The sequence below is a fragment of the Clarias gariepinus genome, chromosome 10 (genome assembly GCF_024256425.1).
Source record: "Clarias gariepinus isolate MV-2021 ecotype Netherlands chromosome 10, CGAR_prim_01v2, whole genome shotgun sequence".
Lineage (NCBI taxonomy): Eukaryota > Metazoa > Chordata > Actinopteri > Siluriformes > Clariidae > Clarias > Clarias gariepinus.
In genome coordinates this window covers 4,324,099-4,574,480 of record NC_071109.1, presented here as the reverse complement: position 1 = coordinate 4,574,480, position 250,382 = coordinate 4,324,099, and the positions used below count along the sequence as shown (strand labels likewise).

The window sequence follows — 250,382 nt, the reverse complement described above, 5'->3', positions numbered from 1 at the left end:
CCGCTCTGGATAAGAGCATCTGCCTAAATGTAATGTAAATGCAATTTGTTTACTTAATGCAAGTTGTTTACTTAATACCCCAACATAAGATCCAAGAAGGTGTCTATGCAAGGGAAGATGGTCATTATTTAGCCAATTACAGTAAACAAAAGCCCATCAGAGAAGTAGCAAAAACATCAGAAGTGGCCAATACAACAGGTTGGAACAATCTTGAAAATAAGGGATTAACTGTCAAGCTTAGCAACAGCAACAAACCTGGAAGACCATGGAAGTCATCTAAAGTGGAACAAGGCAGAATTCTGTTCATGGTTCATCTAGGTAAATCAAGAAGCCCTTTTGGGGAGTTAATTGTGTCATTGTCTGGAAATTGCTCTACAGTATAAAGTCAATGCTGCAGACACTTCACAGGGTGTAAACCACTGGTAATGCTCAAGTACAGAAAGGCCAGATTAGACTTTGCCAGATTCTATGGACTAGTGAAACCAAGATTAAATGGAACAGAATGATGATAAGAGAAAAGTATTGAGAAAAAAAGGACCAGCTCATGAGCCAAAGCATACTATGATATCTTTCAATCATGGTGGAGTCAGTGTTATGGCATAAGGGGGTATGGCTGCCAGTGGAACTGGGTCACTGGTGTTTATTGATGACCTGATAGATAATGGCCCAAAACATACAGTGAAAACTACCCAAGAGTTTGACAAGCAAATTTTACTATTCAACTTAGTCACCTAGTCTTAACCCAATAAAGCATGCCATTTTCTTCCTGAAGACAAGAACGAAGGCAGAAAGACACACAAACAATCAGCAGCTTAAGGCAGCTGCAGTAAACACCTGACAAAGCATCTTGATGGAGGAAACTCAGTATTTGGTCATGTTCATGGGTTCCAGACTTCAGACAGGAAGTTTTAAAATTTGTGTGTATGAAAATAGCTGTAATTTTAGAAAAGTTAATGCCACTGCCTTGGCAAAGCCCTTAAACTAAATATGAGTGCAGATTACTTTGTTTTTGTTTAGTGATTTATTTTCTACCTTTTACAACAACACTGAGGATTTTAAATCTATGAAATAACACATATTGAATAAGGTTATTATACAACAACAAGAACAACAGACAATGTTATTTTAAGACATTAAGGTCGGCTATTCTGGAACATTTCTTGCAAGAACGTCTCGGGTTACTTTGCTGTAACCCTGTTCCCTGAAAAGGCGGGAACAAGATGCTGCCTGAAAACGCTATGAGAACATTTTTTTGTGTTGCCGATTGTGAAGCATGTGTGTGCCAAACACGCCAAATTTTTGGCATATATAACCTCGGTCAGGTGACGTCATCTGATGAAGCGCACCTGCAGGTTATAAATAGGAGTGAACCGGAAATATTACTCAGATCAATTTTGTCTGAAAAGGACGTCCAGTCATGCAGGCAGTGCGGCATAGGGATGCAGCATCTTGTTCCCGCCTTTTCAGGGAACAGGGTTACAGCAAAGTAACCCGAGACGTTCCCTTTCAAAGGCTACACTCGATGCTGTGTGAAAACGCTATGGGAACGAGAATACCAATGCCACCGCACTGCAAGTGTCTGGACCCCACGATTGTAAAGCGTGTGCGCACAAAGGCCGAGAAAGTCTCAGAACGATCTCTGGGAGGCTGTCTCAAGGACCTGTGAGCCCGGAGTAGCATGAACATCCAGACTATAGAATCTCACAAATGTGTGCGGAAAGGACCAACCTGCCGCATGACACACTTGGTGCAGGGGAAACCCTCTTGCCAGCGCAATAGATGAGGCAATCCCCCTGATAGGATGAGCCCTGATTCCTTGAGGTGAAGTGAGACCATGCTAGGGCAATAGCATCTTTTCCTGATGTGATGAAAAAAGGCTGCTCTGACTTACACCACTAGCTAGTGCGGTGGACGTAAATCTGAAGAGTGCATACTGAAGATAGTAGGTGAAACCTATCCTGCCCCGGAGCTGTAAAGGCGGAGGACAGAAGGCTTCGAGGAAACTGGGTGCATTCTCAAGAATAAAAATAGTTCGGGTGAGGATGCTGAATAGCTCTGACTAGCCCAGGGGCAAAGTCTAAGCAGCAAGGAAAGTCTGCAGATCTCCCAAAGTGATTATCAGAAAAACCATCTTAAGGGGCAGAAGCCAGACAGGCGCTGACTCTAGTGGTTTGGGAGGGGTGTCAGCCAGTCCCCATCCGTCAGAACATGACAAGCCGAAATAGCGGCTACGTACATTCCGAGGGTACTAGGGCATAAGCCCGAGTAACTTCTTGCAGAACTCCAGCACCGAAACAATTTGGCAGTGGACTGCGTCTACAGTACATGTTACGCCATGCACCACTTTCCAATTCCCTCTCCTTGAGGGCATACATTCTTCTAGTGCATTGAAGGTACCAGGGCTTCCAACTCCATATGCCCTGAAGCCTAAACCGCCTTAAGGGCCAGAAACTCATCCTGTGCCCAAAGCAGAAACTGGTGCGCTAGCTTATTGAAGCGGCGCAGCACAGTGCACTTTGGCGATCATGGGCCAAAATGTACATCGCCTTGAGGGAAAGGGACCCGTCCTGTGCCCAAAGCAGAACTGGTGCGCTAGATTATTCAAGCGGCGCCAGCACAGTTTGTCCCGGCGATTATGTACAAGACTACCCTAGTGTCGTCCACTCGCACTAGGGCATGATAGCCTCTTAACTGCTGGAGGAGGTGTTTCAGGGCCAAAATAAAGCCATCAGTTCGGGGCAATTGATGTGCCATGCGAGAAGATGGCCTCTCCAGCTCCCTTCGGGCTGGACGGTCATTCAAGACCGCAACCCAGCCCGTGAGGAAAACGTCTGTCGTTAGCATCTGCGACGACAAAAAGACGCACGTAGAGTGGGACCCAAAGTCAAAAACCGGGTTCTGAACCACATAGAAAAGGTATGAAGCCCTTGGCGCGTAACCCTTATTTGCCTTGGGGGTATGGCCCTGAGTATAATCCCCTTGCTTTTAGCCACAACTGAAACAATCTCATGTGCAGAGGCCCAAAGGTTTCACCGTGGACATGGGGGGGGGGTTAGGCGGGCGTTATTAGCTGTTCGGCATCCTGAACATGGCAAGGAAAAACTGAAAAACTAACATTTTTCGGAGACCGGTGTTGTCCGAAACACCAGTGGTGGTGGAGCAGGAACACCGACCTCCTGGAGGTGCCAGGGAGAACACTTCATCCCTCAGAGGAATTCTACGTGCCCCACCCCGGGGGGAGCCACCACCACGGTCCTGGACGACCTCAGTACTTCTTCTTTGTGATGGAGATTGTACGTAGGTCCAATTTCTTCAAAGCTGATTGCAAAGCGTGGCGCCGCACCCCAGTCTAATGAGGGGTGCCCGGCTCATAACGCTCTATTCCTGCATTTAGCACCTCGCAAGAGTCAGACCCGGTCAGGGCTGGGTGGCCGACAGTCCCAACCCTTGAGCATGGCGGGGAAGGACTTTCCCGAAGGCTTGTTCATATGATTTCGCCTCCCGAACCTAGTGGCGACGTTAACAGCGTCGCCAAACCGGCCAGAGGGCGAGATGGGGCATTAATGAGGAATGCACGATCCTTATCCTTGATTCTCCAGTGAGATTTAGCCACAGGTAACTCTGTGGAACACCATTGCAGCCATAAAAACAGCCGATAGGTCAGACTGTCTGCTTTGTTGCACGAAGAGACAGGTCTGTGGCTCAGCGTAATTCCAGGAACGACGTTGTAGAGCAAAACCGCCATGGTGTACAGTAGAGCACCAGCCTGATCAGTTGCCTGAAGCTCTTCCCCACCAGGGAAGATGTCAGTCTACACAGCTTGGTGAGAAGTGTATGCTCCTTTTTTTAGGAAGGATGATGTCCCAGAAGAGATAGCTCAAGCGTCTCTTCTAACTGGGACATCATCCTATAACCACGCCTTCGCATCAACATCATTCGAATAATTTGAAGATGATGGCATGAGAACATGGGATAAATAAGACTATTCCATGAAAGGGTTAACTCGTCATGAAGGTTGCCAAGAAAGAAGGGAGAAAGAGAGCGCCGTTTATCCGAGGCTCCCCTCACCATTAACTTCACCATATCGGTGAGTTAATATTTTTTAATTCGCTTGCACACATCACACACAAACACAATATTCGGTCCTTTGAAGACAAAAAGATCTGAGGAATGTTTCCGGTTTACTCCTATTTATAACCTGCAGGTGCGCTTCATCAGATGACGTCACCTGACCGAGGTTATATATGCCAAAAATTTGGCGTGTTTGGCACACACATGCTTCACAATCGGCAACACAAAAAGATGTTCCCATAGCGTTTTCATGCAGCATCGAGTGTAGCCTTCGAAAGGGAACAGCATTGTGTCGAGTTTGTTTGCAAAACCCATCAAGCTCCATGATGAAACTGTCTCTCATGAAGACCTTCCCAGGAAAGCAAGACCAAAACTTACCTCTGCTGTAGAGAAGAAGATCATTTAGAGTCACTAGCCTCAGAAATCACCAATTAAAGAACAGCACCTTAGATTAAAGCTGTTATAAAGGATTTACAGCTCATAAGTAGCAGATACATCTTGACAATACTCTTTCAAAGGGGATTATTGTATATTTTGGACACCTTCAGCATTGTTTTACAGTGTAGAACAAAATAAAAATCAGGAACAACCATGGAGTTAGAAACTGATCCCAAACTTTCAAGCGATAGTGTATGTATATGAAACAGTACGTATACAGTATACAGTACACATACTGTATATAAAACAGTATACAGGAATACTACTAACTGCTCAAACTCCAGTTCAGTAAAACCTCACATTGTGATTAAAGCAGTTTTACGCGTTGAGGCGAAAAGTCGAGTATTCCGCAAGACAAATAAAGATTTTTAATAAATTTTGACTTGAAAAACTAACATGTCTTGGTCCATGAGTACTAAGTATCATGTATCACGCATGCCCTTCTTGTTTGGACGCCGAGCGTCACATGATCCCAATTGAGCCAACAGTTTTTCTTTCTCTTGAGCTGCAAAATTGTGGGTAATTGTCTTCCCTGCTGGGTCCAAGTGCGCATCTCTTACTGGTATAGTCAACATCCGTGCACCCGTGTACTGTTTACTATAACACTGTGACCACGTGCGTGCGCGTAAAACATTTTATTTTAAGTCTGTATGTGTGTGTACAGCGCGCATGTAAAGCAAAAGAAAGTTTTATTAGAGAGGTTTAAGATCTATTTACTCCCTCTGTATCAGCCTGGGCTCGGTTTCTCGATAACGCACACTATTTGCGAGCTAAGAAGACTCTTACGCATACGATATATCTTACGCACAGTAACAACTTTTCAAAGTGTATTTCTCGAACTGTCCCTTAGAAGTCTTCTTAAGTCGCTGCCTCTTACGTCAGACATTACAAGACGCTGTCTACAATGTTTATTTCGACATGGGTTAACTTATCAATAGCATGCCATAATAGACAAACATATCAATAAAATCACCAAACTGTCGCTAATATTTTTATATAACTTGTAGTGACAGTGAAACGAATCGAGTATACAATCATAGTTGACTGACAAACAGCTGACAACACTCTTCACCAGCTTCAGAAACAATGTGAAGCATGCCAGTTGTTGGTGTTGTATAGTGCACTTATGGAATAAATACGATGAGATGACAGAGTAAAGGTTTTATACCCCCACAGTATCTCATCTACACGGTTTCGCGCGGTGGTCGTAAGTACAGTTCATCATGATTCAGCATGAGTTTTGGTGCCATGGTTAAGTTTCTATTTTACCATGCAAAAAAATTAAACATGTTTAACATGCGGAAGCTTGAGGACTTTGCAGATCTTCGTAAAACGTCGGGCCGGCACTCGAGGCGGCTCACGGTGCCTAATACCCCTATCTCACCTACAGTATGCGTTTGACTCATGGTGAGATGCGATGTTAGGCCCATGAGATGCTGCGATTGGCCGCCGACATTCCGCGAAGTTCTGCAAGGTCTGCAAGCTTTCGCGAGGACCGCCAAAAAATTTAACGTTTAATTTTTCATGCGGAAAGATGGAAACGTAATCACAGCACAAAAACTCGCGGTGAACCATGATGAACCCTACTTACGGCAACTGCACGAAACCACATAGGTGATATCAGGGTGTTATGCATTACAATTACTCAGAAAAATGAAAGGATGCGGGGTTTTAAACTCCCAAGTTTATTTTCCCATTTAAATAAATTAAATTTGATAAAATAAAACGTGTCAAAAGACAAGTCCACCCAGTCATGAATGATGGTTAATGATCAATGAAACATATTTTAAACAAAAAGCAGCGAGCAGGTGGACATCGGGATGTAGAGCGTAAGAAAATATGAAAAGGGCTAAAGTTTTGTCTAAACGCAAAATGTACATGAACCACACGGCTCCGCAGACGGCGCCTGTTGTGCCAGTTTAGCACAACAGGCTGTATCGCTGCCAAATTGTTTGCCACCTGTTTAATATTAAAAGTGATCGCCAATTTTAATGCATTAGTCACATTATGAAATAGGCTAATTAAACATCACTCTATTAGTTTTGATATCAAATAAAATAAAATTCTTAAACAGGCCTACAGTATATTCCATCATTAATACGACTTTGATAACGTGCCATAATGTGCTTGCATACACCACTGATTTATAATGACTGCTGCTTAGTAGCGGCGACTAGTGTCTTGAGCTGAAACTACGCTAAAAATGAGTTAAGGTTGGTCCAGACCAACCTTACGAATGTGTGACTTACCTAAGAGATACTTAGCGTAAGACATTTCGGGAAATGCGCCATAACATTAAGAGAGAGGTTAAGGTACAACTTAACTTAACTTAACTACTTAGCAATAAGAAGCTTTCGAGAAACCGGGCCCTGCTCTTTAAGTCTTTAAGACACCGTGCCACACACACACACACACACACACACACACACAAACACACATGCACGCACACACACACAAACACACATGCACGCACACACAGACCCTTCCTACTTTCGCCTTCACAGACACACACTCACACTCTTTCTCTCTGCTCTACGCAGAAACAGTTTTATTTTTACAACAGTGATTCCGTTAGTGTGTCACTCAATTGAGTGTCATTAGAGAGATTTCTTATTTATTTTTCCAGATAAAACAGTGTTTCCGTTGCGTGCGTGTGTGTGTGTGAAAAGAGTGGAGGAAGGGTAACTATGTAAGACAAGAAGGGGGAAAGGGGAGGTTACTTTAGATTCACACACACACAAACACACACACACACACACACACACATAGCGTCTGCGTGCACAAATGGAAACACTTATCTGTCTGAATTTATTTGTATTTTTTTTTAATGGTAAAGCGCAGGTTAATTTGTTTTATTTTTACTTTGTATTTTGTGTTATTTTTTATGTATTTATTTTTTTTGGCTGTGGGATAAATAATTTGAAATTTGAGTTCCACTTCTGGAACGAATTTTGCTCATTATCCAAGTTTCCACTGTATTTGAAATGGGTGCACACACAACTATGCACACAAACCCAAAGTAAGTGTGTGTGTGTGCAGAAAGTTTGTGTCTCATAGATCTGTGTGTGTTTGTGATGCTTGAGGTTGTGGAAGTGAACATGGACTCATTTATGCATTTAACCTGAACTACCCAAAGGAACTCAAGTGCACATTTATAGAATCGTTAGAGAAAATCCTGATGGGACTAGAGAGTACCAGGCTGTCATCAAAAGTCGAAGCACTGAAAAATTCTTTAAAGCAAGTGGGTTGATTGTGCCAAATTTTTTATCTGTCTACCTCAAGTTCTACAGTTTTTGAGAAAACTTATGTCTAGCACTGGCTAGTACAATATGTACTGAATGTTTTGCTACCACTCTTTTTTTTTTTTGCTGAGGTTGTTATGCTCAAAATATGTCTTGAAGCAAAGAAAAAAATGTTCAAGAAGGTGGTCTGTTGTTTTTCATCTGTGGTTAGATTTTGTTGTAGCGTAATGTGATTAATGAGGGGATTTTGCAGGAATAAAAAAATTCTTATGAATTTAAAAGAAATTGGATTTTATGGTCTGTAAATCCAAATGGATAAACATTTTATATGCAATCAAAATGCATAAATCTTCATTGTTAGACCTGAATATTTTTTGAGTGTAGTTTTAAGAAGTTGCAATTCCTTTTCTCAAAGCAAGATTCAGAAAGTTGTTATCTTATGCTGCCATCATGCTAGTGTAGACTAGGTGTGGTATGTGATGTCATAGTTTCACATCATAGCCCTATTGCACAAAGTGAGATGTGCTCAGTTTGACCATCTGACAGTGTAGTAAGAGGACGCATGCTGTACACACACCTCAGACTCAGGATGTTGACACTGATGTGGATTACGTTTGCGTTGCTTTGTGGTAAAGTTGGTAAGTGTGAATGGCTAGTTTTCTGATCACATGTATTTTATTAAAGCCATAATTTCTTGCTGAAAAAAGAATACTTTAAAAAACGGAATAAACATCCTCTGTTGATTTTTGAACACTGCTCTGACATCCTCCAAAGAATTAAGGTCTTATTTAAAGAAATAAATTTTATTATTACTCAAAAGTACAGTTAGGCTATATGAATTTTAGGTTAAATATGTTTAGATTGTTAGCACTATGGGCTCACACCTCCAGGGTGAAGGGTTTGATTCCCACCTCTGGATGCATGGATTTTGCATGTTCTCTCCGTGCGTGGTCGGTTTTCTCTGAGTACTTCAGTTTAAAAAAAAAAGTTTGCTTGTAGTGTGTGTGTGTTTATATATATGTGTGTGTTCCCTGCGATGGATAAGTATCCATCTCTAACACAAAATGGGAAAGGGTCCAGGCCCCCGCGGCCCTGTACAAGATAAGAGGTAAAGAAGATAAATTAATTAATGAATGAATACATTTAGGGTAACTTTTTTTTCCCCTTTTACTCCAAACAACAGATTTCGCACAGACCGTAAATCAGTCGAACCCTGTGATCAGTGCTGTTGTTGGTGATACCGTGACTCTGCACTGCTTTCAACTGAAAGAGGACAACACTGATTCCATCATTTGGTACAAACAAAAAATAGGACAAAATCCTCATGTAATAGTTCAAGTCCAAAGTAATCCCATTTACGAAGATGGGTTCAAGCCACCAAAATTCAGCATCGAGAAAGAAAACAAAGGCTGTCATTTGAAAATAGCTAAGGTGGAACCATCAGATGAAGCCATGTATTACTGTGGATACGTGACATTTTTTACAAGCTTTATAAGTGGAACATTTTTATCAGTAAAAGGTAAAAACTTTAATCTACACAGCCAGCTTACTGAATTTTTTAATAAATTACCATGTACAGTATTTGGTCAATGAATGGTTTAGATACTGCTGTTGTAATGTTTAAATTTTTAAATAAATAAACATGTCTCTTTTCTATAGGGTTCCTTGTACTTAAATATTGTACTAGGTTCAGCATTATATGTTAAATAGTTCTGGATAAGTAAGATTTATTACACTATATCTAATTATGTCTGTGTATTCCAATATTGGTAAGTTTTGAGAATAAAGAGGTACATTGCATAGTGAGTGGGACATTTACTAAATTGCATAAAAAGTACAGTTCTTGAGTATGTGTACAAAATGCAATATTCTTAATCTTGCATATTCCATGTACTATTAAGGTTATTAAAAAGAACAAACTAAGCTCTTCCACTATTTATATTACACTAAACAGGTGATAAAGATGTAAAAGTCTCAGTATCACAGAGCAGTGTGTTGGACTCGGTTCCTGCAGGAGCGTCAGTGACTCTGCAGTGCTCGGTTCTCTCTGAGAGCAGAGCAGCAGAACTCCAAGTGCTCTGGTTCAGAGCTGCTCCACCACAATCCCATCCTCAAATCATTTACACTCATCACAACAGCAGCCATCAGTGTGAGAGCGGCTCTTCTACACACACCTGTGTCTACAACTTCTCCAAGAACATCTATAGTCACAATGATACTGGGACTTACTACTGCGCTGTGGCCGCGTGTGGGAAAATCATTTTCGGGAATGGGACACGAGTACAACTGGGTAAGAATACATTCACTTAAAAGGTATACATGAAAAATATGTTTATTGGTATTAATTAATGTAATTACAGTATTTAAAATTTCAGGTCACTATGATTAGTTAAATCTACATTCAATGTTCTGATGTACAGTGTGTGTGTGTGTGTGTGTGTGTGTGTGTGTTGCAGAAAAATCCCTGGATACTTTAATGATCTCTCTCATAGCTTTGGGAGTGTTTGTGTTAATTGTGCCTATCTGTGTTTATGTTGTAAGCTGTAAAGGGAGAAAGTGTGAATACTGTAGTGGTGAGTCTTCATGTTGTTTATCTAAATGTTCTGTAATAATTCTTACGCATGCGGTGGCCTGGAAAATCCTTTTACAAACATTACAAAATTGGATCATTTTTCAAAACATGTAGGATTTAAGTTAATACTTATTAACTTCATCTGTACAATTATATGTTTTTATTAAAAAAAAAAGATTTTTTAAACCTTTTCTTCATAACCTTTTTACTTTTGTTATTATGTTTTTTTATTGTTGTCATCTTTATGTTGCAAATCAGGTCAGAGTCAGTGAAGTTACCATATAGCCTTTAAATGTGTCCTTAAAACAACCACATTTGGTAAACTTTGTGGGATTTGTAGATATTTTTGTATTTTGTTTTGTATTATTTATGTATATTGGTATTTTTGGATTCGTTTATGTTTAGATGAATGTGCATTTAAATGTTTATATAATAATAATAATAATAATAATAATAATAAGGGCAGTAACTTCACTAACCATGACTTGCAGTATAAAAATAACAAAAATAAAATATATTAAATCAGTCAAAGTTAATCAATACCATTATTTATTTGTATATTTAATTTTTAATTTTATTTATTGCCCTATAAAGCGGTATGGTTTCTATTGGTAATAAATGTTTAAAATACATGTATATATAAAATATTTCAATAACAAATTCAAATTCAAATTCAACAGAAGTTTTCAAATGTGTGTCTTTGCCTTGGCCTTTTTTTATTATTCAAAAAGTTCTTTAAAATTGTCTTGTATAATTAAATTAAATAAATAGTAAATTTAATTTTAGATAACTTTAGTTTTTGAACTATACATAGTCAATAGATAAACGTTGACTGTTAACATAAAAAAGACACATTTCTTCCTTTCTTCTCAAGTGATTTTTTCAGCCACCATGTGTTTAATGATTAAGAATATGCTACAGGCAAAAGTAACCACCCCTTACATAAAAATGTTAATATTACATTATTTAATGATTTCATTCTCCCAGTGATGTCATATTAAGCCGGCATACCATATATAAATGACAACATGAAATTATATTCTCTTTACAGGGAGATCTCAAAATTCTGTGATCAAGAAAACATTAAATCAGGTAACTAATGCTGAAACCACACATACACGAGGCTATAGAATTTATTTTACTTAACTGAAGTTTTTGCAGAGTGTCGACAGTGTAAGTAAAAAGTGTGCGGACGTGCATTGTCACGCCTTCGGATATCAGTCCTCTGTGTTTAATCCGAAGTTTAGAAGTCAGCTTTGTAATAAGCCTCTCACTGTAACGAGCCTTTTCCCTGATGTTGTTCCAAAACTGGCTCTTAAGAATCCGTTCCATGATGCCGTGTCTAGTCACCAGGAATGATTCTTTTTAAGAAACTTTCACCTTCCTTAGTATCGGTCCAAATTTTCTTTGCAAATATCAAAACACTTCTCTTTATTCTTTTCTGTGAGCTGTTTCGGCACCCTGTACACCCTCAGACCACAAAAAATAAATCACTGCACGCTGCTATTATTTTGTACTTATTATTTAAGTGTGGCATTCATTTTTGCTTGCACTACAGTTATAAATGAACTGATGTAACACGTTTACACCTGCACAGTGGCCTTGAAAGGAAAGCCAGTACAGATAATTTGCACAGCTGCACTTAGACTGTGGAATTCTCTCCCAGAGTATCTAAGAATGCCACAGATTTACAGATCTGGTCTTAAAACTAATCTTTTTATCAAAGCATTTGGGCCGAATTAATTTGTAACACTTTGAGATTTGCTTAAAATATAAAGTGCATTATAAATAAAATGTATTAATTTTTTTCTTCTTCTGCTTATGATTATAATTTCTTAGCTGAGTTTGACTTAATTTTCTGTAAATAAATGATTATAACCTGTTTATCCACATAAAATAAGGCTAAATGTTGTAGTATGATAACATCCCCTTGATTTTTGACATCTCTCATTTTAAATGCATCTTTTATATCTACCCCACAGATCCCTGGAGGTGTGGAGCTGGATTTTGCTGCTTCACACTTCAAAAAAAGTAAAGGAAATGAAGATAAATCTTATAATAATATCATTTCTGAAGTGATTTACTCTCCTCTCTCTTAAATCATACTGTAAATATCAGACATTTTCCGATGTAAATTTCATGCCTTTATTCCATTTAGCCTGACTTGAGATTGGGTGAATTCTATTGTAAATTTACTTAAATACTGTAGGTCAAGGCTTCAAATATTACAGAGGTGTTATAAGAATAAAAACAATATTATAAAAACAGTAGTGTCTGTGTTGCATTTACAGATTACCAGGTGAAAGAACAAAACCTCTCTCTTTATCATCTTTTGGCAAATATTTCTATAAAAAAAAAAAAAAAAACAGTTTTAGTAAAGAGTTTTATATGTTCTCCTCATGTTCTTGTAACATTCATTCAGGTTCATCTATTCTCTCCACCCTCCCAAAAACATGTCTGTAAATGAACTAGCTATGATAAATTATCCCTAAGTGTGAATAAATGTCTGACCTTGTGTGTTCATGGTGCCATGTGGTGGACTTTCTGTCCAGGGAGTATTTATACCTTATATCCCGTATTAGTTGATAACCTAAGGATCTACTCCAGTTTAACAGCTTTCTTAAGAATGCCAATATTTGCTGTGTTTAGCTTTGTATAAGCTTCGCCTTTAATGAACAAATCTCACACAAGGATTTGTAAGAAACAACAAATGGATATGATGGTCAGGTGTCCACAAATGGTCAGTCGTATAGTCTATGTATAAAAATAACTTATACTGTAATTTACTCCTCTCTCACTTTCGCCCTTGGGGTATTGTTAAAAACATATATTCAATTAATTTGTTCCATTCTGAACATGAAAACTGCCTTGATAAAGTGAGCAATTATCTAATCTGTGCTGAAACTGGACTGGACTGGATTATACTTGTCCCTCTTGATTTGAGTCCAGCCTTTGTTGTTAGTTTGTTATAACAGATTAGCTTATATTGCCATCACTGTCACTCCTCTCCCCTGAGTCATTTCATACATCGTTAACTGCACTTAGTTTGTCCAACAAAAATTTTAAACCTCTCAGTCACGAACCCGCTGGTCTGGGCGAGCCAAGCCGGGCGGCCGATGCAGCAGCGACCTATCCTCGAAGCTGGGCTGATCGGAGATGGCTCCAGCTGGTTGTCGGGGTTAAGCGATGGTGGATGGACTGTATGCTGGGCGGCGGAGGCAGCACTGTGTCGCTCTTGAACATCGAGCATCATATGCAGTGCTTGGTTGCCCTTCAAGCCGGGCGGCCGATGCAGCACTGGGTCGTCCTCCCAGCCAAGTGGTGACGACAGTCCTGGAGCCTCCACTGAGGCTCTGCGATGATTAAAGGGACCTTCCCTGTGGTTCTGCTGTGGAACCCTCTGCTATGCCTTTATAATGGTCGAGCATTCTGTTACGAACCCGCTGGTCTGGGCTTTGATAAGTGGGAGCACAAGAAGGGCAGGCATAGGCACAGAGGGTTGATTTTATTAAATAACGTCTTCTAATTACAAAAGAACACAGACATACACAAGAAGCAATACAGATAAAGAAACTAAATCCGTACCTTAAATTAAAAAAAACATGGGCTCTTAGTCATGGAATACACACATGCTCTTTCACACATAGTATACACACTAGATCTTTTAATTATTATACACACATACTAGCTCTTTTAAGCATGATACACACATACTAGCTTTTTTTAAGCATGATACACACATATCAGCTCTTTTAAGCACGATACACACATACTAGCTCTTTTAAGCACGATACACACATACTAGCTGTTTTAAGCACGATACACACATACTAGCTCTTTTAAGCACGATACACACATACTAGCTCTTTTAAGCACGATACACACATACTAGCTCTTTTAAGCACGATACACACATACTAGCTCTTTTAAGCATGATACACACATACTAGCTCTTTTAAGCACGATACACACATACTAGCTCTTTTAAGCACGATACACACATACTAGCTCTTTTAAGCACGATACACATACACTAGCTCTTTTTAAGCACGATACACACATACTAGCTCTTTTAAGCACGATACACACATACTAGCTCTTTTAGGCATTATGCACACATACTAGCTCTTTTAAACAAGATACACACATACTAGCTCTTTTAAGCACGATACACACATACTAGCTCTTTTAAGCACGATACACACATACTAGCTCTTTTAGGCATTATGCACACATACTAGCTCTTTTAAGCACGATACACACATACTAGCTCTTTTAAACAAGATACACACATACTAGCTCTTTTAAACAAGATACACACATACTAGCTCCTTTACATACCCAACACTCACACTCCTTTGAGCATCTCACCCACACTTGTGCTCCTCCGACATTGACTCACTTGCGCTCCTACGAGCGGCATACCATACACACACGCTCTTACGAGAGACCCACACACACTCGGAGCTTACACGGGATATGTATGAGCTTACACGGGCTATGAGCTTATACTAAGGACAGGAAAAAAACGCATAAAACTAGGGAAGACAATAACGATTGAGGAGACACCAGAAACAAAGAAACCAACAGAACAGGACCTACACAGAATAACGTACAAACTAAAAAATAACCAAAAACAACATTAACATTACTGAGCCCATTCTAAAACAAAACCAGAAAAACACAACAAAACCAAACAAATGAAAGCCCACTAGACATCCTTAATGCTCGACCCAGTTTCCCAAAACTAACAGCTTTTCATACCTTCTCTAATGAGCTACCTCGGTTCAGGTGAGCTTCGTCATCACCTGACCGAGGTGCCTTCTGGGAAACTAAGTCTACCAACAAAACTACACAAACAAAAAATAATCATGTCCACAGTGCCCTCTAGGGGCAGTCCCTTACACTCAGTCTCTCCCTTTCAGCAGCTCTGTTCTAGGCCCTACTTCTTTTCCTTATCTACTTTCTACCCTTGAGTCACATTTTTTTGCAAAATTCTGTATTAATTTTTGTTTTTAAATGATACATATCTTGATATGTACTCAGAGCCTGACTCTGTTTCTATACCCTTTTACCTCACTAACTACACACATACTAAAGAGCTAAATAATAATGGCTAAATAGTAATAGGCCTCAGTTCTCCCAATATGTTCTAAATATTCTTTTTCAAGGTCCAACAGTTTCTCACTTTGTGTTAATGGTTCCTCAGAATCTAAATCATTACAGGTGCAAAAACGTAGGGGTCATTTTTACAACACCTTGTTTTTTGAATCTTCAAGTAATGTTCCTTCCATCTCCATGTAACTGCTTATCTCTGGCCATTCCTTACCTCACCAACTAACACTATTATTACTGTATCCATGCAGTGGTCACCTCACACATTAATTACTGTAACTCATTTTTGTCTGACCTTCCACATACAGTACAGAAATCATTCATAACATTAGCATTGATTAATAATTATATACCGGGGACTTCCGGTTATGGCGTGCAGCTGATAAGTCGCGCGAATCGGGCTCGCTGCTGAATACTCGCTTAAACTCCTTTAGAAAGGCTAGAATTCATACAATAAGTGTTTGGAAAATCACTTTGAAGTTTGCCGGGACAAAATGCCACCCAAAACCATCAAACCTGCACAACATTTAAAGCCGTCTGGGCAGATGGGGGAGGAAGGCAAAGTGCTAGCTAGCAAGAAGCTAGCCGAGCCGCAGAGTGAAGATAACGCGGCCACAAACGATGATATCCTACGTGCGGTTCAGTCTTTGAGAGATGATTGTTCGAAACAATTCACTGACACGATGGACGCCATAAACGGCATTAAAATCGGAATTACTGTCACAAGCGCAACGAATGGGAGCGGCTGAGGAGAGGATCTCGCAAGCTGAAGAGGACGTATCAGCCCTTCAACACAGAGTTAATAAACTTGAAGAAACAACAGAAGTTCTACGAAACAAGGTGCAGGACCTGGAGGACAGAGGAAGGCGTTCTAATCTGAGACTAATTGGCCTGCCAGAAAAAACCGAAGGATCCAATATGTGTGCCTTCATTGAGAATTTTTTCCCCGCGATTCTGAGAGATGAGTTCGGATCTCCACCTGTCATTGAACGAGCGCACCGCGTAGGACAAGTAAACCCGAACCGCCCGTCAACTCCAAGAGCGATCGTGATAAAGTTCCTGAATTACCAGGACAGGGAGAAGGCTTTGAGAGCGGCTAGGAAAATGAAGGAGTTAAGATATGAAGGGCAACGGATCAGCTTGTTTCCAGATCTATCAGCTGAGACTCGTCAGCGGCAGCGGCAGTTTGACGGAGTAAAGGCACAACTTAGAGGCATGGAAATTCGTTACGGGATGCTTTACCCAGCGCACCTGATAGTCACGCATGCCGGACAGCGTCATGTCTTTAAAACTGTTGCGGAGGCAGAGGATTTTGTTCGGTCAGTACGTACCAATGCCTAAACATTGTAACACAAATAAGTGTGGACTCATCAGGACTTGAACTCTGTGTTTATTTATTAAGGATTCGCGCTTTTTTCAATTTTTTTTTTCAAGTTGTCAAGATTTTTATATTTACGTGCAATTAGAATTTATATTATATTCCAGCAGAACCGAAATATCGCGACAAATCACCTTGCCGATTTAAATGTAGTTTAAATAGATTTTTCCTTTCAGAAATATTTTCATCAATATGAGTAAACAAGTTCAGGTATAGAGGTACACATGTCCATTTAAACTAGGCCGATGTTCCATAAGGTGGGACTTAGTATTAAAATCAGAGCCCAGTTCTTTTTTGGGTAGCGAGCCCAGGGCTGATAGTAATGAGAGTAGGCTTGCCAAATGTAGCTCCATATTATATGGATCTAACATGTTTCATAACCAAGGTTCATTGTAAGGGGTATTGTTATGCTTTCCAGTTGGGGGAATGCAGGTGGGGTGGGGTGGCGGTGGTTGTTAATGTTAATGTTAGCGGGTTTTTTTTATATTTATTTACTTCTCTCTCTCTCTCTCTCTCACTCTTTCTGTTTTACATTCTATATGGTATGCCCACGCACAGCTGTATCTACATGGTTATATAAGTAAGTAAATGATTAATAATTCGGAGATAAATATTTGTAGCTGGAATGTAAGAGGATTAAATAATTTGGTAAAACTTAAACAAGTACTAGGTCGATTAAAACAAATGAAATCAAACATAATCTTTTTACAAGAAACTCATTTATTAAAAGAAGATGTTAGTAGAGTCACTAAGAGATGGCCAGGACAAGTTTTCAATGCATCTTTCACCTCTCGAGCCAGAGGAGTCATGATTCTTATACATAAGTCCATTCCATTTCAGTTAAAACAGCAATATATAGACCCGTCAGGGAGATACATAATTCTTAATAGTACAATTTTGGCATCACTTATTAATTTAATGAACATATATGCTCCTAATGTAGATGACCCCTCCTTTTTTCAGAATTTCTCTTTCACTATCTCATCTTATACCGGAAATTATGTAATTGGAGGAGATTTTATTTGTATACTAAACCCTGCGAATGATCGCTCCTCAGGAGTAGATAGTACCCATCAGCAGTCTAAAAAAATTATCTTGAAGTCTATGACTGACTTAAATTTAGTTGAGATTTGGAGGTATCTCAATCCAAGCAAGAAAGAATACTCATGCTTTTCGAGTACATATAAAACATTTTCAAGAATAGATTATTTTTTAATTTCCAATGGTTTAGTGGCGAAGGTAGGCAAAAGTTGGTATGATAGTATCCTACTGTCTGACCATGCCCCTGTTTCGTTTACAATCCAATTAGACAATTTTGTACTCCCCCCTCCCAGATTTCGATTTTAAGCAAGCTGGCTTTTTGATCTTGATTTTGTAAAATTTCTGGATAATAAAATAGATCTATATTTTTCAGTTAATACAAATCAAACGAGTGCCTCAGTTAAATGGGAGGCCTTCAAGGCATATATTAGAGGGGAGATTTTAAGTTTTACAAGATACAGATCCAAAATTTATTGGGCACAATTAGTAGACCTGGAGAAACAAATTAAAGTACTAGAACAGCATCTCTTTACCAATAATGACCTTTCAAAGCAGAAAGAACTTTACATATTGAAAGCCAAATATAATGAAATAACTAGTAGTAAAATATCTAAGAACTTAATGTGGCTAAAGCAGTCATATTATGATCAGGGGGAAAAATCAGGAAAACTTCTAGCGTGGAGAATTAAGAAAATACAAACAGATAGAGCCATTAATTCAATTTTCTTAGAGAATGGGGAGAAGACTGTAGACCCAATGGAAATAAATAATGTTTTTAAACTCTATTATGAAAATTTGTATAAATCGGAAAACACCAACAATTCAGAGAGGCAAAATAATTTTCTTGATAAAATTCAATTTCCAAAATTATCAGAGGAGACAAGAAGTATTTTAGAAAAGAATCTAAGTATAGAAGAGCTCTCAGAGGCTCTACAGGACATGAGTAAAGGTAAGGCTCCGGGACCGGATGGCCTCCCGATGGAAATTTACAAAACATTTGCCAGGAAAATTCTACCACACTTACTTGAAATGTTTAATGAATCTATGGAAAAGGAATATTACCCCCTTCTCTGAGATCAGCTCTGATTACTCTTATATTAAAACCAGGTAAACCTCCCAATGAAAAATCATCCTATAGGCCCATATCGTTAATGTCCTGTGATACTAAGATTCTGTGTAAGGCTCTAGCTAAGAGAATTGAAACTTACATTCCAAACCTTATCATGAATGACCAAAATGGGTTTGTGCTTGGAAGGCAAGCCTTTCATAATATACGAAGAGTCTTAAATATAGTATATAAAAAACAAAATGCCAAGGACCATGCAATTCTGTCGTTAGACGCGGAAAAAGCCTTCGACAGAATTGAATGGAGGTATCTTTTCGAGGTGCTTAAGAGATTTGGGTTGGGTGAGGGGTATATTAGATGGATCAAATTACTTTACAATGGTCCAGAAGCAGAAATAATAACAAATAATCAAATCTCAAAGCCCTTTAATTTAAGTAGAGGCACCCGTCAAGGGTGCCCACTGTCCCCTTTGTTGTTTTTATTCGCAGTAGAACCTCTTGCAATGGCAATTCGGAGCAGTCCTGAAATTAAAGGCATAATAATAGGTGAGAGAGAACACCGTTTATCTTTGTTTGCAGACGATATTGTTGTTTTTCTTAGTAATCTGGAACTTTCAATTCAATCACTTAACACTTTATTAACAGTATTTGGAGAGTTCTCTGGGTATAAAGTTAACAATAATAAAAGTGCCTTGTTATTATTAAATGTGGATGAAAGGAGAAACAATAAAACCAATAGGCAACAATTTTTCAGTTCTCAAGAAGGGTTTACATACTTAGGAATTAAGATAGTAACAAATATAAAAGAAATTATTTTAATTAATTATGACCCATTAATTAAAAAAGTCATGGACTCGCTCGAGAGATGGAATGCAATGCCAATCTCAATGATTGGACGTATAAATATTATAAAGATGTAAATTCTACCTAAATTCTTGTATCTCTTTCAGTCAATTCCTCTTCCTCTTCCAGCTACATTCTTTGTAACACTGAAGAAAATGTTCATAAGGTTTATATGGAATAACAAGCGTCCTCGGTTACGTCTGTCCCTACTTTATTTACCATATGATCGCGGAGGGCTTAAAGTACCAAATATAAAACTTTATTATTGGGCAGCTCAGTTATGTTCTGCTATGTATTACTTCATAGAAACAGACCCTCCTGCATGGATAGATATAGAAAAAAATGGAATAACAATTCCATTAGAGATGTATCTTTATTCTTCCTCAGTTAAAATGCTAAAAAAATCTACACATAATCCTTTTCTTAGAAATTCTATTGGTGTATGGTATGAAGCTCATAATTTTTTAGGTGAAACAATTAAACTTTCGAGTCTGTCACCAATCTGGGGTAATACAATGTTTGTGCCTGGGAGAAACGATGGGGGATTCAAAAACTGGATGTACAAGGGAGCAAAACAAGTAAAGGATTTATATAAGGATGGTATGATGATGTCATTCCAACAACTGATGAGAGAATACGAAATTCCTCAGAAACACTACTTCAAATATCTACAGATAAGAAGTTTTATACACTCTGAAATGGAAACTTATTCAGTACCTTCTTTGTCAACTATAGAAGAACATACTTTAAAACATTTAAGGGATAAAGGCAATCTATCTTTTTTTTATAATACACTTTTAGAGGGTTCAAAAGAAAGTTCTATGTCCTGTTTAACTGCATGGAAAAATGACCTTCAGGAAGATATTTCTAAAGATGAATGGATGGATTCTTGTTTGCTTGCACAAACATGTAGTGTCAATACTAGATGCAGATTACTGCAATATAAATGGCTCATGCGGACATATATTACCCCGGTCAAATTACATAAATTTAATCCAAATATTCCTGACAGTTGTTTAAAATGTAAACAAGAGATTGGAACCCTTTACCATTGTATGTGGGAGTGTATTGAGATTTAAACATTTTGGAAGAATATTCTGGTTATGATTGGTAAATTAACTGAAGAAAACATTCCTTGTGATCCCAAACTCTGTTTATTTCATATATATCCAGCAAATTTTGTGGTGAACATTAATAAACATAAACTAATTGACTTTAGTTTGCTGCAGGCTAAACGGGCTATTGCTTTAAAATGGAAGGAGATACAAGGTCCTTCCCCTATCCTTTGGTTTAAAGAAATGACTAACAACCTCGCCATGGAAAAGCTGACTTATGCAGTTAAAGGGAAACTTAAAGACTTTTACAATATTTGGACTCCATTTTTATGTTACTGTAACCAAGAGGACTTGACAGCAGGAGATGACTGATATTCAACATTCATCTCTTTGTCCTTGGTATCTCCATTACATAATGTGATTTCTTTTAAAAATAACAAAATACTCTGAAAAGGTAAAAGTTAAATTGTTAAATGGATGGCTGTGTATGCTGGTGTATGGAAAGTAGTTGAGATGTGGTTTTTTTTTTTTTTTTCCTTTTTTTTTTTCTTTTCCATGTTTTGCTGATCTGTAAGGTTCTATTATGTATGTTTTTTTTCTCTCTCTTTTTTTTTATTTTATTTTAATTTTTTTTTATTATTCTTCTTTATTTGAATGTATGCTTTTGTATTTAAAACAAATGCAAATAAATATATTGTGGAAAAAAAAAATAATAATTATATACCAGTAAACTGGTGAGAGGATCAATTGCACTCAAGGCTCACCCATACCTACTATATTCCATTACCTCTTACCACTCAGTACTCATACAGTTGTAAACCCCCGCGTCTACTCTTAAGTCTTCTATAAACAGGTTAACATTTACACCCACTGCCCCTCTCTGGTAACATCCATAACACAAACTGTGTAGCCACATTCAAATCATGTCTTAAGAAGATTAACATTAAATTGTTATTTAATGTATATTGCGTGTATTATTATTAATATTATTAATAATATTCAAGGCTCGAAACTTCTAAACATGTTGCATTTCTTTTATTGCCCAGGTTAAAATACGTAAAACAGTACAGAGTAATATCACTCTACAAGTTACCTAGACCTCTGCTGAGCAAAGTTACCAAAATAGAAACCGGTAAACAAAAGGAAGTCATAGGTGTACACAGAGACCAGATGTAGCAGCCAGTCATATGAAAGTTTCCAATCCAGAACGCTTGGTGCTTTTGCTATACTGCTATTTTGACTTTTCATCATTTAATTCATTTTGTCATTTAATCTCTGAAGATGTCTGCCATCTGGATTTTTGTCTGGACTCTTTACCTTATATGTAAGTCTTTGAGCTTTAATTAAACTGAGCCATGGGGAAGTGATTACCTTTTCTTTGTTGTTATTTCAATTCATTTAAAATCTAATTTTGACTCATTTTCTAGTTCCAGGCCAATCCTCTTATGTTTCCAGACCATCGGTTATCTCTGCGAAGCTTAAAGATCATGCTACTTTTAACTGCCCATTTATTGGTGGGCCTAGTGTAGTAGAAACTGTCATTTGGTACAAGCAAATGTTAGGAGGGATACCTCAAAAGGTGGGAGAATGGTTACCAGATACAGATCCTAAAATCGCCTCTGGGTTCAAAAAATATAAAATTAAAATGGAGACACATAATAACAGCATTTCTCTGACAATTCCACGTGTGAAAAAGGAACATGAAGGACTTTACTACTGTGGGCAGTTCAGCTCGGAAAATTTTACACTGTCCAGGGGTACGTTCTTGGTTGTAACAGGTAAAGATCTAAACCAAATTGTTAAATGTACATATGGCATGTGTGGCATTTTTTGTCTATAAACTAACAATATGAAAATTACTTATGCCTTAACAAATCTGAGTGATTAAAAATGACTTGCAGTTAGTTAATTATGTGTGTAAAGTACAGTATGTGTGTGTGTGTGTGGCGCGTGCACACAGACACAAAGAGCAGGCTAAGGCCCTGAGCAGAAAGAGAAAATGGATTTTTAACGTCTCTTATGTGACTTGCTTTTGCTATACACGTGTGCTGTACACATACGCATACATTCACAAAATAATATATGTTTTACGTGCACACACACACACCTATTTCCTTCCTTAAGTCTACTATGACCTTATTGGTCTACTTGGTGTTGAGCAGCAGGTTGTTGCTAGCACACCACATAGCAAGACGGTCCACCTCCTCCCACGTGGTCACAGTGTTGAAGTAAACAGTATATGCATGCAGGATGTTGATTTTACCAGGAAGAGACAAGCACTAAGACCCAGCAGGGGAGACGATTACCGAAAATTCCGCAGCACAAGAAAGAGTAAAACCGCTGGCTCAGTTGTGATCACGTGACGCTCGGCATAAAAACAAGAAGCGGATGCGTGATACATGATACTCAGACCTGTTAAACAGGACTTGTTCGTTTTTCAAGTCAAAATTTATTAAAAATCTTTGCTTGTCTTGTAGAACACTCACGTTGCTCACAATACGATGTATATTCCATATTTTATTTATTCACTTCAGTCTAGTGAAGTTGTTTTAGTGGGAAAATTATCCCTTTTTTTATTATTATTAAAACTATTAACCCAAAAGAACTAACTCATTTTATTAGTCACATTTATGTTAGTGTAAACAGATGAATGTGTTTTATTTAGTTTAAATGTTTACTGTATTATCCCGACCAGATGACAGCGATGTTAAAGTCTCCGTGTCCCAGAGCGGCGGGTTGGACTCGGTTCCTGCAGGAGCGTCAGTGACTCTGCAGTGCTCGGTTCTCTCTGAGAGCAGAGCAGCAGAACTCCAAGTGCTCTGGTTCAGAGCTGCTTCACCACAATCCCATCCTCAAATCATTTACACTCATCACAACAGCAACCATCAGTGTGAGAGCGACTCTTCTACACACACCTGTGAGTACAACTTCTCCAAGAACATCCTCAGCCTTAATGATACTGGGACTTACTACTGCGCTGTGGCCGTGTGTGGAAAGATCATTTTTGGGAACGGGACACGAGTACAACTGGGTAAGAACACATTTACATTAGATTAGATTAGATAAGATCTGATCAGATCAGATGTATTTAATACAATTAAGATTTATGCGCAATGTGCAACGATTGTAGATGGTAGCTATGAAGAATCATATTGTATACTTTGGTTATGATTTTGCAGTTTTGCAACTTATTATTGAAAGTGGAATGAGGTTATTTTATACAACAAACAATATGTTATTTATAAATAGGTAATAATAGTGCAGTCCTGAGTGTTTACAGTATATACAACAGTGAGGTCCACCACCTCTCTTTTAATATGAATGGATGTGTGTGTGTCAACTTTTTCCTTCCTGAAGTCTACTATGACCTCATTGGTCTACTTGGTGTTGAGCAGCAGGTTGTTGCTAGCACACCACACAGCTAGACGATCCACCTCCTCACTATAAGCTGACTCATCATTGTCTTTGATGAGTCCAATCACCATGGTGTCATCTGCAAACTTGATAACTGTGTTGGAAGCATGTACAGGCTTGCAGTTGTAGGTGAAGAGAGAGAGAAAAGAAAGGGACTTAGCACACAGACTTGTGGTACTCTGGTGCCAAGGATGAGGGTGGAAGAGTGATCTACCCAAACATGCTGGTACCTGTTGGTCTTGAAGGGGATTACAGATTTAAACGCTGAAGTCAAGGAAAAGCATTCTGGCATAGGTTGCTTTATTGTCCATGTGAAAGAGGACTGAGTGCAGCGCTCTGGAAACTGCATCCTCCGTGCTGCTGTTCTGACAGTGAGAAAATTGGTGGAGGTGCAGGGTGGCAGGAAGACAGGGTTGAGGTGTGCCAGGACCAGCTGCTTAAAGCACTTGGTGATTACTGATGATTGGTGATCACTTGATGATTTAGTATTCATATGCTGTTTTATGGTAAAATGTAAATTAATATTTAGAATTTTTGATTGCTGTCATTGAATATTATAGCAATCAGTATCATCACATGTCAGTATGGTTACTTTACAGTGGCATGAAATCTTGTGAAATATCATTGTGTGATTTTTTTCAGCAACAGATAAATCCTTGGATACTGTAGTGATCTTTCTTGCTGTAGCTTTGGCTGTGTCTATGGTTGCTCATGTTGTAAGGTGTAAAGGGATAACCTGTGAATATGGCAGTGGTAAGTTTTCTGTTTGTTTATCTGAAGATTCCATAATACAAGTGATTAAGTTATTTGTATGCCTCTTGGGGAAAATCACTTCACAGGGCATTCTTTTTAATACAATTTATTTTTTATTAAAAGTAGTATGCTTTCTGAATTAAATACATTACTCTTATGTACAATACTGTATGTACTGTATCTCAATCACTCCAGTACAAAGACACTGTCCAAAAGCCACAGCTGTCTATATTGATTTTTCTTTTGAATTTAAAGCAACACATAATAAATATTATTAATAAGCATGAATGTAATAAAACTTGTACATTTGTTTTAATAATCTAAAGAATGTTTATTTAAATGGCTCCTTTTCCATCTAACAATCTTTGTAGAAAGACAAAATTTTGGTTAATTTGGGGAAAAAAATACTTAGCAACACTTAAACGCAAATGTTAATTTTTACCCTTTACTGGAATTCTGGCTTTCCCATGAGTGCGACTCATTTATTGTCTCAGTGATTCCTCATTACTGTATGAAACAATATACATTAAATCTAGATCTTACAATAGATTTTTTTTTCTTTTTGCAGGAAAATCTCACAAATATGTGGTAAACGAAACAACAAATCAGGTGACTAATGCTTAGCCCACATAACAACAACAACAACAACAACAATAATAATAATAATAATAATAATAATAATAATTTCTCAGGGCCATGGTGCTGTGGAGCTGAAGTTTGCTGCCTCACACTTTAGTAAAAAAACAGGAAAGAGTCATCAAGGCCATAATAATGTCTATACTGAAGTGATTTACTCTCCTCTTTTTTAATTTATACAATTACAGTAAAATATATATTTTTTTATTTTATACATTTAACATTTTCAGCCTAATTGGGAATTGATTTAATTATATGTTACTCCAATAAATAAACAAACAAGAAAACATTCAGCTCACTTTTTCCACTAGATTTTGCGATATGAATGTTGGAAATTGTGGTCATTCAGCCACAAGTGCATAAATGAAGCCAAGCACTGATCTTGGGTAAGGAGGTCTGGGATTCAGTCTGTGTTTTAATTTATTCCAAGGGTGTTCTGTCCGGTAGAAGTCAGGGCTCTATCCAGGAAACAACATACTGTATGGGTGGATAGTAAAGTGTCCACAGATGTTTGGCCATATGATTTAATGACTGACTCTGTATGCCTTATTCTGAGAAGATGGCCCCTATGGTCTTCTTAAAGGTACCTGTGATTATTGAGAATAGTTCTATTTCAAAACATGAAAATGGCCCTGAAGTGCATTGACAAACAGTTATACTGTGTTGTCTTATGACTGTAACTGTTCTGTAATTGCAAATCTCCATCAGTAAACAGGGGTCCATTCTTCGTACGTCGCTTAAAAGATCCGAGATGAATTGACACATCTAAGATGAGATCATCATGCTAATTACAATCCGGCTAAGTCGGTTCTTTGAGCACACCTGTTGTTGATGATTAGTATGGCTGGATTGAGTTGTCTATTTTGAGTTGTCTATTGTTGAGTTGGATTATTGCGCGTTCGTGCGTTGGTTTAAAAAGTGCGTTGGTTTATGCATCGACAGTAGAAACACTGATCACAAGCCCTTTTGATTGGTTGACGAAATAGCAAAAAAAAGTGGCTCAATTCTTTTTTATGACACGTGTTATGCGCTGAAATTGCTCCATCTCCAGAGCAGCTTTAGAACTTACTGACAACTACCTGGTTCATCTACACCTGACCTACAGGCAAAAACTTCTAAGGCTGTAGTAAGCACTTCTTTTAGAAACATAAAAAAAAGGAAAGTTCCAGGCCCAGATGATGTTACACCATCCTGTCTAAAATCTTAACCAGATGGCCCCCATATTCACACACATCTTCAACAGATCACTGGAACTATGTGAAGTCCCTTTTGGCTTCAAATGCTCCATAATCATCCCCTTTCTAAAAAAAAACCCAAATCACAGGACTCAATGACTACAGACCAGTCACTCTAACCTCTGTGGTCATAAAGTCTTTGAAAGACCGGTGTTGGCATACCTAAAGGACATTATCGGACCTTCACTGGACCCCCTGTATTTTGCTTATAAAGCAAACAGTCAACATGGTACTGCAATGTATATATTCAGAGTAAGGCATAGGCTCAAAAAATAACTTTGGACGACCTCTTATTTAAACTTTTGCCGTCTGGTCGGCGCTACAAAACACTGAACACCAGGACAGCCATGCACAAGAACAGTTTTTTTCCCTAGACAATTTACCTTGTGAACAGTTACTGTATATGTTCTCCTTACCATGCAATAAAAATATGTGCAGCAATATTTGCTCAACATCCAATTTCATTTTTGTTTGTTTGTTTTTATGTTCGCTTCATCCTGTATTCAGGGTCATGGGGGGCCTAAAGCCTATCCTAGGAGACTATCCTAAGAGGCAGGGTATACCCTAGACAGTGTGCCAATCCATCGCAGGGCACAGACACATACACACACACGCACACACACACACACACACACACACACACACCGGGCAATTTGGGAACGCCACTTAGCCTAATCTGCAGGTCTTTGGACTGTGTGAGGAAATCAGAGTAATAGGGGGAAACCAAAATGCATGGGGAGAATTTGCTAACTCCATGCACACGGAGGTGGGAATCGGGCCCAGACCGTGGAGGTGCAGGGCGAAAGTGCTAACCACTACACCACTGTGCCTCCCTCAGAGACTAATACTAGAGCCAATTTAAAAAATGAGAATTAGCCTGTCTTTGGACTGTGTGAGGACACTGGAATACCCGAGGGAAATCCAGTAAGCCTGAGGAAAACATGCTATCTCCAGCCATGAATACAGACCCGAAATAGGAATCAAACCCACTATGCCACCCAAAATAATATTTGTTATATTTTAAATACATTTTTCCTCGAATAATATTAAACGTTAAAATATGCACAATCAGCCAACACATTAACACTAATCATATGTGAAATGATTAACATTTAATATCTCAATACAGGGGCATCTGTCATAGACAGACAATTTGTGAACCAACAGGTGCACATGGCATGTGAAGGGAAGCATAGCTGATCTTCACTCACAGAAGATCTACTGTACCACAAACTGGTAAAAAACTTAATGCTGATTTTAATAGAAAGGTGCTAGAACACAGAATTTGGCAGCGTCATCGTGTATATTTAAATTTTAAGATAATTACAATATGAAAATCATCAACATCAAGAACCCCAAGTGGTTGAAAGACTATAACATGCTAGAAACTATGTGTGTGTGCGCGTGTGTGTTGTCATGTGTGATATTAGAGAAAAGGGTGCTGGCTCCTTTAAGAGTTGTAACTTGGTGCCAGAAAAGCTTACCGAAGCACAGCGGACAGACCGAGCAACTCGCCTCTACTATAGAATCTGGGGGCTCGTCTAACCTTTTCTCTCCAGGAAGGTAAGTTAAGCATTATTCTTGCTATTGTACTTCCTTCCTTGGTCAGAAAAGTTTTTAAACCAATAGTTCATTTACGTAGTAAATTGGCATATATTTGGGGTATATTTTGGAAAAAGAAACTTTATGCATGTTAATTTGTTTTTGTCTCGCGTTGTTTTTGGCATTACTTGCGTTGATTTATTGATTAAAATTACAGCGGCTGTAGCGATTGTGGTTAATTGAAAGATAAAGATAAAACTGAACCGGTGTTGTTAGCATTAAGCTAAAAACATACACAGCCCTGTCCTCGCAGAGTACCTACGTCATCAAACCGCGTCCCGTTAGAGGAGACGCGCTACTTCGGTGTGTTTAAAAAAAAATTTTCTAACTTCTGTTGTTGACGTAATTTATGCATTACTAGACAAGCAAGACTAGAATTGAGGTGCAGCCTTGGTCCGAAGCTAAAAAAAAAAGTCGTTTGCAATCTTAACTAGTGCAGTTTCTGTACTATAATGGGGCCTGAAACCTGATTAAAATTCTTCAATAATACACTTATAAATTACAGTATTCTTCAATCATTCAAATTTATACTTATATCAAATTCAAATTTCAAATTCAAATTTTATTTGTCACATACACAGTCATACACAGTACGATATGCAGTGAAATGCTTAGGCAACTGCTCATGACCTAAAATAAAGACTAATATGAGAATTAAAATATAGGGTACATAAAACTAGAAAATAATAAAATAAAATATAAAAACTAAAGTTAAAAAAATAATAATAAATAAAATAAAATAAATAAATAACTGTACAGCAAAAATACACAATATAGAAAATATTTGAAGAATGTATAATGAAATATAAAACAATAAGAGCAGCTGAACGGGCAGGTATATTTATGTAATTTTTGTATGGAATGGTAGTTGTAATGGTAATGTAATGTCCACTGTTTGTGCAATTCACATATTTAAAGTGACTAGTGCCGTGCAAAAAATGCTTAAAAAGTGATTAATGTAAAGTGACTTGTGACCACCAGGTGTAGTTGTGCAGTGGCCACTAGTGTAAACAAATGTCCAGAATGTCCAGTGTATGTGTGTAAAGACCATATGTGTGTCAGTACTGTGTGGTGGTGTGATTGAGAGACCTTATCGCCTGTGGGAAGAAGCTCCTCCTCAGTCTCTCTGTGTTGGCCTTTAGGGAGCGGAATCGCTTTCCTGACCTCAACAGAGAGAACAGTCCATTGTTGGGATGGCTGAGGTCCTTCACAATCTTCCTGGCTTTGGTCCAGCACTGCCTGCTGTAGATTGAGTGCAGGTCAGGGAGCTCGGTGCGGATGATGCGCTCAGCTAATCGCACCACCCTCTGTAGAGCTCATCTGTCCTGCATGGTGCTGTTCCCGAACCAGGTTGAAATGTTTCCCGTCAGGATGCTCTCTATGGTGCAGGAGTAAAAGTTCCTGAGCACCTTGGAGGGCAGTCGGAAGTCTCTCAAGTGTCTGAGGTGGTAGAGACGCTGCCGGGCCTTTTTCACCACGGTGTTGATGTGACAGGACCATGACAGGTCCTGCGTGATGTGAACACCGAGGTATTTGAAACTGTCCACTCTCTCCACTGGGCTCTCGTTAATGACGGGGGTCTGTAGTTCCTCTCCTGCTTAGTGCTGAAGTCCACTATCAGCTCCTTTGTCTTACTGACGTTTAGAAGGAGGTTGTTCCTCTGGCACCAGTTCTCCAGATTCCTAATCTCCTTCAGGTAGGCCGTCTCGTTGTTATCAGAGATCAGGCCCACCACGACAGTGTCGTCAGCAAACTTAATGATGGTGGTGGAGCTGGTAGTGGCCACACAGTCATATGTGTACAAAGAGTACAGCAGGGGGCTCAGAACACACCCCTGGGGGGCTCCAGTGCTGAGAGTGATGGAGGCTGAGACATGTCCGCCCATCCTTACTGCCTGTGGTCTGCCAGTTAGGAAGTTGGAGATCCACTGACACATAGAGCTGAGTCCCAGGTGCTCCAGCTTGGTGGTGAGTGTGTAGGGAATTATGGTATTGAATGCAGAGCTGTAGTCGATGAAGAGCATTTTAACATAATTCCCCCTCCGAGTGTCCAGGTGAGTGAGAGATGTGTGGAGTAGATGAGAGATGGCATCGTCTGTGGAACGATTTGGACGGTATGCGAACTATAGTGGGTCCAGTGTGTCGGGTAGTGAAGAAATGATGAAGTCTCTGACCAGGCGTTCGAAGCACTTCATCACTACTGAGGTGAGGGCTACAGGGCGATAGTCATTGAGGGAAGCAGGATGAGGTATCTTTGGGACAGGAACAATAATGGACTCTTTGAAGCATGTGGGGATCACCGACTGAAATAAAGAGATGTTGAATATCTCAGTGAACACAGGTGCTAGCTGGTCTGCGCAGGCTCTGAGAATACGGCCTGAGATGCCGTCTGGTCCTGCTGCTTTCCTGGTGTTCACTCTCTTGAAGACTCTCCTCACGTCATGCTCTGTGATGATGAACGCGCTTCCGGTGCTGGCAGTGACTTCCTGTCTGCAGCCGTTAGCGCCGCTAGCATTAGCATCGCTAGCGTCTTTAGCTGCAGCCTCGAAGCAAGCATAGAAAGTGTTCAGCTCATCTGCCAGAGTCACGTCTGGTTCGTCATACAGGTTGTTGGTGTTTTATAGTCCGTTATTGTCCTTAATCCTTGCCACAGGCTCCTAGAGTCACTCTGTTGGAGTTGTGACTCTAGTTTTCTCCGGTAGCGCTGCTTCGCCTCTTTCACCTTCCGGATGCTGTATGACGCAGCCTTGTACGGTTCCATGTCCCCCGACGCGAGTCCCGTGTTGTAGGCAGCAGTGCGAGATCTCAGTGCGTCGCGGATGGTTTTATCCACCCACGGCTTCTGGTTGGGAAACATTTTTAATAGTCTTTTTCTCCACGGTATCGTCCGCTAGTTTCCCAATGAATCCCACAACCGCTTCCGTAAACACGCTGACATCATCATCGGAGCTGTTTCGGAACATGTCCCAGTCTGCGTCATCGAGTGCGTCCTGTAACGCGGCCAACGATTGGTCCGTCCAGCGTGCGACCTCTTTCTGAACCGGAACTTCCTGTTTCAGCCTTTGTTTTTATTTTGGCATGAGGAAGATGGCGGCATGGTCGGATTTGCCAAACGGAGGGCGAGATTGTGCCTTGTAGCCGTCCTTGACCGTTGTGTAACAATGATCCAGTGTCCTTTCGCCCCTGGTGGGGCAGGTGATATGCTGATAAAAGTTTGGTGCTGCGCGTTTGAGGTTGGCACTGTTAAAATCCCCCGCCACAATAAGCGCAGCATCCCGGTGTTGTGTTTGTTGCTGTGTGAGTGCCTCATGCAGCTCGCATAAGGCAGTGTCCGTGTCCGCTTGTGGTGGAATATAAACGGCACTAATTATGACCGATGTAAACTCCCGAGGAAGATAAAAAGGACGACACATGATGGACAGTAGTTCCAGATTTGGTGTGCAGGAGCGTGTGAGAGAAACAACGCTCGCGCTGTTGCACCAGCTGCTGTTCACCATTAAACACACGCCGCCTCCCCTTGACTTCCCCGAGTCCCTTGTCCTGTCCATGCGGTGAACCGAGAAGAACTCGGCCGGCTGGATGGCGTGGTCCAGCACCGCTGGGTTCAGCCATGTCTCGGTGAAGCAGAGGAGATTGCAGTCCCGAATGTCTCTCTGGAACTTTATCCTGGGCCTGAGGTCATCGAGTTTGTTTTCCAGTGACTGGACGTTGGCGAGCAGGATGCTAGACAGAGGTGTGCGGTGTGCACGGGCTCTCAGCCTGTTCCTGACGCCGGCTCGTTTCCCTCGGGGCCGCCGCTTTGCGTCGCGTCCTTTGTTTTCCCTCAGGATCTCACTCGACCAGCTCGGATCCAGGGTTAAAAGCTTAGAATTGTGAGTACATTGTATACCAATAGAAACAAGAGTGTCTCTATCATAACTAATGTACTCCATGGTGGTAATTTTGCTGATTTACAAACGCTGAAAACTAACTTAAAAAACAAAAACAAAGAAAAGGTGGTCGGAGCAGTCGTGACGGCAGCCGACCTCACCGGCGCCATCTTGGAACTCCAAGATACCTTCTTTTCGAACGTCACACCACCCGTAAGTTAAAAAAAAAAAAGCTTAAAGTGTCCACTTAACTTTGATAAGCTTGGTTTGTTTACTATATATAAAAATAATATGCGTAAGTGTAAACTGACCACCAACTCCAAACCACTCATACATGCTTTTCCTCTTCTCACTACTAAGGTGGAATCACCTATTGTCTCTGCTCCCCCTAGCTATTCTTTAACCATGGAGACACATAGCTCTCAAGGTGGGGGCCATGGTATGGTAAAATCAAAAGGTGTTGCCTCTAATGTGGCAGATAAGTCATTACAAAGGCTAAAGAACACTGATAGTACCCCTAATTATGCATATCCCTTTGTTACATGTGAAGAAAAGAAATGGAATATTTCACCTCCAACTCTATCTGATATCCACAGCATTGTTCCTAGCCTTCCTAAACCATCTGATGTTCACTTATTTTGTGACCAACTTAAAAGCACAACACGTTATTCATAGTTGACTGGTCCTCATTTCATGTGCATCTTAACACGTGTTCTAGGAGCAGAGGTGACGAATTCCTCGCTACAGGAAGACATGCCCTCTCTTCATCACAAACATGATATACCTTTAGATGATGAGGTTGATGCTAATGGGGACACATGGAGTGCTTATTATTCATGGGCAGATTACAAACATGTTGATAACATGTTTATTGAACTTAAAGCTTTTCTTGTAAGGAAATATCACTCTTCATATGATCTCTTACAGGTCGAATCTATCAGACAGGAACTAAGTGAATCAGCAACTGCCTTTTTTAACAGGTTTAAAACTGCATGGTTTTTACACAGGGACTTTCTTTGTTAATAATATTGTAGCGTTTTTACGCCGGGAAGAATGCTGGAGAGACGAGTGAGCTTATTTGCTGCCCAATGCAATGGCTGGGAGTACTTTATTTAGCACACAGCTGCGGGCGATCGCTCGGCTCTTCCGCCGTGATGTACCGCCGGTATGGGCTCAGCGCGCTCGGCCTCGCGCAGCGGCAGGCCGCTTTGCCGGCTAACAGCGCACGGAGCTGTATCTTGCTCCGGCGCTTGCGCAGCGCCAGCCTCCGCCCCGAGATCCAGCGCCGGGATTTTCTGCTTCCCGCTCCGCGTTGGTGGACGTGGTGTGCTCGCGCTAGGATGTCGGTGAACACACCGACATCCCCGCAAGGCATGCTGGTCGTCAGCCGCCGCCCCGCCCACGCCACAATATAGACCGTAATTCTGCTAAATCTCTTAAAATTTCTCTAGCAGGGACCGGCCACTAACCTGCCCTACAACTCATGGGTAGGATGGTGTGTGATCTGGATGTTAAAATTGTATTGCCTTGCTCAGAGGAAAATCTAATCACACGTCACCTACAATAAGTGCTAATGGTTCAAAGAAACCTGTTAAATGCCACACTATTATATGCCGAAACTGCAATGGACAAGGACACTGAGAACGTCACTGTAAAGAAACAATCTGCAGATACTGTAATAAATCAAGACATTGGGAACGGGAGTGTAGGAAGAAAAAGAGAGATCTAGAAAATTATTTTGTTTCTTCTGTTCCGCAGGCTCACCAGATGCCTCAGACCATCTCATTAGATAATATGTGCCCTGCCAGGCATATTCTTAATATGATACAGTGGCTCTTTAAGCTTATGATGTCGCACATAATTTTGGAAAGATGTCACATGCTAATCTTGTCTTTAATCTTTTACAAGCTAATTTGCTTCCATCGCAATTGGCTATAGAAAAGCTCAAAGGTCATGCATCTGGTGACTCTGAAGCACTTTTGTCCCTACAGGTTTGTAGGGATACAGTATTCTCTCTGACGTCCCATGTCTCCGTCCCATCATCCGTTGTCATCTGACATTGACATAGCCTTCTTGCAAACCCATTTATAACCCGAAGATCTACATTTTTGGTCCTCCTGTAAGTGTTCACCTGGCAGTGATATGCTAATTCGGGATGAGACCAGCCGTATAGCTCTTCCAGCATCTGTCTTCCCGTTATTAGTGCGACATTTGATGGTATGGTACATTTGATGATATGGTATTCCAACATCTATTGACAGTGATAATGGCACGCCCTTCGTCTCCAAAGTGACACAAAAATTGTGTACATTTTTAAGCATTGATTGGAAATTTCACATTTCCTACCATCCCCAAAGTTCTGGTGTGGTAAAAAGGATGAACAGAACAATCGAAGATAGTTTGACCAAAGCCATGATGGATACAGGTAAGAACTGGGTTGACCTGTTACCATCTGTGCTTTGTGAAATTAGAATGACACCCAATTCTACAACCAAACTTTCACCAATTAAAATTATAATGGGATGACAATTCCCCACCCCATGGATAAAAGATAACCCCGGTGTTTCCCTTACATGTGATCTGGACGTGATTGTCTGTGATTATACGCAAGCACTCATTGAAAAACTGAACAGTGTTCATGGTAATGTCTCTGCTTCTTTCCCTCTGCCTACAGACAAGCCTACTCATTCTTTCATCCCAGGTGATACAGTGCTGGTGAAAAGTTTGAATACCAGGAAGGTTGGGGAAGCTCCCTACAGTACACCTACTACTGTAATTGCAATGACTTGCCCAGCTGTTCTCCCAGATTCACAGCCACAGTGGATTCACGACAGCCGTGTGAAGAAGACACCACAGACAACTCTGACTGCTTGACATAATTGAGCACTACTTCACAAGATCTCCTAGTCCGCACCAAGGGGCTAGTGGAGCGACACACGTCCTGACGACACCTCAAAAGGGGGCTCTCGTCACTTCTCACCTTTTTCACATACACATATAGGTTTTCAACTTTGTATTAGCTCTTTTTCCACATTTAATTTTATTTTGTGCCAATGCCTGATGACCTATGTACTGTTAATTTCATTTCTAATTGTGACTCTAGAAGTGATTTAATCCTGACCATCTTCTCTATAACTTTTCTATCTATTCTATCTATTCTCTTCATCATCCTTCTTATCATCATCTTTGCTGACTTTACTAATTATGAATCTCTGCTTCTTCACGGTAATATCTCTTGCTATGTTAACTAATTGACATTCAAATTCTATTCTATAGCAAAGTAACCCGAGACGTTCCCTTTCAAAAAGCTATATAGCACAATAGCCAAGGATGTCTTAGACATAACTTTTGGATGCTGGGATGCTGAGTAGCATGGACATCCAAACTATAGAATCTGACAAATGTGTGCGGAGAGGACCAACCTGCCGCATCACACACTTGCTGCAAGGGGACACCTCTTGCTGGTACAATTGATGAGGCAATTCTCCTGGTCGAATGAGCCCTGAATTCTAGAGGCGAAGTGTGACTCGTAGGCAGGGGCAATAGCATCTCTCACCCAATGTGACAATGTTTGTCTAGTGGCAGCTGGCCTTCGACTACGGCCCATAACATATAAGAACCTGCTCTGATTTTCGCCACTGGCGGTGGATGTACTGTAAATCTGAAGATAGACTCCGGAAGATAGTTAGGGTAAGAATGCAGAATAGCTTGGACTAGACCAGGGGAGAAGTTTAAGCAGATGGGGAGGCTGACCAAGCCTGCAAATCTCCAGTTCTCTTCAGAGAAGTAATGGCCATGGGAAAAACCATATTAAGGGTCACAAGCCTGACAGGCGCTTACTCTAGTGGTTTAAAAGGGGGTGTCAACCAACCCCTCTGGTACAATAGCTAGATCCCAAAAAGGGACTGTCGCTCTAGTTGGTGGCCTCAACTGTTTGGTTCCACAAATAAAGCGGGCAACTAACGGGTGCTTTCCACAGAAACCCCATCAGCCAAAACATGACAAGCTGAAATAGTGGCTACGTACATTCTAAGAATACTAGGGCATAAGCCCGAGGTCAATTTACTTGTAGCAACTCCAGCACTAAAACAATTTGGCAGTGGACTGGGTCTATATGTTTTACTATGCACCAATTTTCAATACACTCCATTTGAAGGCATAAGTTCTTCTAGTGGAGGGAGTCCTAGCACTTAGTATAGTTTCAGTTACACTGGCTGGAAGACCAGCCTCTCTTCACTGGGCCCCTTCATGGGCCAGACGTGAAGGTAGAAGAGTTTGGGCTGGAGAAGGAATGTTGTCCCCTGCGCCTGAAACAAAAGCTCCCTCTTCACAGGAGAGAGATTAGATCTGAACACCACACACTGGTCAACCAACGGGGCACTATCAATATGAGGTGCAAGCCTTGTTGACAGACCTTTGCCAGGACTCCCGAGAGCAGAGCTATGGGAGGAAATGCATAAGACGCAGTCTGGGCCACGTATGGGCCATCGCCTGACTACTTTGGGGTGGGGTTTCCAAACCCCGTGTGTCACAGCTTGCCTGAACAGCAAGTTTGCTCCCATATTCATATGCCCTGGAATGTAAATCGTCCTGAGGGACAGGAACCTGTCCTGTGCCCCAAAACAGCTTTTGCTTTTGTCCTGGTGCGCTAGCTTTTCCCAGCGGCGCAAGCACAGTCTGCCCAGGTAATTATTTATGAGACTACCAAGTGTTGTCCACCCGCACTAGGACATGGTAGCCTTTCAGCTGCTGGAAGGAGTATTTTAGGGCCAGAAATAAAGTCATTGTTTCAAAGCAATTGATGTGCCATGCGAGAAGATGACCTCACCAGATCCCTTGGGCTGGACGGCCATCTAAGACTGGACCACAGCCCATGAGGGAAGCGTCTGTCGTTAGCAGTTTGCAATGACAACACGGACCTAGAGTGGGACCCAAAGTCAAAAACCGGGGACAGGACCACATAGAAAGGGTATGAAGCTCTCGGCACGTTACCCTTATTGTCTCTGGAAATTGGCCCTTGAATGAAATTCCCTGGCTTTTAGCCACAACTAAAGCAATCTCATGTGTAAAATGTCCAAGTCAGAAGCCTGACAGGTGCTTACTTAAGGGTATCGCCGTGGAAACCGCAAGCTGACATGAGACCCAACACTCTCTGGAAGTAGTAAAGTTACTTTCTGGTCTAGCTTGATCTCCCTTAGGGTATTGAGAGTGGATTCGACAAGCACAGGAGACATCTGTGCCCGCATTGCGGCCAAATCCCATGTGACACCCATAATTTGTCGTACTTGAGCAGGAAAGAGAACGCTTTTCGTGGCGTTAAATCTTAATCCTAAGAATGAGAGTGAGTTAGGATGACATCTCGATGTTGAAGCGCTAGCTGCTAAAACTGAGCCAGAATCAGCCAGTCGTCTATGTAATTCAGAATACGGATTCCCTAGAATCATAGAGCCAGCGATCTCTCCACCTGCACTAGGACATAGCAGCCTCTCAGCTGCTGGAGGGAGTATTTCAGGGCCAGAAATAGAGTCATAGTTTTGAGGCAATTGATGTGCCATGAGAGAAGATCTTCTCCAGATCCCTTAGGCTGGACAGCCATCTAAGGCCGCACCCCAGCCCGTAAGGGAAAACGTCTGTCGTTAGCAATCTGCGACAACAACACGAACCTAGAGTGGGACCCAGAGTCAAAGACCGGGGTCTTAACCACATACTGTAGAAAGGGTACAAAGTGATCGGCGCGTAACCTTATTGCCTTAAGGGATTGGCCCTTGGATGAAATCCCCTGGCTTTTAGCCACAACTGGAGCGATCTCATGTGCAGAAGGTCCAAGGGTATCAGTAAAAGTTACTTTCTGGCCTAGCTTGATCTCCTTTAGGGTATTGAGAATGGATTCGACACACGCAGGAGACAGCTGTGCCTGCATTGCGGTTGAATCCCATGTGACACCCATGATATGTAAGATTAGACGGGGGTTGGGTGTTCGGCATCCTGAAACATGACAGGAAGGAACTGAACACCTAAAATTTCGCTGGAGACTGCTGTTCCCCGAAAACTAGTGGTGGCGGTTATTGAACCACGGGCACCTGAGGGTGCCAGGAAGGAGTCTATATTCCTTATTGGAAACTTTTACGTGCCCCTCCCGGGGGGGAGAGACCCCCATGGCCCTGGGCATGTAAGCCTCAGGACTCCCTTTTAGAGGAGATGATGCTCCTCAGGTCTGGCCTCTTTGAGGCGAACTGCCCCAATCTCTACAAGGCAGTGCTCAGCTCGCCATGCTCTCCTTTTGCGCTTCATGCCTGGTGAGAACCGTACTTGGTCAGGACTGGGTAGCCGACAGTCCCGACCCCTGAGCACAGCTGGGGAAAAGCCAGATGGGGGCATCAAGGAGGAAGAGGCGGTCCGTGAGATTAGGCCACAGCTGTCTCTCTAGGCGACCATGATAGCCATAGAACCGCTGATAGCATGGGCCGTCTGCTTGGTGGCACGGAAAAATAAATCTGTGGTTCGGCGTAGCTTTGCAAACGCCGCGTCATCGATAGAACCGCCAGTGCTCAGATTTCTCAGCAGGTCAGCCTGGTATGCCTGCAAAGCCATTGTGTGCAGGGCAGCACCAGCCTGACCCACTGCCTAAAAAAGCTTTACCCACCAACAAAGATGTTAGTCTACACGGCTTGGTGGGGAGTGGGGATTTTTTTTTTCAGGGAGGATGAGCTGCCAGGAGAGAGAGAGCCTGCAAGCGTCTCATCATCATAAAAACCACGCTTTTTGCATCAACGACATTCGAACAAATCAATGTCAATAGCACAAAAACACGGGATAAATACGGCTTATGCCATAAAGAGTTAACTTATCATGGAGGTCGCCAAAGAAGGGGAGGGGCCATCGTTGAGGCCCCTTCTCCAGCCACTCGACAGAAACCTGTCGTCTTACTTTGAGCATTTGGGGGATTTTATTATTTATTTATTTATCTATTTTTTACTGCGAATCAAGGTGTACGCATTCAACCGCGCAGGTTACCACCTCTAATAGCAACTGATACACTTGCTCATCATAGAGAAGCGCTGAGGTGATCGTTTCCATCTCGGCGGAAGCGAGAGAGAAAGTTTCTTCCGTCCCCTTCATAAGAAGCGCCGGAGCGTGCTTGAGTAGTGGACGGTAAAGGCTCATGATCCGACGAGAAAACAAGAGAAAAGGAAGATTCCGTCTCGTGCGCTTCCGCCAGATATGCACGCGAAAAATGCGTCGCGGCTCGCGGTTTCTTTTTCAAGACAGTGAGCCGAGCGCGAGGGACTTTAATAGGGAGAAAATCGCAATGCTCACATGCTCCCTCAAGCCTGAGGATAGCGTGCTCTTCCCCCAAACACGGAAAACTGAAAGCGTGGAGATCACCCTCAGCAGGATATTCTTTTACACGGAGGGATGGCACTCGTGTCCAAACTACTCGTGCCATCTTTCTGGTGAGTAATAAGACACTTTCTATTTTTGCTTTCTTTTACAAAGGTGCATGCACACACGCACATAACAATGCAGTCCTTGAAGACAAAAAGAGCTGTGGATGTGTTCAATTCATGCCTATTTATAACCTCCAGGTGCACCTAATGAAATGACGTCACCTGACCAAGGTTATTGATGCCAAAATTTTTGCCGTGTTTGACACACATGCTTCAACAACTGGTCCCGCGAAGAGCATTCCCATAGCGTTTTCACGCAGCATCGAGTGTAGATTTTGAAAGGGAACTGTAGCTTGTAGTGGTGACATTGGACAGGACATTGTTATTCCTGTTTTTATGGCTGTGGTAGGACCTCTGGTCAAAATTCACACACTATGGGAATTGCAATTAGCTTAATTTGCATGTCTTTGGACTGTCGAAAGAACCTGGAGTACCTGGATGAAACCCACCAAGCATGAGGAGAACACAACTCCATGGACACAAAGCCCGAACCAGGATTTGAACCCGGACCCTAGAGGTGCAAGCAACAGTGCAAACCACTAAGCCACCATGCCACCAAATTTTACACTACGTTCTATTAAATAATTTTGGTCCTGTTTATTTGTTGTACATATATAGTATATTTTGCATGTAATGATATATTGTAATTATTTCTACTTATGATTTGTTTGGTTAATTTTTTTAAAGTAATGTTGGTTAAACAATTATGCTTGTGATCATACAAAATACTTTATTTTTATTTTTATTTTTACTTTACAATTAATAGTACTGCCACTTTATTACCCCAGGGTTTCTGTTTTTTAGAATTAAATACTTCAGGAAATTGTTTGAAATTATTTTTACCTTATCACAACTGCTTCATATGTTTTATTAATAAAACCTGCTTGTTATGAAAAACTTCATTAAAAAGTTTAGATTTTTTTAAATACAGAGTAACTTAGCTACTGTAAGCTTTATATCACAAATGATTCTTTGTGTCACTGCACATAGTACAGTAGTATCTATATTTATTGCTTTTTCCTTGAAGTCTACATGTTCATCAATAACAAATCAAGAGTAAACATTATGGTACATGTGCTGTCATCCTCTTTCATTTTGTAAGTGGAAAAAGTTTGTGGTTTGAGGGTAAGATGATGTGTTAGAGGGTAAGAACAGACTTCACCTTAAACAACCTTCTATCAGATGCTGTAACAGAGATGCCAACATTTAGGGTTTTGTAGTGGCATGCATGATTTTTAACCCTGTTCCTTCTTATGGTGAAACAGGAACCACATGGAAACTCTTGAATTTTGACCAGTGAATTAACAAACCCCTAGTCTCTTTAGCTCATACTGTAGCATTTTTCCATAAATGTATGCAGAAATTTCATGCTCCTGTTTGGAAACATGCTTATTATAGAATGATGTGACTAAACTCTTTAAATGCTCTTATGTCAAAATTATGTAAATACATTTCTTAATAAATTTTTTACTGACTTCTGCTGGCCAATCTGGGTTACAAACACACATGTAGGTGGAATGGAAATGTAAAATGAACTCGTGACTTAAAGCAGCCAATAAGATGAAGGTCTCCAGTACAAAATTCTCAGTGGTTTGATGTCTAAATACTTTCAATCACCACAACCCAAATATCATGTCATTTATGAGAATGGCTCCATGCTGGATGCTTGTTTTATCTCTCAACATAATATGTAAGTTTACATTCTATTCTATTCTTTCCTATTCTATTTATTATTTCAACCATATTTTCTTTGTTCCAATGGATTTGACTTGACTGATTGATTTTCTAGTTCCAGTCCATGGTGTGAATTTTAACCGACCATCATTTGTCTCAGTGAAATCTGGAGAACGTGTGACTTTGAACTGCACATTTCAAGATGACAGCAAAAAAGAGCTCATGATTTGGTACAGGCAACAATTTGGAGCGTTGCCTCAAGAAGTGCCAAATACTAGACCACATATGGACACCCAAACTTCACCTGAGCTCAAATTAGGACACGAAATAATGGAGATCATGAATGGCATTTCGTTAACAATTCTTCAAACAAAAAAAGGTGATGAAGGACTGTATTTCTGTGGACTATATACCTGGGGCAAATTTGAGTTTTCCAATGGAACCTTTTTAGCTGTGACAGGTAAGTTACTGACAAATATACATATACCAATACAAAAATGTGTGTGTATGTGTGTAAGCCCCCTTATTTGTACGTTGTATGTTGTACAAGTATGTTGTAAAAAATACAAATCCTGGCAACATGATTTCATGATTTAATTTTAAAACTTGACCTATACCCCCTCCCAAAATAAATGCATTACAAGTTTGGACATGCCTTCAAACTCCATGGTCTTTCCTGATTTTTATTCCTACACGGTAAAACAGTACTGAAGGCATCCAAAATACACAATGATCTCCTTTGAACTGTTGATATTGAGATGTATATCTGCTACTTCTGCTCTGTAAATCCATAACGGCTCTAATCTGAGGTGCTGGTTGTTAATTGGTGATTTCTGAGGCTGGTGACTCTAAATGAACTTCTCCTCTGCAGCAGAGGTAAATTTTGGTCTTGCTGTCCTGAGAAGGTCTTCGTGAGAGTCAGATTTTACTTTGTGCTTGATGGGTTTTGCAAATGCACTTGACACAATAATGTTTTTTCAAAAACTGTTCCAGGACCCCTGACCTTATATCTTAAAATAACAACTGACTGTTGATGTTGTTATATAATTACCATGCCAAATGTGTTATTTCATAGTTTTGAAATCTCCAATACTGTTTAAAAATAAATCACAAAAATTAAAAGGTATGTTTTTACTAGTGCTGTACATCTTTGTTAATTAATTAAAAATATAAAAAATATGAAAACATCTTTTTACTGTCTAATATAATGTATGTTATATCAAGATTTTTTTTTATTGAGCAAAACATATATCCATGATTATTTTTATGTTTTTTTAGCTGCTACACCTTGTTATCATTCTATTTATTATTATTATTATTATTATTATTATTATTATTATTATTAAATTTGTAATAGTGGTAACTTGCTAAAATAGTGCTATTCAATAAATGAGAGCCATTTTCAGTAAACAGTGACCTAAATAGACCAGTTTGCAACAAAACATTAAAATAGATGACATGGTACATCAGACACTGAACAATACAATCTTTTTATTTTTTATTTTTGCAGATAGACTTGGGGTTGGATGGGTAGAGAAATGTTCTAATGAAACTGCGTACAAGCGTACCTTGGTTAAAAAATAAAAGAAATAAATATAACTAGTTCATTTTTGCGACTTTGAACTTAGCTAAAATTGTTTTAAATTATAGTTAAAAACTAAGATTGTGAACTAATTCATGTTTCATTGTGTGTAAACTAAACTTTGAGCTAACTCTGGTGAAGTGTGACTTTGCAAAACAAATTTTCATTATATGAATATAAAATGTCAAAAGTATTTTAAATAATTTTTTTTAGTATTTTAATATAGATGCTGTCCATATTACACTGAACAGGTGATGAAGGTGTAAAAGTCTCAGTATCACAGAGCAGTGTGTTGGACTCGGTTCCTGCAGGAGCGTCAGTGACTCTGCAGTGCTCGGTTCTCTCTAAGAGCAGAGCAGCAGAACTCCAAGTGCTCTGGTTCAGAGCTGCTCCACCACAATCCCATCCTCAAATCGTTTACACTCATCACAACAGCAGCCATCAGTGTGAGAGTGGCTCTTCTACACACACCTGTGTGTACAACTTCTCCAAGAACATCCTCAGCCTCAATGATACTGGGACTTACTACTGCGCTGTGGCCGCGTGTGGGAAGATCATTTTTGGGAACGGGACACGGGTACAACTGGATGTGGATACGTTTACTCACCAAGTTTTCAGTAAGAGTGTAAACGTAATTTGTATCGGTTAGCTACAGTGAGTAAATATTTATTATAATGATGCTATCTTTTCTTTTTTCTCTACAGAGGGATCTTATTCTGTAGTAATTTGCCTTGCTGCAGCAATAGCAGTGTGTGTGGTGGTGATTTTTGCTCAAGCAATCTTAAGCTGCAAAAAACAAAACTTTAAACAACACGAGTGTACGTATTAAATTTGCTGTTCATGTAAAATGCATTTTATAATTTAGTATTTCAAATAATCTAAAGTTTTATCTGAAATATTTTTATATAATTATATAGTTTTTAAATAAAATCATTTTAAACTAAATAAAACCATCCAAGCAAATATATTATTATTATTATTATTATTATTATTATTTATTTATTTATTTATTTATTTATTTTATTTTATTTTTTTCTATTATTATTATTACTTTTTCTTTTTTTTTATCTGTTAAATGACCTAGGGGCAAACTCATCTTTAATCAACTTGAGTTGTATAATCTATTGCAGCCGAGGAGATTCTCAAAATGTTACAGTGCAAGTAGATCTTATTACAGATCCAGTTATAAAAGTTTCTTTTTTCAGTGAGACCTCCACAAAACCTGAAGGAGAGAACCCATAGCCAGGTAACAATTTAAACATAAAATGAAGTAATGCACAGTAATCTGCTTATTTTTGATTAACTCTTTATATTAATTCCTGCAGGTCCGTGATGCTGTCGAGCTGAACTATGCTGCACTACATTTCAGTGAGAGGAAAAATAAAAGTGAAACAACAAAAAGAGGACAATGTCAAGATACAGTTTATTCTGACGTGACGTACACTCACGTTACTTAAATTACTGTTAGCAATCTCCTAATAAGTGCCTGTTAAAGTTCCCTACTCAAAGTTGCTCCTTGTGTATACTGTATAACAATTGTCTGTTGACTTATTGTTTTTTGTTTAAGCCAAATCCATGTCATGACATTCCGACCAATAATTCTAATCATAAACAGAAGTTGTACTTTATACTGAAATTCTTGTATGATTTATTTAATCATATTATATAATTTTTTTTTTTTTTTTTTACTAAATCATCTGGAAGATCTTAATTTAAAATGTAAAATTCCGATGAGCATGTTGTAATAGAAAGGGTGAGTTTGTCTTTTCTCTATATACGTATATTTTGAAATTAAATACAGTATGAATGTTTCAGCACAGTGTATGGCAAATGCAAATGACTGCAGATCTACAAGGACTTTTATGACATGGCTGGGAAAAGCTGACCATACTGTAATATGTAAATAATATTTACATCTAATATTATAATATTAATATGAATAACATAGAATGTCTGCAGAGTAAGCCTACAAATTGAGTCCAGCAATTTACAGCATTTGTTAGGCTTATCAAGATCAAATAACATTTTAGTCATTAAACATCTGAACAGTTTAGCGTTAAGGCCCCAACAGCGGCAGCTACAGTAGGTGGTGCTGAGCTTTTAAACTGGAACCACAGAGCTACCCCTGTGTATGCAAATTACATTATCAAGTGATTACATCAACTTCTGCGGGAAGTGGGAAATCTTTCTCGGAAGAAGTGATGATAAAGAAATATGTAACAGCATGTTCTGTTGCTAAACAATCTAGTATTTACTGTGTGAAGATCAGGCTGTTAATAATACTTAATGAAATTACTTATTACATGCAATTCCATAATACTGTGTAGAAGTTCTTTATTCCCCCATCTGTTCATCTCTGATCTAAATATGTGTTTATAGCACAGCTGCTTACAAACCACATTCAGTAAAATTGGGGAAAAACTGACAATTAAATAAAATATATGGTGTAACTTCAATTTCTTTATTCATTCATTTATTCATTCATTCATTTTGGTCAGCATCTTGTCTGGGTTGGGGCCATTATGGATCCTGATTATATTTCAGGACAGTGGCTATAAGGTAAGACATCAACCTGAATGTTTAGGGAGAAACCCGGAGAACTTGAGGAAATCCACATACAGTAGACACAAGCCACACAAACATGGACATTAACCACAACTTCAAAAATTTAATAAATCAAGATTTAAATTTTTTTTTGAAAAGAGGCTGGGGGTCTGTTTCTCTGGAGGGTGTTGTCTTGTTGTGTTCCAGTCTCAGCTCTACGCGTTATTAAGTATTGTTTGAGTTTAGTTGTTCTTTTGTTTTTGTGTCTTTATTTACAGTGGTGTGAAAAACTATTTGCCCCCTTCCTGATTTCTTATTCTTTTGCATGTTTGTCACACAAAATGTTTCTGATCATCAAACACATTTAACTTTTAGTCAAGGATAGCATAATTGGACACAAAATGCTATTTTTAAATGATGGTTTTTATTATTTAGGGAGAAAAAAAATCCAAACCTACATGGCCCTGTGTGAAAACGTGATTGCCCCCCTTGTTAAAAAATAACTTAACTGTGGTTTATCACACCTGAGTTTAATTTCTGTAGTCACCCCCAGGCCTGATTACTGCCACACCTGTTTCAATCAAGAAATCACTTAAATTGGAGCTACCTGACACAGAGAAGTAGACCAAAAGCACCTCAAAAGCTAGACATCATGCCAAGATTCAAAGAAATTCAGGAACAAATGAGAACAAAAGTAATTGAGATCTATCAGTCTGGTAAAGGTTATAAAGCCATTTCTAAAGCTTTGGGACTCCAGCGAACCACAGTGAGAGCCATTATTCACAAATGGCAAAAACATGAAACAGTGGTGAACCTTCCCAGGAGTGGCCGGCCGACCAAAATTACCTCAAGAGCGCAGAGACAACTCATCCGAGAAGCCACAAAAGACCCCAGGACAACATCTAAAGAACTGCAGGCCTCACTTGCCTCAATTAGGTCAGGGTTCACGACCCCACCATAAGAAAGAGACTGGGCAAAAACGGCCTGCATGGCAGATTTCCAAGGCGCAAACCACTTTTAAGCAAAAAGAACATTAAGGCTCGTCTCAATTTTGCTAAAAAACATCTCAATGATTGCCAAGACTTTTGGGAAAATACCTTGTAGACCGACGAGACAAAAGTTTAACTTTTTGGAAGGTGCGTGTCCCGTTACATCTGGCGTAAAAGTAACACAGCATTTCAGAAAAAGGACATCATACCAACAGTAAAATATGGTGGTGGTAGTGTGATGGTCTGGGGTTGTTTTGCTGCTTCAGGACCTGGAAGGCTTGCTGTGATAGATGGAACCATGAATTCTACTGTCTACCAAAAAATCCTGAAGGAGAATGTCCGGCCATCTGTTCGTCAACTCGATCTTGAGTGCTGCAGCAGGACAATGACCCAAAACACACCAGCAAATCCACCTCTGAATGGCTGAAGAAAAACAAAATGAAGACTTTGGAGTGGCCTAGTCAAAGTCCTGACCTGAATCCTATTGAGATGTTGTGGCATGACCTTAAAAGGGCGGTTCATGCTAGAAAACCCTCAAATAAAGCTGAATTACAACAATTCTGCAAAGATGAGTGGGCCAAAATTCCTCCAGAGCGCTGTAAAAGACTCGTTGCAAGTTATCGCAAACGCTTGATTGCAGTTATTGCTGCTAAGGGTGGCCCAACCAGTTGATAGGTTTAGGGGGCAATTACTTTTTCACAAAGGGCCATGTAGGTTTGGATTTTTTTTCTCCCTAAATAATAAAAACCATCATTTAAAAACTGCATTTTGTGTTCAATTATGTTATCTTTGACTAATAGTTAAATGTGTTTGATGATCAGAAACATTTTGTGTGACAAACATGCAAAAGAATAAGAAATCAGGAAGGGGGCAAATAGTTTTTCACACCACTGTATACTTTTGTGTTTACCGTCATTAAAAGACTCTTTTTGCTTACACAACCCCTCTGCCTCTATGCCTGCTCTCTCCGCCCACAGCGATCAACACCTGCCATTACACCCTGTTCGTGACACTTTGAAGTAAACAGAATGAAGGTGTGAGACTGTGTTTCCTAAGTAGTTTTCAACTGCATATTCATAAATGCGTATTAAAGAGTTTACAGCGCTATCTATTGAATTTTGAGATGAACTAATGATCGTTTCAAGGTTGATTTTTTTTCTCATTTAAATTTCAAAGTAGCTTTTCTTCACGTGGGTCGATTGAAATAAAACAAAACCCAAACATGTTCGATGTACAGACACACAAACCTACAGTTTTATTATATGTATATATTACTATTACTACTACAAATTATAATAATAATATAAAAATAATAATGATAATAATAATTTGAGTATATTATAAGTTTTTTAAAAGCCAAACTCAGAGTCTCATGACAGTGGTGCTAAAACCAGATGCCCATCTGTAGCTGGTGCTTCTCCTGAAGCCAATGTGTCAAGGAGGTGATGTATGTGACCATGTGAGTCACCTGACCCACGTGGACATGTTTTGAGTTAAGTTCCAGATCACACTGTTATCTTGTTTACAGTAAATCTCATTTAGCACTGCTTAAATTTAAGTTTTTCAGCTTGTGTTCTCTTGCATGGTAGCAATTAGCTCAGTCCTATTTATAGCTCTGCTTCCTGTTCCGTTTGTTTTGAACATGTTGCACAAAGATAAATAAAGCTGAGCCTGCAGCTACTATACATCCTTGCCACCTCTCTTGTCTGACACTTTACAGAAATACACCTAACTGAGATACAACCATTACAATCATAACTGTCTCTCTATTGAGCAAAGCTGGCCCTGTGATGGCTTAGAAAAAAAAAAAAAAAAAAAACATTAAATGACGTGAGAAAAAAAAATAAAAAATTGTGAGGGGCCAGACTAATCAGAGTGACCATGAACAGTGTTATTGCAAAGCTCTCTCTTTTTTTAAACTGTAAATTGACAAAATATACTGTATATTTAAAAGTGCTAATTGTATAGGGAAACTGAATTTCTTAATTAGTTATACATTTAACCAAAATCTATTGTATCAAACTGAAGTTACAAACTTTTCAATGATAGAAACTTATCTGTTAACCACTGTGCATTTTTCACCCCTGACTTCTGCTGGCCAAACACACACGTAGGTGGGATGGAAATTTTGATGGGTTCATGTGACTTGTACAAGCCAGTAAGATAAAAGGCTCCTGTATAAAAATTCAATGGTTTGATCTCTAAATACTTTAAAACACCTTAACCCATCTATCATGTCATTTATAAGGATGGCACCACTCTGTATTCTTGTTACATTCCTCAGAATTATTTGTATGTTTAGATTTTTTTTTACGTACATGTGTAAAATAGATAGCAATCTGTCTTCAGATTTGTTACATTTGATGTAACTTTTTTTTTCTTCCAGATTTAGCCCAAGCTGTGGATTTAAAACAACCGTCATTTTTTTCTGTGAAGTCTGGAGAACGTGTGACTCTGAACTGCACATTTAAAGATATATACAACGAGCTTATTGTCTGGTACAAACAAAAAATTGTGGAGTTGCCTGAGGAAGTCGGAAAAGTTATAGCAAATAAAGACAGCCAAATTTCACCAGAGTTTGACTCCTTAAGATTTGAAGTAAAGAAATTGGTAAAAATAAATGGTGCATCTTTGACAATTGTGGAAGCAAAGAAAGAAGATGAAGGACTGTATTTCTGTGGAGTGTATACCTGGGGCAAATTTGAGCTTTTCAGTGGAACACTAGTAGCTGTTATGGGTAAGTCACTGACACACACTGTATTATATTGTATACAATTAAGCAGTTGCAGTGTAATTCAGAACCGAAAGTGATGAGGGAAACGTAGAAGTTTATTACACATGGCCAAAACACAGTATTGGTGCTGATTTTTTTTTTATGTCATATATATAATAGAGACAATTTGTGTGTCAAAGTAGCTACTTCTGAGATTTATGCAACATAAAAGTTACCAATCTTGCCTCTCTAAAAATGCAGTTTCTAACTTCAACCAAAAATAACAATTTTTAGCTTTATATTGTCTCGCTTCAAACCATAATCATTTAAAATGCAAATGATTTTTGAGTATTGATACTAACATTTGTGTAAGCTTCTAGAAGCATATGACCTGTGAAAAGTGCTGCCTAAAGCATCCCGGCTTTTGGTAAAGGCTTAAAAAAAGAAAAAAAATACTGCACGTAACCATGTAAAATTCATGTTGCAGTATCTTTAATCAACAATTTAGCATTTTAGAACAATACCCTTTTTTAGTTTTATGTCTTTTCATGTAAAATCTAAATTGACCAAGTTTTATTTGAGTGACAACTAAGATCATTGAAAGTTACAGACACTACTAATAAAAGGTAAGGAAATTGTATTTACTGTGTAGTTGTGTTTCCATAAAGCATAGATCGGGAGATAAGAAACATTAGGTATTAGAAAACATAGTGTTATATGATCCTATCTGAAAAATCATCTTCTCACCAAGGTGAGACAGATTTTAGTACCAACACCCTGTTTTGGCCCGCAAAGTTTTTAGACCAACATGGCATTTTTGACAATTGTCAATAAACTGTGCAAGCAATGTAAAAAAGCCTTGTGAATCTGTAGCAGGGTAATAAAAAAAAATGGATTTGGTCTTTGAGAATTTACTGAATATTCTTTGCTTTGCTTTGAGTATTTTTTTTCTTAACAAATGCACATTCTCTATACCTCCTTTCACAAGACATACATCAGGATTCTTTAGTTTAAACATTATCATATATTTAATGGTTATCTAAATGATCTAAAAATGTTACAATTGAAATTTTATCATTAATTAACACATTTTATAACTATTAATAAATATTGAAATATTGAATATGTTTTAATCTTGTAATTCATTTTGTAATTGTTTTGTCTTAATTCATTAATGTATTTATTATTATTATTATTATTATTATTATTATTATTACACAGTCAAATTCCCAGTGTTTAACAATTTCAGAGTTCATATGAATCCAACTGGCCCTATATAAAACACTGTATGGAAATTTCGTTTTGTGCTTAGGTATGCGGTATCTATTATGCATGTAAATAGAAATAAACATTATATGCTATTTTCACCAGTGAAGAGCCTTTATGCATAGATATTTGGCCAATTTATTAGGTATCCATACATATGTAATAAGTGCTACTTTAGCCTGGTGTATTAACTTGTAATATTTTTAAGATAATTAAATTCTAAAATGATTATCTACTGTATGTAAATAAAAGAAAGTTTCTGTCTGTACATTGGTTAGAACTCTTCCTTTTAATGATATCTTAACATTTCATACATTGGAGAACTCAAAACCAGTTTTTTTTTTATTCTGTCTGCTATACCATAAATGATAAGTAGAATAAATTTATTTAACAACATATAATAAAACTATAAACCGAAAAAATAAAAAATCATTGGCTAGTTGCTGTACTGTAGTATACGAGGAATAAACAAACAAGGACAGTATTCTCTGCTATCTAACTTCTCATTATTGTTCCTTCTCATAATGCTGAAGTTTTTACATACGAACACTATGTATTACACTGAACAGATGATGAAGATGTAAAAGTCTCCGTGTTCCAGAGCGGCGGGTTGGACTCGGTTCCTGCAGGAGCGTCAGTGACTCTGCAGTGCTCGGTTCTCTCTGAGAGCAGAGCAGCAGAACTCCAAGTGCTCTGGTTCAGAGCTGCTCCACCACAATCCCATCCTCAAATCATTTACACTCATCACAACAGCAGCCATCAGTGTGAGAGCGGCTCTTCTACACACACCTGTGTGTACAACTTCTCCAAGAACATCCTCAGCCTTAATGATACTGGGACTTACTACTGCGCTGTGGCCGCGTGTGGGAAGATCATTTTTGGGAACGGGACACGAGTACAACTGGAGAACATTCAACATGTCAGTAAGTATGTAATTATATTTTATATTTGTTTGTTTTTATTTTGTTTAATACTTGTTTAGCTTATTTTTCTTAATTATAATATTGTTTTACAGACGCATTTGATTCTGTAGTGATCTACCTTGCTGTGGCATTGGCTGTGTGTGTGGTGGTGATTTTTGCTCAAGCATTTTTATATTGCAATAAACTAAACTTGGAACAGAAAAGGGGTAAGTCTTTATTGGGTTGTCAAGTAAAAAACTGACTGTGTGTCTTTTACAAAGTAGTTCAAGACAAAACTGAATAAAATTGCTAGTACATCTCAGCTTACACAGAACTTTTCATGAAACCTTCACAAGGTACTTTTACTGAGAAAATACACAATCAGGTAACTACTCAGGAACTGTGTAAATACTATACATAGCGAGGAAACATGTACACTAATAGCATGTTTGTGTGATTAATTCTTTATATCCAGTTCTTCATGACCTGAATGGTGTGGAGATGAATTACGCTGCCCTAACTTTCCCTGAATCTAAAACTAAAAGTCGAAGAGCCAAGCAAAGACAACCTCAAGATACTGTTTATTCTGAAGTGATGAACTCTAGTTAATTAGAAAATCCTTTTTTTCCACCTGCTTAATGTTTAAACCAAATCAATATAAATGCATTGTTTAATGGTAGTACTGTATTAAAAAAATCCTCATTTTAGGGGTGAGATATAAACTTGAACTTTATATGTTAAAAAAAAGTTTAAAAGAAATGTAAAGTAACAAATATGAGCTAGAAAACTCATTATTGTGAATATCATAACAATGCCTGAAAGTAAATTTCTGTCCAGTTGAACAAGTGGTATGGTCTGGTTATTTATGAGCTTGTATCATGTTGTTTTTACTATGCAAAATGTGATAAATCTTAGTTTGGAAAAAGTTCTCTTTAAGCTGTAGTGTTTCATACCCATGTTGTAACATTTCTGTAGGCAGGTTATACAACAACTGGTAAAACTTCAGTGTCATGGAGGAAGTGCATATGACATAAAAGTGCATTTTACAGATGGTTTATAGACAAATTGCAAAACAAACTTGTTTTTAAATATTTAAGAAATTGGTATTTCCTATAATTGTTAATAATATGATATACACACTACCAATCAAAGGTTGGGATATACCTTTTATTTCCATGTTCTTTCCTGATTATTTCTTTCCACACTGTATAAATGCTGAAGGCGTCCAACATATGCAACAATCTCATCTGAACGGTTGATATTGAGATGTGTCTGATACTTCATATCTAATCTAAGGTGCTGTTAATTTGCATTGTCAGAACAGCTGACTTTCATGTCTTAAAATAACAAATGACTGTTATTGTTACCTAATAACCTTGTGCCATATTTCTTATTTCATAGTTTTAAAATCTCCCCTATTGTTGTAGAATGTAGAAAATAAATCACAAAACAAAAACATTGTAATAGAAGCTGTGTCCAAACTTTCGACTGGTAAAGTAATCGCTGTTTTTATATATTCATATGCAATCCATTAGTCATCGTGGATGAAAGTCTGCAGGTAAATTGTGAACAACAGAGCAGTGTGGGACACCATACAGTAGATTTGTTACGGCAGTTTAACAGAATTTTCTGTTGACATCTGAAGAACCTAATGACATCTGTAAAATAAAGAGCAAAGCTCTGTTGTTTCAGAGAAGCTTCATTTTCATATTTTTGAAGCATATTTAAGGTTGTAAATTCAATTTAATTCAATTTACTTTTAGATATTGTTATGATGTAGAGCCAGGTGCATAATATTAGCGCACCTGGAAATTTATGCTGAGCTCCGGCGTAGTAAGTAAGAAGGGCAACCTTGTATTCAGTTCTGAATGAAACAGGGAGCAGATTTGATAAATGAAGAGATTTAAGGATGGGCATTATATTGTCATATTTACGTCATCTCATCAGGATCCTAGCAGCACAGTTTTGAATATACTGCAGCTTTTGAAGACTTTTTCCAGTCCCAATGAGGAGTGCATTGCAAAAGTCCAGCCTGGAGGAGACAAATGCATGGACTAACTTTTCCGTATCTGCAAATGTGAGTGCTGGACACAGTTTAGCAATGTTCCTAAGATGAAAGAAAGATGTTACACAGATGTTGGATATGAGCCACATACGTCAAATAAGGCTACGTTTACACTGCAGGTCTCGATGCCCAATTCTGATTTGTTGCCTAGATCAATTTTTTTTGACCATCTGTTTACACGTTCTTTCAACTATGACTCGTATCCGATACACGAGTTTACACTTGCTATGGCATCTGAAACATTGCGCATACTTAAAGGGAGGTTCTTGCGCTAAACACTAGCCAAGATAGACGAAGGTGAAGTATGCTTAACACGCTGCGATATATGCAAAGTTCGCGAAATGTCACCATGGTTTTAAAACGGCGGAGGAGAAAAAAACAGCATAATTGCAGCCTGCGCATATGCTTCATTTACCAAATACTGATTTCTTAATTTTATTTAGCCCTAATAAGCATTTTCCTTTTCCATGTCACCTGCGATGTTATAATTCCACACGCGGTTTCACCAGAGAATAACATTACGTCATTAAACCTCGAAGAAGTCACGGTTTTAATGGCGTACAGAACGCAATGCCTTAGGAAATCCCCACATTAGCACGTATCTGATTTATATTTGATTTATTTCCACATATAAAGGAGGCCTGAAACCGATCTCGAAATATCAGAATGCATGCATTTTTTTTTTGTTTACACAGACATAGAACATATCCCATATGTGTCACATATGAACAAAAAATCGGATTGGGTCACATTTACCCGACAGTGTAAACGTAGCCTAAGAGTCCATTTTTACCTAGAGGTTAATTACAGATGTTGAAAATGGGATATCCCGACCAGAAAAGGTGATACTAGTCATGGTGAGGGGTGCCTACTAAGGTGAAGCGTTAATCCTAGAGCTGTTCAGCTGCAGGAAATTTTGTAACATCCATGACTTTATCTCCTCCAAACAGATGGTCAAAGTGAATGATGGCAGAGTAGATGAGGAGGTTGATTTTAACCTGATGTAAAGCTGAGTATCATCAGCATTGCAATAAAGTAATATTTCAGGCTGGCTGATGATACAGCCCAGAGGAAGCATATACAATATAACCAAATGGGGCCAATCACTGAGCCCTGAGGAACACCACAGGTTAAACTGTGTGTAGCGGATTTAGCGTCTCCCAGGGCAACATGATCCGTTCTTTCAGCGAGATAAGATGAGACCTAGTTGTAAACAGAGTGAGAGACCTACAATATGATGTTATCTGTGAAGAAGAATGTTGTGATAAACAGTATGTTTGGGTCATATGATTTATGCATATTGTTCGATTTTTACTTTAATAAGCTCCATTTTGATCCAAAATTTATAATTGTATTATGTGCAGTTGTTGAGTTATGGACAATGCAATTTTGTTTACAAGCACCTCCTCAGGTATCTCCAATAAAATCCTAAAAAAAATTGCTAATCCTAAATTTTAATGAGGATTCTATAACATTGTAAGAAGGAACCCCCGAGTCTTAACTTTGCACCAGGCTTTCCCTGCTACTTGGACAGCAATGTGGATTTAAAGCAAAAAAAGCATCCAGTTTTATGACAACTGGAGTAACCATCTTAGATAGTGTTCATTTAAGTGCTTAGCATAAAACAATGTCTAGCATTAAACCTTTTTTTATTCTTTTAAGAGATCACAAAGTTAAGACATTTATCAACCGACTTACCTCAATTTTTTTTTTTTCAATATTTCACCTATTGCACTGCACAAGCCTTAACACAAAACTAACTTGTGTGACTTAATACATGACTTGTTGGGTCACAAACAAATAAATAGATACACTAGCATACTTGACAGTTTGGTTTGTTTTTTTAGGTAGGTCTAATTTTTCATGTACTGTAAAGCTGTTTTGTCCACGGTTCAAAGCAACACTTCGACAAAAGTGACAACTACACCACGAGTTTCTGGTCAGACAGATCTGGGCTGCCATGTGGACATTAGGTAGCACCCGGTATGAGAGCGAGTTTACCTGTCAACAGGGAAAAAGAAAAGTTAAAAAAAAGAAAAAAAAATGTGAAAGACAATAAAAGGGATACCTTTATCTCAAGGAGACATGAGAGTTTTGTGTTTTGAGTTTGAGTTCACGTTTGTTTACATTGCAAAAAATTCAGTCTTTGGAAGATTAACGATTTCTCTGCCAAGCTGTGCCTTTATGTTTGAGTTTTGTATTCATTGTTGTGTCTGTAGTTGTGTTAAATTGTTAAAACGCATTCCTATAAATGTGCACAATCACTCCCACAGCACACATTACACGACTCCCCACCCAAGGCACTACACTGAGGCTCGGCATAAAATTCCAGCTGCACTAATATCATGCACATGAGAATTATTATTTTAAGATTCAAAGAACTTTAAAGAACTTTATTAATCCCAGAGGGAAATTGCTTTAATAAACACAATTTAAATTTGCAGAAGACTTTGGCCTAGTACCTATAGTACCTCTAGAGTCAAGGGTTCGAGTCCCACCTTTGGATCTGTGTGCAAGTAGTTTGCATTTTCTACCCTTGTTTGGCAGGTTTCCTTTAATATTTTCTTTTTTGCTGTACAGTCCAAAGACATGGAGTTTCCAAACCACCAAGACTGAGAAAGTGTGTGTGCTTGTGCCCTGCAATAGATTGGTATCCTATTCTGTGCACCACACCTTGTGCCCTTTGTACCCTGGGATAGGATAAATGCTGTAGATGATAAGTGAGTGGGATCGTTTGAGTGCTTTAACTTACTTTACAGGTCTTTCAATTTCTGATGCACAAAAAGTTCATTTGTTCAGTCGATGAACATGACGCACAAATGTGACACGTTATCATTTCTGTTAATGTCTGGAAAATCTGTGGAATAACTTTAGGAAGCCATTTTTAATTCAATATTAAAAAAAAAATCATGGTACACAGTAAAACCCCCAGTAATATAATACTCTCAGAGATTATTTTAATCGGACCGGATTCAGACACTGTGGGGTGTTAATTCAACAACATCAAAAACTATTATCCAGCCTTCTTAGAAGCAGACTATTTCTTGTGAATAAATCAGTTTATGCATATACATACAAAATATAAATATTGCATAATTGCATTAACCCAACACACTTTTAAAATCAATCTCTACTTTGTGCTGACTTCTGGTGGTCAAACTGTGTTACAAACATCTGAATCTGAAGGTGGGATGGACATTTAAAGTCATCCCATAATAACCAGCAGCCAATGAAATGAATGTCTCAGCACTATACACTTGCACTTTAGTCAGCCAGCTCACTTCAAGCACTAACTTCTCTGTGAAGATGTCTCCAGGCTTGATTCTTCTTTTATCTTTCTACATGACATGCAAGTATCACAAGCTTCTTGTTTAAAAAAAAAATGTATAGTTGTTACTTTTCTATTCCTTGTTACACTGCACTTAAACTTTCTTCTTTCTAGTTTCAGCCAAAGCTGTGGATTTTTACAAGCCGTCATTTGTCTCAGCGAAGTCTGGAGCACGTGTTAGTCTAAATTGCACAATTCTGGACAACAGTAAAGCAGATCGTATTGTTTGGTACAAACAAAAATCTGCAGAGATGCCTCAAAAAATTGGAGAAAGGCTTTTGCACGCAGATGCAAAAATTTCATCTGAGTTCATCAGGTCAGGAGTGATAGTGGAAAAAATTGATAAAGGGATTTCTATAACAATATTACATGCGAAAAAGGATGATGAAGGTCTTTACTTCTGTGGACTATCTAACTGGGAAAAAGTAGCTTTTTTCAGTGGAACATTCTTGGCAGTAACAGGTAATTACTTAAAGTTGTCTGTAGACATACACAATTTTGGTAGATTTATGCTAAATTTATATTCATTCCATCATAAGACACTGTATTTTAATACTTATGGAGGAAGGCTCTATGGTCGTAACACACAAAGATTAAGATTTTTTAGTTTACTTATAAAATTACAAGCTACATATTTTTCTCATTCATTTGAAGAGAAGAAAAAAAGGTTAATGTAGTAATAAGAGCTGCTATACCATAAATGATGAGGATTTATTCAGTCACATTAAGTATAACGTAACTCTGCCATCTCACCACCAACAAAACCACATGTCTGGACACAAGTGTTTTCATCCGTATGCTCTCTATATTACACTGAACAGGTGATGAAGATGTTAAAGTCTCCGTGTTTCAGAGCAGTGCGTTGGACTCGGTTCCTGCAGGAGCATCAGTGACTCTGCAGTGCTCAGTTCTCTCAAAGAGCAGAGCAGCAGAACTCCAAGTGCTCTGGTTCAGAGCTGCTCCACCACAATCCCATCCTCAAATCATTTACACTCATCACAACAGCAGCCATCAGTGTGAGAGCGGCTCTTCTACACACTCCTGTGTGTACAACTTCTCCAAGAACATCCTCACTCACAATGATACTGGGACTTACTACTGCGCTGTGGCCGTGTGTGGGAAGATCATTTTGGGGAACGGGACACGAGTACAACTGGGTAAGAACACATTCACTTAAAGATACATTTTTTGGTTGTGTAGTAAAATTTTAAACCAGTTTTTAGATTTTTTTTTGATTGCTTTTAAATTCATTGATAGCAATCAGTAAAACTAAATGGCAACATAATTATTTTATAGCAAAATAAAGAGAAATAATGAATCACTGTGTGCTTTGTTATTAGCTACAGAAAAATCCTTGGATCCCGTAGTGATCTGTCTTGCAGCAGCTTTAGGAGTTTGTGTGATTGTAATAATTGTTCAAGCTGTGTTTATCTGTAAAAGGAGAAACACTAAACAAAGCATTGGTAAGTCTGCAATTAAGGTTTAAGTTAATTATGAAAAGTACAAATTTATTATCTAATTATAATAATTATTTATAGTGGTAGGGTGGCATAGCAGTTAGCACTTCCTTGAGGGACTCTGGTTTCCTCCCAGACCAAACACATGCAGATTAGGGTAATTGGCATCTCCAAATTGTCTGTTATGTGTGTGTGGCCTGTGATGGAGTGGCACCCGTACCCAATCTTGTGCTCCAAGTCCCCTGGAATAGGCTCCAACAAAATAAATCATATATTTTATTTATTTATTTATTTATTTATTTATACTTTGCATACATGCTTAATTAGGTCAAGAATTTGACCATTAAAAAATAAAAAATCAATAAAGCTTAGTGTGAAATTCTACTAGTCTGAAACTGTATTACGAGCACATTACCATAAATCAAATCGTTGCTATCATCAGATCCTATCTTATCATTTTGATTTATATAGGCTACATTCACATTTCATACAAACAAATTCTTTTGATTGTATAAAGCTGCTTTGCAACAATGACAATTGTTAAAAGCCTTATATTAATAAATTGAATTAAAAAAAAAAGTCAACACTGTCTGACCAATCAGAATGTATATATTTCTTACATGCATGTTGTCCAAGCTAGTCCATGTGACATTTTCTTACATCTGTTTTATTTTCTCCACAGGGAGACAAAACCAACAAAGTTATGTTGTAGAAAATATTTCTAATCAGGTAATTACTGTAATCTTTAATCATATTCTTATAAGCTACTGTTTGTATTTTTTAAAGATCAACTACTTGTGCTCCTTTTTAACAAATTAATATACTGTAAGTCTCAGATATACACAATACCAGACACAGGTTTATAAATGGGACGAACGTTAGAAGAGACTTGTGTGAATATTCAATAAGGACATTTTGCATAATAAGTGATCTTTAAAAAACCTACTAAGCATAATGATTGCATTATCAGTAGAATGACTGAGACAGCTGTGTTTTATTGAATCTTTGCTTTATACTCCGGCAGAATGATGATACAGTGGATCTTAATTACGCTGCATTACATTTCAATCAGAAGAAAGTAAAAAGAGCGAGAAGGACAAAAGACACACCTCAAGATTGCGTGTATTCTGAAGTGATAACTGATAACATCAGATAAATAGATCATATCTTTTCCTATTTTCTCCTATTTTCATTGGTTTGGTCAAATGTCTTATATTAATTAAGCAGGAAATGTTTAATATAATTTATACTAAACATTGATTGCTTTACTAGAAAACTTGATTAATGGATACTTTGTTTTAGAGTGATATGTTTGCAGTTATTTAAAAGTAATGAATTTTCTTCCTGGTTGAACATGTTTGGTTCAATGCTCTCTCACAAAATTAATTGCGTTAAATCTGGTAATTGTGACATCAAGTAGAATGGCACAAATAAGGTTTTTGTGTTTTTTTTTTAATGTTACAGTACCAGCCAGTCACTGTTATACTGTTCCTGCTAATTATTTATATTAAACAATCATTTTGATATTTTACCAATACACCTAAATTTTACCTGCAAATGGCTTTTAGTGACAATCACGTGTTAAAGAAATTGCATAAAAAAATACACTTTTGATTATTTTCTGCTGTGGAATCGACATGGTTCTAGGCTACAAGGTGCCATAAAATCCTGAGTTACTAAATTTGTGTGAGCCACATTCTCAGACATTTTTTTCCATACACATACAGTACAAGTATGCATATGTTAAAAAAGGCAAAGAATCAAATAATAATGGAAAAAAGGCAAATAATCAAATAATAATGGAAAAAAGGGATGAATCCCATAAATGGAGTGGGGGAAATAGATAAATGCCATAGAGGACTGGATCTGTGGAGAATGTAAAGCATGGTTTCCTGAAAGCTATGTTTGCAGAGAGAGTGTATAGGAGGAACGCATTTAGGCTTATATTGTGTCCTGTCACATCAAGTTAGGTATTAAGTTGATTTTTGAGCCAATTGTGTGCAGTGGTTGAGATTTATCTAATCTTTAAAAAGTTTAATAAATACATTATAATCCTGATCTTTTAACAGAATTTGTAAAGGTTTAAAGCCAAACGTTGTTTAAAAAGATTTGTTTAAAAGACACTGCCCAAGCTAGTTACTCCAACAGTGATAGAAAAGCATGCATTCGCTAAAAACCAGCACTGGGATACTGTTTGTCACAAAATGTTTACAAAAAGGGTTATATGACAAATATTCTTTTAATTAACTGATCAATAGATTTAATAGTTTAAATGCAACACAACTGTTTAATATTCTGAATTTGTTTGATTTCTTTTTCACCATCACTGACTGTCCCATTTTCACCTTAACAGCTGCCCTTATTTAAGCTGAACGTGTCATTTAATGTATTTTACTTGACAGGATATGTTGTTTTGCAAAATACTGTATAGCAGACATCCACATAAGGCAGCAGTCAGAATGGTAGTGCTTTTCTTGTCAACCTACCAAAAAGTGCCCCAAATTAGCCTAAGAATATCTCTTTAGTTTTATCTCAAACAATCTCTCATGCTGTTTCATGAGTGCTGTTATAACTGAAAATTATTCGGCATGTTATCTTCTTTGTGGCTGTAAGCATCCTGTGATATGAAGCTGAGCGCAGATAGAGATCTTTCTGAAGTAGCAGAAAGGAGAGTACAAGATGAAAGCCTGTATTGTAGCTGTGTAACGAGAAACCATCAAAAATAATTTGGTCTCACTAGAATACTAGTCTGATATGCTGAGGCATAACAGTCAGCATGGTGCAGTGGAATGGCTAACACACACACACACACACACAGCTTTCAATCTTTAAAAAGGAAAGGAGTCTAAAGAATAAGAAAAACAAAAGATATATTTTTTAGAGGATTTAAATCCTTCATGTTGAAATACTAAGTTTTTTTTTATCATAATTTACTGCTCTAAACTTGAAGAAAAATTTATGTTTATAGATAATAATCTATGTGTATTTACAGATCTACATTAAGACCACAAATGCTGGTAAAGTGCCCATGTACTGATGTTCCCAGAAAAGGAATTGATCTATAAATGTAAGATGGCTGATAAAATCTTGGGACTGGCACTGCATCCAGTGGCTGGGGTTTGGGCATTGGGTGGAAATTGAACCCGGGCCTTCAGCAACATTCTTCAATTCCCACTCTATATTTTTCTTCTGATTATCTTGAATATTGTTTCTTTTTCTGTAGATAAATGCACAAGTAATATAGTGTAGATTATTGGGATCGTTCTTATATGTGTGAGATTAAATTCACCACCATCAAATCTTAGTTACCAGACACTATAATTAGCTAATTAATTTAACTTACTACTTTATCTTTCTACCATTTTATCAGGGAGCGTACATACACTATTGGTTGCTAGTCTTTCAGCTGCTCCTGTCGAGGTGTCATCACAGTGGACCATCCAGCATGGCCAAAAAAAAACTGCTGGCCAAACAAAGTAACCATCTCATAAGGGACTAAATACTTGCAACCGGTTTCGGCAATTATAAGCAACCGAAACAGTAAGGAAATTTGAAATTGCTGAAATTGGGTAAAGAGCTGTCCAAGACCTTATTAAAGTCGGTAAGAACTGTGCTGAATTTTTGACTTTGTAAAAAGAATGTGGTCAAAAAAAAAATGAATCAAAACCAATTAAATGCTTAGTAAAGATGTATGTAAAAATTTACACTAGAAAGCACAGCCATGTTTAATAGTGAAAGTGAAATCATTTTAAATTCATTACAGGGCCAAAAAAAACTTTTTAGTGACACTAATCAGGAAAAAAAATCTAGCTATCATAATAATTGGACAAGGTCATGTAGTAGTCTGCTAAATCCAGATTGACCCTATTCCAAAGAAAGAATATTAACTATATTCAGAACATCTTTTTCAGGTTTAAATTATAATCTACTGTATATAGGCCAGGGGAACATGGGACCCTGGAAACATAGGACCATAAAACTAAGGAACATGGCGTAACAATAAAACTAAATTTTTCCAGTATGTATGTGCCATATAAAAATGTCCCTGGGAACATAGGGATGTCCCCTTTTGACATTTATATCCTTTTATATGTTAACAGGGTTGGAAAATTAAAACACATTTTCATTGGCTTAAGCCTTAGCCTTTATACTGAACAATCAGATTTTATGCAGACTTATCTATGTTAAAACAAACAAACAATAGTTCTCCACAGGACTTCACTAACTTTTATCAAATTAATAAACATTGCTGTATATTCTTTTAATGTTTAAACCCAGATGAGTAAGTAAAATTTACATGTTGGATTGATAAACTTTGAGTTCACCTTTTGTACTATAACAAGGTTTATAAAATTGTCAATATTTTTACTATTATAAATAATATTCACTATATAAATGTTTTAATGTTCTGTATTATGCGATTAGGCAAAATTTTGGTTACAAACTTTTAACTTTTGAGCTCTTTTTGAGCTTACACTTAATTAAACTCTTTTCATTCAGGAGGCCCAAGTATCATTGTTCAATTCCCAGTTGATATTTTTCCCCTGATTATCTTGACTATTGTTTCTTGTTCTTCAAATTTAAAGCTTTCTAATATATTGTAGACTATTCTGATTGTATTTGTACATGTACGGCTAACTTCTGCATTTCTAAAGTAAACAGCTATCTGTCTGGGGTTATTTTTGGTTCCTGTTTACACCCCTCACTTCTGGTGGCTGAAGGTTATGTAGCTTGTCGTGGAAATTTCAGATTAACCGCAGACGTGACATCCAATGAGGTTAAATGTGAGTTTGAGCTTCAAGGTGTTTAGTGCTTTTGGCATAAGAATGTTTCACTTTTTATTGTTGTTCCTTTTGAGCATGACTCCAGTCTGGATTCTAATTTTTTTTCTCAGCAAAATGTGTAAGTAAAAACGTTCATACTTAGGTTTAAACTGACATGATTTTCAGTGTTGGAAGTAGTTCAGATCTTACTTTTTTAATTGAAACATTTTTCTTTTGGAAATAAATTTTATGAGTTCAATCAATATCTTTATTTATCAATATTTTTTTAAACATCTGAATGATAATTTTTTTTATTTGTTGTTGTCTTATTTTAACATCCTTTGTTTTGTTTTGACTTTTAAAAATATGATTATTTGTTTTATATAATATTTTAACGCACATGCTTAGATAACTATTCTCTTCTCCATTTTACTTCTTATTTAATTAATTTAGATTTAAGTAATCATCGTCATCATGATCAGCCTCCAATCTGTCCATCCATCTACCTACCTATATCTTTTTTTCTAGATTTAGCCCAACCTGTGGATTTTGATGAAGCAGTCTCGCTTGTCTCTGCTGATTTCGGTCACACTGTGGCTCTTCAGTGCACACTTACAGAAAAGTCCAATAATGATCTTATACTTTGGTACAAGCAGAAACTCGGAGGGATTCCTCAGGCGATTGGAATAACCGGACTGTTGATCACTGAAATAATTTTACCACCTTTCAATAAATCTACCTTTCAATTACACATAACAGAAGGAAACTTTTTTCTAAGTATTCTCCATGTTACAAAAGACGATGAAGCGATGTACTTCTGTGGAAAATCTCGAGTGAATATTATTGAGTTTTCCAGTGGAACATTTTTATCTGTAAAAGGTAATGTTTTTTATTTTTTAATTTTTTTTATACACATAGATACTTTTTAGTTTTAAGAAATGTATTTTTTTCCAGTATATTTGTAATACAGATACTGTTAGAGACATTTACATAGTAATAATTTAATATTACTTAATATTACTCATATAGCAATGTTTTTTTGTGGTTGTAGTTAAATAGTCCCTGTATATTTTAAATCTGCGCTCTGTTTCTAAAATGTTAACATTATAATAAACATTTTAGACAGACATCCTTTGGACATCTCAGTGTTCCAGAGCGGCGGGTTGGACTCAGTTCCTGCAGGAGCGTCAGTGACTCTGCAGTGCTCGGTTCTCTCTAAGAGCAAAGCAGCAGAACTCCAAGTGCTCTGGTTCAGAGCTGCTCCACCACAATCCCATCCTCAAATCATTTACACTCATCACAACAGCAGCCATCAGTGTGAGAGCGGCTCTTCTACACCCACCTGTGTGTACAACTTCTCCAAGAACATCCTCAGCCTCAGTGATACTGGGACTTACTACTGCGCTGTGGTCGTGTGTGGGAAGATAATTTTTGGGAACGGAACACGAGTACAACTGGGTAAGTCTTTTAATTATTTCTTTAAATCTGTTGTAGGGAATCCAATAAAGCTTTTTACATATATTGTGTTTTTTCCTCAAGTTTATATTATAATGATACATTTTATGATAATTAAACTTATTTTAGACTTTTTGACACCAGTTGAAATAAAGAATCATTGAGAGAAATATTTAAGAATACCAGGCATCATTAACATAAATAACTCCTTTTTATTACTGTGTAAAATAGGATTACAGGACATGTGTTTTTGTTAACATAATTTTAGTTAACATTTTGTTACAAAATGCATTTTAAGTCCTACAAGCAAAAAATCAACTACAGTTGTAAACCATAAATACACATATTTGTACCGTATTTATGAAAAATTATTTATGTGGAAAAATTTAGCTACGATTTTATGATACTTTTAACTTGTAAAATTATTTTTTTTCTTATTTTATTAAAGTGAAAACCTGCCATCACACCAGTGCTTTGCTGATAAAATAATTCTCAATAAAGTCACTATTTAATTTATCCATATCATAAGGAAACTGCAAACCCATATATAATTATCAGCACTATAAATTGAAGAATTAAACGCATAGTTTTAAACCAAAAACTGAAAAGTATTCACTAAGCTGCTAGGGACCAGGGATGCACCAGTTATATTTTAAAGCTTAGAAAATATTTTGTATATTTTGGTCAACTTCTGCTGTATTTGCATTTTAATTGATAAAAGTTATTTAAATGCATACCTAAGACACAATCTGCAATTTAAAGTATTAATTTTTCCACTATAATTATTTCTATAGACTATTTATTTATTTTGATTAATCAATAACAATATTAACATTACTACCTGATTTTGACTATTTACCCTTGTGTACCCCCCCCTTTCGTTTTTGTGTAATCACACAGCAAGCTCTAAAAATCCTTTACTGATGATTCTGGCAACAGCGTTGGGAGTGTGTGCGATTCTGCTCACTGCTCAAACCATTATAATTTGTAGAAGGACAAATTCAAAATATCATAGTGGTAAGTAGTATTTCTATGTTTAATAACACTGTATACAATATATATATATATATATATATATATATATATATATATATATATATATGAAATAAAACCCATACAATAAAATATGGTTCTCCATTTTAAGCTATAATGGTCAGATTAGTAAACAACAATAAACCGTGTATGTGTTTTTTTCTTCTTTTTGTTATTAGAAAGACAAAATATTGTTAGACAAAAGGCACCCGAACAGGTACATCATAATGTACACTCACATATGCACTGAAAATTCCAGTAAATTAAGTATCTTTTTTGCTTATGAATTGTGAAATCTATTAATTTCATCCCCACAGGGCCATGATGTGGAGATGACATCATTGAATTACGCCCCTCTACATTTAAATAAGGGAAAATCCAAAAGCGGACGGAGGAGCGGCAAACCACCTCAAGACATTGTGTACTCTGAAGTCAGCTATATCGGTGCTGAATAACTCGGTCCTCTAATTCTTGCTATTCTTTAGCTGTGAAATGACAAAACCTAGCATATGTAGACGGTTTATGAGAAATATATCTCCACCACTCCTGGTATTTACTCTCCACCTGTCTGGGCAAAAGATATTGTCTTGTGGTAATTTGGTGTGAAGAAACTGGGTATGATCTGACTTATAGTGGGTAAATCATACAGTATAGCAAGAGTAAACATTACATTTCAAACTTATATTTCCCAAACCTGCGAAAACTATTTACACATTTACTTCCCAAAATTTTAATTCTGATAAAAATAAATAAATAAATCACATGCAGTAAAATGCTTATCACTGTCGATTACCTAAAATGTTAAAATTACTAAGAAAAATAGAATTACACTACAAAATGGATAATTTACACTAGAAAATACAATTAAACTAAAGTTAGAAGTTGCAAGTAAAAAACTGTCAATTACATTATAAAATAAAATGAAATTAAACTAGAAATTTAAATTGTACAGGAGCATGATTTAAAAAATAAAATTGTAAACTGTGAAAGTATAAATATATAAAAATATAAAATTAAGACCGATATTACAGAAATCATGGAAACGTGATATTTCATATGCATTTAAAAGCAGAGTGGTTTAATTTCTTTCCATTCCATATGTTTAGTCTTTAACAGAAATGCCGTCTTTTAATTATTTTCACTATTAAAAAATATTGTGAGCACTTCAGTTTTGGTGAACTACCATCTGATTCCCTCTACCCCCTTTATTTGTTTTTGCTGTTCAGTGAAATTTAATTTCATTGTTTATTTATTTTTGTGTTTAAGAGTCAGTTATCTCCAAATACTTTTTTAAAAAGTTAAATAAAGATGATTATACCACTTCACAGCTCCAGGGTACCTGGTGTAACCCTGAGCTTGGGTTCATTGAGTTTCACACATTCTCCCCATGCCAGTGTCTTTTCTCCAAGGTTCTCCAATTCATTATTATATATTTTTTTAAGTGCCAGCTATAAATAAATAAATAAATCAATTAATTAATAAACCTTTTGGTTAAAGAGTATTGCACTCATATAACAGGGTGTCTTAAGTCACATGTTTAATGCATGTATATATTACTAATATGAATATAAATTAAACATTTCCTGATTAAGTTCATACAGTAATTATCTTTTCATTTATTCTTTATAGAGAATTTTTTTGAAAATGTATTGCTTTAAGCATCTGGTTATACATTTGCATGAGGAGTTACATTAATCAAGTAGAAAAAGCATAAATATTTAGAACTGAGACGTAGAGTTTTGTGTAAAATCATACTGAGTGCTCTAAAAGTTCATCTGGCTACATTTCATTGGTGATTAAAGTGACTACATACTGTATAATGTACACACAAACACAGTAATGAGACAAGACAACTATGTCTTTTAATAATTTGGCTTCTCCAGTTCACAACACTGGCTCTATTACTCTATATAAGCTGCTCAGGTAAAGTAAACTCTTAATAATAAAAAAAATGAAAAAAAAGTGAAAAAGTTAAAAAGATAGCACTCATGATAAACTTTTTTTAACCTAAAATCTTTCTGGCTATGAGTTTTATTTTATTATTATTATTTTTTTTTTTTTTTGAGGGAATTATCAATCTTGGTGGCACGGTGGCTTAGTGGTTAGCACTGTTGATTTGCACCCCCGGGATCGATTTCCTCCTTAAGTCTGTTCTTGTTCTTCTCAAGTTTTCATGTTCTTCCATGGTAAGTTTCTTCCAGGTACTCCAGGTTTCCTTCCACAGTCCAAAAAAATGCAGGTTAGGCTAATTGCTGTTCCCAAATTGTCCATTGTGTGTGAAAGATTGTGTACCCCGTCCAAGGTTTACCCCGCCTCATGCCCTAGGTCTTCTGAGATTGGATTCAGGTCCCTGTGACCCTGTAAAGCAGTTAGATATTATTAATCCTTACTAAAATACAAGCACAGTTTTAATTGTAGCATAGTTTTTTTTTTTTTTTTATCTCTAACTTAAAGTAATCATTTCATTTATGATTTTCTATTGTTTTAGTCAATTATTCTTTAAAACATTGCTCCAGTTTATTGAAGTTTTTTTTTGGCATTAGCCTATGCATGGTTACCTGGATCGCTGCCAGGTGCACAGGTCCTGTGACTGCAAAAACAAGCCCACTACCATGCTTGACATTGGGTCTAAAGGTGCTTCTGCTATAATGCTCTTTGGTTTTTGGGCATTAAGGCCAAACAACTCCACTTGGATCTCATCTGTTCATAGGACATTGTCTTGGAAGCCTTGTGGTTCATTCAGATGCACTTTTGGAACCCCATTTAGTCTTCTTCTGATTGTGGTGTCATAGACTTATATAGACAATATATAACATGCTGAATGAGGCCTGTAGGGTCTGAAATATAGCTCATGGGGGTTTTGTACTTTTCTGAGCATTGCATGATCTGACTGTCGAGTGTGTTTTGCTTACACACAGTGTGTGTTCTCTGCCAATACAGACAGACACTTTAGCAATTAAATTTTCTAACCTGAGGAAATAAAAAAGGAACAAAAACGGCTGTCCTTGTCGCAGAATTCAAAGACATACTCACCTCTTTGAGGTTCCTGGGGTGCGTTCCATTGCCCCGCTAGCTTGCCGCTTCTCTGCGTTTTGCGAGCACGTCGCTCTCACACCGCGTAGTAAAGTCCTCAGCAACTCAACAGGATCATTAGCGGCGATAGCTTACTAGCCGTGCCTAATTCCGCGGCCCCGCTCCTTTGCATATCTGAAGGGGAGGCTGCCTAAGTAGTGAGCTTCAGAGTGAAATTGAGTTGGGCTTAACACACACACACACACACACATATATATATCTGTATGAAGAAAAAAAAAATAATTCAACAAATAAGGAAGGAAAAAGCAAAACAAGCTAGAATAAATAAATGTATTATTCACACCAGTTATATATATATATATATATATATATATATATATATATATATATATATATATATATATATATACTGTATATGTGTGTGCACATGGTCCTTCAGAATGGTTCGGTAGTCCATGGCAGTGACGCAGCCATCTAGCAAGTATTGGCCCTGGGGAATTCCATGACATTGCAGCCCAAATCATCACTGATCCACCACCATGCTTCACTCTGGGCATGCAACAGTCTGGGTGGTACACTTTTTTGGGGCTTCTCCACAACGTAACTCTCCTAGATATGGGAAAGACAGTGAAGGTGGAGAACAATACATGTTTTACATTGCCCAAGATTTTTGCTGCTGGCACTGCAGCGGTGGCCTCCACGTGAGGCTGCCGCTTTAAAGTCCCAGCCCCCTCTGCTATGCCTTGGTGGGTCGAGCATTCTGTCATGAACGGGGTGTTGTGGCAGGTGTTGAACGCTGTGGGCGGAAGGAGCAGGCATAGAGGCAGAGGGGTGGTGTAACCAAAAAAAGAGTCTTTTTAATAATGAGTAAACACAAAGTATAAATAAAGATACAATCAAAGGAACAAACAAACTCAAACCATACTTAACTTTGGGCTAACAGGGGCTCTCTGGCAAGACACAGACAGGGGAACAAACACACGCCCTGTGGCGAGACACAGGCAAAGGGAGACACGTAACACGCCCTGTGGCGAGACACAGGCAAAGGGAGACACGTAACACGCCCTGTGGCGAGACACAGGCAAAGGGAGACACGTAACACGCCCTGTGGCGAGACACAGGCAAAGGGAGACACGTAACACGCCCTGTGGCGAGACACAGGCAAAGGGAGACACGTAACACGCCCTGTGGCGAGACACAGGCAAAGGGACAAACATAACAGGACATAAACGAGGCGTGGAGCTGAAACTAGACACTAGGGAGAACGGGAGACACGGGAGACACGGAAGACCAAAAGAGGGACTGGACGAGGGCTAAAGACATGGCAATCAGCTAGGCATGGCTTTTAGCTAAACATGGTTAAGCTAAGCTTAACCATGGCAGTCAGCTACACATACACCTAGCTAAGCATGTCTTTAGCCCCAACATGCACTAAGCTATACTTACCTAATAGCTTAAACACACTAGGGAATAGGAGCACAGAAACACAGACAAAGGATACCCAGTGGCTAGGCGAGGCAGCCCTCCAAGACTAAGCGAGGCGGCACTCAAGCTAGTCGTTACTCCCCAGTCAGGAGGGACAGCACTCTAAAACTAGGCGCACTGGGACAATAGGGGGAGAGGAAACACAGGACAAGGGACACCCTCAAAGGCTAGGCTGGGGACACCCTCAAAGGCTAGGCTGGGGACACCCTCAAAGGCTAGGCTGGGGACACCCTCAAAGGCTAGGCTGGGGACACCCTCAAAGGCTAGGCTGGGGACACCCTCAAAGGCTAGGCTGGGGACACCCTCAAAGGCTAGGCTGGGGACACCCTCAAAGGCTAGGCTGGGGACACCCTCAAAGGCTAGGCTGGGGACACCCTCAAAGGCTAGGCTGGGGACACCCTCAAAGGCTAGGCTGGGGACACCCTCAAAGGCTAGGCTGGGGACACCCTCAAAGGCTAGGCTGGGGACACCCTCAAAGGCTAGGCTGGGGACACCCTCAAAGGCTAGGCTGGGGACACCCTCAAAGGCTAGGCTGGGGACACCCTCAAAGGCTAGGCTGGGGACACCCTCAAAGGCTAGGCTGAGGACACCCTCAAAGGCTAGGCTGAGGACACCCTCAAAGGCTAGGCTGAGGACACCCTCAAAGGCTAGGCTGAGGACACCCTCAAAGGCTAGGCTGAGGACACCCTCAAAGGCTAGGCTGAGGACACATCAAAGGCTAGGCACACTGGGCAACTAGGGGGAGAGGGAACACAGGACAGCTAGAGACACAGAAGGGCTATGGCTAGAAGCATGCTAGTACTGTAACTGTACTATAAACTCAACATAGCATTTAGCTAATCATGCTCCTAGCCACACATACACCTAACTGCTTACCTGCTCTAGCTAACCACAAGAACACAGGAGGACAGGACTGAATCAGCTCCACAAACACAGACACACAAAACATACACAGAGACATTGCCAATAAGAGAGCCCAAATCAACACAACTAAAATCAAAGTACAAATTAAACAGATAACAAAACAAACCAAAATGCCCACATAACTGACAGTGGTTTTACCAAAAATGCTCGACCCAGTTTCCCAGTCTAAACAGCTATTTATAGATTGATTGATGGCTACCTCGGTTCAGGTGTGCACTGCATCACCTGACCGAGGTGCCTGCTGGGAAACTGAGTCGGCCAACAAAAACTACAAAATAAAAACAGTGACCTCTAGTGGAGGACCCTTACAGCAGCAAATTGGCAAATGAATGTAAATACAGTTCATAAACTTGAATTCCTTCTGATGAACATATGATAAAACCTACTATTTAAAATGTATAAAATAATAACAGTTTGCATTTCTTTTAAGTTCTTAGCTCATCAGAAATTTAGGTTTCTTATTCAGTGTTAAACACATAAGACACATTTTTTTAGGTCAAGTTAGAAAACTGTTACTGTAAATTGAGTAAAAAAAAACAGTTTGTAAAAAACAGAAAGGGGTGTGATGTAAAAAATAAGAAGTCCGGGACACACTATAAATATGTCTACAGAAGTAAAAACTGTGGCACAGAAGATATTGTATATGTTACAGTAGTATCATATGTTCTGGATGGAGAAATAGGGTCTGGCTCAAGACTTTTTAATACTTTATTTCACATAGGAGTACACACACTCCGACGATGAACCAGGTTGCCTTTTTTCAGCCTTCACCTTTCTTTTGGAGAAGTGCAAAGCCACATAATTGATTGTTTCAGCTTCAGATTCCTGGGGGGGGGGGGGGGGGGGGGGGGGAAGATTTAAAAGACCATATAAAAACAAAGCAGAGGAAACTGATACTAAATTACTGATACTAAGTAGACTGAAATGTACTAGCTGTAGCTATATATCCAAGTTACAGAACGGAAAATTCTTTAATGTAGGTGGTGATTTGTAATAACTGAGAACAATGAGTAAACAAAACGGTCATGTTTATTTACATAAAAAAATTAATAAACTATACATAATGCATAATTATCCTAATTTATACAGTATAACCTACAAAACAAAGTTTTAACACACAGACCTGCCTCATTCCGGGGGAATCTTCTATGGAAGTGTTCACTATTAATACACACATTAACACATTTAAGTCTTTTTAATTCAACCGCATTTAAGCATTTATCTAATTACAAAAGCACTTACTTTTATCACAGTTTCTTTTCCTCAGTATGAGATAAATGAGACAGAAAATTAAAATCACGCACAAACCCAAAGCCGTTCCTAAACTGAGCACTGGAAAATGGAGAGATCTGTTAATTTGGGTTAGTTTTATTCATAAGTCTCCCAAATTCATATATTAATAACTTAGTACAAATGATTAATACTTAACTGTAAGACACTTTACCTGTTGTCTCTTGTGTGTTCATGTTAGTGCTGTTTCCATGCAGTGTTTGTTCACACACCACGGAATGATCACACAAAGCTGGTTTAGAGGTTTCTGATGCAAAAGTAACAATTTCAGCAATTGTAAGTGCAATATAATGTAAGGAATAATAGTTAGAGGTTACTAAAAAAAAGTCAGTAAAATACTTTTTAAAAAACATCAGCAGATTTGAATGCAAAGTTGAATGAAAATCCTACCTTTAATTTTTAAATAAGTCCCATTTCCAAACACACTGTACGGTGATATTATGGCACAGTAGTACATGGCTTCATCAGACAGTATGATGTTAGAAATTGTCATACTAAAACAGTTTGTAGATCTTTTCAGTTTGAAACGAGGATTTTTGAATTCCTTGTAAAATATTTCCACATCAGTTTTAAACACATTGGCTATAATCTGAGGCTGTTTTTCTTTTGGTTGCTTATACCAGGTAATTATACCAACACCTTTTCCAAAAATACAGCACTGCAAAGTAACCGAGGTCCCGATATCCACACAAAGTATTTTATCAGGCTGATAAACTTCTGGCGTAAGCAATTGTGAATGTGTATGTTGAAATGCATCTAGAAAAGAAAATTCATGAATTAGTTGAATTTAAAAAAAAAAAAAAAAAACTAAATACTAAAAAATAAAAAAATACTCATTGCAGGCAACAAAAAGTAAATTTTGTTGTTTAAAAAAGTCTGATAATTGAACATCATCCAAACAAACTGTAGAAATAAATTTAACATGAAAAAAACCTGGCATTATTACTTACACAATGTGACGACCAAAATGCAAATCCAGAAACCAGCCATCTTACATATTCGCACTCAGAGTTTATATGGAATAAGGTTTGCATTTATATTATAGGTGGTCTTTACTGAGCATGCTCCAAATAAGACATGTGATTGGTTCTTATGTGTGATTTAAAAAAAGCATGATGTCTTACTCAGTATTCTCATCCACCCACATCTTACCCATAAATAGGATGTCACAGTTGTAATGGAAAAAAAAAAAAACATTCTACATGTTCGCATGTAGACCTGTTCGCATGTTTACATTGTGCAATGAACAGTGTTTAAACATAATCTTCCACAATGCTTGAAAAGTAGGTAGGGTATATTGTCATGACATTGTTTTAATGACCTTAAGCAAGGTCACAGCATTTATTCCCACCCAGAGTTTCAGTGGTCTTTGGTGGAGATCTTGTATTGTTGACTGGAGAGTGAACTCCATAAAGTCTACTCCAGCATATTTCAAAGACGTTAAATAAACTTGAGGGTAGGACTCTTTGGTGGCTATTTTATGTCGGAAAATGATTCTTCATGCTCCCAGAATCACAATTTCAGCATAATTAATCTTGGCATGCCCAGGTAATATATCAGATCTGGGCCCGGTTTCCCGATAATGCACACTCTTAGCACGCAAAGAAGACTCTGAAGATATATCTTACATAAGTTGTTTACTTTTCTAAGCGTGTCCCTTAGGAGTCTTCTTAAGGTTTTGCTTCTTACGTCTGACGTTACAAGGCGCTGTCTTCAGTGAAGGTACTGAAGATTTGATTGCTCAGGAATCGATTTTTCACTCATTTTGCATGATAGCATTAAGAAAGACTATGAAAATTAAACATTGCACAAAATTTTTTCGATAACGTTTATTTTGACATTGGTTAACTTATCAATAGCATGCCATAATAGACAAATAAATAAATTAAATCACTAAACTGTCGCTAATATTTTTTATATACCTTGTAGTGGCGGTGAAACAAACCGGGTATACAAACTTGATTGACAAACAGCTGACAACACTCTTCGCCAGCTACAAAAACAATGTGAAGCATGTCAGTGGTTGGGGTTGTATAGCGCACTATGGGATAAATACGCTAAGATAACAGATCATTACAATCACTCAGAAAAATGAATGGATGCAGGGTTTGAAACTCCCAAGTTTATTTTTTTCATTTAACTAAATCAAATTTGATCATAAAATAAAACATGTCAAAAGAAAAGTCCATCCAGTCATGAATGATGGCTAATGATCAATGAAACAAAAAGCAGCAAACAGCTAGACATCGGGACGTAGAGCGTAAGTATGACGTGTTTTCCTGGCAAGCGCAGGTCTGAGCAGGTCAAGAAGCTTCATAATCTGTTGCCTTGGAAGGCAAAGCTTTTTTAAAATAGCCACCTCAGGCAAAATATGAAAAAAGGCTGAAGTTTTGCCTAAAAAAAAAACAACAAATTGCATGAACCACACGGCTCTGCAGATGGCGCTGTCTTCAGGTACAACAACACACTGTATCGCTGCCATATCTGTTGCTTTTTGGATGCCACCATAATTATCCATTTATACGATCTTAGCCTTAGAGCCAAATTTTTTGCCACCCGTTCAATATTAAAAGTGATTGCCAATTTTAATGCATTAGTCACATTATGAAATAGGCTAATTAAAAGTCACTCTATTAGTTCTGATACCAAATAAAATAAAATTCTTAAACAGGCCTACAGTATATTCCATCATTAATACAACTTTGATAACGTGCCATAATGTGTTTGCATACACCACTGATTTATAAAGACTGCTGCACAGTGACGGCGACTTGGCTGAAACTACGCTAAGAGTGAGTTAAGGTTGGTCCAGACCAATCTTATGAATGTGTGACTTACCTAAGATATACTTAGAGTACGAACGTTTCGGGAATCGCGCCAAAACATTAAAAGAGAGGTTAAGGTACAACTTAAGAACTACTTAGCGATAAGAAGCTCTAGGGAAACCGGGCCCTGGCCATTCAGTACATTCAGGTCGTCAGCAGGCTTTATTTTATTGCCACATAACATTGCTGAACCTAGACCTGACCAACTGTAGCATTCCCAGATCATACATAATACTGCCTCCAGAGGTTTGTACACGAGCACTATGCATGATTGCTTCATGTGCCTCTATTCTTACCCTGACACATCCATCGATCTGGACTCCTCAGACCACATGACCTTTTTCCGTTGATCCAAAGTCTAAGCTGTTTCCACAAATTACAGCAGTTTGTCCTAAGTTTTAAAGGTGACAGTTTATCATTATCCATCCAGGTTTTAATAAGGTTAGCCCGAACTTACAAATGATTTCCATTCTGGGAGCAAGTTTGTAAGTCCAATTTGGTCTCAAGTTTGAAAAAATGAGTATTATAAACCTTTGACACGAATTTACAATGTACTGTAAAGCATAGCAATCCACTTGACATATTCAAAAACTGTAATCACGCCTAATTAAATGAATCTCACAGTAAAATGTTGTCTCTGCACCTTTAAATCACGAGTGGAATCCCAGATGCCATTTTCTTGGACTGTGGACTTTGTTTTGTTGAGGTTTGTCCACAATTAGGATTATTCACTGTTAGGACAACTTTATAGGATAGGCATTTTCTATCATCATGCTTCTGGACTGATTTATTGAAACCAGTGAGGCTGAGTACTGTAATTTCCCCTGCACCCCCACACGCACACACATACAATATATACTGGACTTTAGACATTTTATACATTCACTTCCATTTTATACACAGTGTCTATTCATACTGCAGTGTCTATTTTTCGTAATGTTCATAAAACAATATGATAAGGTTTCTATGAAATGAAAAGCTGTCGACTGCACTAGTTAGGGTTGAAACTATTGGTGCAGCTGAATTATATGCAGCTATTTTTAAGTTTAAACATAAACATAATATGCCTCCCCCCACCCTTTATCTTTGAGGGCCTTCCTCAAGGACATAACAGTGGCAAATTGATGGAGCTGGGGCTTCAACCACTGACCTTGTGACCCACGACCTTAACACACTGAGCTACCAGTGCCCCTACCACAGTTATCAACTTCCACATCTTTTCCGACTGCATCACAATGCAACATAACTTACAATAAAGCAATATACATAATCAGGAGTAACACATGCTCATTTTAGGTTAGTGATTTATCCTGGTCAATGTCATGGCAGCTTCAAATATCATTCTAGGAACAATAGGTGGAAGGTAAGACTACATCCTAGAGGGGTCAGTAAAAAATGAATCTATTCATTGGCTTGGGAAGATTAACCGTACCACTTATTCATACTCTTCTTAATTTAAAAACTTAATAATTTAGTTTATAGTTTACTGGCTATAATAATTTATACCTGGTAACTTTTTTTTTTGTAAAATATTCTTACTTATTCAACCTTATACAAATCGATAAAAAAATGTCATCTAGAAGTTAGAAATGTTTGTATGCCTCAAGCATCAATTGTTTTAGAGGTTAAGCGTAGTTTAAATCCATGACTACCCCCTAGATAATGTACTGTGACCCTTTAATAATTATTACTTACATAGTGTTTACATCATTGGATACATACTTACACTGGGTTAACTAGGTTAATAACTAAGTGCCATTAGTCCAACAACTTGTAAGAGTTTTTTTTTTTTTTTTTTTTTTTTTAGGGGGGGGGGTTAGTCCAAGTACTGAAGAAACAGATGCGTCTTGAGTCTTCGTTTAAAGATAGTCAAAGTCTCAGCTGTACGGACATCTAGAGGAAGTTCATTCCACCACCTAGGTGCCAGAACAGAAAAGAGCCTGGATGAATGCCGCCCTCGATCCCTGAGAGATGGTGGGATGAGGCGAGCAGTGCTGGAGGATCGAAGGGGGCGTGGTGCAGTGCGTGGTGTAATTAGCGCAGAGGGGTAAGTGGGTGCTGGGCCATTTTTAGCTTTGTAGGAAAGCATCAGTGTTTTGAATTTGATGCGGGCAGCTACAGGAAGCCAGTGCAGGGAGCGGAGGAGTGAGGTGGTGTGGGAGAACTTGGAAAGGTTAAAAACGAGACGTATTACTTGAGTGTCAATATTGAATTGTACATACTCGGGACAGGACTATTGATTAGCAATGGGTGCAATGGTGAGCTAATCATAACAAACCTGCTAAGTTGTCAAGTGTGTAGAATTTACAGTAGATCTAGAGCCAGTTTCAGTAGAAGTTTCAGAAGAAACTAGGGCAATAGTAGGACTAAGAAACCACAATAGCTACCCAACAAATAAACAAATGCAAGACAAACAGCAAATAAAAACAAAGCTCAAACAAAATTACGTATTTAAACTGAAAAAATAACGGCAAGAGTCAACATTAATGTTAACTTGTCAGTCTACAGTAGAACAGTACAAACTGAGGTTAATACCTTTATGTTAAAAAGCATTAATGTGTTAAAGCCTTTTAATGTTTTGCAGAAAAGTGTAAAAAACATAAAAATCTATCTAGAATTGGATAATTAAATAATTAAAATTACATTGCTTTTGCATTGCCATGAAAAAAGTGCATGATTTGCTTATTATAAAAATAAAAATTGCCAAATGCAAGTTTGTAAATAATAATAATAATAATAATAATAATAATAATAATAATTTGTATGAATACTACTACTAACATATATTTTATGCACTTTCTAGTTTGTGACTGCATACTAATGGGTGCATAAAATAAAAGGGTGTTGTTGTTGTTGTTGTTTTCCACATACACAACCATAGAATTCCCCATGCAGTGAAAGGTTTTGATAATATAATAACAGAATTTCAGCTTTTACTTAAAGCTATCGCATTTTTAAAACTGAAAATACAAATTTATAATTTTTCAATATTTAAAATAGAAACCAGGTTTAACCCCAACCCTAAACCCGAGTTTATCACCTTGTCCTGTTCCTGAGATTCTTGTATGTAAACCTTGAGTTATTTTGCCTGACTGTTTACTATATCTAACTATAATAAACTATATAAACTATATTTAAATACATTACTAAAAAAAAGTATATATTTATATATATTTTTTAATTCTTTGTTTGTAGCACTTTCCTCACAGTCACATACCTGAGTCCATTTACAGCTCGTACCTGACTAAGAGGCTCATTACGCGGGTCTTTGTCTTCTCTGGTGTGAATTACAGCATTATGTCATGATCACATTATGCATAACTGTTATTTTATCCAAAATACAAACTTGTACATACATGCTGCACACATTATTGTAGCCAGTTTTTGCTGAATGCAGTGTAATCAGACTTTAGCAATTTATATGTTTATGAACAACCAAAAATTTACAAATGTCTGGACATGTTAACTTCTTCAGAGACCCAAAACACCCTCAGACCACAAAGTTTAACAAACATTGTAAAGTGTGAAACTTGCACATGTGCCAAGTTATTTATAATAACTTTGGCATTTCGTGTTATTAATTTGTATGCTGTTTGTAATTCTACTGACACAATTGCACATTAAAACACTTTTGTAAAGAGACGAAAAAGCGAGGAGAATGTCACTCCCAACCGAAGTTTTCCACACCGGAATACAAAATGTCTTCTGATTCTGTCTTTGTCTTCTTCCTTTCAGTGTTTTCTTTCTGCTTCAAGAAATTAACTGCAGCATACTGTACATTGTTTTCAGCTTCGGCCTGTAAATAACCCATCCGAGTTATTTATTTATTTAATAACTGAATGACTCTTCAATGTCTTTTTACTGTTAACCCCAAAAAAGTAACAATTTACAATATTATGTATGTAGAAATACAACTACTTTTACTACTATTACTACTACTACTACTTATAATAATAATAATAATAATAATAATAATAATAAATTATTATTATATACAACTGACACTAATAAAACAGTTTGCCAGTTTTGTATAATATCTTACTACCTACAGTACAGATTAGAATCTAGAATGTAACAAAGTTAAATGAGCTCTAAATGCACATGAGCTTTTTTTTATGCAAAACTCCACAAAAATGTTTTGAACAAAGACAATGTTGGTAGAAATAAATGAGTTCATTACCTGCATTTCTATTTGTGCATCCTGCTCTATGGTGCGGTGAGTGCTGCGGCAAGTCTCCAAATCTGCAAAAAATATCAAAGCAGAATGTGTATAATCAGGGCTCGAAATAAAAATGAAATGCAGAATCTGTTCATTTTCTATACCAGAACCTCAGCGCAGCTGAAATCATTCCCCCTGTAGGATCCTAAACTGTGACTCTTTAATAATTATATTAAATTATATTCTATTAATTACTAATTCAGTGTATATATTGAATTGTATTAGCCTGAGTAAATAGGCTTTAACATTTTTGATGAATCAGACAATTTATGTAACCAGTGAGCAAGACAGCAGTGATTCCGTTATTGTGTGTGTGAGAAAGTCATACTACAAACCCCGCCCCTAATATCCACCCCTGTGCTTCTCCTGCTGTTATACCCTTATCTCACATATGCGGTTTGACTCACGGTAAGAAGCAATGTCAGGTTATGTCAAGTTTTGCAAGGTCCACGAGCTTCCGTGAGGACCAACTCGCGGAAAGATGGAAACCTAATCACAGCGCCAAAACTCGCGGTGAATCATGATGAGCCGTACTTACAGCTACTGAACAAAACCGCACAGGTGAGATAGGCGTATTAGTAGTTAACAGACTATGGGCCAAACTTGCTGAGTGATGATGACAGAATAATTATAAAGGTCTTGACTAAAACAACATGCATGAGGAATCACAAAGGAGTTTTCATTTTCTGCAATGGAAAAGTACTCGAACTAGTTACTTTTATCAGAAAGTAACGCAGTAATGTAACTAATTACTTTTTAATTACAGTAATTTTGTAATGTAATTAGTTACTTTAAAAAGTAACGTCCCTTAACACTGTTTATAAGTAACTGAAAAATGCAAAAATGTCAGGAACATGTCCAAACTCCAGTGACCCAAAACAACCTCAGAGCCTAGAGAGTTTTAAGGCTAAATGGCAAATTGTAAAACTTATTGCATATATGCCAAGTTATTTATGATTACTGTTGCATTTTGTGTTGTATTCTGCATTGTATTTGTGTTTATACTGTATGCTGCTTGTTAACAGAATGACAACACTGCACAATAAAAAAACACTTTTGTAAAAAAAAAGATAAAGTGAGGAAAATGTGACTCTAAACCAAAGTTTTACACACCAGAATACAAAACCTCTCCTGGTTTTGTCTCAGTTTTCTTCTTTTCAGTTTTTTCTTTCCGCTTCAAGAAATCAACTGCAGCATACTGTACATCGTTTTCAGACTCAGTCTGGAAATAAAGCCACTCGAGTTAATCATTTATTTAACAACTAAATGACTCTCAAATGTTTAAAAAAAATGGTCCATTGTTACACACAAAACAAACAAAACAAACATACAAAATTTATATTATTATATAATTTATTATATTATTCATATAATAATAATAATAATAATAATAATAATAATAATAACTTGTCTTGTATAATATCTTACCACCTACCGATTAGAACTTTGTTCTAATTACAATGAATGTAACATTACATTAATTGGACATAAGATCACTGATATACAAAACCAAGACAAAGTTGGCAAAAAGCGACTGTAAGAAATAAATGACACCCAAGTTCCCAACCTGCTCTTCTATTCGACCATCCTGCTGCATGGTGTGGCGAGTGCCGTAGCAAGTCACTAAATCTGCTGAAAATATCAAAGCATAAATGCCATAATGTCAGGGCTCAAACTAAAAATAAGATGCAAAATGTGTTCATCTTCTACACCAGAACCTCATGATCTCCATTCATGAACTTTTTTGCAACCACATTTCTTTGACAAAGTTCATGGTTTAGGATGATCCATCCAGGTTTTAATAAATCTGTTGAAAAGTTATCCAGTTTTAATGTTCTTGGACACACACAAACACGGTAAGGCAAAAAAAAGCTAATGCTGTGGTTGAAGATCAAAACATGCTTTTATTTAAAAAATTATATTGACCAAACTATACATTTAGAAGTTACTTACTATAGCAACGCTGACCAACCTCTCGGTTTCTTTTCATACAAATCCAGTAGATATTTATAACTACAGACATCAATAAAGCTTGAGAAAGACAGGCGATGATGGCAGCATAGATGTATGGGTTGCATGTGGAGTTGCTCATTCCTTTGTATTGTCTGTTTCAATTATAAGCAGAAAATATTGTATTTGCAATTTCACAATTTGTGTTTTAAATGTTAAGTTGCGTTGCACATCGCTTACATTTACATAGTAAATCTTTCAATTTATTCTTTAAGTTATTAGTATCATTGCATTTCTACACAGCAAAGACAAAACTATAAGCTTCCTTTAAGTATAATTTATTATATTACTTCATATTTAAATATAATACTTGTGCTTGTGAGGAAAGAATACTCACTGTAGCTGAACGATAGAAGAACAGTATAGAAGTGTGCAGGGCTAAAAATGCTGTGCTGTGTGTGTGTGGCTTATAAAGCTGTGGCCACAGCACTCCCACACTTATTTATATTAATACAGTGTGCAAAGGGGCAGTACAAACAGGAAAACATAAAAAAAAAACATAAAAAAATAATTACAATTTTAACATATTTGCTTAAATTTGATATTTACTTTTTAAGAGTAAGCACTGTTTTTTTTTTCATTTAAATATGTTGTTGTTAATGATATTTTTCCCATATGAATCCATGACAACAGTTTAACATATACAAGGGACATTCAAGTCAAACCAGGACTTTTGATTATGCAGAATAACAGACTATAGTTATCAGAATAAAAACTCAGTTTATTTCTCTATATAACTACACTAATGCACTTATCCCAGCATTTCACTGGTGCTTGGACAACATTAGTGAGATGGAGTATTTTCTCGGTATGTCGGAGTCATGCCTGCTTTATGTCAGAAAACCTAAGCATGTTTTGTTGACAGATGACAGATGTGTCTCTTCTACAAGTTGGTTACAAGTTATCTGTTGATTTTTAGGGATCAGGCGTTCCACTCGCTGAATGGTTAACTGGAACAACAGCAGTGGGCTCATCATCGTACTGTGCTTAAAGTTTTCTGTAAATGTAGTTTTTTCTCCTCCATTCAGCAAAAATTTCCGGTTTGACTTTAAGTAGTTTTAGGATGAAGTACAAGTCTAATAATAAACAGGAACTTGGGTTGACACAAGTGTCACAGTTGTGGTCAGCGCTCTGCGCAAGACAATCTTGCTTGTCCAAATGCATTCATATTCAACTTTAGGAAACTCATTTGGGAGAGAACCACACCTGTCTGTGGGGTATGTCCAGGGGTGTGCATGCTTTTGGCCATATAAAATAAATTCCATGTATAAATAAAAACCTCTGGTAAAATGTATGTAAATTGTCTTTTCTTTCTATGTTGTACACTGAACACTTTCATTACAGGACAGATCTTCATCCTGAGAGATCTAGGATGCTAGAAAATTAAATTATTTACCAGTCAGTAGTGTAAAAACATGACCAATTGAACATTTACCACTCAGGATCCCTCTCCCCACACAAAAATAACCGCTGACATATTGATGTGCTAGTACAGGAAGACTAACAATAGCTCATAAATAACGTCTGACCACAACTGACACTAAGAACAGCAAAACATTCACCATCTCTAATGTTTACAATTGAAACAAAACTAGTTTACTTAAAAAATACTAAGACTGTATTAAACCTATGGAATTGAAGGATGAGCATTACAGGACCGCTATGGAATCCCAAGGAAAAACAAAAAACAACCAAAAAAACAAACACCTATACCAATATAGTGTCATTTTTTTTCAATATGTCCAAACATTGAGCTTTGTCACTTCTGAGCCCTGGGAGAGTTGCTCCTTTTTGAAGATTGGGTGTGCGAACCACAATTAAATATCTTTGTGCAAAGTCTTGATCATTTGTATTGACTGACTGCCAAAGAAAAAGCAACCAACACTAATGGGATTACAGAATACGAATAACAGGAAATTCCTAAAGAGAAGGAAGAAGGCCAGAAACATTAACAGGTCACCACATTCAGCCAGATACAGAAGAAGAGGGATTAACATTTTCACTAGCTCTAGATCTAATTCTGTATCACTTCCCAGAGATTTTAAAATGTCTTTTACCAGCCATTTGGGCATTAACCCTTGTGGAGTGAGTCAATGTTGATGGATTTAAACCAGTTTGATGTGGACAAGGAAAGGAAAGGACAGCTACCAAGATGGCGCCAGTGAAGTCAGCTGCCGTCACGACTGCTCCGACCACCTTTTCTCTGTTTTTGTTTTTTAAGTTAGTTTTCAGTGTTTTAAAATCGGCAAAATTACCACCATGGAGTACATTAGTTATGATAGAGACACTCTTGTTTCTATCGGTATACAATGTACTCACAATTCGACGTTTTTAACTCCGGATCCGAGCTGGCCGAGTGAGATCCTGAGGGACAACAAAGGACGCGACGCAAAGCGGCGGCCTCGAGGGAAACGAGCCGCCGTCAGGAACAGGCTGAGAGCCCGTGCACACCGCACACCTCTGCCTAGCATCCTGCTCGCCAACGTCCAGTCACTGGAAAACAAGCTAGATGACCTCAGGGCCAGGATAAAGTTCTAGAGAGACATTCGGGACTGCAATCTCCTCTGCTTGACCGAGACATGGCTGAACCCAGCGGTGCCGGACCACGCCATCCAGCCGGCTGAGTTCTTCTCGGTTCACCGCATGGACAGGACGCGGGACTCAGGGAAGTCAAGGGGAGGCGGCGTGTGTTTAATGGTGAACAGCAGCTGGTGCAACAGCGCGAGCGTTGTTCCTCTCACACGCTCCTGCACACCAAATCTGGAACTACTGTCCATCATGTGTCGTCCTTTTTATCTACCTAGGGAGTTCACATCGGTCATAATCAGTGCCGTTTATATTCCACCACAAGCAGACACGGACACTGCCTTATGCGAGCTGCATGAGGCACTCACACAGCACCAAACACAACACCGGGACACTGCGCTTATTGTAGCGGGGGACTTTAACAGTGCCAACCTCAAACGCGCAGCGCCAAACTTTTATCAGCACATCACCTGCCCCACCAGGGGCGAAAGGACACTGGACCACTGTTACACTACAGTCAAGGACGGCTACTAGGCACAATCTCGCCCATTGTTTGGTAAATCCGACCACGCCGCCATCTTCCTCATGCCAAAATACAAACAAAGGCTGAAACAGGAAGTTCCGGGTCAGAGAGAGGTCGCGCGCTGGACAGACCAATCGGTGGCCGCGTTACAGGACGCACTCGATGACGCAGACTGGGACATGTTCAGAAACAGCTCCGATGATGACGTCAGCGTGTTTACGGAAGCGGTTGTGGGATTCATCGGGAAACTAGCGGATGATACCGTAGAGAAAAAGACTATCATAACGTTTCCCAACCAGAAGCCGTGGGTGGATAAAACCATCCGCGACGCTCTGAAATCTGCGCCATACAGCGTCCGGAAGGTGGTGAAAGAGGCGAAGCAGCGCTACGGGAGGAAACTAGAGTAACAATTTCAACAGAGTGACTCTAGGAGCCTGTGGCAGGGATTAAGGACAATTACGGACTATAAAGCACCAACAACCGGTGTGACGAAGGCAGACGTCACCCTGGCAGACGAGCTGAACACTTTCTATGCTCGCTTCGAGGCTGCAGCTAAAGACGCTAGTGATGCTAATGCTAACGGCTGCAGACAGGAAGTCACTGCCAGCGCTGGAAGCGCGTTCATCATCACCGAGCATGACGTGAGGAGAGCCTTCAAGAGAGTGAACACCAGGAAAGCAGCAGGACCAGACGGCATCTCAGGCTGTATCCTCAAAGCCTGCACAGACCAGCTAGCACAACATCTCTCACAGCATTCAACATCTCTTTATCTCAGTCGGTGATCCCTACATGCTTCAAAGAGTCCATTATTGTTCCTGTCCCAAAGAAACCTCAACCTGCTTCTCTTAATGACTATCGCCCTGTAGCTTTCACCTCAGTAGTGATGAAGTGCTTTGAACGCCTGGTCAGAGACTTCATCATTTCTTCACTACCAGACACACTCGACCCACTACAGTTTGCATACCGCCCCAACCATTCTACTGATGATGCCATCTCTCACCTCCTCCACACGTCACTCACTCACCTGGACGCTAGGAAAGGGAATTATGTGAAAATGCTCTTCATCGACTACAGCTCTGCATTTAATACCATAATTCCCCCCACACTCACCACCAAGCTGGAGCACCTGGGACTCAGCTCATCTATGTGCCAGTGGATCTCCAACTTCCTAACTGGCAGACCACAGGCAGTAAGGATGGGCAGACATGTCTCAGCCTCCCTCACTCTCAGCACTGGAGCCCCCCAGGGTTGTGTTCTGAGCCCCCTGCTGTACTCTTTGTACACTCATGACTGCGTGGCCACTGCCAACTCCGCCGCCATCATCAAGTTTGCTGACGACACTGTCGTGGTGGGCCTGATCACCAACAATGATGAGTCGGCCTACCTGGAGGAGGTTGGAAATCTGGAGAACTGGTGCCAGAGGAACAATCTCCTCCTGAACGTCAGCAGAACAAAGTAGCTGATAGTGGACTTTAGTACAAAGCAGGAGAGGAACTACCAGACCCCCATCATCAATGAGAACCCAGTGGAGAGAGTGGACAGCTTCCGATACCTCGGTGTTCACATCACGCAGGACCTGTCATGGTCCTGTCACATCAACACCATGGTAAAAAAGGCCCGGCAGCGTCTCTACCACCTCAGACGCTTGAGAGACTTTAGACTGCCCTCTAAGGTGCTCAGGAATTTCTACTCCTGTACCATGCTGAGCGCATCATCCGCACCGAGCTCCCTGACCTGCACTTGATCTACAGCAAGCGGTGCTGGACCAAGGCCAGGAAGATTGTGAAGGACCTCAGCCATCCCAACAATGGACTGTTTTCTCTGTTGCGGTCTAGGAAACGATTCCGCCACTTTAAGACATTTCAATGCCACTTTAAAACACTTTAAAAGAAAGAAATATATATATATATATATATATAATATATATATATATTTCCCCCCATATTCCTTTATTCTATTATTTTTACATGCCCTTATTTGTACAGTTGTTAATTTTACTAGTTACATTTATTTTCCTTTGTATTTTATGTTATTTCTTTTATTAATATTTATTCCTTATATATAGTTTTTTTATTTTGTTTGTTAAGGTCACCGGCGGTCGTATAAGCATTTCACTGCATGTCGTACTGTGTATGACTGTGTATGTGACAAATAAAATTTTAATTTGAATTTGAAAAAAAGGAAAAAATCTACAAATGGCTTACAGTATGGCGAGGTATGATTTAGTTGTATCTTTAGACATAAAACTGATTCTTCATACATGAATTTTTTGCTGAAGGATACCAAACCAATTACCATACACTAATCATCATAGAGCTGCTGATGCCCAAAATATATTAGGGTCAGGATCCTCTCCAACTAGGGTGTTTGACTTTGGATATGACTCATTTTCATAAGAGAAGGACAAAGAGATAGAGAGAGAGAGACAGAGAGAGAGAGAGAGTAAGAGAGAGAGAGAGAGAGAGAGAGCAGAACAGTGCAGTTGTTTGAAGAGGGCTTCCCAAATATCTATTATTTTTTATAAAATTGTTGAACTAAATATTACATTTTATGGACCTAAGTGGTGATGTAAGCTTAATTACACTTGATAATTTCCCAGCATATATTTAATTTAATGAGAAAACACACAGAACAAACAAACAAACCAAAAACACTAGGATAATATACAGTACATGGAAACTTTTTTACCAAATGCCACAATTGGACTTTAAAAGTCTTTGAAACAATAAATATATAAAGCACAATGCTATTACAAACTGAAAAAACAAACAAACATGTAGCCACCATACAGAAAAAAATATACAAGTTAATAATTGACCTCTCTTAAAAATTTTCTCGTTGCCTAGCCTAATTATTATTTAAGTTTAATCAAACTGAAGGATGACCACACCAGCAGCTTTTGGCAACACTGTTCTACAGGTGATGGCCTACAGAGAGAGAGCTGATACCAGATTCCAACCTGACCCCAATCTCCCCCATCAGACGAGAAACAAGAAGTAGAGCAGAGACAGGGCTGAAAATGCAGAAGTTAAGCAATGTATGAGCTCTTTCTCAGTCTGTGCCATCCCCAAATAAATACATTTCAAGCATAACAGAATTATTACAGCCGTAAAGAATTAAGAAATGGTGAGACTTTTCCCCCAGAATGACATGTCTGCTCATTTCAAAACCTCTACTTCAAAATTTCACAATTGGTCAAAAAAAATAAAGGAAACACTTAGTCCCAGTTTGACCTAAACCATGCATACACATATGAGGGGCGTTCAAGTAAAACTGGGGCTAAGTGTTACTTTTATTTTTTTGAGCAGTATAGACACAGTACCTTCATGTAATATTGATGAATATGCATCTAGCACTAATCACACTTTAATTGAACATACTTAGCATAATGTGATTAATGCATATACCTCACTTTAAAAGTGAGGAACCTGAAACAAGAAAGGTGCACTTGCTGAGTAGTGATTTAAAACAATTATAAATTGTACAGTTATGTTTTCCCCTGCATCTGTTAACCTTTTCCTTCTTGGAGAAAAAAATTACTGTACACAGAAATATGGGGAGAAAAAAAAATTCCATTATTCCATGGCTTTGGTGCCAGTTACATTGTATGCAATATCTATTTGGCAGGTAATAAATGGAAACATATCTTGTTTACAGCTAGGGGGCGATACGATTACATGATAAACACTGAATTACACTTACAGTATGAGACACTGGTCAGGTTGGGGTTCACACCCCAGCATACCAAGCTGCTTACATACTGTATGTGACAAAATAAAAGCTCCATATGTATTCCAGACATTCACCAAGGAGGTGTTCTGTTATATACTTTTATAAAGTTAAACACATTTACAATAAAATTTACAACAACGTGCATGAACAAGCTACATATATACAGTTTAGTTTACCACAGACATTGAAATAAATATATAAAATCACTCCATAATAAAACTTCTAAGTTGCAGGTTTCATTTCTGTGCAGCTTGTAAGAAGTATACTTCTGTACTCTTTTAGATAAATCTTGTGTTCTTAATTCCAGGAACTTAGAATTGATTAAATATGTAACCATGATTTTACGTTTTAGTCATAAAATGCATGAGTAAAACAAAAATGCCTTTAATAGATACATGGAACGGTCCAGTTCTCGTGATGAAATATATATTTTTCCAATAAAACGACTTTGGTCAGCTTATATGTAAATCAAGGACTGAGGATCACTTTGGAGGTGGAGCTTGTTTAAGTCACCCATTATACAATGTAAATTGATTTTTTACTGGTATGAACAGAGGAACCAGAGGATTAATTATTTGATTTGTCTTGAAAAGAATAAATAAAAAATAATAACAAAAAATAGTCATTTTTAATTATTTACCAAATAAATACTCACAAAATCTAATAAATAAAATAAAGAATTTTTTTTTTTTTTTTTTTTTTTTTTTTACAATTTAATAACTTCAGGTAACACATTGTCACCTTATTCAAGGCAAGCAAAAATAACAGATCACATTAATTTATTAAAAAGCAAAGCTGAACTTGCTTTGCTCAACATCAAACAGACTTGGCTAACTGTAGACCTAATTACAAAGAATAAATTTATTTGCCTGGGGGTGAAAGGGCAAAGCAGGGTTTAAAGACATAAGTAATAAGAGTTCAGGAAGAGTGTGAAGGTGATTAGTGCACTTTTTATAAACAACTTCATCTTTTTCACTTGCAAAACACTAGTAATGATTTAAAACAGTTATGAATCGTATGGTTATGTTTTTTCCTTGCACATGTTGGCTTTTTCCTTCTTGGAGAAAAATGATCAAAATCCATTACTATGCACAGATTAATATGGGGGAAAAATAAAGTCACAAAAATTCCCAGTATTCCATGCCGTTGGTGCAAAATATAGTGTGTAATATGTATGTGGCAAGTAATAAATGGAAAAATACTTTGTCTACAGCTAGGAGGCGATATAAGTACATGATAAACACTAAATTACACTTTTAAGGCATTGGCCGAACGTACTATCTGTGTTGGACTGCGTTCACCGTCTTGCATTGCTGTGGTGGTAAAATTACACGGAGTCTAATCAAAGTAATAAAACATAATGCCATAATTGTCATGCTTTGTTGACCAGGATGACCATCAATACTTAAGACAAGTTAAATCACCAGGGCAGTTTAAATAAACAATAGGATGTTTGTGTGGGTACAGGTGATAAACCACATTTTCCATCTTCTAGTATCTTTGTGTAAAACCAACACTGATATGGAAAACAACGTGTAGTTGTGGGTAGATAAGAATACACTGATATGTCCATCTTGTGTTCATGTAGCCAATAATATTCTGGGGGCGTGCCTTGTAAGACCACCTATAGTACAAGTATAACATTCAAGGCATTTATAAAGTAGTTTATAAAGAAGATATAAACACTGTAGAATCTCCAAGAAATGAAAAAAAATACTATTTTCTGGATTTTATTTTTGATCACCTTGTGTAAGTAATACAAGCAATCATTTTCATTGTGTTTGTTACTTACATGGAATGATTTATAATTACTACAAAGTCTTAAAATCTATCAAGGCTTCAACACTAAAAGAAACTCAATGTAAAAGGTAGCTTCAATTTTAGAATATGAATTTCTGAATAAGTTAGTCTTTAACAATATTTTTTAACAATGTTTTACTTGCATTCATTATCTGTATATTCAATACTGTATTATACACTGAAAACCGCATTTTCTTATTCATTATTCAATCAATGTATTTCATATTTTTAAGATACACTCCACCCTGGTAGACGTTGGGTTACTGCACAATTCCACACAGAGCCACCAGTTTATCAGCCTGATGAGGAGCTCACTGTGGGTATTGGTGGCTCGGCTACTCTGCGGTGTTGTGTTTCTGAAAACCAGATTGGAATAATAGAGCTGTTTAAGCAACAAAACAAGAAAAAACGTCAGATTATAGTTACAGTATATAAAACTAATAAAGAAACATTTTACAGTGGATTCCAGGAGACTGATTACCTGATAGAAAAATCTTCAAACTGCTTCAGTGTGACCATTTTACACACAATTCAGTCTGATGAAGCCATGTACTACTGCGCACTGACGAAACCCAACCCTGTGTTTGCAAATGGAACTTATTTAAAAGTTAAAGGTAGGATTTTATTATTAAGATGTAGCTCCTCGTTAAAATGAAATAATTTTTCCTTTATTTGCCATTATCAGGTTTAACCTGTAGGAGATCATAGTGAAATACTAACTGTATTTTCAGTAATACAAAGTTACAGAGATTACTTAAGTCATTTATGATAAATGTTTATAGGTGATAAATCTTCATAGGTGAGCATGTTACTAGTACTACGGCTACAACATCAGAGACATCTGAACCAGCTCTGTATGATCATACAGTGACGAGTGAACCTACAGTGCAGCAGAGAAACAGCTCTATTACTCCAAACATTAACACACAAGAGAAAACAGGTAAGTTTTAATTACAAAATGTATAGATTTCTAAATCATTTTTATGTTATCATTTGCCCGACAAAAAAAATCTGCACTATCTGTTGGTTTTCAGCAAAAGACTTATAAAATTTCAGGAAAGATTTTGAGAAATGTAATTTATCTGTAGCCTTAATGTATCTGTATCTGTATCTGTATCTGACAGTGCTCGGGTTGGGAACGGCTTTGGGTTTGTGTGTAATTCTAATTTTATGTCTGGCTTGTTTCATACTAAGAGGAAAATGTGATAAACGTAAGTTTTTTTTTTTTTTTTTTTATATTGTCCAAAATGGTTTAAGATTTCATTCAAAATTACTAATTTATCTTTATTTTATGTTTTATTAGCAGACACTTCAACAGAAAACTCTCCAGCAAACAGGCAGGTGGTTATTTATGTAAGTAAATGCTTTGTCTTGTGAATTATATTAGGAAAAATTAAGCTGTTGTGTAAAGCTTCAGAGCGGCCCAGAAGTTCGAAGAACGAAGAAACAATAGAAGAGCAAATTGAATTTATTCTCTTGTATACAATACTGTATTATACACTGAAAACCGCATTTTCTTATTTGCCTGTATATACAGATTTTTACTTTGAATATTGTTCAGCACTTTGTACAATCAGTTTGACCAGATTTTGCGAAAATCTAAATCATATCCAATTTAACATTGCTTTAATTGTATGTTATGTTAGTACAAATAAAGGTTACCCCTTTACAGGCTACATGGTCATTAATCCTAACTAGACTTTTTGCATTTATTTATTTTAGGAATCTGAAGCCGAAACACAAAATTATGCAGCGTTGAAATTCTCCACGAGGAATGCCAAAGCTGAAAAAAGAGAAATGGATTCAGATAAATGTGTGTACTCTAAAGTAAAATTAAACGTTCTACATGGTTCACCATAGGATAGCATAACCTCTTTTTTTTTTTATTATAGCTGAGTTGCAAATTTCACTTCCGTGCAGCTTGTATTAATTATTTTTTTTCTTGGAATAAATAAATAAATACATTATTAAAAGACAATTAAAATATAATTTTAAATTGTTCACCAAATACATACTTACAAATATAATAAAAAAAGCAAAATGATTAAAGTAGTTTTTTATTTGTATTTTTTTTTACAATTCAATAACTTCAGATTACACGGTATTACTTTATTTAGGCAAATATAAACAAGAAAAACACCAAATATCCCCAGACAAATGCATCAGATTTATTTATTCATTCATTTATTAAAAAGGTCTGAACTTGCTTCGCTTAATATCAAATAGATTTGATTACAGAGAATAAACCTATTTACCTAGGGGTTAAAGGGCAAGCAGGACTTATAGTCATGAGTAATAAGTGTGAGGAGTGACAAGTGTGAGGGTGATTAGTGCACTTTGTATAAACAACTCCATCAGGACTGAAACCGGAGCTCTTTGTGGAAAGCCTGCAGTCACACAAGTACTGTCAAAAAGAGCAGGAAAAGCAAAGGTAAGGGATGCACAAATCTTGACAACATATCAAGAGGGAAACAGGCTTCCAAATCTATGAACCCTTCAAGGACGGAAGTTTATAAATAAATAAATAAATAAATAAATAAATATTTTTTTTTGTTTTACCTTCTTCTCAACTTTGTCTTGACAAAGAGCAGGCTCATACGCTGCCTGAGGATTCTGGGTAAACAATTTCTCCAAAAGGGTTGCTCTTTAAAAGAGTTGTTCACTGCTGCTGCCCTCTGGTGGCTGTTAGGGTTGTAGCTCAACTGCTTACAATGATGAAAGTTAAAATGCTGAAAGGAAGTTCTTGTACTTATGGCTGACCCTGGGTTTGCAAAAAAAAAAGATGTGTTTGTAATCTCTGTCCTTCTCATATGCCTCTGACGTAGAAGGTGGGAAGCTGTCTGCTCCCAGAGGCAAAGGGGTTTAATTAAGCTGCATCCAATTATGATGTGAGCAACTGAGAGCTCCTGGCAGTTGAAGTATTCCTCAGTGAGTCATTATCTGCATATATTGTCATTGGCATTGTCATTCATCCTTTCCACCTCTTGTAAATTGAGAACATAATATCCGACAACCTGTTCCCAAAATCCAGCCCAGCCCTTACTTACTGTAGTTGCCCCTATCCTCAAGAGATCTCTGAAGAGGTATCAGGTGGCTCCAGTATACATGACAGAAGATCCAAGAAAGTGTATGTCCCAGCCTATTTAGATTAATGTACAAAAATACACAGGCTGGCATTACTCGCTGGAACTGTGCACTTATCAGCTGATGGCCAGTGGTGGCTCATGGGCAAAAGTTTTTCATCTGGTTATATGCAAAATGTAAGAATGCTACTCAAATAACAACCAAAAGAAACATTGGAGCCCCTTCTTCTCTAACTGGATTTAATAACTAATCTTCCAAAGTTATAAATTATAACACCATTATTCTTGTAGTCATAGATCAGACTGCTAAGGTTCTTTTCCTCCACAGTTTGGTCTTTCAACTTATTGTCTTGAATCCAGGTACCCAGTTCAGTTCACAAGTCTTTAAGGCTGTTATGGAGCCTTTATGTCAGATCAATCACACACCTAGGCTTTCAACTTCAAAGGCCAAAAAGGCAGATAGAGAGACTGAACATTAAATATGCGTGGCGTCTTTACAAATATTTTGGAGATCATCCAAGGAATGGGTGTATGTTTTATTCTTTTACCCAATATTCCCTCACCCACATGTTGTCAGATCCTTTGCCCTTTTCATATTTATAGATTCTATATTCAAATTCAAGTTCAACTTTAAATTTTATTTGTCACATACACAGTTATACACAATGCGATATGCAGTGAAATGCTTATACGATTGCTCGTGACCTTAAAAAAAAATCAAGATCATAATAAAAAATGAATTATGGAATAGAATAAGAATAAAATATAGAAAAACTTAGTAGTAGAACAAAATATAGGGTATAAAAAATATTTAAAAAATGAGGAAAAAAAACTTTTTTTCTTGTCTTTTTTAACACTCATCTCTATTTCCAGAACCATCACTCAGACTCTGGCTTATGCCACAAGGCCACAGATACAGGTCTAGTGTATCAAATAATGTGCCTTGCTTTTCAAATACTGTAGATCGTTGCAAAAAAAGCCTCAAGTTATGTTATAAAACAATGTTGAAAAAATATTACAAGCTGAATAAATAAATCCAGTGTTTTTGACCTAATAACACCAGCATTTATTTATTTTTATTTTGTTTTTTCTTTTAGTTGTGAACAAAACATTAAATGGCTCCTCTGTATTTTGACCTCTACTATAATGTCCTATACACTAATAACAAAAGTACTGAAATCTAGTACACCTTTCTCTGGCCCAGATAGTCATTACTACTTAGGCAAAACTTCACAGTTGCCCTCTTCCTTTTTTTTGGCATATTTGGTATATTTAAATTATTTAAATCAACATACAAATTTTAATATTACCCCATGGTAACCAGAGCTAATACAAAATGCAATGTTTAAATTATTATTTAAAACCTTCCCACATTTAAGGGTTTAACCTGTTTAAGGTCATGCCACAGCAACTCAATCAGATTTAAGTCCATACGTTGACTGGGCCTTTTCAAAACATTGGACTTGCTGGTGTGTTTTGGATCATTGTCCTGCTGCATAACCCAGGTACGCCTTACATCAGCTGTAGTGAAACACAGCACCTGGTCGTTCGGAAAAGGGGCGGTCTTCCTCACCGCCACGTCGTTCTGCCTGTCGAACCGAGTTTAGAAGTTGTTCAGCGCATCTGAGAGGGAGCCATCACTGTCACAGGCAGGTAATGTAGTCCTGTAGTGAGTGATGGCTTGTAAGCCCTGCCACATGCGGCGTTTGTCGCCACTGTCTATGAAGTGGTTGTAGATTCTCTGGGCGTGTGCGCGCTTCGCTTCTCTGATGGCCCGAAAAAGTTTGGCCCTTGCTCTTCTAAGGGCCACCTTGTCTCCCACTTTGAAGGCAGAGTCTCGGGTCCTCAGAAGTGCACGCACTTCGGCAGTAATCCACGGTTTCTGATTGGGACGTAAGATGATGTTCTTAGAGACAGTGACATCATCGGTGCACTTGGTGATGTAGCTGGTTACTGATGACGTGAATCACCGTCACTGTAAATTGCAGCCTCCCTAAACATGTTCTAGTCAGTGTTCTCGAAACAGTCCTGAAGAGCAGAGATGGAACCTCCTGGCCAGGTTTTTACCTGCTTCAGAACCGGTTTTGAATGCCTGACAAGTGGTCTGTATGCTGGAATTAGCATAAAAGAGATGTGGTCTGAGTAGCCGAGGTGGGGGTGGGGCTCTGCCCGATATTCCCTTCTCCGGCCCCCAGCATCAGGCTTTGAGGCCTGGTTCACGCAGCAAGCCGAGGTCGCGTAGCTTTTCCCGCAGCTCATCGTGGATGTCATTACCCGGTCACATTACACCAGTCGCGACGATATTCATACACAGAGTAAAATAAACGCACTACACACTAAACGTAAACAGCGTAGCACCATTTTGGCTCCGGAGCGGCCGCTGCGTGCTACTGCCGTGCCGCCATCTTGGATCCGATGGGAGTAAACCGGAAACATCCTCAGCTCTTTTTGTCTTCAGAATCCGTTTTGTCTGTGTGCGTGTGTGCAAGCACTTTTTAAAAAAAAAGCGAAAATAGAAAATTTCTTAATACTTATCTTATAACTTTCTTACCAGAAAGATGGCAGAGTTAGACACGAGTCTGTCCCTCCGTGTAGAAGAATATCTCGCTGTGGGCGATCTCCTCGCTTTCTGTTTTCAGTGTTTGGGGGAAGTGCACGCTATCTCGAGCTTGAGGGAGCAGGTAAGTATTGCGATTTCTCCCTATTGAAGCTGTTCTTAAAACGAAACCGCGAGCTGCATATCTGGCGGAAGCACACGGGACGGAATTTTCCTTTTCTCTCGCTCTCTCGCCGGATCATGAGCTTTTACCGTCCCCTTCCCGAAGAACGCTTCGGCGCTTCCTGTGAGTGGGCAGAATAAACTTTCTCTCTTGCCTCTGCGGAGACGAAAACTATCACTTCAGACCGCTCCTCTATTGATGAGCGAGCGTATCAGTTGTTATTAGAGGTGGTAACACACGCGGTTAAATGCGTACACCTCGATTCACTGTAAAAAAAAATAAATAAAATAAATCACCCATACGCTCAAAGTTAGACTACAGGTTTCATTCATGTGGAAGAGGAGGGGCCTCAATGATGGCTCCTCCCCTTCTTGGCGACCTATATGAGTTAACATTTTCATGGAATAAGCCGTATTTATTCCGTGTTTTTGTGCTATTGACTTTGATTTGTTCCAATGTCATTGATGAAAGCGCGGCTTTTATGATGATGTCCCAGATCAAAGAGACGCTTGCGGGCTATCTCTCTTCTGGGAGCTCATCCTCCTGGAAAAAATCCACTTTTCCCAACAAGCGTGTAGACTAACATCTTCGTTGGTGGGAAAAGATTTTTCAGGCAGTGTGTCAGGCTGGTGCTGTCATGCAGACAATGGCTTTGCAGGCATACCAGACTGACCTACTGAGAGCTGAGCACTGGCAGGAGGCCGTGGTTTAATCCCTGCCATCACTGGTGTTTCGGGAGCAGCGGTCTCCAGCGAAATGTTCGGTGAAGGTGTTCGGTCCCTTCCTCCCATGTTTCAGGATGCTGAACATCTAACACACCCATCTAGCCAAAGTGTCAAAATTTGTGCACCTTTTAGAGAGGCCGGCAGCGGGCAACCTACTGCGAGGTATGTCTCTTTAGGTACGAAGCACAGTGGAGGACCAGCACCCTCAGAAGGCCGTGGATCAATCTTCGCCATCACTGGTGTTTCGGAGAGCAGCTGACTCCAGTGAAACGTTAGGTGTTTGGTTCCTTCCTGCCATGTTTCAGGAGGACGAACATTTAACCCCCGTTTAATCTTACATATCATGGTTGTCACATGGGATTTGACCGCAATGCAGACACAGCTGTCTCCTGCAAGTGTGGAATCCATTCTCAATGCTCTAAAGGAGATCAAGGGTCTCATGGCAGCTGCCGGTTTTCACAGCGATACCCTTGCACCTTCTGCACTTAAGATAATTCCAGTTGTGGCTAAAAGCCAGGTGATTTCGTCCAAGGGCCAATCCTCTAAGGCAATAAGGGTTACGTGCCGAGAGCTTCATACCCTCTCAATGGAGCTAGTGCGTCGGCATTAACATGTCGTTCTAGCTCACCTTGTTTTCTTTAGGATGGAGTTTCAACGCCATGGAAAGCATTCTCTTTCTTACACAAAGTATGGCATTGAGTGTCTTCACAGATTAGAAAATGTAGTGGGAATTAAGGGTACAGCCCTCTCCTGGCTCAGATCCTATCTGACCCATCGTTATCAGTATGTAGACTTAAATGGTGATTATTCTGCATGTTCTCTAGTGGAGTTTGGCGTTCCGCAGGGTTCAGTTTTAGGTCCACTGCTTTTTTCCCTTTACATGCTTCCTCTGGGCAACATAATCCGTAAGCATGGTATTAGTTTTCATTGTTATGCTGATGATACACAGTTATATGTCTCAGCAAAACCTGATGAGAAAAAACAGCTTACTAAAATTGAGCAATGTGTGCAGGACATAAGAAATTGGATGCTAACTAACTTCCTTCTGCTAAATCCGGATAAGACAGAAGTTCTAGTCATAGGACCGCATACAGCTAGGAGTAAAATTTTAGATCATACCGTAACTTTAGATGGCCTTTCTGTTCCATCAAATGCAACAGTGAAAGACCTTGGTGTGATTATTGATTCCAGCCTTTCATTTGAAGCACATGTAGATAATATTACCAGGATAGCATTCTTTCACCTCAGAAATATTGCCAGAATAAGAAATTTATTGTCGCTAAACGACGCAGAAAAACTAGTTCATGCTTTTATCACCTCTAGGTTGGACTATTGTAATGCCTTACTGTCTGGTTGTTCAGCTAGATGCATAAATAAGCTTCAGCTAGTCCAGAATGCAGCAGCGAGAGTCCTCACCAGAACCAGAAGATATGAGCACATCACCCCTATCTTATCTTCACTCCATTGGCTCCCTGTGAAATTTCGCATTGATTTTAAAATACTACTTTTGACATATAAAGCATTAAATGGTCTCGCGCCGCAGTACCTGAGCGAACTGCTAGTGTCTTACGATCCGCCACGCCTACTTCGATCAAAGGATGCAGGCTGCTTGTCAGTACCGCGTATTATGAAAAATACAGCTGGGGGCAGAGCTTTTTCTTACAAAGCCCCAAAGTTATGGAATAGTCTTCCAAATAGTGTTCGGGACTCAGACACAGTCTCAGTATTTAAGTCCAGGCTAAAAACCTATTTATTTAGCCGAGCATTTTTATAAATAGATTTGCCATAGGTAAAGGAGCAGATATGGGGGACTCATAGACGTAGAGTATTATGGTGAACTGGTATGTTTGGATGCTGTCTTCCTCACTCTAATTGATCACTCAGGTTTGCTGACGGTGAGGTGATTGTTTGCTTTACATGTCAGGAAGCCCTCATGTTTGTGTTTCCTTCTGGCTCTCCCTTTTAGTTATGCTGTCATAGTTAGTCCTGCCGGAGTCTCTGCTTGCACGCTACAGTTAATATACATTCACATTATACATTGTGTGACTGTGACCATACCTAACTGCCATCTCTCCTCTTCTTCTCTTTCCCCCCCTCTTTCTTTTTCCTCTCTCCTCCTGTCCCCCCCTTTCACTCTTTCTCTCTCTCTCTGTCGAGCTACACATGTCGTTCCTGAGCTGCCAGTGATCCAGACTCCCTCTGCCCTCCGGACCTGTCTGACCCATCCTGGTGCCCCGCTTCTGGCTGAAGATCTCGTCACATGGATGCCCCGTGTGTCTCTCTGGGATGCGTCTGGTGTCTGGGAATGATTCTCTCTACCTAGAAAATGGTTCTGGCCTTGACTGGTGTTGGCAACTGTTTCTCTGGGGACTTGACAGTTCGATAGTTCATGACTGGAACTTCTTACAAGTCTACCTGGGTCTTCAATAACTACCTGGACTCCATATTAACATCAATTAACATCAGCTATTTTAGCTGAACTGCCTCCCACCCTACACACTGTATATATGCAGATCATTTACTGCTTTTTGTTTCACCCAAATGAGGATGGGTTCCCTGTTGAGTCTGGTTCCTCTCAAGGTTTCTTCCTCTTACCATCTCAGGGAGTTTTTCCTTGCCACTGTCGCCCTCGGCTTGCTCACCAGGGACAAACTGACCATTTTGATTCATACAAATTCACATTTCATACAAACCTAAATAATTCTTTTGACTATGTAAAGCTGCTTTGCGGCAATGAAAATTGCTAAAAGCGCTATACAAATAAAATTGAATTGAATTGAATATGGGATCACAGCTGTCTCCTGCGCGCATCAAATCCATTTTTAACACTCTAAAGGAGTTCAAGCTAGTCCAGGAAGTAACTTGCACCGCTGTCAGTGGTGGTTAACTGCCGGAGGATTTCATCCAAGGGCCAATCTCCAGTAGCAATAAGAGTTGCGCGCCGAGAGCTTCGTACCCTCTCTATGTGGTTCAGACCCTCGTCCTTGACTCTGGGTCCCACTCTTGTCGTCACAAGGTGCTAACGTCAATCGTTTTCCCTTGCCTTAGATAGCTGTCCAAAACTGTGTGAAAATCACAACCAAAAATTATGACATGTATAATTTAGTTATGACATGTATAATATTAACCCATTAACCCATTTATCAATATACATATACATTATTAGTATTATTATCATTATTATTATTATTGATCAACCAAATATTTGCAATAAACTATATTAAAAGTCAATAATAATATGAACATGGATCTAATGTTTGCAGGATTGTAAAATAATAATAATCATAAATAATAATAATAAAAATAAAAATTATTATTATTTTTTTATTATTATTATTATTATTATTATTATTATTATTATTATTAATAAACAATTGTTAGTAATGATGATTATATTTGAATTGCATTAGGTTAATTTAAAATATTTGCTAATGTGGTCTGTGCCATATATGTATTAAAGTAATTTAAAATAATTCTCCATGCATAAATCTTATTTTTATAAATGTTTTCGTTACTTAATTATTGCATTTACTTTTCTAGATATAATCCACTCTGGTTGGTGCCAGGTTACTGCACAATCTCTCACAATAACAGTTTATCAGCCTGATAAAGAACTGAGCGTGGACGTTGACAATCAGGCAAGATTACAGTGTTGTCTTTTCGGAAAGAATGGATGGAATGGAGAAATTATTTGGTTTAAGCAACAAAACAGAGAACGGTCTCAGATTATAGTCAGACTCTTTCAAACCGGTGAAGAAAAGTTTTACAATGAGTTCCAAAATTCTCGTTTCCAGATTAAAAAATATGGCAACTGTTTAAATTTGACCATTTCAAACATCACACTTTCTGATGAAGCAACGTACTACTGTGCACTCGTGTTTCCAGCTGGAACATATTTAAAAATTAAAGGTAGGTGTTTGTACTAATATTTATGATGTGATTGGTTAAATGCAGCGGCAGCAAATGGCTTAGGGTTTAGCACTGTTGCCTTGCATCTCCAGTTTAGGGGTTCAGTTCTCTTCTCAAGTCTGTGTTCATTGAGTTTGCATAAAGTGGTATAGATGATGAGTGAGTGAGTGGATAATGTGGTAATGTTCCACTCTTCATTGATGCAATATGTACAGTAGTGCAATAATAATTGTGCTAGATAACTTTTAACAACAGTGATTTTCAACTGCGCTGTAATTAAATAAATCATGGTAAATGTTTATAGGTGAGCATGCTACTATTGCATTAGAAACATCTAAACCAACTCTGTGTGATAATTCAGTGGGGTGTAAAAAGACACTTCATGGAGACACTAACATGACACAAAAGAATACAGGTAAGTCATTTTATAATTTATACCTATTTCTCCCCAACATTCCAAAGACATACAGAAATTCTCAACTTAGTTGTGTATTGTGTAAGGTATGTTAATGTGCATGTAAATTTTGGTCAGAGGTCCTGCCACATTTATAAAATGGGTATAAATACGATGGTAATCATCTAGGGTCTCTACGGTCCCTAGTTGGACTACAGAGGTTTCTAGATGTACTGTATTGATGGAATTAGGTGCATAAAGTGGCATCATGATATGGGCCTGAGCAGTTATCTAATTGCAATCGACTGAAGGTTCGTACAGATAATATACTATGTGGATTCCCGCCACTGTGTGCATAGAGTTTGCATGTTCCCCTTGTGCTTGGTGGGTTTCCTCCAGATACTCCGGTTTCCTCCCACAGTCCAAAGACATGTAGGTTAGGTTTACTGGTGTTCTTTAAATTGCCCATAGTGTGTGTGTGTGTGTGTCTGTATGGTCAGCGATGGATTGCCTGCCTCGTACCTAAGTCTCCTGGGATAGGCTCCAGGCTCCCAGCAACCCTGGATACAGGATTAGGCAGTAATGACGATGAGTGAGTGAGTGAACAATATAAGATGTTAAAGTTCCACCATTGACTTGATCTTTACATTTATCAGTGCTCGGTTTGGGAACGGCTTTGGGCTTTTGTGCGCTCCTGATTTTCTGTCTCACTTATTTCATATTGTGGAGAAGAAAAAGTGATAAACGTAAGTGGTTTGTAATCAAACAAAACATAATTATAGCTCGGATGTGTTAAAATGTTTGAATAAGTATGTTTCTGTATTAATAGAGAACGCCTCTGTTAAAGATTCTCCAGAAATAAGTCAGGTATGTGTGTTTGCAAGAAAATATAGGGTCTATTTTATATTATTATTTGTGGGAAGAGTAATTCTATATTTTATACTTCTGCTTAAATCATGCAAGATTCCTTTCACTGATTGCTGTTCACTTATGTATATTATATTATATAACATGCTGTAACAATAATATACTGCTACTTATAATGCATTTAATGTATTTTACACCATCAGTGTGCTCGGCTTTGCGTTTTTGCTTAACGTAAAGTATTTATGTAATTTAATGAAATTTTATTTATTTTTATTCAGGAATCAAATGCTGAAATATTGAATTCTACAGCTTTACAATTCACCAAGAGGAAAGCCACAACTGAAAAAAAGAAAACAGGATTATCAGAGGAGTGTGTGTACTCTTGTGTGAAATAAAGTGCATAATTGCACGCAACTTTACTGTTCACAGGTTTTCCGTCTGTGCCTGTCTTAAAGCAATAGTCCCTTTAACTATGTTTAAACTATGTTTACCCTCAATAAACAATTGACATAATTGTGTTCAAAAATAAATTATTTTTTATTTATTTTATACTACTGTATAATTAATGCAGATAAGAGTAACACAAATAAACATTTGTTAAATGTTAATGTTTGAGATCTCATAAATCTGCATAATCTGTTTCCTCTAAACTGTTTGTTTTACATTTCTTTATTCTAACATTACATGTTTATAACACAAGTAAATCTGAGTATTTAAAACAGTGTTTAACTGTGATTAATTACACTCCATGCCTGTGATTAACTAGATCATTTTCGTGTGTGTGTGCGTGTGTGTGTGTTTGTGTGTTTGTGTGTTATTGTGGGTGTAATCTGTGACCATTTTCTTTCCTCCACATTTTGGTTCTGCTACTCAGATGGCAGGAAGTCACATTTTGCCACATACACCATCGGCGTGCCACTCCAAGTTCTAAACACTTGCATGGAAACATTTTGTACTTTCTAAAGAATATTTTCACTTACAAATGCACACATGTGCACATGTCCCTATTGTGTACCATATGGTTTTTGAATTTCACATGTGGTCTTAATACATTTTAACCTTCAATATAGCAATATTTCTTTATTAAATTCATAGGAATATTTTTAGTTTTAGTATTCTTTACAAGACTGAGCATTTTATAATCATAAATCTTTACAGGTTGCTGGATAAATGTATGTATTTTCAATACCAAATTTTCGATAGGAATATTATCATATTCATTATGGATACACTGTTAGATAAATGCAGAGATTTAGATTGTCAAAATTAAAATCCTGTTATGTTTTTAATGTATTATAATTATTTTTGAATGGTGTTTATCATGTTGCCTGCCCTCTTGGATCTCTCTCTCTCTCTCTCTTTCTCGCTGTCAGTTAGGTACGATTCGCTTCTACTTTGGAGAGGAATGCAGATTGGAGGATCGGTCGCTGATGTGTGCCTTTCTCCAACATTCTGTGTCGCCATTGGACAAGCATTCTCTCAAAATGTATTTAAACATTATCCTGTAATAAAATAATAAAAGCGCAGTTGTACTCCCCGTCTGTTTATTTCACTGTAATTAAGTCCTTTTCTTTCCTGTTCCAATTATGACCTAACCCAAGACCTAACAGTGAATGTAATAGCATACATTTGCAAATAGTAGGAGAAGCTATTTACCTTGAGTGTGTATTTGTTGGTGGAGGGATTGCAGTATGCATGCAGTTTGCAAATGTGCCCAGTGTACGTGTATAATGTAAAAAAGCATTGACATTTTGACACAGACACGGCATAAGAATATTTTAGGACTTTGCATCGTATCAATGAGGCAGATTGATGTAACTTAAATAGATTTTGACCTTCTTATGATTCACCATTTCAGGACATTGACCATTGCTATGTAACAACCTTTACTTTTATAATGTAATAAATGTACATGAATAAATAAAACAATAGAAATAAGAAATTTAGGTAGCATATGACACTTCAGAATAAGCACAGTCTTCATTTGTTTCTGTCTTTCTTGTCTCTCTTTTGGTATTCTTCTTAGTGAAATGTATAGCAGTGTAGTTCACCTCCTGTGGGAATGAACAAACATGAGAAATTTAGTAGTGTTTTAATAATAGGAGCTTGTAAGTACAACTTAATTAAGATCGATTACCAGATTAGGTGCTGTCTCTACCACTGAGTCTTGGTGAGATTTCACTGTAGAGAGAGAGAGAGAGAGAGAGAGATTCTTCTTGGTATTCTAATAAGATTTTGACTTATTCATTGTCTTACATATGTGTATATGTAGGACCAGTTTAATTGTGTAAATACTTCTAGAATCTTATTACAAAAAATAAACTTAAGTAGATAAACTGCTGTGGGTTTAATCACACATTTTTTTATTAAAACTATCATATTCTCTTCGGGTTTGTCGCTTTTATTCTACGGGTCGCTACATCAGATCCACAAGATCTGGCAAAATTTTTATGCCAAGTACTTTTTTTTATAACTTTCCCATTTTCTAACTGGGTCTGCTACCAGCACTGCGTGTACTCGCTGGGTTGTATGGGGTGTTGGGTTAATGCTCTTGCCCAAGGCCTAAACAATAGTGAAACAGTGGTGGCAGGGCTCAAAACACAGACCTTCCGACCTTCCAAAGAGACCTCTAACCATCTAAGCCACCACTGCCCCACGTGTAAAATGTATATACAGCTTTATACATCTTTACAATTTACAGCTATACAACATATAGAAAGAGATAAAGATATTTTTTTAATAAAGCATGACGGCGCAAAATGTTTAGAAATATCAGATTAAGAGCTTTATGACATTATATGTTTTAAGTATACAAATATGGAACTGTCCAAGCTCATTATTATTATCATGACTATTATCGTGTCATACAAAATATTAACAAATTTTGTGACTTTAGAGGGAAAAAAAAGTTTGCATTTCTGTATGAGACAGACTCACCTGTGGATTGTTCACAACTCTTTATTTTACAGATTATAAAAGCCTGAATGAAGATCACAACGACACAAACTGCCACTACTATTCCATGGTAGATCACTTCAGGACCTAAAGGTCTTACTATAGAATAAAAGATATTATAATAATTATTACATGCACATGGAAAATTTATCTAACAGCTACAGATGTAGAAATAAAGTAGAGTACAGTCACTCATAATGCTTGTAAAATTTACTATTATTTAAATATGTTTTACCCAAATATATAACTAATAATAGTAATACCCATAATGTAAAATATTCACACACCAACCTAGTTCTGGAAAGTTCTCCAGTTGTACTCGTGTCCCGTTCCCAAAAATGATCTTCCCACACGCGGCCACAGCGCAGTAGTAAGTCCCAGTATCACTGAGGCTGAGGATGTTCTTGGAGAAGTTGTACACACAGGTGTGTGTAGAAGAGCCGCTCTCACACTGATGGCTGCTGTTGTGATGAGTGTAAATGATTTGAGGATGGGATTGTGGTGGAGCAGCTCTGAACCAGAGCACTTGGAGTTCTGCTGCTCTGCTCTCAGAGAGAACCGAGCACTGCAGAGTCACTGACGCTCCTGCAGGAACCGAGTCCAACCCGCCGCTCTGGTACACTGACACCTTTACACTTTTGTCATCTGCTTAGTGTGATATAGAGATTGTAAGATCATGTTTTTCTATATAAATTTAATATTTAGCGTTTGTGTTAAAATAAAAAATCTGTTCAAATAATATTGTCTATTATTAAGTGTAGTTTTGTCATTTTAATAATTTTTCTCCTTTTTAAAATATAATAAGGCTTAATTTGTAAACATAATTGATGGTGTTTAAATAATTCACTTTTATATATTTGGGTTCTGTATTGTAAAGTGGGCATAACTTTTTTATCACCTAATATAGCTTGTTCAAGTTGTAGATTTTGGTAGAGTAAATCTTCAACTCAAATCTCAAATTTTTTGTAAAAATCCCAGAATGTTTATGGAAATGATACCATTGTCAAGAGCAATGTGGACAAATGGATGAAGAAGTTTAAAGAAGTTTGTCAGCCTTGCAGACAAACCAGGCCGGTGAGAGAAAATCAGTTCCAACAGAGGGGATTTGAGTTGGGTTTAACAAAGGCAAGCTAATCTACCAAAACCTACGATTTGAACCACCTCTGTCAGTTAATAAAAATGTTATGCCGCTTTTCTCTTACTTTTAGTAAAGCCTTTGTAGAAAGTTAATGTAGCATTTGTGTAATTTATGTAATGTATGTATTATAATGATTTACTTTTGACTACTGATATGAGTATCTTCAGTTCTGTTTGTCACTTCACACTGTACTCCAAATTTAAATTCAAAAAAGTAAAAAGATATTTATATGTCAACAATTAATATATATATATATATATATATATATATATATATATATATATATATATATATATTTTTTTTTATGTAATCATAATCCTCATTTTTTAAATCATAAATTAGGCATTAGGCCACTTTGCACAACCAGTTACCCCAACCAATATATTAAACCAAAAACGTATCAACATTAATATACTTCCAAATTAAAATTATTCAAATAGGTGTATTTCTGCACAACAAACACCAATGTCCACAATTTAAAAAATATATATTTTTTGATAATTTAACCCATGAACAATTTACAAACTACCTATATGATTCATAGAACTAATAAAAGAACAGTAAGTTTTTAATGAAAAAGAATATTGCTAAAGCTACGTGTTTTTTTTTGCCTGATTTCAATTTGTTATTCACTTTGTAGCTAATTAGACAAAGCTAAACAATTTAATATGTATTCCTAAATGGGTTAAATACACATGCAGCTTTTTTACAAACAAATATGCCTTAGTTATTTACCTGTTACAGCTAAGAAAGTTCCATTTGATAATGCAACATCATCTATGTTACATTTTTCACAGTAGTAAAGTCCTCCATGTTCTTTTTGTATATGTGGAATTGTCAGAGAAAAGCTATTATCAGTCGTGTCTATTGTAAATCTTGATGGCTTGAACTCAGGAAAAATTTGGTATTCCTTATATGCTAATCTTTCTCCAACCTTTTGAGGCATTTCTCCCAGCACAAGTTTGTACCAGACAACACTTTCAGCCTGACGAGTATCCCCAAACGGGCAGTGAAGAGTAACATGTTCTCCAGGTCTCAACGAAAGAAATGATGGTTTTTGAAAATCCACGGATTGTGCTGAATCTTAAAAATAAGTTAAATTAGATAAAATGAAACAGGACAAAATAAACAGAAGACGAAGCTGTTGTCTTTCTTTAGACATTTAAATATAATGTATAAAAACAACAACAATTTAAACTTACATATCGTGCTGAAGATTAAAATAAATTTCCAGATTAGAGTCATCCTCAGAACTTGAGTGATTCAGGTTGAACTGTTAGAAAGAGACCAAATGACGGAAGGAACAAGTATTTTGTACAGAGACTTTCCTCTGATTGGCTTATAAGTTATAAGTCACAGTTTATTTTTATCTTTATCTTTCCATCAACATGTTTCTATTTTTGGTGCATACTGTAGATTGGCCACCAGACGTCTGTGGTGGAAAAAAGCAAAAAAAAAAAAAACCCAAACAAACACAACCCCACTTTTCAGGTAGACCTTTTTACTGTACACAGTACTGTATATTCATCTTCTTTTTTTTATTATTACATTTACATTTACATTTACATTTAGGCATTTGGCAGACGCTCTTATCCAGAGCGACTTACAAAAAGTGCTTTAATGTTTACAACATTGGATACATACTTACACTGGGTTAACTAGGTTAATAACTAAGTACCATTAGTCCAACACATCTGAGTTTTTTTTTTTTTTTTTTTTTTTTTTTTTGGGGGGGGTTAGTCCAAATACTGGAGAAACAGATGCGTCTTGAGTCGTCGTTTAAAGATAGTCAAAGTCTCTGATGTACGGACATCTAGAGGAAGTTCATTCCACCACCTAGGTGCCAGAACAGAAAAGAGCCTGGATGAATGCCGCCCTCGATCCCTGAGAAGCACTACTATTAAAATATGATGTTTTGTTTAAATTGTTTAAATAAAATTACATATAAAATGAAATTGGGGTAAAAATTAAATCTGTTCCTAAGAAAAAAACCTTAAAATTCAATTTAATTAGTTTAAAATGAATACACATCAAATTATAATGCAAAATATTTATAGGTCTAAGAAACATGACAAAAAACCCTCCCAAAAAACGCTGCCGTGTCCCATGGTGTCTTGCTGGGCGATATTGGGATGAATCTTTTGGGGACTGTGAGTTGCAGTGTGGGGGCTTTATATCTTGTTTGCCTGGCACATCCCATGGGTGCTCATTTGGATTGAGATCTAAGATCTGATTTGTGGAGATTTGGAGGCTGGGTCCATGTCTTTTGGCTCTTCTGGGCCCTTGCATGGTGGGACCAAGATGGCGGCGCGTACACATATCTTTCCAGTTTCTGCAGTTTTGCGGTATTTTACTTGCTCTTCTCATGTCTGTTTGTGCAGAACAGTAGTGCTTTTACATCTTACACCCAACAGGAGCTTTTGGATATCGGTTTGCACATTCCTGACAGTTTTATCAAGAATGTCCAACTCGTTCCTGAGATCGTCAGAACATCTGCGGCTGCGCATTCTATCCGGTCGGGCGGAAGTGCTCAAAGGCGGCGTCAAGACTGTAAACAAAGACGGAGAAAGCGCGGAGGATTTAAAGCTAAGCTAAGTCTAACACCACATTGGCTCTGTTTACCCAGCATATTCCTTGCCAATGTGCGGTCGCTAATAAACAAAATGGACGAGATTCGACTCCGCATCAACCACAGTAAGAGACTATGGAAATGCAATGTTCTGAGTTTTACTGAAACATGGCTGAACAGTGATATATCGGGCAATGCTATTGCTATAGCTGAGCACCACACATTCCGGGCAGACAGAACGGTGGATGACTCCGGTAAGACCAGAGACGAAAGATTGTGCATTTATTTTAACAAACTCTTTTATTATTGAGAGACACTGCTCAGCTAACCTAGAGTTTCTCATGGTCAAGTGTAGACCGTTTTATCTGCCACGGGAGTTTACTTCCACCATTATAACTGCCGCTTACATCCCTCCCGACGCTGATGCCAAGCTTGCTATCAACGAACTTCATGCGGCCATCAGCAAACAACAAACTGTTCACCCGGAGGCTGCTTTTATTAATGCGAGGGACTTTAATCACTCCACATTAAATACAGTACTCCCTAAATTTCACCAGAACATTTTCTGTCACACCAGAGGAAACAAAACTTTAGACCATGTATTCACAAAAATGGCTGAAGCCTATAATGTGGACCCCCTCCCCCACTTGGGACAATCAGACCAACTTTCTTTGTTCCTCACCCCTAGATACTCACCCCTCATTAACCATGTGCAGCCATCAGTGAAGACCATTAAAGTGTGGCCAGCGGGGATAGACTTCACACTCCAGGACAGGTTTCTACACACAGACTGGAGTATGTTTGCTACTCAGGCCACCTGTGGCTCTCACATGAACATTGACAGCTACACTTGCTCTGTTCTGGATTACATCAATACTACCATAGACAGTGTCACAACCCAGAAGCAGATGACCACATACCCAAATCAGAAGCCATGGATGAACAAGAAGGTTTGTCTCCTACTAAGGGCACGCAACACTGCCTTCGGATCAGGTGATGCACAGGCCTACAGCACTTCCAGGGCTAATCTAAAGAGGGGCATCAAAAAGGCCAAACACTGCTACAAACTAAAGCTAGAGGAGCACTTTTTACGCTCTGACCCTCGACGCATGTGGCATGGCATCCAGGCCATCAGCAACTACAAACCCTGTCACTCCACTCCCAATGTCTACTAATGTCTTCTTTCTGAATGAGCTTAATGACTTTTATGCTCGCTTTGAGAAAGACAATAAAGAAAGTGTCATCAAGATCGCCTCCTCACCCGACCACTCACCCATCACACATACCTCATCTGACGTCTACAACGTACTGAGCCGAATCAACGTGCACAAGGCTGCTGGACCAGACGGTATCCCTGGGCGCGTACTGAGGGCATGTGCAGAGCAGCTCGGTGGGGTATTCAAAAACATTTTAATGTGTGCCTTGCCCAAGCAGCTGTACCAGCATGCTTTAAATCTACCTCGATTGTGCAAGTGCCGAAACACTCTAGCCCAACGTGCTTGAATGACTACCGCCCCGTAGCACTCACACCCATCATTATAAAGTGCTTTAAGCGGTTGGTCCTGACACACCTAAAAGGCTCTTTTCAATCCTCCCTAGACCCACACCAGTTTGCTTACCGTGCCAACAGGAGCACAGATGATGCAGTCTCCATAGCACTCTGTACTTACACACTTGGACAATACAAACACCTATGCATGACTGTTGTTTGTTGACTTTAGCTCAGCATTTAAAACTGTTTTACCCTCTAAGTTAATCACTAAACTTAGAGATGTGGACATTAACACCTCACTTTGTAATTGGATTGTGGAATTTTTGACCAACAGACCCCAGCATGTTAGGTCAGGCCGCATCTGCTCCACTACCGTCACGCTTAACACTGGCGTACCACATGGCTGTGTGTTATGCCCCTTCCTTTACTCCCTCTTCACCCACGACTGCAGGCCTGTGTATGGATCTAACAACATCAGCAAGTTTGCAGACGATACTACGGTGATCAGCCTCATCAGCAACAACGATGAGTCTGCCTACAGAGAGGAGATCAAGCACCTGGCCACTTGGTGCACTGACAATACTCTGCTCCTTAACACCAATAAGACCAAGGAGCTCATTGTGGACTTCAGGAAAGGAAGAAGAGGTTCAAATCAACCCATCTACATCAACGGGATGGTTGTTGAGCCTGTCTCATCCTTTAAGTTCCTAGGGACCCACATTTCGGAGAACCTATCCTGGTCCACTAACACCTCTAGCCTGGTCAAGAAGGCTCACCAACGCCTATTCTTCTCAAGAACACTTAAGAAGAACAAGCTGTCTTGAACTACTCTGGTGAACTTCTATCGCTGCACAATATAAAGCATCCTAACCAACTGTGTCACCGTTTGGTACGGAAGCTGCTCTTTTGCTGAGCGTAAGGCACTGCAGCGGGTGGTAAAAACTGCCCAGCGTATTATAGGGACTCCACTTCCAGCCAATAAGGATATTTTAAGGGAAACACTGTGTGCGATGAGCACGCAGTATTCTTAAGGATTACTCTTACCCCGCCCACAAACTGTTTTCTCTCCTGCCTTCCGGTAGGCGCTTCAGGTGTGCCAGGTCAAGAACCAGCAGACTGAGGAACAGCTTCTTTCCCAGAGCTGTCTACTTATTGAACTCTGCCCCACACTGACACCTACTCACCCCTCACACATCCCTATACTCTTCCTATTACACTATTTACACTTTACACTATTTAATATGGACTGCACTACAATGTACATACCTGTTTGAAAATACAAAAATCCATGCACAATATATTTGTTAACGTCTGACTGAGTATATACCCCTACATGCCTACTTGTAAATTCCTGTACATTATGTTCATATCCACCTGTACATGTCTACTTGTAAATTCCTGTCTATAGAGAATAGCAACTTGTACATTATGCTCATATCTATTTGTAAATTCCTGTCTACAGTTAATAACAACTTGTATATATTGACCACCCACTGTAAATTTTATAATTATAGTTACTTGCAATATGTATACTATGCTCACATAATATCCTGCACATTATGTTCATATCTATTTGCAAATTTCTGACTACAGTTAATAACAACGTGTATATACGGCTCATCCACTGTAAATTTATAAGTATAGTTACCAGCAATCTGTATAATATCCTTCTGTTATAGTTACCCATAGCTTCTCCCTGCACATATCCCTATTAAGTTAACTTAGAACTTATACCCTTATCCTGCACTTTCTGCCATTTGCACTTCTGGTTAGTCCTAAACTGCCCTGTACTTGTACATGTGTAATGACAATAACGTTAAATCTAATCTGATCTAAAAAAACAAAAAAAACTGTATTTCTGTTGTGTTTCTATCATGACCAGCATTGACTTTTTGCCAATTGTGCTGCATCAGCCTTTCAGTGGGATTGGATGAGACAGGCTGGCATTTGGTTGGAACCACAGGTGTCCATGATTATCTGTCTCTGTGTTTTGTGACATATAATTGAATTGGTGTTAATTTTATGGCTGATCATATTGCCTTTGTTGGGAGCAAAGACTCTGTGGTGTTGAGAGGTAGTCATGGCCGTTGTGTCCATCAGTGTTTCTGTTTTTCATCCCAGAGCAGTGCAGGATCAAAAACAAGTAGGAAGAGGAGCCAATGGGTGATATGGGGGTTGGTAGCCTTAGCACTTGCCATCCACTGTAGAGGAGCATGGTCGGTGACAAATGTAAAGTTCTGAGAATCCTAAGAGAGAAAAGCACCTAGCCCAGGTTCCAAGTTGTCTATATGCCCATGAAGATGGTCTTGCACTCGGCTGTTGCAGGTGGTGGTTACCACAGGTCAAAGCTGAGGGTGGGCTTGCTGCAATCCATTCTCAGCGAGTGGCTCTGTGTCAAAGAATCTCTGGTTTGGGCAGACTCTACTGTGACAGAGAGAGTAAGGCCTCATAAGTTTAGGGCTCAAAACACACTACTCAAATGACCGATGCTTAGGTTCCCTTTTATAGTCAAGTGATGACTGCTGAGGTGGCACGGTGGCTTAGTGATTAGCACTGCTTTCCTGCACCTTCAGGTCCTGGGTTTAATACCTGTGTTTGGTCTGTTTTGGTCAAGTGCATGGAGTTCGTCTCGGGTTACTTTGCTGCAAAAAACTGAAAAAGCGGGAACGAGATGCTGCGCGAAAGTGCTATGGGAGCGCAGCATCGAGTGTAGCTTTTGAAAGGGAACGTCTCGGGTTACTTTGCTGTCACCTTGTTCCCTAAAAATAGCGGGAACGAGATGCTGCGCTCCCATAGCGCTTTCGCACAGCATTGAGTGTAGGTTTTGAAAGGAAACACAAGTTCTCCATGTGCTTGGTAGGTTTCCTCCAGGTTAGACTAATTGGCATTTCCAAATTGCCCGTGTGTGTGAATGTGTGTATGAATGTTGACCAAATTTCCTACCGTGGTTGTACAAATGGAAATAAATACAATAGTCATCGTTGGCCTCCATGGTCCGCAGTTAGACTACAGAGGTTCCTAGGTGGAAGGATGGATAAACGCATCTTTAAGCATTTTACTGCATATCGTACCATGTATAACTGTGTATGTGACAAATAAAATTTAAATTTGAATGGATGGATGACTGCTGAATGGTAAGTAAAAATCTAAGTTTCACTGGAACTGGATTTGGTGCTATGTGCACTTTGCTTTCACCTGATTGTACAATATAAAGGCAAAAATTTTCAGCTACCCCTTATTTCTTCATTTTTTTGCTTCCAAAGAGGTAGACTTTTTTTTTTATCATGTTTAATATAGCCTTGAGGAATAGTTTTACAGGCTTGCTGGAGAACATTTATGGCTTTAGTTTTGCCTTTCATTTTTTACTACCTGACAGATTTCAGATTGCTTATTGTTTGTTAAGCCAAACAGTGACCTAGAATAGGAATCATTTAACCATAAACCATCTATTTTAAGGCATGATCTAGTAAGAACCAGGAACAGATAACCAGGCTGGTTTTTAATATACTGGTGATGCTGAAAGCTGATTTGTTGGAATAGATGAGAGATGAAATGAGGTTGCTGAAGTTGTTATATTTAAAAAATCACTATGATAGAAACATTTTGATGAATTTTCTATTTATTTTCATTTATTCTCAAATTACTGTTATTCATGTAGTTAAAATTTTTTCAGCAAAGTTAACAGTTCATCTGTGTCCTTCCCCATTTTAACTTTGCATTCAATGCTTATTAAACAAATTCCGCTCAGTGTAAATCCCATTGGTTGTTTTCTTTGCTTGATTCAGGCCAAAATTTTTATGGCTCCGAAAAATATGGCTTTATTATTATTATTATTATTATTATTATTATTATTATTATTGTTGTTGCTGTTGTTGTTGTTGTTGTTGTTTTTATTATCATTATTATTGTCAGAAGGAACAGAATTGTTCTTGAATTCAATGATTTAGCAGCTTTAACTATAAATAAGCCTGAATTACAGAAATTACTTTTATCAAATATGTAATAATAAAATGTTATTTAAAAATAAGATCTTTTACCAGATCAACTGATTTTATGCTTACACTTATATCTTATACTTACTTTTTATACCTAATTTCCTGATTAGCTATTTGGATTAGAGACTAGAGATGAAGCTATCACAATAGAAAACAAAAGAAACAAAACAAGCAAAGAAACTAGAAAAGACTAAGATTTTTTTAACAATTAAGTATTAATACTCTGTTTAGCATTTTGTGATTGTTTATGGTCTGCAAGCTGAGAAGTAAATGTCTTAATATTTTCTTATTTTTCTTATATGTTTTTCTTAAAAAAAATTCCTCTTACAGTCTTAAGGAAAATGTAGAAGATTTTACTCCATGGAATCAAATTTACAAATCTGGGTTCAGTTGGTAAGATGTTGAGCCACCACAAACATTCAGAGCAGATCTGAGTTGAAGCAAGGAATACTTTTTCTTTCTTAGGTGATGTTTAAAATGAAAATGGTGAAGATCAAAGTCTAACATTTAATTGTAAAAATTTCATATGTGTTTATGTAGTGAGTGTAAAGTCTGTAACATATAATTTAAATAATTCTCATTTCCATTAAACTTTTTAATAGCCCTTTATGCCTTGTGGATCCACAAGGATAGAAATGTTTTATAATATATAAAAAAAAATTATCAGGAGGCAAAACTGTTGGAGGATTCATCATAGAGCATAAATAAACAACAACAACAAAAAGCATTAAGCAGGTAAAAACAGACTAACAGACTTTTAAAAAATATTAAATATATAATATTAAATACTATTTTATTGCATTATGGTGGAAGATTTCACTTCAGAGTACACAGTGTCTTGTGATCGCTCTCGATTGTCTCTCATTCTTTTAGTTTTCCTTTCATTAAAATGTAGGGCAGCATAATTCAGCTTAGCATCATGGTCCTATGGAATTCAACATAAAATATTAATCAAATCAAAAGAAACCTTTTAATTCATATTGCACATAAAAATAGTTAAGTTAAATGTAACATTATGGTTTAGATAAATTAATTTTGATAACACAGATTATTAAAATTAGTGAAGCTACAATAAGAAAGAATGTAAGAAAAAAGACAAATAGAAGAATAATTACAAATCATGCTAAAAATACTTTACAAAATGTAAAAAACACTGGGACTTTGAACTAATAAAAGATTATGGCTTTCATTCTGAATTTTTAAAATCAGAAGAATAAACATTTCCTGCACAAGTGAACACATACCTGAGTGTTCCTCTTCTCAGTGTTTATCACAGAACCATACTGAGATTCCTCTGAAAAAAAAAGGACATCAGAAAATATATACTATTGTGAAAATAGGAGCATGTGTGACTAAAGTTAATCTAAATTATTATTTTCAACACTTACTTCTGTACTGGTTACTATTTTTCCTTTTATACAGTAAAACAGCTTGAACAGAGATCAAAATCACACACATAACCAACGCTGTTCCCAGGCAGATCTCTACAAAATTTACAGCTGTTGCAAAAAAACAAAAAAAAACAAAACTGTTTTGCATATAAACATGTACAGCACTTCACAGAACACGCAAAACTAAAAACTACTAAATGATTTGTCTTCTGTATCTATAAACCAAAATTATATTCACAAATTGTTTACCAACCAACATTCTCCAGATGTACTTGTGTCCCGTTTCCAAAAATGATCTTCCCACACACGGCCACAGCGCAGTAGTAAGTCCCAGTATCATTGTGACTGAAGATGTTCTTGGAGAAGTTGTAGACACAGGTGTGTTTAGAAGAGCCGCTCTCACACTGATGGCTGCTGTTGTGATGAGTGTAAATGATTTGAGGATGGGATTGTGGTGGAGCAGCTCTGAACCAGAGCACTTGGAGTTCTGCTGCTCTGCTCTCAGAGAGAACCGAGCACTGCAGAGTCACTGACGCTCCTGCAGGAACTGAGTCCAACACACCGCTCTGTGATACTGACACTTTTACATCTCCATCACCTGTTCAGTGGGAGAGATTTGACTTTTCATACATTACCAAACTCTGCAGGTTATGTTCGATAATATAAAAATTATTAAATTACTTTTATTACATATAATTTTTACATTTAAGCCTATGGTTTCCTTCTCTCGTCTTACCTAAAAATCTTATTTACTGTAAGTTTGCGCTCCAAATTTCATACCAAGCTCACACAAGCAAATAAAACTGCTTGTTGTCTGTTCCTATAAACCAAAATTATATTCAATAATTGTTCACCAACCAACATTCCCCAATAGTGAGATAACTGAGTAACAATAATTGAAACCAACCATGGCATTTTCAGCACATTACTAAAACATTTTTTTTAAATAAATTCAGACCTGGTTTTAGTTAGATATCTTACTGTACCTTTCACTGATAAAAATGTTCCTTTTGCGAAGACGGTGTAAAACGTAATCAAGCCACAGTAATACATGGCCTCATCTGATGCTTTTACGTTTATTATTTTTAAATGACAGCTGTTGCTTCCTTTCTCGAATCTGAACCTTGAAGAGTTGAACTCATCTTTGTAAATAGGATCCTGTACTTTCTGTACCACAGCCACTAAAGAAGGCTCTTGTCCTCCTACTTGCTTGTACCAAACTGTGGGATCAGTGTTTTGTTCTCCCATCAGAAAGCAGCGTAGAGTCACATTATCACCAACTTTAGCGGTCATCACCGGGTTTGGCTGATGGACGACTTTCATCTGTAGGCAAGCTTATGTTAAAAGAAAAAATAATAATTAATTAGCACGTACAGTATGGCTTATTTTGTATGGTTTCTATACTGTATATGGTATTCCATACTTTAAAAAATGTCTCAAAGCCTTAATTAATTTTTTATTGTATAAAATGCACTGTTTAAAAAAAAAAAGACCAAAACCCACAGATAATTTTAGACATCAGTGAAAGTAGATATGTCAGTTATTGAAATTTTGTTAGTAATTTTACAAGGTTGTCTGGAACCAATAATAGTATGTTGATCCAATATATTGATCTGAACACGTTAAACAAAAACCTTGTGTATATTTCGTATGTGCAGATGGCTTAAATATATAATTCTTTAAAAAGATGAATTGCTTCTTATTCGTATTTAACTTTTTAGAAAACCTATTTAAATAAATTTAAAAATTCAACTTAAATTTTTTCATCTTAAATTCTGTGTTTAGATAAAAATAGAAAACAAAACATCTGCACTTACCAATTTTATTTAACACCACAATTTTAATCCACATCAGCATTAGGATTTTGAAGTGTGTGTACTGCATGTCCCCTTGATGGGCTGTCGTAAGGTCTAACTGAGCACCTCTCAATTCGAGGGTGAAGTTTATGAAATGAGGCTCTGACATCACAAACTTCCTGTGAGTTTCTCCTCCCACAAGCAAGTGTAAAAAAAGTCCAAGCATTAAAAGAATTATTTTCTCTTTTATGTTAGAAGCTAAGACAATACTGTAGCTTTTCTGAAGAACCTAGCTCATTGTGGTAGCTGAATAAAACTTAAAAAATAATAATATAAAGCAAACCAGTAAAATCTGATGCTAACAGTTTTAACAGGGACACCTTCACTGCCACTAAATCTCATTTATTTAATTACATATTTGTATTCCTGAAATGTAAAATTACAGGAACTCTTAATGTAAGCAGGAGAAAGCTATTGGACAAAAAAAAAAAAAAAAAAAAAATTATGATATGCATGAATCATAATAATACATTTCATAAATAATGATTTAATTCAAAAGTAAATCTCCTATACAGTAAGTCCCTTACTAGCGTTTGCGCATGTTTATTCATAAAAGTTATATCCATGTTGAGCGTACTTTGTCATGTGCATGGAGCGTGCATCCCAAGATGTCCCAAAGCAAGCATAAAAGCAGCAGTGATGAAGCTGGTACTGTTAAGAATCGCCCAAGCAATAACAATAGTGACAAAAGGAAAAATAATTAAGAGAATGGAGTGAGGTAAAAAGATGGCAGATGTTTTTTTTTTTTTGTTTTTTTACATGAATTGTTCAACCATCTGCAAAATTCTAAAGAACAAAGATAAAATTATGGAATATCTTAGTTTAATTCTGTGTATAGCCAATTGTGTTAGTATCCTAGGACCTACACAATGTCTGTTGGACTTACAAACAAATTGGACTTACGAACAAGTTTTTGAAATGGAACTAATTTGAATGTTGGCGACTGTATAGTTAAGCCTCATTATATGTAAAGTAGAATATTAGATGTCTTATAGTTTTTAGCTCTTGAAAATAAAAAAATCCAATATTTCACAATATTAAAATATTCCCTAAGATCGATAAAAAAAGAAAAATTACAACACAGAAATTTTCAACCTCAAAGAATTGTCATTTAGGTACTCAGTAATAGGGAAGGGTTCATTTAGCTGCCTGGCATTATGGCATCAATGTGGCATGGCATGGAGACGATCAGCCTTTGGCACTGCTGAGGCGTTACTGAAGATCTGGTTGCTTTTATATCAGCCTACAGCTCACCTGTATTGTTGGATCGGATGTTTTCTCATCTTTCTTGACAACAGCCATAGATTCTCTGTGGGTTCAGGTCGAGAAAATTGCTTGGACAATCAAGCATAGTAATATTATGGCTGGCAAATCAGTTAGTGCTAGTTTTGGTACAAAAGGCAATACCTGCTGGAATAGCACATTAGCATCACCATAATGCCAGTGGGAAGAGCATGAACTGCTCTAAAATATTCTGGTAGACAGCAATGTTGTCTTTGGACTTGTTAAAACATAATGTAATAAAAGATGACATGGCTCCCTAAACATCATAGACTATAGAAACTTTAGACTGAACTTCAAGCAAATTGGATTATTTGCCTCTCCAGTTTTCTTTCAGACTCTGGAAGACTTATTTCCAAATGAAATACCAAACTTTCACCTAAACAGATGGTTTTAAATCTAAAATATTTAAAGAGGACAAAGGAACAATTATTTTTCTCCTAAGTCAAGGGAAGTCATTTTTATTGTTGTTTCTGGTTCAAGAGTGCCTTGACATTAGGAATGCAACATTTGTTTGCCATTTCCTGAGGATGTACAGTACTGTATGTGCGAGGAGTCTGCTGATGCACTGACTCCAGCCTATAGTAACTCTACTCAGTGAACTTTCCCAAATTCTTAAATAAATTTTGCTTTTCATCTAAGGCTGCAGTCATCCCCGTTGCTTGTGCATGTTTTCCTAACATACTTTTTTCTTCCAGTCAATTTTCCATATATCCAGGTTCCTGAATGTTATTGTTTATAGTTTAACATCTAAATTTAGCATGGGGTATATAATTAAATTATTTTTTTTTTACATAAAGTATAAAAATTAGTTGATGGAAATATTTATTATGTCAAATTTTAAAAAATATTTTTAATGTATATTGACTGTTTTGCAATCAGAAATGTGAACAAAAACATAGGTAGTTTAAAAATGCTTAAAAAGAAAAAAAAAAAATATATATATATACAGTATGGGCTCTAAATATTTACCAATGTTTGTCACAAGGCAAGCAGGACAAGGTGAATCCAAGTGAGAGCAGGATTAGACAGGGGCATGGTCAGGAGGAGGTCAGGAAACCAGGAAATCAGTCAGGGAAGCATCAGAACCAAAATCTCACACTGGGAGTTGTAGTTAAAAAGGGGAAAGCGTGAGCTTGGTAACTGGAAAATCATTGAACAAGGCATTATATTAAAAAATGTAAGGCAGGAACTTGCTTCACAACGTAACGTCCCAAGAGGTCATACACCTCAAGTTGATTTTAAGAGACTGGTTCTTCCTCTCGGTCTGACTATTAGATTGGGGGTAAAACCCTGAGGACAGGCAAAGAGTGTCATTAATCAGTTTACTAAAGGCCCACCAGAATTGAAAGGTGAACTGTGGGCCCTGGTCAGAGATGATGTCCTTTGGGAGCCTATGGACTTTAAAAACATGGTCAGTCATGAGTCCTGTCTTTTTGGTCTCCTTGCTGGATGGGAGTTTTGGCCATGGGATGAAGTAGGTGGCTTTCCACCACGGTCATAATGCAGGTGTGGCTGTTGGGAGTGGGGAACCCTGTGATGAAGTCAAAACTAGAAACATCCTCCTTAAGTGTGGGCCACCAAAACCGCTGCTGGGTTCGCACCGGCTCGTGAACCAAGGCTTGTTTAACTCTGGTCTCGATGTCGAGTTCTGAAGCAGTGAGCTAGGAGGGGGGAGGTTAGGAATGGGGCTAAATAGTTAGGATAGGGGCGAATGTAAATCACTTCAGAAAAGGCTTAAAAATGGTTCTTGGGAGAGGGGAGGGTTTTTAAGGCAGCAATAGAGCAGTAACCCTGGGTAAAGCAGCTGTAGAAGTTAGCGAGGCATTGGAACCTCTGGAGTTCCTGCTATGAGGTGGGAGTGGGCCATCTTGCAACGCCTTGGAGCTTACTGTAGCAGGTTCCATCTTAATGCCTGTGTGGCCAATAATGAACCCAACAATGTGGTGGATGTGGTATGGAACTCACATCGCTCTGCTTTGATGAACAGGTTGTTTTCCAGTAGTCTCTGCAGCACCTGCCAAACGTGGTATTGATATACCTCCAGGTCCCAAAAAAAATCTGAATGTTGTCTAGTTAAACAAACACTGACGAATTGAAGAAGTCTCTGATAATGTCATTAATGAGGGCCTAAAAACTGCAGGGGCATTAATAAGGCCATAGGGAACCACTAGGTATTCATAATGTCCTGTTGGGGTGTTGAAGGCCATTTTTAGTTACCTCCCTCCCGAATGTAAACAAGGTTGTAGGTGTTGCGCCAATCTAGTTTGGTGAATATCTTGGGTCCCTGAAATAAGTGCCATTAAAGAAGAGAGTACCATTTTTCATGTCATTCAGGGCCCTTAAATATACGCAAGGATAAAGGGAACCTTCTTTTTTACCCCCAGGGAAAAAAAATGGCACTTGCTAGAAAGAAGGAAGGATGAAGTGTCTTCTCCGCGAGGGACTCGGTAATGTACTGGTTCATGGCTTTGCATTTCTTGTGCAAGATGGAGTACAGGCGTCCCTTCGGGGGCAAGGTGCCCGCGAGGAGATCAGTGGCACAGTCGTATGGGTGGTGGGGGGTTGGAGAAAAGGCTCAAGATTTACTGAACACTTCCTTGAGATTGTGCTAATCTGAGAAAATGGAGGTGAGATCTGGTGGTTCCTGGTGTGGGTTGAAGCATGATGTGGTGGCAGCTCTTAAGCAGGTCATGCAACATAATGGGCTCCAGCCTGAAATTGAGTTCTTGGCTAAATGAATATGTGTTGTGAGGAGTTAACCAGGGCAGGTCCAGAACGACCGTCAGGCTGATGAGAAGAGTTCTGTGAGTGATGGATGGGAGCGGATTCCCAAAGTCTGGGCTAAAGCTGCAGTGATCAGATCATGAATTGTTCATGAATGAGGAAGACGGAAAGCAGGCGACATTGGTTTGGAAGCCTTCTAGGAGTCATCTTTGCAAGTTAGAGTTTCCGCTTTGTGTCAGAGAGAGCTGGAGCCTTTTGAGCTGGGTCATGATATGCAGTGAGGGTTTGCTTGTTGCTTTCTTGCTGGTAAACTCAGAGAAGGGTGCCTTGCTCTGCAGTGCTGATCTCATTTCAATGAGGTAAATCCAAGTGCAGAAAAATGACAACAAGATTAGACAGGGCCGTGTTCAGGAGGTAAAGCGAGGGTTGAAAACTGGGAAATCAGTTGGCACAATGTCAAAGCCAATTAGCAAAGTGGAAGCCGTAGTCAAAAGAAGAAAGGCGTCAGATCAAAAAAGATGAGATGAAAGCCATAAACAAAAAAAATAGCGCGAGGTCAAACCTGGAAATAAAATAAGTGAATCAAACAAATATAAATTTTGAGACAAAAGACAAGAAACAAAAAAACAAAGCAAACTAGGCAATGTGAGAGCAATGGAAAAGAAAATGCGAGAGAATTGAGGCAAAACACACAATAATCCAGCAGCAATGTGGCACGTAGTGCATGCTTAAGTGCAGGAGTAATCAGTCTGGGATAAAAAACTGGTGTGCAGATGGGTCAGAAATGGCGGCAAGGGAAAGGGCACATGATGGGCTAGAAAAACAAAAGCACATGGGGAAATTGACAGCATGGGAAAAAGGTGGCAGACAGGATGTGAATTATGACAGTGTTAGTACTTTGTCACAAAACTGTTATTGGCAGTTGCGGGTTTGAGACATCCACCAGTGAGGTGAAAATACCATTTGCAGGATTATGATTCAGTTTTAGTTTCCTTGACAGATCAGTTTTGCTCATTGCTCAGATCAGAAGCTCATTCTCTGCCATTTGCAGGGAATGAGCTTCATAATCAGGATGTCATGATTACCGTTTCCATACTTTACTGTGAATATTTGAGACCACAAACGTAATCCTACATTTTACAAACAGGCCAAGCTAAAATGTGCCCAAAGATTTTTATTTTCTTCCTATTTTCCCATTTTTTTATTTTTTGCTTTACAAGAGCCAGACTTTCTTGAATCTTAACATAATCTTGAGGATTCATTCTTCAGGCATCATGAAGGACTTTTTTCAGTCAAGTCTTTGACCTAAACAGATGAAATTTTCACCCATCATTCATGCCTTTAATTTGTTTTTAACTTGAAGCATGAACCAGTGAGAAACAGGTGCAGATGATGACAGATGGTCAGACCGGTGATTAGTATACTGGTGCAATTGTGTATTTAGGCACTTCGCAGCCTGTAATGACCATTTAATTTAAGATTACATTTTATTTAGTTTATAGAAATAAGGAGTGGCTCAAGATGTTTTTATGTAATTTTATAATTATCTACTTAAAATGTTGAAGCCTCTAAAAAAATCTATTATTACTTATCTATCTTTTTTTTTTTTTAGCAGAGATGTCTGGTTTAAGGTATATAAACTGAAATGTTGGTTGTGCAGGTCACTAATGGCAAACTGTAGCTTTCATTCCTGTTGTTTTCAGTTCATCGACTCTTTTCATGTGACTGCTGAATTCTTTCTTACCTTCCTTATTAGTGCATTGTGAAATCCTCCAAATTGACAGCATCTCATTAATAATGTCATTGGTATCATTTTCATTTTACCAAATATTTTCTAAGCTATTAAAACATATATTTATTGCTACCAATATGTGTTTTGTAGTACAAACCAACCCTTTCGGTTCCAGCCAAGCCAAACACCATTGTGTGTGATGTGGTGATCTGCATTAGTGCAAAGTTTCAGATAAAACCAAAACTCAAATCAGAGAAAAAAAAATCACTCTGACCACCAAAAAGACCATTTACAGCAGGAAGTTGTACAAAAAGGATGTACTACATTACTGTTGTACTGCATTAGATACATAACATCAAAGCAGAAGTTATTATAAGAAATTGCACTCAACTGATTGCCTTGATGCCATTTTTTGAGATAAAAATAAAATGATCAGACCATTAGTTTAAACTTTATTCCTGAACAGACCCAAAAAGTCATAGTAAACCAAATAAATTATTAAAGACATACATTCTAAGTAGTGGTCAGAGATCTGACTTCAGAGTACACAGTGTCTTGTGATCGTCCTCTGTTTTTTCTTCCTGATTTGTTTTTCTTTTCATTAAAATGTAACGCAGCATAATTAACCTCCACAAAATCATGGACCTGTAAGAATACATATGAAATTAAAAATAAATCATAAAAATAAACCTATACACAATCAAAATAATCCTTATGATTTTAATTGTGAGTCGTTTAAAGTACCTGAGTGTTTGTTTGTTCTGGTCTTTTCAGGGTTTGTCTCTCTGGTAAACAAACAACCAAACAAGTCAATAAGTAAACAAACAAAGAAAAATTACAAAAATAGATAAATTAATGAATAAAAACAAAGCAATTATTTTATTTAAAATCTTTTACATTATTTAACTTTTATTTCCTTAAAAGCTGGACTAATGATATAAAAAGATCTGACTGTACCATGTTACAATGTCATTTTAGAAAAACAAAAGTTTATTAAAACTAAAGATAGAATAATTCAAAAAAGATAATATGATACTGTAAAGCACTTACTTATGCATTGTTCATTGCTTTTCCATTTAAGGAGTAAAAAAGTTTGAACAGAGATTACAACCACACACACTCCTAAAGCCACAGCGAAGCAGAATACTGCAACATCCACAGATTTTTCTGTAGCACGATAAATAAATAATGAACAAATACGTACTGTAATTTGACCTCTTTTTGATAATAGACATTTTAGAAATATTTACTATACTTAATTGAGTCTTATGGTAGCATTATTTAAAAATGTATACTGCAATATGTCAATTAACTAAAGTACGTCTAAATAATATATGCTTATTCTAATATTTAAAAAATATCTTACCCAGTTGTACTCGTGTTCCGTTCCCAAAAATGATCTTCCCACATGCGGCCACAGCGCAGTAGTAAGTCCCAGTATCATTAAGGCTGAGGATGTTCTTGGAGAAGTTGTACACACAGGTGTGTGTAGAAGAGCCGCTCTCACACTGATGGCTGCTGTTGTGATGAGTGTAAATGATTTGAGGATGGGATTGTGGTGGAGCAGCTCTGAACCAGAGCACTTGGAGTTCTGCTGCTCTGCTCTCAGAGAGAACTGAGCACTGCAGAGTCACTGACGCTCCTGCAGGAACCGAGTCCAACACACTGCTCTGGAACACGGAGACACTTAAATTTGGTTTACCTGTTTAGTGTAATATACAGAATGCAAAAGCTTATTAATTAATTTCATGAATAAAAAAAAATATATAAAATATTATTATATTAATATTTTATTTATTTGTTTCTTTACAAATTTAATTACATTTTGTAATTTAACAGTCCCCTCGTAGTCTCTAAATACCTGGAAAATGTGTTTTATATTGTCTCTTAAGAGCCTGTAGTGAAAATGAGAGCTTGGCACTAGGCCACATATAAAACATAAAAATAGTGGAAACCTAAAACCAATTTCTTTTAGTTTTTTATCTATTAATGTGTAAATAAAAAATATATACATTTTTTACTTATTTATTTATTTTTTGTTATTTATTAATAAATTATTATTATAATAATAATTATTATTATTACACATTACCTTATTAACTACTGTAACTGTAAAGTTTAAAAGCATTACAGTACTAAATTAAAAATGCACATTATCAGGAACAAAAAACTGGTATGTTAAATAAATTTTTACCTTTTACTGATAAAAACGTTCCTTTTGCAAACAATATTATAATCTCTTTTAATCCACAGTAATAAACAGCTTCATCCGATGCGTCCACTTTAGCTATGGTCAAATTGCTGCTTCTTTTCAAAGTCTTAACAGCAAACCTCGGCGAGTTAAACTCATCTTTAAAAACAGGATTCTGAGCGAGTTTATGAATTGTGACCATTACACGGGGCTCGTGTCCTACAGCTTGTTTGTACCAAACAATGGGATCAGTGTTTCCTTCTTCCATTCTAAAGCAGTGTAGAGTCACAGTTTCACCAGGAGCAGCACTGATCACTGAGTTCGGCTGAATGACTGCGTTCATTTGTGCTGAATCTAATGGTAGATTTCACAAAAAAAAAAAAAAAAAAAAAAAAAACACAAATAAGCCGAACCAGCATGCATACATGGCACAAATGTTTAAATGACTTCTATTTCCAAAAAAAAAAAAAAAAAAATGTTTTGCTTTGTTAGTAATATTTTTATTTTGCCTAAAACCCGATTGGTTTTAGTTCAATAATACTGTATGTAAGTGGATTGACACTGTAAATGAATTATAGGTACAATTTTAATTATCTTAGTAAAAATGTTCCACCACATGAATGAATAAAGTCTATAATGTGACTGATTTAATTTCAATCACTAGAAAAACAAAACAAACAAACAAACTAAAAAGGGGAGCAGTAATGTGATAAATACTTACTGAGCAAGGGAATAAAATAAACAAAAAGTAATTGAAAAAAAGAGATTTTTTTTAAGTATGTGTGCTTTGTTTTTGTCTGTATTAACAAACTTATAAACATCTGAATTATGCAATATAAAAGCATGATCACTTACCATAATGACTAAACAGCACTACCATAATCGACATCAGCTTCATCATCTTAAACCCCAGCTTTGTGCATGAGCATGTCCTTTCAACAAACTGTCTTATAGTTGAACTGAGCATGAGGGGTGTTACTGAGAGTTTAAGACATTTGCAGGCTCAGCCCCCTGACCTTCAACATCTTTTTAAGAGCTTGGCCTCCAAATTAGAAATGATTTAGTGTTAGGATTTGTAATTTAGGACTCAATGTGTGAATGGACAGCTTGGCAAAATTCTTTTTTTTTTTTTTTACACAATAAATAAATATAAACTACAGGCTTGTGTAACATAAATCTCTCTGTAAAATAAATTTACAACATGATCACAAACGTCAAGGAAAGGCTGAAAATAAAAGTTAAAATAAAATATAACTTACCACATTAAATAAATAAACTAATTAATTAATTACATTTTAAAAATGTTACTGAAAGTGACAATCTTACAGATGCTACTTATGTAGAGCTAGACCTAACCTGGGGGCCCTAAGCAAAGGGCCCTCCTACAGTACCTGTTTTCCTTTTATGAAGTGTAAACGTTTTAATTAAATTTTTTTTTTTTATTATAATAAAATAAAAAAAAAATCATTTATTTTTTATTTTATTTATTATGAGCTAAAATGTTATTGTTGCCTAGTGACAATATGACACTTCATATACTGTGTTTTATTGTAATATTGTGCAAAACCTTGCTGTAATGCTGCAAAATCACGTTCAAGCAGATAATGTTTCAACTGAAAAAAGCCTTATTCATTATTTTTTTAATGTTTCCAATATGTTTCATAACCAGCTCGCATAATTTTAAAACTTTGGATTAGGAAATTGTAACAACGCCACAATCTGGAGGAATTATTCAGGCTAGCCATCCGAGTGGATAACTGCCTTCGTGATCATTAGGCTCCAGCTCCAGGCAGGGAACATCTCCTCCATCTGAACAATCGTTGCTTTGAGCGTCTAGACGGTTGCCACCCTGAGTATAGGTGAGAAGCCCCACCACTGTCCATGGAACTAGAGCCTGAGGCTTCACATCTTGCCCCTAATTTAGAGCCTGAGTCAAAGCTGAAAGACATGGGAGAGCCAGCTCATGGCATGGCAAGCCACAGATAGGGTCACCCTAAAAAGAGAGGGGTTTGGACCCAAAAGTTAAGACCCCATCATGCAGGGCTCTCCCTACCAGCTACAATATCAGGGGTCAGAATCCGGAAATCCCAAATGGTGACGCTCCTGGCTTTGAGTGCAATGGAAAATTTTACTGATGGGAGGCTGGCCAAGGCACCTTCTGCCATTCTGTTGGTCTCCCTAGCCATTTAGCCAATCAAGTCAAGGTTTGTGACATAGATGACGGCCCCAGTTACACTACGGGTCGGACATCACTCTAAGCAAATCTCTCTTTTTTTACTCAGGTACAAGAACAGAGAGTAGTGCGGGGGTTTACCTGGTTACAACATCACAACCCCCATTTTCTAAGCTGCCCAGTTCTAGTGCCTCCTGTCCCAGTACCTCTTACTACTGCTCCTCAGGGCTACTGGGATAAAGGCCCAGAACAGTGCAAGTCTTATAAGGGGCAGAACTGCATAAAAATACTCTGCACTGTTCAGAATGAGCAGATCCACAGGTTGCTACCCCGCAGAGTTCTGACCAGGCATAGTTGTGATCACGTGGTTGCCAGGTGACGCTGGAGCAGATACAATGAGCATGGATATGCTGCACCTGGTGGCTTGTCTATTCATGCCACCGGTAGCACCGGAAATCAGGGCAAAAGACAAAGTAAAAGACCCAGTGTCAGTCTTCCTTAGATCCCAGCGAGTAGAGAGAGAGTACACGGCATGCCACCTGTCTACCGTGCATCGTCAGTTTTGGTTCAAAATATCAAATCACAAATAAATCCTTGATAAAAGCGATGCTTAGAGAGTATAATAGGTTTATTATTAGTTTCCAGAGCCCTGTACAGTCTCAAGGAGACGGCAGAACTGTGAAGTGTGTTCTTCTCAGTTTTCTTTAGTTTCCTTAATAGTTCACTAATTCTACACTATTACCAAACAGGTGATACTTTCAGAACTTCCTACTTTGTTGACCCTCTCAGAAGCCCTGCATAAGGGCTCTTATAAATATTATTACATCTTTAATTAACAAATCTGATAAAAGAATGATCATTGGAGATTACTTAAACAACAATAGATGTTAAACTTAAACTTTAGACTTAAACTCACAGCTATGTTAAATAGTAAAAGTGTTTATGCACATAAAGTGTGAAGAAAACTCAAGGAAGTGAGACTAAACAGCTGTATAGCCTTACGAAAACCACTTATCGTTGATGCTTATCAAGAAAGCAGGCTTCAATTTGCTAAAAACATAAAGAATAGACTGTGGAGCATTGGCAAAAAAGGTCATGCAGTCTAATGATTTCAGATTTACCCTGTCCCAGAGTGATGGGTGCATCAGGGTAGAAAAAGAGGCAGGTGCCTCAGTTTTGTTTATTTTTTTTTAACTGCTGACAATATTTCTCCCTGTCCCTGGCTGAATCTGATGTGTGATCACTGCAACAGAGCTAGTGCTAGGCTGACTGTCTAGATTAAGTGGACACCTTAATTTAAAAATAAAATGAAAAAAGTTTTAAACCTTAAAAATAAGCAGACATAATCTTCTAAATAGTAAAAAATAGAACAATAATAACTACATTATGAACAAATATTTTTAGAAAAATCTGAATAATAACATGAATTATATTAAAAAAAATATGAATTTCTTTTAGCCAGTAGTATGTTAAGTGATGATAGTATGGCTCTACATTTAATATTTATTTGCAGTTTAAATAAAAAAAACATTTTTTTTTATGTTTTGAGAACAAAGTGATGTGTAAAATATATGACCTTTTATAGTTTTCATTTGTTTTAAAAGTATTTAATGAATTGACGAACAAAATTTAAGAACTTACTTAAGCACACATTTATGGTTAACTAATTTTATCAGTCCTTTCCTCATTAATAAACACAGAAACATAGGCACAGGTTATTTATTTTATGCAATTCTTTTTGGTTAAAAATAAAATAAGCAGAACACTAGTTTAAACTTTATTTGTAAACAGATTCAAAAAGCAATTCTTGCCAACAGAAAAAAAAAAAAACCTATTGATGGACGAACCTAGTCAAACAATACATTTATGTAAAAAGACAAATGTAAAAAGACATAAATTATTAAAGACATATATTTTAAATAATAATAAGTGATCTAACTTCAGAGTACACAGTGTCTTGTGGTCGTTCTCTAGTTTTTCTTCCTGATTTGGTGTTCTTTTTATTAAAATGCAAGGCAGCATAATTTACCTCCACAGCATCATGGACCTATAAGATTAAATATGAAATTATGAATAAATTATAAAACTTGAACTATAAATAAGCAGAATTATCATAATGATTATGAACATTATGAATTGTTTTCAGTACCTGTGTGTTTGTTTGTTCAGGTCTTTTCAGAGATTGTCTCTCTGGTAAACAAACACCCAAGCAAATAAGCAAAGAAAAAAAGTGTTGATTATTAATGAAAGTTTTTTTAATTTATTTTAAAACATGTATATATATATATATATATATATATATATATATATATATATATATATATATATATATATATATATATACTCTTCTTTATTACAAATAGCTGGTCTAATGATGTGTAGAGACCTTACCACATTACAATGTAATTCCAGAAAATCAAGTTTATAATATAAATATAAAGGAGAAAGGCAATATAAAGGAAAATATGTTTTAAAAAGAAAGGTATCATGATGCTGTGAAGCACTTACTTGTGTTTTGTTGATGGTTCTTCCATTTATGTAATAAAACAGTTTGAACAGAGATCACAACCACAGACACTACCAAAGCCACAGTGAGGCAAATTATTACAGGATCCACAGATTCTTCTGTAGCACAAAAAAAATCAATCAATTTATAACTAACTAAATAAATAAAATCTCTAATTGATTATTGCAATATTATAATTATTCACAATCTGCAATCTTAGCAATTAATACTAAAATAAGACAATTAAAGTATTTTAAATAACATGTGCTCACTATAATATTTTGTTAAAAAATTTCTCACTCAATTGTACTCGTGTCCCGTTTCCAAAAACAATCTTCCCACACACGGCCACAGCGCAGTAGTAAGTCCCAGTATCATTGAGGCTGAGGATGTTCTTGGAGAAGTTGTAGACACAGGTGTGTGTAGAAGAGCCGCTCTCACACTGATGGCTGCTGTTGTGATGAGTGTAAATGATTTGAGGATGGGATTGTGGTGGAGCAGCTCTGAACCAGAGCACTTGGAGTTCTGCTGCTCTGCTCTCAGAGAGAACCGAGCACTGCAGAGTCACTGACGCTCCTGCAGGAACCGAGTCCAACACACTGCTCTGTGATACTGACACTTTAACATCTCCATCACCTGTTCAGTGTAATATGCAGTAGACAGCATGAGACCTTACTCTAAGTCTTTTACTAGACTCTATGTCTTTAAAAAAAAAAAAAAAAAACTGTAGATAGTCTTCCTTAGCTAGTTAGTTTTTGTGAATTTATGTTGTAATTTATGTTGCATGTAGCACCTTGGTCCTGGAGGAACGTTTTTTTCATTTCACTGTCTACGAACTTATGCAGTCCAGAAAGCACATGTCGTCAATTATAGTAGAGAACAGTTACTGTAAATTCCCAAATTAAACTGGCCAGACAGTGTTAAATAATTTTAAACACTACAGGATATGACAAAAGCATCAGTTTTTAGAGTTGATCAAAATTTTGTTGTTATAATAATCTCTAAGCTACTTTTAACACTTAAATCTGGTTTACCTCAACAATCTTTCTTATTAGTTAATTAATCAATTATTGAATCATTGTTTTTTGCACTACATAGAATATGTGGTCTATTAAATTAATGCAGTCAGCTAGACGTAAACATTACATTACATAAATTTGCAGTATTTGTACCAGTATCCTCATACATTTCTGAATACCTGGTGAGCTATATATATATATATATATATATATAGTTATTATCATTTGAAGTATTTGAACTAATTAAACAACTTATAACTTATAATTTATAAAAATGCACATTAAAAAAAAATTAACTTGTGCCTTACATAAATTCTTACCTCTTACTGATAAAAATGTTCCTTTTGCAAACAATATCACAATCTTTTTTAATCCACAGTAATACATTGCTTCATCTGATGCTTCCATGTTACTTATTTTCAAGCTGCAGTTTCCTTTTAAAGTCTGAACTGTAAACCTCGGCGAGTTGAACTCATCTTCAAAAACAGGATTCTGTGCTAGTTTATGCACTGTGACCATTACACGGGGCTCGTGTCCTACTGCTTGTTTGTACCAAACGATGGCTTCAGTGTTTCCTTCTTCCATTCTAAAGCAGTTTAGAGTCACATTATCACCAAGAGCAGCACTGATCACTGAGTTCCGCTGATTGATGGCATTCATTTGTGCTGAATCTAATGTTAGGATCAACAGAGGAAAAAATGCATGCATACAGTACATACCACAAAACTTTAAATGTCTCAGATAAAATAATTTAGAAAAAATTGCAATAACCTCTATAGAAATCTGCCTAGATGATTATATAAATGAATAATGACAATCATGTAATTGATTTAATTGTACTATTTAGGAAAATCAAAGAACAATGACAAAAAAAAAAAAAAAAACCTTTGAAAAGCATTTGCGAAATAAGTGAACATTAAACAATTGAGTAAAATATACAAAGAAAACTGCTGTCACTTACCACTATGACTAAAAAGCACCATCATAATCCACATTGGCATCATCATCATCCTAAACCCCAGCTTTGTGCATGATCATGTACTTTCAACAAACTGTCTTATACAGTAGTTGAACTGAGCATGAGGGGTGTTACTAAGAGGTAAAGACATTTGGAGGCTCAGCCCCCTGACCTTAAACATCTAACATTATTAAAAACAGAAACATTCTACGAATCCCAACAATTATATGTGTATGCATATCCTGGAAAAAACATGCACATCATAAGAATTTGACAGTTTTACTATATACATGCATAGTAATAAAAACTGCAGGTTTATGTAACAGTTATTCTTGCTTTTTTATATTAACTGTTTTTTGTTTGTTTGTTTGTGTTTTTTTTTTTTTTTGTCTGTATGAAGCCTGAAAGGATTAGACATATTAAAAATTACCTCTGTGAAAATTTCATGATTACATGCACATGCATGTGTCCTGTATGTTGCTGGAAGTGAAATTGTTAATCATCTCATAGTAACTTGGCATGCAAAGCCTCTTAAGTAACTCACTGTTCAGTGTTCCTTGATTCTGCCCCATTGATTTTTTTTTATGCCAGTTGTAAAAATGGTTCAAGCTGTTGATAATACAGTGCATGTTCATCATTCCACTCTGTGTTTTTGAGTTAGATAGTATATTACTATAGCTACATGGTCTCTAGTATACCTTCCATGTCCCAAAATTTTACAATGCACTGCAAAGCTTACTTCATCTCACATCATGGTTAAATTTAGTTTAGGGTCAAAATAAAGGGTAAAAAATAAAAATACATGACACCTAATCTTTATTCAGGCAGTACCACACACACGGATACAATAGTTTTATTAGAAAAAAATAGGAACAGGGAAGAGATTTAAGAAGGGAGGAAGTGAGGGTATGCATGTGTGGATCCAGAGGCAGTGCCCAGCTGGCAGAGGGGTACTCGACTGACAAGTGTTGTTCAGTGTGACCTGAGGCGTGAGTCCACATGACATCCAACGTCTGAGCAGCTTTCCTGACTCGAACGGCGATCTTAGTTGCGAATGCAGCAGCCTTTTCCTCTTCAGTAGATCGTGACTCTCAGCAAAAGTGAAAGCACTGTGGCAGCTTGTGCAGACCTGTTTGCTACTTTCTCCAGTGCAATGATTAAACAGCAGTGCTAAGTCCAACCTTTAAGATCAGGGCATCATCTCACTTACATGCCACTTTTAAATTTCCAGAGTGCAAAACATCGTCCTGCTTGCATGCCACTTAGTGAGCGAGGGGTGAACAAAATTTGGGCGTCTGCCCGTCGCTGGTGCATATTATGACACTTAACATATTTCAGCTTTAGCAAAAGATTTTGTTAGGTTTTAACAAGCAGTTCATCAACAATAATTCTGGTTTGATATTTGAAAGTGTTTTTTTTATTTTCTTATTTTACATTTCCTGAGATGCACCTAACGTTTAAGCTTGGGCCCCAAATTTTTCAATAAGATTGAGGCTCTAAAAACATTTACCTGCTTTATCAAGCCCGCAAACAGTTTTGACATAGTTACAGTATGAGTCATTATCCAGTTTTTGACAAAGGTTCAATCATGTAGCTGTTAATTTTTATGCAAACAAATTTTAAGGTAGTTCTTTATTCTATCCACTAAGTGCAGTGCACCAGATCTACTAGCAGCGAAGTATGATGCTACCACCACTATGCTTAGCAGCTAATACAGTGTTCTTTTTAGAAAAAGCCTCAGCTTTAGTTCTCCATACATACCGCTTGTCAAAAGTGATCTCCATAAGGCATTTTGTTTGTCCATAATGTCAGCAGCAAGCTATTTAAGCTTGAAAATGTCAATTTTGGAGCAGGGGCCACTTTGTTGGAAGCCAGTGTTTCAATCCATGATGATGTAAAACTTTCTCATTTGTGATACTTGTTCATGGGTCGGCTTTTGCCTTGCTAGTTACTGGGTTGTCCCTGACCAGTTCCTTCTCATGTAAAGGGGGCAGTCTGGGCTGCAAAAAAAATGATTAAATCTTGTTAAGCCTGGTCACCAACAGAAATCTGACTGCCAAATTATAAACATTTCAGCACTTTTAGCACCGTTGAATTAATAATTTAGGTTTGTGTATATGTTTTACTATGCCTGTATAATTTTGACACTGATGCTTTTAGAAAACCCCAAATGTATTAAACCTTGTGCTTCAGATGCTTGTAGTTTAATTGAATTATTATTATTATTTTATTATTAAAGAAGCATGTTATACTATCATTCTTCCTGAGAAAAATACCTTTTAAAAAAATTATTGACAACTAAAGATTGTCATGTGCACAATGAGCATGTGTTTCTTAATTTTTTTTCCACACCTGTAAATAACTAACACAATAACTATGTATATAACTTTAATCTACACATTTCCTAAATAAATAAACTGTGGTTTCCAGGTTACAAATGAGATCAGTTCATAAGTCTGTCTTTAAGCTGAATTAGGGAAGTACAGTGAAACCTTTGGATTGCGAGGATAATTCCTTCTGGAAGCATGCTCGTATATCAAAACACCCAAATATATATTTTTTCCCCATAAGAAATAATAGGAAATTCAAATTATTCATTCCACAACCCATAAAAATGTATATAAAAATAATTAATACAAAATATAAAGTAAAAATAAAACAAAACAAAACAAAACAAAAAAAAAATCCCAACAGATGTTTTGGTTAGTGTTTGTGCGCGCACGGACTGTGTATATGTGTGTGTGTGGGTTTGTGCGCGTATGCGCTATGTATGTGTGTGCGCTGTGTATTTGTATGCGTGTGTGTGTTTGTGCACTCTCTCCCTCTTCTCGTCTTACACAGTAACCCTTCCTCTTCTCTTATTTAACACTGAGGAGGAACTACTGTGAGGGACAACTTTTACACACCCACCCACCCACACACACACACACACACACACTAACGGAAACACTGCCTCATCAGGAAAATTACCAAGAAACATCTCTGACCCTCGAGTGCGTGCACACAGTAACGGACTCACTGCTGTAAAGTAAATAAAACAAATTAACCCATTAGTGAAGCTGAGAGGAAGAGAAGTGTGTGTGAAGGGGCACGGTGTCCATAACGGGATCAGTGCAAGCTGACACAGAGAGAGAGAGAGAGAGAGAGAGAGAAAATTGTCCTGTCAGAGGTCTTACCATGGTTGTCAAAATGGGAATAAAGACAATCACCATCGGCCTCTATGGTCCCTAGTTAGACTACAGCGCGTCCTAGATGGATGGATGGCCTTTAGTGATAAAATATATATTTCAGCTAAATTTATCAAATGTCTTGAAAGTCTTCATGGACCTTATGTTATTGTGCCTGGTAGTTTGCCACATTATGTGTATTTGCCCTTTTCTTCTCCATTTATTCTATTACAATTTTACCTGATTGACTTAACACACTTTATCACTGATTATTCTACTTTAACACCATAGGCCCGGGCATTTCATTCCATACATACTACTGCATACAGTACTATACGTACAGTGTGTGGGAGGTTGCAGTGTGGTTTAGCACAAGGCAAAAAAAAATATGTGAAAAAAAAAACAACAAAATAAAAACACTACACTGAAGAGGTACGACTCTAGTCTTAACATTCCTTCCTTAAGGCACAGATCGCTAACATATTAATAACAATATTTGTATAAACAATAAGAAAAGAATGGTCATTTTATGCTTTTTTTTTTTTTTTCATTTTAAAGTTTTTCAAAACCTTTAACAATGCTTCAGACTACTCCCTGAGAGAACCAGTGTTTCAGTGTCTTCTAGATCATTTAGCATTCAGTTTAAATTTAGTCTAAATAATCACAACATACTATATTTACAGTATGTACAGTAAAAAAACCTTGCAGCATAATTATTTATAATAAATTTTGAAAGAGTTACACAGAAATCTAAGTTACACAAGTATATTGCACATCAGAGTATACAGTATCTTGAGGTTGGTGTTTCTTTACTCTTCTTCCTTTTCCTTTGTTTTTATTAAAATGCAATGCCGAGTAATTCAGCTCCTCATTGTTACAGTTCTGTGGGAAGGGATATAAAATTATATGAATACTGAATTACTATAGACTTGTAGAGGTTTTTTATATATATATATATATATATATATATATATATATATATATATATACATATATATATATATATATATATATATATATATATATATATATATATATATATATATAAATCTAATTAATTATTCAATGTTTATAATTATTCAATGTAAATAACATTATGTATTTACTGTACATATTCTGAATATTTACCTGATTAAGGCTCTTGTTTGTTATGGAACCTTGTTTACGTTTCACTGTAGAGAAGAGAATACTTTTTATTATAGCTGCTATGGACGATCAACAATATTACATAATTAGATTTATTTATTTAAAACAGAGAAAATTTTAAGAAAAATTAAAAGGATGTATGTCTTTTATTAAATAAATGAAAAATACAATTGTTGGTAAGAGTTAAAATTGAGTTCCAGCTGCTAATAACATTATTTTCTACTATTGGAGATAAGTATATTTAATAAATTAAACTTAATAAACTTGGAGTTCCATTTTTTAGAAGAAGCAATCTAAGAACAAATAATCTGCTATTGCATGTAATGGAAGTATTACATAAAAAACATATTTTACATAATAATAATAATAATAATAATAATAATAATAATAATAATAATATAAAAACTAAAAGTGAAAACTTACCATTGTTTCTTTTTTTACAGGTTATGACAAATGTCAAAGCAAAGATTATAACCACACACACTCCTAAAGCTACAGCAAGGCACATCACTACCGAATCCACTGGTCCCTCTGTCATACAATAAACATCACAATATTACATGTTGCGTCACACATTATAAGATGTTCTAAGACAAGTAAAGAGACACAGAATACAGAATTTATTTATAACAATAAAGAGTTATACTTCTTACCCAGTTGTACTCGTGTTCCGTTCCCAAAAACAATCTTCCCGCACGCGGCCACAGCGCAGTAGTAAGTCCCAGTATCATTGAGGCTGAGGATGTTCTTGGAGAAGTTGTACACACAGGTGTGTGTAGAATCACACTGATGGCTGCTGTTGTGATGAGTGTAAATGATTTGAGGATGGGATTGTGGTGGAGCAGCTCTGAACCAGAGCACTTGGAGTTCTGCTGCTCTGCTCTCAGAGAGAACCGAGCACTGCAGAGTCACTGACGCTCCTGCAGGAACCGAGTCCAACACACTGCTCTGTGATACTGAGACACTCAAGTCTGGTTTACCTGTTCAGTGTGATATAGACAGTATAAGACCTTAGTTTGCATTATGCAGTCCAGAAAGCAGACACAAGAGAAGAGTTAAATTCTCAACTTTGACTGGACCTGATGGTGTTGAATAGTTTCATACAGTAGATGGCAAAATATTTTCTGAACATCCTCTTTCACAGTTCATCAAGTTTTGTCGGTCTAATAATCTCTAAGCTTTGGTAAAAACTTTCCGCATGGCTTTGGGGATTTGTGTTCATTCAGCCACAAGAACATTAGTCATTACACATGAATTTTGGATGAAGATTAGTTCATCCCAAAGGTGTTTAGTGGCAATGAGATCAAGGCTTTGTGCAAGACACCAAGGATTAATTAATTAATCAATTTTCATTATATTATTTATTTATTTAAATAAATAGTTTTGACAAAACATGCTTCCAATAGGGCGTTGTAATTCCTATAAAGGAAAAATGTAAAGCCAGAGCATGTCATATATTGTGTGCTTTCAACTTTCAAGAATTACATGTCGGTGTAATGGTCAGTTGTCCACATACATTTGGCCATATAGTATTTAACTGCTATAGTGACAGTGGTGCAGATGCAATCCCTAAATCAATATTAACATGCAAAAAAATAAGTAATGACATAATTGGTAATTCACTCTAGCTTCCTAGAAGGAGCTTGTGATTTCAGAATCGCTATAACATTATGACAGAGTAATTGCCTAAGACATAAAATAGAGACAACAACACCACAGATTAAGTATTTCTATACATATAGCACACCATTTAATTACAGAGGTCCTTGTGATCTATATTAAAACAGAGGAAAAGAGCCAACTAGTTATATATAGTTTCAAATGTATTTATTATTTAAGCAATAACACATCAGCAAAAGTTTAATATTTAAAATGCACAAAGACAGTTTAAATAATGTAAATTAATCGTTAGTTATTAATCAATTTAGTTTCATTTTAAATCGAAGTAGAACACATACAACAAAGCCGGTTGTAATATCAGTTAAACTAGCTTTGTACAATCAAAATTCTTACCTTTCACGGATAAAAATGTTCCTTTTCCATACGTAATTGTAAATATTACAAATCCACAGTAGTACATGGCTTCATCTGATAGTTGCACATTAGCAATTTTTAAATGTGAGCTATTTTTGTTTTTCTCAATGCCGAATCTCGGGGATGTGAACTTATCAGATAACTGTTCATCTGTGAGCATTAAAGAAGGCTCATGTCCTATTTTTTGCTTATACCAAACAATAGCTCCGGAGTATTGCACTCGCAATCGAAAGCAGCGCAGAGTCACATTATCACCAACATCAGCAGTTATTGTTGGATTTGGTTGATGGATGTCAATTATCTGTTCAGAATCTGATAACAAGAGTTAAAGAAAGAAACACAAATGTACCGAAACTCAGTTTTACAAACAATACACAGAAATTAGCAATTAGCTTTTAATAATTGTTTAAATATTTTAAAGTAGCAAAAAATAACCCAATAAACTGGTGATCCACTGAATAAAAAAAAAAAAAAAAGCTTATCCAATTATTTATTTATTTTGTATGTGAAAAAAAACTAGAGATCAGAAAACCATCAGATCAGAAATCTACAAAACTATCCGCACTTACCTATTTCATTGAACAGCATCACTGTAATCCACACCAGTCCCATCATCTTTAGTCTGAGGTCTGTGTACAGTATGTCTGCTCTTGGTACACTGTCAAATGATCAAATTGAACACCTCACTTTGTGAGAAAGCTTTATGACGTGAAACTCTGACATCACAGAACTTTCCACATATGGCACAATCTTGTAAGAAAGCAGAAGTCGATAACTGTCTCTGGCCCCTCCTCAAATATATTACTTTTAAAAAGAAGGAGATAACATGCACAACGATTTCAGAATTTATTTTATTTTAATTTATAATTTTTTTTTTCTTTCCCGGTTTATCCTTTTTTAGTAATAGTTTATCAATTTTTTCAACACCATGACCAATACTTACTGCGAGAAAATGTATAATCAATATTTAAAAGCAGGTTTTAAGCATACTGATTATTTTCTAGGAGGCAGTTTATACTGAGATACTGATTTATACACAGAAGAATTGCTTAAAGTGCCTGCCTTACTAAGCTTACTGGAACGTAACTGGTTTGTTATTGTTGGTTGGGAGAGAAAGGCACGCACATAGGCACATTCACATACCTAATCATAATGGTGTTTAAATGCTCTATGGTTTTTTCCCAAGATTAACAGGGTAGTAATGTTTTCAGACATATTACTTCAGAAAGTAATAAGTCAAGTTCTTCTGTTACATCAAAGAATGAATGAATGTCTGTCTGGACACGGGCAGACATTCAGAAAAATCCTAGAGGAAATATTGCCACATAAAGAATGAGAGTGTTTGAAAGCATCTAGAAGAAATTTCAGAAAAACCTTAAAAAACCTAATAAACTTTAAATTTAGTGAATGATATTATAAAATCTTATCTGAACTGTTCTTATACACATTATGCATGTTAATATTTTAGCTTACATTATGATATATTGGTAACGATCTATTAATATTAATAAAAATATTAGTAGTTTATATTTTTAAAGCCCATTTTCAATAAGTCACGAATAAAAGACAAACTTATCTGCTGTACAGTAATAATTCACAAAATAATGCACAATAGTATTTATGAAGAGATTGCACAAACAAATTGTCCCCTCACATGCAGTGGCAGATATGTGAACCTTTTGGATGGATCATGGTTTTCCGCATTAATTTGTCGTAAAATCTGATTTGATCTTTTAACAAATATGATGTGCCTAAAATAATAACACAGAAATCATTTCTTGTATTTATTGAACATGCTCATTTAACATTCAAAATGGTAGTAAAAAAAGAAAAGTGAACACTTGGAAATAAAACCTGGTTAACCCAAACCCGCCCTACCCCGTCATTCCCTAGCATCTCTATTACATTGAGATCTGGTCAATGACTTCGTCATTCTAAAAGCTGGATTTTGCCATTCTCATTCTGTTTCTCTGATGTTTTGGGTCATTATCTACTTGCATCAGCCAATGTTTACAGAGTTTTAACTGACGTACAGAGATTCTCACATTATTCTGAAAATTTTTTTGATACACTTGGAAATACATCTTCCCCTCTATGACTGCAAGCTGGCCACGCTCTGATGCAGCTAAGCAGGCCCAAATCATGACATTTTCTCCACCATACTTTACAGTTTGGATGATGTCTTTATGATGATATGCAGTTCCCTTTTTACGCCAGATGTAGCGCCGTTTGTTCTTTTCAAATAGTTTAATTTTAGCTGCATCAGTGCACTAAACATTTTGCAATGTTCTAGTAAAATAGTAAGCATCATTGTTGAGTTCTACCATGGACACACTATACTGTATGTTAAATGTTTTACGTACTGTAGACTCATGAACACAGATTGTAGCCAGTTCCAATAATGCCTTCAAATCTTCGTGGTTATTTCTTTACTTCATTGATGAGTCTTTGTTGTACTTTTCGGTTCATTTTGACTGGGCCGATAGAGTAGCCACAGTCTCGAAGTGTCTATTTGCATGGCTGTAGATTGGTAAATGAATCCCTTTGTAACCCTTGTATCCCCTTGATCATAGAGCCTCTCAAAGCTCTTTTTTGGCAAGGCATGGCTCACTTATTCTTCTTGTGCAAAGCAAACTCAAAGTTAAGTTGAGTGGTTTTTAATCAGTTAAAGTAGCCCTAGCCCATACCTCTAAACTAATTTTCTCAACAAGACTCCAGGTATGCTAACACCTGACTCCAATTAGTTTTTTTTTTTTTAGGTCATTATCTCAGGATTTAATTAACATTTTAGAAAAATTCTCTTTTGTTTTAGGCCTATTATATGTGCCAATACCCTTGACTTACAGTAGATGAAGATCAGATAACATTTTTTGACAAATTAATGCATCAAACCATTCAATTTGATAGGTTTCAAAAGGTTCACATGTTTTTTCTTGTAACTTTATGTGGCACACTAAACAATGGTAAACCCACTCATTAAATGATATATTAAGCCATGAAGTCGTTAATAAACACAAAATAAAACTGCCTCGGCCTTCTTTATCGGGTGGTGATTTGCATTGTTGCCGGTAAAGGTTAACACTAGCCATCATTTTTTTTTTCAATTCAATTCAGTTTTATTTTTATAGCGCTTAAACCAATTATCATTGTCGCAAAGCAGCTTTACACAATCAAAAGAATTATTTAAGTTTGTATGGAATTTGAATGTGTATGAATCAAAATGGTCAGATATTCCCTGGTGAGCAAGCCAAGGGAGACAGTGGCAAGGAAAAACTCCCTGAGATGGTAGTAGGAAGAAACCTTAAGAGGAACCAGACTCAACAGGGAACGCATCCTCATTTGGGTAAAACAGAGAGCAAGAATTGATCTGCATTTATACTGTGTGTTACTTGGCAGGCAGTTCAGCATAACAGTTGATGTTAATTGATGTTAGTATGGAGTCCAGGTAGTTATTGAAAACTCAGGTAGACTTGTAGGAAGTTTCAGTCCTGAACTATAGAACCGTCAATTCCTCAGAGAAACAGCTGATAACACCAGTCGAGGCCAGAACCGTCTTCTAGGTAGAGAGAACCATCCCCAGACACGAGACGCATCCCAAAGAGATACACGGGGCATCCATGTGACAAGATCTCCAACCAGAAGTGGAGCACCAGAATGGGTCAGACAGGTCTGAAGGGTAGAGGGAGTCTGGATCACTGGGAGCTCAGGGACAACATGTGTAGCTCGACAGAGGGAGGCAAAGAAAAGAGAGAGGGAGAGAGGGAAAAGAAAGAGCAGGAGAAAGAGCAGAAGAGGAGAGATAACAGTTAGGTCTGGTCACAGTCACATAATGTATAATGTGAATGTAGATTTACTGTAGAGTACAAGCAGAGACTCCGGCAGGACTAACTAAAAGAGAGAGTCAGAAGGAAACACAGACATGAGGGCTCTGTGGGATGTAAAACAAACAATTACCTCACCGTCAACAAACCTGAGTGATCAATGAGAGTGGGGAGGACAGCATCTAAACATACCAGTTCACCGTAATACTCTACACCCATGAGTCCCCCAGATCTGCTTCTTTACCTAAGGCAAATCTATTTATAAAAATGCTTGGCTAAATAAATAGGTTTTTAGCCTGGTTTATAGCACACATTGCTGGTTTATCTCATCAGGTTTTGCTGAGACATATAACTGTGTGTCGTCAGCAAAACAGTGAAAACTTATACCATGCTTACGGATTATGTTGCCCAGAGGAAGCATGTAAAAGGAAAAAAGCAGTGGGCCTAAAACTGAACCTTGTGGAACACCAAACTCCACTAGAGAACATGCAGAATAGTCACCATTTGAGTCTACATACTGATAACGATCCGTCAAATAGGATCTGAGCCAGGAGAGGGTTGTACCCCTAATTCCTACTACATTTTTTAATCTGTGAAGAAGAATACTATGATCAATGGTGTCAAAACCTGCACTGAGGTCGAGTAAAAAAGGCATGATTACACAACCTTGATCAGAGGCCAATAAGAGGTCATTTACTGCTTTAACGAGTGCTGTCTTTGTGCTGTGAAGAGGCCTAAATCCTGACTGATACAGTTCATGTAAGATTTTTCTATGTAAATATGAGCATAACTGCTCCGCTACTATCTTTTCCAGAATCTTAGTGATAAAGGGGTGGTTTGATATTGGCCTGTAATTGGACAGCTGACAGGGGTCGAGGTTAGGTTTCCTAATTATCAGTTTAATAACTGCTAATTTAAAATATTTTGGAACATACCCAATGCTGAGTAAAGAATTAATTATTCTTAACTATTTTCTATAGTTTAGGATGCTCTTCTTCCATGCCATTTAAAATACTAACAATTTAGGTTAACGCCATTTAGGTTCTAATTTCAAGCTGGTCTGTTTTAAAGAGCACGTGTGATCGTTATACCAGGGAGCGAGTTTCTTATCGCTAATAATTTAGTTTTTAACTGGAGCTACATTATCTAAGGTATAGCGAAATGTCGACTCTAAATATTCAGTCGCCTGATCGAGTTCTGTGGGGTCAGACGGTGATCTGATCAAAGTTGGTAACTCTGGAAGATTACTGATCTGAATCTCCAGCAATTAACGCTTTGTCTACAGAAACGACTAGGTTTGAGAGTAAATCTGCAACTTCAGTAAAAAATTCAGACTACGGCCCTGGGGGTCTGTAATTGACAATTAGTGGAATCGACTGAGCTGACTTAATATTTCTAGATACGCTTGTTATGTTACTATAGAGAACTTCAAATGAATTAAATTTGTGTCTGTGTTTTTGTATAATAGTCAAATTATCATTGTAAATAACTGCGACGCCTCCTCCTCTAGCCAAGGCTGGTGTATGTAGCTGTATCCAGGAGGACTAACTTCTTTTAGAGCTACATACTCATCCTGTTTAATCCAGGTTTCTGTTAAACAGAGCATATAAAATTCCTGATACGTGACAGTTTCATTAACAATAAATGCTTTAGATGTGAGAGATCTAATATTTACCAGTCCTAGCTTCAGATCAGAGGTGCCAGCTGCGCATTCAGTGTGATCTGAGTTTGTGGTATCTATGTTAATTAAAGTACTATAACAGACTTTCTGAGTCTTTCTAAATTTGTGTTTAGCTCAGGGAACAGACACAGTCTCAATACAGTGAACCGTGAGTGACGACTCTATGCAGCTAGCAGAGGGTTGGACTAGCCTGTCTGTCTGCTCCCTGGCCTGGGCTCTGGATTTTCATCGTTTAACTAGGCCGCTTTTGAGACTATGCACTATACTACAAGTAATTAAGAGCAGCACCTTCCCGAGTGCGATGGACACCGGTCCGACTGTGGTAGAAGAACACATTACCCAGGGGAAACCCACCAAGCATGGGGAGAACATGCCATACACATACTACAGGTGAGATTAAAAATAATAATAATAAACTACCATTATAGATGGGGCAAATTATTGCCCTGCATTTATAAAAAAAAAAAATGCAATTTGCAGTCCAACACGTTATACAAACATGGTTAGATTGTTCTGACCAATTCACCTCAAAATTAAATGTGATTGGAAAAAAAAAAGATGGCAAATACTTGAAGAGTGAGATGATAGGCATCTGAAGAGTGCTGTGCGACAGAGAGTCCAGCTAGGTGTGGTGTCGAAGGCTTTCTTCCACTCCCCCTTTCTGGGTCGAGCCTTTAGCTTCTGCTTGTCATCCTTGTCTGCTAGGCTGCCCTTTTCCGCGCTCGTTCCTACCTTTACCTGCTGTTCCCCTGCACTCCCGGCGCCTCTGAGACAGTCATCCACCCTGGGGTTTAAGTTGTTAAGTACGCCGCCCCTCTGTTCTTTGTCCGCAATGTCAGCGGTCTGTGGAGTCTCCAAACACTGGAAACTCCCTGCATATGGGTGGTTGCGCACGACAGGAAGACGTAGCCAGCAGGTCCGATGATGTAAGCAGCTTGGATGTGCAAGCTGTCACAGAAGTAGGACCATTATAAGTGACATGGCTTACTGGGAGTTGTATCTTATTCCAGGGCGCAGCGACTGGAGTGCTAGGCGTGGGCTGTGCAGAAGGGTTTGATGATGTACAGTAGGGGTGCAAGCCTGTGGTCGGTGAAGAGTAGGCCTGCTAGTGAGACCCAGCTGTTTCATTTGCCTCTCCCACATAATGTTTCTCCGCAGAAAATAGTCTGTGACCGCTCTCTCTAGCTTTTTCAGGGCCTCCTGGATGTAGTTCTCCAACCGGTAAAGCTAGCGTCCATGGCCTGCCGAAAACGAATTTCCCTATTAATAGTACTGTTAGTGGATTCTTTAAACGCTAGCTTTAACGTGTTAACTTTTTCTAAAAGGGATAATAAATCCACTTTACAAGTATTCACCTTAGTCTGCAACGTTTGCACCACAGCCATATCAGCCAATCATCACAATCATCATCATCATCATCAGTCTGTTTGCTAGATATGTACAATGACCTTAAAGATGTTATTTCTGCTGCAAGATTATGATGGCTTACAGCAGGGTCTACCAAAAAAATCTACAGCCCTCACTGTTGTATGTACATATTCACATCTGCCCGGATCTGCCATATTAATCATGTTAGCATGAACATTAATCTTGCTCATAAGATTAAAAACACCTATGACACACACAAAAAAAAGATACTCCCATAGGGCACCACTATGTAACGCTTAAATAAAATGGTGTTAACTGACGTAAAAAGAGAGTTCTTTATCACACACCGTCTTCCCGCCCGGCTACCAACTCTTGAGAGAACTCGAGCAGGAACCGATTCACCAAATACTCATGGGAAACTAAACCATTCCCGAGCACGATTAATGAAGTGCCGCAGATTATTTCATCATTGTGCCGGCTAACTCTCGCTCTATAAAAGGGCTCTTTATGTGACTGCGCTACAACTGTAAAATCACTTTTTATGCTTTTGCATTTTGATTCCCTCTTACCTAACCAAATATACCCAAACATGTTCCAGCATGGCAATGCCCCTGTGCACAAAATGAGCCCTTGTACAGAGCTCAGCATCACGCAGGCAGCATCACAGTCCTACTCACCCAATATCAGTAGCTGACTCCACCAATGCCTTTGTAGCTGAATGAGCACAAATCTCTACAGCCGTGCTCCAAAATCTAGAGGCAAAATGGCTTTAAAAAGGGACGTTCAACAAGTATAAAGTATGAGTGTGCAACAGTCTGTTAACCATATACTTCTGACCATTATTGTTATTATATAGAAATATTCTTAAGACCAGTGTGAGATGGAGTCATTTTATTTACTTATTTATTATTTATCACATCCTTAAGATTGTGTTAACATATACAGTATACAGTAAAAAAATAAATAAAAATAAGCTGATAAACTATTGTCATTAAATTAAATGAGTAAATTCATTTAAGTTTTAGAAGAACCTCGGACATCAGAATATACAATATCTTCTGGTTGTGGTTTCTTTACTCTTCCTCTTTTGGCACTTCTCTCAGTAAAATGTAAGGCAGCGTAATTCAGCTCCACATTGTCACAATTCTGTAGAAATGGATATGAAATTATTAGAATATAAAATTATTACACTTAAATTAAAAATTTACTTAAATACAAATTTAGACTTTACTTGTCTGACAGTATATATTAAAATAATATGTGCTGAATATTTACCCTATTGTAGGTTTTGTTTGTCACAGAACCTTGTTTAAGCCTCACTGTAAAGAGAATAAAGAAATGCAATTGTCACAAGACTGAATCACAAAGCAGAAATGTTTCATTCCTTTACTTCTCACAGCTGTATAGCTGCAAATCACAGGGTTTATTATTATTTAATTATTAATTAAAATCTAATACAGTATTCATTCTGTAGTAGCAATTTACACAGATACTTTTATAGCAGACATTCTACATACACTGAATATTTTTTAATAATTATATGCTGTATACAGTATGTGTTTTCCAGATATTAAATAAATATATCACATAAGTGGAACGTTGATGAATACATTATCAATTTGTTGAAATAAAGATTTAATAAATAATAATATGGTGCTTTGTGTATATGATGGAAATGCTTTGCTGATTGCTGAAATAGGAATGTTATTGCAGACTTACCATTGGGTTGTCCACAGTTTCTGCTTTTAAGGATTATGGCTTGAGCAAATATCACAAAAACACACACTCCCAAAGCTACAGCGAGGCAGATCACTGCCGGATCCACAGATTTCTCTGTCACATCAACAACAAAAAGTACTTCATTTATTTATTTGTAACTTATAAATTACATAAATAATGCATTTCTCTTAAATGTTTAACTGAATAAGGAATATGTTTTAATTACAGGATTTATTTATTAATTTAGTTTTTTGTTTGTTTTGTTCATGGATTATTTATTATAAATTTTTATTACATTTTTATTATTAGAACTGAATTTTTGCCACACCAAATCCATCATATAACACTGACCATAAAACTTCATATTCGAATCTATTTCACAGTCTCAGTTATTTTCTTTAGTTTTATGCTAAACAAACAATTTTTTAGGTAATTAGGATAAGAAAAGATAGACAAACAATTTGGATTGCCAGACACAAGCAAATATATTGACATAAAAAATTTATATAATAAATATATATTAAAAAAAAAATTCTTACCCAGCTGTACTTGTGTTCCGTTCCCAAAAATAATCTTCCCACACGCGGCCACAGCGCAGTAGTAAGTCCCAGTATCACTGAGGCTGAGGATGTTCTTGGAGAAGTTGTACACACAGGTGTGTGTAGAAGAGCCGCTCTCACACTGATGGCTGCTGTTGTGATGAGTGTAAATGATTTGAGGATGGGATTGTGGTGGAGCAGCTCTGAACCAGAGCACTTGGAGTTCTGCTGCTCTGATCTCAGAGAGAACCGAGCACTGCAGAGTCACTGACGCTCCTGCAGGAACCGAGTCCAACACACTGCTCTGGAACACGGAGAGTTTTACATCTCCATCACCTGTTCAGTGTAATATAGAAAGTGTGAGAGCAGTGTAATAGGACATTAATTATGCAATATTAAGACTATTTTATTTTTTTAGTTTAACATTGGTTTGTAACAACTTTAAAGGCATTGACTTTTCAGAAAACAAGAGCAAAACTCAAAAACTATGGTATATACAGTAGTTAATATATGTTATTTATTAATTAATTAATTAATTTATTTATTTATTTATTTATTTATTTATTTATGTGTTTGTTATTATTTTCTTTGCAATTTATTTCCCATTCACTAACAAATGTATCTCTTCCTTGCAATACCTACCAAGAACAGAATGCACAGAGTTTAATTGGTATATTCTATTACATTTTCCCAATTGAGAACTAACCAATATATTTTTTTTCACCCAGTGAAACATAAAATTACGCTTCAAACCTAACTTAGAATCCTAAAGAAAAGAAAAGAGTATTTTATTTAATTTTAGTTTTACAACAGCAGTATTAAAAACATTTTTAAAACAGTATACTGCAATAATGACAATTATTAAAATTCAGTAAGCTAGCTGTGTAGATTAAAGTTTTTACCTTTCACTGATAAAAATGTTCCATTTATAAAGCTTGTAAAAAATGTCACATATCCACAGTAATACATGGCTTCATCTGATGGTTCCACCTTAGCTATTTTCAAATGACAGCCTTTGTTTTCTTTCTCAATGCTGAATTTTGGTGGCTTGAACCCATCTTCGTAAATGGGTTTACTTTGAACTTGAACTATTACATGAGGATTTTGTCCTATTTTTTGTTTGTACCAAATGATGGAATCAGTGTTGTCCTCTTTCAGTTGAAAGCAGTGCAGAGTCACGGTATCACCAACACCAGCAGTGATCACAGGGTTCGACTGATTGTTGTTTGTCTGCGTTGAAATTGCTGTTAAGGGTTGGAGAACAAAACATCACTCTCAAATGTGTCAAACTTTTATTTCCAAATATTACCAAAGATTATTAATAGTGTTTCCAGTGTAGTTTAAAAAAAAAATATCGAACCTAATGTTCAATCAGTTGTACCAAATGTATGTTAATCACTCTCATGCACTGTCATACAAATTATTAGAATCAAATCGATGTAAACTCACCAAATGTATCGAAAAGCATTAGGATAATCCAACTCAGGTGTTGTATGAGGCCTGTGTAGACCATGTTGCCCAGAGATGGTCAAACTGAGCACATCTTACCTTCAGATAAAGATTTATGATGGGAAACTCTGACATCACATCATTTCCATGTACAATGTAGACTTGCAAGATAGAAGTAGATAACAGACTGTAGCTCCTCCTCAGACTCCTCACACTTTTTTTTGATATAGGAATTAAAGTTTCAACTAAAGTTTAAATAGAAACTAAATTCAAAATAATATTAAAAATAAAAAAGGAAAGATGAGGGAATATGTATGAAGTGGTATACCACTTTTTGATATATAGATTTATATGAGGATACAGTATGGAGCAAATTAATATCCACCTATTCATTATTTTTTTTTACTATTTACAGTAAGCTACTATCAATTACATTAGCAACACTAAAATCTCAAGTGATCTTCTGTCAAGCAAGTTTTATCAAACCTTCTTTATGGCTGTATGATAATATATACAGTATTAACCATTAACATATATTAATAATTGAACAATTAGCTAAATAATGATGATTATCTACCTATTGTAAAGGAAAGTAAATTAAAAGAGTTGATTAATTATTTTACAACTTGTTACAAGCTAATTAAATTATAAAAAACACAAACACACATTTTATTTTAAGTATAGCAAATAATTTAGTCCTTTAATAAAAATCACTTCACTAAGCAGCGTAGAACCTGCTTATAACACACACACACACACACACACACACACACACACACACACACACACACACACACTGATCAGCCGTGACATTAAAACCATTAACAGTTAAACCACCTAAGTTTTAATTTCTGCTTGTGCCACCAGAAGGGATTCAACCAGACAGGCTAGTGTGTGGTCTCCACAGACATGGATGAGCCCATGATCCTGTCACAAGTTTACTGATACAGTATGTAACTGATATTCAACGTTATTTAATTCACCTTTGATGTTAATGTTATATCTCTTCAATTCATTTATACCAAACATATATACACATTCTCACCCACTCCTCTATACCCTTATCCTGCACAGGACAGCAGGAGGCCTAGAACCTATCTCAGGAGACTAGGGCCTCGAGGCAGGATACACCATGGGCGGGATGCCAGTAGATCGCAAGGCACAGGCAGGCATACACTCACATACTTATACAGGGCCAGGGGTAGCTCAGTGGTTAAGGCATTGGACTACGGTTTGGAAGATCCCAGGTTCAAAGCCCACAACCACCAAGTTGCCACTGTTGGGCCCTTGAGCAAGGCCCTTAACCCTCAACTGCTTAAATGTATAATGAGATAAAAAAAAAAAAATATGTAATCGCTCTGGATAAGAGCGTCTGCCAAATGCCCAAATGTAAATGTAAATGTTATACTACAAGCAATTTAAAAATGTAAATTAGCCTAATCTGAACATCTTTAAACTGTTAGAGGGAACTGAAGCACTCAGAGCAAACCCACCAAGCACAGGAAGCACATGCAAACTTCATGCACGAAGGAGGGAATCAAGGCCACAGCGCCGACCACTACACCACTGTGCCGTCAACATACGTGCAGCATGTGTACTGTAGAAGTTTTTTTAGAGTTACCAGCCTCAAAAATCACCATCAACACCTGAAGTGTCTGGGTTTGATTTCTGCCTCAGGGTCTGTGTGTGTGGAGTTTGCATGTTTTCCCCATGCTTGGTGGTTTTCCTGCAGGTACATGAAAAAAGTATGTTTCCTCTCACAGTCCAAAGACATGCAGATTAGGTTAATTGGCGTTCCCAAATTGCCTGTAATGTGTGAATGCATGTGTGAATGTTGACTGTGAGTTCCCACCATGATTGTAAATATGGGAATAAATGCAGTGGTCATTATTGGCCTTTACAGTCCCATAGATGGATGGATGGGTGGATAAATCCATCTCTTAAAGTTATTTAGCTCTCCTCACACATATCTTTCCGTGACTGGTTAAACTTACTTTCTGTGACTGGCAGAGATAGAAATAATAAGCGATAATCATAATAAGGTGTATAATCCCTTGTTCCACACATCAAATACTGTAGTGTTGTTGATCAAGGGTTGGAGAGGAATTGTCTCAGCTTTGTATTTAAAGTTAGTTGGATTTGTAGGCACAAATAAGAGATCATTGATGGTTCAGATGCTATAGGACATGGAAGTAATTATTAACCTGTCAAAGTGTTAAGATGATATAACATTATCAGATGTGCGTTCTTGCTGAAAGTGCTTCTGTGACTGGTTTAAAATGTGGGTTTTGGCAGGCAGCCGCTCTATCTTCAGAACTGCAGATTGTACAGACCTACAGTTAGTGGGATGAACAGTTATTAGAGCACCTGGGCTGTGGAGAGATAAATATAGTTAAATGTCCCAGTGATGTTACCATCCATTATCATCACTTATACCTCTCATGCCTCTCATCCAATTAGACTGCTTGGATGGAACGAACTCTTGCAAAAATAAAAAGTGTGAGGACAAACAAGAAGTGTATGATTATCTATAATATATTTTTCATATGGGACTTGAACAAGTAATGAACTTCTTGTGAATGAAGGCATAAAACCATTGGCCATTCACAGAAGACTTCAAGCACAGTACAGTGAAGAGACTTTTAGGATTTTTTACTTTCAAAATTGTGTTTTTTTTTTTTTAATTCCAGGTTTGACTTGAACTCCAATTGTATAATTAAAGTCTGTTTGCAGGGTAAATAGGGTTAGGTTAACATGGATTAATATTTATCTTTATGCATGTCTATTTTTTTTCTGAATTATGACAATGAACAAATGAAAGTTGTGTGTGTCATTTTGATTGGAGATTTGTTGAGGCCTAAATGTGGCTCCTCCTTCACCACAGTGTAACACCAGTCAATCTCTCTCTCTTTCTCTCTCTCTCTTTTTTATTCTCTTCTAAATAAAACAATATCAAGTATGATGCAGGATTTAAAACATTTAATGAGCTTTAAGAAATCAAAGTGAACACATGAAATGAAAGTCGCTCAAGTAACTGTATTATTTCACATCGTTAGTTTAATGCAATTATAATAATCAGTTTACATACATGTAGTTTATACTTATATAGTAAAAGTAAATATTAAATTTAATGCACTGCATACTGAATATTTTTCATGTAATTTTCCTACAATTATCAGCAAATTGATCTTTATTCTAGTACAGGAATTGTGCATTCAAATACACGTGTGTGTGTGTGTGTGTGTGTGTGTGTGTGTGTGTGTGTGTGTGGTTTTGTATTTCTGTTTGGCTCTTCACACACTGCAATGCTGTAGTTGTTTCATCTCTGCAGGCCGCTCTGACCGCCCAAGTCACGAACACCATCAGTTTCTCACCTCTCAAACTTTCCACAGGATGTGAGACTCTTTTTGTTTGTCTTAAGCCACAGCATTGTTTCTTTCTGTTTTACAACATATTCAGACTATATATAGAAGTGTAATATTGTAACACCTCTATTTAAAAATACCAGATTTCACCCTGCGCTTTAGTTCTGACAGCTTACAAAACAAGTCAACAAGCTGTTATGTTTATGGGTAGATCAGATTAATGTTATTCACACAGTCAGTGTATTTAGTTGTTTGTGATGATGGACATAACAAGTATTACACATTTACGCATTATGTAGTTGTGTGCACAGTGATGTTGAATTCCAACTTTGTGCAGGTGTGTATAGTTTGTGATGGACTATACACCCACTTACAAAAGTTAGTACACCCTTCTAAAGTATATCAAAGTTTCATTTCTATAGTATTGTCCCTTGAAAACTTATAATAAAGTGGAATTGTGAGGGTGTACTCACTTTTGTGAGATACTTTAATATTATTTTTTTTGTGCAAAGAAAGTTTGTTTGCTTTTATTCATTCACTGTAAACCTGAATAAGTTGGCAAAACTCAAAAAAATTGAGGTAATCAGTTACATACATTTTTTTAAAGTAATGATGTTTCCAGTTTTAAGTAAACGGAACTATGAGTTTTTGCGTTTGTTTGTTTCATTCATAAGAATCGTTCTTTACTTGCATTATTGAGTGGCCTTACTCATACTATTTAATAGCAATTATCTTTTTTTTTAGTTGTTGCAAATCAAATAAATTGTTGTTGGTCTTTTGGCTGCTTCTGGCAATGGGTCGCTACAGCAGACAATCCGCCCCGCACACAAGCTTGGCACAGGTTTTACGCCAGATGGCCTTCCTGACACAACCCTCCCATTTCATCTGGGCTTGGGACAGGCACCTCATCCAGTTGTTGGGAATCGAACCCGGGCCTTTCGCATGGCAGGCGAAACACCTACCACTGAGCCACCAGTGTCCTAGTGCCCTGATGACGTCAGACACAAAATCGCTAGTTTGAAAGATTTTAAGTTGGTGGAACTTTAAGGTGACGGTTACTGTTACTTAAGTACTTAAAATATCTAATTTGTTCAGCTAACTTGAAAAGTGTCATTTCTACAAACTTATAAATACCAAAAAGTTCTAAATACTCATGAAGGTCTATTAATTTGAACTAATTGTAATTATTTAAATTAACAGTACTCAATATGTTTAATTACTTGAAGCATTAGGGTTTACAGTGTTGGTTTGCTCTGCAGTATAAAGCTCTCTGCTCAGGTAAACAGGAAGGTACTGCGAGCAGAAACCACACTGAATGTTCCACACCACTCTCACCTTTAACTTTCCAGACAAGACCTTTGAGTGCATTTTATATCTTTCAAGGAGCAGTGATGGTTATCAAGCTTTTTAAAATAACAAGAAGTGCAAACTGACCCAAGATTTCATCTTTAATGGGGTCTTCAAAAGAACAAAGGAAACATATCTATATACCCTTTTTCTAAAAAGGCTATCTATCCATCTATCTATCTATCCATTCAAAACCAAGATAAACTAAACAGCAACTTATACTAATAACAAGCAGAATTCACTGATCAGAGGATTTACAGTAGATGCATGTATTTTTGTAATAAATGTAAATGTAATTATATTATCAGTTGTATTGCTGAATAGGTTGGCTTATATGAAATACAACACATGCACTAAACTTTTCAGCTCCTCCCATATCAGGCTGAGGACCAGACGCAGCTCAACACAGCCCAGACTGAACTTCCTGATTAGAGGCTTGTGGGCGGAGCTACTTATAATCCACCAGCCCAAAAATGTATTACGTTTTACCTTATAAGCTGCTGAGTCACTTCAGAACACAAACATTTCTCACCCCTCGCATTTATAACGTACTCTTAAAGATTAGTCATACAGGACCTTCTTGGGGCTCATTTTTGTCTCTCATTTTCAGTACCTGAGAAGTTTTCTGTGAATGTTTTTTTTTTTATTTGCTCTTTTTTTAAAGCCACCCAGTGATATGTGAATCCTTCAAGCATAAAAAGGTATAATTAATTATATTAAAATTATATATATATAAAACATCTTTTAATTTAACCTGAACCAAATAAGAAACAGAACCAGTGAGAAACGATGATGACAGATGATCAGGCTGGTGATTAGTAACTGCTGATGCTGAATGCTGAGTGGCTGGAACATACGAGAGGGGAGATGAGGTCGCTGCTGAGATGTCGCTATTGTTACATAAACATTCAGTTTTCTTTTTATTTAAAATTAACTTTAATCTTTAATCTTTAATCACCATAATGTAATTTAATTGTACATTTCACAAATGTATTGTATCACGTCCTGAAGGCATGTCAGGTCATCAATTTTAAATCAATAAATCATTAACTAAATAAAAAAATTGTAAATCATGTTTAGAGATGACTTAAAGCCACAGCACCACCCTGTAACCTCAGCGCAAACTCATAGCAACTCTGAAAATTCCCCTCCATTATCTCCTGCATCTTGAGGCCTATGTGGGCAATACACACACGTTTCTTCTTTTTTTTAGTTACAGATTTATTTAGGCTTCTTTTTTCTCTTCTTTTTCTTTTTATCTCTCCACAGTTTTCACACTTAAAACCTTCTGTTCTATGCTATAACTTCACACCAGCTCCATCTAGTGACACAGTATGTTTTTTTTTTTGTTGTTTTTTGTTATTTTTAAGGTGACCCGGCATGCTAGGAACCTGAACATAAACAATCAGTCGTGTGAAAAAGATACACACTGAAGTGAACCCAAGGTGTTATTAATTAAATGTATTTATACATCCTGGTCATTGTGTTTGCATGTTATTATTTTCTTCTGACCAGAAAGCTTTTGCCAAAATCAAATGTGCAGATCAGATGACCCACTGTGGCGTGGCGTAATTGAAGCAACCAAGTGAATTATAATATATTTATTTTAGTTCTGTAAAGCTCTCTTTAAAAGTCTACTGGTTTAAGTAAGCCACAATATCATCTTTGTTTTCAACAACAACAAAAAATCAACCACGTTTTAGTTGTGGAAACTGAAAAAAAGAAAGAAATCAAAGCAAATCAAACATTACATGTTGTGTTTATTAAACCCTTAAACACACTTGTGCTGCTCTGGGGCTCATTCAAGACTTGATTTATTTATTTACTTACTTAGTAAATGTTTTTTTTTCCCGCTAAATTTATTGTTGTTTGTAATTTTTTATTGTTATTGTTTATTGTGTTCTGTTCTTTGTGAACTTCTTGATTGGATTAAAGCACCAGAAAATGGTTTTTACAGTTTAACTTTGAGAAAAGAGTAGAAAGTGTGTGTAATGATAACAGTCTAAATGACATTAAGAGCAGAAATGTGAAAGTTTGAAATCTGACAGAAGTGCAGTGAGGAGTAAAAATTGGTTGCTGTCCATGGTATTGAAACAATTGGGGGGTTTGAATTTGTACAGCAGGTAGCCACTAGAGGGCATTCAGAATATTTTTGGCATTATGCCTGAATCAGTGTTACAATGTGCTCCTATATAGTACAGACTATACAGACATAGAACATTTTAATGCACTTATATATATTTTTTACACCTATTATTATACAAGATAATACAATAACTGATTTATAAAGTAATTGACCTATTTATGTTTTTGAATTTACTGGTCTGACCAAATTAATAATAAATTTAAATACAAATTCATGGCCATAAAAAGTTTTTCCAAGATTTTTTCTTCAATATTGCAACAGACTTTTTTAGACAGAGATCCTAAAAGTGCATCTAAGACCAGAATGCATTTATATGAGGGATGTTTTAATAAAGTTCAAGAAACAAAGAAAAGCTCATTACATACACAGTGATGAAGTGGAGCTCCTATTACCACCCTGAATTTGATTAACTTCATTCAACACATACCGCAGCAAACTCATTTTAACAATATTTGCAAAACAAGAACAAGTACAAACAATCATGAAAAGGAGCACCTGTTGGTATTTAATGAGATCAGAAAAAAATTAAGAATGACCTTTCTGTTGTTTTTAAATTGGTGGGTTATAAGAAGCTCCACCTTTAGTCTCTAACCAGGAAGTTCAGTGTTTGTTCTTAGACTGACACGTGGAGGGGTGAAGACTTTTAGTTACACAGTTACATTAACTGTAATCTATATGCTTTATGTTTATTAATAAGCAGTGCATTTAATTAGTAACACGGCTTCTCTGTACTAAAGCTGATTGTGGTTGCTGCCTGGTGGTGAGAATGGGCATGTGATAAAATCAAGGGACAAAATAACTAAAGTACCTTTTAAAATGTGATACACTTAGTGATTCTCTATATATCCACCTGCGACATATTTTGTTTTGTTTTGAATTGTTTTCTTGGTGTAGGATAAACCAAATAATTATTTTTTAAATCTTTTATTATATATTTGTAATTAATAAAAAAAAAAACGGTATGAAAATGGTAAAACATCATTATTTTTCCTATTCAAAAACGATGGGGGATATAACCTTTTGCATTTGGTTATAATGGCAAGTGGGCTGTGTGTACTTTTTTATTTTATTCTTTTTTTCACAGCTCTTGCTCTCATAACACTGCTTGCTAACCATCACTGCTCTTCAGTAGATGCAGACTGCACGCTCAGGTCTGATCTGTAAAGTTAAGACTGACAGTTGTGTGGAACGTTTGGTGTGGTTTCTGCTCGCTGTACCTTTCTGTTTACCCGAGCAGAGAGCTTTATACTGCAGAGCAAACCAGTAAAACATACACAAAACTTAACTTTTATGAACATCATCAGGATGAATAAAAAGCTGAGTAACTGATTGTGTAAATAAAATTATATCTGATGGCTTACAATATGTGTGTATTTGGAGCAGATTAAAATGCAGCGTGAAATCTGTTGCTTTAAAGCCGAGAAATTGCAATATTACACAACTACACTGGGGCAAAAAAGTATTTAGTTAGCAATTGTGCAAGTTCTCCCACTTTAAATAATGAGAGAGGCCTGTAATTTTCGTCATTAGTATACCTCAACTATGAGAGACAAAATAAGACAAAAAAAAAATCCAGAAAATCACATTGTAGTATTTTTAAAGAATTTATGTGCAACTTATGGTGGAAAATAAGTATTTGGTCAATAACGAAACTTCATCTCAATACTTTGTTATATACCCTTTGTTGGCAGTGACAGAGCTCAAACATTTTCTGTAAGTCCTCACAAGGTTTTCACACACTGTTGCTGGTATTTTGGCCCATTCCTCCATGCAGATCTCTTCTTGAGCAGTGATGTTTTGGGGGAACTGTCGCAGGGAAACCTGGACTTTCAACTCCCTTCAAGGTTTTTCTATAGGTTTGAGATCTGGAGACCTCTCCAGGACCTTGAAAAGCTTCTTACAAAGCTACTTCTTCATACCCAGGCAGTGTGTTTGGGGTCAATGTCATGCTGAAAGACCCAGCTACATTTCATCTTCAATGCCCATGCTAATGAAAGGAGGTTTTCACTTAAAATCTCACAATACATGGCCCAATTTATTCTTCCCTTCACACGGAACAGTTGTCCGTTTCTTTGTTTCAGTTTCTTTGCAGAAAAACAGCCCCAAAGCATGATGTTTCCACTCCCATGCTACACAGTAGGTATGGTGTTCTTTAGATGCAACTCAGCATTCTTTCTCCTCCAAACACGAATTTCTATTTTGGTTTTATCTGACCATATGACATTCTCCTAATCGTCTTCTGGATCATCCAAATGCTCTCTAGCAAACTTCAGACAGGCCTGGACATGTACTGTCTTAAGCAGGGGTACACGTCTGGCACTGCAGGATTTGAGTCCCTGGCGGCGCAGTGTATTACTGATGGTAGCCTTTGTTACTTTGGTCCCAGCTTTCTGCAGGTCATTCACAAGGTCCCCCTGTGTGGTTCTGGGGTTTTTGCTCACAGTTCTTGTGGTCATTTTGACCCCACAGGGTGAGATCTTGTGTGGAGCCCCAGATTGAGGGAGATTATCAGTGGTCTTTTATGTCTTCTATTTTCTAATAATTGCTCCCACAGTTAATTTCTTCACACCAAGCTGCTTACCTATTGTAGATTCGGTCTTCCCAGTCTGGTGCAGGTCTACAGTTTTGTTTCTGGTGTTCTTTGAGTTACGAAGAAGAAGTTACAGGTCTGTGAGAGCAAGAAATCTTGCTTGTTTGTAGGTGACCATTTACTTATTTTCCACAATAATTAGCAAATAAATTCTTTAAAAAATCGTTCAATGTATTTCCTAGATTTTTTTTCTTATTTTGTCTCTCATAGTTGAGGTATACCTATGATGAAAATTACAGGCCTCTCTCATCTTTTTAAGTGGGAGAACGTGCACAATTGGTGGCTGACTAAATACTTTTTTGCCCCCCTGTATATGAAGTCTGAAGATGTTTCTAATTGTGCATCATATTGTAAAGCAGCAGTGTGACCTGAGACAAATATAAATAGCCTCACTTCCTGTGGAAAGTTTGAGAGGCGAGTAACTGATGGTGTTCGTGAGAAAAGTGTCTCAGGCGGTCAGAGCGGCCTGCAGAGATGAAACCCTCAAAGCTTCAGTGTGTTTTTGGGCAAGGGACAAACAGAGCTACAAAACCACAAAACACACCTCAACACCTTACACACAAATTTGATAACATCTTTGTGTTTCTTTTCTATGATCATGTTTTAGTTAAGCTCAGTACCTGCCCCAAATGCATTGTACTGCAGTTTATGACCATCATCATTGTAATATTTTTGTTTTGAGTCTTTAATGTCATGATGTGACTAAGGTGGGGTGGAGAGAGAGAGAGAGAGAGAGAGAGAGAGAGAGAGAGATCTGAGTCACTCAGTGGTGAAGGAGGAGCCACATTCAGACCTGGATAAAGCTTCACCCATATCAACATTTTGTTTATTGTTGTAATTTAGGAAAAAGAGGATTTAAATAATCTTAAATTGTTAGATGTTGGTTATTCTAAAGAAAAAGGAAGCTTGTACTGTAGGAACTTGCAATTTACTGACTAGTTTTTATTTACTTAAATGAGATGCTAGAAGGAATCCTTATTGATAGAGAAAACCCACTTTAAAATGATGTATGCAGCCATCACATTCCCAGAAAAGTGATGGTCGCGTACCAGAAAAAGGTGACTAAATCTTACATGTGGATCCATCTTGGTCTTCATCATCACGTACATTTCATATGAGATTCTTCCCCTAACTGTTGCCACAAAGTCAGAAGCACACAATTGTATAGAATGTCTTTGTATTTTCTAGCATTACTATTTTCCTTCACTAGAACTAAGAGGCCCAAACCTGATCCAGACGACAGTGCCCCAGAGCACAAACTCAGGTCAAAAGGGTTCTAAGACTTTTAAGGCTTCCTCTACAGGTCCTTGTTAATTTAATTTGTGGCTGAATGGCCATTGTTTTGCAATGTTTTGGAATGGGATGTTAAAGTAAAGTAGAGTAAGATACTGTACTATACATGTGATCATCAGCTGTCCGAATACTTTTCAGCATAGTGTAGAACTGCTTATAGATTTTTATATTTAACTTTTTTGTTTTGTAAGAGTGTGGGATAGGAGCGGAAACATAAGCATGTCAGGATTGCAGGATTAGAATCCCGTGCTTGATACATTTTCTTCGGGTACTCCTATTTCCCTTCACAGTCCAAAGGCATGCAGATTGGGCAATTTGGGAACGCCAATCAGTCTATAGTGTGTAAAAAGGCAAGTGTGTGTGTGTGCCCTGCGATAGACCCAGGCCCCTGGGTCTCCTAGGATAGGCTCCAGGCCCCTGTGACCCTGTTTACATGATAAAGCGGTATAGACAATGAGTGAGTGAGATAAGCAAACTTAAAAAATAGGAAACTACTCTAGCCTACCAAATTATTTGCGGAATGATACAAATTATATTTATATTATAATAAAAAATACCATTTAATTCATTATCAATATAAGGAAACAACATTACTGTTATTGTTTAAATATTCATAATAAGGACCATTATGATTTAGTTCCTCCCCGTCACCACTCCGACATAAGGGCCACTACTACCACTCAGTCGGGATGACTGAAAAAATTTTCTTCGAACTACAGTACGTTTCACCAACCGTTGCATCTTTTCGAACTGCTCACTCATGCACCGTTGAAGGCGGCATAACACACTTGGAGGACAGCGCTATCCGCTCCTTCCATTTGCGTGAGCTCACAGACGCCCCTGATTGGCTGTCGAGAGACATGATTTATGTGGAAGCACTAAGTACCTCTCATCCTGCCCCTCTGAGAGAGCTCCGCCAATCAGCTCTTTCTAGACCTCCAGGTGCGACAGGTCACAGCATCACCCGGAAATCGAACTTGCGATCTCTGGATGATAAAGCGAGCACTTTACCATTGCGCCACTCTGAGGTCCTTCTTCTTAAATTCTACATTATTTAGCCAGTGTATTTTGTTGAACTCCTAATGACTGTGTAAGGTTTAAGGTATTATTGGGGAAAACGTGTCTTAGAGAGATCAGCCATAACATTACAATACAAAACATTATGTCCAATATTGTGTGGGTTCCCTTCGTATTACCGGGGCTGGTGTGACCCCCTTGGGCATGACTTCACAGGGCCTCTGGGGGTGTGTTCGGATTTGGGGAGTTTGGAGGTCGGGTCGGTGGCCTCGGGCTCTTCGCGTGCTGGGCCACATGGGCGCTGGACTGTGGTACACTGGGTGTTCTGGTGCCTTTCTATCATGGTCAGCACTGGTGTTAATGTTAAACAACACACATGTTAGCAACACAGTATATCTGTCTTTCTGTGTTATATAAGGATGTTTGCTTAAAAACATTGTTATACTTTTATTGTACTGTAACTATAAGAAAGTAAGAATAAAAGGCAATCTTTATCCTGGGAGATTTAATCACTTAGGATCATTGTATTATAAAATTATTAATTTAATTAGAAGTTTATTAGTTTATTATTTAAATCAAAACAGCAAAAAAGGTCAATAATGACAATAAAGCCCAGTCCATATAACTTATAACTCTTATATATTTCTTAATAGGAATTAAAAATCAACGAATGTTAGATAAAAACAGCATATTTTGCTTAATATCTTGAAGCGAACCAAGACAAACAAGGCCTCATTTCATAGGCCCTCTTGTTTAATTATTGTGGTTTAAAAATGTTTAAATTTCTATTTAAAGATATCAGCAGAAATGTAGGGGGGAGCTACGGCCAATTATCTACTGCGCAAGTTCTAGTCTAGAAAAGTCAGAAAAAAAAAACACTGAAGGTGTGTGTTGTCATGATTTCACATCCTTCGCACAAAGTGAGTTGTGGCCAGTTTGTCGAATCTTTAGCAAGAGGAGACATGATGAGCACAGACCTCAGGCTGAACCTGAAGATGCTGATGTGGATTACAATTATGACTTTCAATAAAATCTGTAAGTAAAAATTCTTTATCATGGCTATAATGCATTTGTGTCAGTTATTTTTATGTTATCATTTTGTTGAAAAAACATTTTAAGGAGAATGTTCACATTCATAGATGCAAAAGTAAAATGACGTTCAAACATTTTATTAATTTTTAGTATTTTTTTCTGTTTTTAAATACTGATCTAATACCGATAAAGCAGTTAAAAAGATTTAATTATTTTTATTTAAAGTTGTTTTATTTTCCTAGAAATTTTACTGAAAAACAAACAGTACAATGCACATTTATATGCAACCACACAAATATATCTTCTTATCTGCTAGCTCACCTTTTGTCCCTGACTACTTTTTTTTTTTTCAAAATTTCAAATTCAAGCTATTAAGCAGCTTGCATTTACTTGATATTGTCAGTAATATTTACGGCAAATAATCTTGCAAAAATATTACAAAATTAAAAAAATTAATAATAATTACTTTTTTCATGTTTTTTCATAAAACATTTATATTAGACTCTGCACACACGCATGATGTCAATCAGACGAACCCACTGATCACGGCTGATGTTGGTGATAACGTGATTCTGCACTGCTTTAGACTGAGAGAGGAAACTGGTGGAGCCATCGTTTGGTACAAGCAGAAATTAGGACACGAGCCTCGTGTAATGGTCACAGTTCAACAGGAATCTATTTACGAAGATGAGTTCAAATCACCAAGATTCAGCATCGAGAAAGAAAAAGGAAGCTGGCATTTAAAAATTGCTCATGTGGAGCCATCGGATGAAGCCATGTATTACTGTGGATTTAGAAATTTTTTAACAACTTTTGGAAAAGGAAGCTTTTTATATGTAAAAGGTAATGCTGCTTTCACTAAATAAATGCTTAAATCCAGCAAAATCTGACAGTAGAAATTTAATACAGTATACAGTATATGTTACAATAAAATTTTCTTATGTGGAGAAATGAGCTTAATTATCCAGTATTTGGGTTTTTAGATCTTGTATTAGGATCTAATATTGTGTATTAGCACTTGCCAAGACATCACTTGTTGCAGTTTGTTGCTTAAAGGTTAAAGGTTTTTAAAAATAATTAATCTAAGAATTTTACAATCTTTATATTACACTGAACAGGTAAACCAGATTTAAGGGTCTCCGTGTTCCAGAGCGGCGGGTTGGACTCGGTTCCTGCAGGAGCGTCAGTGACTCTGCAGTGCTTGGTTCTCTCTGAGAGCAGAGCAGCAGAACTCCAAGTGCTCTGGTTCAGAGCTGCTCCACCACAATCCCATCCTCAAATCATTTACACTCATCACAACAGCAGCCATCAGTGTGAGAGCGGCTCTTCTACACACACCTGTGTGTACAACTTCTCCAAGAACATCCTCAGCCTCAGTGATACTGGGACTTACTACTGCGCTGTGGCCGCGTGTGGGAAGATCATTTTTGGAAACGGGACACAAGTACAACTGGGTAAGAACTCAATTACTTGACATGTACATAAAATATAATATTTTTTACATTTTTGCAGGTTTGCTTATCATAATTAATGAAAATACAGTAATTCTGCAAAAAATGCTGTATAATTATTCCATATCCAAAATAAATGTTGTGGTGCACTGTGTGTGTGTGTGTGTGTGTGTGTGTGTCTACAGAAAAATCCTTGGATCCTGTAGTGATCTCTCTCACAGTAGCTTTGGCAGTGTGTATGTGTGTGATCTGTGTTCATGTTGTAAGCTGTAAGGAAAGAAAATGTGAATCTTGCAGTGGTGAGTCTTCAATTCTTACAGTACATATGTGATGGCCTGGAGCATCCATTAAAAACATGCCAAAATTGTATAATTTAAAAGTACAGTATGTTTACAGTCAATATTTATCTATTCCCTACCTATGGTTAAAAAATAATATTTTCCTTTTTGGACATTTCCTCAATTACAGTTTCTAACAATTAAAATTTTATTTTTAAGGAGAAATTTATATATTGACTTTATTTCCATGTTATTTTATTTGCACCAAATAAAATATAAAAGTAATGTGGATTAACAATTTGTTAACTGCATATTTATTCAAAGTCTAAAACGTAATGTTAGATAATATAGATAACACATAGGTAAAATTGGCTTTTTTTTTTTTGGTTATCAAAGATTTTCTAAGCCACTGCAATAATTTTGTATGGTTAGTTATAGCTTTCCCAAGCCCTCCAAAAAATAATAAATAAAAAAATACTTGATCACCCTTGCGTTATTAATATTATTATTATTTACAATTCGATCACTGATTACAACATGAAACTATAATTTTTCTCTTTACAGGTCTATCCCAATATTCTGTGGTAAAGAAAACACCAAATCAGGTACAGTAACATACACATATTATTATTATTATTATTATTATTATTATTATTATTTTTATTATTATTATTATATCCTTAGCTGAATTTGATTATTCTTACTGTACTGTAAAAGATAACTGTTTATCCCCTAAAAACATGTAGTTATATTGTTCTTAAAACATAAAGCTTAGTTACTTATAGTAGTCCTGTTAGAAATGACCTGAGTTTTCAATCCTACAGAAATCTATGTCAAGACTATGATTTGATTTGATTTTTTCCAAATTACATTTCATACAAATCTCATCCTGATCGAATAAGTCTAAATGTAGCCAAGTGCTACCATTGCCATCATTTACGTATCTCTCACTTAAATTTTCAATATATATATTCACAGGTCACTGCTGGTGTAGAGCTGAATTTTGCTGCTTTACACTTCAATAAAAAAACAGGAAAGAAAGATCGAGCTCATGATAATGTATTTTCTGAAGTGATTTACTCTCCTCTTTCTTAATGCATAAATATTATACATTATTTGATGTAAATTTCTCTTATGTTGATTACATTTAGCATGATTGTAAATTGTGATTTTTATGTTGAATTAATATAGTAGAACTTAAAATACTGTAGGTCAGGGTCTTAAATATTACAGGGATGGTATGAGAATAAAAACAATATTATACACACCAGTGTCGCTGTTACATTCATACATTAATAAATGAAAGCACAAAACCTATGTAAACCAAACTACAATTTTTTTTTCTCTGCACACATGTAACACAAGATGTAAGCAAAGTCAATGCTTTCAGCTTTAATTTCAATTTTAATTTTAAGAGTGCTTTTAACAATTGTCATTGTAGCAATGAAGCTTTACACAATCATAAGAATTATGGAAGTTTGTATGAAATGTAAATGTGTATGAATCAAAATGATCAAATTGTCCCTGATGAGCAAGCCGAGGGCGACGGTGACGGTGGCAAGGAAAAATTCCCTGAGATGGCAATAGGAAGAAACCTTGAGAGAACCAGACTCAACAGGGAACCCATCCTCATTTGGGTGATAACAGATAACAGGGATTGATCTGCATCATACTGAGTGTCAGGAGGCTGGAAGTTAACAGGAGATGTGTTCAAGTTGATAGGGAGTCCAGTTTGTTATTGGAGGCTCAGGTAGACTGTAGAAAACTCTGGTCCCTAATTATCGGGTGACTGCAGTCACGAGTCTTCCTAGAACAGCTGTCAGCATCAGCCAAGGCCAGGACCGTCTTTGTGGAAAAGTGGAACTGTCTCCAGTCACTACACGCATCCCAGACAGACCACATGGGGCATCCATGTGACGAGATCTCCAAACAGAAGTGGGACACTGGGACGAATCATACAGGTCCAGAGGGCGGAGGGGATCTGAATCACTGGCAGCTCAGGAGTAACATGTATTGCTCGACAGTTAGAGAAAGAGAGAGAGAGAGAGAAAGAAAAAGAGAGAAGAGAGCAGAAGAGAAGGAGAGATAACAGTTAAGCATGGTCACAGTCAAACTATGTAAAAGGTGATAGTATATTTAGTGCAGAGTGCAAGCAGGGACTCCGGCAGGACTAACTATAAAAGAGAGATCCTGACGAGGCTACATGAGATGTAAAAAGACCAATCATATCACTGTGTGATCACAAATCTGAGTGATCAATAAGAGTGGGGAAGACATAATCTAAACATACCAGTTCATCATAATAGTCTATGTCCATGAGTCCCCTAGATCTGCTCCTTTACCCAAGGCAAATCTATTTACAGAAATTCTTGGCTAAATAAATAGGTTTTTAGGTAATTACATGCTTATGAATTATGTTGGCTAGGGAAGGCATGTAAAGAGAAAAAAAGCAGTGAGCCTAAAACTGAATCCTGTAGAACACCAAACACAACTTGAGAACATGCAAAACAGTCATTTAATAGTCATTTTAATATACAAACTGATAACGATTAGTCAAATAGGATTTGGGCCACGAGAGGACCATTCCCTTTATTTCTACTACATTATTTAATCTGTAAAGAAGAATACTATGATCAATGGTGTCAAAAGCTGCATTAAGGTCGAGAACACAAGCATAGTGACACAGGACTGACCAACTAATTTAACAAGTTGTGTCTGTGCTGTGATGAGGCCTAAATCCTGACAGATACATTTCATGTATGCTATTCCTATGTAGAGATGAACATAGCTGCTGTGCTACTACCATTTCCAAAATCTTAGTGATAAAGAGGAGGCTTAATATTGGGCCGTAATTGGACAGCTGACAGGGGTTGAGGTCAGGTTTCTTAATTAGTGGTTTAATAACTGCTAATTTTAAAGATTTTGGAACATACCCACTGCTGAGAGAAGAGGTAATTATTTTCAACAGGGGTTCTGTTATAGCTGGAACTACAGTATCTGCTTGAGAAAATGTGTTGGTATAGGATTTAATATAAAGGTTGATGATTTTGCCGAAGAGATGAGTGAAATTATTCCTTCAAATGGAGTAAAGTATACTAGGTTCTAATCTGATGTGGTTAGTTTATCAGTTGTATCAATTAAATTGTCTGGTTTCAAAGCCTGACATTTTTGCCTAATATTTATGGGTAAGGCCCTGTGAGTCTGTAAATGATAATTAGCAGGATAGAATGAGCAGACTTAATATTTGTAGCTACACTTGTTATGTTACTATAGAGAACTTCAAATGCATTAAATTTGTGTCCGTGCTTTTGTATGATAGTCGGATTATCAGTTTAAATAACTGCGCTGCCTTCTCCTGTACAAGTTAGCTGAGGCTGGTCCAGGAGGACTAGCTTCATTTAGAGCTACAGTACATACTCGTTTTCTTTAATCCATGTTTCTGTTACACGTAATATATTGAGCTCTACAACTGTGATAGTTTCATTAAAAATAACTACTTTAGAAGAAAGAGATCTAATATTTAACAGTCCTAGCTTGAGATCTGAGGTGCTGGCCATGTATTTAGTGAGCTTTGAATTTTTTGTCTCTATATTAATTCAATTACTAAAACAGACTTTCTGAGTCGTATGAAATTTTTGTTTGGCATGGGGAACAGACACGTCTCAATATAGTGAACCCTGAATAACGACTGCAGCTAGCAGACGGTTGGTTTAACCTGTATGTCTGCTCCCTGGCCTGGGCTCTGGGTAGGGACCGATTAACTAGGCCTCTTCTGAGACAATGCTTTATACTACAACAAATGAGAGTAGCACCTTCCTGAGTGGGACTTGGCTAAGTGGGATTTGTCTGAGTAGGATTACTGACCTTTGTCCTCAAAAGGTACTCCATTTGTCGATAAAGACCACATTATTTTCGGAGCACCACCTAGGCATCCAGCGGTTCAGCAACCATAACCTGCTGTAAGCTATGTCACCACATCGCATTTGGATGGGACCAGAGCATACTACTTCATCTGAAATCGCCTTCACTAATTTAAAAACCTCTGTAAAGTTAATCTTTCTAACCTCTGACTGATGAAGGCATAAATCGTTAGCTCCAGCATGTACAGTACGACTATTTTAGAGAACCTATGCTAGGAGTTACAGTGACACCTATACAAAGGAGTTGATAGTGGACTTCAGCACCAAGCAGGAGAGAACCTACCAGACCCCCATCATCAACGAGAGCCCAGTGGAGAGAGTGGACAGCTTTAAATACCTCGGTGTTCACATCACGCAGGACCTGTCATGGTCCTGTCACATCAACACCGTGGTGAAAAAGGCCCGACAGCGTCTCTACCACTTCAGACGCTTGAGAGACTTCCGACTGAGCGGAATCGCTTCCCAGACCGCAACAAAGAGAACAGTCCATTGTTGGGATGGCTGAGGTCCTTCACGATCTTCCTGGCCTTGGTCCAGCACCGCTTGCTGAAGATCGAGTGCAGGTCAGGGAGCTCAGTGCGGATGATGCGCTTAGCTAATCGCACCACCCTTTTTAGAGCTCGTCTGTCCTGCATGGTGCTGTTGTGATCTTTCCCCTCAGGATGCTCTCTATGGTACAGGAGTAGAAATTCCTGAGCACCTTAGAGGGCAGTCTGAAGTCTCTCAAGCTTCTGAGGTGGTAGAGATGCTGCCAGGCCTTTTCACCACGGTGTTGATGTGACAGGACCATGACAGGTCCTGCGTGATGTGAACACCAAGGTATTGGAAGCCACTCTCTCCACTGGGCTCCTGTTGATGATGGGGGTCTGGTAGTTCCTCTCCTGCTTTGTACTAAAGTCCACTATAAGCATCCTGTCTTGCTGACATTCAGGAGGAGATTGTTCCTCTGGCATCAATTCTCCAGATTTCCAATCTCCTCTAGGTAGGCCGACTCATCATTGTTGGTGATCAGGCCCACCACAACAGTGTCGTCAGCAAACTTGATGATGGCGTTGAAGTTGGTAGTGGCCACACAGTCGTGGGTGTACAAAGAGTACAGCAGGGTGCTCAGAACACAACCCTGGGGGCTCCAGTGCTGAGAGTGAGTGAGGCTGAGACATGTCCGCCCATCCTTACTGCCTGTGGTCTGCCAGTCAGAAAATTGGAGATCCACTGACACATTGATGAGCTGAGTCCCAGGTGCTCCAGCTTGGTGGTAAGTGTGGAGGGAATTATGGTATTTAATGCAGAGCTGTAGTCGATGAAGAGCATTTTAACATAATTTCCTTTCCTAGTGTCCAGGTGAGTGAGCGATGAGTGGAGGAGATGTGAGATTGCATCATCTGTGGAACGGTTCTGGCGGTATGCAAACTGTAGTGGGTCGAGTGTGTCCAGTAGTGAAGAAATGATGAAGTCTCTAAACAGGCGTTCAAAGCACTTCATCACTATTGAGGTGAGTGCTACAGGGCGAAAGTCATTGAGAAAAGCAGGATGAGGTTTCTTTGGGACAGGAACAATGATGGACTCTTTGAGATAAAGAGATGTTGAATATCTCAGTGAACACAGGTGCTAGCTGGTCTGCACAGGCTTTGAGGATACGGCCTGAGGATGGTCCTGCTGCTTTCTGGTGTTCACTCTCCTGAAGGCTCTCCTCATGTCATGTTCGGTGATGATGAACGCGTTTCCGGTGCTGGCAGTGTCTTCCTGTCTGCAGCCATTAGCGCTTCTTTAGCTGAAGCTTAGGAGCGAGCATAGAAGGTGTGCTGTGAGAGATCTCAGAGCGTCGCAGGTGGTTTTATCCACCCACGGCTTCTGGTTGGGAAATGTTCTGATAGTCTTTTTCTCCACAGTATCATCCGCTAGTTTCCCAATGAATCCCACAACTGCTTTAGTAAACATGCTGACGTCATCATTGGAGCTGTTTCTGAACATGTCCCAGTCTGTGTCATCAAGTGCATCCTGAAACGCGGCCACCGATTGGTCCGTCCAGCGCGCGACCTGCCTCTGAACCGGAACTTCCTGTTTCAGTGTTTGTTTGTATTTTGGCATGAGGAAGATGGCGGCGTGGTCGGATTTACCTAACGGAGGGCGAAATTGAGCCTTGTAGCCGTCCTTGACCGTTGTATAGCAGTGGTCCAGTCTCCTTTCGCCCCTGGTGGGGCAGGTGATGTGCTGATAAAAGTTTGGCGCTGCGCGTTTGAGGTTGGCACTGTTAAAGTCCCCCGCCACAATAAGCGCAGCATCCTGGTGTTGTGTCTGGTGCTGTGTGAGTGCCTCATGCAGCTCGCATAAGGCAGTGTCCATGTCCGCTTGTAGTGGAATATAAACGGAACTTATTATGACCGATGTGAACTCTCGAGGTAAATAAAAAGGACAACACATGATGGACAGTAGTTCCAGATTTGGTGTGCAGATTTCGCCTCCCCTTGACTTTCCCAAGTCCCATGTCCTGTCCATGCGGTAAACCAAGAAGAACTCGGCCGGCTGGATGGCGTGGTCCGGCTCCACTGGCTTCAGGCATGCCTTGGTGAAGCAGAGGAGATTGCAGTCACGAATGTTTCTCTAGAACTTCATCCTGGCCCTGAGGTCATCGAGCTTGTTTTTCAGTGACTGGACGTTGGTGAGCAGGATACTAGGCAGAGGTGTGCGTTGTGCACGAGCTCTCAGCCTGTTCCTGACGCCGGCTCGTTTCCCTCGTGGCCGCCGCTTCGCGTCGCGTCCTTTGTTCTCTTTTAGGATCTTACTTGACCAGCTCAAATCCGGAGTTAAAAACGTCGAATTGTGAGTACATTGTCACCTATAGAAACAAGAGTGTCTCTATCATACCTAATGCACTTAATGGTGATGATTTTGCAGATTTTAAAACACTGAAAACTAACTTAAAAAACAAAAACAAAGAAAAGGTGGTCGGAGCAGTCGATCTCACCGGCGCGATCTTCCCTTTTAAAGGCTACACTCGATGCTGCGTGAAAACACTATGGGAATATCTTTTCATGTTGCCAGCTGTAAAGCATGTGTGTATCAAACACGCCAAATTTTGGCTTATATAACCTCGGTCGGGTGACGTCATCTGATTAGACGCAGCTGCAGGTTATAAATAGGAGTGAACAGGAAACCTTTTTTAGATCTTTGTCTTCACCGTATTGTGCTTGTGTGTGTCCGTATTGTGCTTGTGAGTTTAGAGCTAGATGTCCCCCTCCTTGCGAAAATTTCCTTTCGGAGGGCGATATGCATACTTTCTGCTTCGAATGTTTGGGTGAGAAGCACTCTCTGGAAGGGCTTAATGGAGAGAGCAAGCACTGTGATCTTCTTCCCATGAAGGTGCTTCGCGCGTACCTCACGTTCTTTCGGGAACCAAGAGCCGCGCTGCACTCATGGGGATCACAAACAGACTTGGCTGAGGCACGAGAGACGGAGTCCCTCCTTTCTCTCGCCCTCTCCCTCGATCCTGAAGTCTCTCCTTCCACTTCACGAGCGCACTCTGGTGCTTCTCGTGGGTGTGTGGAAGAGATTTGCTCTCCTGCTTCTGTGAAAATGGAAGTACCTACCTCAGAACTCTCCTCTAAAGATGATAGAGAATATGAGGAGGTTCTTGAAGTCATACCGCGTGCAGCCGAATGACTGCATATTGACTGGCCACAGGAGTAATCTCACTCAAAACAATCCAAATTAGATTAGAGGCTATAGCGTGAAGCCTCAGATAGAAAAGACGCTTGCGGGCTATCTCTCTCCTGGAACATCATCCTTATTAAAGAAACCAACACTTTCCTCCAAGCCATGTAGAACTTCTTATACCTTGGTAGGGAAAGCATTCCAAACAGCAGGTCTGGCCGGCGCTTCCTTGCACACCATGGCGGTTTTGCAGACGTATCAGGCTGATCTGCTGAAAGATTTGAGCACAAGCTGCACTGTGAATCAAGAAGCATTCACTGAATTACGCCGGGCTACTGATTTAACCCTGCGTGTGACTAAACAGACAGCCTGTGCTATCGGCCGTTCTATGGCCTTCTTGGTGACCGTGGAAAGACACCTGTGGTTGAATCTGACAGGCATCAAGGACATTGTAATGCATGTAAATGTAAGGACAAGGATCGAACATTCCTCCTTGATGCCCCTGTCTCACCTTCCGGCCCATTCGGCAACGCTGGTAGTTCTGTCGCCACTAGGCTCCGAGAAGCCAGGCTGTACGAACAGCCTTTTGAGAAATTTCTCCAATGCCATGCTCAAAAGTAGAGGCCTTCGGCCACCCAGCCTCGACCAGATCTGATTCTCGCCAGGTGAGAGGCGCAGAAGGAGAGCGTCAGCAGCCAGGCACCCCCCCATAAGGACTGTGGTACGGCTCATCACTCCTCACAGGCCGCCTCTAAAAGATTAGATCGCTGCACTCTTTTCGAAGAATAAGTCCTGAAAGCCTACGTGCTTTGGACTGCGGGGGTGACCCTCCCAGGGAAGGGCACATAACACCCTTTCCTATAAGAGCATGCCCTCCTGGGCACCCCCCATGACCAGGCCTCTGGTGTTCCGGTTGACACCGATCCCCAAAGATATGTTAGTGCCTCGGTCTTATCCTGCTATATTCCAGGATGTATTAAAACTCATACTCCTTTTGGAGAAGCTGGCAGCGTGGTAGCTACTGGCAGGCATATCTCCCTGGGTGTTAAAGACTGTAGAGAAAGGCTACAGGATTCAGTTTGCACATCGCCCTCCGCATTTCAACGGCGTGGTCTACACTTCCGTGATACCAGTAAGGGCGCATCTGCTAAACTCCGAACTCCAGGCGAACAACAGGTTCCTCCTCCAGACAGGGAGTCAGGCTACTACAGTCGTTATTTCTTGGTCCCCAAGAAAGGCGGGGGGCTGCGTCCAGTTTTGGATCTTCGCGGGTTGAACCGCTATCTCAAAAGTACAGATCTAACTAGCAAAATTATTGTTTCACAAATTCAATCCAGAAGATTGGTTTGTGACAATAGACTTAAAGGACACATACTTTTACATAGAAGGTTCGCCACAACACAGGAAGTTCCTGAGGTTCACTTTCGGGGGAAAAGCTTACTAGTATCGGGTCCTTCCAATTGGTCTAGCTCTGTCACCCCGCACAAATACAAAATGTACGGATGCAGTCCTGGCTCCTTTGCGACTCCAGGGCATCCGTATTCTCAATTACATTGACGACTGGCTAAGTCTGGCCCAGTTTCAGCAGCTAGCGCTTCGACATCGCAATGTCGTCCTAGCTCATCTTCATTCGCTGGGTTTGAGACTTAACGCTACCAAAAGCATTCTCTTTCTGGTTCAGAGGACAACATACTTGGGTGTCAGTTGTGGCTAAAAGCCAGGGGATTTCATACAAGGGCCAATCCCCAAAGGCAAATAAGCGTTACGCGCGACGGACGTCATACCCTTTCTATGTGGTTCAGACCCTGGTTTCTGACCTTGGGTCCCACTTTAGGTCCGTCGTGTCGTCGCAAGATGCTAACGACAGACACTTTACAGCAGAGGTGGACCTCTTTGCCTCTCAAGAGACAGCACAAGGTCCCCTCTAATACTTTCTGACTCATCCAGCTCCCCTGGGTCTGGATGCGATGGGTCATAGGTGGCCCAATTTACGCCCTTATGCGTTTCCTTTAATACCTCTGCTCATGGGAGTCCTATCTTACTTATCTTACTATCTTACTGATAGCGCCCCGTTGGCCGGCCAGAGTATGGTTCTCAGATCTAATATCTCTCCTCGATGGCTCACCTTTGAGGATTCCAGTGAGGAGGGATCTTCTGTCTCAGGTGCAGGGGACAATATTTCATCCCCGACCCAAGCTTTGGACCCTTCACGTCTTGCCCCTGAATGGGACCAACTTAGCCAAGCTGGTCTCCCAGCCAGCGTAATTGACATTATTCCAGCCGCTAGAGCTCCATCCACTAGGAAAGCTTATGCCCTCAAATGAAATGTTTTCGAAAGTTGGTGCATGACGAAGCAGGTAGACCCAGTCCACTGCCGAATTGTTTCAGTGCTGGGGTTCCTGCAAGATAAGTTGTCCTCGGGCTTGTGCCCTAGGACACTCAGGACGTACGTGGCTGCTATTTCAGCCTGCCACGTTTCCGATCGAGGGGGTTACTGTGAGAAAACACTCTTTAGTTGCCCATTTTATTCATGGAGCTAAATGGTTAAGGCTAGAGCCACGACCCCTTCATGGGATTTATCTATTATGCTCGAAGGTCTAGAGTCAGCGCCTGACAGGCTTCTGACTCTTAAGATGGTTTTTCTTATGGCCATTACCTTTCTTAGGGGGATTGGAGATCTGCGTGCCTTGTCAGTCTCCCCATCCTGCCTGGACTTTGCCCCTGGGCTAGTCAAGGCCATTTTGAATACTCACCCGAACTATCTTCCGAAAGGCCCATCCTCAACCATGCACCCTGTTGTACTTGAAGCCTTTTGTCCTCTGCCTTTTACAGCTTCGGAGCAGGAGAAACTTCACCTACTGTGTCCAGTACGTGCTCTTCGGATTTAGGTCCACTGCACCAGCCAGTGGCATAAATCAGAGCAGCTCTTTATATGCTATGGAGGCTGCAACTGGGGGGCGGCGGCCACTACACAGACCTTGTCACACGGGGTGAGAGATGCTATTGCTCTCTCGTACGAGGCGTGTGGGCTCGCTTTGCCTCTAGGAATCAGGGCTCATTCAACCAGGGGGATTGCTTCATCTATTGCACTAGCAAGAGGTATTCCCCTGCAACAAGTGTGTGACACGGCGGGATGGTTTTCTCCGCACACGTTTGTTAGATTCTATAGTCTGGATGTTTATGCCACTCCTGGCTCACAAATCCCTGAGTCAGCTTCCCAGACATTGTTCTGAGACCCCTCGGCCTTGTGCGCACACGCTACACAATTCAGGGCCCAGACACTTGCAGTGCGGCGACTTTGGTACTCTCGTTCCCATAGCGTTTTCACGCAGCATCAAGTGTAGCCTTTGAAAAGAGAACGTCTGGGGTTACTTTGCTGTAACCCTGTTCCCTGAAAAGGCGGGAACGAGATGCTGCGTCCCAATGCTGCACTGCCACGTGACCGAAAGTCTGTTCAGACAAATCAATCTGAGGAATGTTTCTGGTTCACTCCTATTTATAACCTGCACGTGCGTCTAATCACCCAACCAAGGTTGTATAAGCCAAAATTTGGCGTGTTTGATACACACATGCTTCACAACCGGCAACATGAAAAGATTTTCCCTTAGCGTTTTCATGCAGCATCTCGTTCCCGCCTTTTCAGGAAACAGAGTTACAGCAAAGTAACCCAAGACGGTTTGTGTTTGTCCACATGCCTCCTGAAGATTGACCTTCACAAGTTTCTGAATATGATTATGTCTGGGGAGTGGGCCATGGACCTAAAATTGTCATGTTTTTTTTTTTTTTCTAAGATCCACTTAGTTATCACTTTTGCCATATGGCAAGGAGCTCCATCATGCTGGAAAAAGAAATTGTTCATCACCAAAATTCATTACAGATTGTACCTGTAAATATAAGGTTAAAGTCTGCTTGTCTAAAGTAAACAGCTATCTGTCTGGGGGTATTTTGGTTTCTGTTTACACTTCTGATTTCTGAAGTTTATGTAGCATGTTGCATTTTGGATGAACTTTTGACTTGTTACCCAGTAAGGTTAAAACTGAATTTGAGCTTCAAGTGTTTAGTGCTTTTGGCATTAGACTGTTTCACTGTTGTTTCTTGTGAGCATGACTCCGGTTTGGATTCTCATTCTTTCTTTCAGCAAAATGTGCAAGTAAAATGTTTTATACTCATAAATAAACTGACATGAATTTCACTGTTGGAAATACAGGTGCATCTAAAAAAACTAGCATATCATCAACATTTTTCAGTAATTCAATTCAAAAAGTGATACTCAGAATTATCACAAACAGAGTAATATATTTCAAGTGTTTATTTCTTTTAATTTTGATGAATATGGTTTATAGCTAAAAAAATCAGTAGGCTATCTCAATTTTTTTTATATTACTTAAGACCAATAAAAAAGAGATTTAATTGAACTAAAAGATTTAACACAGAAATGTGGACTACTGAAAAGTATGAACATGTACAGCTCTCAATACTTAGTCGGGGCTGCCTTTGCATAAATTTGCTGCAGCAATGCGGTGTGGCATGGAGGCGATCAGTCTGTGGTACGCCTAAGCCGTTATGGAAGCCCAGGTTTCTCTGATTGTGGCCTTCAGCTCTACTGCATTGTTTAGTTTGGTGTCCCACAACTTCCTCTTCATTAATAACCCATAGATTCTCTATGAGGTTTAGGTCATGAAAGTTTGCTGGCCAATTAAGCACAGGGATACCATGGCCCTTAAACCAGGTGTTCTTTTGACAGTGTGGGCAGGTGCCAAGTCCTGCTGGAAAATGAAATCAACATCTTCATAAAGCTGGTCAGCAGAGGGAAACTTGAAGTGCTTTTAAACTTTCTGGTAGATGGCTGAGCTGACCTTCGACCTGATAAAACAAAGTGGACCAACACCAATAGATGACATGGCTCCCAAAACAACTTGGATTCTGTGCCTCTTCTTTCTTTCTTTTGACCCTGACCTGGATATGGTCTGTGCGTGTTGGCTCTTGAAACACTGATTCCAGCTGCAGTCCATTCTTTGTGAATCTTCCCCAAATTCTTAAATGAGCTACTGAACCAGATTGAAAAACTATTTAAAGGCTCAGGAAACTTTTGTGTTTTGAGTTAATTAGCTGTTTAGAGTGTGACACGATGACTCTCCAATATTGAACTTTTTCACAATATTTTAATTTTCTTAGATACAGAATTTTGGATTTTCATCAGCTGTAAGCCATAATCAAAATTAAAAGAAATTAGCACTTAAATTTATATTAGTCTGTGTGTACTGAATTTATATAATATGTGAGTTTCACTTTTTGAATTTACTTACTGAAATAAATCAACTTTTTATTTCTGTTTGTTTGATTTTGGAGCTTTCCAATATATTGTAGATTATTGGGATTGTACCTGTACAGTATGTGTAAGGCTAAACTCTGCATCTCTAAAGTAAACAGCTATCTGTTTGGAGGTATTTTTGGTTCCTGTTTACACCCCTCACTTCTGGTGGCTGAAGGTTATGTAGCATGTTGTGGAAATTTCAGATTAACCTCTGTCGTGACACCCAGTGAGGTTCAAAGTGGGATTGAGCTTCAAGTGTTTAGTGCTTTTGGCATTAGAATGTTTCACTTTTTACTGTAGTTCCTTGTGAGCATGACTCCAGTCTGGATCCTGATTTTTTCTCTCAGCAAAATGTGTAAGTAAAAACGTTCATACTTAGGTTTAAACTGACATGATTTTGACTGTTGGAAGTAGTTCAGATCTTTTTTAATTGAATTTTTTTTCTTTTCTTTTTTTCGAAATTGATTTAATGAGTTCATTCAATAAATACTTGATTAAACATCTAAATGATTTTTTTTGGTTGTCTCAACAGTTTTAAACTTATTCCTCATTTTCATTTTGTTTTGCCAAAAAAAAACATTATTTTTTACATATTTTTACTTCTCATTTGATTAACTTAGATTTAAGTATTCATCATTATTATTTTCCAACCATCTGTCTGTCATCTACCCACATTTTTTTTTTTTTTCTAGATTCAGTCCAATCTGTGGATTTTGATAAAGCAGTCTCGCTTGTCTCTGCTGATTTCGGTCACACTGTGGCTCTTCAGTGCACACTTACAGAAAAGTCCAATAATGATCTTATACTTTGGTACAAGCAGAAACTTGGAGGGATTCCTCAGGCGATTGGAATGACTGGACTGTTGATCACTGAAATAATTTTACCACCTTTCAATAAATCTAACTTTCAATTGCACATAACAGAAGGAAACATTCCTCTAAGTATTCTCCATGTTACAAAAGACGATGAAGCGATGTACTTCTGTGGAAAATCTCAAATGAATATGATTGAGTTTTCTAGTGGAACATTTTTATCTGTGAGAGGTATTTTTTTTAAACTGATAAATTTTATTTCTAAGAAAGTTACTTTGTACAATTTAGTTGTAATACACTATGCTACTTTAGAAAGATTTACAGAGTATTCATTTAATATTACTTGATAAAGCAATGTTTTTGGATGACTTTTTTGTAGTTAAGTAGTCCTTGTATATTTTAAATCTGTATTGTGTTTCTAACTATTCTATTAAAATGAACATTTTAGACAAACATCCTTTGGACATCTTCGTGTTCCAGAGCAGTGTGTTGGACTCGGTTCCTGCAGGAGCGTCAGTGACTCTGCAGTGCTCGGTTCTCTCTGAGAGCAGAGCAGCAGAACTCCAAGTGCTCTGGTTCAGAGCTGCTCCACCACAATCCCATCCTCAAATCATTTACACTCATCACAACAGCAGCCATCAGTGTGAGAGCGGCTCTTCTACACACACCTGTGTGTACAACTTCTCCAAGAACATCCTCAGCCTCAATGATACTGGGACTTACTACTGCGCTGTGGCCGCGTGTGGAAAGATCATTTTTGGGAACGGGACACGAGTAGAGTTGGGTAAGTTTTTTTTTCTTTTTCTTTTTTAATCTGCTGTAGAGAATCCAATGGATCTGCTCACATATATATTGTTTTTATCCTCAAGTTCATATTAAAATAATAAAATTTTACAATTTCACAATTATTAAACGTATTTTAGACCATTTTTGACACCAGTTAACATGAGGAGGATTCACTGAGGAGGGAACCCCTTACTCATTTGAGTGATACCAGGTAGCATTAACATAAATAAACCTTTTCCTATTACTGTGAGTATTACAATAGGATCACAGGAAATGTGTTTTTGTTAACATTATTTTAGTTAACATTTTGTTTCAAAATGCATTTAAGTCCTAATAATAGCAAAGAAATCACAGTTTTTTATTAGAACCATCCTCAGTAGTTATATGTGTCTGTACCTTATTTATAAAATTATTTGTTTAGGAAAATGTTGCTACAATTTTCCCTTATTTACAGTACCACTTTTAAGTTGTAAGATGATTTTTTTTTTCATGTTTTGTTACAATGAAAACCTGCAGTCACAGCAGTCCTATGCTGATACAATAATTCTCAATAAAGTCACTATTTAATATAAGTAAACTGCAAACACATATATAATTATCAGCACTATGAATATGAAAATTAAACTCATAGCTTTAAACCACAGACAGAAAAGTTTGCTTGGGACCAGGGATGTACCAGTGGTATGGAAGAGCTTGAAATATTCTGTATATTTATGTCAGCTTCTGCTGTATTCACATATTAAAATACAGAACTAAGACACAGATTCTTTTTTTTATTTTATATTAATAACAATATTAAATTTATTTATTTTTATTTATACCATATGACAATTAACACATCTGTGCCCCGCCCCGCTTTTCTTTTTTTCTAAACAACAGCAAGCTCTGAAAATCCTTTAATGATGATTCTGGCAACAGCGTTGGGAGTCTGTGCGATTCTGCTCACTGCTGAAACCATTATAATTTGTGGAGGGACAAATTCAAAATGCCACAGTGGTAAGTAGCATGTTTATGTTTAATAACACTGTGGAAAATGTTTTGGGGTGTGTTCATATTTGCATTTTGTTTTTCTTGATTTGGACCAAAGCATAAAATGATACACTTGCTTTGATTATATAGTAAAAAAATAAATAAATAAAAAAAAAAAATAATAATAATAATAATAATAATAAGTGCTGGTTTGCTTAGTGTTCCCATTTTTAACATCAGACCAAGAGACAACACAGAAAGCATGGGGATAATGACTTTTTATTATTACTTGTGTGTGTGTGTGTGTGTGTGTGTGTGTGTGTGTGTGTGTGTGTGTGTGTGTGTGTATAATCAGTGTATGTGTTTTTCTCCTCTTTTTGTTATTAGAAAGACAAATTATTGTGAGACGAAAGGCACCTGATCAGGTACATCATTATGTACACTCATATATGCACTGAACATTCCAGTACCTTATGCGCCAATATCACTTTTTTATGAATTGTGAAATCTATAAAATTCATCCCCACAGGGCCATGATGTAGAGATGACATCTTTGAATTACGCTGCTCTACATTTAAATAAGGGAAAGTCCAAAAGCAAGAGGAAGAAAACCAAACCACCTCAAGACATTGTGTACTCTGAAGTGAGACATCTTGCTGCTATTGAATAACTCGGTCCTCTAATTCTTGCTCATTTTTAGCCACGAAATAACAAAACCTAGCAGCTGTAGGAAGGTTTATGAGAAATATATCTCCACTTCTTCTGGTATTTCCTCTCTACCTGACTGGGCAACAGTGGTGTCTTGTGGTGATTTTGTGTGAAGAAACTGAGTATGATCTGACATATAGTGGGATCATCATAGAGCATGTGTAAAAATAAATAAATAAATAAGTAAAAAGTGAACACAAACATACATTTCCCAAACCAGGGACACCTGTTTACACAGTACACATGAAGTGAAACCTATTTACACATTTACTTCGCAAACTAAAAATTCAAATTTTATTAAATACACAGTATGACAAGAAGTGAAATGCTTATTACTGCCCATAACCTAAAATAAATAAATTACTAAGAAAAACAGAATTACACTACAAAATTATAAATTTACACTCGAAAATAGAATTAAACAAAATATAAAACTTGCAAAAACACTGGAAATTGAGTTATAAAAAAATTGATTTTAAGTAGAAATGTGTAAAAGTTAAGTATAAAAGTGTAAACTGTGAAAGTATGAAGATATAAAAATGTAAAATGATGACATATTACAGAAATCATATAAATTGTACTTTTCATATACATTTAAAAGCAGAATCATAGGCTAAATTTCTTTCTATGTTGTATGTTTTGTCTTAAATACTGTAGAAACATCATCTTTTGATTATTTTGACCATTAAAAATATTGAATTATATATATATATATATATATATATTGGGCCTGCAATAAATCTAAAAAGAAAATAAAAATTCAAGAGATAGCAAGTTTAAGAGCCACAGATCTCTAAATATGTTTTCAAAAGTAATTATGATGTTTAATTATGTCATCCCGCCGCTCCAAGGTTCCTGGTGTAATCCTGAGCTTGGATTCCTTGAGTTTCACATATTCTCCCCATGCCTTAAGTTCTCCAATTTCTTCCCAGCTCCAAAACAAAAAAACAAACAAACAAAAAAAAACAATGTGCCAGTTATACTTCGTAGCATTTGATCTCGAAGGTCAAGGAAATACAGGGTCCCCTAGTTTTATTCAGACTGTTCTTTTCAATTAATAATAAAAAAATAAAAATAAACTCCTCTCTGCTATTGCTGAATGCCATCTTTTCACAGTTTTTCAAAGTTTACAATAAGTGGAAATGATGGCCAAAAAAAAAAAAAAAAAAAAAACAGTCAACTTGTGATGAAACAAATGAAACATTTGTAATGATCACTTTTTTAATTTTTTTATATAAGGAGTTTCATAAATTAAGTATAAAATGCTTAAATTAAAGATTTAAAACTGTGTAAGAGTATTTTTGTAAATGCAAATGTCACAGCAATTTATGCAGATGATTCTGCAGATAGTTCTGATGTGCAGTTTTCTGTAAAATCTCACCGAGTGCTCTAAAAGTTCATCTGTCTACATTTTATTGGCTATTAAAGTGACTACAGATGATGTACAACAAGTACAAGTATGTGTTCTGAGTCATTAATTAGTGATGATTAAAGACATAGTTGTCTTGTCTCATTTGGCTTCCTAAATGTTTAAGTATGTATACCTGTAACAAGGTATTTTAATATATATTTAAGCAGAATTAAGCAGTATTGTGGAAGCAGAATATTTAAATAAACTGAGTTCACTATAAAGAGAGATCTTCATCTTACGTGCTGATGATGTCCTAAAACCAGTGAGCAAGCAAGACAACACAACGACCAGTTACTGTAGCAAAAACCAGCAGTGTATTGTACAAAAACAAAACAAAGAAAGAAAACAATATTTACAAAATAAATACAACTAAAGATGGGTGTGAGTGGATACAGTATGATTGTCCAAAGTGCTGGTTATTGCAACAGTGTGTGTGTAAGGAGAGATAAATCGGGCTCACTGGAATGATGGAAATAAACCGGGAGCTCGATATCAGAGTATGAGTAATCCTGTGAAGCAGTATGGTGGCAATATTCCAGAAATGGGGAAAATTCTCAACTGTCCAATCTCCACAATACTCTTTGCTACTCCGGAGGACAGTGATCACAAAGACAGCGCGCTGCATTTCCTAACTTTCTCCCTCCTCAAGCTTTTTCCTAGCTTTATATCTGGGTCAGGTAACCGCATGCGTCACCATCTTCCCTTGCGGGCCGGCCGCACACACTCTCGCAAGAGCTCGAGCGGGACCCAATACACAAAATGTTTACAGGCAAAAACCCTTTTGGGCACAATTAATAAGGCACCGCAGCTTATTTAACATTAAGCCGGCTAACTTTCACCTATATAAAAGTGCCCTTTATCACTAGAATTACTGACTTTTTTTTTTCTGGTGCAAGGCCCGAGGTGTTATTCACCCCTGCTGAGATTTTCACAGGTCTTCAGCTTGATTCTCCTCAATCTTTTGTTGTGCAAACCACCCATAACCTGTGAGGCCTGGCACATTTGCCTTTGTTTACTCAGAGTAGCGTCTCGGGTTGCTTTGCTGTAACCCTTTTTCCTGAAAAAGTGGGAACGAGATGCTGCACGACAGCGCTATGGGAAATGATTCCTCGTGACCGGTTGTGAAGCACGTCTGTGTCAAACATGCCAAATATTTTACATGTAGCACTATGGGAACAAGAATACCCACTCCGCCGCACTGCAAGTGTCTGGACCCCCAGGGTTGTGTAGTGTGCGCACAGTACCCCCAAGGAGTCCTAGACAATCCTGGGATGCTGACTCGAGGACCCGCGAGCCTGGCATTCACCTATGAAGCCTGACCGATGTCTTGCGAAAAAGGCAGCCTGCCGCATGCCATGCTTGGAAGCCCCTCTTGCCGGAGCAATAGATGAGGCAAGCTTCCTGGTCGAATGGCCCTAATCACTAAAGGCGAAGTATGCCACGCGCCTCATAGGCTAGAGCACTAGCATCTTTAACCCGACTCGTCTAATGGCGGCCGCAGCCCCACGACATATGAAACCCTGCTCTAATTTACGCCTCTGGCTTAATGCAGAGGTGCGCTGTAAATTGAAGAGCATGAGCTAGACACAGCGAATGAAGACTCACTGCTCCGGAGCTAACGGCGGAGGACAGAAGGCTTCGACTGTGGGAGATAGTTGGGTAAAAATGCAGAACAACTTAATTATTTTTTTTTTTTGCAGATACTTCGAGCACTGGAACTGTTTGGCAGTGGACTGGATCTACATGTTCTATGTCCTGGAATGTAAAAGATCCTGAAGAACAGAATTTGTCCTGTCCTCCTAGGCTAGGGCACTAGCATCTCCAACCTAACTCGTCTAATGGCGGCTGCCCTTTGGCCGCGGCCCCAAGACGTATGAAACCCTGCTCTAATTTATGGCCCTGGCTAATGCGGAGGTGCTCTGTAAATTGAAGAGCATGAGTTAGGCACAGAGAATGAAGTCTTACACTCAATGTATGCTTTGTGTAGGAAAAGGAACGCTTTTCGTGGCATTGAGGCTCGATTAAAAAAAAAAAGGGGGTGAGCTACGACGACATGTCGATGCCGAGGCGCTAGCTCTATGGAGAGGGTACGAAGCTCTCGGCGCGTAACCCTTGTTGCCTCTCAGTTGCTGGAGGGAGTATTTCAGGGCCAGAAATAGAGTCATCGTTTCAGGGCAATTGATGTGCCACACAAAAGGTGACCTCTCCAGCTCCCTTGGGCTGGGCGGTCATCTAAGGTTGCGCTTTGGCCCCTAAGGGAAAAACGTCTGCCATTAGCAACTCGCGACGACAGCATGGACCTAGAGTGGGACCCAGAGTCAAGGACGAGGGTCTGAACCACATAGAGAGTACAAAGCTCCCGGCGCGTAACCCTTGTTGCCTCTGTGGATTGGCCCTTGGATGAAATCCCCCGGCACTAAGCCACCACTGAAACCACTCTGGGAGCGGTGACGTTACCACCTCGCCTAGCTTATACTCCTTTAGAGTTGGCGCGCGCAGGAGACAGCTGTGCCCGCATTGCGCTCGGATTCCGCATGACACTCAACTTCATACAGAAAGAAGACACTTTGTGGCATTAGGGCTCCACCCTAAGAAGTGAGCTAGGGCGACGTGTTGACGCCGACGGAGGGGTGGTGATGGTGGTGGCTGTTAGGTGTTCGGTGTCCTGAAACACGGCAGGAGGAACCCGAGCATCTAACACTTTGTCCTGAGGATACTGGTTTTCCACAGTGCTTCGTGCTTAAGGAGACATAGCTGGCAGTAGGTTCCCCGCTGCCAGCCTCTCTAAAGGTGCACAAACTTCGGCACCTCGGCGCCAACTAACACACTGGTTTATCACTAGAGGAGCGCTCTGGAGTAATAGTTTCCATCTCCGCGGAAGCGAGAGAGAAAGTTCTTCCCCCCTTCACAAGAAGCGCCGAAGCGCACTGGAGAAGTGGAAGGTAAAAGACCTCCCGAGAGAGGGAGAGAAAAGGAAAATCCTGTCTCGTGCGCCTCGGCCAGATTTGCACGCAAGAAATGCGCTGCGGGTCGCAGTTTCGCTTTAAGACGGCGAACCCGAGCGCGCGGGACTTTAATAGGGAGAAAATCGCAATACTTACCTGCTCCCTGAAGCCAGAGGATAGCGTGCTCCTCCCCAAAACACTTAAACAGAAAGCGTGGAGATCGCCCTCAGAGAGATATTCTTCTACGCGGAGGGACGAACTCATGTCTAACTCTGCCATCTTTCTGGTAAATAGTAAGACACTTTCTATTTTCGCTTTCTGATCCAGGCCTCTGTGACCCTGTATACAGAATAAAGCAGTATAGATGATGATTTCTTTCAGAAATACAAACTTAATTTAAATTTTTTGCATAGGTTTTTTTTTAATCTTATGCACATTTTAAAAGAACTTTTGCATTCTATTGCGATATTTCTTTTTTGTATATTAGTAAATTAAGTAATTTTATACATTCATAGGATGAGTACTTTCATGTGTAAAAGTTTGAATTAAAAGAGATGAAACTATGTTTTTATTAGTGTGTAATACAACCTCAGACGAGTAATAACAGAACCTTTTTTCACCATGCCATTAAATATTTAACAAATATGAAGCAAAACAAACAAACAACAACCAAAAAATATATATATTTTGGCTGAGATCTGGTCTTCACACTAGCCATTCCAAAACCATGATTGTTTTTTTCTCAATCAGCCATTCTGATATAGATTTACTGGTGTGGTATTTGACTTTTGGTCATTGTCCTGTTGCATCAATGAATCTGGAGTTCATGGTCAACTCAATGACTGCAATGTGCCCAGGTGCCCAGGTCATTACCCCTCCACTGCCATGATATGCCAAACAACGCTTTCCTTGGATGAAGCCTCCTCTGTCTGGCCCTTTGCATCATGTTTGCTCTCTGCCTCACTCTAGTAACAACCTCCTTTGTGGAGTTCCCTGATCTTTCCATGGTCCCGCATAATTATGCTGATCTCAGGATGGTGTTCAGCAAGGCTCATCCTATCTTCCTCGCATGCTCTCTGGACTTTGGATTTGTACTTACATTTCTGGATTTGTTTGCTCTCGCTGCTGGACTTGCATTGCATTTTTGTCTTATGATTGTATTTGCCTAATTCTAAGACTAAAAAAAAACAACATAAAAGAGGGGTACTAACTTTTACATGACTGTACACATTATCTTACTACTACTAATAATAATAATAATATCTTATTTATTAATTGGTAATACATAATTGGCGATGACAATACAGCATGGTTTGTGCTGGTACAACTAAAAACAATTTTTTTTCACTGCTGGAATGAAAAACATCCAAGCTATGATTTCAAAATTAAAATGATAAGATATTAATATCAATATGTTCTATCTATTCATCTAGGAACCTCTGTACTCTAGTCAACATTCACATGCACATTCACACACCATGGGGAGTTCGGGTGCAATTAGTCTATCCGGCATGTCATTGGGCTGTGGGAGAAAACCAGAGAACCTGGAGGAAATTCATCAAGCATGGGGAGAACATGCAAACTCCATGCTCACAGACCCAACATGGCAATCGAACCCCAAACTTGGAGGTGCAAGGTGACAGTGCTACTGTATGTAATGAACTATATAAAATTAACTATAAAGTTAAAATTGTGTAGTAAAATATATTAAGTGTTTTTCATAGTGAATTAAAACTCATCTTGTATTCGTTTAAATATATTTTTTTGTTACACATCAGCAATAGTTCCGAGTTGATAATCAGGTCTGAAGAGATCAATAGGTGTGAATAGCATGAGACTGTCTACAGTCAGTAATTCTACACCTACAGTACAAAAGTGACCTACAGTATATGGTAGATTTTCATGAGAAAGTGGACAATTTATGTACAGCAAACATTATATCAGGGTACCTAATAAACTGCCTAATGAATGTAAATAAAAGTAATAAACTTAAATGTTACTTGTAATAAACTTATTATGAAACTCATTATATGAAATGTATATAAGATAATACCAGTATTATCCGCAGCTTATTAGGAGGAACATGTGGTAGGTTTCATTTAGTTTCTTTCAACTTCTTAGATAATCAGAAATGTAGGTTTCTCATTCATAGTGTTAAACATAAGACAAAACAAAATTGTTTTTATTTTAATCAGTCAAGTTAGAAAACATTACTAGTAAGTTTACTGTAAATTGAGTAAAAAAAAAAAAAAAAGAAAAAACAGTTTTGGGTGTTATGGTAAAAATGAGCCCAGGACATGCTATAAATATGTTTACAGAAGTAAAAATAGTGGCACAGCAGATTCGTTATTACAGTAGCATCATATGTTCTGGAAATAGGAGAAATAAGGGCTGACTCAAGCCCAAGCTGGCTTTTTTTTTTTTTAGACACAATACTTTTTCACGTAGAAGTACGTACACTCCAACAATGAACCAGGTTTCCTTTTTTTTAGCCTTGACCTTCCTTTTGGAAAAGTGCAAAGCCACATACTTGATCGTTTTAGCTTCACATTCTTGAGGGAAAAAAAGTTTTAACATACCATATTAAAACAAAGCAGAGGAAACTGCAAATAAATTACACTTAGACTGAATTGTATTAGCTGTAGCCATATATCCAAGTAACAGCACAAAAAGTTCTTCAATGTAGGTGAATTGTGATAACTAATATTAATGAGCAAACATGCTTGATGGGTGCATCGCTTCATACACTTTTCTTTTTACCCAGATGTGTCCATAACTATATTTTTTCCCCCCAAATTAGTGTCACTAACAAGTGGTTAAAACCATACAGCTGTTATTACTAAGTTGCAAAGTTCATCATCAAATCTCTCCAGGTTTTAATAATGTTTAGGACAGTTCTTAACCTTTTTTTTAAAAGAAATCTCTATAGTTTCCTTTTCTTGATGCACATTGATATTTTGACCTTTCTGAAACACAGCACCAATTTTTTTTTTCATAACGATGGGTTGAAACTTCCGACATGGTTGTTTAAGAAATGAAAAGCTATTCACTGCACCAGTTAGGGTTCAAAGAATTGTTACAGCTAAATCATATTAATCCCTGCAGTAATTATCCAATCCAAGGCTCCTAGGTATTGCTTATTTAAACTGAAACAGAAACTTTCTTTTTGGCTGTGCAATGTATTCAATAATGTTTAACATTAAAGGACTCAGAATTCAGTCATGTTTGGTACTTATATAGGTCTTTAGCCAGCATGTTCTTCCCTTTTTTTGTTGGCCACCTACAGTATGTACTTATACTACCTACATACTCCAAATAGCTTCCCCTTAATCAGAACAAAGGATTATTTCCCATATCCCAGTCCCTGGAGAAGACTGTGTGCAGAATGTCTGCTCAAGGGCGCAACATTGGCAACCTGGTCAAGTTTATGGCAACTCAGAGATTATCCTAGGAATAATGGAAGGAAGGTAAGAATACAACCTAGAGGGATTAGTATAAAAGGAGTCTATTTATTGGCCTACAAATATTAACCTTAGCACTCATATTTCTTTTGTATGCTGAATAATTTAGCTTACTGGCTGTAATAGTTTATACCTGGTAACTTGTAAATTATATAGTTTCTATATAAATCTATTTGTACTCAACCTAATACTGAGCACAAAAAGATTTTGCAAAGCAACAGCAACAACAACAATAATAATAATCTTGCCGTATAGTGGTTAAAATGTTTGTATGCTTTGACCATCAATTGTTTGCATTGAAAAGTTGAGCGTAGTTTCAATCCATAAAATAAATCCCCCTGTAGAACCCTGAACTATAGCCCTTTGATAATTACTAGTTCAGTGACTATATTTAATTGTATATACTAAGGACGGGACAGTTGATTGGTAACAGGTTGATTAGCCTCAGTGAATAGGCTTGCTATAAAATAGTGTAATGGTAACATTGCTTAGTTGTTAAGTGTGTGCGATTCAGAAAAACTGGTTGCAAATGACAGGAGCTTTGAGTTGACAGTGCTACTCTTTGCACAGGCCTGGTTGCCTGGTGAATAATAATTGTAGATAAGTGGCAAGAATGTAATTGACATCAGACAATCATGCTTACGAACAATTATCTTATTTACAGTAAATATATTGTTGTAATTAGTGCTGTTTACTGTATATACTAGGGGCTTTATGTAAAATACTGCAACCCACCTGTAAGAAATATCTTTATTGAAATTTATACAAATAAGTAGAAGTTAACAAAACTAGTGCAATACTAGGGCTGAGAAACCACCATATCTACCCAAAAAAATAACCAAATGCAAGACAAAATAAATAAACAAACAAACAAAAAATATAATTAAACAAAAAAAACTTTTTGCATTAATCAAAAAAGCCTTTAATGACTGTATTGCAGAAAAGTGTGAAAAAATAAAGGTATAGTTAAAGTATTATATAATAAAATTATCCAAAATATTTTGCTTTTGCATTGCCATGAAAGAGAGTTGCATGACCTGCAGTGGATTGCTTATTATAATTTGACTTAACGCATATCTGACTGAAAGGCTCATTATGCAGCTCATTTGTCTTCTCTTGTGCATTATTAGTGGTCATTGATGGATCCTCACATATGGCCTCTCTAAACAAAAAAAGAAAATTTAAATCTATTGTTTTGGGGTAAATAAGTGAGCAGGAGGATTTTTACATCATTTTTAAGCAAAAGCTTTAGGTTACAAGATCCAGTTAATAAAAGTCTTGTAGACTGTTGTGGTCTTTTTGAATGCACTTTGTGGCATTATTTCAACTACTTAATTTTCTTTACAATAACCACATATAGCTGCTAATTTTTCCATAACACAAATGTATATATGCAGTACACAGATGCTACTTACAGTACATACACATTTCACATGGCAGGGCAGATCAAAACGTCTTCAGGGCCCCAAAACTTCCTCAGAAACCCAGAGGATTAAAAAACTGGTTAAATTGTAAAATGTATTACACAGATGTGTATGCTGTTTGTAAATATAATGATAAATATTGTACATTAAAAAACACTTTCGTAAAGAGATGATAGAGGGGAGAATATCACTGCCAACCAAAATTTTCCACACCAGAACCCAACATTTCTCCTGGTTCAGTCTTTTTCCTTTCAGTTTTTTCTTTGCGCTTTAAGAAATCAATTGCAGCATACTGTACGTCATTTTCAGCTTCAGTCTGGAAATAAACCCATCCAAGTTATTCATCTACAGTATTTAGCAGTTGACACTTGTGTTTTACTAAATGTTTTACTGTTAACCACAAAAGAAACAAACAATCCAATTTACTATATTATTTTTATAATAATAATAATAATAATAATAATAATAATAATAATAATAAAAATAATAATAATAATAAAAATAATAATAATAATAATAATGAGAAGAAGAAGAAGAAGAAGAAGAAGGAGGAGTCTTAGGCTTGTATAATATTTTAACACCTGCTGTACTGATCCCAATCAAGAATGTAACATAACATTAAATGATCTCTAACAGACATATGCTTACTTAAAACTTAAAATTTTTACTAAAGTGAAAATCATGCACTTTGTTCTTACAAAGTCGAAAAATTTGTTTTGCTGGCTTAAGGCATTGTAACAACTTTTGTTTCTGATTTGAATGGATGAATTTATTTTTGCTTTGAGAAAACTTAAAAATATATTTATATTTGATAAAAATGTAACCTTAAATAAAATTATAACATTTGATTTGAGAGAAAGTAAAAAAAAAAATGCTTGTAACAAATTAAAGTTCCAAAGTATCTTTTTTTTTAGGGTATTAATATAAAAATCTCCACAAAACCATTTTTTATCCAAGATAAAGTTGGCAAAGAGAAATAGTCAGAAATAAATGAGACCCAAGTTCCTTACCTGCGCTTCTGTTTGTTTATTCGGTTGCATTGTGCGGCGAGTGCTGATGCAAGTCACCAAATCTGCATAAATTATTAAAGCATAATTGTGGAATGTCAGGGCTTAAACTAAAAATAAGATGCACAATGTGTTTATATATATATATATATATATATATATATATATATATATATATATATATATATATACATATATATATATATATATACCTACAGTACGGGCCAAAAGTTTGGACACACCTTCTCATCTATCTGTCACTGTGTTTTCTTTTTTTTCATGACCACTGATTGACTGATAACCGGGGAGAACAAACCCGCTAAACTCACAAGAACGATGGAGATGGACAAAACAGATGCCAGGGTCGCAGACCCAGCTGAAAGCGAAATGCTATCAAATTCTTATAGGGCACACCCCTGGCCATTGTAACAGCCACTACTATGTTGTATACTGTACCAAATTATGTACACTACCATTCAAAAGTTTAAGAACAATTTCTAACTCCATGATGGTTCCTGATTTTTATTTCTTTCTACATTGTAAAGGAATGCTGAAGGCGTCCAAAAAAATGCATTAATCTCCTTTAAACAGTTAATGGTGAGATGTTTCTGCTACTTCTGCTCTGTAAAGACTTCATAACGCCTCTAATCTGAGGTGCTGTTAATTGGTCATTTTTCAGGCTGATAACTCTAAATGAACTTCTCGTCTGAGGCAGAGGTAGGTTTTGATCTCGCCCTCCTGGGACGGCCTTCATGAGAGCCAGTTTCATTATGGTGCTTGACGGATTTTGCGAATGCACTTGACAATACTGTTCTTGCAAGAACTATTACAGAAAGGCTGACCCCTGTGTCTTAAAATAACAACTAACTGTTGTTTTTCTTGTTGTTACGTAATTACATCATTCCATATGTGTTATTTTATAGTTTTGAAATCCCCAGTATTGTTGTAGAATGTAGAAAATAAATCACTAAACAAAAAAACAAAGAAATTTGCAAGTGTTCTAAAACTTTTGAACGGTAGTGTATGTATGTTGCCCTTTTAAGAGTTGTCGCCGCTCCCCCAGTGTGTATGCTGCGGAGGTGTGTGTGTGTGTGTGTGAGAAGGAGAGACCGGAGTAGGAGCTCAGGTGTGCTGCTCACCCCCAAAACGCTCTATTCTTTCACCTTTACTTTCACTTTATGTTTTGTATTATAATTCTGTGATGCTGAAAGAGGCCGAAAAAGGTTTTGTGCTGAACGTAATTCTTGGCTCTGAGCTCTTTTTTCTCCTCGGCTATCCGGCACAAAGTGTCACATCATATTTAAGTGACCACTTTGATTTCAAGCAAAAGAAAGACAACAGCTTCTTAATGCAAAGGTGTTCCTTCAATTAAAAACAACATAAAAACATTCGCTACTAAAAAATGAAATGGGGCTTGGGAAGTGTTTTCCAAAAACTTGGCAGGATGCCAAACAGCCTTCTACAGTACGCGCTCTCCTCACACCACTTAGTGCATGCGCAGAAAGAAAGAGAGAGAGAGAGAGAGAGAGAGAGAAAGAGAGAGAGGGCAGAGTATGTGGCAGGGCAACTTTCACAACACACACACACACACACACACTAATGGAAACACAGCTTTTTTCTTTTTGTGCTACTTTAACAAGGAATCTTTCTAATGACACATACGGACATAGATGCACATGCACTAGGCCCAAGCATGGTTACTCACAATTCTGAAATGAGAAAAAGAGAGAGAGAGAAAGAGAGAGAGAAGAGCATAAAAAGCGTATACGTACTACTTGTATTGCAAGACCTCGCTTGTTTACCATGTTAATATACTCAGCAAAAAAATAAACGTCCCTTTTTCAGGACTGTGTATTTCAACAATAATGTTGTAAAAATCCAAATAACTTTACAGAAAGTAGGCATTTAAGGTCACAGTTCTAAAAACACAGGACACTAAAGAGACTTTTCTACCGACTGTGAAAAACACCCAAAGAAAGATGCCCAGGGTCCCTGCTCATCTGCGTGAACGTGCATTAGGCATGCTGCAGGGAGGCATGAGGACCGCTGATGTGGCTAGGGCGATAAACTGCCATGTCCGCACTGTGAGACGCCTAAGACGACGCTACGGGGAGACAGGAAGGACAGCTGATCATCCTCGCGGTGGAAGACCACGTGTAACAACACCCGCACAGGATCGGTACGTCCGAATATCACACCTGCGTGACAGGTACAGGATGGCCACGACAACTGCCCGAGTCACACCAGGAACACACAATCCCTCCATCAGTGCTCAGACTGTCCGCAATAGGCAGTCCATGAGGAGGAGATGCACTGCAGTACTTCAAGCAGCTGGTGGCCACACCAGATACTGACTGGTACTTTTGATTTTGAGCCTCCCTTCATTCAGGGACACATTGGGAAACATTTTTAGTTTATGTCTTATGGTGTTGACTCTTTTAGTGTTCATACAAATATTTACACATTAAGTTTAGTGAAAGTAAAAACAGTTGAAAGTCACAGGACGTTTCTTTTTTTGCTAAGTATATTTATTTTAAAAAATTTGCTCATTTTGCAAAAAACTCTCAGATGAAGTTAATCGCAATCCAGGTTTTACTGTGTTCTTTATGATACATGATTGTTGTTTGTTTTACATGATTGAGCAGCTAATTTATAGGAACTCATGTTGGAGTTCTAGCCTATCTGGCTTAAGAATTGTGTCAATAAAATATAGTAAAAAAATGGCGATGTGACGACAAAGCTTCTGTATTTAGCTTCTGGCTTGGGTCTTCTCCGGATCTCTAAAAACTGTTAGAGAGTGGTAAAGAAGACAGGGGCAGTCAAGGAACCATCTTCTGTACATGATCAGCAATCAAGAAGGCATGAACTGAGCAAGTAATACAGAGCACTGCGGACATCTTTTTAAATTTAAGCCTAGCCAGTTCTAGCATGGTTTAAAGAAAAACAGGCCTTCATACTAAAATGTTGATTGCGTAGTAATTTCATTGCCTGAAATAAATTATTCCTAAAAAAAATTAAAATAAAATAAGTTTATAGAAATGTCGGGCCAAACAAACATCATTACTGATACGACTCGTAAATTTTATCGCTACCAGAATATGTGTCGACACTGCAAAAAATATCAAACACACAAAATGCTCATATTATTTTTGGTTAAAGAAAAAAATAAAATAAAATAAAAAATACATGATTAAATTCACCTGTGCTATTTCTTTGTCTATGAGCCATGTTTTATGCTTCATGTTTTTTTATTTTTTTTACTTCTACAGTATATACTGTAGTTGGTTATAATGAATTAAAATAAATTTAATTATACTGTATTTCCTAGGTTGATCTTCATTAATTTATTGCATTTATATATTTTTGTGAGCACATTTCTTTGACAAAGTTGATGATTTAGAATGATCCATCCAGGTTTTAATTCATGTGTTAAAGTGTTCGTAACCCAGGTGCGAAATGTACAATTGCTAGAGAAATTCTGTAGTAAGAGAAAAAAATAAACATGCTAATATAAAATAACAATTTAAATATTTTTTATTGACCTAAAAAGAATTTAGAAGTTACTTACTGTAACATTGCTGACCAAGCTCTCGGTTTCTTTTCATACAAATCCAGTAGACATTTATGACTACAGACATCAATAAAGCTAGAGAAAGACAGGCGATGATGGGCGAATAGATGTTTTGGCTCAATGTTGAATTGTTCATTCCTTTAAAGTATTGTCTGTTTCAAATAAATTATAGAAAAAATACATTCAGTAAGATAAAAAAAATAAAAATGTGTGTGTATTCGCAATATTACTGACAAATTATGTAATTATTGTATTTGCAATTTCACAAATTATGTTTTTAAATGCTAAGTTGTACTAATTATTAGTAAATTATTAGTACTAATAATTTACTAATTTATTCCTAACGATATTATTAGTATTACTGCATTTCTACACAGCAAAGACAGTCCAAAGGTCTATTTAAAGTTCTACAGGAAACTAAAAACACATCAGACCTCTTCAATCTACAAAAAATCGAATAATTCTAGATTTTAAGAATGATTTTTAAGAATTAAGATAATAATCTAAGAATTAGGAGTATGATGATTTCAAATAATATGTAAGCAATAATTCTGTGGACAACAAAACTAAATATAAAGAAATATAATGTAAAACTTGAGCATGTAAAAGAGGAATACTCACTGTATCTGAACGGTAGACGAACAGTATAGAAGTGCGCAGTGCTAAAAATGCTGTGTTGTGTGTTTGGTTCATAAAGCTGTGGCCACAGCATTTCCACTCCTATTTACAGTATATTAATAAAATGTGCAAAGGGGCGGGACGAACAAGACAACATTTAAAAAAAGCATATGTATAGAACAAGAGGCAACAGTTGTCAGAATAACAGCCTCCTTTATTTCTCTACATAACCCCTGCTACACTAATGCTCTTATCCCAGCGTTTGACTAGTGCTTGGATACCATTAATAAGTCAGGCCATTTTCGGAGTATGCCTGCTTCATTAGAATTCATCTGTCACTGCAACCAGGATTAGACTGCCTGTCTTTACGTCTGAAAGGAACTCTTAAGGAACTTTAATGTCCCAAACATGTAGAAATAGCTTGGAGTGAGGTCAGCACTGTACAGGGATGTGGCAGTATCTCGCAGCCGAGTTCCTGTAATGTGCACCTGGTCTTGTTGAATGATTGTATGTACAGTACCCACAGACAGATGCGTCTCTTCCAAGTTGGTGACGAGTTATCCGTTGGTTTCCAGGGATCAGCCATTCCACTTGCTGAATGTTCACGGGAACGACTGCAGTGCGCGCCAAGCCACCTCGGCCAGAATCATCATTTACAGACTTCTTTTAAACAATTACAGTCTCATCTCTGTACTGTGATTGAAGGCTTCTGTAAATGCCACACACCTTTACACCTGTCGGTAATCAGAAATTTCATAACGAGCCTTAGTTTGATTTTAAGGACCCTCGTACAATTCTGTTAATAAGTAGGAACTTTTAAAATCAATACGCATTTTGTTTAGCCAATTTTTAAATAATATTTGCACTTAGTCACATGGCTACATGGATAAAGGAGCATTTATGAGGTCAAAGGCATAGAGGCCTGGGTTGATGAAAGTGTTACAATTAAGGTTAGGCCCAGTGAAAGACAATCCAAAAACACACCATACTGGAGTCATGGGGCTTTCTTTATGCACAGGAGCATTGTTATGCTGGTAAAGTTCGGGACATTTGGCTCTTGGCTTGAAAGGCATTCTACATCTTCAGTTTTAATTTTGAGACATTCATTTGGGAAAGAACCATACAGTACGTTGCTGTAATGTTCAGGGGTGTGCATACTTTTGGTCATATAGACAATCATTCAGAATAAATTCCATTTGATACAAATGTAAAAGTCTGTTTAAATGTGGTATGAAAGGTTTCATTAAAGGCTAAATAATTCATGCTGAGAGATCTTGCAGGCTGTGGAATTAACCAGTCAGTAGTGTCAAAACACCACATGACCAACTGAACATTTACCACCCAAATTCTCACCCCCCACCCCCTCCACGCGACACACAGATAACCACTGACACATTGCTGTGCTTGTACGGGAAGACAACAGCTAATAAATTAAGTCTGACCACAACTGACACTAAGAGCAGCGGAGCATTCACCATCTCTGATCTTTACAACTAAAACAAAACTGGTTTGCTCCAAAATACTAAGACTGTATTAAATGTATGGAATTATAATTAGACTGTGATTTTATTAGCTGCTGTAGTGATGTGTACAAACTCTTTGTAATGCACCAGTGTGGAAATGTGCCGCTGTTGTGCATTCTGTAGATACACAGTGTGTACAGTCTGTCTTTGCGTGTGAGATTGAGATTGTTTTTTTGAGATCCCCAGGTCCCTTTAATAAGAGTGACTGCACAACTGAGCATAATATCAGGTCATAAGGATGTAAAGGCACAAATGTGGACACTGCATTTGTGTTCGCCATACCTGTGCCCAGACAGGTTGTATCACTGGCGGTATGTTCATGCCATTGAACTTACCGTCTACTCAGTTTCTGGTTTATTATAGGCTAGTTGTTCTTTTATGTATTATTTTTCCCTTTTTACCCTTATCTTGTTCCACTCGTCTTTGATATTAATAATATAATGTGGTTTGACTGATTGTGGGCGGCACAGTGGCTTTGTGGTTAGCAATGTCACCTTGCATTTTCACAGACCAGGTGTGATTCCCACCTTGGGTCTGTATGCATGGAGTTTGCATGATCTAATTGCAAAAACATGAGTCACCACATTTAACCAAATACAGAAGAGAGATCGATCTTCACACTAGTTTTTTTTTTTTTTTGTAAAACCAAACTGATGAAAAATTTAAGCACTTCTGTACCACTTCCTAGCCATTTTAAAATGTATTTTGACAGCTATTTGGGCATGAAACCTTGTGGAGTGGGTCAGTGTTGATGTTGTGGAGTAGGTCAATGGTAAAGTTAAAAAATAACAATTAAATCCTGGAATGCCCATATGATACCAAGTATGGTGCGGCAGTATAAAACTGATTCCTCATCCACATAACATTTTATGCAGAGGGATTCAGTACCAAACCAATCACCATATAAGGATCATCATGGAGCTGCTGAGGCAGCAAACATGTTGGGGAGTCAGGATCCACCCCGACTGGGGTGTTTGACTCATTTTTATAAGACAAGTACAGAGAAAAAGCACAGTACAGCTATTTAAATGGCCTTCAGTCTTAAATGAAATGTAACTAAATATAAAATTTTATCAACTTAATCTTTAGTAGTGATATAAGCTCAGTTGCATTTGATAATTACCCAGTATATATTTCATTTAATAAAAACAAACAAACAAAAAAAAACGTATGAACTAGTAATTCATATAAACTGGTATAACATATATGGAAACTCTTTACCAAATGCCATAATTGAACTTTAAAAGTGCTTTGAAACCATAAATACATAAAGCACAATGTTACGATAAACTGGTTAAACAAACCTGTGTGGCCACTATACAGAATAAAACATACAACATGAATAACTGTTTCAGTGGTGACGTTGCTTTATAGAGTCCAGTCACTGTATAGATTCTGTTCACCAGAACACTGCTTTTTAAAATCTCCTCACTATTTCAAGTTAATCAAACTGAAGGACAAACACACCATCAGCACTGTTCACCAGGTGATGGGCCACAGAGAGAGAGAGAGCCTACTGATACACATGGCTGTACTAGTTTCCAACTTGACCCCAATATGTTCAGGATTTCAACCTGACCCCAAATAAATACATTACCAGCGCAAGTTATTAAAGGCAGATAGAATTAAGACAGAAATTGTAAAAAAAATATGTGATATGTGGTCTATACACTTAAAGATTAACACTGATCATACATTGTTCTTAAAATAATATTACATGTGTAAGAATACATGTTAAAATAAGGGGGAAAAATACTCACTAATTTAGTCACTATAGCAAATACAGTGTGTTGTATAAATATTCTAATTTACTAAATACAGACAAAGCTGAACCTGTGTACACGCCCATCTTTTGCAGACACTAATAAATATTAATGAGTATGTAAATGACACAATCACGTGACAAGGAGTCAAACCAAACAAGTGAAGATTTTTCTTGGCAGATTCAGTAAAAAGATTGCATTTTTTTTTTTTTTTTGCAAGTCGGCTCTGTGTCCACCATGAAGGTTATTTTAAAGAAAGTTATAATGAGGTCACAGGTCAGGTGATCTCAGTGCCATGGAAGGGAGGTTGGGCCTAATTGGCATACCAAAAGTACAGGTTGCAATTTTTTTTTTTTTAATGTATGTTTTACAGACAGATGTGCAAGACCAAGAAAATAATGGTATAACTCATAAATTTTATAAATATTCTTATTATTTATGGTGTACTTGTATATTTTGAGTCAATCTTTGAGCTTTATATAAAAATGTGCTGAAGAATCACTATGGAATTCAAGGGGAAAAACACAACAAAAACACCTACTGTATGCAAATGTATTGGCTGTTCTTTCAATGTGTGATTAAGCTTTTTTATGTCTGAAACCTGGGAAGAAACCCTGCAAGAACAGTTATTGTTTTATTGCTATGATCATTCTGAAAAACCCTGCTCTCACATTCAAAAACTGAAATAGTGACAGTAACACTAAAAGAATACAGAAATCAGCACAGAGGGCTCACATTGTACTGTAACTATAACTATAACTGTGAAATCTGGAATAAAAACTCGAGTAGCACAATTTTACAACACAAGATAGATATGTTTGATGGCATTCTTTTTCAAAAACTTAATTAAATAGCAGCAAGACAGGTGTAATTTTACTGTAATTTTCTGCTAATCATGCTGCCTGTTTTTACTGTTTAACAGAAATATTTCTAAAAATATGAAAACTTACACAAAATAAACACATGGTTGAAGTAATCTTGAAGTGAAACTCGCTATCAAAAGTCACATGATAATTTAGGATGGAAATTTTTGAGATGCACTTCTCTTTTCATGTAACATTGATGAATATGCATGTAGCAGAAAACATACCTAAATGAAAAAATGCATGTATTTGCATGTGATTATGCATATACCCTTACTTTAAAAGTGAGAAACCAGGAGGGTGGCAGATGCACCTGCCAAAATCTGTATTAGAGATTACAATCAATTATAAATTGCATGGGTATGTTATTTTTTTGCATCTATTGACTTTTTCCTTTTTGGAGAAAAGTGACTGTGCACAATTTAATAAAGGGAAAACAATTACCAGTATTTCATGCTTTTAATGCCAGATAGATTGAGTTCAATAATTATCTGGCAGGTGATGAATGGAAAACTATTTTGTCCACAGCTAGGTGGCGATATGAATACATGATAAACACTGAATTACACTTATGAGACACTAGTCACACCATATTCCTGGGTTATTGAACAGAAGGTTGGAGGTTCACACCCCAGCACTACCAAGCTGCCTTTTTGGATTCTTGAACAAGCCCTGGGAGTTGTATAATCACTGACCCTCTGCTCTGACCTCAGCTTCCTAACATATTGGACTTTTACTGTGCTTTACGATGTACAGTGGTGTGAAAAACTATTTGCCCCCTTCCTGATTTCTTATTCTTTTGCATGTTTGCACACTTAAATGTTTTTACTCATCAAAAATCGTTAACTATTAGTCAAAGATAACATAATTGAACACAAAATGCAGTTTTTAAATGAAGGTTTACGTTATTAAGGGAGAAAAAAAACTCCAAATCCACATGGCCCTGTGTGAAAAAGTGATTGCCCCCCTTGTTAAAAAATAACTTAACTGTGGTTTATCACACCTGAGTTCAATTTCTGTAGTCACCCCCAGGCCTGATTACAGCCACACCTGTTTCAATCAAGAAATCACTTAAATAGGAGCTACCTGACACAGAGAAGTAGACCAAAAGCACCTCAAAAGCTAGACATCATGCCAAGATCCAAAGAAATTCAGGAACAAATGAGAACAAAAGTAATTGAGATCTATCAGTCTGGTAAAGGTTATAAAGCCATTTCTAAAGCTTTGGGACTCCAGCGAACCACAGTGAGAGCCATTATCCACAAATGGCAAAAACATGGAACAGTGGTGAACCTTCCCAGGAGTGGCCGGCTGACCAAAATTACCCCAAGAGCGCAGAGACAACTCATCCGAGAGGCCACAAAAGACCCCAGGACAACATCTAAAGAACTGCAGGCCTCACTTGCCTCAATTAAGGTCAGTGTTCACGACTCCACCATAAGAAAGAGACTGGGCAAAAACAGCCTGCATGGCAGATTTCCAAGGCGCAAACCACTTTTAAGCAAAAAGAACATTAAGGCTCGTCTCAATTTTGGCTAAAAAGCATCTCAATGATTGCCAAGACTTTTGGGAAAATACCTTGTGGCCCGACGAGACAAAAGTTGAACTTTTTGGAAGGTGCGTGTCCCGTTACATCTGGCGTAAAAGTAACACAGCATTTCAGAAAAAGAACATCATACCAACAGTAAAATATGGTGGTGGTAGTGTGATGGTCTGGGGCTGTTTTGCTGCTTCAGGACCTGGAAGGCTTGCTGTAATAGATGGAACCATGAATTCTACTGTCTACAAAAATCCTGAAGGAGAATGTCCGGCCATCTGTTCGTCAACTCAAGCTGAAGCGATCTTGGGTGCTGCAGCAGGACAATGACCCAAAACACACCAGCAAATCCAGTTCTGAATGGCTAAAAAAGAAAATGAAAACTTTGGAGTGGCCTAGTCAAATTCCTGACCCGAATCCTATTGAGATATTGTGGCATGACCTTAAAAAGGCGGTTCATGCTAGAAAACCCTCAAATAAAGCTGAATTACAACATTTCTGCAAAGATGAGTGGGCCAAAATTCCTCCAGAGCGCTGTAAAAGACCCGTTGCAAAATATCGCAAACGCTTGATTGCAGTTATTGCTGCTAAGGGTGGCCCAACCAGTTATTAGGTTCAGGGGGCAATTACTTTTTCACACAGGGCTATGTAGGTTTGGATTTTTTTTCTCCCTAAATAATAAAAACCATCATTTAAAAACTGCATTTTGTGTTTATTGTGTTATCTTTGACTAATAGTTAAATGTGTTTGATGATCAGAAACATTTTGTGTGACAAACATGCAAAAGAATAAGAAATCAGGAAGGGGGCAAATAGTTTTTCACACCACTGTATATATACGACGAACTAAAAGCTCCATGTGCATTCCAGACATTTGCTAAGGAGGTGTCCTGTGACATACTTTCCAAAGGCTTTGCTTTAATGATATTGTGATGCTTCTTGAGTGTGTGTGTGTGTGTGTGTGTGTGTGTGTGTGTGTGGGTGTGGGTGGGTGGGTGTGTGTGTGGTGTGTGTGTGTGTGTGGAGAGGGAGAGTTTACTTTGTGTTGTTTGAATCAGTAGGAAAGTAAAATTTAGTTGCTTAATTAAAGCAGAAACTGTAAAACACATTTACAATAGAATTTACAATAATCTGCATGGACAAGCTACATATATAGTTTAGTTAAGCAGAAACTCTGATATAAATATATAATATTATAATAATGCAAACTGATTTTGAAAGTGGTGGCATGGTGGTGTAGTGGTTAGCACCGTCGCCTTGAACCCAAGGTCCGAGTTCGATTTCTGGCCAGGCTCGATTCCTGTCTCTGTGTGCATGGATGTTCTTGGTGCTTGGTGGGTTCCCTTCGGGTACTCCAGTTTCCCCCCACAGTCCAAAGATATGCAGGTTAGGCTAATTGGCATTCCCAAATTGCTCGCAGTGTGTGAATTAGAGTGTGAGTGTGTGTATATGTGTGTGCCCTGCGATGGATTGGCACCCTGTCCAGTGTGTACCCCGCCTTGTGCCCTACTGTAAGTGTCCTGGAATAGGCCCCCTGTGAACCTGAATGCAGGATTAAGCGATATGAGATGAGTGAGTGAGTGAGTGAGTGATTTTAAAAGTAATATTCAATCTTTGAATTCATTATCCATCCTGCATTACTGTGGTGGTAAACTCACACAGGGTCTAATCAAAGTAATAAAACATTAATACATTTATAGAATCAATCCTTGAGCTCCATGTTGAGTCTAACATAATGCCGTAAACATCATGCTTTGTTGACCAAGATGACCATTTATACATAAGACAAGTTGAAATAAGGGCAGGGCAGTACAAAAAAAAACAAAAATGTTTGTGTGGGCACATGGGCATAAACCACATTTTCCATCTTCTGATACCTTTGTGCAAAACCAAAACACTGATATGGAAACCAATGTGTACTTGTAGGTAGATAAGAATACCACTGATAACCTTCATGTCTTTTTTTCTGTTTGTATAGCCAATCATATTCTGGGGGCGTGCCTGGTAAGACCACCTATAGTACAAGTATAACGTTCAAAGCATGTATAAAGTAGTTTATAAAGGAGATATAAACACTGTAGAATCTCCAAGAAATAAAAAAAAAATGAAAATGATCTGGATTTTATTTTTGATCATCAAGTGTAAGTAATACGAGCAATCATTTTTATTTTTGTTTGCTGCTTACATGTTATGATTTATTATAACCAGATAGTCTTAATATCTATAAAGGCTTAAATTCTAAAAGAAACTCAATGTAAAAGGTAGCTTCAATTTTAGAATGTGAATTTGTCAATAAGGTAGTATTTAACAATCATTTTTTAACAATGTTTAACTTGCATTCATTATCCAATTAATGTATTTCATATTTTTAAGATACACTCCACCCTGGTAGACGTTGGGTTACTGCACAATCCCACACAGAGCCACGAGTTTATCAGCCTGATGAAGAGCTCACTGTGGATATCGGAGACTCGGCTACTCTGCGGTGTTGTGTTTCTGAAGACCAGATTGGAATAATAGAGCTGTTTAAGCTATCAAACAGAAAAAAACTTCAGATTATAGTTACAGTATATAAAGCTAATAAAGAAACATTTTACAGTGGATTCCAGAAGACTGATTTCCTGATAGAAAAATCTTCAAACTGCTTCAATGTGACCATTTTACACACACGTCAGGCTGATGAAGCCATGTACTACTGCGCACTGCCGAAACCCAACCCTGTGTTTGCAGATGGAACTTATTTAAAAATTAAAGGTAGGATTTTATTATTAAAATGTAGCTCCTCGTTAAAATTAAGTGATTTTTCCCTTATTTGCCATTATCAGGTTTAACCTGTAGGAGATCATAGTGTAATACTAACTGTATTTTCAGTAATACAAAGTTGCAGAGTTTAAGTAAGTCATTCATGATAAATGTTTATAGGTGATAAATCTTCATAGGTGCGTATGTTACTAGTACTACGACTACAACATCAGAGACATCTGAACCAGCTCTGTATGATCATACAGTGACGTGTAAACCAACACTGCAGCAGAGAAACAGCACAAACATGAAGACAATAGGTACAGTAAGGTTTCTTTACAAAATGTAAAATTGCTAAATTTTCAAAATCATAATGTGTCCCACCAAAAAAAAAGAAACAAGACATGAATAATTAATATTTATCTGTATCTGACAGTGCTCGGGTTGGGAACGGCTTTGGGTTTGTGTGTAATTCTGATTTTATGTCTGGCTTGTTTCATACTAAGAAGAAAATGTGATAAATGTAAGTGTTTTTTTTTTTTTTATTGACCAAAATGGTTTAAGACAGTTCTATCAAAATTATTAATCTATCTTTATTTCATGTTTTATTAGCAGACACTTCAACAGAAAACTCTCCAGCAAAGAGGCAGGTGGGCGTTCATGTAAGTAAATGCTTTATCTTTTGGATTCTATTAAGAAAAATTAAGCTGTTGTGGAAAGCTTCAATCCAATCATTTATTTATTCATTTTCTATACCGCTTATCCTGTACATAGTCGTGGGGGCCTGGAGCCTGTCCTAGGAGACTTTAGGCACAAGGGAGTACCCTAGACAGGGTGCCAATCCATCACCTAGAAAAACTAGCAACTTGTAAACACCTAATCAGCATCTATTTGGATGTGGGAGGAAACCCCACAAGCACGGGGAGAACATGCAAACTCCACTCACACAGACCCAAGGCAGAAATCAAACCCTCAGTCATGGTGGCGTGAGGACACAGAGCTAACTACTGTGCCGCCAAAGTTTATTTCAGAACAAAGAAAAAATAGAAGAGCAAATTGAATTCATTATTTTGTACACAAGACTGTATTATACACATGCTGATAGAAATTTGTTGCCAATTTGGACAGCAGTTTCTAAACTAGTTATAGATGAAGATTTACTTTAAATACTGTTCAGTACTTTGTACACTCAGTTCGATCAGATTTGAAAAACATCTAAATCATATTTTATTTAAGACGGTCTAATTCTATGTTATTGAGAATAAAGGGTAGTTACCCCATGTACAGCCTATATGGTCATTACTCTTAACTAGACTTATGTTTTTGATTTATTTATTTTAGGAATCTGAAGCAGAAACACTAAATTATTCAGCCTTGAAATTCTCCAGAAGGAAGGCCAAAGCTGAAAAAAGAAAAATGGATTCAAATAATTGTGTGTACTCTGAAGTAAGATTTAACCAAGAAAACCTTCCACATTATTTACCATAAGATACCATGAAATCCCTTTTTTTTTTTTTTTTTTTTGCTGTAGTCAAACTTTTATGTTGCAGTTGTTACTTCTGTGCAGCTTCTAATCCAGTAAAAAGTCTACTTCTGTACTGTCTTGTGTAAATGTCGTAATTCTTCCAGGAACTTAGAATTGATTAAATATGTAACAAACACAATTTTTATTTTTAGTCATAAAATGCATATTTAAAACAAATAAGCCTTTAATAAAAACATGTAACAGTCCAGTTATTGTGATAAAATTATTATTATTTTTTTTCTAAAAGGACTTTGGTTAGCTTATATGTAAATCGAGGAGTGATGATAACATTTATTGGAGGTGGAGATTGTTTAAGCCACCCATTGTACAATGTAAATAGATTTTTGAAAGTCAAGAGTTTTACTGGTATAAAGCCGGAATATAGTGGAGTATTAAATAATTAATTTGTCTTCAAAAAAAGTATTTTTTAATTGTTCACCAAATAAATACTCACAGATATAATAAATAAAATGAAACTGCAAGTAATAAAAAAAAGATTAAGTAATAAAAATGATATAAAGTAATAAAAATGAAGCAGAAGTAATTTCTTTCATTTTTCTTTTTATATCTTTATATATTTTTAATAACTTCAGGTAACATTGTTATTTAAGCATGTCAAGCTAAAATAAGAGATCAAATTTATTTATTTTAAATATCTGGGCCAGGTTTTCCGATAACGCACACCTTAGCGCGCTAAGAAGACTCTTAAGCTATATCTTACATAAGTTGTTTACTTTTCTAAGTGTGTTCCCCAAACTGTCCCTTAGGAGTCTTCTAAGTCTCTGCCTCTTACATCTGACATTACAAGGCACTGTATACAATGAAGGTACTGAATTAGCTGACATCAGTTGCTCAGGAATCGATTTTAACTCCTTTTGCATGACAGCGTTAAGAATAAATGCAAATTAAACATTGCACAAAATTCTTCCAATAACGTTAATTTCGACATGGGTTAACTTATCAATAGCATGCGATAATAGACAAATATATAAATTAAATCACCAAACTGACACTAATATTTTCATGTAACCTGTAGTGGCGGTGAAACAAACCTGGTATATAATCATAGTTGACTGACAACACTCTTCGCCAGCTTCAGAAACAATGTGAAGCATGTCAGTGGTTGGGGTTGTATAGTGCACTTGATGAATGGAATGAATACCATTAAATGACAGAGTAGAGGTTTTAAGCATTACAATCACTCAGAAAAATGAATGGGTGCGAGGTTTGAAACTCCCAAGTTTATTTTCTCATTTAACTGAATCAAATTTCATCATAAAATAAAACGTGTCAGAAGCAAAGTCCATCCAGTCATGAATGATGGCTAATGATCAATAAAACATATTTTAAACAAAAAGGACATCGGGACGTAGAGCCTAAGTACGACACGTTGGCCTGGAAAGTGCAGGTCTAAGCAGGTCAAGAAGCTTCATCTCAGGCAAAATATGAAAAGGGCTAAAGTTTTGCCCAAAGAAAAAAATTACATGAACCACACGGCTTTGCGGACTTTGGGGAACCGGGCCCTGAACTTTGCTCAACATCAAATACACTTGGCTAACTGTGAACCCAATTAAAGAGAATAAACTTATTTGTTTAGGATTTACAGTAAAGGACAAGCAGGTTTTATAAACATGAGTAATAAGTTTGCATGAAGAGTGTGAGGGTGATTAGTGCACTTTGTACTGTATAAACTTCATCAGGACTCAAACTTGGGCTCTTTGTTTTGGGACATGTGCTTTATCATTGTGTTACAATGTGAAAGGTCTGCAATTACATTGACAAAAGCAGTGTCACAAAGGGCAGGAAAACCAAAGTAAGGGATACAAAAATCTTGACATAAAAATAAAATATGAAGAGGAAAAATGTCACAGAATGCCAGCAGAGGGCGCCATGGGCAGAGACACCATTTTGTGTATCCTTTGTTTTCTTTTGACCTCAATTTCCCAATGTGCACCTCGGTCAGGGGATTGGAGCGCTCACCTGAACCAAGGCAGATCATTAGACGGGACTGATTAAGTTTGTTATAAATAGTCTTGTCTTTAGTTTCTCCTTGAATTTGTTGTTGAATTACCCTTTGTGAATATTCTAGCTCTGTGTCATGCAAACTCCTGTGACCCCTGGTTTGTTGTGTTCTTGTTTAGTTTAAATGCTGTTTAGTTTAAATGCTCTTTTCCTAGCCTGTTTTACTGTGTTCCTTGTTTAGTTTAGCTCCCGTTATGTTTAGTTTTTGGTTTCTTGATAGTTTAAGTTACCTCCAGTAAGATTTTTTGGTACTTCCTGGTTTCATTTGGATTGTGCCTGTTTATTACATTAAAGACTCATTCCAGCAAATCACATCTGCCACTATGCCTCTTATGTCAAGTCCACACACCCAGTTCCGTGACAGAATGCACGACCTGAACATTGGCATAGTGGATGGGCTCCCCCTTGAAATTGTATTTTTTTTTGGTGGGCTGGGAGGTGCTGAGACTGTGACGCTGAGGCAAGCAGGCTTTGTAGGCAGTCGACTTGCCATCCGGCAGAACAAGCTGCAGTGAGCAGGTAAGTGAGGTGTGTCACCGAACCGTGGAGAGTGAGGAGCATCAACGGAGGCAAGTGGAGCTCCAATAGCTGACAGGTGAGCTTATGATCGGCATATGCCGGGCCACAGGGGATCACAAACGCATGCAAACCCTGCTGGAGTTGGGGGATCAGCTCGCTAAGCTCAACAGGGAGGCAGGTGACACACAGCATAGCTCCCAGTGGAGGGCCCCGTCGTTCCAGAGAGGCGCAGTGGGGGGGGCCCGTCGTTCCAGAGAGGCGCAGTGGGGGGGGGCCCGTCGTTCCAGAGAGGCGCAGTGGGGGGGCCCCGTCATTCCAGAGAGGCGCAGTGGACCCAGCGCTCGCTCTGCCACCCGACCCTGGGGGCAATCCACCGTCCTGCCCCGGCAACCATCCGGGCCCGCTCGCCCAGACACTCTGCCCAGGGGACTTGTTTTGCGGCTTTGCTGTTGGGGGGACCGACATGGAACATTGGGAGGGGGCTGCTTCCGTTGGGGGGGAGGTGGGGGGGTTAGGGGGTGTAGGGGGAGTCACGGAACGCCAGCAGAGGCCACCATGTGCAGAGACGCTATTTTGTGTATCCTTTGTTTTCTTTTGAACTCAATTTTCCAATGTGCACCTCGGTCAGGTGATTGGAGCGCTGGTTTGTTTTCTTGTTTAGTTTAAATGCTGTTTTCCTAGTCTGTGTAACTCATAGTCTTCTTTTGCTCCTAGCCTGTTTTGCTGCTTTCAAAACTTTGATTTAAGGATGATAGTTTATAAGTAAAGAAACATTTTTCATCTTTCAGTACTCAAGATTATTCGAAGATTTCTGCTTCCGCTACACACAACCAAAGCCATGACATAACATACCCATCACCCCTTCTACAAAGGGGTCACAGCTCGGGTGGGGGCAGTGTGGTGTGGGCGGGGTTTGAGTAGCTACCATCATGCTTTGCGGGACGGGTTGTTTTGTGTTCACCCTGTTGGGAAAAGGTGTTTGGGTTAGTGGCTTTGGCCATGGGTATGTGTGTGTTAGATGTCTGTTTTAATTACTGTGAATGTGCTGTTTTGTGACTATTGGATGTGCTGTTTTGTACTGGTGCTGAATAAGGTTCTCCCAGCCATTTGCCTTGGGCAGCAAAGAAGCTCACTCGTCTCTCCAAGTGCCTGCTTAGTGGTGAAAAACGCTACAATACATTTATAAAATTATTAACTGAATAAATAAATTATCTGTGGTTTTTACCCATTTCTCTTTTATTTATTTATTGTTAAATATCTCTCTTTGAACCGAGCACCAAATGGCTGCTCTGTATTTTGAACTCATACCCTACTGCAAGGTCCAATATGAAAAACAAGAGTACAGAAATCTAGTACACCTTTCTCTGACCCAGATAGTCGTTAATATTAAGGCAAAACTTTACAGTGCAGTGAAAAAGTATTTGCCCCTTCCATTTTTTTGTATATTTTTTTTATTTAAATTATTAAAATCAATAAACAATTATTAATATTATACCACAATAATCCAAGTACATACAAAATGCAGTTTTTAAATAATTATTTTATTTATAAAGAAAAAAAACCTTCCCACATTAGAGTGTCTAACCTGTTTAATGTCATACCGCAGCAGAATCACATACCACAGTGTAATCAGATTTAAGTCTATACTTTGACTGGGCCTCTTCAAAACCTTGGACTTGCTGGTATGTTTTGGATCATTGTCCTGCTGGATAACCCACTGCACTTATGCTTGATGGCTAAACATTCTCCTTCAGGATTTTTTAAAAAGCACACAAATGTATGGTTCCATTAATTATGGCAAGTCATCCACATCCTGAAACTGCAAAGCAGCCCCAGACCATCATACTATTACATCCATGTTTGACTGTTAGTATGATGTTTTTTTTTTTTAATGAAATTTTGTTAGTTTAATGTCAGATGTAAGGGGGCACACGACTTACAAAATGTTCAACTATCAATTATAAAGATATATATTGGAAACTTTAATACAAGCCCTTTTTTTGTGGTTAGTGGTTACTTGTGAAGGCAACTTCCAAAAAATCACAGTTCAAAAATCTGGAGGAGGCAAATACTTTTTCAAGACAATGTGCAGATTAAAATGGGCAGTTACAATGAAATGAAAGTGTAGACTCACATATGATTTTAAATGTCACATTTTCCATTCTGTTGTTCTTCAAATGTGTGTGTGTAACACTAAAACACAAATATAAAAGATTGTGGGGGAGATGTATGTAGGTGGATGAGAAATATCACGTGCTTCCTTAATATATCGTATCATTTTATAAGCCAATGTCATCATATTCTGGGGTGGGGTCAGTACAGCCCGCCTATAGTATACAGTATAAATGTAAATTCAAATTGTGCTTGAAGTTTACTTATGTTCTGTTGTTAAATAAAAGAACATCAATGTTTAATTTGTAAAAAATAAAAAAATGACTGGTTTATGGATTTTAGTATTATTCATCACCATACTTTGTAAGTAATATATACAAATCTCTTTATGTTTATTGTATTTGCATCTTTGATATTATTTTATGTTTTTTTTGCTGCAAGACAATAAAAAAATGCATGTAGGCATTAATACTAATATTAATAACTTTAATTTGATCCCTTTAAGGCAGCAGTTCTCAAAGTAGGGAATAAAAAAAATTTGATAGGGAATTTTATCGAAATAATTCTAATAAAAAATATGTAAAGTGTCTTCATTACCTAATTATTGCATTTACTTTTCTAGATATAATCCACTCTGGTTGGTGCCAGGTTACTGCACAATCTCTTAAAATAAAAGTTTATCAGCCTGATAAAGAACTGAGCGTGGACGTTGGCAATCAGGCGAGATTACAGTGTTGTGATTTTGAACAGAACAATGGAGAAATTATTTGGTTTAAACAACAAAACAGCAAACTGTCTCAGATTATGGTCAGATCCTTTCAAACTGGTGGAGAAAAGTTTTACAATGAGTTCCAAAATTCTCGTTTTCAGATTAAAAAATTGGGCAACTGTTTAAATTTGACCATTTCAAACATCACACTGTCTGATGAAGCAATATACTACTGTGCACTCATGTTTCCAGCTGGAACATATTTAAAAATTACAGGTAGGTGTTAGTTTAAACATTTATGATGTGATTGATTAAATGTAGTAATATTCTATTCTTTGTTAATGCAATATACAATAGTACAATAGTAGTGCAATGATTGTTCCAGATAACTTTTAAAAACAGTGGTTTTTAAATGTCACTGTTATCAAGTGAAGCATGGTAAATTATTATAGGTGAGCATGGTACTATTGCATCAGAAACATCTGAACCAACTCTGTGTGATAAATCAGTGGGAGGTGAAACAGCACTGCGTGAAAACACCACTAACATGAACATACAGAAGAAGACAGGTAAGTTGTTGTATAAATGATGCATCCATCCACCGTTTGCAATTACAATTTTGAGGGTACCACCACAGTCATAAAATGGAAATACTGGCGATTGTTGGACTACAGAGGTTTCTAAGTGGATGGATCAAATTATGTTTATAAAAATCGACATCATGATATAAACCTGTGCAATTATTTAATTGCAATCTGCTGAATGTTATAAATATCAGGAATGTGTGCTATTTATCAATAATTATATATATATATATATATATATATATATATATATATATATATATATATATATTGTTTGTTTTTTTTTTTACATTAAATGTACTAAATAAATATTTCTGGAACCATCCTCTGAATGCAATCATAACCTAGACTACATTTATTAATTGCATATTGCAGTTTACATTGCACTTAAAATATGTTTTCAGATAATCACAAGATGACATTTTAAATCATGTTGTTCAGCCCAAATTTTAATTATTTTAATTTTCCTGTGTTTAATGCACATTGAACAATATAAAATGTTATACTTTCACCATTGACTTGATCTTTACATTTAACAGTACTCGGTTTGGGAACGGCTTTGGGCTTTTGTGCGCTCCTGATTTTCTGTCTCACTTATTTCATATTGTGGAGAAGAAAAAGTTATAAACGTAAGTGGTTTGTAATCAAACAAAACATAATTATAGCTCGGATGTGTTAAAATGTTTAAATAAGTATGTTTCTGTATTAATAGAGAACGCCTTTGTTAAAGACTCTCCAGAAATAAGTCAGGTATGTGTGTTTGCAATTAAATATAGGATCTATTTTATACTATTATTTGTGACATGAGTAATTTTATATTTTATACTTCTGCTTTAATTATGAAAGATTCCTTTCACTGATTGCTGTTCACTTATGTATATTATATTATATAACATGCTGTAACAATAATATAATGCTACTTATAATGCATTTAATGTGTTTTACACCATCAGTGTGCTCGGCTTTGCATTTTTGTTTAATATAATGTATTTATGTTACTTTTATTTTATTTTATTTTATTCAGAAATCTGATGATGAAACATTGAATTATTCAGCTTTACAATTCACCAAGAGGAAAGCCAAAGCTGATAAAAAGAAAACAGACTTATCAGAGGAGTGTGTGTACTCTGGTGTAAAATAAAACTGTGACTTCATGCAGCTTTAATGAGGACAGGTTTTAATTCTCACCTTGTCATGAAACAACTGTGCCTTTAAATTGCATTATTTAACCTTAATAAACAGTGTACATAATTGTAATTGAAAACAAAAGACTTTTGTGTTGCACAAGTGTTGACCTTAATTCAGATAAGTGTAAAAAAAAAGAATCCAGTTAGACAGATACATAAACATGTAGATATTGACTATAATGTAAGCGTCTTTTACAGCTAAGTTTTAGTTGTAAGGTATTTCAGATAAAATTATAAAAAAAAAAAAATTATAATTTTTTTTTATAATAAAATTATAAAAAAAATATATAAAAAAAATTTTTGCCTGTAGATGAGAGTAAAGAAACACAGATTAGACTTATTTTTACCTTAAGTCTAATGGAAATTTTAAATGTTTTATTTAAATTTTGTGTTGTGTCTAATGTTTGGTTTATGACAATAGAGAAATTAGTCTTAATGCATTTTATTCATTAATTCTTTAGTAAATTCATAGAAATATTTTCTCGTATTTCTTTGTTTTTTGTCATACAATTACACAGAAATAAAATTTAAACAAAGGACACTGCAACTGATTGAATCCCCAATAGCAATATATCAACATAAATATTATTATATTTATTATGGATGCACTGTCAGATAATTACAGATATTTAGATTGAGTGACTGTAATAGCCAACATTTACAAAGCAAAAGCTGTTAATGGGGGGGGGGGGGGGGGGGGGGGGTGGGGGGGGGGGGGGGCGTGTTTGCACATTTGTAGGGTGTGTAGTTTGCAAATGTGCCCAGTGTACATGTTTAGTTTGTGTAGAAAAGCATTGACATTTTGGCACATGCTGAAGAGCATAGTGACACATTTTGATTTTACTTTCATAGATATTAGATTTTGACCCTCTCACCTAATATCATCACCAAACATTCCACAACATTGACCACAGAACGCAGAACACAGCTATGTCATGTCTATGTCTACGTAAACTTTACTTTTATAATATAATTGATGTAAATAAATAAATAAAACAATAGAAATAAGCAATTTAGGTAGCATATGACTCAGAATAAGGACAGTCTTTATTTGTTTCTCTTTTTCTTGTATATTAAAAATAATAAACATTGTAAATAAATGGCAGGATGTTTAATCTGATGTACTTATTTTAAATGACTTCTATTGGTTAATATATACGTCACAGCATAATACGTCACAGGCCACGCCCACTAAACAGAAACGAACATGGCCGAAGTCAGTTTACTGGTTATTAACTATGAAACTATTTCTCTTGTTACATGGTGTTACAATCCCAGTCTATATGAGGGTTATGTTGCACTAGCCAGGGGCGCCCAAGAACAATTGGGGTGTGGGATCTGCGCATGATGAGAAATGAGATAGACTATTTCTCTTTTAGCCAAGCCAAAAACCATTTGTGTGATGTGATTTGCATTAGTAAGTTTTCAGATAAAACCAAAACCCATATCAGAGAAGGTAATCTCTCTCACCACCAAAAAAAGGAAGGATGTACTAGATTACTGTTGTACTACATTACATATTACTCACAGCAGAAATTAATATAACAAATTGCCTTTTGATTTGCAAATTGATTGCTGGGATGCCATTCAGACTCAAAAAGCCATAGTAAACCAAATTAATTATTAAAGACATATTCTAAGTAGTGATAAGAGATCTGATTTTAGAGTACATGGTGTCTTGCAAGCGTCCACTAGTGTTTTTTTCTGATTTGGTTTTCTTTTCTTTAATATGTAAGGCAGCATAATTTACGTCCACAAAACCATGGACCTGTAAGAGTAAATAAAAAATTTTAAATAAATAATAAAAATATAATTCTATAAAAAATCAAAATAACCATTATGATTTTAGTCGTTCCCCTTACCTGGGTGATTGTTTGTTCTGCTCTTTACAGAGTTTGTACAGAGAGTGAACCGATGACCCAGGAAGTAGTGATAGGACATGATGTGGCGATGCTTTGTGGCATGTGTTGAGAAATTGAGAAAATATTTAGTGAAGCGCGTTTCGAGACTTGTATTTACGACTGACGTCATGCATGACGTTTGAAGCCTCTCTGCAATTGGCGGTTCAGGAAACAATTCGTATTTTGCCGCCAATAATATAATGTCCCATCACTACTTCCTAGGTCACCAGTTCACTTACTGTTTGTTGCATACTTAAGCATGCTTCTAGTATGCCTCGGTATTATCAGTTCATTTGTGTACCAAGTCTTGCATGTTCCATTGTTAGTTTGTCTTCTGTGTATGACCTACATTGATTCAATTCAATTCAATTCAATTCAATTCAATTTTATTTATATAGCGCTTTTAAGAATGGTCATTATTTTAAAGCAGCTTTAAAAAGAATTGCTATGTGCTGTGTGTGTTACTTTGTTACTATGTGTGTTTTTTTAGTATTTTACGTCTTTTGCAGGTTTTTTTGTGTCCATTGTCTTGTTTTGTAAATATCTGTGCAAACAAAATAATAAATAAATAAATAAAGTATTTAATTACTAATATATAATACTGCCTCAGTTTTAAAAGGCTAGTGTGCTACATAGGGTTAGCACCCTATGCTATAGCTTTATAGCTTGTGTTAACTATGAACAAAGATCACATCACGTCTGCCAGCACACCGGTAAAGCTGATGCTTAGGTTAAATAGCAATAATGAAATATGAAAACACAACATAAATGGTTTAGAAGCAATTTGTCAGGCGGGTAGACGCGACCTTGAATGAGGCAGGTGTGGCACGCCGGCAGTCAAGCACTTCTGTGTTTCGAGGGAAAATCCTAATGACGTAATTAGATTTTGGATCGTAGAGGGTTGGTAACCACGCGCTTGATTTGGAAGACGTGGAAGGTGGGATAACCTGAAAGAGCAAGGGTTGATAATCTTAGTGACGGTAATTTTGCAAATGAACCTAGGGGATAGTTTCTGTGAGATGGTTTTGGGGGGAATGTCCCGTGTGGCAAGCATTACTCTATCGCCGACCTTGTATCTTGGGGCAGTCGAGTGCTATCTATCGACTTTTTAGTTTGAAGGCTTTTACTGACTTTAAGAGTTGGGACAGAGCTCTCTGCCATGTCTTCTTGCAGCGCCGCATGAAGCTCTGTGCCGAAGGGACCGCTACCTCTTCTTCCTGAAAAGGAAACAGGGGTGGTTGATAGCCCAAATAGCACTAAAAGGGAGAGATTTGAGTAGATGACGTAGAGAGTTGTGGGCATATTCTACCCATAGGAGCATGCTGCTCCATGAAGAGGGGTTCTGTGACATCATGCATCTCAGAGAGGTCTCCAGCTTTTGGTTTGTTCTCTCAGTTTGTCCATTGGATTGTGGGTGGTAACCAGAAGGCAGGCTAGGTGTGGCGCCGATGAGTCTACAGAAGGCCTTCCAGAAGTGTGCAGAGAACTGGGGTCCCCTGTCCGAGACCACATCAACAGGATGTCCATGGAGCCGAAAAAACATGGAGAATGAGCAATTCGGCAGTCTCCTTGGCCGAGGGAAGTTTGGTCAGGGGAACAAAATGGGCGGCTCTGGAGAAACAATCCACAATAGTCATTGCAAGCTGAGAGTCCTGTAACGAAATCCAGGGCAATGTGAGACCAAGGATGGTGAGGGATGGGGAGTGGTTTAAGGAGGCCTGCTGGAGGTTGGTTTGATGACTTGTTTCTTGAACATGTCTCGCATGCTGCCACAAATCCTACGGTATGCTCCCTCATAGTTGCCCAGCAGAAGCGTTGCTGGATCGGGTACAGGATGCAGGCCCCTCCCGGGTGACAGACCAATCTGGAGCAGTGTCCCCATTCAAGTACCTGTGGGCAAATTGATTCAGGGACAAATAAGCAGTTGGCAGGAACGTAGCTCGGGCCTGGCTCTTGCTTCAGGGTCTGTCTGACCAGGGCTTCGATGTCCTGCTGGGTATCAGCCACCATGCAGTGTGGTGGGAGAATGCTGTCAGTAAGAGAGCTATTCTGGGGTGAAGAGAACTGTCGGGAAAGAGCATCAGGCTTGGTGTTCTTAGAGCCTGGGCGGTAGGATATGGTAAAGTTGAATCTTGAGAAGACAGGGACCAGCGGGATTGATGGGCATTTAACTTCTTTTTGGCTGATTTTAAGTACTCCAGGTTTCTGTGGTCTGTCCAAACCAGAAAAGGATGTTGGGCCCCCTCCAACCAATGTCTCCACTAGTAGCTCTAGTAGCTAGTAGCTTTCGGTTGCCAATGTCATAGTTCCATTCAGCAGGAGTTAATTGACGAGAGAAAAAAGGAACAGGGATGAAATTTGTTGTTATTGGGGCTTCTCTGAGAAAAGATGGTTCCAGCCCCTGTTTCAGAAGCGTCCAGCTCAACGGTGAATTGGAGGGAGGGGTCTGGGATGGTCAGAATGGGTGCCGAAGTGAATCTCCATTTGAGGCTCATAAAGGACTCTTCTGCACTTGGGTTCCACTGAAAGGGTAGTTTTGAGGAGGTGAGAGCTGTAAGGGGAGCCACTGTGCTATAATTCTTTATAAACCTGCAGTAAAAATTGGCAAACCCCAAGAAGCATTAAAGTTCTTGTCCAGAAGAGGGTGTGGGCCGGGCAGTAACTGCCTTGACTTTGAAGGGCTCCATCTGAATCTTGAAGGGAGAAATTACAAATCCCAGGAAAGAAGTGGAATCTGTTAAAACTAACATTTCTCCGCTTTGACAAACAGTTTGTTTTCCAGCAGCCTCTGTAATACCTGGTGGACATGGATGATGTCCAGGGTGTAAGAAAAGATTAAAATGTCATCAAGGTAGACAAACACGAACACGTTCAGAAAGTCCCTTAAGACATTATTTATCAGAGCTTGGAAAACTGCAGGCGCATTAGTTAGCCCAAGGTACTGCCAGATATTCGTAGTGACCAGTGGGAGTGTTAAATGCAGTTTTCCACTTATCCCCTTCCCTTATCCTGACAAGGTGATAGGCTTTTCGTTGGTCAAGTTTTGTAAAGACACATGCTCCCTGCAATAGCTCAAAAGCCGTGGTCACGAGGGGAAGGGGATAACAATTTTAAATTCTTTTAAATATCTTGTTTAGCCACCGATAATCAATGCATGGCCGTAAAGAAGAATCCTGTGCCTACCATTGGATAATTCCAGCTGCTAGCGATTCTAAGATGTATTGATTCATGGCCTCTCTTTCGGTGGGAGAGAGAGAGTAGAGACAATACGAGATAATTATGTGACTGGAAGAAGATCGATGGCACAATCATAGGGTTGATGTGGTGGCAGGGAGGTGGCACAAGACTTACTGAAGACCTCTCGGAGGTCAGCATACTCCAGGTGTACATTGGTGAGATCGGGGAACTCTCCTATATCAGTAGCAGAAGGAGGCTGAATGGAAGCAGAGACAAGGCATAAGGACAGACAAGATGGGTTCCAGCCTAGAATGGTGTTACAGTCCCAGTCTATATGAGGGTTATGTTGCACTAGCCAGCGGCGTTCAAGAACAATTGGGGTGTGGGATCTGCGCATGATGAGTAATGAGATAGACTTTGTGTGGTTGCCGGAAATCCTGATGGGAAGAGTGCGATGCATGATGGGGTTGAGGCTGCTACCATCCAGAGCTTGAACAGGAAGAGGGCGCTCAAGAGGGATGGATGAGATCTTGAGGTTATCTACTGTGCGGGGGGCAGATCAGGTTCTGGTCGGCTCCAGAGTCAATGAGGGCCCATACCATGTGGGTCCTGTTGTTTATGGTCACGAGGACAGGAAGGCAGGAGTGAGGGGTTGAGTCAGTGTCCTGTCGTAAAGGGGAAAAATCCAGAAGGAGAGCGAGCAGAGATGTAACCGTGAACCGAAGCGAAAGGTCAAAACAGCCGGGAAACGAACAGCGAACAAGACCCAAAAAACGATAAACTAGAGGCAAAAACCAAGAACAAGCGAGGTCGAAAACGGAAACAACTTACACGAAAAGAAACGCGAGAAAACTGGGCTCCGAAGGAACGCAATAATCTGGCAACGAGACCTCGCTCTGCGCTTCCTTATATGCCAAGGGAAGAGGTTAGTTGTGAATGAGATGCCGGTGTGTAAAATGGGCGGGGCGTGTGGAACAGCATGACAGACGGAAGGAAAACATGAGCATGTGAGGGAGAAGACATGACAGCGTGGGAAAAAAGGGAGAAATGACAGCGGTTAGTGATGGAAATCTGACACAATTCTAAATGAGTGGACAAAGCACTGAGAAGTGGTAAACTGTTTAAGATTACATAATAGTATAAAATGTTTTTTATGACTGGGTCTTAGTGGGTTTTTACAGGTAAATGCTCTCCCCCCTTTCTACTACAGAGGACTACCACTAAATATTTTGGTCGTTTGCAGTACCATACCATACCTGCCCACTTTTACCTATAATAATAATAATAATAATAATTTTTCCAATGACCAGTGGTGTTTCTCCTCTCTCTGTCTAACCACTTTATTTGCACTCTCCTAGTACTTCCTTTACTTTAATACAACAATAAAAATTGCATTAGATTTTTGCTTTGGATTCATGGTTACAAGATAAAAACACATTTATGGCAAATACAATATTACACACTCAACACAGGGATAATGGCAATGTAATCTAAATAAAAGACAGCAGATGGCATTCACAATCGCTGAACTGACAAACTGAAGTCCTGCAATGTCTTCATTATGGTGGTGTAGTAGTTAGCACTGTTGCACCTCCAGGGAATGGATTTGATTCCCATCTCGAGGTCTGTGTGCATGGAATTTGCATGTTCTTTCGTGGTTAGTGGGTTTTCTCCTGGGATTCTGGTTTCCTCCCATAGCCATTGCCATTCTTTAATTGCCTGTAATGTGTGAAAGTGTGCGTGAATGTTAACCAGAGGTCTTACCACGGTTATAAATAACCACGGTTATTTATTCCCACAAAATGGGAATAAATATAATTGTTACCATCGCTCTCTATGGTCCATAGTTGGACTACAGTGTGTCCTAGATGGATGGATTGTGTATAGTGATAAAATATAATTTGTAGCTTAATCAATCAAATGCTATTATGTTATTCTTGTTATTATGCATGGTAGTTTACCACATTATGTGTATTTGCACATTTTTCCCATTTATTTTACTTTAGTTTTTACCTGATTAAACAGCCAAGGCACGGGCATGTACAGTAATTCCGTACATGCTAAGGTTGATTGTTTCCACTTACAGTGTGTGGAAAGTTTAGTACAAGAGTGGTTTAGCATGAGAAGAAAAAACAAAAATGTGGTGCACCACTTTCTGATCTGGAAAAAAATAAAAACACTACACTGAAGAGGTTCGACTCTAGTCTTAACATTCCTTAATCTGAAGGAGCAGATTTCTAACATATTAATAACAATATTTGTATTAACAATAAGAGAAGAATGGTCATTTTATGCTTTTTGAAAAGTTTTTTCCAAACCATTAACAAGCTTCAGACTACTCCCTGAGAGAACCAGTGTTTCAGTATGTCTTCAAGATCATTTAGCATTCAGTTTAAATTATAAAAACATACTACAGTATATTTACAGTATGTACAGTAAAATAAAAAAACTGGAATCATAATTCTTTATATTAAATTAAGAAAGAGTTACACAGAAATCTAAGTTACACAAGTATATTGCACATCAGAGTATACAGTGTCTTGAGGTTGGTGTTTCTTTACTCTTCTTCCTTTTCCTTTGCTTTTATTAAAATATAATGCAGAGTAATTCAGCTCCTCATTGTTACAGTCCTGGAGGAAGGAATATATATATATAATTGATTATTCAATGTTTATAACATTATGTATTTATTGTACATATTTTGAATATTTACCTGATTGAAGCTCTTGTCTGTAATGGAACCTTGTTTAAGTTTTACTGTAGAGAAAAGAATACTTTTTATTATAGCTGCTATGGATGATCAACAGTATTGAATGTAACTATAATTAAGAATGAAATAGGATGGATGGTAATTTTTTTTTAGAAAAAGCAATACAAGAACAATTCCGCCGTTATTGCATGAAATGGAAATATTTACATTTTAAATAAACATAATAATAATAATAATAATAATAATAATAATATAGCTATCGTGAAAACTTACCATTGTTTCTTTCTTTACAGGTTACAACAAAGACCAAAGCAAAGATTATAACCACACACACTCCTAAAGCTACAGCAAGGCACATCACTAACAAATCCACTGGTCCATCTGTCATACAATAAACATTATGATATTAAATTCTGTATCACACATTATTAGATGTTTCAAGACAAGTAAAAAGACACACAGAGTATAGAATTTATTCTATCATAACAAGAAAAAGTTTTATTTGTTACCCAGTTGTATTCGTGTGCCATTTCCAAAAATAATCTTCCCGCACGCAGCCACAGCGCAGTAGTAAGTCCCAGTATCACTGAGGCTGAGGATGTTCTTGGAGAAGTTGTACACACAGGTGTGTGTAGAAGAGCCGCTCTCACACTGATGGCTGCTGTTGTGATGAGTGTAAATGATTTGAGGATGGGATTGTGGTGGAGCAGCTCTGAACCAGAGCACTTGGAGTTCTGCTGCTCTGCTCTCAGAGAGAACCGAGCACTGCAGAGTCACTGACACTCCTGCAGGAACCGAGTCCAACACACTGCTCTGTGATACTGAGATACTCAAGCCTGGTTTACCTGTTAAGTGTGATTTAAGACCTTAGTTTGATTCTTTTATACGTGGACCTTCATATTATATGCATTATGCAGTCCAGAAAGCAGACAGAAGAGAACAGGCAAACCCTTAACTTTGACTGGACCAGATGGTGTTATAGTTTAATACAGTATATAGCAAAATGTTTCCATGCCCTTTCACAGTTGATCAAGTTTTGTTTTTGCTTAAGTAAAAACTTCCCGCATGGTTATGGGGATTTGTGTTCATTCAGCCACAAGAACATTAGTCATTACACATGAATTTTGGATGAAGATTCTATTATCCATATATTATTGTTCTCCCTGTGCTTGGTAGGTTTCCGCCAGGTACTCCGGTTTTCTCCCACAGTCCAAAGACACGTAGGTTAGTTTAGTTGGTGTTCCCAAATTACCCATAGTGTGTAAATGAGTGTCCTCATGGGATAGGCTCTAGGCCCCAAAGACCCTGAATGTTAAATTATTAAAGGATAAAGCAGGATAGAAGATGAGTGAGCGTGAGTGTATCTACTGTATTATTTAAGCTGTTTGGTTTTAGTGACAATATCACAGCAGAAAAAAATCTAAAATATTTTGATGTTTAAAAAGACAAAGACTAAATAAATTAAATATTAAAAGTAAATAATTAGCTATTAATCAATTTAGTTTTATTTTAAATAAAAATAGAACACATATACATCAATGCCAATTATAAAATCAGTTAAACTAGCTTTGTACAATCAAAATTCTTACCTTTTACTGATAAAAATGTTCCTTTTCCATACGTAACTGTAAATGATAAAAATCCACAGTAGTACATGGCTTCATCTGATAATTGCACATCAGCAATTTTTAAATGTGAGCTATTTTTGTTTTTCTCAATGCTGAATCTCGGGGACGTGAACGTATCAGGTAGTTGACGATCTGTGAGCATTAAAGAAGGCTCATGGCCTATTTTTTGCTTATACCAAAGAATAGCTCCGGAGAATTGCACTCGCAATCGAAAGCAGCGCAGAGTCACATTATCACCAACATCAGCAGTTATCACTGGATTTGGTTGATGGATGTCAATTATCTGTTCAGAATCTGATAACAAGAGTTAAAGAATAAAACACAAGTGTACCGAAACTCAGTTTCACCATTAATGCACAGAAACTGGCAAGGAAGAAATAGTAAAATATGTTTAGCTCTTAATATTTTTTTATATATTTTAAAGTAAGAAAAAAATAACCCAATAAAGTACCAATCAATTACATTAAAAATGCCTAACAGATAATTTATTTAGTTATTTTGTATGTAAAAGAAAACCAAATAGAGATCAGAAAACTATAAGATCAGAAATTCACAAAGCTATCCCTTACCAATTTTATTAAACAGCATCACTGTAATCCACACCAGTCTCATCATCTTCAGTCTGAGGTCTGTGTACAGTATGTCTGCTCTTGGTACACTGTCAAATGATCAAATTGAACACCTCACTTTGTGAGAAAGCCTTATGACATGAAACTCTGACATCACAGAATTTTCCACTGTAAGATAATTCCAGACTAGTAAGAAAGCAGGAGTAGATAACTGTATTTGGGCCCGCCTCAAATATATTATTTATATTTATATATAAGGAAGGAAATGCACGAAGATTTCAGATTTTTATTTTATATCAGTATTTTTTCTGACCCAGTTTATCCTTTTTAAAAAATAGTTTATTTTTTTTTCTGTGTTTAGCCCTGTGACCAATACTTACTGTACTGCTAGACAATGTACAGTATCACCAGCATTTAAAAGCAGGTTTTAAGCATACTGATTATTTTCTATCAGGCAACTTAGATGTAGTTTTTTATTTTTTTCTTTTGCACAAAATAATTGCTTGAAATGTCTGCTGTACCTTAATTAGCTAACTGGACCGTTATTAGTCCGTAATTGTTGGTTAGGAGAGAAAGTGCTGTGGTGTAGTGGTTAGCACTGTGGCTTTGCACCTCTATGGTCCAAGTTATTTTTGGTGGGTTGGTGGGTTTTCTCTGTGTACTCCGGTTTCCTCCCACAGTCCGAAGATAGGCAGGTTAGGCTAATTGGCATTCCCAAATTTGCCCGTAGGGTGTGTGATTGTGTGTGTGTGTGCCCTGCGATTGATTGTCACCCTGTCCACGGTGTACCCTGCCGCGTGCCCTAAGCCTCCTGGGATAGGCTCCGGGTTCCCGTGACCCTGAATACAGGACAAAGCGGTATAGAAGATGAGTGAGTGAGAGAAAGACGAGCACATATGCACATTCACATAAATAATCATGATACTGTCTAAATACTCTCTCTAATTTATTTCCAAGATTGACAAGGTAGTTATGTTTTCAGTCAAATAACTTGTCAAGAACAAGTGTTATATTAAAGAATGAATGAATGTCTGTCTGGACATGGGCTACAGTATAGGAAATATTGTCACAGAAGCAATGAGGAAGTCCTTGAAAGCATCTAGGAGAAATTACAGAAAAAACTAAAATTTTGATATTTTAATATTAGGAGTAAAATAAATTATTTCAGCAATAAAAGACAATGCTGTCTGCTGTATTTACAACATAAACCACAATAGTAGGCAGGAAATTTTGCAAAAACAAAATGTCCCCTCAAATACAGTCACACTATATGCATGTAAACTTTTGCATTAATTCACATAAAATGTCACATAACATGTGATCTGATCACCATCTAAGTCAAGAGCATTAACAAATATAATGTGCCTGAAATAATAACACAAAAATGATTCTGATCTTCCATGCCTTTATTGAACATCCAAAATAATATATATATATATATATATATATATATATATATATATATATATATATATATATATATATACTGTATGATTGTATAAGAAGAAATCTATATAGGTTAAGACTAGTGGGGATGTGAGAGTGAGGTAGAGTGAAGTGTCATGGTGATATCCCTTCAGGAGAGTGAGGTGGTGTAGCTTTTCTGAAGGCAGTTTTTTTACTAGCTTTTGAGGTGAGTCCCACTTTTGTTTTTTAATATCCTTTATTTAGATTTAGAATGAATATGAATTGTGCTCTTCCTAGCTGCTCGATGAGCTCATCCACGCGAGTCAGTGGATACGCGTCGAATTCTGACACCTGATTAAGCCGATGGAAGTCATTGCAAAAGCATAAGCTACAGTTGGGTTTTGGTACCACCATGATCGGACTGGACCAGGGACTTATAGACTCCTCGATTATGCCAGCTTTTAACATTTTGTCTACCTGAGTCTTGATCGCGCGACGATGCACTTCTGGTACTCATTATGGGCACTGGCAGATTATGCTGCCCAGTGGTGTTTTGATGTCGTGCTGGATGAGGTGCGTGAGCCCCGGTTCTAGGAAGAATACGTCCTGGTGTTGGTCGATAAGTTCTTCTATCGCTTAAACCTGGGTTGGGGTCAGATCCTCCCTACACCTCTTGTGCCTGTTCTGCGGGAGACAAGATATGGTACTGGCTCTACCCATTTTTAAAATAAATTGATATGATATAATTTGATGTTTTCCGCTTACCCGGCTGTTGAAGTTTGTAGTTTGCTTCGCTTACATGCTCGGTTATGGTAAAGGGCCCTTTTCCATGTGTCGCCGCACTACTGGGTGCACACTTTAAATTTTTTCCTGCATATTTTTTACATATTTGATGACTGATTAAAATGGGGAAGGATGCTTCTCCCACGCCTCATTCGTGGTCCCCGGGGTCTCTTCCCGAATTAAAGTTCAAAAAGTTCCTCAGGATACTGTGTTGCATAATCCGCAATTACAAGTAAATATTCATGTTCCGGGCAAACTTTAGAAGTAGGCCCACAAAGTTCATTCCGATCCGTTCAAAGGGAACCCCTGTAATTGGAAGTGGGATAGGGGGGAAGAAGCCGTTTTTTTAGGAGAAGTTCATTGCCATTTGGGGAATCTCTGACAAAAGTTTTTCACAAGAGGGTAAGAATGAGCAAGGTGCATCACCGTATCCACTTTAGCTTGCGAAACCACTAAAAGGTCTTTGGGTTCACCTCATCTGTAGATGTATATTTTTGTGATAGTAAAGTAGAACTAAAAAATATGTACAGTAGAAGGCTTTGGGCTGCCATCATATTCAAATGAGCACTTTATTTCACGCTCTTGACCCCAACAGTGTTTAGGCGCATGTCTTATATTTGCATACGTGAAAAGCTGTCCTCAAGCGCCACCTATCGTCTTTCTTAACGCTGTCATGCAAAAGGAGACAAAAATGGATTCCTGAGCAATCGATGTCAGCTAATTCAGGACCTTCACTGTAGACAGCACCTTGTAATGTTGGACGTAAGAGGCAGCGACTTAAGAAGACTCCTAAGGGACAGTTAGAGAAATACACTTAGAAAAGTTATCCCTTTACGTAAGATATATCTTAAGAGTCTTCTTAACACGCGAAGAGTGTGCGTTATCGAGAAACCGGCACCAGGTTATTACATCTATGGAGATTTCCTTCCCTGATGGCACAAGCATGATGCTACATGAGGCTCAAACTGTAAGAGGGTGGTCCGGGAGCATAAGAAATCATTTTCACACATTAATTGAAAAAAAAAATCACTTTGACTTGTTTTTATTTTAAAAGACTCTTAAAAGGCTAAAACACTCAGATGTGAATTGTGTGAATTTAAGGCGACACAATAGTACCAGTTAATAAAATATTTAATCATATTGAGTTACACCTCTACCCTAAATGTGAGAGTTACTCAAGCCTTAGCTAGCCTTTCCCTGGATAGTTGATGAGTATCCATATGTTATACTGTATGGCCAAATGTATGTGACATGGCCATCGCACCAAGATGGGGTTCTTCTTGAAGTGTTGACTTAAAGATAAAAGCACACACATGTGTAAGATAACTTTTATGCATAGCATTCTGATTTATTTATTTATTTTTTATTTTTTATTTTTTTACTTAACCAAATGACCAGCATGAGAGAGAAGTTAATTTTATTTATGTATTTATTTATTACTTATCATATTCTTAACAATGTGTTAACATATATACAGTATAATTAAAATAAAGCTGATAAACTATTGTCATTGAAATAAATTAGTGATTCAATTTAAGTTTTAGAAGAACATCGGACATCAGAATATACAATATCTTCTGGTTGTGGTTTCTTTACTCTTCCTCTTTTGGCACTTCTCTCAGTAAAATGTAAGGCAGCGTAATTCAGCTCCACAGTGTCACAATTCTGTAGAAATGTATATGAAATTATTAAAATTTAGAATTTTAGACTTTTCTTAAATTGAAAACTACAAATTAAACTAATTAGACTTTAGACTTTACTTGTCCGACAGTATATATTAAAATAATATGTGCTCAATATTTACCCTATTTTGGGTCTTGTTTGTCACAGAACCTTGTTTGAGCCTCACTGTAAAGGAAAAAAATTGCAATTTTCACAACACAAAGCAGCAATGTTTTCACTCCTTCACTTCTCACAGCTGTACAGCTGCAAATCACAGGGTTTATAAATTTAGGCTCCCAGTTATGTTCTGTAGTCTCAAGTTACACAGATACTTGTATAGCAGATGCTCTACATATAACATATATGCTCTGAATGTTTTTTTCATAATTATATGCTGTATACAGTATGTGTACTAATCAGTTTGCCAGATATTAAATCAATATATCACATAAGTGAAACATTAATGAATACATTATTAATTTGTTGATTTAATAAATAATAATATGGTGCTTTGTGTATATGATGGAAATGCTTTGCTGATTGCTGAAATAGGAATGTTATCGCAGACTTACCATTGGGTTGTCCACAGTTTCTGCTTTTAAAGATTATGGCTTGAGCAAATATCACAAAAACACACACTCCCAAAGCTACAGCGAGGTAGATCACTGCTGTATTCACAGATCTTTCTGTCACATCAACAACAAAAAGGTATTTTATTTATTTATTTATTATACATTTATTATAATTATGTATTATAACATTTTTATGAACACCGCTCAAACATAAATTACAAAAATGTAAAAATAAAATACACTTCACTTACATATTTAAGTGAATAAGGTGTACATTTTAATTACAGGATTTATTTATTTATTTGTTTTGTTTATTTATGTATTATTTATTTTGATTTAAGTTTATTTAGAAATTGATTTTTTGCCACACAAATCAAACTATTTGAATCTATTTCACAGTCTCAGTTATTTGCTCAGTTTTAATCAAAAACATTGTCAAAAAACATGTTCTTACCCAGTTGTACTCGTGTCCCGTTTCCAAAAATAATCTTCCCACACAGTACCACAGCGCAGTAGTAAGTCCCAGTATCATTGAGGCTGAGGATGTTCTTGGAGAAGTTGTACACACAGGTGTGTGTAGAAGAGCCGCTCTCACACTGATTGCTGCTGTTGTGATGAGTGTAAATGATTTGAGGATGGGATTGTGGTGGAGCAGCTCTGAACCAGAGCACTTGGAGTTCTGCTGCTCTGCTCTCAGAGAGAACCGAGCACTGCAGAGTCACTGACGCTCCTGCAGGAACCGAGTCCAACACACTGCTCTGGAACACGGAGACTTTTACATCTGGTTTACCTGTTCAGTGTAATATAGAGTGTAAAGGTTGGGTTGTCTTTGTGTATGTGAAGCCTATTAATACATGGACTATGTAAGATTAAGAATAATTCATTTTTTAGGTTCTTGATTACATTGTTTTATAACAACTTTAAAGAGTAATTGACTTTTCAGAAAAAAAAAAAACTCATAATAGATGATACCATACCACTAATATACCACTATATACTGTACCACTATACTTTATTTCTTTTTTTTTTTTTTAATTTAGAAACATTTACTACCAAACGTTTATTTGCCCTTTCAAAACCTACCAAGAATGGAATACACAGACTTTATTTGGTACAGTATGCCCTATTAAACATATAATGTTTCACGTAGCACAATATTAAAGTACACATTTAAGTAAAACAAGCAAACAAAAATGTAACTTTACAAAAGCACTACATATATGCTCTGAATATTTTTTTATGATTAAATTCTGTATATATTATGTGTACTAATCAGTTTGCCAGATATTAAATTAATATATCACTAAATGAAACATTGATGGATACACAAAAACAGAAATTACAACAATATAAATCTACTGTGTACAAATAAAATGTAAGTTTTTACCTTTTACTGATAAAAATGTTCCATTAGTAAACCTTGTAAAAAAGTATATGTATCCACAGTAATACATGGCTTCATCTGATGGTTCCACCTTAGCTATTTTCAAATGACAGCCTTTGTTTTCTTTCTCGATGCTGAATTTTGATGGCTTGAAACCATCTTCGTAAATGGGTTCACTTCGAAATTGAACTATTACTTGAGGATTGTGTCCTAATATTTGTTTGTACCAAATGATAGAATCAGTGTTGTCCTCTTTTAGTTGAAAGCAGTGCAGAGTCACGTTATCACCAACACCAGCAGTGATCACAGGGTTCGGCTGATTGGTGATGTTTGTCTCTGCACAACTTGCTGTTAAGAGTTGGAAAACAAAACATCACTCTAAAATGCATATAGTTTTCATTTCCAATTAATACCAGTCACACACAAAGATTGTCAGTAGTCCTTCAAGCGTTTTTTTTTTATTAGAAAAATGTCAAACCTGATGACAAATCAGTTCTACCAAATCCATGTACACTCACCAAATTTATTAAAACGCATTGAGATAATCCACATCAGCTGTAGTGTGAGGCCTGTGTAGAGCATGGCTCCTGTTCCCCAGCTGTGGTCACAACTGAGCACATCTTAACTTCAGATAAAAATTTATGATGGGAACCTCTGCGTCACATCATTTCCATGTACAATGTAGACTAGCAAGATAGAAGTAGATAACAGACTGTAGCTCCTCCTCAGAGTCTTTTTTTTAAATAGGAAATGAAGATTCAACTAAAGCTTAAATAGAAATTGAAATTTAAAATAATATTTTTAAAAAAGTGAAAATAAGGTGGACAACCACTTTTTAATATATAGATTTATCTGAGGATCTTGAGTAAATTAATATCCACTTATTTTTCTACTGTTTAAGCTAACATCAATTCCATCAACACTGAAATTCCAACAGATTTTTTGTCAAGCTAATGGTATCAAACCTTCTTTCTGGCTGTATGATAATAAAATTAACCAATATCTTATATTAGTAATTGGAAAACTACCTAAATAATAATGATTTTTTATTTAAAAAAACAATTTTAAAGAAAAGTACATTAAAGATTTGAAAACTGGTTACAAGCAAATTAAATAAATAATAATATACACACTTTTTAAAAAGTAAGGCAATTAATTCAACAGTTTGTTAAAAATAATTTCTAAGTCGCTTAGGCCCTGCTCATAACATTTCCAAATTAAAACCATTTAATTTCCTCCCTATTAATTCTGATTTGGCGGCACGGTGGTGTAGTGGTTAGCACTGCCGTCTTACACCTCCAGGGTCTGGGTTCAATTTCCGGCCAGGCTTGATTCCCGTCTCCACGTGCTTGGTGGGTTTTCCCTGGGTACTCCGGTTTCCTCCCACAGACCAAAGATATGCAGGTTAGGTTAATTGCTGTTCCCAAATTGCCCGTGGTGTGTGTATGTGTGTGTGCCCTGTGATGGATGGGCACCCTGTCCAGGGTGTACCCTGCCTGATGCCCTGGGCCTCCTGGGATAGTGTCCAGGTCCCCGCGACCCTGAATACAGGGTAAAGCGGTATAGAAGATGAGTGAGTAATTCTGATTTAAATATAGAATACACACGCACACATACACTAAAAACCATATACAGCAGGCTGTGATGCCCTGACTTTCTCTCATAGCCAGTATTAAATTTTTTTTTTTTTTTTTTTTTTATCTATTTAATTCTTTATTTATTTTAAACAATTTGTGCTACATTGGCTTTTTGTGGGATTCAACCAGACAGGCTAGTGTGTGGTCCCTACAGATATGGATGAGCCTTGGATGCTCATGATCCTGTCACAAGTTTACTGGTATAACTGATAATCAATGTAATTTGATTCACCTTGCAGTGATGTTAATGTTACTTTCTTTAATTTATTCATACCAAACATATATACACATTTCCACTTACTCCTCTATACCACTTGTCCTGTATGCAAGGGGTCTAGAACCTATCTCAGGAGACTAGGGCCCCGAGGAAGCTATGGACACTATGGATGTGGTGCCAATAGATTTCAGGGCACAGTCAGGCACATACTGTACTCACTCACTCATATGCTACAAGAAATTTTGAAATGCCAGTTAGCCTAATCTGAGCATCTTTTACCTGTGGGAGAAAATTGAAGCACCCCAAGCACAGGAAGCACATGCAAACTCCATGCACAAAGACACAAGGAAGGAATCAAGGCCACAGCGCCGACCACTACACCACTGTGACACCAACATATAAACAGTATGTGTATTGTATGAAGTTCATTTAGAGTTAACAGCCTCAAAAATGACCAATCAACACCTCCAGGGTCCAGGTTTGCAGGTCTGTGTGCATAAAGTTTGCATGTTCTGCCCATGCTTAGTGGTTTTCCATGGCAGGTACTCCATTTTCCTCCCTCAGTCCAAAGACATGCAGATTACGTTAATTGGCGTTCCCAAATTGCCTGTAATGTGTGAATGCATGTGTGAATGTTGACCACCCTTGGGTTGAAGAGGGATTTGGAATTTAGCCTTATGTTTGAAGTTACAGTTAGATTTGTAGCCATTAATAAGAGATCATTGATGGTTCAGATGTTATTCCGAAGGACATAGAAGCAATTATTAAGCAGTTAAAGTGTTGTTTAAGACTGTTATCAGGTCTGTTTTTTTTTTTTTTTTTTTTTTTTGCTGAAAGTGCTTCTGTGAATGGTTTTAAATGTGGGTTTTGGCAGGCAGCTGCTCTCTCTTCAGTAATGCAAATTGTACAGACCTACTTTCACCCATGCTGAGACCCACAGTTAGTGTAATTAACAGTTATTAGAGCACCTGGGATGTGGAAAGATAAATATAGTTAAATGTCCCAGTGATGTTACTGTCCATTATCAACACTCGTGGAATGCCTTTCACCTAATCAGACTGCTTGGATGAAACTAACTGTTGCAAAAACATCATCAAAGTGTGAGGACAAACAAGGTGTGTATGATTATTTATAATATTTTTTTTTTATATGGGACTTAAACAAGTGGTAAACTTCTTGTGAATGAAGCATAAAACCAGTTGACGTTTACTGACATTTACATTCACATGACAAAACTTTCCTCCTTGATGGTGTCCAAGAACTAATAAAACACCAGAATAAATGCATTAGTGCAGCAGGGGATTATAGAAATAAAGATTTTTTTTACTTTTGAAATTGTGTTCTTTTATTAACGGTTTGACTTGAACTCCAATTGTATAATCAAATACATGCCTGAGTTGGATAAACATGGATTAATATTCAGCTTTATGCATGTTTAGTACTTTTTCTAAAGCATGACAATAAACAAATGAAAGTTGCGGATGACAATTTGATTGGAGATTTGTTGAGGCTTAAATGTGGCTCCTCCTTCACCACAGTGTAACACCAGTCAATCTCTCTCTCTCTCTCTCTCTCTCTCTCTCTCTCTCTCTTTTTTATTGCCATCCAAATAAAATAATATCAAATAGGATGCAGAATTCAAAACATTTTAATGAGCTTTAATGAATTAAAGTGAACTCAAAATGAAAGTATATGTATTATTTAACAATATTTAGTTTATTGCAAATATGCTTAAATGCATACATACTGTATATGTAGTTTATATTCGAATATAATAAAATTAAATATACTGCACTGCATAATAAATATTTTATGTAATTTTCGTACAATTATCAGCGTATTAATATTTGTTCTAGTTTGTAAAGTGTGCATTCAAATATATGTGTCTGTGTGTGTGTGTGTGTGTGTGTGTGTGTGTGTGTGTGTGTGTGTGTGTGGTTTTGTGTTTCTGTTTGCCCCTTCACACACTGCAATGCTGTAGTTGTTTCATCTCTGCAGGCCGCTCTGACCGCCCAAGTCACGAACACCATCAGTTTCTCACCTCTCAAACTTTCCACAGGATGTGAGACTTTTTTTTTATCTTGAGCCATAGCATTGTTTCTTTCTTTAAAAAAATGAAACAAAATTAGAAACATCTCCAGACTTTAGAAAGAAGTGTAATATTGTAACTTCTCTGCTGAAAAGCACAAATTTTTTAAATCTGATCTACACATATAGTACACATAACAGCATGTTCACTTGTTTTGCAAGCCGTCGGATATAACGTCATTTACACAGTCAGTCTTTGATGATATCATGACAAGTGTTGTACATTTGCACATTATTTAGTTGTGTAGTGTATACTGTATAATATATATGTATATACAGTATAATACAGTCGCGTTGAATTCTCAACTTAATGTATGTGTGTGTCGTTTGTAATAGACTGTACACCCACTGACAAAAGTAAGTACGCCCCTCTAATTTCAGCAAAAATTAGTAGCCAATGTGCAGCTTGTATAACAGTATAGATTTACTGCCCTCTGAAAATAACTCAACATACAGCCATCATTGTCAAAATACAGTAGCTGGCAACAAAAGTAAGTACATCCTTAGTGATATAAGCTCTATATCTGTAACCATACAAAGTCACATGTGTGTCCTCTAGCAAGAGGTGGTGAAGTGCTGTGTGTCTAACATCCAGCAGCTCCGTGATATCATTATGTTCCTATCATTAAGGAGTTGAAGAGGATCCCAGCAACAACATGTGCAGCTCTGGTGAATTTAATGTTCAGGAGGATTAAGGCAGTGTTCGATAACGATGGTGCTTACACGAAATATTGACACTTTGGACACAGTTTTGACAGGTTCACTTACTCATTTTCATTGCCAGCTATTTGGACTATAAAATCTGCATGTCGAGTTATTGTTAGAGGACAGTACTGTAAATCTGTACTGCTATACAAGCTGAACATTGACTACTCTAAAGTATATCCAAGTTTCATTTCTATAGTATTGTCCCTTGGCAACATATAATAAAGTGGTTGCTGAAATGTGAGAGTCTATTCACTTTTGTAGTATATTGTAATATTTATTGATTTCTGCAATTAAGTTTGTTTGCTTTATTCATTAGTTTGCTTTGAAGTATAAGGCTCTCTGCTCAGGTAAACAGGAAGGTACAGCGAGCAGAAACCACACTGAATGTTCCACACCACTCTCACCTTTACCTTTCCATATCAGACCTGTGTGTGCATTTTATATCTTTCAGGGAGCAGAGATGGTTATCAAGCTTCTAAAAATAACAAGAGCTGTGAAAAGTGCAAAGTGGCTCAAGATTTCATCCCTCATGGGGATAAAAAAAAACAAAACATAACTATATACCATTATAACAAAATCTATCTATCTATCTAGAATTCGCTTATTAAAGGATTATACATAAAGCATGTATTTTATAAATGTAATTATATAACCAGTTGTATTAATGTATGGGTTTGCTCATCTTAAATACAACGCATGCACTAATGTCCAACACAAGCAGTAAAACTTGTCAGCTCCTCCCATATCAGTCTGAGAACCAGACACAGCTCTACACATCCTAGACACAGCCCAGACTGAACTTCCTGATTAGAGGTTTGTGGGCGGAGCTACTTATAATCCACCAGCCCAAAAATGTATTACGTTTTACCTTATAAGCTGCTGAGTCACTTCAGAACACAAACATTTCTCACCCCTCGCATTTGTTCTATACTCTTGAAGATTAGTCATACAGGCTTCCTGAAGGACCTTCTTGGGTCTCATTTTTGTCTCTTATTTTTAGTGCAGTCCCTGTACCTGAGAAGTTTTCTGTGAATGGTTTTTAATTTATTTTTTACTTTTTCAAGCCACCCAGTGTCCTGTGAATTCTTTAAGAATAAAAAAATATATATTATTTATCATATTAAATGTAATAAATACAAAAAAAAAAAAAAATAAATAAATAAAAAAATTTAACCTGAACCAAGTAAGAAACAGAACCAGTGAGAAACAGGTGCAGGTGATGACAGATGATCAGGCCGGTGATTAGTAACTGCTGATGCTGAATGCTGAGTGGTTGAAACAGACAAAAAGGGAAATGAGGTCATTGCTTAAACATTCAGTTTTTCTAAGTTAAACTTTTGTATTTCTTTTTTATTTATTTTTTTTACTGTAATGTAATTTAGTTGTAAATTAAAAAATGTATTGTATTAAAGGACTAAAGGCATGTCAGGTCATCTAATATAAATAAATAAATCATTAACTTAAAAAAAAAAAGATCAGGTTTAGAGATGACTTAAAGCCACAGCACCACCCTGTAACCTCAGCCCAAACCCATAGCAACTCTGAAAATTCCCCTACATTATCTCCTGCATTTTGAGACCTATGTAGGCAATATACACACGTTTTCTTTGTTAAGTAATTGTTTTTGTAGGCTGCTTCTTCCTCCTCTTCTTCTTCTTCTTCTCTCTTTCCTCACAGTTTTTACACTTAACCTTGTGTTCTATGCTATAACTTTACACCGGCTCCATCTAGTGACACAGTATATATTTCTTTCTTTGTTACTTTTAAAGTGACCTAGCATGCTAGGCACCTGGACAGCAAAGACTCAGTAATGTGAAAAATATACATTTGCAGTAATTAATGACACTTTGGGTTGCCTTCACTGTGTATTATTACATTCTTGACTGGTCATTGCAGTCGCATGTTATTATTATTATTATTATTATTATTATTATTATTATTATTATTATTATTATTATTATTGACACATTGCTGCATTTATAAAGGAAGAATAATAATAGCTGTTAAGTAATGTCTTCTTACAACTGACACCAGGCACAACTGGCTTATTGATAGGATTCTCCATTAAAGGGTTGCATCAGGAAGAACATCTTGCATAAAGCTTTTGCCAGCGGGGGGGGGGGGGGTGGGGGGGGTTGTGGGTGGGGAGGGCAAACTAAGCAGCTAAGTGAATTATAACATATTTATTTTAGTGCTGTACAGCTCTTTTTAAAAGTGTACTGGTTAAAGTAACCCACAATATCATCTTGTATTCATCTTGTGTGAAACAAAGAATCAACCACACTGAAAACAGAAAGAAATCAAAGAAAACCAAACATAATATGTAGTGTGTGTTACACCCTTTAGAATACTTGTGCTATATGTGTGTGAATTTTTTTTTTTTCTGCTAAATTTATTGTTGTTTATTATTGTATTGTATTGTGTTCTGTTCTTTGTGAACTTATTGATTGGATTAAATTATTATAGTAATATTTTTGCACCAGCAAATGGTGTTTACAGTTTAATTTTGAGGAAAGAGTAGAGAGTGTGTGTAATGATGACAGTCTAAATGACATTAAGAGCAGAAATGTGAGTTTGAAATCTGACAGAAGTCCAAAGAGGAGTAAAAATTGGTTGCTGTCCATGGTATTGAAATGATGGGGGTTGAAATTATACAGCCACTAGAGGGCATTAGAGATATTTCAGTATCGCATATACAGTCAAAGAAAATTGTAAAGCATCTACATTTGTGTTTTCTTTTCTTCTTACATCTATTAATATAACAGATAATAATAATAATAATAATAATAATAATAATAATAATAACTTGAACAGACCCAAAGTTAATAAGCATTTGATGTAAACCCATGTTTTTTTTTTTTTCTAATTTCTCCATTTTTTAGCATTGTCTTATTCCAACTGCTTTATGGGCATAAAAGATTTTCCTAAAATTCTTTCTTTACAACAACAAAACAAAAACAAATAAACCTGAAAAGGAGTACCTGTTGGTATCAGGGAAAAAAATGAAAGAATGACCTTTCTGCCCTGTTGTTTTTGATCTGGTTGGTTAAATGAAGCTCCACCTCTTGTCTCTAATCAGGAAGTTCAGTGTAAGTTGTGTTGAGTTGCTGCTGGATCTCAGACTGACACATGGAGGGGTGAAGACTTTTAGTGCCTTTAACCAGTAATGTTGGATATCAGCTGTGTATTTACATTTGCATTACATTTGCTGGCTGATGGGTGAGAATGGTCATGTGATGGAATCAAGGGAAAAAAAAAGGTTCCTTTTAGAATGTGATACACCTAATGATTCTCTATATGTCCACCTTTGCCATATTTTACCTTATCTTCAGTTTTTGAATCAGTGAATTCATTTACTTTGTATATTGTTTTGTTTTGGATTATTTTCTTGGTGTAGGATAAACCAAAGTTTTATTAATTTTTTTATTAGATATTTGCAATTAATTTGAACACATTTTGGCATAAAAATGTTATAACGTCATCATTTTTCTTATTCAAAAACCATGGGGGATGCAAACTTTTGCATTTGGTTATAAAGGCAAGTTGGCTGTGTGATTCTTTTTATTTTTATTTTTTTTAACAGCACCTGCTCTCATAACACTGCATGCTAACCATCACTGCTCCTCAGTACTGTAGATGCAGAATACACGCACAGGTCTGATCTGGAAAGTTAAAACTGACGGTTGTGTGGAACTTTCGGTGTGGTTTCTTCTCGCTGTACCTTCCTGTTTACCCGAGCAGAGAGCTTTATACTGCAGAGCAAACCAGTAAAACATATACAAAACTCAACTTTTATGAACATCATCAGGATGAATAAAAGCTGATTAACTGACTGTGTAAATAAAATTCTACCTGATGGCTTACAATATGAGTGAAGAAGCTGTTGTGTTTTCGGACCAGATTAAAGTGCAGGGTGAAACCTGTTACTTTAGAGCAGAGGAGAGGAGACAATATTACACAACTATATAAAGTCTGAAGATGTTTCTAATTTTGTATCATATTGTAAAGCAGCAGTGTGGCCTGAGAGAAATATAAATAGCCTCACTTCCTGTGGAAAGTTTGAGAGACGAGTAACTGATGGTGTTCGTGAGAAAAGTGTTTCACGCGGTCAGAGCGGCCTGTGGAGATGAAACCCTCAAAGCTTCAGTGTGTTTTTGGGCAAAGAGACAAACGGAGCTACAAAACCACGAAAAACACCTTAACACCTTACACACACTAATATTAAATAAAAATATATTTGTGTTTCTTTTTCTGATTATTTATTAAGCTCAGTTTCAGAATATCTGCCCCAAATGCATTGTAATTTATGACAGATCATTTTAATATTTCTGTTTTGAGTCAGTAATGTCATGATGTAACCAAGATGGGGACAGAGAGAGTGAGAGAGAGAGAGAGAGAGAGAGAAGTATGATTGGTTAGAGTCCCACAATGGTGAAGGAGGAGCCAAACTCAGGCCTGAATAAAGCTCCACCCATATTGACATCTTGTTTATTGCTGTAATTCGAAAAAAAGGAGAATTTGAGTAGTTTTATATTGTTAGAATCTGGTCATTGTCAACTATCAATAAAGAAAAAGGAGCTTGTAGGAACTTGCAATTTACTAACTACTTTAAAAAAAAAAAATCTACATAAATGGGGTGCTAGAAAGCAAAAAAAACCTTACTGATAGAGAAACACTCACTTTCCCACAAAAAACACACAAATTTTATGTAATATACACTATATGGCCAACAGTATGCAGGCATCTGACCATTTCACCCATGTGTGGTTCTTCTATAGTTCCATGCACACAATTTTCTACACTGTTTTCTTATGTTGTAACATTACGTTAAGTGAATTAAAGGTTAAGGGTAAGCTCAGTGGTTAAGGTATTAGACTACGGTTCAGAAGATCCCAGGTTTAAACCCCACAACCACCAAGTTGCCACTGTTGGGCCCCTGAGCGCGGCCCTCAACCCTCAACTGCTCAGATGTATCATGAGATAAAAATGTAAGTCGCTCTGGATAAGAGCATCTGCCAAATGCCTAAATGTAAATTAATTGAATGCACAGAAATCCCCAAAGTGACACCCAAACATCTAATGCAAAACATTTCCAGAAGATTGGTGGTTATTTTAACAGCAAAAGGTGACTAAATCTTACATCTTGATCCATCTTGGTCTTTATACAAGGTCGTTCCTCAAACAGTGGCCACAAATTTAGAAGCACACAATTGTACAGTATATCTTTATATTCTGTAACATTAACATTATTATTCGGGGATCGACTCTTCTAAGGGGTGGGTGGTTAATTGCCCCCGCAGGGGGCAATTAACCACCCACAGACTTAACATTGAGACCAACTTTGACCGAGTCCCATGAGTGAGGTGTTAAATCGTGCGCCTTATTCGGGGATCGGATGCTGTGACTCTTCTAAGGGGTGGGTGGTTAATTGCCCCCGCAGGGGGCAATTAACCACCCACAAAATTAACATTAAAACCAACTTTGACCGAAACCCATGAGTGAGGTGTCAAACCGTGCGCCTTATTCGGGAATGGGGTGTTGTGACTTTTCTAAGGGGTGGGTGGTCAATTGCCCTCGCAGGGGGCAATTAACTCCCCACAGACTTAACATTGAGACTAACTTTGCCCGAGTGCCATGAGTGATGTGTCAAACCGTGCGCCTTTTTCGGGAATGGTGTGCTATGACTTTTGGTAGGGATCCGTCGCACGGTTTTCCCGAAATTCCCAAATAACCACCCCATTTTCCCCTATTCATTTCAATGGGAAATGGCCCGAAAAGGGGTGAAAACATGGGTCACTTTGAAAGCTTACCGTTCGGCCATAATTTGTCGTAGGAACATCATTCAAAGTTTAAACGGGTCATAAGACTTTGGACTTTTACGGATTGGGTCCATGTTTTGATAACTTTCACGGTTGCTTCACGAGAGCAGCTTAAGTTTGATGAAAATTTTGATTTTCCACCATGCGTGCCACTGTCAACTGCCATATTCACAGAGTGCGAATCGGAGGGTGTCTTTACACTGTCACCACGTCAATATAATACACTCTACGGGCATGAGGATATGTCGTAGTCAGGAAGTTCCTGCCACTTACGGTGAAAGAATTTTTGCGATCGGACCTACGGTTCTCGGTTGGGAAGCGTTTGTTTGAGAGCTTAATTATTACAGTTTGCAGTTCTCTGTGTCTGTCACAGAAGAGTGTGCGTGCGCATGCATGACCCATCCCCCACACCACCGACTTGCTAATGCCAATAAGACTCAATCAAACTTCTCTTCTATGTACTATTTCTAACCCATTCAAACTCATTCAAACTCATCTATCTATCTATCTATCTATCTATCTATATATCTATCTGTAATCTGATTATTTCTATCTATCTATAGACTTCCCTTCCATGTACTATTTCTAACACATTTTAACTCATTCAAACTTATCTAACTTTTCTAATCTATCTATCATCTGACTATTTTAACTTATCTATCTATCTATCTATCTATCTATCTATCATCTGACTATTTATAACTAATCTATCTATCTATCTATGTATCTATCTATCATCTGACTATTTCTAACTAATCTATCTATCTATCTATGTATCTATCATCTGACTATTTCTAACTTATCTATCTATCTATCTATCTATCTATCATCTGACTATTTCTAACTAATCTATCTATCTATCTATCTTTCTATCTATCTATCTATCTATCTATCTATCTATCTATCTATCTATCTTTCTATCTATCTATCTGTCTTTCTATCTATCTTTCTATCTATCTGTAATCTGACCATTTTTATCTATCTATAGACTCAATCATGAATCTATCTATCAATCTATCTATCAATCTATATATCTGTAACTGTCTATCTGTCTGACACTATCTATCTATCCGTCTTTTAAACCTTTTAAACTTAAACTGTTTTAACTTTTTTAACTTCTTAAACTATTTTAAACTTTTTAACACTTTTAAACTTTTATCTCCGGCTTTCTCAAGCCAACTTAAAGTTTGTCTAAACAAACTTTTGTATCTAGTTATAACTGAAGTATAAGAAATCACTTAGTGTAGGATCATTATATTATACAATTATTAATTTAATTAAGAGTTTATTAGTTTATTATTTAAAACAAGCAAATGATGACAATAAAGCCCAGTCCATATAACTTTTAACTCTGTATATATTTCTTGCTAGGAATTAAATCAGTAGGTGAATATCAGATAAAACCAGCATAATTGACCTAATACCATAAACAATCAGTAAGTAAATGAATAAAAACGGGAGTCGTAGGCCGCATCTCATAGTCCCTCTTGTTTAGTTATCATTTAAGGAAAAAGAAAAAGTGAGGCGGGGCTACAGTATATTATCTACTGTGCATGCATGTCATAGTCTAGAAAAAGTCAGAACAAATACACTGAAGGTGTGTGATGTCATCATTTGCACAAAGTGAGATGTAGCCAGTTTGTCGAACCTTACAGAGTAGAAAGAGGAGCCATGATTTACACAGACCTCAGGCTGAAGATGCTAATGTGGATGACTGTGATGCTTCTTAATCTAATTGGTAAGTGTGATTGTTCATATGTGTATAATGCTATAATAAGAATAACTGTCATAAATTCATTTTTTAAATAGTATTTTTGGGTGTTAAGAACCATTTTAGGATGATCAGAACTTTCAAATTCTAGCTATGAAATTCATGCATTATAGCTACAAAATTACGTTAAAATAACATGTTTAAAAATTGTAGTAAGTTAAAAAAATTATTAAGGATTTTTCTTTTTTAATACTGATCTAATACAGATAAAGCAGTCAAAAAATACAGCTATAAATATGTTTCAATTATTTTTCTCTGAAGTTGTTTTATTTCACTTGAAATTTTACTGTAAAACAGACAATATGCAAAATAAGGAAAATAATCTTGTTTGCAAAAATATTACCGAATTACTAAAAAAGCTTTTAATTTTTTTCATGTTTCTTTCATAAAATATTTACATTAGACTCTGTACAGACGTATGATGTCAATCAGACGAACCCACTGATCACGGCTGATGTTGGTGATAACGTGATTCTGCACTGCTTTAGACTGAAAGAAGAAACTGGTGGAGCCATCGTTTGGTACAAACAAATATTAGGACACGAGCCTCGTGTAATGGTCACAATTCAACAGGAATCTATTTACGAAGATGAGTTCAAATCACCAAGATTCAGCATCGAGAAAGAAAAAGGGAGCTGGCATTTAAAAATTGATCATGTGGAGCCATCGGATGAAGCCATGTATTACTGTGGATTTAGAAATTTTTTAACAACTTTTGGAAAAGGAAGCTTTTTATATGTAAAGGGTAATGCTGCTTTCACTAAATAAAGCAAAATCTGACAGTAGAAATTTAATATATTATACAGTATATGTTACAATAAAAATTTCTTTAGTGGAGAAATGAGCTTAATTATCCAGTATTTGGGTTTTTAGATCTTGTATTAGGACATATTAGCACTTGCCAAGACATCATATGTTGCAGTGTATTGCTTAAAGGTTAAAGTTTTTTTTTTTTTTTTAAATAATTAATCTAAGGTCTTACAATCTCTATATTACACTAAACAGGTAAACCAGATGTAGAAGTCTCAGTGTTCCAGAGCGGCGGGTTGGACTCGGTTCCTGCAGGAGCGTCAGTGACTCTGCAGTGCTCGGTTCTCTCTGAGAGCAGAGCAGCAGAACTCCAAGTGCTCTGGTTCAGAGCTGCTCCACCACAATCCCATCCTCAAATCATTTACACTCATCACAACAGCAGCCATCAGTGTGAGAGCGGCTCTTTTACACACACCTGTGTGTACAACTTCTCCAAGAACATCCTCAGCCTCAGTGATACTGGGACTTACTACTGCGCTGTGGTTCTGTGTGGCAAGATAATTTTTGGAAACGGGACACAAGTACTGTTGAAGAACAATCCAGAATTTGGTTGGTTAAAGCAATGTGTAAATATGATGGGTGTTCAAGTCAAAGCGGACACTACAGTAGTACACGTATCTCAGTGTTTCACTAGTGCTTTAATACCATCAAGATAGAAAGTTTTCTCATACACTAGAGCCATGATCGTAATGATCACACCAGAAATGTTGGCCTCTCAGGAACTCCTTTAATGGCCAAAACATGTGGAACTGGTTCAGAGAGAGATCAGGAAATGTACGGGCGATGTGGCAATAACTCCCAGCCGAGTTGTGTTGGTGAATGACTGTGTGCACAGTTCCCAAAGACAGGTGCTTAGTTTGATCAAGCTGGCAACAAATTATCTGTCGATTTTTAAGTAACAGGCCACTCACTGAATTTTCACAAGAATGACTGGAGTGATGTCCAAGCTGTACAAGATACAAAAAGATACAGCCAGGATCATCATTTAAGGATGTACATCCATCTTTACAACATTAGTACTATTCTCATCACCATACTTTACTCAAAGTCTTCTGTATATGTTAAGCCATTTTATGCCTTCATACCTTCATTCCCAGAAATTTCATCACAAGTCCCAGTTTTACTTGAACAGCCATCATATTTCAAGAAGAAAATCAACAAAAACATTGATAATGTATCTTTTTAACTATTTCTTTTTAAACTGTTAACATGATCAGTGGTTCTTCATGTCCTAAAGGGATCTACCTTGCAGTAGTGGTGGCAGTGTGTCTGATTGTGATCTTCGCGCAAGCTGTTTTTATCTGTAAAATGAGAAACTGTGAACAATCCAGGGGTGAGTCTGCCACAGACAGAAGGACAAAAATTATATTATATTATATTATATTTACATTATATTATATTTACATTATTTTTTGTCTTCTTTACATCTTTAATTTTATATTTTTTATATTGATTTTATTATAGTATATGTTTTGCTTCCACTATACTGTATGTTTTGTTATAACATTAAAACATTATTATAATTATTATTTATATAATATAATCTAGTTTATGCTATGAAACCATAGTCTTTAAAAATTTTTACAAATAAAAATGACTCAAATATATTTTTTTAACTATCCTTTTTAAATGTATTTATTTTATGAATGTCATGAAAATTGCAAAAGTATTCATAGAGTGAAACCAGGCCCACCTAAAAACTATGACTTTCACTTTGGGCAAGATCTTACTAAAACATATATAATAAAACACATTCAGTATATAGACATAAACAAAAGAAGTGTGCATTTATATATTGTTCCCTCTTTCTAGTGAGATCTCAACAAGATTCTGTATTGAAGAAAACATCCAATCAAGTAAATAGTATTTACATTTAATAACAAGCTACTATTTCACTCTTATGATTCAGGCAGCTGTGATTTAAAAATATTTTTGTTCATTCTCACAGGATTGTGGTGCGGTGGAGCTGAATTACGCTGCTTTACATTTCAACAAAAAGAATGCTAAAAGAGCGACCAGAAAGAGAGAAGATTGTGTTTATTCTGAAGTGACATCTCGTACCTAGACATTTCTCATGTCTAGGTACGAAAAAATTAATCCTTTTTTAAACTTTTGTTTTTATACTTTGTAATAGTAAATTTATTACACATTTGGTGTCAGTTGTTGTTTTTTTTTTGCAGGAATGGCTAACATTGATGTTCTTATACATTGATCCTCATAACATTAATGCCACATAACATTAATGCATTAACATTAATTATGAATTAGAAATTATATACCACTAAAGTGGTGACAAGATCATGGGTACCCAAGGCTCACCTATGCCCATGAGGATGAAAGGCCAATCCGTCTGGACTGATCCCACAGAAAAACTAATGTAGCAAAAATCATTAAAAATGATTAACCATTCTGGCTATAATAGAAAGGCACCAGAACACCTAGTGCACCACAGACCCCAAGGCCACCTGCCTGGCTTCAAACAAGATATCATACCCACAAGATGCCCTGCAGAGCATGCCCTGATGGGCCAGATCCACCCTGAGGGCACAAAGGAGAACGTAAAACCTATGATTACGATAATAACTTATTAATGTTTTTTTTTTTTTTATGTAAAGTTATGGATGCCTGATGCAAATCACCCTTGGACACCCGTATTTTGTTTTGTTTATTTGTAGATTTTTCTTCCACAGCACACATGGGTCACTATTATGAGCAGAAAATTGCTCATTAGTTTGTTTATCGTGTACAATGTTTTGTAAATCAATTATTTATGCATCAAATTTAGAGTTTGTACCCTGTGTTTGGTGTAACATGTTACAAAGTAACGTATTAGAGAACCTCGGATTGCGTGTGACGCGGTTTGCGAGTGTTCCGCAAAACTAACAAAGATTTTCAATAAATTTTGACTTGAAAAACGAGCAAGTCTTGGTTTACGAGTACCAAGTATCATTTATCACGCATGCAGTTTTTGTTTTGACGCCGAGTGTCATGTGATCACAACTAAGCCAACGGTTTTGGAATAGTGGGTAATCGCCTCCCCTGCTGGGTCTTTGTGCTCATCTCGCACTGGTATAATCAACATCCGTGCGGGCGTGTACTGTTTACTATTACTATAACACTGTAAGCACATATGTGCGCGTAAAACACATTTTATTTTCTGTTTGTAAGCATGTGTGCACACGTACTGTTTCTTATAACACACGTGTGTGCACGTATAAAGCAAAAGCAAGTCTCATTAAAGGGTGAAGATTCAATTTCTCTTTCTCTCTGTAGTTAGTCTTTATGTTTGTGCGGGCACGTAATTTGCTCCTGGCTCTTTTACACACACACCAACAAACACACACACACACACACACACACACACACACACACACACACACTCTTGCCTTTACAGACCCCCTCCCATCCCTTTCTCCTCTCGGGTTTCAACACATATACAGGCGTACACTCTCTGCCGTACACAGAAACTCTTTTCTGTCACGATTTTTTTCAAAGGTAAAGTGGGCAGGTTCATTTATTTTTCATTTTTTTTACTTTACAGCAGTGGTCCTGTTAGTATGCGCTCACGCAAGTGTCATTAGCTAATTTTTACAACAAAACAGTATTTCCGTTAATGTGTGTGTGTGTAATCCGTTATTCAGACAATTTACATAATCCATGAACCAGACAGCAGTCATTCCCAATCCGTTAGTGTGCGTGAAAGTCGTCCTACTGTACAAGATCACCCGACCTACCAAATACCCCACCTTTCTGTTATTCCTGCTGTTAAACTCCTATTTCACCTATGCGGTTTGACTATGCGAGCACCAACGCGTGGAAAAATAGAAACCTAATCACAGCGCCAAAACTTGCAGTGAATCAAGATGAACCGTACTTACGGCCACCGAGCGAAACTACGTTGGTATCAGTAGTTTTACTAATAATTTACTAATTAATAATATAATTATACATTTCAATTATTATTTGGTAAACAGTTTTATCTGAAACAACATTTAGCTGAATCTTAGCTTAAAAAATTAGGTAATTATGCGTAATATGTATTTATTAATTTATTTATTAATCATCTTTTTAAACTTTTCTTCCAAAAAGTCCACATTAAGTAATACATAGCAGTAAAGAAGTAATAAAAAATAAATAATAGCAGTGATAAATCAGTTTTTGTCTGTTTGTTTTATTATGCATTAATTGTTCATAGCGGTTAAAATTTGCACATTTAAAAAATAATAAGAATGATTAAAACATCTGTACAGAAGTAAAACTTGTAATCATTTATGTTGCATAAAATGTGCAATTTTATTTCACACTAGAGTACACACAATTTTCTAATAAATCATTTTTTATAGGTTGGCTGTTCATACAGCAGATGTATGAACCACATATGAAATTACTGACCAAAAGTAATGCATAATATCCATGATAAGTAATGTATCATTACTCTGTCCTATTTCTCTATAAGGAAATTAAAACCAACAGATGCAAGAGACAGGTAATATTTAATGACTCCCTGTTTAAATGTTTTATAGGTGGACTCCTCCATAGAATCTATGTTTTTGCTGGAAAGAAGGTAGATGTAGCAACTTGGAAGATAGGTCCCTGGCAGAAGGTTGAGTGTACAATCCTAGTCTGTATACAGATGCTGGGGCTGTGTAAGCAAAGTCTTTTTTTTTTTTTTGCTTGAAGGCTTTCTATTTTGGTGGAGATGCAATGGAATTGAAGACAACATGTCTGACCAGCTGAGTGGACACTGATCTCAAACCAAAATATAAATTGTAACTGTTGTCCTTAACTGTCTGTAGTTGGGTTTAAGACAAGTTGAATTCTTGCCAATAAGTGGTCAGCTAATTCACCTGGAGTTTATTACCAGTTTAACTGCACCTGTTTACTGACTGTGTTATTTGGTCACCACGATCATACCTAGTCAAAAAAGCTTAACTATACTTATGCTGTCGTAGGAGGCTGAGGAGCTCAAAAACGTCATCAGACATCTCCAGTATTGAAAAATTCTATTCAATTCAATTTTATTTATATAGCATTTTTAACAGTGGCCATTGTCTCAAAGCAGCTTTACAAAAATGAAAGAAATTATTATTTTTTTCAATTTCAATTTAAAAAAAAATTGTGAAGTGCAAAGAAGTGCATGTAGAATGATCAAGTGCCTATGCATTCTAACCACAGTCTTTTTTGTCTCCTAGCATATAATAAGAGTACTGCAGCATGTGACCCACAACAAAGAGACTCTCTAACAAAAGGGTGTGAAAGTTATTGGATCATTTACATTATTCAACCAGAATCTATTTATTTGTTTCTTTCTTTCTTTGTTGGTGAAACAGCAAAAATACTGGACTGTACAATGCATAATTATGGCTCCATTTCCTGGAAGGATTGCTCAATGAATTTTTCAATGAAAAATACTTTTACTAATATTAAATGTTTTTAAATAACTTTACTCAACACTCAGTGACTAAGGATACTAGTTTATTTTTATTTTTTCACAAGGTGAGTTTATGTACTTTCAACATTATCCAGCGTTCATGAATAAAACCAGACCTTCCCACAGTTTTTATTATTATTATTATTATTATTATTATTATTATTATTATTACAATTACATTGTAATAATACAAACATTACACATACAAACAACATTACATTGTATTCATATCAAAAATTAGAGTTTTACAAGTTTTCTGTACATTTAGGTTAAAAATAAAACAGTTTAAAAAGAAAAATAGATTAAAAAAAATCTTATCTTTTTCTGATTCTAAGAATATATTCATATGTAAAACATGAATTATTGATTTTTTAATAGCACTCAAACTAAATATATTTTACAAAAAATATAATTCACTGTGTTATAGATTATTTTCCTTTTTTACAGTTTCGTTCACTGCAGAGTACACACACTCTGTATCAGTTTTCCTTTTTTCAGCTATGTCTTTCCTCTTGGTGAAATGCAAAGCTGCATAATTCAGTGTTTCAGCTCCAGATTGCTTAGACGTACAAAAAATACAAAGTCAAAGTTATAACCACGAAACTTCATTGTACACAAAAATTGCACAGCTTGCATCAGCAAAAAATCTTGGTAAAAAAGGTCAGACTAACTCTATAAATTATACCATGAGCTAATTTATTTTAAGAGAGAAAAAGTTAACAAGAAGGAAAATTTGAATTTTAGTGAGAAATAAAAAGGGGCATTAGTACAATTTAGTATATATAATAGGTAACTACATAATAAAATAGTGTGTATAATATTTGTTCATTTATTTATTTACTTTACTTACTTACTTACTTACAGTACTAACTTACTTACAATACTTACTTACCTGCTTTGTTTTTGGAGAATGTCCCATAGATTGATTTACTATTAATACAAAAACATACATATATTTTTTTAAAGAAATATATAGAATTGATTTATTATCTAACTAAAATAGAATCATTATCTAATAAAAAATACACTTACATTTATTATGTTTTCTTTTCTTTAGTATTAAATAACTCAGACACAATATCAGAAGAGCACACAAGCCCAAAGCCGTCCCCAAACCGAGCACTGCCGAATGTAGTATTGAGTCATTTCTGATACTGTTATTTTACAACTTTGTATTTATATTAGTATTTTATCTAGATAAATTAACATATACACATTAATTATAATGAATTAATATTATATAATATCTTACCTGTTTTCTCATGTGTGTTCATGTTGGTGGTATTAGTATGTGGTGATGGTTCACACACCACTGAATTATCATACAAGGGTGAATTAGATGTTTCTGGTGTAGTAACATGCTCACCTATAAAAATAAAAATTCCTCATAATACATAAAAATATGTACCTCATAACAATATTGTATTCCTGTTAATTCATTTATCAATTTACTTTGAAATCCTACCTTTGATTTTTAAATGAGTTCCATCTGCAAACACAATGTCAGGTCTCATCAGTGCACAGTAATACATGGCTTCATCAGACTTATTGATTTGTGAAATAATTATATTAAAGCAGTTTGAATGTTTTTTTGTCTGAAAACGAGGGTTTTGAAAGTCAATATCAAACGTATCTCCAACATTTTTAAAGAGTTTGACTATCATCTCAGGCTGTTTTCTATTTAGTTGTTTAAACCAAGCTATCATTCCAAATACTTTCTCAGAAACGCAACATTGTAGGGTAGCCGAGTCTCCGATATCCACACTGAGCTCTCTATCAGGCTGAGAAACTGGCGACTCTGTGAGCAATTGCGCAGTAACCCAGCGTCTACTGGGTTGGGCTATATCTAGAAAAAAAAATACAAATGCATTAACTAGGTAATAAATTCAATTGAAAAAATAATATATGCATTGAAGAATCGAACACCACATTAAAGGAATAGTATTGGAATCCCGTCTATAAACACCGTACACATAGTAGAATAGTAATAAATACATGAAACTAGATGTGAATAAAATTGCTCATATTACTTACACATGATGCTTAGGATCAAAATTAAAATCCAGAATCCAGTCATTGTTTATTTCTTAGAAATTCTACTGTGTTTGTATTTCAGTTATCAATAGAATATAAAATGCATGATGCATGGTATGAAGTTATATTTATACTCTAGGGGTTTGTACTGAACACGCCCCAGATTATGACGTGATTGGTTGTAATAAAAAAGAACATGATAAGCAAGCATATGGTATTCTGATCTGCCTACATCAACACCACACATTTCCACATTTGTTTTTTTGGTGTTGCACAGATCATGACATCACTGCTATGGCAGAAAGGAAAATGTGGTTTACTTTTACAGTTATATGTGCCTACACTAACACCTTATTGTTGTTTATTGTAATTGATCTCTTTAAACACAGTGTGTATGTGAATGAAGCAGGTGCACACTTGCTTCGCTACAGCCATCAGTCATCATACTAAAATTTTGAAGTGTCAGTACCATATAATATTAATAAAAAAAGAACACAAGGTGTCAACATGGAATAAAAAATATATATAAATAAAAAAAGAATGAAAGAAAGAAAGATGGATGTATTAATGGGCAGCATGGATTTATGGGCGTTCCGCAAAATTGGAGAAAGATGCAGAAACTTTTGTTTGCGTATGTGCAAGTGAGGGTATGTAGGGCGGATTAATGGGTAGGATGAACTTATGGAACACCGGCTAAAGGTTTTTTTCCACTATGCTGTTTTGACCTGATTGGTCACACGGAGTCATGTGATTATTGTTGCTGCATCTGATTAGTGAAACAGTCATTCGGTAGATCTACTGGCTGCATGGGTAAAATAAACAATTCGAAAAGTAAAGAGACGAGTGTAGCCGAGTGTAGCGAAGTAAGCCTAGTGTTTCTTCTTCACAAATCAACACAAGTGAAAGTAAAAAGTATGCTGCAGTAAAACATAGAAGTATTTTTTTTTTTTATTTACCTAAGTAAATGTAACAGTGTAAATGTAACTCATTACTACCCACCTCTGGGTACAATACTTGCACTACCCTGGACATTCACTTCATGTACATCTGTTCCATACTCAGGTTTCAACCCAGATCTCAGCATGTCTGGCAGACATCTCACCCTGGATGGCAGCTCATCAGTTGAAGCTCAATCTGAGTCAAACCAAACTGCTGTAAATCCCTGGTGATTCATCCACCGGTCAAGAACTTATAATCCCCTTAACAACAATCAGATCACTTCTTCAGTAACTGCCCACAATCTTGGGGTAACTGTAGACAATCATCTGTCATTTTACCCACACATTGTTAACCTTACTCGCTCTTGTCCATTTTTTTTTACAACATCGGAAAAATCTGCACATTTCTTACTTCACAGGCTACTCAGGTGCTTGTTCAGTCCCTTGTTATTTCAAGACTGGACTACTGCAACTTACTCCTGGCAGGCCTGCCTTTGTCCGCCATTCCTCCTATGCAGCGACATGTCTTGTTTTAAACCTTTTCAAGTTCTCCCACACCACCCCACTCCTCCGCTCCCTGCACTGGCTTGCTGTAGCTGCCCGCATCAAATTCAAAACCCAGATGCTCGCCTACAAAGCTAAAAATGGCCCAGCACCCACTTATCTGCTCTAATCACACCCCACACTGCACCATGTTCCCTCCGATCCCCCAGCACTGCTCGCCTCATTCCACCATCTCTCAGGGATCGAGATAGGGATCATCCAGACGTTTTTTTTTCTTCTGTTCTGGCACCTAGATGGTGAAACAAACTTTATCTAGATGTCCGTCAGCAGGAACATTTACTATTATATATAACTATTATCTTATCTGCAAACTGTTGAAATCATACAGATTTGTTCATTCATTCATTAATTCATTCATTTGTTATTCATTCATTTATTTTAATTTCTTTAATTTTTTGCAGTAGGTGTTAAATTCCTCATTAATTAAAACAACAAAACAACATAATAATAATAATAATAATAATAATAATAATAATAATAATAATAATAATAAAGTGATAAAGTGAGAGAAATAAAATTTATTATACAAATGAAAAAAAAACTTTTAGATGAAAATTTTTAATATGTACAAGGTTGCTAAAATAGAATTTAAATATAATTATATAAGGTTTTAAGTAAGTAAGTAAGTTAAACTAGACAGATTACAGCAGATTGAGCAATGTCCAAACACAAGCAGAACAATATGCCTGGTGTGTGCAACATGTAAGTAATGTGCAGGTGTGCATAAATGGAACTGTGAACTTAAGCACATCAAATAATCAACCGAAACTCTATACTGTATACTTTTCTCACAGACATAAAAAATATATATTTATACTAAGTAAAATGTCTGCTTTTATATAAACTAATGTAAAACAAATTTTAGGTTATGTAATTCGTATGAAATGTAAATATATGCGCATCCACTGTTTCTGGGTGCTTTTTGAAGTATGTTTGTGCCCACTGTCCTGCTAGAAGACCCAAGATCTTGGACGCAAACTTAGCTTCCTGACACTGGGCACAACCCCAAATCCTTTGGTAATCCTCAGATTTCATGATGCCTTGCACACAGTCAAGGCACCCAGTGCCAAAGGCAGCAAAACAACCCCAAAACATATTTGAAACTCCACCATATTTGACTGTAGGTACTGTCTTCTTTTCTTCGTAGGCCTCATTTAGTTTTTGGTAAATAGTAAAATGATGTGCTTTACCAAAAAGCTCATTTTGGCAAACTGTGTCTTGCTTTTTTATGTCTCTGTGTCCTCAGCAGTGAGGTCCTCCTGGGTCTCCTGCCATAGCGTTTCATTTCATTTAAATGTCGAAGGATAGTTGGACCTGTAACCTTGAGATTGTTGATATTTTTCCACAATTTTGGTTCCCAAGTCCTCACACAGTTCTCTTTTTCTTTCTGTTGCCCATGCTTTGTGTGGCACACACAGACATACTGTACAATGCAAAGACTAAGTGACCTTCTCTCCTTTTTATCTGCTTTCAGGTGTGGTTTTGAAAGGGTGTCAATACTTTTGTCCAGCCTATTTTTGAGTTTTGTGACATTATGCCAAATGCCAAATTAGCTTTTTTCCCTCCATTTTTTTTTGTTTTGTTCTAATACACACAAGGGTAATAAACATGTGTATAGCAAAACGTGTTAATGCAATACTTTTCTGTGAGAAATACTTGTTTTTTTGGAAAAAAATTAGGAGTGCCAACAATTTTGGCCATGATTGTAACTCCAATTCTTGCATTGTCAATTGAGATATATAGTGTCAATGTCTGAGTACCTAACCTAAATAGTGAGTCACTCACTATGCTTTAATGGTCTGACTTTTCATGCATATAGGATACATCAAATTTAGTTTTATTTATATAGCACT

The 250,382-nt window shown here is 37.3% G+C and overlaps 15 protein-coding genes and 2 long non-coding RNA genes across 24 annotated transcripts; 10 read left to right on the top strand and 7 right to left on the bottom strand.

The window, feature by feature from the left end:
- The first annotated feature begins 8,297 nt into the window (after positions 1 to 8,297).
- LOC128532231 (uncharacterized) lies at positions 8,298 to 12,544 on the top strand. Its single transcript, XM_053506465.1, has 6 exons — positions 8,298 to 8,389; positions 8,935 to 9,270; positions 9,706 to 10,041; positions 10,208 to 10,324; positions 11,375 to 11,415; positions 12,306 to 12,544. The coding sequence occupies exons 1-6, from the start codon at positions 8,314 to 8,316 to the stop codon at positions 12,420 to 12,422; spliced, it is 1,023 nt and encodes a 340-aa protein (XP_053362440.1). The 5' UTR covers positions 8,298 to 8,313; the 3' UTR covers positions 12,423 to 12,544.
- Positions 12,545 to 22,023: 9,479 nt separating this feature from the next.
- LOC128531339 (uncharacterized) lies at positions 22,024 to 27,216 on the top strand. Its single transcript, XM_053505148.1, has 6 exons — positions 22,024 to 22,144; positions 22,248 to 22,598; positions 23,516 to 23,851; positions 24,877 to 24,987; positions 25,556 to 25,596; positions 25,680 to 27,216. Exons 1-6 carry the CDS (start codon positions 22,102 to 22,104, stop codon positions 25,794 to 25,796), a joined length of 999 nt encoding a protein of 332 aa, XP_053361123.1. The 5' UTR covers positions 22,024 to 22,101; the 3' UTR covers positions 25,797 to 27,216.
- Positions 27,217 to 41,390: 14,174 nt separating this feature from the next.
- LOC128531800 (uncharacterized) lies at positions 41,391 to 43,681 on the top strand. Its single transcript, XM_053505948.1, has 3 exons — positions 41,391 to 41,466; positions 41,566 to 41,910; positions 43,284 to 43,681. Exons 1-3 carry the CDS (start codon positions 41,409 to 41,411, stop codon positions 43,679 to 43,681), a joined length of 801 nt encoding a protein of 266 aa, XP_053361923.1. The 5' UTR covers positions 41,391 to 41,408.
- A 75-nt stretch (positions 43,682 to 43,756) lies between these two features.
- On the top strand, positions 43,757 to 44,602 carry LOC128531349 (uncharacterized). Its single transcript, XR_008361191.1, has 3 exons — positions 43,757 to 43,850; positions 44,238 to 44,278; positions 44,358 to 44,602. It is a non-coding gene; the product is annotated as an uncharacterized LOC128531349 (long non-coding RNA).
- Positions 44,603 to 48,814: 4,212 nt separating this feature from the next.
- On the top strand, positions 48,815 to 52,324 carry LOC128531799 (uncharacterized). The gene is made up of 5 exons (XM_053505947.1): positions 48,815 to 48,827; positions 48,952 to 49,302; positions 51,114 to 51,467; positions 51,560 to 51,673; positions 51,922 to 52,324. The coding sequence occupies exons 1-5, from the start codon at positions 48,815 to 48,817 to the stop codon at positions 52,053 to 52,055; spliced, it is 966 nt and encodes a 321-aa protein (XP_053361922.1). The 3' UTR covers positions 52,056 to 52,324.
- Positions 52,325 to 56,793: 4,469 nt separating this feature from the next.
- LOC128531338 (uncharacterized) lies at positions 56,794 to 179,874 on the top strand. Of its 2 annotated transcripts, none has more exons than XM_053505147.1 (6): positions 56,794 to 56,860; positions 56,954 to 57,301; positions 57,661 to 57,996; positions 178,400 to 178,516; positions 178,877 to 178,914; positions 179,019 to 179,874. In XM_053505147.1, the coding sequence occupies exons 1-6, from the start codon at positions 56,818 to 56,820 to the stop codon at positions 179,157 to 179,159; spliced, it is 1,023 nt and encodes a 340-aa protein (XP_053361122.1). In that variant the 5' UTR covers positions 56,794 to 56,817; the 3' UTR covers positions 179,160 to 179,874. The 2 variants fall into 2 exon arrangements, with proteins under 2 accessions (XP_053361122.1, XP_053361121.1); XM_053505146.1 differs by lacking the exons at positions 56,794 to 56,860; positions 56,954 to 57,301; positions 57,661 to 57,996 and adding exons at positions 176,145 to 176,277; positions 176,615 to 176,965; positions 177,183 to 177,518.
- On the top strand, positions 61,218 to 66,871 carry LOC128531337 (uncharacterized). Of its 2 annotated transcripts, XM_053505144.1 has the most exons (7): positions 61,218 to 61,363; positions 62,952 to 63,080; positions 63,588 to 63,938; positions 64,182 to 64,517; positions 65,415 to 65,531; positions 65,726 to 65,763; positions 65,864 to 66,871. In XM_053505144.1, the coding sequence occupies exons 1-7, from the start codon at positions 61,333 to 61,335 to the stop codon at positions 65,999 to 66,001; spliced, it is 1,140 nt and encodes a 379-aa protein (XP_053361119.1). In that variant the 5' UTR covers positions 61,218 to 61,332; the 3' UTR covers positions 66,002 to 66,871. The 2 variants fall into 2 exon arrangements, with proteins under 2 accessions (XP_053361119.1, XP_053361120.1); XM_053505145.1 differs by lacking the exon at positions 61,218 to 61,363 and having other exon boundaries at positions 62,990 to 63,198.
- LOC128531343 (uncharacterized) lies at positions 89,794 to 91,941 on the top strand. Of its 4 annotated transcripts, none has more exons than XM_053505155.1 (6): positions 89,794 to 89,862; positions 90,147 to 90,527; positions 90,713 to 90,853; positions 91,038 to 91,124; positions 91,220 to 91,266; positions 91,636 to 91,941. In XM_053505155.1, exons 1-6 carry the CDS (start codon positions 89,817 to 89,819, stop codon positions 91,771 to 91,773), a joined length of 840 nt encoding a protein of 279 aa, XP_053361130.1. In that variant the 5' UTR covers positions 89,794 to 89,816; the 3' UTR covers positions 91,774 to 91,941. The 4 variants fall into 4 exon arrangements, 3 of the variants coding, with proteins under 3 accessions (XP_053361130.1, XP_053361129.1, XP_053361131.1); XM_053505154.1 differs by having other exon boundaries at positions 91,217 to 91,266; XR_008361189.1 differs by having other exon boundaries at positions 89,800 to 90,527; positions 90,696 to 90,853; positions 91,217 to 91,266.
- Positions 103,578 to 106,997, bottom strand: LOC128531342 (uncharacterized). Of its 3 annotated transcripts, XM_053505152.1 has the most exons (5): positions 106,907 to 106,997; positions 106,440 to 106,787; positions 104,858 to 105,214; positions 104,549 to 104,665; positions 103,578 to 103,792 (listed from the first exon to the last, which is right to left on the bottom strand). In XM_053505152.1, exons 1-5 carry the CDS (start codon positions 106,947 to 106,949, stop codon positions 103,731 to 103,733), a joined length of 927 nt encoding a protein of 308 aa, XP_053361127.1. In that variant the 5' UTR covers positions 106,950 to 106,997; the 3' UTR covers positions 103,578 to 103,730. The 3 variants fall into 3 exon arrangements, with proteins under 3 accessions (XP_053361127.1, XP_053361125.1, XP_053361126.1); XM_053505150.1 differs by lacking the exon at positions 103,578 to 103,792 and having other exon boundaries at positions 103,803 to 104,665; XM_053505151.1 differs by lacking the exon at positions 103,578 to 103,792 and having other exon boundaries at positions 103,803 to 104,665; positions 104,858 to 105,211.
- On the bottom strand, positions 114,920 to 117,047 carry LOC128531341 (uncharacterized). The gene is made up of 5 exons (XM_053505149.1): positions 116,969 to 117,047; positions 116,138 to 116,485; positions 115,405 to 115,749; positions 115,149 to 115,259; positions 114,920 to 115,054 (listed from the first exon to the last, which is right to left on the bottom strand). Exons 1-5 carry the CDS (start codon positions 117,033 to 117,035, stop codon positions 114,966 to 114,968), a joined length of 960 nt encoding a protein of 319 aa, XP_053361124.1. The 5' UTR covers positions 117,036 to 117,047; the 3' UTR covers positions 114,920 to 114,965.
- On the bottom strand, positions 135,322 to 138,634 carry LOC128531347 (uncharacterized). Its single transcript, XM_053505159.1, has 6 exons — positions 138,511 to 138,634; positions 137,921 to 138,253; positions 136,561 to 136,887; positions 136,331 to 136,438; positions 135,890 to 135,933; positions 135,322 to 135,643 (listed from the first exon to the last, which is right to left on the bottom strand). The coding sequence occupies exons 1-6, from the start codon at positions 138,554 to 138,556 to the stop codon at positions 135,512 to 135,514; spliced, it is 990 nt and encodes a 329-aa protein (XP_053361134.1). The 5' UTR covers positions 138,557 to 138,634; the 3' UTR covers positions 135,322 to 135,511.
- An 8,014-nt stretch (positions 179,875 to 187,888) lies between the features above and the next one.
- On the bottom strand, positions 187,889 to 193,714 carry LOC128531348 (uncharacterized). The gene is made up of 4 exons (XR_008361190.1): positions 193,638 to 193,714; positions 193,014 to 193,168; positions 189,449 to 189,510; positions 187,889 to 188,754 (listed from the first exon to the last, which is right to left on the bottom strand). It is a non-coding gene; the product is annotated as an uncharacterized LOC128531348 (long non-coding RNA).
- Positions 193,715 to 208,523: 14,809 nt separating this feature from the next.
- On the top strand, positions 208,524 to 210,887 carry LOC128531344 (uncharacterized). The gene is made up of 6 exons (XM_053505157.1): positions 208,524 to 208,602; positions 208,862 to 209,224; positions 209,401 to 209,517; positions 210,072 to 210,152; positions 210,245 to 210,282; positions 210,557 to 210,887. Exons 1-6 carry the CDS (start codon positions 208,560 to 208,562, stop codon positions 210,671 to 210,673), a joined length of 759 nt encoding a protein of 252 aa, XP_053361132.1. The 5' UTR covers positions 208,524 to 208,559; the 3' UTR covers positions 210,674 to 210,887.
- A 7,284-nt stretch (positions 210,888 to 218,171) lies between these two features.
- Positions 218,172 to 220,771, bottom strand: LOC128531346 (uncharacterized). The gene is made up of 6 exons (XM_053505158.1): positions 220,705 to 220,771; positions 220,097 to 220,429; positions 219,017 to 219,352; positions 218,781 to 218,888; positions 218,511 to 218,554; positions 218,172 to 218,427 (listed from the first exon to the last, which is right to left on the bottom strand). The coding sequence occupies exons 1-6, from the start codon at positions 220,748 to 220,750 to the stop codon at positions 218,296 to 218,298; spliced, it is 999 nt and encodes a 332-aa protein (XP_053361133.1). The 5' UTR covers positions 220,751 to 220,771; the 3' UTR covers positions 218,172 to 218,295.
- Positions 220,772 to 224,427: 3,656 nt separating this feature from the next.
- Positions 224,428 to 227,094, bottom strand: LOC128531796 (uncharacterized). The gene is made up of 6 exons (XM_053505945.1): positions 227,031 to 227,094; positions 226,516 to 226,860; positions 225,583 to 225,918; positions 225,129 to 225,242; positions 224,699 to 224,742; positions 224,428 to 224,559 (listed from the first exon to the last, which is right to left on the bottom strand). The coding sequence occupies exons 1-6, from the start codon at positions 227,092 to 227,094 to the stop codon at positions 224,428 to 224,430; spliced, it is 1,035 nt and encodes a 344-aa protein (XP_053361920.1).
- An 11,558-nt stretch (positions 227,095 to 238,652) lies between these two features.
- Positions 238,653 to 241,627, top strand: LOC128531795 (uncharacterized). The gene is made up of 6 exons (XM_053505944.1): positions 238,653 to 238,719; positions 239,156 to 239,497; positions 239,758 to 240,106; positions 240,792 to 240,895; positions 241,375 to 241,418; positions 241,511 to 241,627. The coding sequence occupies exons 1-6, from the start codon at positions 238,653 to 238,655 to the stop codon at positions 241,625 to 241,627; spliced, it is 1,023 nt and encodes a 340-aa protein (XP_053361919.1).
- Positions 241,628 to 245,414: 3,787 nt separating this feature from the next.
- On the bottom strand, positions 245,415 to 247,090 carry LOC128531794 (signal-regulatory protein beta-1-like). Its single transcript, XM_053505943.1, has 5 exons — positions 247,028 to 247,090; positions 246,459 to 246,839; positions 246,246 to 246,359; positions 245,886 to 245,923; positions 245,415 to 245,552 (listed from the first exon to the last, which is right to left on the bottom strand). The coding sequence occupies exons 1-5, from the start codon at positions 247,068 to 247,070 to the stop codon at positions 245,415 to 245,417; spliced, it is 714 nt and encodes a 237-aa protein (XP_053361918.1). The 5' UTR covers positions 247,071 to 247,090.
- Between the last annotated feature and the right edge of the window lie 3,292 nt (positions 247,091 to 250,382).

What these genes read in the sequence shown, in the direction of transcription:
- LOC128531338 (XM_053505146.1), top strand. Translation starts at nt 176,235, where the DNA reads ATGACTCCAGTCTGGATCCTGATTTTTTCTCTCAGCAAAATGT. An exon ending in AACATTTTTATCTGTGAGAG is followed by an intron (nt 176,966 to 177,182) that starts GTATTTTTTTTA and finishes TGAACATTTTAG; the next exon opens with ACAAACATCCTTTGGACATC. An exon ending in CGGGACACGAGTAGAGTTGG is followed by an intron (nt 177,519 to 178,399) that starts GTAAGTTTTTTT and finishes TCTAAACAACAG; the next exon opens with CAAGCTCTGAAAATCCTTTA.
- LOC128531347 (XM_053505159.1), bottom strand. Translation starts at nt 138,556, where the DNA reads ATGATGGGACTGGTGTGGATTACAGTGATGCTGTTCAATGAAATAG. An exon ending in GATGCTGTTCAATGAAATAG is followed by an intron (nt 138,254 to 138,510) that starts GTAAGTGCGGAT and finishes TCTTGTTATCAG; the next exon opens with ATTCTGAACAGATAATTGAC. An exon ending in AACATTTTTATCCGTGAAAG is followed by an intron (nt 136,888 to 137,920) that starts GTAAGAATTTTG and finishes CACACTGAACAG; the next exon opens with GTAAACCAGACTTGAGTGTC.
- LOC128531343 (XM_053505154.1), top strand. Translation starts at nt 89,817, where the DNA reads ATGAAAAAAAATACTATTTTCTGGATTTTATTTTTGATCACCTTGT. An exon ending in TTTATTTTTGATCACCTTGT is followed by an intron (nt 89,863 to 90,146) that starts GTAAGTAATACA and finishes CATATTTTTAAG; the next exon opens with ATACACTCCACCCTGGTAGA. An exon ending in TAACACACAAGAGAAAACAG is followed by an intron (nt 90,854 to 91,037) that starts GTAAGTTTTAAT and finishes TGTATCTGACAG; the next exon opens with TGCTCGGGTTGGGAACGGCT.
- LOC128531346 (XM_053505158.1), bottom strand. Translation starts at nt 220,750, where the DNA reads ATGATGAGACTGGTGTGGATTACAGTGATGCTGTTTAATAAAATTG. An exon ending in TGGCACACGAATACAACTGG is followed by an intron (nt 218,889 to 219,016) that starts GTAACAAATAAA and finishes ATTGTATGACAG; the next exon opens with ATGGACCAGTGGATTTGTTA. An exon ending in CAGACAAGAGCTTCAATCAG is followed by an intron (nt 218,428 to 218,510) that starts GTAAATATTCAA and finishes TCCTTCCTCCAG; the next exon opens with GACTGTAACAATGAGGAGCT.
- LOC128531339 (XM_053505148.1), top strand. Translation starts at nt 22,102, where the DNA reads ATGTCTGCCATCTGGATTTTTGTCTGGACTCTTTACCTTATAT. An exon ending in TACGTTCTTGGTTGTAACAG is followed by an intron (nt 22,599 to 23,515) that starts GTAAAGATCTAA and finishes TATCCCGACCAG; the next exon opens with ATGACAGCGATGTTAAAGTC. An exon ending in AACCTGTGAATATGGCAGTG is followed by an intron (nt 24,988 to 25,555) that starts GTAAGTTTTCTG and finishes TTCTTTTTGCAG; the next exon opens with GAAAATCTCACAAATATGTG.
- LOC128531799 (XM_053505947.1), top strand. An exon ending in AACACTAGTAGCTGTTATGG is followed by an intron (nt 49,303 to 51,113) that starts GTAAGTCACTGA and finishes TACACTGAACAG; the next exon opens with ATGATGAAGATGTAAAAGTC. An exon ending in GGAGAACATTCAACATGTCA is followed by an intron (nt 51,468 to 51,559) that starts GTAAGTATGTAA and finishes ATTGTTTTACAG; the next exon opens with ACGCATTTGATTCTGTAGTG.
- LOC128531794 (XM_053505943.1), bottom strand. Translation starts at nt 247,070, where the DNA reads ATGACTGGATTCTGGATTTTAATTTTGATCCTAAGCATCATGT. An exon ending in AACTCATTTAAAAATCAAAG is followed by an intron (nt 246,360 to 246,458) that starts GTAGGATTTCAA and finishes TTATTTTTATAG; the next exon opens with GTGAGCATGTTACTACACCA. An exon ending in GAACACACATGAGAAAACAG is followed by an intron (nt 245,924 to 246,245) that starts GTAAGATATTAT and finishes TTGTATTAATAG; the next exon opens with TAAATCAATCTATGGGACAT.
- LOC128532231 (XM_053506465.1), top strand. Translation starts at nt 8,314, where the DNA reads ATGCTGTACACACACCTCAGACTCAGGATGTTGACACTGATGTGGATT. An exon ending in AAAGTGTGAATACTGTAGTG is followed by an intron (nt 10,325 to 11,374) that starts GTGAGTCTTCAT and finishes TTCTCTTTACAG; the next exon opens with GGAGATCTCAAAATTCTGTG. An exon ending in TCAAGAAAACATTAAATCAG is followed by an intron (nt 11,416 to 12,305) that starts GTAACTAATGCT and finishes TCTACCCCACAG; the next exon opens with ATCCCTGGAGGTGTGGAGCT.
- LOC128531337 (XM_053505144.1), top strand. Translation starts at nt 61,333, where the DNA reads ATGTTCCCAGAAAAGGAATTGATCTATAAAT. An exon ending in GACATCCAATGAGGTTAAAT is followed by an intron (nt 63,081 to 63,587) that starts GTGAGTTTGAGC and finishes CTTTTTTTCTAG; the next exon opens with ATTTAGCCCAACCTGTGGAT. An exon ending in CGGAACACGAGTACAACTGG is followed by an intron (nt 64,518 to 65,414) that starts GTAAGTCTTTTA and finishes GTAATCACACAG; the next exon opens with CAAGCTCTAAAAATCCTTTA.
- LOC128531342 (XM_053505150.1), bottom strand. Translation starts at nt 106,949, where the DNA reads ATGACTCTAATCTGGAAATTTATTTTAATCTTCAGCACGATAT. An exon ending in TTTAATCTTCAGCACGATAT is followed by an intron (nt 106,788 to 106,906) that starts GTAAGTTTAAAT and finishes CTTATTTTTAAG; the next exon opens with ATTCAGCACAATCCGTGGAT. An exon ending in GGAGAACTTTCCAGAACTAG is followed by an intron (nt 104,666 to 104,857) that starts GTTGGTGTGTGA and finishes TTTATTCTATAG; the next exon opens with TAAGACCTTTAGGTCCTGAA.
- LOC128531796 (XM_053505945.1), bottom strand. Translation starts at nt 227,094, where the DNA reads ATGCTCTACACAGGCCTCACACTACAGCTGATGTGGATTATCTCAATG. An exon ending in AATGCGTTTTAATAAATTTG is followed by an intron (nt 226,861 to 227,030) that starts GTGAGTGTACAT and finishes AACTCTTAACAG; the next exon opens with CAAGTTGTGCAGAGACAAAC. An exon ending in CAAACAAGACCCAAAATAGG is followed by an intron (nt 224,560 to 224,698) that starts GTAAATATTGAG and finishes ACATTTCTACAG; the next exon opens with AATTGTGACACTGTGGAGCT.
- LOC128531344 (XM_053505157.1), top strand. Translation starts at nt 208,560, where the DNA reads ATGACTGGTTTATGGATTTTAGTATTATTCATCACCATACTTT. An exon ending in AACATATTTAAAAATTACAG is followed by an intron (nt 209,225 to 209,400) that starts GTAGGTGTTAGT and finishes AAATTATTATAG; the next exon opens with GTGAGCATGGTACTATTGCA. An exon ending in GAACATACAGAAGAAGACAG is followed by an intron (nt 209,518 to 210,071) that starts GTAAGTTGTTGT and finishes TACATTTAACAG; the next exon opens with TACTCGGTTTGGGAACGGCT.
- LOC128531795 (XM_053505944.1), top strand. Translation starts at nt 238,653, where the DNA reads ATGATTTACACAGACCTCAGGCTGAAGATGCTAATGTGGATGACTGTG. An exon ending in CTGTTGAAGAACAATCCAGA is followed by an intron (nt 240,107 to 240,791) that starts ATTTGGTTGGTT and finishes TGGTTCTTCATG; the next exon opens with TCCTAAAGGGATCTACCTTG. An exon ending in TGAAGAAAACATCCAATCAA is followed by an intron (nt 241,419 to 241,510) that starts GTAAATAGTATT and finishes TCATTCTCACAG; the next exon opens with GATTGTGGTGCGGTGGAGCT.
- LOC128531341 (XM_053505149.1), bottom strand. Translation starts at nt 117,035, where the DNA reads ATGCAGTACACACACTTCAAAATCCTAATGCTGATGTGGATTAAAATT. An exon ending in TGTGGTGTTAAATAAAATTG is followed by an intron (nt 116,486 to 116,968) that starts GTAAGTGCAGAT and finishes TTTTAACATAAG; the next exon opens with CTTGCCTACAGATGAAAGTC. An exon ending in AAATAGTAACCAGTACAGAA is followed by an intron (nt 115,055 to 115,148) that starts GTAAGTGTTGAA and finishes TTTTTTTTTCAG; the next exon opens with AGGAATCTCAGTATGGTTCT.
- LOC128531800 (XM_053505948.1), top strand. Translation starts at nt 41,409, where the DNA reads ATGTCATTTATGAGAATGGCTCCATGCTGGATGCTTGTTTTATCTCTC. An exon ending in TTTATCTCTCAACATAATAT is followed by an intron (nt 41,467 to 41,565) that starts GTAAGTTTACAT and finishes TTGATTTTCTAG; the next exon opens with TTCCAGTCCATGGTGTGAAT. An exon ending in AACCTTTTTAGCTGTGACAG is followed by an intron (nt 41,911 to 43,283) that starts GTAAGTTACTGA and finishes TACACTGAACAG; the next exon opens with GTGATGAAGGTGTAAAAGTC.